The sequence below is a fragment of the Chionomys nivalis genome, chromosome 6, assembly GCF_950005125.1.
Source record: "Chionomys nivalis chromosome 6, mChiNiv1.1, whole genome shotgun sequence".
Classification (NCBI taxonomy): Eukaryota; Metazoa; Chordata; class Mammalia; order Rodentia; family Cricetidae; genus Chionomys; species Chionomys nivalis.
The window spans coordinates 32,929,809-33,218,166 of record NC_080091.1 but is presented as its reverse complement, the minus strand read 5'-3'; the positions used below and the strand labels follow the sequence as shown (position 1 = coordinate 33,218,166).

At 47.7% G+C, this 288,358-nt stretch overlaps 1 protein-coding gene across 4 annotated transcripts; it reads right to left on the bottom strand.

Moving 5' to 3' along the window:
• Positions 1–49,347: 49,347 nt before the first annotated feature.
• On the bottom strand, positions 49,348–282,494 carry Tns3 (tensin 3). Of its 4 annotated transcripts, none has more exons than XM_057771347.1 (31): positions 282,441–282,494; positions 238,007–238,118; positions 223,421–223,458; positions 202,240–202,278; positions 171,287–171,339; positions 169,118–169,289; positions 167,414–167,464; positions 165,137–165,259; positions 162,200–162,264; positions 159,340–159,423; positions 154,403–154,515; positions 153,635–153,695; positions 152,861–152,936; positions 142,220–142,349; positions 141,937–142,002; positions 140,765–140,869; positions 113,788–115,041; positions 100,705–100,865; positions 99,617–99,731; positions 99,087–99,170; positions 73,137–73,308; positions 70,956–71,593; positions 70,308–70,394; positions 68,980–69,111; positions 65,106–65,201; positions 64,378–64,455; positions 63,336–63,413; positions 55,079–55,247; positions 53,844–53,912; positions 53,724–53,750; positions 49,348–52,298 (listed from the first exon to the last, which is right to left on the bottom strand). In XM_057771347.1, exons 6-31 carry the CDS (start codon positions 169,265–169,267, stop codon positions 52,154–52,156), a joined length of 4,329 nt encoding a protein of 1,442 aa, XP_057627330.1. In that variant the 5' UTR covers positions 169,268–169,289; positions 171,287–171,339; positions 202,240–202,278; positions 223,421–223,458; positions 238,007–238,118; positions 282,441–282,494; the 3' UTR covers positions 49,348–52,153. The 4 variants fall into 4 exon arrangements, with proteins under 4 accessions (XP_057627330.1, XP_057627326.1, XP_057627327.1 ...); XM_057771343.1 differs by lacking the exon at positions 282,441–282,494 and adding an exon at positions 246,539–246,741; XM_057771344.1 differs by lacking the exons at positions 202,240–202,278; positions 282,441–282,494 and adding an exon at positions 246,539–246,741.
• Positions 282,495–288,358: the final 5,864 nt, after the last annotated feature.

The window sequence follows — 288,358 nt, the reverse complement described above, 5'->3', positions numbered from 1 at the left end:
AGGATGAGAGTGACTCATCTCTCCCTCGCTTCACAGTGGGGATATGAAACGGGACCCCAGAGGACAGCTGTCACCAGCTGGAATGAAGACACCCGAGAGCGAGAGGATGAAAGCCACACTGCCTGCTGGTTTGGCTGGGAAGAACAGGCTGATCTGAAACTCAGAGATCTTCCTGCCTCTGCTTCCTGAGCTGGGAATAAAGGTGTGTGCCACCATTCCTGGTTGAAGTATCAGTACTTTTAGAGAGTATGTTGTGTGTTATGGGGGGTATTGATGATGCTTTGTGTATTTATATCTTAATTATTAAATGTATGAGCCTGGGAAAAAGGAGAAAAAACAGTGGGATTAGCAATTAGTATTCGGTTGACAGGAGGAACAAAAGGAAATTTTTCATGGCTGTAGAAAGGTAGGGGACAGACATAAAGGCCTATCCTGTGGACCAGATCTTCCCCCCAGTGGTGTTCATGGTTCTGCCAAAGCCTAGCACTGCCTTTTGCATTGGTTTTCCCAGATAAGGGAGGTGAGTTAAACTGTGTGTCCTATGTAAACTAAGTTCCATGGCTCCAAACTGCCTTGGAGATCAACCTTGCTTGTGTCTGCACTCTACTTTCTGGGACCTTGGAAAGTCATCCCCGTGTTAGTCCCTGCCTCTGACGCCATGTTGAGTGACTCTTCCTTCCCGGACAGCCTACCATGGGTCACTAGCAGCCCATCCCCCACCTCTGCTGCCAGTGGAGTGTCTGTATGTCTGAGCATCCTCCCTGCCTCTGCTGTCACAGGGAGTGGTTCTCCATGGCTGGGTACCCAGCGGTCCCCTTCTCCACCCTGCCCCTTGTTCTCTGATACTCTGAACTTGAACGTGCCATTTCGGCTAGACAGGCCGGCCAGTGAGCAGAATCTGCTGGTCTTCAGCTCCCAGTGTTGGGGGCTACAAGGACACACTGCTTCTATGTGAGTTCTGAGGCTCTGAATTCTCATCTTTGAGTCTTTGCATCAAGGACTTAACCCACAGAGCCGCCTCCATGTTCCTACTCTAAGCAATTTCCTAAGAATTGTTAAACTGGGTACCTTGACACACACCTTTAATCCCAGCATTTGGGAAGCAGAGGTGAGCAGATTTCTGTGCATTTGGGGATAGCCTGGTCTACACAGTGGGTTCAAAGACATCAAAAGTTATGTAGTAAGACCCTGCCTCAAAAAAGAAAATGTTGAGATGGGCTGGATGTATCTTGGCTACAGAGATTGTCCTGGCATATACAATGCCCTGTATTCAATCCCCAAAACTGCCAGAAAGAAAAGAATAAATGACAAGCATATTCCGCATATATTATCCCATTGTGTGCATTCACCAAATTATTAACTTTAATTTCTGGTTTATAGGACATCTTTGTATTTCTGTATTTTCTTCAAGCATTTTTTTCTATTTGCTACCTTGATAATTGCAGCAAGAACTGTTTCAAAGGAACACCTCACAAAGCAATCACTGGGCATCCAGCCACTCCTTCAGGTCGTTCTCAATGAATGATAAAGAGACAGGAATACCAGAGACAGAGAGGAGCTCACAGGGGTTGCCTGATGGTGTGTGTGCTAAGAGACCACCTCAGAACACTGGGCTCTGACTGAGGCAGGTCTGCAAATTCCATGCTCTGAAAGGTTGTCGCCAAGGCTCTGCCTGCATCCCCTCAAACCCTGCCTTGATGGAGGTGGATCATCTTTCTATCTGTTGTTTTATTGGTTAAGTAATAAAGAAACTGCCTTTGCCCCTTTAATAGGACAGAAAATTAGGAAAGCGGAGTAGACAGAACAGAATGCTAGGAGAAAGAAGCAGAGTCAGTGAGTCGCCATGATTCTCTCACTCCAGACAGATGCAAGTTAAGATCTTTCCTGGTAAGCCAGCTCGTGGTGCTACACAGAATATTAGAAATGGGTTAGAGCAATATGTAAGAACTAGCCAATAAGAGGCTGAAACTAATGGGCCAGACAGTGTTTAAAAGAATACAGTTTCCGTGTAATTATTCCGGGTAAAGCTAACCGGGTGGTGGGACGCAGCCCCGCCGCTCCCACTTCAACACTGCCTCACTCTGCCTCAATTCCTCCCTTCTTACTCAAGTCCTTCCACATTCCTCCCCTAACCGTCCTTCATCTCTCCCCTTCCAATCCCTTCTCTTCTGGAAAACACTCCAGCAGTCCCATGCCTGAAGCATCCAGGTGTCTAATTTTCTCCCTGACAAAACTGAACCTGAAGCAGGAGAGCTGCTCCTTCACAGGTGGCACTTCCCCTTATGCTGTCTCCCCCCTTTCTTGCACAGGAGGCAGTCAGTGTCCTCATACCTTTTTCTATAGATGGTGGTCAAGTTCCTTCTCAACCCATGCTAATGAATGTTTTCCAATGACAGCTACAGCCAACTCTAGATACACACAAAGGTAAAAAAAACTTCCTGGGCAATCAAACAGATTATAAAGAATATATGTATATCACTCCTTCAGAAATTTTTATTTAATTTCCCTATCTGTGAGTGTGATCTGAACTTAGAGCAATTACGACACAATAGCAGACAAACTCCTCAGACACAGTACACATAACAGCCTTACTAGTTCTCTGGGAACTGTCAAGATCACAAAAGACAGGGAAGACTCCATGAGTTGTGACACAATGTAAAAGACACAGTGGTTAAACAGAAATCATATTCTGAGAACAGAAAGCGACATTCTAGTATGTATATCACATTTGGAGAATTTCTTTTATTTTTTAATGTGTATGCCTACATGTATGTATGTGTATCCCATGTGTCTCTGGTGCCTGCTGTGTCTAGAAGAGGACATAAGATCCCCTGGAGCTGGAATTACATATGGATGTGAGCTGGCATATGGATGCTTGGAATTAAATCTGGTTCCTCTGCAAGAGCAGCAAGTGCTCTTAACCACTGAACCATCTCCCTAGCCCCTTCAACAGGATTTCTTAAGCATGCAAATTGGAAAGATGTGGAGGCCCAAAAATGTGAGCCTATTTCCACATTGACCAAAGGTCAGAGAGTTGGAGTGAGAGACCCTCAGAGAGAGGTGTCTATCAAGGAGTCCTCCACCCAAGAACCAGAACCAATCCACTGGATGCAAAAGCAGGAGGCAGTTTATTAGATACACAGGCGCCTGTGGATGCTGCATCAACTAAGTTACAATTAAGTTACTGAGCATGCCAGGCTGGTGGCACATCATGTATTTATAAGGATTTAGGAGTTACATAAGAGGCTTGTCTAGCAACAGCATTTCATTGGTTCTCAAATTGGCGGGCTTAGCTCACCCTGAGCACGGCCCGTGTCTATTCCCGAATTTCCCCGAAAAACCATAAAGCCAGATAAAACACCCTGTAGCAGGCTGACAGTTTAGATAGGATGTCTTGTGGGGGAGAGTGACAAAAAACCACAAAGCTAGATAGAGCACTCTGCAGCAAGTTTGACAGTTTAGATAAACTGCCTTGGGGGGTGGAGGATTCCCTCTTCTTAGCCTAGTCAGTGAGTCTGCAACCCATAGATGTCCAGTTTTAGCATTGGCTGAGCTGAGGGGCCCAGCTAAATTTCAGCAAAGTTTACCATAGTACATGGGCATGGGGGTCTTTCAAGTATGGGGGTCTTTCAGGAGCTTACCTCTATTCTTTCTGAAGGGTCCAAGAATAAAAATGCAGATTCCAGAAATAAGACTATAGAAATAAAAAAAAAAAAGTTGTAAGCCTAGGAAAACGAGTACAGACTGTCAGCAGCTTTCTCACCAACTTAAGGATTAACTATTAACAGTGGATTATTCCACTTTACAACCCATAGCTCTATTTACAAGACCGATGCATCTCTCTGCAAACTGAGAGCCTAACACCCCTGGCCAACCTTGATTACATGGATATGAGCTGAGTTGAGTTTTAGGAAATAGATATATGATCTCTGGGTTACGCATTATCCCTGCTCTCTGAAACTGGCAGTATCAAAGGGAAGGCACAGGGCTTCAGTAAACACCATCTGGAAGTACCAAGGAAGACAATAGATTAAGTACAAACACTAGTTTAGCTGAAAAACTCTGTTAATAAAGATTGTAAAGTAAGGCAATCTATATCTGAGTTTTAGCTTGAGATTGTAAAAATTCTTTTGTTCAGACCTAATGCTTGGTGCTCCTACTATAAAAAGGTGAGTTCAGAAATTGGCTTTTGCCACAGCCTTACAAAATCCATCTCTGGCTATGGTCTCAGCAAGCTAATAAGCTTTTTGTGCCCCCATGGAGATTTTTTTATTATATTTTTTTATTTTTTCCTGGAATCTGGGTTTTGGAATAAAGTTTGCTTCTGGTTTATTAGACTTTGGTGGTCTGTCCTCATCTTTGCACGGCCCCCCTCTAACCTCCCCCCACCCCTGTGGACCCAACACCTTTAAAGTTATTGTGTTTCTACCTCAAACAAAGGTCCCACCTAGATTTCCGTCAGAGAGTTCTGCTCTCTCGAGGTTATTGTCAACAGGTGTGGCTAATAGCCAGACCTTGTATTTCAGGTATAGAAGAGTAGATATGTTTCTACTCCAAACTGAAGTCTAAGGATCCAACTAAGTTCTAGTTCCCTTAAGGAAATAACATTGGATTCCCCCCAGGGAACAGTTTGCCCACAGAATGTTTGGGCCTAGGGTGTGAGCATGACTTGTTTTGGTCTAGCAACAGAAGGTTTAACTATGGCTGTAGCTCACGACCTTCAACTAGTCTGTTCATTTCTTTGTATCATATTAATGTAATTTTTTGTATTATTCCTACCTTTTGGGGCCAGGGGTATTTTAAGCAATTGGAAATTAAATGCGGGCAATTTCAGTATTCCCTGGAACTCCCTCCTGGTACTATTCTATGTTTTTCTGTCTTATTATTTTTCTGTCTTCATATTCTTTACTATATTTCTAAATCCCAATGCCCCTACCCTGGCAAGAGATATTTTTTGACGAGGCTGGTCTTCAACAGAAAGAAAGAAGTTTAAGTGTCACAAGATCTCCTGAGTAAATTGGGAGTATAGGGACCATGGGATAGGGTTGAAGGGGAGGGGAGAGGATGGGAGGGGAACAGAGAAAAATGCTCAATAAAATCAATTTAAAAAAAAAAGAAGTTTAAGGCTCACAATTTGTATGTGACGCATACGTGTAGAAGGAACTCAAGGATTTACAAAACAAACAAGAGTCCTTCCTACTGTGAATTTTCCAAGGACATATATACATGGTAAATTTATAAAGTCTGTGCTTGTAGTGGATGTTATGTGATAATGACTCTGGACTTCACTCACCCTTTGGCCCTCATCTATTATTATGTGAGGACAAGGATGGTTTGAGGCCAGTTATTGGGTTAGTATAACCAATTAATCACCAATTTTCTCATAGATGGCAAGGTCTGCACCCATAACATATCCTTTTTCTCCCTTTCACCTATGGTAGACATTACTAATTTAGCACAAACTTTCCCATGGAATAAAGATGTAGCCTTAGGTATTTATCAATACAGACTTGAGATCATCTCTTCATAAGAAGACAGTAACATGATTTTGTGTGTATTTTATAGTTCTGGTATACTACCAGGAGGAACAAATTCTATTTGAGTCTATGACTTACATATCATATGTCCTACTGAGACATATGTCCTAAGATCTTTGAGAATGATAGGCCCTCTCCTGAATCAGATGGGCTTGACTTGAGGACTAAGATACCAGACAATCAATAGTCACCAAAAGTTAATTTGAATAAGGAAAATAAAGGACAAGTGAGATGATTTTCAAGGAGGGGGGGTTCTGAGAGGGATACCACTGAGTTGCTTGCCTAAGGCCTTTTGTAGGATCTGAGGCAGGAACTGGACAAACACTTGGGTAATTTTTATTGAGATTTGTTCATCTTGGAACATGTTATGTATGAAGTTGTGCATGTTCCCTGGTCCAAATAGGAAAATGATTGCATGCTGCTCATTCTATCAGGGAGGTGGTCACAGATTGGAGTCCCTCTGTCTACCTTTGCCTTGTTTTGTTAGTTGTTGACCTTGGCTTATTCCTTGGGCAGCCATTGCTTGGGCAGACCTTGTGTTGTTGGTCTCTGATTTTCCCTTGTTTTGCTGGCTGTTGATTAAATTACACTCTCTTTGTTACCTGGTTACATGGCTAACTTGCAATTTATTTTTTTTATTGAAAATAGATTTTTTCTTATGACATATTACAATATATTCTGATTATAGTTCTTCCTCTGCCAGCTCTTCCAAGATTCTTCCCACCTCCCCTTCTGAATCTCCTCTTTTCCTCTTTCTCAAAACAAACAGGCATCTATATTTAGTTGGGGGCTTCACCCCAATCCCCTGGCATCCATATTGAATTGTTGGGTGGAAAACTCCATTCCAAGCCCTCTCCTCTGGAAGTGGCCACAGTCCAGACTCCACCTCCAAGAAAGCCCACCAGTGACCCCTCTCCAGGGAAGGTCAAGACCATTCCCACAGACTATTTAAACTGCACCCCAGAGAATGAACAAATGGTCTCCCAGTTTTCCATGGTCTGTTGGTTCTCTGTTCCCCTCTCTGTGTTTTTCGGGGTGGGGGGGCCTCCTGGGAGTGTTACCATCCATTAAACCTGGGCGTCTTCTAATTCAGTCTATCTGGTTTGATTTGGATTAATGTATTGTTGGAGTGGTTTGTCAGCCAAGAAAAAATACTTAACAAGCTAAAAAATAGTAATAAAATATAATAAGACAAAACAAAAACAAAGATAGAACAAAACAAAAAAGGAAAAAAAGCCAAAGAAACAACAAAACACAAATAGAGACAAATGTTCACATACACAGACATCCCATAAAATCCCAAAACTGGAATAGCACAATATATGTGAAAGGATTCTATGAGGAGGAAGAAGAGAAGGAAAGAAAGGAAGGAAAGAAAGGAGGGAGGCAGGGAGGAAGAAATGTGCTCTCTCTCTCTTTCTCTCTCTCTCCCTCTCTCTTTCTCTCAAACAAAGCACCTCCAAAACTGCCATTGAGTTTGTATTGGCCATCTACTGCTGGGCATTGGGCCTGCCTTTAAGAGTGATTTATATACCCAGTGACATTCTGTTGGAAAAAAAAAAAAAAAACAATGTTTCATTTCTGAGTGGTTATCAATTGGAAATAGCTTCTGGCTTGGGGTGGGGGACATGTGTCCAATTTGCAATTTTAAAGTAAGCATTTTTCTTTACTCCCTACAGAGAGCTAATTCCCATTTCATTATGAGTCCAATAACTTTAACCAGCTACAAACTATAGAGCAAGAGAGGTGAGATGTAGAGGAAGAAACGAAGAGGGACACCTGGATCTCCCTGGACAGGAACAGTAGAACAGATTTTATCGGTGAACTGGGGAAAAAGGCAACAAAAATGGGAGGATCAAGTGAGAAAAGGAAGAGGAAATAGAATTGAAGGAGGGAATAAGGGGAGAGACAACTAGAACTGAAGGTCATTTGAGGGGTGGTATGGAAACCTAGTGCAATGGAAACCTCCTAAAAATATATGAAGGTGATCCTAATGAAGTCTCTGAGAATGGCCATCTCTTACCACAAATAAAGTTTTCAGTACCACGACTATGCTTTTATACAATTGAGTTGTTTCCAAAAGGACCCCATAGAAATCCCCAAACAACCCAGGCATTGCCAAGACAGTAGGCTACTCTCCACAAACTGATAGCAAGGCCCTGTGGTGAAAGCAACACCCCATGACTCACTGAACCTGGAGAGGTAGAGCTGGTACTTACATAGAAACTTCACCCCTAAGTTCTAGTGTCTTTGGTATGGGAAGATACTCTGTAGGCTGCCAAAAGAGAAACACAAACACCAACCCAGCCACAAAACCTTTGATCTACAGTACTATTTTATCTACAAACTATGCTAGGTCAGTGGTGGCATGATGCTTGCAGTGGTAACCAACCAATATCTGATTTGGCTTAAGGCCCACTCCATGAGACAGAACCCATACTCGACACTGCTTAGATGACCAAGAACCAGAAACTAGATATCCCAGAGACCTAGGGTAAAAACAAATACTACTGATTTTTTTAAGCAGTGATAAAATGACTAAGGTATTCTGCTATACACAACGATCTATGTCTTATTCAACCAACATCAGAGAAGTGCCCTTCTTTAGCAGATGCAAACAAATACAAAGACTCACAGTCAGAGAGAGAGAGAGAGATTGTAATACACAGCTATAAATGTGTAAATGTGTTGTCTCCATCTGAGGGTTGTCCTCCCCTCAGACCTCAGAACCCCGAGGAAGAGGAAGCAGAAGGAATGTAAGAGCCATAAGGGATGAAGAGCACGGGGAGAACAAGGCCCTCTAAACCAACTGAACAAAGCTCATATGAATTCACAAAGACTGAAGCAGCTGGGCTAAAGAGATGGCTCAGAGGTTAAGAGCATTGACTTCCAGAGGTCCTATGTTCAATTCCCAGCAACCACATGGTGGCTCACAGTCATCTATAATGAGATCTGGTGCCCTCTACTGGCATGCAAGCATACATGGAAGGAATGTTGTATACATAATAAATAAATAAATCCTTTTTTTGTTTGTTTGGTTGTTTTTTTTTTTTTTTTTCGAAATAAATCCTTTTTAAAAAAAGACTGAAGCAGCAAGCACAGGGCCTACATGGGTCTGCACCAGGTCCTCTGTCCATACGCTAGAGCTTTCAGTTTAGTACTTTTATGCCCCAAGTGTGTTAATGAGTGGGTGTCTGATTCTTGTGCCTTCTCTTGAGCTCCTTTCTTTCTGTTAGTTTGCCTTGGCCAACTTCTATATGATGGGTTTTGGTTTATCTTATTGTATTTTCTTTTGTTGTTATCTCTTAGAAGTCTGCTCTTTCTAATGAGAGACAGAAGGGGTGTAGATCTGGATGGGAGAGGAAGTGAGGAGGAGCTGGGAGGAGTAGAGGGAAAGGACTGTAATCAGAATATAGTGTATGAGAAAATAATCTATTTTAAATAAAAGGGGGAGAAAACTAAGAATCATAATAACTCAGGGAATAAAAGATTCATTCACCTGAATCAGAGCAAAGAACATCATTCTCTAGTCATTCCTAGTATTTTCCAAAATGGAACTCTTTAAGCAGAAATTTCTGTCCTGCAAGCTCCTTACAAGTAACCACACAGAGCCTTGATATTAATTATAAATGCTCAGTCAGTAGCTCAGGCTTATTACTAGCTAACTCTTACATTTAAATTAGCCCATATTTCTTATGTATGCTTTGCCATGAGGCTTGGTACCTTTCTCAGCATGGCATGCCCATCTTGCTTCTCTCTGCATCGACTTGATACTCCTCTGACTCCACCCTTTTCTTCCCAGCATTCTGTTTGGCTTTCCTGCCTAGCCTTATTCTGTCAGCTGTTGGCCAGTCAGTTTCTTTATTAGACCAATCACAGTGACATATATTTACACAGAGTAAAGGAATATTCCACAGAACGTTTTTCTGAAGCACCTGCATGCATTTGTTATGACCTTACAAAGTTATTTCAAAAACAGAGAGGCATATTAGCTTTGCTTTGTGAAATCAGGACTTCACTATAGACCAAGTGAGGTGAGATGTAGAGAAAGAGATGAAGAGGGGCACCTGGCTACACCTGTGTTCCCTCTCAAGAGAGGGGCAAATGGCAAGCACACCGGGGTATTCCTCCAGGTGTTTAAAGTCAGATAAGGACACTGACCCATCAGGAAGGGGAGGGAATATGAAATATATACCATCAGATGTCTCCAACTTATCAGCACATCTTCTCCCAGCATCAGCAGCTCAAACTCACAAGTGTCCCTATCTGAGCTATTTGGTACTTCCTCAAACATGCGCATTTCTTCATAAAAAATAAGACTGACTATTTCAAAAAGACAATTTGGGGAAAGCAAAGTAGAATATATTTTTAAAAATGTTTAAAATTAGGACAAAATAACAAGTGAAGTCATAAACAGAATCAAAATAATCATAAATACAGAAGCAATTCTCTCAGGCGTTACCTACTTACTGAATAGACTAGATACCCCAAAAGACCAAGGCACCATTTGTGAGACCTTCATCAAGAATCTTTCTTTGCAAACAATCACAAATGGCAACTCTCTGCTCTTGCTCTTTGCTGCACAGAAGACACTTGCACAGTTCTGTGTATTTGGAAGCCCATGGTCTCATTTCTCTAAATACACCATACTTTCTTACTTCCCCGAGGATTTGTCACCAAAGACCTATGAATAGGAATAAAGCCCAGGAGATCATTACTCCGGGACCCTCTCAGATAGTGTCACCTCTGTCTCCTGTTTATCCCATGCCTGGAACTCTCTACTTGACCCACCAATGCCACAGTTTTTCACAGATTTGTCAGTAAACATACTCAGATTCTAAATGCTCAGCAACTGAAGAAATGAGCTATGGTTTTTAAACACAAGAAGGATGTTTTTATTTGTTTTGTTTTGTTTTCCCAGTACTGGGAATTGAATACTAGGCCTCTAGCCTGCTAGCCTGTTAGTTCCACTGGTTGAGAATAAGACTACTACCATGATTTTGAGCCACGTTTGAAGCAAGCTTTAATTAAATACTGCCCAGGAGGATGAGCTCTGGTTAGAGCCATTCCCATTCGGGGCTTCCCAGGAAATGGCCATGAGTCACCTTTTGTAGAGTTTTAAAAAGGCAAATCTACCAGCCCATCATATTTTCCATCAGGTTCAATCAGGGGCTAGCAATATATCCGGGTGTACTTCCTGCATGTGTACCTCCTGCCCACATGTGTTCAAGCACAGTCAGAGCAGATGGGTCAAACACAGGGCAAACAGGAACTTATCCTTATCTGTCTTAACTGCAAACAGAACTCTTAACCTGAAAGGTGTGTTCTTTCTCTTTTGGTCTCCCATTAACGTGTAAGGTGTATTGTTCTTATTCCTGTTTTGGTCTCATAAGCCAAGCCTCTACCACTGAGCTAAATCCCCAGCAACCTTTTTCCTTTGGAGGCAAGGTCTTCTAAAGCTGCAGAGGGATCAATGTCACATGTTCTACAGATTTGATGGGAAATGGTTTTCACTTCATTATTGTGTAATAAAATAAAAATACAGAAAGAGCAAAGGGGGAGGGGCAAAGAGAACGAGAAAGAAGACAAAGATGAAGAGTGGAAGGAAAAGAAGGAAGAAGCTAAGAAGACCATTCAGTAGGTAGGGAGCCCCCTGTATGGGTGTGAGTACCCGATCCTAGATCGCTAGGACCAACCAAAGCAGCCAGGTGTGGCTACCACACCTGGAACCCTGGACTGGGGTGGAGGTCAAAACCAGCATGACCTAGGTGCTCACCAGTTAGAGTCAGTTTCAACCCCAGGTCAGAGAGACCCTGTCTCAAAAAATAAAAAATTAAAGATGGAGAATAATTGAAGAAACTATCTGGTTGCCAACCTTGGGCCCCCACATGAATTCACACAGAAGAATACACCTGCACACATGCATACCCATACACACACAGAAGAAGAAGAAAATGAGGAGAGGGGCACAAAAAAGAGGAGGAAAATTGATAATGAGAAAGAAAAGGCAGGAGAAACAACACCAATCCCGTCTCAGCAGGACTCCACCCTATGACTCATTGCTTCCCTAGAGGCTTCACTACCACAGACACCCATGCTAGAGTTCAGAGTGTCAACAAATGACTTTCACACAGAGGGACATCGGTCCACAGCAGTCCATGAGAGCATAAAGCGTGTCTTGCCTTATTTATAATTTTCCCCAGCATCAAGCAGAGACCCTGGCACTAGTTCATGAGTAAGCATACTGCAGACATAAGCGAATGAAACAGTTATCATTTTAGAGGGCATGTAGATTAGGTGATTGTGACATTTATTTAGCCTGTCTGTGATATGTGGGGGGTAACACAAGTGCTATGTTTGATGTAAAGACAATGATCTGAATGCAGAGCAAAGACTCACCACTGCCTGGAATACTACCATATTCTGCCAGAAGTTAATATGCTGGGGTGGTTTCAGTGGGAGAAGAGACATTTATAAGCAATTTCTTCAAATATACCTTTTGTAGATAACCTGCCACCAAGTTGCCAGTACTCATTGAGATAGGAATGCAATTTCCTAAGTTGCATCAAGACAACTCTCTCTCTTGCCTGTATCACTATAAGGTCTACTACCACAACATGGATTTCAAGAGGGAAACACAGGAAGTGACAAGATGATCCAATAGCAATTAGTTTACGGTTAGAATAGCTCAAAATTTGAACCAATCAATAGATAGAAAACTAGTTGGTTTTGACTCATCTGTGAACCAGTGTTGTACCTTTATACCAAACATTTCATCTTTTCGTCTAAGTCTAGTTTCATGAACTGGTTATTATGTTCCTTTGTCTTATTTATGTAAATTGGTAATACATGACATTCATTTTCTGGAGACAGCTCCAAACAGAAACAACCACCAAGTGATCAACAATAACACAGCAAAGACGATGAGATTTTCGGGAGTGTCCCATTCTGAGATGATAGAATTGCCACGATTCACTCCCTCCACGCAAGACAAAAGCCGCCAAGGTCATCTCTGCCAGTGGGATGCTGGGAAGTCAAAAACAGATCATCATGGTCATTTGAACTTTGTCCTGTGTGTGATGGATAAGCTCATCTACAAGTTGAAAGAACAAAGCAAGAGCTGTTGGGGGAACTGCCAAAGTTTGTTTTTCCACAAATCAAGAGATGGTTGTAACCTGAGGTGTTGAAATTTCCCAAGGAGCTGTGCTGAGAGCGTGTCCCTCTAGAATAGCCAGCGCCAAAAGTCTTGAGAAAGAGAAAAATCTGAACAGATGCCCAGCCTACTCCAGCATGTTCATACTTAGGGTTATCCCGAGTGAAGGAGATCACTGCTAGGTGCAACATTCTTTCTCAAACAGTCAGATGGTCGTGCCATTTCTGTCATCATACGGTAGACAGAAGTTCCCCATGAGGCTGTCTCTCATACCTTCAGATGTGTTCATATCAAGGAGACAAGAACTGAAAACAAGAACAGGATGTACTGATGGCAGGGCCAGCTCTCCCATGGGAAATAAACAAGGCTATCAGATGCCTTGAAGAAAGCAAACTCAGTACATCTTCTGAACCAAGCAATTGGTACTAGCTGCTCCCGCCTATGGTCTAGCTGGCTGCTCGCTGCACCTGTGCTAGCTACTTTCTTGTCACCATGACCAAATAGGGGACAGAGACAGTTTAAGGGAGAGAAAAGTCACTTTGGGGTCATGGCTTACATCACACTGTCTAGTGCAAAGTCAAAGCATCGCCATGGGGACATATCAGGGTGGAACCTCACACCTTGGCAGATGAGGAAGCGAAGTGCTCATCCCTGAACAGTATCAGGCTACTGCCTTCAAAGTAGCACTCTTTATGATCCCCCTCCACAAGCTGTACCTCCTACCCCAAAGGTTTTATAATCCCAAACCGCACCACCAGCTGGGGACCAAATGCTCAAAAGATGAACCCTATGAAGGACATTGCACATTCAAACCATAACAGGTACCAGTGAGGACAGAATATCATTTCATTCGATAGGACAAAAAGCAGAAGACAGACACCTTGTTAGTTCAGATGTTGAAAACAATAATTGCCCAACAAGACCATGCACCCTTGGCTTCCAGGAGTCCTGGGTTAGCGTAGGTGACATCAGCTCTACTGTAATATCTGCATTTTCCACAAGGACATTCCCAACAACAGTCCATGAAGTGATGAAAGATAAGTTAGGCACAATACAGTCACTAAGAGTTCAGCTGAGCAGAGGTTCATGTCTAGGATTACACATTCAAACGCAGTTTAGGGTTTACATACTATTAGGTCCCCTGAAACTGGAGTTAAAGGCAGTTACATGTGTAAGCTAGGAACCAGTTCCTGGCCCTCTGCAAAAGCAATGTCTTAGTTAATGTTCTAATGTTGTGAAGAGACACCATGGCCACAGCAACTCTTATAAGGGAAAAAGCATTTTAATGGGGCTGGCTTACTGTTTTAGGGATACACTCCATTGACAGCATCACATCAAACATGGCAGCATACAGGCAGACATGGTGCTGGAGAAGAAGCTGAGAGTTCTACATCCCGATTTGAAGACAGTAGGAAGAGGAGAGAAAGCCTCTGGGCCTGGTTTGGGCTTCTGAACTCTCAAAGCCCATCCCAGTGACAAACAAGCCTGCTGCCATCATGGACTCTTATCCCTTTAGAACCAGAAGCCAAAATAAACTCTCTCTTCGTTCAGTTGCTTTAGTTATGATTTATCATGCAACAGAAAAGAATCTAATACACTATCTTTTGGTTCACTGTACTGCACTGCCACCTACAAACTTTACAGATGTCCCTTGATGTCTTAGTGTTGGAGACAAGACTACTAATGTACTTTGGATTCCTTCTCCAGGCAACTGCCATTATATCTATGAAAGTCTCTGAAGGCAAAGGGAAACCATTGGTACAACATTGTGGTCTGTTCCTCTTTTAAGCCATTCATCCTAAACTTTATACTCTGAATCAGTGATTATTTTAGAATTTTTACTTAGCAGATGTCAATGTTGACCCTACAGATAACTGTGGTGGCATCTAGCTTTTCTATTCTCTTAGGTAATACAACTGATCTTTGGATTTTAAAAGCTTTATTAAAATATAAGTTATATATGAGAATTATATATGTTTAAGATATACATTTTGATGAATCTGAACATCTTGCAGGTACCATAATACTGTCACCATAGTCAAGGTACCACACACATCTATCACCTTTAAAAATGCTTTTGTGTCATTTTGTAGGTGTTGGTTGTCTTTTGGCAGCAACACTTAATATAAGTTCATTCTCTTATAGTTTACAGTTCAAAGGAGTGAGTTGTTAATCATAGGCAAAGCCACAATGAGATATCACCTCACACCTGTTAAAAGAGCTATTGTTTAATTTTTATTTGATCTTATACAGGCACATGAACATGTCTGTGTGCCTATGTGTGCAGGTGCCCTTGAAGTCCATCATGGCAGCAGGTAGGCATGGAAGCAGGAGCAAGAAGCTGAGATGGGAACATCTTGACCAACAAAAAGAAAGAGAAGATAGAAATGACCGGTAGCTTTTCCTATCAAAGCCCTGTCCCAGTGACATGCTTCCTCTAGCAATGATGAACCACCTAAATCTCTCTAAACAATGCTACCAACTGATCAAGCATCCAAATGCCTGAGGCTGTGAGGGACATTTTTCATTCAAACCACCCCAAACAAGAAATGCTCATCAAAATGAATCGAAGCTCAAACTTTTTGATCAATTAATGCTAACACCACTTCTAGACAAAGGGACTGCATCACCAGTATGTACTTTCAGGAAACCATTTCCGTATCATTTTTATATACCTGAGGGCACAGACATCCTACAGAGGGGATTTTAGCTCTACTGGGAAGCAGGAGCTTAGAGGCTCTGGCGACTAGCTACAGGAAGACGCGAGAACACCTTGGTTGTCTCTTTACTAAGTGTGGAGAATACACTGGGCAATGTATGGACACCAATGACCTGAGAACTCTGTAAATAGCAGCAGATAGGTTGCAAAGAATGACCAGTATAGCGACTGTATTTTCCTTAGACATGTGTCTCTCACACGTGACCAAAAGGTGGACATGCCTGGAATCTCGGTAATGGAAAAACTGACAAAAACTCCATGACAATCTTATGGCAGAGGCTTGAAAAGGAAGTTCCCCCAATCTGGAGAGTATAGAGAGACGCTTCATGCTAGTTGTCTCTGTCTTGGTCTTGGTCCCACTTTCAGTGTCCCAAGACTATCTTGTATCTTGGCAACAATATCAGAGTCACCTGACACCATTATAAAACTCATGTCTCTAGAGCAGTGGTTCTCAGCCTTCCTAACGCTGAAACCCTTTAATGCAGGTCCTCATGTTGTGGTGACCAGCCGTAAAATTACTTTCGCTGCTACTTCATAGCTATAATTTTGCTACTGTTATGAATCATAATGGAAATATCTGATATGCAGCATATCTGATAAGCGACCCTGTGAAAGGGTCATTTGACCCCCAAAGGGGTCATAGGTTGAGAACTGCTGATCTAGAGAGGAGAGGTTTCTTGACATGTCGCTATGTGGTATCCTTGCTTCTCCTCTGTGTCTTTACACTTGTGTGGGAACCTAACTGGACAGACCTGGAAAACAAAGATGGAAGTAAAGTTTTGAAAGGACCCAGGACTGCTCATGGAGTCAACTCTACCACAAGCAGCTGGGCGCTCATGCAAAGGTATTCTTTATCAGATCATTTGAAGCAGGAGGACTCACCCTAAATGTGGGCAGCACCTTCTGGTGGCAGCCCAGTCAAAAGGACATGAAAGAAGGAAACTTTGGGTTTGCCCGCTTGTTCTCACTCTTTATGACAAGTTTGTCTATTGAGATGCTCTGCCATTCCTTTGCCAATATTAAACCAACTTCTTTGGGATTCCACCATAGACTGAAGACCAGTGGCTCTCCAGGAATCCACCAAACTTTCTGCTCCAGATTGAGATTGCTAAGACATACAATGTCACAGACTGATAACTTACTGAATTCTTGGCCTTTCCAGCATGAAACAGTCATTGTTGGACTACCCAGATCACAATGTAAGGCAATCTAGTAAAGCTTCTTCTCTCTCTCTCTCTCTCTCTCTCTCTCTCTCTCTCTCTCGCACACACACACACACACACACACACACACACACACACCACAGTGTATTCTTTTAGTTCTGTTATATATCCTGATTAGTACAAATCCAACCGTCTTCCAAAAGAACCACAGCAAAAGATCTGCAGGAACAGAAAACCTCTGGAGAAGGGAAATCCCTGAGAGGAGAAAACAGAACTGAAAATAAGAGTCCCAGTCCTTTGCCTGATCCAACACAAAAACAAGGTTCACTCATAGCCTGTGAGGTTGGGGGACAAATAAGGTTTACAAAGTAAACTACAGCACCCATACCTCCTAACCTCAGACCAAACACAGAATGGTGCATGGAAATAACAGAAAAATCTGACCTGACATTGAACCTGCCACTTACAGAAGGCTGAAACAGCCCTGACGTGGGAACTGGAATGAGCCAGTTTCAAAAGCATCAACATTCTCCAGTGACATCTAAGAAGATTCATACTCAAATGTCATAAACACAATCCAAAATCACTTGATGTATGTGAACCAGGAAAATATGACCAATTCTTGAAGGAAAGGATAACCTAGATTCAATTTCAAAATAATCCAGATGTTGAAACTATCAGCCACTCTCCTCAAAACTGGAGATTAAAAATGAACAGTCTTGACACAATAGATACAAATTCTCAACAGCAAATAAAAACTACATAAAAAAGAAACTAAGAGGAAAATATTAGAAGTTGCAAAGCACAGGATCTAAGATCTGCCCTGGATTCGGCCACAGAATCGTAATAACAGAAGAAAAGCCAATGGCTGACAAAGGATAGAGCAGAGGAAACCAAACAGCATCAAGAACACGGAAAAATAAAGTGAAAATTCAGAAGGTCTTGGGACACTTGAGAAAAACACTTCCTATGCTCGTCACAGCCTTTGACCTAACATGAACACAGAGACTGGGGCCAGAGATGACTGAACATAATATGAGATTAAGCTAACAGCCTCAGTGAAAGATGCACACATACAAATCCAGACATGCCCAAGAAACACCAAGGAAGATATACTCCAAGTAAAGTAGGCCTCACATATCATGATCCAACTTCCAGAAGAACAACAGACAGGGTAATGACAATATGGATGAATACAGATTTCTCATCAGAACCCAAGAGACCAGAAGAATAAGATCTGTTAGGCACTGGGAGAAAAGAAATGCTTATGCTAAAGTCTACATAGAGTGATAGTATCCTTGAGAAATAAGGAAATTAAAGACTGGGCATCCTCCAATGTCTCAGCACTCAGAGAGTTTGTGAAGAGAAATGGGTTTCAGAACACTGAAGAAAGGGAAGCTGGAAAGATGGCTCAGTAGTTGAAAGCAATGGTGGCTTTTCCAAAAGGACACAGGTTCAGTTCCTAGCACCCACATGGTGACTCACAACCTTCTGTAACTCCAAGACCAGAAGATCCAAAGACTCTCTTCTGGCCTCAAGGAACACACATGGTGAACATATACACAGACAAAACACCTGTGCATAGCAAATAAAATCCAATTAAAAATGTTTTTTTTACAAACTCTGAAGGCAGTTCTAAATGCTGTGTGGAGATGATACAAGAGAGAAAGTTGGGGTTTAAGGAAGAAAAGCAGAAATTATAAATATCCTAGAAAATTGCATAGACCTTGTTCCTCTTTCACAATGTTTAACTTACATATGATTGCTGTGGGACAATGGTCTTGTATCCTGTAAAGATTTGTGACTCGTATTGGTTTAATACAAGGCTGATTGGCTAGTAGCCAGGCAGGAAGTATAGGCAGGGTGACCATACTAGGAGAGGAAAGACTAAGTCTCTAGTTGTCACCTAGACCAAGAGGAAGCAAGATGAGAATGCCTCACTGATAAAAGGTACCAAGACACGTGGCTAACACAGACAAGAATTATGGGATAATTCAAGATGTAAGAATTAGTTGATAAGAAGCCTGAGCTACTAGACCAATCAGTTTAAAATTTATGTAGACTTCTGTGTGTTTCTTTGGAATTGAACAGCTGCAGGACCAGGTGGGACAGAAACCTCTGTCAACATATGATCACTAGGAGCAAAAAGAGACCACTGCTCCATGACAGTGGTCATGTTAGTGAGGAGGGCAGAGGTCCTGCATTATCCCACAGTCTCTGTGTTTCACTCCATGTTAGTAAAAAGTTACTTCTTTGCAATGGCACAGCACACAGAGGAAAACATACTTTGGAAAGATTCCCTACCATACAGCACCTCCAGCCCCATAAAGCAAGCATTTGCAAATGTCATCAAGTTGATATGTACAAGTTGTGTTCCCTAACAAACATGGACTTAACCTATAAAACAAAAACAAAGAAAATCTGGAAAAATCCCTAAGTATTTAAAAAATTAAATGACACGCTTCTGAACAATACCATGGTCAAAGCAGAAGTCTCCAGGGAAATTAGAAAGTTTCTGAATTGACTGAAAATGAAGTATTTGCTAACGTCTACCAAAGCACTGATTGGAGGAAAACTTGTGATAGCAAGGACTTTAGTTAGAAAATCAGAGTCGGGTCTACTGGTGCAGGTCTATAATCCCTGCTGCTCTGAAGCTGAGGCAGGAAGCTGGGAGTTCAAAGACAGCCTGGAGACAGAGAAGAAGAAGGAGGAGGAGGAGGAGGAGGAGGAGGAGGAGGAGGAAGAAGAAGAAGAAGAAGAAGAAGAAGAAGAAGAAGAAGAAGAAGAAGAAGAAGAAGAAGAAGAAGAAGAAGAAGAAGAAGAAGAAGAAGAAGACGACGACAACTGGGGATATAGTTCAGCAACAGAGTGCTTGCCTAGCATATGTGGGGCTTCAGGTTCAATCTCTGCCCCCCCCCCCCAGCAGAAAGAACAATATGAAAAGATAGAGGGGAGGAAAATAAGAAAGGTCTGAAAGGTTACAATAATGTAACCATTTAGGCTTCTACATAAAGAATCTAGAAAATACATAACTGCAAATGATAGTACAGGAAATTGAAAATGAAAACAATGAGGAAAAACCCAGCTCTTGAAAACAATCAATAATATATATCAAGTCTAAGAGAGAGATTACTGAAAATCTAGGCGTCAGACATGAGAGGCCATAGGGCTGAGACCCACAGGCAAAATCAAGGGAGAAACAGGAAGACCCACATTCCCCATGTACTGTACCAGATGAAAGACTCTAATTAATTGAGAAACTCAAAGTATGAAGAAATAACCCAAGTTGTTTTGTATTTATTGAAGATATATTTTAGTAAAAACCTTGCATGCTTTTTTATTTTTTTATTTTTTTGTTTTGTTTTGAGACAGGGTTTCTTTGTAGCTTTGAAGCCTATCCTGGAACTAGCTCTTGTAGACCAGGCTGGCCTCAAACTCACAAAGACCCACCTGCCTCTGCCTCCCCAGTGCTGGGATTAAGGCATGGTGCATTTTTTTTTCTAAAAAATTAAGAACTCCATGAACTTGTCAAACTAAACTAGTTTTAAAAGTATGTATATGCTAACAATGATCTAACCATAAAAATTTTAAAATAATTTGATATCCAATATTGATTGTTTCTAATATTGGGTCTAAAGATGACCATCTTCCCTAAATCGGTATACGGATCTAATGATTATAAACCTCTTAGAGAGTCTTTCTGTAACAGCTGACAGGCTGATTCAAATGTCTGTGAAGACATACAGACCCTAGACAAATGGGACATTCTGAAATACAAAAATGCAAGTTAGCTTCACAGCAGGGTTAAAGGCCTGTACAGGTGCCAGGCCTGGGCTATAAATATAACACAATCACTGCCCTGGACTGAGCTTTGGACCTGAGCAGCATCTCACCAAAGTCTCCCTTCCTCGTACTACCTAGAAGCCTGAAGCCACCTCTCAAGTATAGAAAGAGAAAGTGGGGGAGAGACAGAGAGAGAGACAGAGAGACATAGATGGAGAAAGACAGAGATCAGCCTAAGCTGATGTGATGTGGAAGGTCAGCCCTGCACCCTGGTGGGCATTCCTAAGACACAGACCCTTTCTAGGAGCTGCAGAGCTCACTGAGAAGGCTGTGGGCATAGAAGATGATGACACTCCTCTCACGGAAATCCTATGCGAGAGTCTGTGGTTTGACACAAGCGAGCATAGGGAGCTCTGTGGATTCATTTTTATCTTTATTCATCAGTCACATTCTAAAAATGCAGACCGCCATAACCTTTCATCCGTCATCACCAGATGTTCTTTTTCCCATTTGTTTTCGATGGCCATTCTGAAACTGTTACTACATTTGACTCCTCTTGTTGATTTTGCACAAGAACCTTATTTTCTTAAAAATAAATAGATAAATAATGACAGATTGGGAAAGCTACGTGGGTCCTAAACTAAAATGCTCTGCTCTTTCCAAATTTGTTATTTGCAAACATGTTTTTTTTCCTCTCTAAGCTTTTCTCAAGGGTTTTTTATTGTCCATGATCTTTTCCAGCATTTAGAATAAAATCAAGTTGCACACTTAACATTCTTCTTTAATTATGAAGTTGAAATAAACATTAGTAGGTGCCAGACCCGATTGCCGATAGGGACAAAAGCGCACGAGCCAACAGCGAGAGGAGTGTCCATCTCTCTATGACCACTCACCACGCGACATAAAAATGATGGATCATCCACATTATCACCCTCTGAAAGGACAAGAGAGGGAGAGAGTTTCCATTTTGGCAATTTCTTTGTTTACAATAAAAAGCAAGGTGGGAGAGGCACAGCTTCCCACTAGTGTGCTCTGTTTTGCAACCTCAACCTCGTTGCAAAGCTGCCAAGGAGCCAAGGCTTTACTCTCAATGGATGGGTCCTGATGAGTGGGGTCCTGGTGCCACTGAAAGAGCCAGCACTGCATCCTGTTGCCAAGCTCTGGACAGCCTTTGCATCCTGCCAGACATAAGCAGGTACCTGCATGCTGAACCTCCAGAGAAAGCGTAGGAGTTTCCATGTGGTCATAGTCCACAGAAGTCTCTTGACTCTCTTCTCTAGTTGAAACACTATAGAGGCGCCCCATGCTCTCCCTCCCTAGCTTCCTCCTATCATACAGCCCAGCTCCTCCTGCCTTTGTGCTCAGCCCCCAGGGTTCCTCTGATTGCATGGTCTCTGCCTCCTTCTCAGTGGAGAACAGGGTTTCCCTTGGGTCACCTGCCTCCAGGATCAGGGGGAGCCCTGATTTGGATTACTGAGTTGTTTGATAACTGTTATGCATAGAATTCTGCTCCCAACCAAAGGGAAGCTCTAAGCCCCATGTAACTGGGAGAAGCTTGAAGGGTCCTCTGCTTCAACTATGAGTTTTTATGCATCATTGATGGCAAAAACTATGGACTGCAGTTTCCTTTCTCCAAATGCTTACAGCCCGAGACTGCTTCCTGCAGAAACCTCCTCCTAAGACTAACAAACTCCGCCTACGTGGTTCATAATAAACACCGAGGTTCCCATTTCAAAGGTGGTGTAGTTGGTGTGGCCCAATCAGAGCCTGCACAATTCACCCAATCCCAGCTTTCCTGTACTTGTGTTGGTGTGCCTGTACTTTCTTCACCCTGTTGTCACCAGAATCATGTCAATTCCTGAGCCATGCAAGATGTAGTGATTAAGTTTGGGGCCAGTGTTGATAGGGCTGGATGAGGCGGAAGCAATGCCAACCCTCCCTTTATTCACCATCAAAAAGCTTGCTTCTAAAGGCCCCTTGCAGGATCCCCCATCATCTGGAAGTCTTAGCAACATGATACCAACAAAACATCTGGCTCAGTACAAACAAGTTGCCTGGAGTTGAGTGATAAAGATTCTAAGACCACCCTGCCTGCTGTCTGCTAGCTTCTCCATGCCAACACTGTGAGGTGAGCTCTAGGGGTTGTTAAGATTTAGGCTGTAATTGTATAGGGTGTCACAAGTTTCTGGGTCAGGCTCTCAGCAAACAGGGGTTGGTAGAGTGGGGAATTTGTCTTTGTATTTTCAGTCTTTTGGTTCCAACAATAAGAAAGAAAGGGTTATCTTGGCTTATGGTTTGTTAGGTAGATAGTCAAACCATTAGCCAGCTTGGAAGTCATAGAAGATAAACCCTCCAACATTTCTAGATTCCTATTTTCTCTGGTAGCACACTAAGTTTAAAAAAGAAAAGATATCACAGTTACTTTCTTTAGCATTGAAATACCAAAAGAAATGAGAGATGTCTGTGGAGTTCATGTGCAGGTGTCTCTTTGACCTCTGAAGTCAGCAGAGTAACTTCCTGCAGAAAGCAAGAGGGTGGTTGGGCTCAATACAAGTAAATAGTCACTGTTGGTTCAAACTTCTGCAGTCTGATCCCAAGTGGCTTATTTTGGGCATATTTAACCATAGCACAATTCAGTGAAAACATTCCTGGTGATAATTAAGTCAACCCCACGTGCATAAATCTCCTTGAGGATCAAATGAATTAAAGATCAGCTGTGCCTACATCTACACTCCTTGTAAAGTACGTGTGACACCTTCCAAAAAGATAGGTTCCATGGATTGACGACATTTGACACCTTCTAGAAAGATAAGTTCTATAGACTGACTGAGAAAAAATAACTTAGGATAAGGTCCAGGGGAGGTTCTTCTGTGGTCTTCCAACCATACAGATAGCATAGATGTCACCAGGCTAGAATACATGCCCACTTTCAGTCTTCTGGGCACATAACAGGTATTCCTTTTCTTAGAGGAGTAACCCTGCGTACTAGCATTCCAGATTTCCTTAGCACTTACAGGAGATACAAGGACCTCTGCGACCCCCACATTCATGTACTATGCCATGGTAAAGGCTAACACATAGTATGGGCTGACCTCAAAATCTGTTCAGGGGATGGGTGTCCCTCTTAAGGAAGAAGTATCAAGAAACAGATTTAGGGGCTTGGGTTTGCATGGGAGAAATTTTAAATGTGGCAAGCAGTTACAACAAAGGGGCAATGATATAGACTTCACCTGCTTCCATGCTAGTGAACCCCCCAGTGGGCTGTACTTGGGACCAACCCTCACTGCCCCAACACGAACACAGTCTTGTCCACAAGTGGGTGATTAGTTTCAGGGGAAAACAAACCTTACAAGGAAATAGCAGTCATCATGTTGGAGATGCCCTGAGGTATCTGGTCCACTTTGATCATCGTTTGACTTCTGAACAAAGTCAACCTCCTCCTTACTTCCATTTGTCTGTCAAAGGCTAGGATGAGGAATCTATGAGGAATTACCCACACCCTGCAAGCTGGAGCTTTGCATAAAGACATGTGAGGTGCCCCCAGACCTCCAAGCACATAAGAGATGCTGCCCAGAAGGCCCTTGGGATGGGGAAGTCTCTAACCAGGTGACCCACCAGCCTCCTTGGAGTTCTGTGGGCTATTCAGTCCCATTTTAAGATGATTTATTTCCCTGCTTTTTTCATGGGGTGCTTTTGTGCCAATAAACTAAATTCCCTTCCATGTGACTGCCTAGCTCTGGAGAACGTGACAGCTCTTCAAAGATGTGGTATTATCCCGAGCCATAAGAAGCAAAGGATTTCAGTCACCCTTCTTACCTAAAAGCTGAAGCACCAGGCTTGTCTCACTTCAGAGCTTCTCTTTTCTTCCTCACAAAGTAGGCAGTTCCCAAAAGACACCAGTTTGCAGCATCCTTTGAGGTTAAGTGCACATTCGAGAACAGCAGAGCTTTCTATCATGCGATTAAAAACGTTGAGCTGGAAAGAATTGGAGAAAATGTTTGACAAGTTTCAACTTTTACGACCTTGTTTCTGGAAAGGGGTCGCCTGTGCAAGAGGCCAGTGAAGCTAGCTCTGAGAGTCACTTCTGCCAAGAAGAGGCGTCAACAGGGAGCCCGGGGCTCTTTGCTCTCTCTTTATACTTTCATTATATTAAAAAACGATTTAAAGAACTTTGTTTTCAAACTATATGCATGTATATATCTTCATGCAAGCATGTGTATGAGTAGAGTGTCTATGGGGGTGAGAAGAGGGCATCAGATCCCTGGAGCTAGGCTATAGTGATTGTGAGTTGCCTTACACAGGTCTGGGGACCAAAGACAGATCTTCCAAAGAACATTCTGCTTTCTGAACTGCTGAGTCATCTCACTATCCCTGTTATTACATATTATTTACTCTATGTGCGTGAGTGTGTATGTGGGATGGGGCATAGCACACACATGAAGGTCAGAGGACAACCTGTGGGAATCGGTTTTCTCTTTCCATTATATGGGCTCCAGGGATTGATTCAAGTCATAAGGCTGGTGAGAGCATCTTTACACATGGATCCATCTTTCTGGCCTCCGTGTGTGCTTTCTAAGCAGCCACAGAATCTGAAGGAGGCCATCTGTGAGGAACAAGACTGATCATACTGCCAGTGGGACTCTCCATCATCAGCTATCGTTCGTGATTTGAAAGAAGCCAGCTAGCATCACCACTCAATGAACTAGAACATCAACCTAGGGTGGTCTGACCCCGGCATGTGACTCTGACGTCAGCTCCATCCTCCTTGTGGGCCCATCTCATGTCTCTTGATTCTGAAGCAAGACAAAGGTTGATTTTTGTGTGGGAGACACTCTGTTTTCATAGCAAAGAGGGAAGAAAGCAGCGTCACATTTTGGTAAATGCCTCTGACGTCATGACTACTGCCACATATTCTATTATCCCATTGGCCAGAGCAAGTCACATGTTATCACTGCCAGCCTCCGGAAGTCAGCACCAGGGTACACAAAGCAAATCCACGAACATGGCAAGGGCTAGACTTTCCTATCTGCGGGGTAAATATGGAAAGCACACACTTCCCATTGGTCTTTCTCTTTACTTTGTCTTGCAAAAAGTTTCTCTTACAGAAAACTCTAGTCAATATAAGAGCTACATATTCAAGGTGATAATACAGTTCTTATGTAATGATAGGGACAGAGCCATTCTTGTGACATCACAAGGTTTGTCCTCTCTGTCTTGAAAAAGGTCACATCGACTGTAACCATGGCAACGCTTGGTTGTTAGCCAGCTTCCCCGCAAAATGGGCAAAAAGGCACAAGGCGAGAAACAGTGACCTCGAGAGCATCCCAAAACTTAAGATATATCCCACTGTGCACAGTCAGTCAGTTTTTTATAACATAAATATGAGGTCAGAAATATATGCAGAGAACCAATCATTGGGACATGGAGTTATATCTTTAATGTTATCTGCCGGGTTCTTTTTGGTAAGTGAAAAACTGGCACTGAAATTATTTCGTGTCTGACCTTGGTAGACTCCTGGGAACTTGCTCTTGAGCGCACCGTCTCTAGGGTAACTAGTCTATTTTGAATTTGTTGAGACCTTAGCTAAAGACCGGGCTGTGAAAGTAGATTTTATTTCACCGAAATTACAGTCTAAGAAGAAGTCATCCTTCTGACAAATCATAACCATAATTATGCCCAGAAAGTGTAAAGTGCACCATCCAAGGGTTGTGGAAAGGACCCCACAGCTGTTCTCATGAGGGAGGTAAGTAAAGGCACTCAGGAACATTGCAGACAGGAACAACAGGTCAGTCATTGTCAATAGCCCTACCAACTTTGCCAAGTAGGGCTCCCCCAAAAACATCTGGTGAGTTGGCTTTGCCAAATGGCTCTCCCACACTGTATAGTGGGTAGACTTATTAAGCGCTAGTTGTCACTGCTGCATATTCTTTTAATGGCCTCCAGCAACATGATATCAGTTTCCTCTCAGGACTAGGAAGCTTAGTAGTGAGGCAGTGGCAGTTTACACAGGGTGGGTGGTGATTTAATGTAGACATTGATATGGTCTTCCATGGGCTACAGAAGAAAATCCAACCTGAATGGAATGGATAAAGAGAAAAAAGATACACAAAAGAAAAAAAAAAGGATAGGGAGAAAGCAATGACCCTTGTCCAACCCCCAGTCTGTTTTGGGCACAATTTGGCCAGGAATTGGCCTCAGCCACTCCAGCCTTGCCATTCACAGTGCACAGTTTGCCTGGAAACTCCAAGCCTTTGTCTGTTCCCAGCAACCTTACCCTGAGGCACCATGCCAGCAAGATGCAGGTCCAGCATTCTCTTGGCTTCCAACTTCTCCAGAATGGAACACACTTTCCCGAGAACCTGGAGTCTTGTTCTTCCTCCTGATTCTTATTGGATGAGGTAATGCTGGGTCCATCTCTGATCAAAGGAATGACTCGATTGGCTAGGTACAAGACACCTTCAAAGAAAAAAAGAATTCAAGATGGGCACAGTGACCTCCAAGAGACACATGGGGAGGGTGGATGCACACATGTGACAAGAAGCAACCCGTCTTCTGAGCTCCTGAAGTGAGTTGAGCCATATGAGACCAGTCAGGTCACTTCCAGTGAATTGTTGAAGTGGCATTTGCCTCTTCTAACAGTATAGAGAAGGAGACACACTGAAAACATCTTCTGCAGCTGGGAAGTTCCTGAGAAGAAGATACACTCACCAACCTTTGAGGCTGTAGGGGACAGAGCTGCATTGGGAATCCTCCACCGGCAAAGTTCCCTTTTCTTCTCTATAAAACCCCCAAGTCACTGGGCGGAGGTGGTGCACGCTTTAATCCCATCACTCAGGGGGAAGAGGCAGGTGAATCTCTGTGAGTTTGAGGTCAGCCTGGTCTATAGCTAACTCCAGGACAGCCAGGGCTACACAGAGAAACCCTACCTCAGAGAGAGAGAGAGAGAGAGAGAGAGACTGAGACCGAGACCGAGACCGAGACCGAGACCCTACACTTGGGCACCATCTCCACTCCTTGGCTGAGGCTGCTGCCCTCATGGTTCTGAGTAGGGGCAATCCGCTTCTGCAGAGATCAGGCTCCTCTGTTTCTTCCATGTTGCCTCCATTAGTCCCTATCTATCATGTAGTTCCAGGACTTGTGGAGATGAGGTGAGAAGACTGCCCGAATTTCAGGGCCACAGCATGACATCTGGTCTCAAGAAGAAAGGGAGGGAGAAAGGAGGGATGGAGGGATGGAGGGAGGGAGGGAGGGAGGGAGGGAAGGAGGGAGGGAGAGGAGAGGAGAGGGAGGGAGGGAAGAAGAGAAGAGGGAGGGAGGCAGTTAGGAAGGTAGCTAGAGAGAGAGGGAGGAAGGGAGGGAGAGAGGAAGGGAGGGAGGGAGGGAGGGAGGGAGGGAGGGAGGGAGGGAGGGAGGGAGGGAGGGAGGGAGAAAGAGGAGAGGGAGGGAGGCAGTGAGGAAGGTAGCCAGAGAAGGAGGGAGGGAGGGACAGAGGGAGGGAAGGCACTCTGCTTCTTCTGTTGTGCTCTATAATACATACATACTCACTCACACCAGAAATGAAAACAGCCAAGGAAAACTTCCGTTCCGTGGCAGCATTATTCACAATCTCTTAAAAAACAAAAGCATCCACTAAGTAATGAATACATAAACCGAACAATTTGTTGCCCTACAGAGAGGGCCACAACTGAACTCTAAGGAGACAGATCACTAACACCCAGAGTCAGCCGTGCAAATGGATTCGAATTCATATTAGGTAAAGAAGGCCGACTCATAAGCCGTGACCATGTGATTTAGTGGTGCAAAAGTTTGGGCCAGCTTTTCTCTGCGGAGATAAAAACAACAGCAAGTGTCAGTGTTTGCCTGCATCCCGAAAGGTGGCAGGGATGGGTTGCAAATGGACAGCTGGCAATGTGTGAGCTAAGAAAGGTCAGGGGATTGTGGTCCTGGCTGGATTGTGGCCATGACTAGGTTGTGGCCATGGCTGCCTGCCTGCACAAATTTTCTAAAGCTGCTGATCGTACCTATATAATCAGAGGCATTTCTTCGTATTTGCCAGTGACGGCATGGACAGAGGCACAGTCCCACACTCCCTCATCCCCCAGCAGCAGCCTGGGAAACTGCTGCCATCTTTAGGGGCCTTGGCTCAGTTATGGATCATTGGCTTCACTGCAGGGAAGAAGTTCAGGGTGAGCCACTATGAAGTGGGCCTGCAGTTCATTAAAAGATATTTTAATGGAGATTTTAAGCACGAGACTTAAGAGAAAAAGAGGCATTTGGGAAGACAGACCTGCAGCATGGGTGTGGGCTTCTCACAGAGGTCAGACCTCATTGTCTTTGCAATCAGTAGTCGAGCACAGCATTTTCGTGGGTCTTTAGATTGCGGGATGGTTCCCGAAGAGCACCTGTGAGGATGGTTCCCGAGGAGCACCTGGGAGGATGCCCGATAGTAAAGTGAACTATCCCAGAGGGCCAGGGGGTCATTCTCAGAGAATGACCAGGGAAGAAACCTGGCCATAGAGGCATGGCCTCTGTTTTGTTGCTGTCATAACATAGAATACGAGTATTTTAATGCAAAAGAAACTTTGTATCTGTCATCAAGTTTCACAGCAAATGTTCTTGATTTTGCTGAAATTCATGCATTCTAGCTTGAAAGACGCCTCAGCAGATTCCAGGATGAGGGATTCTTTCTTTCCTATGTCCCCAATCTCTCTTTTCAGCCTCGGTTTGATGAAAAAAAAAACTCCAGTTTCAAGAAGTATTCGTTTGACTGCTATGCATTCTTCCCTTCAATAGACACACCAAATTTCTCTAGGCACCTGCAGAAAGTATTCCCAGAGCTTCATAATCTTAATTGCATCAATCCATAGACCACTACATAAATCTGCACATATTTGTGTATTAATGAGTCCCTTGGGGCCAATATCCCAAAATAAAACAGACAGAATGAGATGTCTTCTGCTTTTTGATACTAAAGGTATGGACAGTTAAAAACGGAACATGACTCAATGGATAATACCTCTGCCGGAAATTGAGGGCCTAGAAATACACTAAGATGGGCAGACCAACGACCAGTCACACTTGGTCACCTTGTGTGAAAAAAAAAAAAAAGTATAAGTTAGTTTTAGATAATGTAGCAGTAAAGAGTGAAACTCGAGAGCGCCTGGGTTTTCCCGTGTAAACTGTACGTCAGAGTAGTAAAGAGCTGACAAGTCGAGCATGCAAATGTCTACCGGGTAACCGTAGCTCACATGGCTGCTTGGGATATTCTCTCGACCACTTTCATGGTGGTCAAGGAGATGAAGCTCCAGAATCCTGGGAAGCAGGTACACAGCGCAGGTCTCAGACGCCGCGTGGGGAAAGCTCACACAGCTGTCTGCTGGGCAGCTAGGGCTGGCCTTGCTGGTTGAGCCATTCTGAGCTGAGCCTACTTCCAGAAGGGGTGAAGTCCTGGGCAGAGGGGTCTAAGCCTAGAAGAGAAGGTGGTGGGCAGCCAGGCCTTCTCCCTGCCCTGCTAGGATGTGCAGCCATCTGAGGCCAGCAGGGGCGCGCTAGAACACACCCGAGAAGCCCCTGGACCAGGGCCCGCCTCCTCAAGGCAAAGACTAGACTTGCCTGGTTTCTAGAAAGTCAGCACTAAGTTTTAGCAGCAATGCTTTCTTTGCTTACAAGTGCTCCTCTTCTGTGCTTCTACTTTGAATCAACACATCTCAGGAATCAGTTCCCACAACCCTCTGCGGAGCAGGAGAGTGGATCCCTCCAGAAGCCAGCTGGTGGGGGCAGAGCCCGCGAGCTCTTTTGCTGGCTTCCAGCCCAGGAAGCTCCATCTGTTGTTTGCAAGCTGTGAAAATAAATGAGCCCACTAGAAGCCCTTCAGAAGGCACCCTCGCCACCGACAGAACACTGTGGAGAGAGGCTGCAGGCCCCACCAGTGTTTGTAACTACAGGGCTGGTTAAATTGTTTCCAAGGCCCTCCGCGTGGGCTTTGAAGGCTTCCTATCTGGTTTTGTGTAGGGTCTGACTCCCTGTCACCTCACCCGGGGCACCTTGAAGAGACCCTCTAGTCAACTCAGTGCTGGGCCAGGCGACTTTCCCCAATGTCCACTCCAGGGATAGCACATGCCTTTTGGAACTGCTAAACCCAGCAAGAGCCTAAGGAACTGTGAGCTCTCGGCTCCTACGTTAGTCCCTTTGGTACCGCTAGAGTCCGTGACCAGAAGAGCGCGAGCGCCACCTTCTGACTTAGCTTGCCCTGACACACTAACCAAACTGATTTTTGCAGGAACATGGAGGGGTGGGATCACGTATAGGTAGTTTGTTGGGTCCACGTAAAAACACAATTCTTTCCTCCGAGAGACTAAGAGAAAGTTTATTCTGGAATCAAATCTGATTTCGGAACAGATTCAGGTTACCCCAAATGTTACATTCCAAAGTGGTGACAGTTTGCAAAGTTTTTGTTAGTAACAGAACAAAAGAAAGTCATAAACCAAGGCATTTTTTTCAAATACATAGGTGGGACATCAGGTAGGCGGGGTTAGGCAAGCAGAATGTGCACTCTAGGCTCTAGGAGACAGATGCTGTCTGACGGTGTTCTTAGCATCAGAATTGGTGGACACCAGTGGTCTGCTACCGCCTTCCCAAATGATTTCCTTCATATTCACGATATTCACGGGACACAGCAGTGTGCACTGAGTGGCCATGAAGGGGCTGGCATAGCCCTAGGCTGTTCATCTCTGGTATGCTGCATCCATGTTTTCAGTGATCATCTCCCCGTGAGGCAGCCTAACAGCTTGAGACAGGACAGAGGGACAGGGAAACCAGGGTCCCACTGAAGGCTCTCCAAGCTGAGAGGCCAGAATTCCAGGCAATCATATAGACTTAATATTCTTCTCATGGAGAGGCTTAAAATAAGAATGTTACAATAGTACTGAACCTAAGTTTGTATGGCCTTCCTCCTTTCCCATTTATGCTGAAAGACATGTCTTCATTCTTGGTTTTTCTTTGTCAATTATAGACTATCCAGAGCTCCTTAGGGTTTATCATCCTACGATCTGGCTTATACACAGAGGGACACACACACGCATGCATAATTACTTCCCCTCCCTCTTTACATATGCATGTTCTCTCTCTTCCTCATTCATTATACACACACAAAACCTTAACAATTCTATGAGATGACCTTCAGAAACCACCAAAATTATATATGTAGTACTGCTAACCATGTGTGTGTGTATGTGTGTGTTCAGACATGTAAGTTCTCTATTGAAAAGCCCCACCCACATTTGAGCAACTGCTAGCCTTTTCCTAAGCCTCCCTTTTTCTCTTACACACACACACACACACACACACACACACTCAAAATACACATACACACACTGCGTAAATCATGATCATATAATTGCAACACTTTGGAAGTTGGAGGCAGGAAGAATCAGAAGTTCAAGGCCAGGCTCAGCTACATAGTGAGTTCAAAGACAACTGGATGACATAATATCTCACTTCAAAAAAAAAGTTTTTAATAAAAATAAAATAAAAAAAAACATTGGTATAGCAATTTCTTCTGAAATAAATATTCGCCTTGGAGGGAAGTTCATTAAGACACAGGAGGTTAACAGGGATGTACAACAATAAAACTTCTAAGGGGAGAGGAGAAACATTCCTGCAGGGAAACTCCTTAAGCTCAGAAGTTAACAACTTAAAAGCTTCAGGAAGTCCCTGAAACTGACCAGATTCCCTAGGCTCCTCCCTTCTCAAGCATATTAAGCAACAAGGACTACTGAGACACACTCAGAAAAGATGAGCTACCTGGAAGAAGCTGATGCCAGCTAAGTCACCTGGAAGAAGAAAGCAACTGAGCTATGTAGACTGGATTCTCCAAACCACTGAGTCGCCTGCAAGTCATTCAGCAAGTGCAAGGGTCTGCAGCCTGCACATCCACAGAATGATGACAATCAATGACATCATCTGCAAGCAAGTAGTTCAGTTCAACACAGTTCAGTAGCACGTGTTGGCTCAAACTTCAGGAGTCTGACCCTGAGTAAGTTATTTTAGACATTTGTAAGCACAGCACAAAATCTAGTGAAAACGTTCCTGGTGATAATTAACTTAATCTCATGTGCACAAATAAACTATACATAAATCTCCTTGAAGAGCTAAGCTTTATTTATAAAGGTCAGACACAACTACATTGTAACTCTTTGTAAAGGACATGTGACATCTTCCATAAAAATAGGTTCTATAGATTGATTGAGGAAAACCAAGCTCTTGATATGGGTCTGGAGGAGAGAGTCCACTGTGGTTTCTGCCACACAGCATAAAGGTCACTGGACTATTCATCACACTCACTAGGTTATATATCCCTCCCTTTGAAGGAACAACCCTGTGTGTTTAACATTCCAGGTTCCCCTAGTGCCAAGTTGTGAGCTCTACAAGTGAGTGCCAGTGAGCTGTCACACCTGCTGAGGCGAGGTTTTGTTGACACCACTGTCATTAAGTCATTTCTATTCCTGTAAGTAACATGTGCTGAATAGATTTATGTCAACTGGACACAAACTATATTCGTCTGGGAAGAGGAAATCTTTAAGAAAATGCCTCCATAAGATCTGCCTGTAGAGCATATTCTTAATTAGTGATTGATGGGGGAGGGCCCAGCCCATTGTGAATGGTGCCATCCCTGGGCTGGTCGTCCTGGGTTCTAGAAGAAAGCCAGCTGAGTAGGCCATGCAGAGCAAGCCAATAAGCATCATCCCTCTGCATCATTAGCTTCTGCCTCTAGGTTCCTGCCCTGATGGGGAACCTCCTTCAGCCAATGGCCTTTAAAAGGGGCTGGACCAGATAGAGATGTGGCATGAGGTACCAAAAGGCCATGGTCCCTCCCACTCACCCCTCTATTCCCACATTCCACACCTTGATATTGGACCCCCATTCCTGATCCATGAGTTTTGTCTTTTAATAAAGAAAACTTTGGATGGGATAATAGGTATATTAGTGCAAGCTATTATTTATGGACAACTTGTATTGGTATAGATTCTTATATAATGATACAATTCTAATTATATTTGTTATACTAAATATGCTCCTATTTCTATTTACAACAGTTGTACACCTAGACAAAGTTATTTTGTCAGATTGTATGCATGCATGTTTCTGCCTCTATTTAAGACATTTTGTATATTGATACAATTTTAAGATATATTTATCATATTGCATTATACATTTCTAGCTCTGATCAAGATACTTGTACATTGTTTACATTTTGAGGTCATTGTCCTCAATTGCTGCACAGTTGTTTAAAGATTGTTTAATATTTTAATATAAAGTCTTAGTCTTTATATTACGTAGTATTAAGTATTATAGGTCAATAGTCATCCATGTTTGTCATACTTATAGTTAGACTAATCAGGTTCTTTAGATACACAGAGATTGTATTCTGCATAGATAGATAATCTTCAACCACATCAAATAATTGTAAAATATGACATTTAAATAACTTAGGGTTCTGTTGATCTAAGACACAATTGCTTCTGACAGCACACATCTATTTCTGAGTGAGAGAATGTTGAGCACCAAAGACACTCCACTTGGAGCTTGTTTTCTTCTTGGCAAAATTGGCCTTTGGGCAAGAAACTGCCCATGCCTCAACCACTGACAAAATGCACATTGTCCAGACTATGCAAACAGGATACAAAAAAAAAAAAAAAAAAAAAAAAAGACTGCCAAACCTTGCCAAGACAGGGCAAAACAGTTTTTAAAAATTTTTCTGGGCTAGAGAGATGGCTCAGAGGTTAATAGCATTGCCTGCTCTTCCAAAGGTCCAGAGTTCAATTCCCAGCAACCACATGGTGGCTCACAACCATCTGTAATGGGGTCTGGTGCCCTCTTCTGGCCTGCAGGCATACACACAAACAGAATATTATATACATAATAAATAAATAAATATTAAAAATAAACTTCCTGCCTCTGAAAATGGTCTGTCAGTTGCTCTAGGCCTTAGCCAAAGCTGGTTGCTTCAACATTGCAAATGAGACTTTGGGTGATTGCTCAGGCAGCCGGTTGTCTCCGTCATCTACTGCACATTTTAAAAGCTTTTTGATTGCACTTCCTGCCTACTCAAATAATATATCTCCCTTCTCAGGCCTTCAGTGGGGTTAAAAATTAGATAGTCATAGTTACTTTCCTCTTATGATTTAGCCAAGCCATTTCTAATACAAGACTTAGACTCCTTAAAATAGAATGATTATTAAAAATTTAATACATGTTTCTTGCTTAATATTGTTTATGCTGGTTATAATTTTTATACTTGATATCTGTTCTTATTATATATAGATTTTTATTGGGTTTGGAACTCTCTTATTTAAACAAAAGGGAGAGGTAATGGGGAACCTCCTTCAGCCAATGGCCTTTGAGAGGCTGGATCAGATTGAGGCATTGCTTTGGGTACCAAAAGGCCCACTAGCCCCTCTCTTCCCATACTCTGTACCTTGATGTTGAACCCCTGTTCCTGTTCCGTGAGTTTTTCCTTTTAACAAAGAAAAGCTTAGGATACTCTGTTCAGAGTTTGCTGATATCTCGGTGGAGACCTCCAATTCCCCCCGTGTCTGTGCTCTGTGCGCTGGCACCCAGTTCGCGAGCTTCGGGCAAGGGGACTGGAGGTTAAAATACACAAACACACACAGACAGACAGCGACATGGGTCATCCTTTGATTCCCCAAGAATGCCCCCTTTATTATGTTCAGGGGCAGATAATAAAAAGATAGCCACACCCAGCCAAACCCACCAGAAACCACTCTCCTGCCATCAGGAACTCCTGAAGGTCTCGTGCTCAGAGCAGCTGTAGGCACTCAGATCAGGGGATTACAAGAAATTCAGGATCTGGGGTCTTACTGCTCCCAACAAGAGTTAGCTTGGGATCATTTGGCTTGCGTTCCCCCCATTCAACCCCTTCAGCATCACTGCCCTGCTTGAGTTCCTGTGCTCACTGCTTTAGGTGGTAAACTGTTTTATGGAACTGTGAGTGAAATAAACCCTTTCCTCCCCAAGTTGCTTTGATCGTGGTGTTTCATCATAGCAATGGTAGCCCTAACTAGGACATTACCCCTAACCCATATTCCTGTAAATAACAACAATAAAGCTCATTGGCGCATCAAGTCAGACTTGGTGCTGTCCCTAATTTGGTCTGCCATCAATTTCCTATCTGGAATGAGAAGATGTCTGATCATATCTCTCCAAGAATAGTGTCCTTCAAGAGACACCAGAACAACTGAAATGGTGAGGGCAAAGCAAAGACTTGGAACTGAGATGCCCAGGCAGGGGTGTGGGGAAGGTAGGGAGTGCAGATAAAGGGGATTAGAGACAACAAGTGGAGACGAAAGGGAGGGAAGAGGGTCATTCTACTGTGGGGAAAGCAGGTAGGCTAGAACCGCAACCACACACATGGGTGCGTGCACGTGGGGGGGGGGGGGACAAGGAGCTTTAGCATTGAAGGAAGCTTGTGACAGGTTGTCTGCACAGCTCTGAGGACCCACATGGTTAGGACAGCCACTTAGAAAAAACATTTCAGACAAGCACTGATTTTTTTTTAGAAAGTAGATATTGGTAGAGATGGTCACAGATTCATTTAACATGGTTTCCACAAACCCTCCTGTGAGCATCTGTTATCAGCAATAACTTTCCTACAGTGTTTATCTACGATTAGTTAAAACAATATACTTTTACCACAACTTCTCAGAGTTTTTTATTCACAGAAAATCCAATATAGACATCCCATGTCCTTCCTTCTTCATATGATGCTAACTAGGTGAACGCGTGGCTTTCAGGGTCACTGTGGCGAGGAACAGAGGCATGCAGAGCTCAATGGTCATTAGCCTGTCTAGTCATGGAATTCCACGTGTACACTAATGGTCCACCAGACAGCTCTGGCTACATGGATCTGACCCTGCTGCAAAGCAGGATTAGGAGAAAGGGGGTGCATTTATTGTGAGAACTATTTCTGCCTCATCCCAAGTGTGTGCTTTTAATGATTTGACACAGTTCTAAACGAGTGAAGAAAAAAATGTCAGAAAGCGATATTAACTTAACTTTTGAATACTTGAGTATTGCTTCACTTTAACATTCTCTTCCACTCTTTTATAATCAAAGTCTTCTCAAGTAATAATTATATTTATTCATCATATGATATAACTGAAATATAATAATGGCTGAGTCTTTAAGTAACTTTAAAAATAAACCTAAGATAATGTTGCCACTTCATTTTTATCCCTGCAATAGTTAAGAAAACTAAACTATTACTATGTTGGTTTATGATATATGGCACCAACACTTCACTTATATCATAAGATGATCATACGAAATATGCTCCCCATTTTGGTTCTATTCATTTCCCATGAATGTATAGGCTGTTATATTGTTTTTATATGTAATGAATTCTGTTCATAATTGTTTCAACCTTTTATCTTTCAAAATGCTGCCTATCAACTTATTTTACTTTTATAAATAGAAAAACATACCTCTTAGGGCCTAATGTTACAGTGAATTTTGTTTTGTCCTGGTAAGTGTAAACTATTGTAAATTTAGTAGTTGATGAAGAATTGGAAAAGGTCCTCACATATCTAAATATTAGCTATGACAGGGTCCCAATACTTGGAATATACAAATCTCATAGCTGGCAAGGTGACCCGCATATCTGAGAAATGGATCCAGACATGGAGCATGTGAACAGCCAGCCAGAGTCTCCTACCAAGAAATCAAGCATCACCAAAAGTAGTTCAGTGTGAAAATCATTACAAGAAACATTAATGCAACTATTTATTATAAAATATCTTATGAATTAAGCAAATTTGCTTTGGAGCATGATACTTTTTTGTTTTTTTTAGTTTCCAGATAACCAACATTTTTTTATTTTTTTTTATTTTTAATTAAAATTAATTTTTATTATTCTTTTGACAACCTCATACATGTATAGAATGAAATTTGGTCATCTCCCCCCTCGCATTCTTACTGAAAGCCTTCTTCTCAACAAATCCCCATCTTATTCTCATGTCTTTCTGTTGTTTCAGTTTTTTGTGACTATTGTCTTTTTCTTTTTGAGATAGCACTGTGTAGCCTAATGTAGTCTTTTTTTATTTATTTTTTTTATTTTTATTTTTATTTATTTATTTGTTTATTTATTTATTTATTAAAGATTTCTGGCTTCTCCCTGCCACCACCTCCTAAGAAAAACATTTAGGCGATGAAAGGAGACAGAGACAGAGACCCACACTGGAGCACCGGACTGAAATCTCAAGGTCCAAATCAAGAGCAGGAGACAGAGCACGAGCAAGGAACTCAGGACCACGAGGGGTGCACCCACACACTGAGACAATGGGGATGTTCTATCGGGAACTCACCAAGGCCAGCTGGCCTGGGTCTGAAAAAGCATGGGATAAAACCGGACTTGCTGAACATAGCGGACAATGAGGACTACTGAGAACTCAAGAGCAATGGCAATGGGTTTTTGATCCTACTGCACGTACTGGCTTTGTGGGAGCCTAGGCAGTTTGGATGCTCACCTTACTAGACCTGGATGGAGGTGGGTGGTCCTTGGACTTCCCACAGGGCAGGGAACCCGGATTACTCTTAGGGATGGTGAGGGAGGGGAACTTGATGGGGGAGGGGGAGGGAAATGGGAGGTGGTGGCAGGGAGAAGCCAACATTTTTTTAAAAGAAAAAAAAACACATTGTCTAAGATTCTTTTTATTTATTTATTTATTCTGGTGTCTTTCACATCATGCATCTCCATCTCGTTCATCTCCAGTCCCTTCATATCCACCCTCAGCCTCTGCAACCTCCCCCCATCCTGAAATAAAGTACAATTTAAGAAAAAAGAGAGAAAAAGAAAATAAATTCATCTCGTCATGGAAGCTGTGGTGTGACACAGTGAGTCACACAGTAAACCCTTTTATTCGTACATATTTACTTGCAAGTGCTCATTGCAGAGTCATTGGTCTGGTTCGAGGCCTCCAGTTTCTGCTATGTTATCGGTGCTGGGCCCTCACGGGGACTCCTCTTGGATATCCCATTGTTGCCCTGTGTTGTGGAGATCCTGCAGCTTTGGGTCTGCAGAACTGGGTTCCTTCATGTGCTCCAGCAGATCACAGATGGTATGGATGTTGGGGTGAGCCAACACATGACCCTGGTTCTGGGCCCAGGTAGTTTGCAGGGTTGGTCAGCCTGCCAGCTCTCCGTTGTCCTCACCCAGGGTGAGCTCTCCTGCATTGTCCTTGAAGCAATGAGCAAGAGATGGGGCAAGTTCTGCTTCCACGTCCTCAGGGCTAGACCACGCACACCTACACCTTCAGGGTCAGCTCTCCTGCGGTGCCCAGGCATGGCATAGGGTGTCACTCTCCTGAATGCTGCAGCTGATGTGGTGCAGAGCCAGCTCTCCTACCTACCTCAGGGGTTGATGGGCAGGAGAGGGGACACCTCTCTCCCCTGCCCATGCTGTCACTTCACAGATGAGTGTTGATGACAGCTCTCCCATGCTCACAACTTAGAGGCTGAATCACCCACACCTCTGCCAATGGGGTTGGCTCTATTGCAAGCTCTGATTCTTTTTTTTTTTTTTTTTTTTTTTTGATTTTCGAGACAGGGTTTCTCTGTAGTTTTTGGTGCCTGTCCTGGAACTAGCTCCTGTAGACCAGGCTGGCCTCGAACTCACAGAGATCCGCCTGCCTCTGCCTCCCGAGGGCTGGGATTAAAGGCATGGACCACCACCGCCCTGAGCAAGCTCTGATTCTTTAGTCACACAAGATAACCGAAAGCCATATAAAAGTCTGCCACCTTGGCCTTCATTTTGTGTTTTTCACTCTGGGTCAGTGCTAATCATTCACAAAGTATCCTTTCGTCTAACCTAAACCACCCCAGTTCCAGGCTGAAGGCACAAGGATGCCATTAACCTAAACCTACCATCACTTTAGATTCCAAAGCAGGACTGACCCCCAATCCCCACCTCGGGAAGACAACTCCCCACGAGGATGAGGCTGCACTCTGAAACAGCAGGGATCACCTTGCAGAAACCAGATCTATCCCTGCCTGCATCATGATAAGAGATGCTTCTCCAGACAGCCGTACGGAACCCTAGCTGACCTCAGTCGGACCGCAGCTGACCAGCCTGCTTAGTTAGGTGGCCCTCTTGTTCTTGGCCCAGTTCTGCCTTTACTAAAACCTAGGGCTCATGTCTGGAAGAAGAAGTGGGGTGACTGGATCCCTTTGTCTATTCTTCCCAATGTGGTCACAGTGCTCAAGTCTTCTCTCTGTGATTTTCAGTGTTGCCCACTTCTTTCTTCCATTAGCATATGGAATCACGGCTGAGCCTAGCCTGTGGGGGCTGCAGGGACCCAGGCTTTTCCAAAAACTGCGGGTTGCATGATTCCTCATTGATTCAGGTTTAGGAACCGTACCATTTTCATGCCTTGGACCAAATCACTTCCAGTGAGGCAATAAAGAAGAAACAGTGCAGACAGGAGGGTCATAGGATGTATATGGGGAGAGGATAGTAGCACTCCCTCTCCTTCCCTTAGCAATCTCCATGGTATCTGCTTCAGTTCCTGGGAGACATCATGTATCACCTTCCCTTAGCAACCTCCATACTATCTGCTTCAGTTCCTGGGAGACATCAGGTAGACCATGAGGACCCGAGAACAGTGTTTTAGATATAAGCAACCTCCATGGTATCTGCTTCAGTGCCTTGGGGTCATCGGGGAGACCATGAGGACCTGAGAACAGTGTTTTAGATATAAGCAACCTCCATAGTATCTGCTTCAGTTCCTGAGGACATCAGGGAGACCATGAAGACATGAGAACAGTGTTTTAGGTATAAGCAACCCTCCATAGTATCTGCTTCAGTTCCTGGGGGACACTGGGGAGACCATGAGGACCCGAGAACAGTGTTTTAGGTATTGAGGGGTGTAGGGCCACTTCAGCTCCAGGTGAGGGATCCATTGTGACCATCCTTCTCCAAGTCAGCTGGGTCTCCATCCCCACTAGCTCACGTTTGCCACCTCTGTGCTGGGGGAGTTTCCCTTGCAGAGGATAAATGACTATTTGTGACACTATTTAGGAGCCCAACCTCTGTTTTCAGAGTCTGAATGCTGGATTTCTGCAACTGCTGCCTTCTCACTTGAGTGTGGGGGTGATAACGCCACCCGGCTGGTACTTTTTAAAGACGTGTATGGCTAAGGAAGGACTCCTCGTTGGGCTCACTCACATGGTTGTCTCAGTGACTTTGGCTTCTCCTACAAGCCCACAGTCAGGTTTCCTCTATGACAAAGAGGAAGGCTGAGTCCTGGAGCTGTTAAATAACTGGCAGACCCTGAGCAGTTCAGCATCTGTCATGGGATCCAGGTCCAACCCTCGCCATAAGCAACGGAGCTTCAGCGATCACATTGTCCCCTCTGAGGCAGTATTTCTCAACCTTCCTAATGCTGCGATCCTTTAATACAGTTCCTCGTGTTGTGATGACCCTAGAGCCATAAAATTATTTTTGTTGCCACTTCCTAACTATAATTTTGCTACCGTTAGGAATCGCAATGTAATTATCTGATATACACAATATCTGATATGAAACCCCTATGAAAGAGTCATTTGACACAAAGGGGTCGTGATCCACAAGTTGAGAGCTGCCGCTATAATATGACTAATATTTGCCATTTCATATGTCCTCCCTTCTAAGCTGGCAGCACTGGCCAACTGAAGTCAGCAGATGACGATGCCCTGCTGTAGGAAGCTACACTGTCCACCAGGGGGAGAGCCGTCTCACAGAATTCTCAATGATCGGTTGGCCCCGTGCGAGGGAGGACGGCACACTGATGATGGAGGTGTTGTTTGAATACTGGCATCAGAATGGAAGGCAGCCTGAACTTTGGGGGAAGCCCAGGAAGTGTGTGGACACAAAGACACTGCATTACTCTGGGAAAGACAGTGGTTGAGTTCTCAGCCGCTTTGCTGGGATTCCTGGGCCAGGCAGTGGGGAGGGAAGGCCTGGTGTAGAAAACACAGTGTAAAACAACACGTTCTTTGTGTGTTTCCTTTTCCTGGTGGTCGAGGCACAACCCTAAGCTTCATGATCTGTGAATGGAGATTGGACCACTGCCAAGCTAGTCCGAGAAGCAAGCTTCAGGGAACTTGACCACCGGCCACTATTCATGCCCTAGAAGCTGAGGTCACCTCCCTTTCCCCAAACCGTTAAACAATGGCATAGGCACTCCACCTGTTACAAGTTAATCATCAGCCAGTTTTTACTGCAGGAGGTAAGAGATTTTCAACCCAAAGCACATGAGGTAATTCTTGTTGACTTACAATTGGAAGCTGTATCCTCATGCAGAGGGAGGGGAACCGTGTTTGTGCCCAGGCTGGAGTTTCCTATGACTCTCCTCAGCAGCTGGCAGCTGCTTGGATACAGAAATTAACCCACACCATAGCACGTGCCCTGCACTCAGCAAATGGCAGGCACTTACCTGGTGTCTGCTCTAAAAACCTAACCCACTTGGTGGTCAATCAGAAGCCAGGAGACCTGGCATGGTCCACGAAACTAAAGCTTCTGGTTCTCTAGTATCTGCCAGATACAGACACATCCACGTAACAAGGATCTAGATGCTCTTTGCCCAACAAAGTGGCAAAGCTTTGGGTGACACTCCCCGTGAGCGACACGCCCCCTCCCCATCTTTGCCCTCCGTGACAGGCTGGGAAAATAGCTTCCTTACACTGATGAGCCAGTCGCTGAATGAAGAGAAGCAAATGCTCCCAATCGGTATGGCTGGTGGACAACAGGTGCGTGTCACTGGTCACTTGCCCATGTGCCCCTGGAATTTGGCTCTCATCTCCTTGCCCATCAGTCTAGAGGACTTGCTCAGCAAGAAACGAATAGTGAAAAGCTTACTTACCTTTAAGGATGAAAAACGCCCATGTTAAAAGAAAATTTGAGCTTGGAAATTAGAGAGACACAGAGAAAAGTCACCAATTAGAAGAAAACAGATCAGTTTGTGGGCACAGCGCGAAGGTTCTCTGCCCCATGGGTCACGGCCCCTTTGAGGGCCGAACGACCCTTTGACGGGAGTCACATATCAGACAGCCTACATTTTAGATATTTACATTTTGATTCACAACAGTAACAAAATGACAGTTATGAAATAACAACAAAAATAATTTTATGGTTGGGGTCCCCACAACATGAAGAACTGTATTCAAGGGTCGCAGGGTTAGGCAGGTTGAGAACCATAGTGTGAATATTCTCAAGCCAGTGAGCACCGCCGACACTCCCACTTCCGTCTGAGTCCTCCCCTGAAAGGTGCCCTCTGCCCTCGAGGGTTATTTTTATATTATATAAAGTAAATCACCTAGTAGGAGGCTTTAGCCCCTGTCATTTTCAGCCCACGCTGCTCAAATGTCTTCTCAGTTGTATGTGACTCATCCGACTGCCAAGCCTAGCAAGTCTGTGTGAAGCGGCCCTGGATGTTGCTAAGCCTCTTGAAATGGGTGTCTGAAGTGTTTACAAGCGGGAGGTCCATCTGAGGCCCCACACAGCACTGAGGGAGCAGAGGAGTTCCGGTAGCAGGGGTGGGCTGTGCATGAATAGGGGGCAGTAAGCCTCAGTGCTGCGCTGCCCAGCCCAGGTCACGTCCTGTCACAGCTGGAAGACCTTTCGTTTCTAGTGCAAGCCTTTGGAGTTGGAAATTTCACTCTCACTACGGCGTTAGCCACATCCTGTGGGTGCTGGGTTTAGTTTCTATAGACTCCATTTAGTTCTATGGAAAACAGTTCCTTCTAGGCTTCTTTCCTGCCCTTGCCCCTGCCCACCCCCAGGCCTACTTTGAAGAATGCTCTCTCTAGGTCTGCAGATTTTCTCCCCAGGGCATTTTATTGATTTGAAGTATAATCTGTTATGATGCAGGAACAGAGTCTGTGGTGTGCACGCTTAGATTTGTGGAATTTTGTCTGTGTGATTGCAGATCTGCTTTGATGAACACCCTATGAGGACCTGGGAGCATGCCCAACTTTAAACTGTCTGTGGGGCATTCTCTATGTTACATAGAAACTTCTGGCAGCTTGCATTGCTCTTTTTTCTACATCCTTTCTGATTGTCCTTCCAACTCTTTCTCTCACGGTCTTTGGGCAAACACGTTATTGACTGGATGGCTAAAGAAAATAAACCTCCTCCAGCCAGTGACTCCTGATGGTTTTGGTTTTTATTAATGTTCATAGAATCTACCCTTTTTATACCTTTCTATTTTCAGCCATCCCTTGAGACTGAACTTGAAGTTTCTTGCGAACAGCTGATAACTGGGCCATTGCTTGCGCCACTCAATCTCCTCAAGTCTTTTCACTTGTTTGGTCATTCACTTGTAAGGAAATTACGCTATGTTAGGGCAAATGTGTTGGTCTATTTATTTCACCTTGTTATGTCTAATTTGGGATTTTTTTACTCTTATCGCCCTGTCTTCCTATTGTTAAGACATTCTATCTTGGTATGTTTCATATAATTGGGTTTATCTCTTTTCCCCCTATTTTTGCAATTGTTACTCTGATTATTCCAGCAAAACGAGTGACTTTCACATTGTCTTAGGGTATTCAATTTTGCTACATAATGGGGCTGGAGAGATGGCTCAGTACTTAAGAGCACTGGCTGCTCTTCTAGGGGACCTGGGTTTGTTTCCTATCACCCACGCAGTGGCTCACAACCATCCATAACTCCAGTTTCAGGGCATCTGACTCTCTTTTCTGGCCTCCACAGACATCATGCATCCACACAGTATGCAAACATACATGCATACACGCAAACGAAACACCCACAAGCATTTTAAAAATTAATACATGGTTTGACTTGTGCACTCCCAATCTCATTCACATGTTTTACCAGCCCCACTTCAAAATGTTTCCGCCTGAGCATCAGACGATATTGAAAGTTTCCTTTCAGTTATCAAATATTTATTATAGGAGCTGTGAGGAAATGGTGGCCACACTGTATTTGCACACACGATAGCTTAGCCTCCTTTCCTGCGGCACCCACTCTCTTTCTTCTCCTTTCTGCTTGAAGACCACTGGTTGCCAGTCTACGACTGCTGGTGCACTGGTTAGCTTCTGTCTACTTGATACAAACCTGGGAACAGGGAACCTCAACTGGAAAGCTGCTTCCCTCAGACACGCCTGTGGGCATGTTTGTGGGGGATTAATTCTCTTAATGATTGATGTGGGAAAGAGGACCCAGCCCACGGTGGGCAGTACCACACCTTAAGAGGTGGTCCTAGTTTGAATTGGAAGATCAGGCTGAGCAAGCCATGGGGAGCAAGGCAGTAAGCATGGTCTCTGCTTCAGTTCCTGCTAGAGCCCCTGCCTGGCTTCCCTGCATGAGGCACTGTAACCCAAGGCTGAAACAAACCCTTTGCTCTGCAGGCTCCTTTTCCTACGGTGCTTACCACAGCAACAGAGAGCAAACCAGAACCGCAGGCTTGCTAGTAAGTCAGAATTTTTCTGTTTTCCCTGAGAGCACCTCTATCTTCCTTTACCCTCAGAAAACACTTTCATTCCAACCTAGAATGAAACTGAAAAGTCACAACTGAGTCGGACAGCAGTGGCAGGTCTCTGTGAGTTTGAGGCTAGCCTGGGCTACAGAGTGAGTTCCAGAATTTTGTCTTAAATAACTAAACAGAAACAAACAAACAACAGCAACAACAAAAAAGAAATCACAACCGAAGCCTAGGATGGCAGTTCACACCTGTTCATCCAAATATAGTGAGTTTGAGGCCAGCCTGGGCTAAATGAGACCCTCTCCCCGCCCCCCCCAAAAAAACCCTCCAGTTCATTTTTTATTCCTTGAACCTTCCAAAAGTTTGTTCTTTCATGGCTCAATACAGCCTCACTGCTGTTCGAGTTTGTGCCCCCATACAAGACCAGCATGTCCCAACGGCCACCCACAGGGTTGCTTTCTTATCTTTAGTTTTCAGAAGTTTGTATTTCTTGTGAAGAATTTTCAAAGTAAAATGTATTGTGCACATTCAAGGTGCATACAGATGAGCTACAGTGACAAGTAGGAAGAAGCTCAGAATATACTCACCATCTCAGGGTGTGAGGATCAGCCACAATCCACTCATTCGGTGAAACTCTGATCACAGAGCACGGTGATGACCCGACAGCCACATGCTGCGCTCCAGAGCTCAGCCATCTGCTACGTGGAGCTTTCAGAACCTTAACTACCGTTTCCTCCTCCCCACAACAACTAATGTCCATCTCGATATATTTGGTCCATTCCCTACTCCTCTGTGTCTCTGCATCTTTTAGATTTTGCAAAGAAATGAAATCAAGAGATAGTGTTGTGTGTGTCTGACATATTTCCCTCAGCCTGCAGTGTGGAATTTGGCTTCATGTATCTATAAATCTATATTTTGTCTCCAGTCTGGGAAGTGTGGGGCTACCATTTCCTTAAACGCTGTTTAGTACCTCTCTGTGTCTCCTCTCCCTCAAGTGCTCCAGTGACGACCTGTATGCTGGAGCTTTGGCTAGTGTCTGCAGGTCCCCATGCCTGAAGCTTGCTTCTATCTATCTATCTATCTATCTATCTATCTATCTATCATCTATCTATCTATCATCTATCTATCATCTATCTATCTATCATCTATCTATCATCTATCTATCATCTATCTATCATCTATCTATCATCTATCTATCTATCTATCTATCTATCTATCATTTATCTATCTATCTATCTAGGTCGGTCTGCAGGAATTCTACTGGTGTCAGTAAGTTCACAAATTCTGCCTTGTCACATTCACTTTGCTGGCAAACATACCTAGAAAGTGTGTGTGTGTGGGTTGGAGAACCACCTCCCATGACATCTTCAGGATCACCATCCACTTCCTCTGCAACAGGGTCTCCTAAGAATAAGAATTGGCCTGGAGCTCACCAGGCAGTCCAGACTGGCCAGCTAGCATGTTGCTGGTAATCTCCTGTTGAGACAGGAGCATTTGTAATGTTAGCCCAATGCTAGAAACGCAAGCCCAATGCCAGCATTACAAATGGGGGCCACCGTATCCACCATGTTTACATGAATTTCTGTGGCTCAAATGCAGGTTCTTGCGCCTGCAGGGTAAGTGCTTCACTGGCTGAACCATTGTCCCAGCCTCCTAGGAGGATTTGGTTTTCAATTTCCACCAGCATTTCTCTACCTTTGTAGCCCTTGTTTCCTGTAGGCGGTGGTATCTACGGTTTTCCTTCAAGGCAACGTGTTTGTTGAAGCATTTTTATGACCGCTTTGAAATCTAGCCTCTGGTGCATCTTGACGTTAGCATAATCTTCCTCAGCCATGCCGAGCATTTCCTGGTAAGGCAGGTAATTTTCCATCGTATTTCAGACATATTGCCTATTACCCATGAGCCCAGCAGACTTGAGTCTTGAATCTTTTATTTCAGCAGACAGCGCCGCGGCTGTTGTTGGGCTGAGTGAGCAGGTAGGCAAGGGCCTGCTCTGTGGGCTGTGGTTCCACTCACAGTTCCACCAGCCCGACTTTCCTGTTTGATAAACGCGGCCTATTTGCTGTTTATCTAGAATCCTTGCCCCATTCCCACTACCCAGACTGGCAGAGGGACAGAGGGGAATCTGTAGGTAGGAGAGGGACACCTCAGACCCATGCAGGGAGTGGCTGAATTAGGGTGGCATTTGCTGTGGATTTCCCTTGCCTACGGGAAAGAGTGCCTCCCTGGTAAGGCTGGGTGCTCTCAGCGTGGGGCCCTCACTGAATCTCCCAGCCATATGGTAGTCTCTGGGATGGAGTCACACACATCTTGGTCACATTTTTGAGCTCACACTCTGACCAGGTTTCAGATAAGCCTTTGATTTTTGATAACTTCATTGTCATTTGTGGGCCATTCACTAGCTCAACATACCTCTCAGCCAATGTGTCCGGATATGATCAATTTCTGCGGTACCAAAACATCCTATCTGGCAATGTCCCAGGATCCACATTCTCTCAGGCAACTCCAGTTCATTCTCTGAGTCTTGCCCAGCAAGTCTCCATTTTTTCTCAAGAGATTTTCCCAAGGCCATTGCAACTCTCCTATGTCCAGCCACTCAAACCCTCTAGGATGACACAGCAGCAGTGGCCTCGCGTCCTCATCACGGTGGTTCTGAGTGTCTGCAGCACAATAGACTAGCCTGAGGTATAGGTAGTGAGAGCCCAGGCAGTGCTGAGGTACGAACTGCAACTCCTACCAGTCTACCACGCTGGATCCTCTGCGACCAGAGGCTTTGAAACATGAGCAAGTTTATTCTACAAGCCCCACCGTCGTGATGAACATCCAGGGTGCCTAGACATCACGTTCAGTAAGTGATCTTTACATCTGCACGACTCATGTTCATACCCTGTTGGGACCTTGGTTAAGAGCCAGTCAGTGACTGGCTGCAAGGGATCCCCTGGCTGTTTCCTGTTGAGACTAAACCCGCCACTGTCTGTACTCGGTTCGGAAACCAACATCTGCATCCTGTCAAGCCCACCTTCCTGCAGTATGTGTAGGAAGATAGTATGGGACGAATGTCATTAGAAGCCCAGGAGGCCAACAGCATGGAAACGTGGGCCACACAGCGGCTGCTAGTTGCATTTATGAGTCTATTCATAATCAGCCAGGGCCTGAAGCAGCCCTTCTTTTCAGGTTTAGATCTAGTAGGTTAGCAACGGACCTTGCTCCTGACCCCTGACTCAGAAGGATGGGGTCAGCCCAAGGGAGCAGAAAGCCAGCAGATCCAGTCCGTGGAAGGTACAGGAATGCTGAGGGCTATGCAGGGCCGGGTGCCCTGGCTACTCCAGACTCAGAATGTTCAGACTGTAGGCAGCCACACCTTAAGAGTCTTTCCATGAAGCCAGCATGTGGCTGGGCTGTAACTGCGGGGCACTGAAACACCCCGGCACCACCATGCCTGCGCTCAGCTACTAGTTCTGTAAAGATGCTGGTTATTGCTGTACTGTGTGAACACGGGCGTGGGGGTCAGAGGACAGCTTCAGGAGCTAGCTGGCTCTCCTTTGCACCGTAGTTCCCAGGAACTGAACGCGGGCCATTACACCCGCACAGCCAGGCTTTTACCTGAGCGACTCCACCAGCCACTGCTATCCTTCTTCAAAGATATCTGGGTTTGGAGAGGACACCCATTTTGTAGCTCAGGCTAGTCTGGAGCACATCATGCAGCCCACAGCTACCTCAAACTCACAGTAAACTCCTTTATTAACCTCCCGAGTCCCAAGATTCCAGGCGTGTTTCACAACTTACTGTTCATGTTTGTGACAAGGTCTCACTGTGTACCACTGGCTGTCCTTTCTCTGTCTCCCAAGTGCTAGCACTGCAAGTGTGGGCCACCGTACCTTGCCTGACAACTTAAAAATAATTCGAATATAATTTTCCCAAGGCCTTTGGAGAGCCATCCTAAAACACGTTCTCAGAAGCAAAACATGTAAGTAGGTAGATGAGCACAGTGACTCACAAAACAGACACCAGAAAACAAAAACCCACATACAAACCCCGGCAGGCAGTAGCATGTGCAAACGGACTCAGTGCATCCATGTACGCGCAAACATACTCACACACAAGCGCAGACACACACACAACGCACGCACAGACTCAACATACAACCTGGGACATAAAAGTGATCATTTAGGAAGGCAGATGGCTCAGTGGGAGGAAATACTTGTCACACAAGCTTGAGAACTTGACTTCAAATCCCTAGAAGCCACGTGAAGCTGGCATGGTGTCCATGACCCCAGTGCTCCCACGGCCAAATGAAGTCTGTGGAACAATTAGCCTGGCCTATGTGGCAGACAAAGAGAGACTGCTTTAAACAAGCTTGGAGTTGAGAACTCACAACCAATTTGTCTTCTGATTCTTTACACACAACACATGGAAGGCACCCATTCACCCACATTTACAAACACACATACGCACAGAAAACATATAAACCAAACAAGACATCTGTTTCATTAGTCTTACCAAGGTCATAATTTTTATTATACTCTGAATAAGGTTGATATTTAAAGAGCAGAGAAAACGCCTATACAAAAGGTTTATAGAACACTCATTTACATACTGGATATATATTCTTTACAATATAGAATGGTGAAGACTGCGCTAACAGATAAGGCAACATTACAATGTCTTTGACACTGAGGATAAATGCAGTGTGGCTTCTAACATGGGTACAGCCCAACACTGGAGACTATAAGACCATTAATGAGAAGGTTAACAGGACCCTGGCTATCTATTGGAAGTGGTGGGGCATCACTGAATTTACTCCCAGAATAGTATACTAATTCATGCCCAACTGGCGCCTGAACAATACCCTTTCCCAGTGTTTCTGAGCACACAGTACGGTGTTGCGTCTCATCTTATTCTGTTCAATATACATGCTACACGCAGAAGACAGAACCAAGGCCTACCAGCTTGTGGAGCTGTCTTCCTGCTGTTTCTCAGAGCAAATTCCATGATACCCCTGACCACTTTTAACGTGAGTAAAGGTCACACCTGGCCAGTCAGTTTCCAAAGCACATTTATAAGGCTTCTTGAATGCATTCCATGCTGACCACTGTGGGAAGCCCTGACATCTCCCATTATAATTAGAAGGCTTGCTTCAGCTCTGGCCTGCTGATTTCTAATTAAGCCCTCTTCCTCCATCAGAAGGAACTTGGCCTATGGTCTTTGGGTCACATTTGCATATAAATCACCCAGAGCATGGCACTTCTTGGCCAGAGCACAAACTTCAGCCCCCCACCCCCATCCCAATCTGGATTTTAGCTGCATATGAGTAACTGAAACACTAGAAGCCTCTGTGGAAGACATGGGGCCTCTAGGGAATGAAGGTGCATTCCCCCATCAGGCACTGAATCCGAGTGTGTCCACGAAGGAGGTCCGCAAAGACCAAGGCAAATATTTGGCACAGAAACGAGGCACTTGCTTTTGGCCCATCAATAGGAGCTAAAAGTGGAACGGTCCACCTGTATACATGCACAGACACACACAGGAGCTAAAAGTGGAACGGTCCACCTGTATACACGCACAGACACACACAGGAGTTAAAAGTGGAACAGTCCACCTGTATACACACACACAAGCTAAAAGTGGAATGGTCCATCTGTGCACACACACATACCATACATACACACACACACACAAAACACACTGACAGAGTTGATTTCAATTCTACATGTAGCTACATCTCTGCTCCTTTTAAAACAGAGAATCCACTACGTAGATTTCCAAACCCAAGCCCGACAACAGTGGCCCATCCCAGCCACCAGATGCGCAAGCAGGCAGTGGATTTTAGAAATCACAGAGTGAGACTTTCAGGTTGGAATGGGGACGATCAGAGCCTTCCTGGGGTGTAGAGTTCGGCAAGAAGGAGATCCTGGCTTTGCCTCCACGTAGCTCTGCTGCCCTCCACTCTGGGAAGTGTCAAGCTCACAGGCTTCTTCAAAAATCTCTGACCACTGGGAGGAGCAGGCAGGAAGCCTGCAACCCTAGACCGCCAATCTTAGCACGAGCCATCACCTCCGACTCAGTGGCTAAGAGGTCCCAGCGAATCAAAGCTAGCCTGGGAGAGTTAGAATTTCTCTTCATCCCCCTTCTCTCCCTTCTGACATCCACATAGGTCCCCACAGAAGCTGCAGGAGCAACGAGGAGAATCACGGTAACAGCTTAGAAATGCCACATACACGCTTTAGATCGCGCAGGCCTGGAGACGGCCCGGCCAGTCTTGCGGAAGAGACGGAGAATGACCCTGGTGTCTTAGTGTCCCATTCCTCCTGGACATTCCCATCAGAAAAGAAATCATCCACATCTGGGCAAGACATATCGCTGTGCAAACAGAGGGTGGGCTGCTTAAGGCAAAACTGTTGGGCAGTTCTGCGGAAGAAGAACCGGGCAGTGTCGCCCTGGGACCACTGCTCACCTGTTCCTTGAAGGGACAGTCATCTCTGGTGTGTCTACAAGGGGACAAGCCTTCTAGCAATCACGGCTTAGTTGGCTGCAGCATTTGACACGGGTACCGTACGGCAATGACAAGCGGTTATAAATAATTTGGCATGAGTAAAATATAAATTACACACAATGGCGTTTTTGATTCCGGCTTCTCGCTTTCCTCTCAAGGTCCTCTAGGCTCTCAATAGCCCGGCTGGCCACCCGCCAGCAGGATCACAGAGTCTCTGGCATTGCATGCTCCTCCCCGACACCAGAGGCTGCCGCTGCTCTCAATTCACAGCCTTTCCACTGTTCCTAACTTAGATTCCCACCACGGTCCAACCTGCACGCACCTTCCCCAACCATGCATGCCCTCCTCAGCTTCATCACCATCTGCTGCAGAAAGACAAGATGAGGGAGTCTCTGGACAGAGCACATCTGCCGACAAGTGGGCACCATGGTTACTCAGCCCCTGCCACACAGGCTGGGTGCTCCTCATCCACACAGATGCCAGTGAGCCAGGGACTCAAGGCCGCCTTGTCTTCTATATTCTCTCCTTGTATAGCCCTTGCCCTTGGGACACTGGGGAACCATTTCCTGGCCCAAGATCCTTCCACTCAAAATGCGCCTGACTATATAGGTGTGTCAAGATGAGAAGATACTCTCAGGAAAGGCCAATCTGTAGTGATGTTGTTTGTTCCTGGTTTGAAGAGCTGCCATATTCTCCCCTCTTGGGTCTGGAATGTGAGGATTTTCAGTCTGGTACAAATGGGGGCCCCGCCTCACCCCGCTGCCATTTCAAGGGCTTCATGAGGCATCTGGCAGGCTTGGCTATGAGGGACTTAGATCTTCTTAGGGGAGCCAATCATGACCTTTGACACAAAGTTGACAATGGCACTGGCAGGCTGCTCGGGGTCATGCTCTGCGAACAGGTGGCATACGTTGTCTGTAGCACTGCCCTGCTTCCTGGCCACAAATCCAAAGACTCTGAAAGAGACAAGAATAGGTCAGAGTAGCCAGGAGTGTGCAGTAGCACACATGCATGCACCACACACACAGCACTCACAAACATGAACCACACATGCATGCACCACATGTGCATGCACTGCACACACATGAACCACACAGGCAGTGCCCACAAAGGCATGAACCACGCATGCATGCAGGATCTCACTTTCACAAAACAGTAATCTGGGAGCAATAGCAAGTGCACCTATAGAAGCCTATGATGTCCCAAGCAGTAGCTTAGAGACCTATCCACCACCCTGACCTCTGATCCTTGGAAACTGCAGGGAGAATGAGTACTGAGCCTAGAGGAATGCTACCCCACCCTAAATAAATGTGGAGGCCCTGCTTGCTCCTTAGTATCTCTTCTAGAGGGCTGGGGGTCTTCCAGACACCTTCTACAGGGTCCTGAGCTCCAGCTGGCCATGCAAAATCAGGGTCTCCCCTGGAACTTCAAGGCCTTAGGAATTCTAGGAAGAATGCCAGAAGCTCCCAGACCTGCCTAGACCAGACACCCAACCCAGAAAGGCTAATATGCCAAGAACTCCTCTCAGGCCTGCGAGACTACGATCACTTCAGGAAGCTGCGGCTGTCTGCTACTCCTGATCAGTTCTCCAGAGCACAAAACACTCTGAAATGGGCCTGCGAGGAAGGAGGCATGTGATGGCCACTGGAGATCAGCAGGGCAGACTATGCAGAGGAAGCCAATCTGGGGGGCACAAGGAAGCCTCTGTAGTGGGGTGAGGACTAGACTCCCCTGATCACCTGAACAGCAATGCTGAGCAGGGAATCAGAACTTGCTGGTCAGAGGTACAAAACATAATCCTTCGAGTTTGGGAAATATCAGGCACAGATTTCAGTCCTGCTCACACACACAGTCTGGGTGCCTCAGCAGTAGGGACACCCTCTTAAATGGCTGCATTAAGAGATCTTAGGGGCTGGAGAGAAGGCTCAGAGATTAAGAGCATGGCCTGATCTTCCAAACATCCTGAGTTCAATTCCCAGCAGCCAAATGGTGGCTCACAATCATCTATAATGAGATCTGGTACCCTCTTCCAGCCTGCAGTCATACATGCAGACAGAACACTGTATACATAATAAATAAATATATTTTTTAAAAAGAAATCTGTCTTAGTGTGTATGCAAAAGGACACTACAGATATAATATAGACAGTCATATCCATCCCACCACAGAGGATAAGCCAACATGGTCCAGGCCTGTACTTCAAAATCTGAACACTTATCCTTATTTTCTGCTTTCAGTTTAACCCAAACAAACATCCCCATTGACAATGACTGCTTTGTTTTGTTTGGTCTTTTAAATGAGCCCTTCTTTGCAAATCTAGACCTGAGCTCAGCTGCGCACTGTGATTATCCTCAGAAAGAGAAGAGACGCTGGCGACTTACTTAGAGGACGGGCCATCTTTGATCCACCTTGGGAATTGAAGAGAAAAAGAATTCATGTTAACGTTTTAAAATTAAAGGATGAAAGCGTACTTTTCGGTGATAAAAATAGAAAATTCTTACTTCCTGTCCTGTGGGTCCAAGGCACAGAAAATGACACTGCTCACGGGGTAATGCCTCCTGAAGAAGAGCCTGTTGGGGGGTAGAGAGAGAGGGGAGCTCCAGTCATAGGGCTCTGGGATGATGGAAGGTGGACTGAGGAGTCCCCCACTCCCCAGTGGGATGACTGTGGAGCAGGAACTATCTGATGCCTTCACTAGTCATTAGCCTGACACTGGGTGGAACAGTTCTCGCGAGGGGCCAACAGAAGCACCACCAAGAGTGATGGTGTCAATCACTGGGAAGGTCGGGAGGGGCCAAGGAGCTCTGAGGAACTGGAAGGGCCAGGGATGCAACACAGAAGGCAGCTCAGGACCTCTGGACCTCCTGGCTCTCCCAAGGCTGAGCTCACATCAACAGCACCATGCATGGCACGTGCCCTCTGCATTCTCTGAGTCACTAGATCCTGAGGTAGGTGTTTTGACATAGGTATGAAAGAAGAAAAAAAAAATCAAACATCAGAGAGGTAAGGAGTTTGCTCAAGGTCTCCTATTGCCAATGCGGGGAGAAGCCCTGACGAGCAAAGCCAGACTTTGCTCTGTGGTCCTGCTCTTAGCCCAACTGCAGCATCCTGAAATGTGAGAGTCTATCTTCAAACTATTCAGCAATGTAGAAAGATGAAGACAAGATCTCACTGAAAGGACTGACTCTGGGGAAGGGACTGCAGGTGTGGGGGCCTGCAGGGAGGCTACCACTGAGGGCTCAGGATGGCCTGGGCTCTGTCCCTTGCATTTGCCACAGAAACTCCTGTACCACACTGTGTTCCTTTGACCAACACGAGCTGCCCACCAGCTATGGAAGTAGTTATGCCAAAACAGAAGCCAGTAGATTCTGGTCCATCTCAACGGCTTTAAAGTTAATGACTTAAAAGATCTTTTTAAAACACAAACAACAACAACAAAATTTAAAATAGCCTTGGAGCTAGAGAGCTGGCTCACGGGTAGCATTTGCAGAGCAGTCATGAGAACCTGAGTTTGGATCCTCAGTACCCACATAAGAGCTGGGTGTGCTGGTGTGAGTTCTAACTCTAGCACTGGACGGACTGGGGGAACCACATGGCCTTGAGCAGATCCCTAGAGTTCACAGTGAGTCCCAGGTTTACTAAGTGACTCTGTCTCAAAGAAAAGAATGGAAAATGACTGAGAAGGACACTGGGAAGGAGACCTCAGGCCTCCACACCCCTCACACCCCACACTTACTTTCTCTGGTTGTCAGTCAGGGTGATGCCCTGGGCCGACACCTTGAAGTGTACCACCGTGGACACTGGTGGAGGCTCTTGAACCAGGGTCATACTCAGGGCTTTCTGGACCGCCTGGTGACCAGTGAGGGACTCCATTTCCACGGAGTTCAAGTACCAAACATTGCAGGCTGCAAGACAATGCGGAGCTGGTGAGAAGTGCATCCGTCAGGACTGCTGGGGACATACATGCTCCGGTGCACGGGGAGAGACCAGCCAGAGGAGGAAAGGGCTAGGAGCTATTTCAATGTGCGACCCAGGCCAGGAGCACTGGCAAACACATGCTCCCTGCTTTCCAGTATCAAGCAAACGCTTGCTCCGGTGGCAAGCAGAGGACATAATAAGCTACTGTGGGTGGGCCTGTTGGTGAGAGAAGTATTGTACGCATACAGGATCTTCCCTGGCCTCAGCAAGAAGAAAGACAATGGTCACGTTAACACAAACGCCCAAAATGTGGTAAGTACAAACTCTCTGAAATTCCTGAGAAACATCCATGGGGTGACTCCATTTTACGAACTACTTTGTCTAAAGTGTTGGAAGGACATGCAGAGGAGCCACGGAGAGATGGCTCGCAGCATCATCTCTCCACGGCTTAGTGCACAGACTAAGCACCACCTGCCATGTGTCCCAGCTTCCTACACTTCCTGGTTAGGGTGTTCCCTGTAATCATCTCCTCCCAGTGGGTGGGGGAATATGACTGAGCGTCAATACGGCCCTGAAGACCCCACTGTCCCGTTTAGCCCCGACTCCTGCGTTACAAGCTACAGTTAACACAGATTTGAGAGTGTAGAAGCTGGTTTGTTAGCACAGGGCTTTAGGTTCTGTGCGAAGCTCAAGAAGAAAGCCAGGGTCGCCAGTGAGGAGATGGAGAGGGCCCTTCCTTAGAAACAATTCTGTTTGTCCCCTTCGGGACTCCTGCTGAAATCTGACAGTCACTGTGGAGTGCTTCCAGGGTGATGAGGGCATTAAGAGAGCTTCATGGCTTTCACCAGACCGGAGTGGGTGGCTACAAAAGTGAGGTCTCCGTTTCGGCTTGCTTTCTGGCTCTCCCTTAACACGACTCTCATCTGTATTTTGCCAGAGTTGAAGCAGCACAACGCCACCCTCAGGTGCCAAGCAGATGACAATACTATCCCTAAACTTCAGAAACATGAGCCAAAATACAGCTCTCTCCTTTACAAATGACCCTCATCTTGTATAACGTTAGAACCACTGAGAAGAGATTAATAATGGAATTGCCCTTGCCTGTTTCCGTCTGCAGAAGGCGGCAAAGGGCTACGCTAATTCTGCCTTAAAGGCCTCTAGAGCGGTGGTTCTCAATCTGTGGGTTATGACTCCTTGGGGGTTGGACGAGCCTTTCACGGGGGTTTCCTAAGACCACTGGCAAACATAGAGATTTACGTTACGACTCACAGCAGTAGCAAAATGACAGTTATAAAGTATCAATGAAAATAATTTTATGGTTGGGGTCACCACAACATGAAGAACCGTATCAAAGGGTTGCAGTGGTAGGAAGGTTGAGAATCACTGCACGAAAGTTTCACAAAGCAGGAAAAAAAAAGTGTCCCTCTGGTGCAAACCCACAGAGAAACTCAGATGAAGTGCATTCGGATGCCGACTGTCCTGCATGCTCTCGCTCTTGGTGAGGTCCCTGAAGCGGCTGTATTCTCTCTGCTTAGAAGCAGCAGGTACCACCCCTTTAGACAGGAGCACCTGCCAAGAGTCCAGTCAAGGGGACCAGGGAGGACTGCCACAGGAGGATGCTCCAAGGAGATGTAACACAGGGACCACGGGGGCTGCAGCGCTCTCTCTCTACAACACAAGCTGGGAGTCACAGCCTGAGGCTTTGAGATCCTGAACTTCAGGGAGTGCAAAGAGCAAGCTGATTGGAAAAGGGAAGTCCCTCCCTCCATTTGGAAGTTAAAAGTTAGTCGGGATTAAGCTTCGCTGGACTCAGAAGAGAAAGAAAGGGAGGGGAGGAAGGTCTGTCCTGTCCCAAAAGGGAGCAGACACTGAGAGGCAAAAGACCCTCAGAGACTTGAGACAAGTCACCCTGGCTGCTTTTAGGCAGGACTAGGCCTATGAGCTCAGCTCCATGGCTGAACACTTGCCCAGCCCCAGCACTGCAACCCAATTTAACGGGAATTTCTCAACTCACAAATAAAACAGAAGTTTCATCTGAGATATTTCTGGTCTGCAAACTTTATTTACCCTTACACTCATGAAAAGGAGCTTGACCATCCATCCCAGTGTCTAAACGCCACTGTTTCTGAAGCAAAAGTCAACAAGAAATTTCTAGCCCAAATAAAATGTTTTCACTACTCTGAGCTTAACCTAGTACCTCTTAGTAGTAATGGTCCCAAAGAACAGCCTATATTTATCACCCCCAGTTTGCAGATTAGGCTCAGAGACGGTAAGGATTATGCGGGCAGTCAGTCACTCATCCCCGAGCTCAGGCCAAGGTGACTTTGCAAGAACACACTTCATAGAGAACTTCGGTGTTCAGACCTGCCTCACAATTGCAGGTAAGATCACTAAAGAGGAACTTAAGTCTGGCTGGTTTACTTGTATGTTAATTCCCATCTAAACTACGGGTTTCCCTGTGTTCTCTTGCAAAAGAGAGAAAGGTGTCAAAAATTCTTAAAATTGTCAAAGGCTTTACACCCACAAAGCTCTGATTAAATGGGTACCTTTTATGCTGGGGTAACCCGAGCCCATTCTGGATAATTTAGCCACATTTTTCAGGAAGATCTGAAAAGCCAGGAAATAACTTTAGGGTCCCACTTCTTCGAAGATTCAAAAAGAAAATCTCCTATAAGCATGCAAGACAGCTAATCCACAGAGGAAAATGTTCTTGCGCATACGCATTACGGCAGGAAAAAAAATGAAGATAGATTATGTCCAAGAATAAAGAAAGGGTTAAATTCATTCTCTCAACGAAATAGGAAGCAACCAGCAAATGGTAATCACGAAAATTATATAGCAACATGGAAAAAAGGTTAGCAGGTAATTGCCAAAGCAGAATAAACAGTCTCTGCTATGATTAGAACTATAAAATCAAAAGCATGTGTGCTATGAACAGGCACTGGAGAGAAGCCTGGAAAATGGAAGACATACTTCAGGAGGGTGAACATGCCCCCTCTGATCCTGTCATGTTGGGCATGCAGTTTCAGATGGCAGCGTGTGTGCATGTGTGTGCCTGTGTATTTTAATCTAACTACTATGAAAATCCCATAGACTTGGCACACCTAGATGTGATTCACAGGAAACCACAGACTAGACTGCTATCTTGGAGGCACCACTGGGAGCTTCCTGATAAGGACTGCTCCAACTGTGGTACCAGGCAAGAGCCTGGTGTTGAGAGATGCTGGGAGAAATAACACCTCTGGGGCACGACAGTGGGCCAAGCACCAACTCCCACAGAGTCAGGCTGTCTCTAGCAGGTACTGTGTGGCAGCAGAGCCAAGTGTTCCTGGAGCAGGGAAACCTGATGCCACAGTGCTGCATGAGACATCAAGCAGGACAGCAGTCTTCAGACCCACGGAGAGGAGCTCCATGAGCAGCAGGGAGCTCCCATGCTGGGAAAAGTTTACATCAGAAGGCGGTTTCAGGTCCACATATTTGAAGTCATTTGTGTCACTTCTGGGACTTTAGTGTAAGGCGTTATGCAGAATTCAGGAAAACTCCGATAGAAAGACGGTCCTTCAAGCATAGCTTCTAGCACTGAAAAACTAGACAGGCAAACTGCGTGACCATGAAGAGTTGAACTACACAACGGAGCACTATATAACCACAAAAAAAACCCTGAGACTTGCATTATATTTGTAAAAACCATGAGCAAACTCATTACACAACCCTGAGACTTGCATTATATTTGTAAAAACCATGAGCATACTCATTACACAACCCTGAGACTTGCATTATATTTGTAAAAACCATGAACAAACTCATTACACAACTACAAAAAAGAATGCCAAGGAATGAACACGAAGGACAACCCCAGGACAGGCAAGTGGCAGGGGCAGAACTGGTTTAAAGCGCTTCCAGCCCCCTCCCCCTCTTCCTGGTGTGAAGTGGCTGCACAAGTAACAGGTTTGGGAGTCATTTATCCTGATTCTAAAAAAAAAAAGCAAACCTTAAAAGAACACACGATCTTTATTAAATTATACTCACAGGGCACTAGTTGCTCAGTCACCATATCTATAGACTCATCAGAAGCCTGGTGAAAAAGCCCCCTTTTAAGGGTTAGCTTACACTCCTCAGTTTCAAGAAGAAACAATTATTAAGAACTGAAGGCTTAAAATAGAGAACCAAATTGTTTCAGCTATTGGAAGAAAGTCATAATGACATTAGTATCAAATGTCCCACTGGCACTGACTGCTGTGGTGCTGAGTCTTGGCTTCTACTATGAAGATATGGGACATTTCCAAGAGCTTCAGCAGGAGTCTGGGAGCAGGATGACAGGGGAAGCTTAGTTGGGAGAGGGGGGAACTTCAGTGACCAGAGATCAGAAGAGCCCACCTTGTTGCTACAATGTCTGTGTTGCAGGTATTCTAAATGACCATCGTTAATCCTCAGGCGAGGATGGTGCAAGCTCCACACCCAGACCTGCTGAACTAAATCCCTGCCTAGGTACTGCTGGGTGGAATGGAGATTCACAATCCTGATGTGTTACAGATTAAAGGAAAGAATCTCAAAGTAGCCTTAAGTTAAGCCTCGTGTCTTAATGCCCAACCCAGATTATTAAAAAGACTACAAGGTTTGACAGGAAATCTTATCACTAAAAAAAATCCATCCGTTAGAAAAAAAATTAATGTTCTTTTAAAAGATGGGAAAATGTATTTTAAAATAGTGAGCTGCAGCCACTCCACACAAGACTTGGGGAATATTAGGGAAGAGCCAGAGGTCAGGGATGACTGGGGCGAAACAGTGTCTTCTGAATACACCATGACTATCACACTCACAGGAACAGAAGATCAAGGCAGTCAACAGTCCAACACAGTGGGAAGAGACACGCAAACCCCAGTCCCTAGCTGAGGAACCAGTGACAGCTGATGTCTGGTAAAGGAAGGGAGAGTCAGTTTTCTTTAGCGGGTGTGGTTCCTGGTAGGTGACCACGCTTTAGGAGATGGTCCCCATCCCTATGAGTACATTGGCAGAACTCAACTCAGTGAGTTATTACATAAAAAAAGACATGAGGTTTGGGTGAGGAGATGGGAAAGGAGAATCTGGGAGCAGCTGAGGAGATCATGATCAAAATACATTATATGAAAGTCTCGAAGATTCAATAAAATATTATATTAAGATAATGTGCTGGAATGGAAGGGAAGATGTAACTTCTAAACAAGGACAACAGCGGACATCATTAACATGACCGAATGTAACACTGACTGGATGAATGTCGTTAACAAGGAGAACTATAAGAAACTGCTTACGATGAGCAATATTACACCAGAGATGCCCGCAGAGGCACGGTGGTTCTGGCACTCCTCATGCGGGACAGAGAAGCAGAGCTCTGCTGCTAACACAAATGCAGATGGTGGTTCAGGCAAAAAGCCAGCGTGCTCTGACCAACGCTCGTTACCTCAGGAGCTCCATCCACAGAGTGGGATGAGACCACGCCACCCACTCAGCTCCATGAGGCCAGCTCTCCCAGATGGCCATGACACCATGATCCTTTTCCTTCAGGGTTTTTTTTTTTTTAAATAAAATTGATACATATTTGTGGTTTAAAACCAATCATCACAGGCTTTTTTAATTTTAATTTTTGGATACATTTTTAAGAGGTAGAATCAAATAACCAAATTAGCCAAAGGCCATACTGGTGTCTTAACCTCAGAATATTACAACATCAGTGTGTTAGACATCAGTATGCATCAGTATGACACGGGGTGTTACTCGTGGAGGGCTCTAGGGAGCACCTAAAACAAAATTAGGGGCTTTGAGTTGATCTCTTACGTGGGACTACTCAGTGTCTCCTGAAGCCACCACGGGTGGTGGCCCAGGGACAGCCTGCTCAGGCTCAAAAGAAATAGGAGAGAAAAGGCTGGCTCCCAGAGAAAGGCGTTTCTCTTGGGACAAGTACCTGCCACCTTTGCTGTGGCTGTGGCTAGCCCAGCTCTTTGGAAATCTAAAACACATTCCACATTACAAATGAGAAAGTCTTCTTTGCTTGTACAGTGGTCACATAATGGGTTTAACTTTATGGAGGAGACAACATTAGAAGATTACAAATTCTACAGAGAAGATAAAGATATTTCTTCAGACTCTACAATGGCATTCTAGCTGGACAGCGAGTCTTTAGGGAGATACAAAACAGTGAGACACCACTGTTCATCTGTCAGAATGAGCGCATCCTTCAGAGTGACGCCATCACGTGTAGTGAGAATGTGGAGCAAAAGGAAGCTTCCCAACTGCTGGTGGGAATGAAAAATGGTACAACCACTATGTAAAAAAAAAGTCTATACTTTTGCCACATGATCTAGCAATCAGGCTCCTTCATATTTAATCAAAAACGTTGGAAACATATTGACCCGAAACCTTTTTAAAGAAAGTTTATTCATACTTGCCAAAATTTAGAAGCAACCAGATATTCTTCAGTAGCTGTGTGGATAAATAATCTGCGGCTCATTTAGAGATGGGAAGATACCTTCGTTGGTAAAAATGCTTGTCATGGAAGCTACAAGCATGAGGATTTGAGTTCAGGTTCCCAGAAAGCACACAAAAGCTGGGTGCAGTGATTGGGACTATGAATCTTAGCACTAGGGAGATAGAAACCGATGGATCCTTGATGCTTGTTGGCCAGCTGGTCTACCCATTGACCAATGAGCTATAGGTTCAGCGAGAGACTCTGTTTCAAAAATATAGAGTAACTGAGAAAGCTATACAACACAGAACACATGTTCCGTGCCTTGAAACAGATGTGCACACATATGTTCAGGCATTCACATGTATCCGTACAAACACATATATGCTCCTGCACTACACACAATGAAAGAAGCCACCAGTCCATGAAAATCATGGAAGAAGCTCAATGCATATTACCCAGTGAAGGAAACCAATCTGAAAATACAACACAGCTTGTGTTTACAGCATAAGTCATTCTAGAACAGTCCAAACTAGAGAGAGCATAAAAAGATCAGTGGCAGTGAGGGTCTCAACCATGTGGAAGGAATAAGTAGGGAGAGCAGAGGGGAATTTTAGGACAAAGGAAATACTTTGTGTGACATTATACTGATGAGTGAATACCAAAGATATTTCTTAACCCCATTAACTCCAAGAGTGAACTCTCTGGGTGGGACACTGGGAAATTTAAACTAGAAGCAATCAATAGGAGCCCACAGAGGAGAGTCAGTTTTCTTCATGCATGGGTGCCCTGATAAGTTATTAAACCCTACATGGCCAGGTCTAAATACATCTGTATATGAGCAACACTGAATGGACTCGTGTGCATGTTGCATGTGCGTGTGTGTGTGTGTGTGCGTGCGCGTGCACATGTATGATAATAATAACTAAAGAAGTAGGGGTCAAGAATATGATGGGGAGTGGGGGCATGGAAGGAGTAGGAACGGGAAGGGAGGAAGAGAAGTGATGTAAGTTTTTAAGAAATTACAAATTTTAAAAGCCTGAGCTCTGAATAAGCTATGGACTTTACTTGATGTTGTAAGGACACCGGCTCATCAGCTGCAGCACCATGGTGTGGGATCTGGGAGTGAAGAAACAGCCATTTATATGGGATCTCTATGCCTTTATAGCTTCCTGCCACGGATCGAGGAAAGCCTATCAATGAAGATATTTCCACAGAGCAGCCTGGTCTCACCACAGGGATAGCAGAGCGGGTCCAGCAGCTGACTCACGTTGCCTGACTGTTGAGTCACAGTTTCAGGACATTTTTGCATTTTCAGCTAGCAAGGCGGTCACCCACATCCTGCCATGCTGTGCCCCCACCTCCGCCCCCACACTAAGCACAGGACTTGACATTTATCCCACTGAATCTGGCCTTGTTCGAGTCAGACCAACAGCTCCTGCCTCTTACGCCCTGACCCCGTCTCCTCACAGCTGTGCCCCACTCAGCCATGCCAAGTGGCTATAAAAGGAAACTTCCTTCACAGTCCACAGAAAAGCAGGAAATGACTGTCCAAAGGAAAGTCCTAGCATGGAGTTCGGTTCTGCCCAGAGACTCAGAGGCACAGAGACCGAACAGGGCTGTGTCCACTGACCTGCCCCCTGCTTCAGCAACTCGGCTGCTGAGTTGGCCGATGTCTGGGGAGAGTTTTCTGCTATTTCCTCCAGGGGATCTGCAGGAAGAAAAGGGAAATAAGTGCTCCTGACACAGTAGTCCACAAGACAGGAACAATTTTATGTCAGACTTCGCGGATGGTGACAGCACCGTTAACTTTCAATAGTCTAGTCCACAGAAACTGCCACCCCACCCGGAACAGAGATGGGGTGCAGGCCCTCCCCGGAAACATTTTTTCTGGTCTCTGAATTCACTTACATGAATGATAAAAATTTGAAAGAAAAACCCCATGTACTTCCAGGAAAGCTGGAATACACAGTCAACTCACATATCCCCTGGATATTAATTTCTAAAAATTATCCTGGGTGTTTTCTGACAAATATAGAAGTAAAAAACTTGTTTATTTATGACCTAAATTTAACCATTGCAGCATATGTCCCATTTTGTAGGCCTGTAAATCTATAATGCAAGTGATCTTGAAAATCAATCTGAAAATACACACACACATACACACACACATACACATATATACACACACGTGTATATAAATTAATTACTTACTTATGTATATATATATTTTACGTTCATGTATGTCTATGGACCTCATGAATGCCTGGTACCCAAGGAGGCCAGAAAAGGCCAGATCCCCTGGGATGGGATTCTCTACCTGATATGAGTGCTGGGAATTGAACCTGGATTCTCTGGAAGAGCAGTCAGTGTTTTAACCAGTGAGCCATCTCTCCATGTCCCCAAGTGTCTTACATCTTTAAGCTGAAGAGTCTTGGTTTTCTAGAAACCTTCCAATGTATAATGTCTTGGAGCTGTTGTTTTCAGCAGGGCCTTCTCCTTTCTTAATTCAGGTGGCCACCTGCCTTCTTTGAGGTTTATGTAGAGCACTCGTCATTAAAGAATCCTCGTCTAACAATTTTTTAAGGCTCTCCACAGGTCCTGGGAGCAGCATGCTGGGGCAATGCTGCAGAGCCTACACACGGCCCATCCACACTCAGCCCTCCACCGCATACCTCTCTCTGGAATGAGCAGCTTGCAGGGCAAAGCCAAGGGCGTAATGGAATGCTGGCACACCAAAGCTGTCAGGCTCCCTGTAGGGAAAAGAGCAAATGAACATCCCAAGTTCTTCACCTGCTGTGTGCTGAGCCAGAGAATCTGTTGAGACCAAACTCCCCAAAGCCGAGCCTTTAGACCACTGTGGGATGTGACCCAAAACTCGCAGAAATGATAAGGTCCCAGGACAGTAAAGAGGTTGATCAAGGGACTGACGGTATATTCCCGGCACATCCGTTGCCTTTGTAAGTATGAACTGCCCATGCTTCTTAAGGAGGAGGATACGAGGTTGCCTAGTCAGTCTATCCAGAAGATTATGAAAGGCTCTTGTTTACAAAGGCGGGGGAAGGCTCTGGTGGTGGCTCTGTGTTCTTCCTTGTGCCTGAGGGATGGGGACACATTGGGCTCCAACCCTGATGGAACCCATCAGCTGACTTTCACGGTAGTTGTTCGCCTGTCTTATTCTAGCTCTGGGAGGTCCTTTCCATTGATTTGGGTTTGACAAGGGTTTTGAAGACAATTACACTTTGAGCTTATCATAAATACAAGACTTCAAATGGCAGCAGCCGTAGATCTCGGAGCTGAAATGAGTAACCCACCATGGCAGAGAGGCCCTGGGATCTCAAGCCACCTGAAGCAGGGGATCCATGCCCTGGTAAGCATCAAGACAGCGCCTCAAGTAACTCACCAAAATAAGGTTCGTTGGAGCACCCTTTCAACCGCACGCCCTTTGGAGTACACTCAATCAAGAAATGCCGGACAAGTTCATTGGACAAATCTCCGGCTGTGAAAAGAACAACAACAACAAAAAATACTTTTTAAAATTTAAAACATCAGAATAGGGGGAAAGGTTAGGAAGAGGGAAAGCAGGACAGCGATGGATAGATGGTGAATGGTTGGACAGACAAACTGACAGATAAAAAGATGCCTCCTGCAGGTACAAAAGCTAAGAGCTACACCTAAGAAGGCGCCCTCTGAAGAGGACTAAACTGCTGCACTATGGGGTTACCTAGAAGCACCTTTGGGATGGTCGGTGGGCAGTGCCATAAGCCAGGTGGATAGTAAAACCTCTTGGAGTAGCAACGCAGAAACTACAAGAATCCCCCAGAGACACCCTCAGACATTACAAGAACTCCCAGAGAAGTTCAGCTCAGAATGACACTGGCTTTGAAGCACTGGCTACATTCCTCGGAGAGAGAAAAGGGCACTGAGGTTCGGGAAGAAAAGACTTGAGCAGAGCTGGAAGGATGCCAGCTCTCTGGGTGAGGTGGAGCTGACAGCTGGATACAGAAACGCCTTCAGCACCAAGTATTCTGCTCTGTGGGAGCAGCATTCCACTCTACTGATAGCAAACAGAACACTTGTTTTCACGCCAGCTGCTGAACCCAAAGAGAAGAGGCACCAGGAGAAGCCACTGAATGGACAATGTTCTGAAGATGGAAAAGTACAAACGGAACCAGGAGAAACAGAAGCTTTCGAAGCTGCTCAAGTCTATAGACACCCCATGTGCTGTGTCTCTCTCTTCTACTGCTGCCTTTACCACCCTCCATAAGAGGCGACCTCTCAATATTGCTGCTACTGAAACCTCCAGGGAGCAAGATCTGCTGGATTTGTGCTTGGAGGGGTTGCCTGACTACGCGGAACATCCCTAGTCCCAAATCTAAAACCTGGAAGATTTGGAGCACCAGTATGAAGCCATAAATGGTAGATTCTATACCATGAAACTTCAATTAATGTAAAACTAATAGAAAATACTGTATGACGGTACCTTCATTATGTATGAAGTATGCATGAATTCTATACAAAAGGTAAACGAATTTAATGTTAAGGTTTAGGTCTCCCAGGTCCCATTCTCAGCACTCACATGGCAGCACACAACTGTCTGTAACTCTAGTTTCAGGATATCAGACACCCTCTTCTGCTCCCCATGGGCACCAGAAATGTACACACTATACAGACACATGTACAGAAAAAAAACCATATAAATAAAATAATAAAGTAATAAAAAAAAGTAAGGACTTGAGCCTCATTCCCAAGGTATCTCACTCATTATGCATGTATAAATACTTTGAAATCTGAAACTGATCAGAAACCGCAGACACATCTACTTGATGTGGGTCACTATAATGAGGGATATCGAGCTGGAATTAGGCTCCAAATGCTGTTTATAAACAATAATACCCATTAGTGATGGCGCATGTTAGCATTTTCTAGGGGCAGTCAAGCTTGCAGAGAAGGGAATCATGTGATCCCATTAAAGTCCACGTCCAATAAAAAGTCCACGTCCAATAAAAAGGAGGAAATAGACACATGGTCCATCCTCTGTGGGAGGAGAAGACGCAGGACTTCCAGTCTAATGGAAACACCCACTGAAGGTCTGGATTTTACTTGTGGGAAATGGCCCCATGCAGATCCTGCGGCCAAGGGCTTTTTGGAATGCAGAGTCTAGAATGACCACAACTGTCTCATCTCAGGATGACAGGAGGTGGCACAGTGACTCACTGGCTTGTCATTCATTTGGTGAACTCTTCTCTCAAATCTATCCTTGCACTGCAAAATGCAAATGTCAAATAGAGACCTGGGTACACACCCAGAGACGAGACTGCATCTGTCTCCACCATGGAGACCACCATGCTGACACTGCTACTCACATAGCCTTGATTTTCTTCCTTTATCCTCGGACTTAGGATAAAGTTGGCCCAAGGCAGGACACGTTCCCAGACTTTGACTTTCCCTGGTATGTCCCTAAGCAGTGCTCCCAAGTAAAACCTGGCAGTCCTCAGCAGCCACATCGGAGTGAGCGCTCGGTGAAGAAGCCTGTATTTTCACCCAGTAATAGCATTCTTGTTGAGCATCTTATGATAGACATCCTAGATGTTTTATGAGGCCACATTTGTGTGATCTCACTTATCCTGTTCCCTCACCAGAAGGCCTGCCAACACCCACAGGTTTGGGGGGGAGGCTCTCTGACTGAGCCCCAAGTGCCTCCCAACCTCATCCAGAAAGCAGGTCAGCTACCCATGCCGGAGGCTGGCCCATCTGCAACCACATCTTATATTCTTGGGACAGCTCGAAGCTGTTTGCTCCAGGAAGCTTTCAGCACAGATTTCATGCAAGGATTTGGACGAATTTTCTCAGATCCCAGGCATGGAGTGGGAAAGCAGGCACCCGCTTGTCTTTATGTGCAGAAAGCACCTCAACTGTGCTGTTTCTGATTCCTCTGGCCTGCTAACGCGATCAGTGTCCCTTCCCATAGATCCATGTGGCAAAGGCTCAGCTCTCAGAGAGGCATTTTGGTGGTCAGCAGAGACCATGAGAAGGTGTGGGGAGGTCTTAGGGTCACTGAGGGCATGCCCTCAAGGGAAGTGGTGAAATCTAGTTTCCTCCTCAGCCTCTCCCTTTCACCCTGCAGGCGGAGGCTGAGCGCGTACTCCCTTAGGCACAAGCATGCTATCATGATGATTCACCACTGGCCTGGTACCAGAGCCAACCAAATGGGCTGAACCATCTAAAACCGTGGGCCACAGCAAACCTTATCTCATGATAAGATAATTACCTCTGGCATCTTGTCACAGGGCTTCTATCACACACACTCCTCATGACCTGAGGCTGCTCTTTCCCCTAGTCCAAAATGACCATTTGGGTGGTAAAGAAAAGGCAAAGAAGACTTTTTCCTTGCCAGGGTTGGTGATATGTGGTAAAGATGGTTATATATAGGGGCAAAGGGGGTAGACAAGCAAAACAACGAAAGAGTTGACCAACAATGGAAAGTATATTACGATATATTTATAAAACAAAACAGAGTGACTGGAAAGAGGACTCCGAGGTTAAGCTGCCTGCCCTTCCAGAGGACCTGAGTTCAATTCCCAGGACCCACATGGAGGCTCACACCATCTATAATGAGATCTGATGCCCTCTTCTAGCCAGCAGGCACACATGCCAGCAGAACACTGTATACTAAAGAAGAATAAATAAATAAAATTAAGAGTTTAAAAAAAATCATAATTAAAAAAAGACATCTCTGAAAGAGAATAAAAGCTATAATCTAAGACGTCAGTGGCTCAGGGTTCTGACTCAAAACGAGATACATAAGAACAAGTACATTCGTTTTCACAATGCAAGTTAAAAATAGAAAAAATAATCATTTCAGAGGTGAGTCTGCCCGTGAGTGATAAGTCAAGCAGTAATGTCTTCCATGTGGTCGCCCAAAGAAGGAAGGGCTGACACGGAAGGAAACAGGGTGCCTTCCTAGGTTATTGGCTCTGCTGTATTATAGAAAACACTACTTGCTTAAAACAAAAGAAGATAAATTTCACAACCTTCACATTTTTCTGAGAAAAATTCAGTACCAGTTAGGATTTGGGTGAGAAGTGGGTTCAGCCATAGACAAAAGAAGATAAAATGTATAAAATGTGCATGCACTTAAATAAGATAACTACGTAAGGAAACAACCTTCTAAAGCAAATACTAAAGGGACCAGGGCAAGCAGCTGCCACTCTCTGTCACTGTTTTCACCTCAAAACAAAGCACGTACAAACCCCAGCTATTCCACGGAACCTTACCTTTCTTGTTCAGGTGCAAGACAGAAGGAGGGGGTGTGGCCACCTTCATGGCCAGGCCGTAGGCCCCTCGGAAAGAGTGACTGTCCCTCACGATGAATGACCCGGGAGCTTTGTCCTTCAACATGGCGATGGCTAGAGGAGGGAAAGGCACGGATGACTGCAGGGGACAAAGGCCACTGCCCACTCAGACCCTAAGATGGCTCCCCCTCTGAAACATCACACTGACGTCTGAGCCCCGATGATCAATACGACTATCCTCTTGGGGTCCCAAGGGATGGCTTAGCTGCTTGAAGGTGGACTGTGACAAAGCAAGGTGGCCACTGACATCCCCTCTCTTCTGCATATATGTATGTGCTCCTCTCTTCATCAGTGTGAAACCGGTACTGATATGCTTGAAGTGCCCTACCTCCAGGACTCCTTATAAGTCAACCAAACCTCAGGGGCTCTTGACAGCCACAGAAAATGGACTAAGACTGTCCCTTCTTCCAGCTGTTTCTGCAACTGGGGCCAGTGGGGGCCCTGCCTGGCAGATAAACACCGAGTAAGGAAAATGCTGTCTTCTCTCCATCTGTGCTGCTGCGCAGGGAAACAGGAGTCAGGAGGGCACGGGGACACTGGCAGCAGGGGCTGCTCTGCAGAGCCCTTGGACTTGTTAAGCAGCTTTGACAAGGTGGCCTCGGAGAAATGGAAGTCTTCCCAGGCCCTGGTTGTTTTCCCCACTTCTTTTCCATTTAAAATGACAACAGCTTCCTTGAGACCACAGGAAGGCCTAGAGTCTCTGTCTCTATCATCTCTAAGATCTAATGGCAGAACCTCGTGGAGAAGACTGGGATTTCCGAGAGATGGAGGGCCCCCGTGAGCTCCTTGTGTACCGGGACAACCAGGCAGGCCACAGGAGGCTTGTGACAGAGCTCCAAACACTCCACTCCCCTTCACGGCCTGTAGCCACCAAGCTGACTGTCCCACAGTGCATCTCTCTCCTCCATAGCCCTCTTTCTGCAATGCTCTGAGGGGTACTTAGTAGAGACCTGAACAGAATGTCTCTTCCTCAAAGAAATGTTGGGCTGGCATGGCTGGTGAGCTTAGGGAAACAGCCAGTATTCACACTCCATACACTGGGATGTCTATGGCTGAACCCACTTCTCACCCAAATCCCAACTGATACTGAATTTTTCTCACAAAAATATGAAGGTTGTGAAATTTTCCCCAGAGGCCTATAAGAAAGGTGTGTTTTGCTCTGATTGGATCCGCCCTGCAGGAGTTCCTGATAGAAGGACCTAGAGACCAAAGACGGCTGACGCCGCAAGAGGTCCCTGGTCCCCACCTACCTTGTTCTCTGGAGATATCTGCCTTGTACCAGAACTTGGACGTGTCCTGGACAAACTTCACAATCACGAGTTTATCATTTGGGCTATCTGTGAAGCAAAATTATCATACAGAATATTTTTATTGCTGTCTCATTTATGACAAGGATGCAAATCTAAGTCTACACCTAGGTGGGAGGGATAGGCACGTGGGTCCTAAGCGGGGAAGGAAACGCAGATCCAAGGACTGAATAGTGCGGTACACCAGTGCCTCGTGGCCCCGTGGCGCAGTGCAAGACACAGATGTTTCCAATCCCAGAAAGGAGGCCCCAGAAGCAAGGCTGGTGTCAAACATTTGAAACAGTTCAGAACTCAATTCGATTAATTATTTAACTGGTAAAAAGAAAGTAACTTTCAAAGATCTAAGCCAGAACTATTGCAGCATCTGCACAGTCTACTGCTGGAATGTGTCTGCAGTGGGCCAAGGAGGAAGCGGAGAACATCTACCAGCACTGTGGCTGAAGCTTTAGACTAGCAGTATGAGAAAGAGCCATATCGGGAGTCGAACCTGTTCCTGCAGAATATGTGAGTTAACCCTGGAGATCCGCTCAAATGGGAAACCCCAGACAGAACCCTCCTTCCCTAAGGGAACAGGCAGAGCCGAAGACATACCTGGCAAAGGTGAGGCCACTTCTGAAGGCTTGCAGAAGTCTGGAAGGACATTCGGGAAGGGGATGCTCATAGTGCTCCCGCTGTGGGGGCTGGAGAAGCCACTGGAGGAAGGGGAGACTGAGCCCAAAGAACGGTCGCCCTCTGAGGCTCTCTTCTTCTCAGGGAGGGGTGGCTGCCCAGGCAGGCTTACCCCCTGGTTCTGCAGGCCTGGACTGTGATGGCTGCTGAGTCCAGGTGATACCGTGAGAAAGTTGTGGGACAGGAAGCCATTGTCAGGAGCCCCTGCCGTTGGCAGAGAAGTTCCAGGAACTGAAGATGTGCTGTGGGAATTGACCAGCAGGGCACCTGGATCCTCGCTGGGTGGAAGGCCACTTGCTACCTGGGCAGTGCTGAAGCCTAAGAAGGCCTGGCTGCCTGCAGGGGGCAGAGCACCCTGAGGCTCTGCCATGGACAGCTCATGGCTGTGGAAAGAGGCCTGGAGCTCTGAGGACTGGAAGCAGGGCAGCCCTGGCGAGTCCTTGCCAGCGCTGCAGAATTCATGGGTGCTGAGAGAACTTTCAGAAGGGTGACTGTTCCCCAATAGGGTTAGGGTGGACTTGGGGCTGCTCTCCACCCACTGGCGTTCTGCAGAAGACGGGCTGTTCAAAAGGCAAAGATAACCATGAGGGAACGTAAGGAACTTACGGTTACCTCGAAATCAGCAACCATTGCAAGACATAGAGAAGATGGGGCTGGGGAATTGGACACTGAGGCTTATTGGGCAGCAGAAAAGAGGCAGTATCCCCATCCCTTAGATGTGTTTCAGAGACACTGGTCAACCTTGGTCTTAAACTAAAAATTCCAGAAATAAACAACTGCTAGGTCTTAAACGTCATTCTTAGTGGAACAGTGAGTTATAAGCTACCCTACTCCATTATGTCCAGGTTGTATACCTTCCCTGATTCAGCATATCCATGTGGTATATGCTACCCACTTTTAGTCAGTAGTCAGATGACTGGCTGGTGTGGTGTTTGCATTCACATAACTCTCAGGTTACTTAAAAATGGCCCCAAAGGGGCTGGAGAGATGGCTTAGTGGTTAGGCACTGGCGGCTCTTACAGAGGATAAGGTTTGATTCCCAGCACCCACACAGTGGTTCACAACTACTTGTAACTCCTATTCCAGAGGATTTGATGCCCTCTTCTGAACCCCACAGGGACCAGGCATACGTGTGGTAAACAGATATAAATGCAGATAAAACAGTCATTTAATAAAAATAAATAAATACATAAACATTAAAAAATAAAGATAGTCCCAAAGAGCAAGAGAAGATGCTGGCTGACTGGTTGTGCCCATGGGAATCTGTAATTTATTTCCTTTGAGAAAAGGCATGAATAGGTATGAATGCTTTAAAAAAACGTATTGTGTTTTTCTAGGATCTCAGGCATCAACCAGTCCCCAGACCATATCTCCTGCAGACAGGGGGACAACTTGACTGGGAACCATTCAGGAATTTAGGAAAGTCATTAAAAATATAGCTCTTGTAACATAAACACAGTTAAATTGATAGACACTAGGTACAGACTCTATGTGTGATAGTCATTTTAATTTTTAACTTTTCAAAATCTATCCTATCTATCAATCATATTTCTTTCCGTTGATTTTTCGGGACAGGGTTTCTCTGTGTAGTCCTGGCTGTCTTAGAACTCACTTTGTAGACCAGGCTGGCCTCGAACTCACAGCCTGCCTCTGCCTGCCAAGTGCTGGGATTAAAGGCGTGCACCTCCACTGCCCAGCTGACTCTTTTTATTTCAATGGGAAAGGAAACTGGAAACCTATACAAGAGACATGGGGGAGTTTAGTTTTACTTTGGGCCAAAGTAGTGGTTGGCCTTACTGGTTTTCTTTTTAAAACAAAAGAGGACAGTTTGGCTACCACAGCCCTTTTCTTCCTTTCCATATTTTGCAAAGCTTTTTGTGATGTTTTCCTATGTGCTCATGTATTTTCCAGGGCCAGTGCACAAGAGCAAGTTCCATGAGTAGCGGTGTCCGGCACACAGTCTGGGGCACGGGCACATCTCCCCCATGACACAGTGGGGTCTCATGTTGGGCCCTGCTCTTCCCAGTCTTTCCTTTCTACTCTCAGCGTGGTGCTCTGGCCTCCGAGGAGAACTTCTAACAGGGTGAAATCCCTTCTTTTTACCTTTCTCTCCTCTGGCCAGGTCCATTGCTGGAAACTGTACAGGAGGATGCGAACATCTGCTGGAAGTTGGGTGTGGCGGGCATATCCGCCCGGATCATGGTGGGTTTGGGTCCGATGGGGCTCTCTGACATCCCCACAGTGTGGCTGATAATCTCTGGGCAGCCTCGTGGTTCTGAAGAAAGGAAACAGAAAGCAGAGAGACCCTGATTATGTGAGTCACAATGTCACAATCTCAGCCCTTTCCTGTGTCCACAATGAGCTGACTTTTGAAGCTTTCTGTTGTCCATGGCCACAGTGAACCATGACAGCAGTAGCACAGGAGGCTGGAGGGGGTGGCTTTGTGTTACTCTGTGTATGTTATAACCCATCGCTGTTACCAAAAGAGAAAACAGCTGATTCTGTTCTCCTGAGCTGGTTGTTCTGCCCACCCTGTAAACCAGAAGGGGTCTTCTTCCACGAGATGCTCTCTTCCCTCTCTTCCCTTGAGCACAGGTCTGCAGAGCTGTCATCTGGCAAGCTTACCTTTCTTTCTGCTTCCTACCCTCCCTCCCATATTAGTGACTCTGGGGCTACATGTCCACAGATCATAGGCTATGGATCTGATCTGCTACATGCTATTCTTGGGAGATGAAGATGCAGGTTCAGAATTGACCAAGAAGGCCAAAGTCATAGAGAAAGGAGACTTGGAACAAGTCAGGCATACCTCAGTCCTAAGCCTCAGGGGTTGGTACCAAGTAGCCAGGAACAAGTGGCTCTGGAGCTAAAAGGGCCTTGGGCAGTTTCTTCTGAGTGGTAACAAAAACCTAAGTGTGGGAAATACTCAGGAAGCATGACCCTGGCCAGTGACAAAAGCCTTCAATGCCCTATGCCCCAGGGCACAGAATACAAAAGCTTTCATGCAGCCTACTTAAAACTGTATCTTCTCTGAGGAATATCCCAACATTCAAACCTGCCTCCAACTCCATCTCACTTTAATTTTGATACAATCTTAAAATCCTAATTAAAATATTGTCAGGAAATATGATAAGTTTGATAAGTGAAAGAAAAAAAAAAACAAATCACCACCCTCCCAAACAAAACGGAACAAAACCTCACCAAACAAAAGACATAGCTGGTTCTAAATTTGAAGTTTAAAACACAGAGACTACAAAGAAACATAAAATAGTGAAATTCACATTTCACCAAAGAACCTGGGTCCCTAAGAATAGTCAAATAGAAGCTCTAGAAATTAAAAGCAGAGCAACTAAAATACGCAGGGGGCTAAGGACTTCAGCTGTGAACTGGATTCAGCAGAGGTGAGAACTGGAGTGAGGAGGAAGCGTTCGGGGGAAACAATGAAGCAAAGACGAAAAAGACAAACTCAGCCAGAGAGACCCGGGCCAGGAAGAAAACTTGTACTGTGTGAAACCTACAGGGAGTGGGCAGAAGCAGAAGCCACGCTGGAAAAGACATTTACTGAGAATTTACCAAAATACCAAAGAAGTCAAACCTCAAGTTAGAAGAAAATTACCATGGATACCAGAATAGGATAAATGAAAAGAGCTGACGGCTAGTTAGTACGGCAAAACCTTGGGAAAACCAGGACAAAATCTTAAATGCTGGGCCTTGCTCATTGGGCCACGATGGGACACTAACTGGTGGGCTGTATTTTTCAGCTCTTATTAAAATTCTCAGTATAAGAAAACCCAGAACTGATGTGATATTTGAATAAATCACAGGGTGAATGCCCCTGTCTTCTGGGATGTATCTGTACATCCTTGGGACAGGTATAGTCTCCTTATCCCCACTTCCCCAGTACAATCCATAACAAACATTTACAAAATAGATGCTTGGTGCGCTAGTGACAGCTGCGTGGATAAACAAATGTACACAATGGTTAGACCATCCCTCCCCTCCCTGTCTTCCAGGTGGTGACTTAGCTTCATTCACACCCATGGAAAGAAGGAAACCAGAACATGGTAGTAATAACACCAGCATGGTCCTGCCCTCCAGAGGTGAGCATCTGTCAGAAAACAAGGCCTGGAGGGAGGTGGAGTCTGTGGCTTCCAGGGGGACAGTGGACGGCTCCGTTCTGTCTAGAGGGAGCCTGGATGCCTTCTAGAGTTTATCAGTTACTCCACTTGCGGCTGTTAATGCAAGAACGGTTCATTTTTGCTGACAGCTTCAGGGAATACGGCCCACCATGGTGGAGCAGACAAGGAAGCAGAATGAGACAGCTGATGTGTCTACACTAAGGAAGCAACGCGTAGGCAGAAAACACAGCTGAGCTATAAAACCTCAAGACCCACTCCTCCTGATCCATTTCCTCCAGAGAGACTCTACGACCGAGAGCTTCCATCACCTTCCAGAACAATGAAAACAGCTGGGGATCAAGTGTGCACGAATACAGGAGCCTGGCGTGTGAGTGGGGGATCAGGATGGGGGGAACCACAGAATTCACATTTAAATCACAACATAGCAGAGGCGGCATTTGATTACGTCCAAGAAGGATAGTGAGCTACAAGTGGGTACCATAGGCTTGGAGAACAGCAACCACTGGCCTGCTGCCCATGGGGAGGAGCTGTCCCCACGCTCCATTGGTGGTACACAGATGAGGTTCTGGACACGCATATTATGAATGCATGGATGGATGAACATCCGGATAGATGAGAAGGAGTGGCTAGAGTCCTGAGCATGTTGTGGAAGTTCTGTTAAGAGTCTGGCTGGAGGCTGGAAGGAGGTGTGGGTCATCCCTAAGATCCAGTTCCCAGGAGCGGCACAGATCTCTGGAATCTTTAGAGCTTGTTCATCAATAAAATCAAACACACTGGCCAGCAGGGGATGGAGTGCAGTATTCAGCATTGGTCCCTGTGACCCAGCTGCTCCCGGAGGCCCCACACAGCACAGGACAATCCTCTCTGTTCCTGCCTCTGCTTGCTGAGTCCCTTAGCCTTGAGGATACAGGGAATCCATGCCAAGATTCGAAAGCCCTGAATATGCTTACATGGCGCCAACGACTCCCTTCAAGTGAAAGCAGGCGGAGGGAAATCAAACCCTACTTTGTTCCTGTTATCATCGTGTTTTCCCAGAAAACAGCAAGCCCAGCACTTCCCATGAAAGTGGCTTTGTTTATCATTCAACAGCACCAACTCTGGGGGCACTGTGGCAGTGTGGTTGGTTCCCTCTTGTCCCAGGCCTTGTGTATTTAACCCTTTCTTTCCAGAAACAGCTGCCTAAGCACTATGTTCATGCTAAGCTCTTGGTCAGGGACCCCCAGGCACTTGGTACAATTTCTGCTGCAGATCCCCTTCCCTTGCCTGCACTCAGGAATGCATGCCAGCCAACAAGCAACCTCTATAAAGCATAGCATCACACCGGGGACTTCACTGTCTGTCTGGACCTCAGCATTCACAGAGTCAGGGCTGCTAGTTGCTTGTTTAAGTCAGCAGGATGTTGATCAAATGCGGATACCAAGAAGACATTGATGGAGGTACCAGTTTGCAGGGCACCTACACAGCGCAGGAACAGAGCAGCCGTCTTCAGAGGCTTCCTTTGGGACACCTTCATAAGTTCTCCTGTGTTCTGTCCTTGCTGACAGTGCAGTGCATGGGATAGAAATACCACGGACCTCGGGAGCATGCTGAAATCTTACTCAAGGAACTGATCCAGGCTCCATTCAAGCAGAGGTCTTCAGACCCTTCTGCATAGGTTTCTACAAATCCGCTCCTGAGACAAGCAGACGGAATAGTGGCCACTGTTCTTTAACTTCAACATGAGGGTCACAGTAACACTGCTGGTGAAATGTCACCAGCCAGGATGGTGAGCAGCCTTGTCATTCAGAGAAAGGGACCTACAGATATCACAGAAGGGGCAATGGGTTTTTGAAGCAACTACTCAGAGGGTCTATGGGGCAGCCCCTGTCCTTCCAGACCCTGCTTTCCCGAGGCATGAAGCCCTCCTCTGTTAAAGTGAGTGTCTATGGCAGGGAGAGGCCTGATGGGGTCCTGCCCAGGCACCATTGGCTGCTGGCAATCCTCTTGACAGTGTCTTTTTTTTTTTTTTTTTTTTTTTTTTTTTTGCTGCTTTTTATCCACACACTCACATTTCCCCCTGCTGCTCAAGAAATGCAGAGGAAGGGCAGGAGGGGATAATACCATGTTTGGAATTCCAAGATAACCCTACTTTCTGGCTTTTCCTCCAAGCCCGTGAGTGTCCTTGGTGCCCTGTGGTTTAGGAGTGCAGAGAACTCTGCCTAGCCTCCCTTCCAGGCCAGGCGGGAACTGGGGGGCATATGCCCAGCCTCTTGGGATCTCAGGAATGTCCGCACTCTTCTCTCTGCTTCCACTTCCTCCACTTCCTGTACCAGAATGAGGGTGAGAAGGGGTCACTGGCATTCTTCCAAATGATCTATTTTTATGCTTTCTTTCAAAAGCTGCTGCAGGAGTATTCTGTGGGAAGCTGGACACCAGTCATTCCACACTGGTCACTGGTGTCTTCTAAGTTAACAAAAGAACTCTGTGCTCACAGCCAGGACCACTGATAGCCTAGACATTAGGAATTTTATCTTCATCCATACACCCACCCTTCCATCCACCCACCCACCCATCCATCCATCCATCCACCCACCCATTCATGCACCCACCCATCCATTCACCCATCCACCCATTCATCCACCCATTCGCCCATCCACCTATCCACCCACTTACCCATCCATCCACCCACCCACCCACCCACCCACCCACCCACCCATCCATCCATCCATCCCCACATCCATCCATCCATCCATCCATCCATCCATCCATCCATCCCCACATCCACCCACTTACCCATCCATCCATCTATCCATCCACCCACCCACCCATCCACACATCCACCCACTCACCTATCTATCCATTCACCAATCCATCCATCCATCCATCCATCCATCCCCATTCACCCACCTATCCACTTTCATCCGCCTTCTTCCCCCCTCCTTATTGGTCAGACCCAAGTTAAATAAGTAGTCTCCTTTGCTATTACTTGAGAGTCCTGGCCATCACATCATCGACACATCTCTTAGCCTGACTCTTGCTGGCACAACACAAGGGATTACTGGATACACTCTCAAGTTCTGGGGCCTCAGAGCACTTCCTTCTTATAAACTTATCAATTGAGGTCATAATAGATGATTTTTGGAGTTTGTTCTATTTCCAGAAGGCAAAACGTTTTATGGGAGGTTCGATGGTAGTGAAATTTTAAAAAGACGTCCTTATCTTATAATTCTGCTCGCTAAAAACAAAAGGTTATTAAAACCAGCTTTCCAATACTTCTGTGGTGCTCTGTTTCTGAGAATTATATGAAGTGTTTACTGTGTTTTGAAAACATTAAACTTAAAAAAAATAAAACCAGCTTTTTGAAAGCAAGGGAAAAATGGGCAGTTAACCAGTGGAAGCCCCAGACACTGGAAGAGCAGCATGTTTCTTGCTGAGAATCTCCAGCCCTGTAGACGGTATACAAACACACATGAAAACATATGAACAGGAAGGTCTGTGTTTTCCTGTTGCCAAACTGCTTCTTGGTCATTTGTGAGGTCAATGTTCCTGGTGTATCAACTCTGCTCTTGACACAGCAAGGTTTTTATTTCCCCTGGAGGGCAGAGGTAGCCTAGCTATCGTTGGAGGTATTATTATTATCATCATTATTATTTACTAATCTATTCATTTATTTTAAGCAGGGTCTCATGGAACCCAGGCTGGCTTCAGACTTACTGTGTCGTCAAGGCTGGCCCTGGATTCTGGATCCTCTGGTTTTTACCTCCCAAATTCTGAGTTTATACATATTACACCACACCTAACTTAGGGGTTAGAATTCCCACCAGCCAACAATCAGCTCACCCTTCTGTGCCACTTTCATCCCAACAGGAGTGACTCCTTTAAAAGAACCATGCCAGTCTTCCCTTTAACCAGCAACAGGAAAGAAAGCAGAGGCACCCATAAAACGGATCATTACAAGCAAGGACCCGTGTTTTCCTGTTCCTTAGAGATTTAAATTCAAAGATTCTAACTGAAACCGGGAAGCAAACACCCTGTCCTGTTCACTCGGGGTAAAATTCTGTGTACAGAATTCCAGTGTCGAAGCACTGAAAACAACAGCTTTTTTCTTCAGAGTACTTCCAAGCCGCCTGGATCCTGGGATGCAGTACACATGGCCAGCAGCCCTGGAGGGCCCCAGCAGCTCACAAGAGATGAGCATCCTTAGCACCCGCTGTGGTCTGAGTTCTCAGGAGAAACACTTCCCGCCTGCTAGACTTTTAGGAAAAACTGATGAAAGGATGCCTTAGGGTGGGGAGACTGAGCTACCTGGAGGCCACACACAGCTGGAAGACAAGCTGTCACAGAACTCAGACTGGGAATGTGGGCAGCACACCAAGGACAGAGAGAGGCCCCTCTTGCCTGGTGACCAAATCCTTGCAAAGCGAGATCTGTGGACAGGCCCCCATGATGCTCAGTCACACCCCACTGTTACTAATTTATCGTGGTAAAACAGGCATGGGTTACTTTCCTGGACACCTCTAAGTGACAATTCCAGTGGCCTTAAGTCCAACTTTCATTGCTGTTGATCCATCACTACCGTCTATCTCTAAAACGTGATCTTATAAACTCAAATCTTGTCCTCTATTAAACCAATTCTTTTGCTTCCCTGCTCCTGGCTACTCCACTCTCCTTTCTGTCTTTAGAAATTCTACTCTTTCGCAGACCATGTGAGTAACTTATGTAGCATCCGTCCTTCCGTGACTTAGCATAAAGTCCCTGTCTTTCACAAACACACATGGTGGCACGAGCCAGAAAGTCCCCTCCTGCTCAGGCTGAGCATCCACCCACTGAATGGAATTCCTATTGAGCCTGTCTGTCACTGCTGCAAGGACACGTGTGTTAGAACCATTAGTTACAGTCTTAGACCTCTAGCCAGTTTGAGTGGGCACTGGTCATTCTAGCGGAAACTGGCCTCGGAGAAAGATGCTTTCGGTTCCAGAGCTGGGACCATCCAGTGGAGATGGAGGCAAATAACCATCAGCGAGGATACGGTGGTCAAGCTGTAGCGAGGGGGAATGGAGTGCTACCAGAAAGAAAAAGGAAGACATCAGTTCTTTCCATCCCCAGGGAAAACCTCCTTATGCAGAGTTTAAAAAACAGAACCAACAAACCAACACACCAAACTTCCAAACGCAGAGGGAGCATTTTTTTCACCACACTGGAGACAGCATCTCTGTTCCTTCAAGATCCCCGGGCAGATTGGGGCTGTGGATTAATGCAGACCCAGTGTCTCCAGGGGAATGAACCAGACCAGGGCCAGCCATAACTTATGGGTGATGAAAATACTAGCAAGCTCTGGCTGTTCCAAATTTCCAGTCCCCTGAAGATTCTAGTTCCATAACTGGGTCTGCACACAGCAGAAGTATTAGTACTTTTGTGTTTGTGGGCAGAATCCCCACAGAGTCCAGTTGTCCTTTAGAGATGGGGCATGTGAAGGACGCTGAGCCCTATTCCTTAACTCGGGCAAGAACTATCAGCTAGTACTAGAGGGCTTCACAAACAAAGGCCCCGGAGTCAGACCCAGAACAAATACTTTCTCTTCTAACGAGTATATCACAGAGCCTGCTCTGAGTTCTACATTATGCCCAGGCTCAGGATGCAGAGACACCATTCCTGTTATCTATGTATGAAGTCTCTGTCTGGGACTTAGAAACTATAAACCCAATTAAGTCATCTTTATAGGATCTTTTTCTCTATTGCATCCACAGCACCCCCAGTCCACAAAATACCCAGGACCACAGGCAGTTTGCAGAAGGTTTCTTGTATCCTTCCTTAACTGGAACATCACTGGTCAGATTCCCAAGCAAGCTCCTAACGAGGCAATGGTATCTATGACCAGAACGTCTGATACTGTGAGTTACAGTAAACACAATACCAAGAAGCACATAATACTTCACGAGCTCAGCTTTGGTCAAACCTACTTAACAAAAAGGTATGTTCTCACCATGGGACAGAAAACAGTAGGTGAAACTTGGTAGGAGTCTCACCTGACCTTCAACACATTTTACCCATCTTTCAGAAAAAAAAAAATCATATAATATCAACATATTACTAAAAAAATCATTGTGGGGCACTTATTAGACCACCTTGACTTTAGAACAAGGGGCACCCAGTATAATCACTTTCTTATCTAATGTAAACGGAGACTGCTTTCGTTCGTTTCCCTGGCCGCCCAGACCTGAATAATCACATAGATACTACATTAATTCCAACACGGTTTGGCTAATGGTTCATGCATATTTCTAGCTAGCTCTTATATCTTAAATTAACACATTTCTATTAATCAATATGCCACCATGGGGCTATGGCCTACTGCTAAGTTTCCATCGGTGTCTTTCTCTTTCAGCAGCTACATGGTGTCTCTTTGACTCCACCTACTCTCTCTGTGTATCTCTTCCAGCCTGACTATATTCTGCCCTGCCACAGGCCTAGTCTCCGCTTACAATCTAATGACTGCACCATGGACTTCTGCACCATGTTCAAAACCGGGCTGCTGGGTCAGTGGCTGTTGACTGAGGCTTGGGGCATTAGCTTGTGCCCCTGGAGGGAACTAGCATGCTTCCTGCACCAGGATCCCAGCCTGATTCTCAGTTTGTCCTTCTTGTTGTGCAAAGCCCCATGGGTTAGATCCTGGTGTCTCATCACTCAGGGTCTTAGCTCAGTCTACCACAGCTGACAAGCACCAACTGACTTCTCATTGCTCTGGATCCTGGAGGTCCATGTTCTAGATGTCAGCAATTTCTCTCTTGTCTATCTACTGTTACCATGGGTGTTATCTTCTTCCCTTTACCTCCCTTCTTGTACCTATAGCCTAATCTCTTCTTATGAGTAAGGACCACAGTCATACTGGATCAGACTGCACCTCAGGGGACTCCAATTTAACCACCTGTGTGAAGATCTCATTTCTTAACACAGTCACATCTGAGGTCAGGCCAGGTTTTTCACTCAGATCTAACATGGGCATAAGATCTCAGGAATGTAGCCTTGCTTGAAGGCAGCAGGGTGGATGGGGGTCTCCATCAAGGTTCTTGAGGACCAAGGAAGGGAGGATAAGCAGTGTGTATCCAGCATGATCAGACTGGAACCATCCACTAAGGCAGTTGTTCTCCACCTTCCTAGTGCTGTGACCCCTTAACAGAGTTCCTCATACTGTGGTGACCCCTAACCATAATTATTTTCATTGCTACTTCATAGCCATAATTTTGCTACTACTATGAACCACAATGTAAATATCCGTGTTTCCTGATGGTCCTGGGTGATCACTGTGAGGGATCGTTTGACCCCCGCCCCCCCCCCAGAGTGGTTGTCATCTACAGGATGAGAAGGGTTGGTCATAATGTTAGTCTAAGGAAGAAGTAGGAGTTAGCACGTGAATTGTCTAAACTGTCTCTTCCACGGCTTACAAGATGGGGATTCTGACTAGGCTGAGTCACAGCTCCATAAGAGACTACTTTGTCCTAAACCCCATGTCCCATGAGGCTCTGCACCAGCCAGAGGAGCTCCCTTCTCATCTGATTCTCCTCCCTTCTTGGCCTGCGGCTTCCAGGGCAAGCTAGGGAAGCCTTGAATAGGATAGGGTCCCGAATGGGCAATGGTACCTCTGCCCAGAACTTCTGACACTGTGCGCTGTAGAACACACAACGGGAGCTTTCACATCACAGTTGCTTTGCTTTCTGTGTTTCTCTCACAGGTTTCTAATTTCACTTATTTCTAGCATGCAAGTGGTCCAGCCAACTCACTCGAGAGTGTCAACTCATCTCTTAGCTTCAGGGTTGCCATTTTGCTTCTGGCTGGCTTTCCTTTCCTGGGACCAGTGTAGGGTAGTGTCACATGCAGAGTGCCACCGCCCATCCAGCTCTTTAGGCAACTCCAAAACCTCAAAAAACAGCCAGACCACCAGCACTGCTCAGATACTGCCAGGCTGCGCTGGCACTTGGCTGGACTGCCAATAAAGTTTTCAGGGCATTAAACTTGCTCCCACAGTAACAACTAATCAATAGGCTGATTCACAGCAAGCTGCAGTTTTTGCCATGGAGGATTCCTTTCCAGAGAAGGGCATCCTGTGACCGAACCTTCTGGGCCTAAGGCTCTCAGCTGGCTTTGTAGAAGGATTCTTGTCTCAAGGTAGTGAGTTCAGGATTCCAAATGCTGTTCACTGTGTTTGGTGTGTGCGTGTTGGGGGGAAGAGGTTGACACAGCAGAAAGTCCCCTGAAACTGACAATGACCTGATTTACTATGCACTGTCCTCTTCCAGAAGCTCACATGGTTGAAGTTCACAGTGTATGGTAAAGTGTCTACTCATTGTCCAGTCAGCAAGGGAGGATAGATGACCCACTGGAGAAAATCCCTGGTCACCCACCCATGTCTGGTGACAACATCCACTGGGCATTTCCTGGATTCTCAGCAGTCCTCTGTCATGACAGAGGCAGGAGGTTTCCAGCATAGAGGACTGTACTGGAACCTCTCACACTGCACAGAAGGGGTGCCCAGATGCAGGCCCTGGATGTTGGTATTTTCTACAGCCTTGAAACACAGAATGGAGCTGTAAGCAACAGCGACATCCAGCACAGTGGAGAAGTGTGTGAGGTTGGGAAAGACAGTGAGGCCAAAAGTAACTACAAAATGGAAATTACATCCCCCATCCCAGCAGAATATTATGAGGAAGAGGAGGGAAAGCAGAAATGGTCATCAATTTAGCTGTGACACAGGACTGACAGCTGGGGATGAATATTCTAAGTTGGTAAGACATCTAACATACGGGCATCCAAGCCAGGACTGAAGAACCCAAAGAGGAATGAGTCCCACACCCTGCTCTATGCCCTGTGGGCCTTGTGCACCTCCACCGTGTGCTGAAGACCCTGATCCTCCCAGACAGCTCAACACACAGCCACAGCCTGCACTGTGGCCTCCTGGCCAGGGCCCAGGAAGAGAATAATCTACCGAGCAGGAGAATACTCCTACTCAGGACCCCCAATGCACTGTCTGTTCCCAGCCCACCCACCCACAGCTCAGCTCCCTGTGCCTCAGTCTCCTCTCTGCAACTGTGGGTTGCCCAGTCACATGGCACCACATTTTGAAATTGGAGTGCCTGCTCATCCCTAGTATGGCTGCCTTTACCTGCCACAATTTTCACACTCTCCACATGACATCCAAGGTGAAGGTTTGTTTAACCATCCACATGTCTTGGCTGGTTTCAAAGAGACCCCAAAACCAAGGAGACAAGAAAGAAAAGGCTCTTCCAACACGATGTGACACCCTTCGGGAAGGAGACCCATCAAAACATTTACATTTAAACGTGAGGGACTGAGAGAACTCTCAGTTCGCTCTGAGCGGTGAAGTACTGATACCATGCGATACCTCATAAGCAGCACTAAGACATTTCTATGGTGGCATCTACTCAAAACATCTGAAACCTAAGAAGAAATAGCTCACTCTGTAATGTTTCAGAAGCTATGTCATGGCAAGGAAAAAAGAGACGAGGAGAGAAAGGGAAACAAACAGGAAAACACGTGTGTCTGTATTTCCCACAAAGGACTGAAAAATTAATAAAGTCCTTGGCTCCTTCGGAGTTGATGCTCCTGCGTGATACCAGGAGCATGGCTTCCTGTGTTCTGGACAGGGAACTCTCCAGCAGTTCTGTTTGCATAGTATCTTTAAGCCCTCACTGACCAGCACCAACCATCCCATCTTACAAAGACATGTACTGTTTGCTGGAGTTTGGACGTGAAGGATGCTCCAAAGGTTCATGTTTTCAAGTGTTACAAGTTCAGTACCCAGTGTGAAGCTACTGGCATGTGCTGGGAACTTTAAGGGGTGGAACCTAGTGGGAATTCTGCGGGTCACCAAGGGATGGACTTCAAGGGATTGGAGAAATATTCCCTTCCTTTTCCTCTCCTTATTTCATCTTCTGGCTATGAAGACTTTGCTGTCACATGACAAGCTACCCCACCACAGGACCAAAAGCAAAGGAGGCAACATTACCCATGGACCAGAACCTGCACACTGTGAACCAAACTAAGCCAACACTGGCTGAGGTCTCTCTCCACTGTCATGACGGTCTGACCTCCTGACAGCTATACACGGATAACTCAGGGCCTTTACTCTTTAAAGTCAGAAAGAACTTACAAAGTTTCACTCACAGAAATAACAAGTGTAGATGAAACTGAGGAAACTCATTATCATTGACATATCTATGCCCAAACATGACCCCTCTTTCCATGTATTTATAACTTTTAAATATTTCTTAGCAAGCTTTGAAAATGTTCTCTTTTATGAACGGTGTCGTTTTAAATAGCCTCTGAGTGACTTATTACTCCATATGGCCAGTAAGATAGCTTGATTTTCCCCAGCCCAGGTACAGCATGGGTTACAAAGGTGACAGAGACCTGGTAATGACTGAGATCATAACAGATATGAGGGTGGGTAGGGCCACTGGGAAAACCGCATGCCTTCCTACCAAGATCTATTCTGAAGTAAGATGAGCTGCTGGCCAGGCAGCTTATGTCTTCTTCCAGAATGTATACAAGAGACATCCCAAAACCCACATCTTCTATTCTACTCTTTTTTAGACTCTTCTCATTCTCTCTTACTTTCTTCCTTACTACTTTGAGGAAGCTTTTCTAGTCATATCCAGTCCCTCAAGGAAGTTAGCCATCTTACTGTTTGCCGTGGTCTTTAGATATGTTTAACCAAGTATTCATCTTTTCCTGAGGCTAGTCTAAATCAAATACCATACAGAGGCCACCACCCAAAGTGTGTCACACTGGCCGCTAGCGGCGAGGCTAGGGGCGAATCTGTTCCCTGATTTCTCAGGTTACATAAGTCTTTAATGGGCTCTCCTGGGCCTTCACGTCTTACTGTGGCCTGTGATCTACTACCTTTAGATGAAAGTTAGTCCCAGAAAGGACAGAGATGAAACACCCAGACATGGTGCTCTCTATAACCCCAGAATGGAGAGTTGGTCCCAGACCTGCTGAGACAGCTGTCTGACCAGCTTCCGAAACCCATCCTGGCACCTACCAGTCTGACCTGCTTCCTATCAGTGGGCGGCTATATACCTTTGTCTGTCCGTTCTGTATTAAATTCAGGGAGGGGAAATCAGAGAGGTAGAGAAAGGAAGGCGCTGGGAGGGGGGAGAACAGTGGACAAACTCTCCTCAGTATGTCGCTCTCGCCCAGAACTAGAAGTGACCATGGTCCCCACCCCACCTCAACTCACTATCTCAATGTTTCAGGGCAGAGCTGAATAAGCTATGAACACAGATATGTACACCACTCACCCTCCGTGATACTGAGAAATCTTGGTGCCACTTCACACATGATTTCCCCACAGAATAAGAGGCAAGAGCAGCAGTTGACTTGGGCTGAGTGCCTTCACTGCTAAGCCGCAATTGGGCACTACCACACGTTCCAGATACATGACCATTCCTCTAGCAGGCACCAGGAGACAGATTCTTGACTGGAGAATGAAAGGGAGCTGGTTCAAAGGCAGTCAACAGGCCCCTTGCCTCCCCCATCAGCACCACGGAGGTCTGATTCTACAGCCTGCCTCCGGAGCGGCCTCCCTCACACGTACGCATCCTAAGACTTGTCCTGGAAAGGGCAGGGAACCTGCTGCACACAGGTGCTCTGAGCATAGGGAAGACACGGGGTTCTAGTGCATCATTTATAGCCCTGGTGCTGTGCTCAGAAAGGCACCTCCACACACAGCATGGAAGGGGTCCCCAGGACCCCAGGCTCCACCATTTGCTCCAGGCTGTTAGTAAACATGAGCTCTATAAAATGCAAATAGATGGCCATACTTTCCATCTCACCTCAGACTAGGAAAACATTTCCATCCAAGACGGCCAATTTAGAATACACTGACGTACATATGGAATTCATGGAAAAATGATGATTTTACGTGGATCCCATTAAAAAGGCAGGAGGCTTTTGAAAAGGCATTTTCTTCCATTTGAGTTAAAGTGTCTCTGGCTCTTAGAAAGGACAATATATAAATCTTTGCCAGGAAACTTGAGGCAGACCCTAACCTGCCTGGGCTTGTCTCGGGGCTTGCTCATGGAGGGCTTTCTCTCAAGTGTGTGGCTCCTTCCCCTCTCTGCCTTAATCTTGCCCATGATGTGAGCTGAAACACACACACACTCAGCCTTGTGTCTGTAACATGTCCATGGAAGGATCTACAGATACTGCAAGAGACCACATAATCCTCCCACTCCACTTAGAGCCCCGAGATTCCCTCACTCCACACGTGGGGGAGGCAACCCCAGCCCTGCCCCAGAAGGGGAGGATAGAGAAGGTACCAGTTGCCCCTGACTGCAGATGCTCCGCTAGCTATCTGAGTAGATTGCTTCAGAAAATGCCTGTTTTGTTTCAAAGTTCATGGATTTGTTTAGAAAGACGCCCTTTGACGGCTCCAAGCATAGAAGACTCAAAGAGAGAGGGCCTCATTAAAAACCCAGAATCTGTTCTTCAGGCTGCCTGTCTCCTTGGTGGGAACACTACTGCCCTGGGAAGCTAATGCAGGGAGTGATCTCTTGAGGGCTATCGGGTGGGCTGTGACCGAGAGAATGCCACGGGCCCGTGATCCTCAGTTTGGGCAGAAGGACGCACAAAAAGCCGCACATCTGTAAGCCAGGCTTTTGTTCACCCCAAAGAGTCTCAGCAAAGACAGAAAGCTTGCCTTTTCCTGAAGAAACAGCCTGGCTCAGCTCAAGGGTGGGGTATCTTGTCCCAAAGTCTGGGAACTTGAGAAATGTCACTAAGTGATAGGGAGACACAGAGCAGAAAACTGTCCTGCTACGTTTTCAAGTACCATTTCATCTAGGTATCCCGGCCACTGGAACTAGGTCTGCCTCCTCCTCCTCCTCCTCCTCCTCCTCCTCCTCCTCCTCCTCCTCCTCCTCCTCCTCCTCCTCCTCCTCCTCCTCCTCCTCCTCCTCTTCCCTAATCCCACCACTACTCTCCCCCACATCCCAGATCAGGTTTCAACAAATGGATTTGCCCAAAGGCACCAGAGCAGAGGCACTGGGAACTCAGAAACAGCTCCACAAGAAACCACAAGCCCAGCTGTTGGCTTACCTGGGCACCTGGGATCTGGTCAGTTCATGGAAGAAGGGCCTAGAATCTGTGAGCCTTATGGAAGGCACTCTGCAGGGTCTGTCTCCAGCAGCCCCGGGTGGTGAGTCCCGTCCCAGAGGCGTCCTCCACCCACCCTGGGTGGACTCTGTGTTCTGCCAGTCCCGGGGGAGTCAGGGCGGGAGGCGGGGCGGCCACCTCCAAAGAGGCCCATTCAGAGGGCAGCGGGAGAGCGGGTCGCAGGAAAGAATCCCCGGATTGTTGGGCGGCCGCGGGCTGCTGCGGGCCGCCTGCCCAGTCAGTGCCTCCAGACTTGGCCCCGCCCGCTCCCCGCTGCAGTTCGCTTCCTTTTCATTCTGCTTCCCTTCTTCCTCCTCCCCTCCAAGCTCTGGAAACCTCCCTCCAGAAACCCACCACAGCTTAAAGCAGCGCCAAGGCCAGTGTCAAAGCCCAGCAGAGACAAGGGGCAGGACCGGCAACCCCGCCCCATACCTGCCCTTCGCAGCAAAGGCGGTTCAGGAGCCTCGCCTACCCTCGCCAGGGAGGGTCCTTTCCCTCTTCATTCCTTCTCTGGTAGACGGGGATCATCTGCCCCCCACAAAACCTTCACTACAGCCCTATATAAGGCTATGAGAAGGCTTCAGTTACAAAACCCATCCCTTGGTATCTTCTCAAACTGTGCAGGTTTTCCTCCTGGTTTCAGAAACTGACCTGGAATCAGCCTCTTCTGGCTGGTAACCTTTCTACCAACAGGTCCTGGGCAGCATCTGCACCCGCGTCCCCCTCTTCCTCCTACTCTCTGCATGTGCTTCCCTCTATTTGAAAGAACCCCCAAACCAACTATCGAACTTCTATCACTCCTTCAAATTTGCTTACAAATAACACATTAAATTTTAATTATTATTATTATTATTTTGGGACACTTTCTTGCTCTTTAAGTGATGGAGGAGGGAAATGATGTCTATGTGTTACTTTCATTGGTTAATAAAGAAACTGCCTTGGCCCTGATAGGACAGAAAATTAGGTAGGCGGAGTAGACAGAACAGAATTCTGGGAGAAAGAAAGCCGAGTCAGGCAGTCACCATGATTCTCCGCTACGAGATGGATGCCCGTTAGACTCGTCCTGGTAAGCCACACTCAAGTGGCAATACGGATATTAGAAATGGTTTAGATCAATATGTAAGAGCAAGCCAATAAGAGGTTATAATTAATGGGCCAGGCAGTGTTTAAAAGAATACAGTTTCCGTGTAATTATTTCAGGTAAAGATAGCCGGTGGCCAGGAGCTGAGCGGTGGGACGCAGCCCCGCCGTTCCTTCAACATTTAAGCAGAATATTCGGTTCTATTACTTGAGCCCTGAAACCAGCTGTGGCCCAGATTACACAGCAGTGCATAGGGGCCCGTGTGCCTGGTCTTGGACACGGACACACCACTCCAGGTGTTACCATGAAGCAGCTGCAGCACAGAGGGAACAGTTGGTCCTGCTTTGTCCTTTCTGATTGGTAAGGCAAAATCTCATTCACTCTGCAAATGTGAGCTTCTAGAACATTCCCCTGAACTTCTTCTGAAGTAGAAGGTTCTGTGTTCCCCTGGGGATGTTTCCTTGCCAGCACGTACCAGTGCTGCTTTTACTGGGCTCCACAAAGACAAAAGCTTCCAGCACAACCAGCTGCCATCTTGCTGAATCTAAGCCTGCCCAATCCCACAGGTCCCAATACCAACTTGGCAACCTTATCAGGAGAGGCCCCTTATTCCAGCTCCTCCAGGCCACGTGTCTAGGGCAGAGCCAGGAAGACCCCTGTGAAGACACTTCCTCCTGTTTATGTGCCTGCAAAACAGCTGCTCCTGCTGTCGGAAATGCCTGGCCCCAGCCCAACAGGCTCAGCAGCAGGCTCGGGGCTTGGTGAGGTAGATGTGCCAGCCTTTCCAGTCCATTGCCAGAGGAAGGACACTCTCAACGGCAGGTCCATCCCCCTGTGGGTCCCACGTAGTCACCGGCCAGAGGACTGGGGGCAATGAAGGAAGCTGGACATACTGCATTTGTGACCGACTGTGTCAAAGCCATGACAGCTCTGAGTGGGTCCCCTCGGGCTTTGAAGAGCCTCTAGGAAAGAGACTGGCTTATCTCCCCACCCCTTCCTCAGCTGCAGTGTGAGCAACTGGAGTGATCTGGAAGCATTACTTCCTTTATAAAGAAAGTTGTTCTCATAAACCCTGCTGTTTCTTCTAGAGAGCAGAGTCAGTACCTGGACAGGAGGTGACACTCTGAACGAGCCGGGATGCCCATGGGAGGGGAGTGCCAAGATATAGTAGCACAAATGGAGAGTTCCTGGAGGAGCCACAGCCCCACAGTGGGTTTCGATAGCCCTTACTTTCACCAGCAAGGATGCTGGTCCTGTGACACCTGGAAAGCCTTGTCTTTAATTCTATTCAATATATATATAAACTTTTGATTTTCAGTGCTAGAGATGAACCCATGATCTGAAGTATATCCTTCTGGTGACTTAAAGGACCAGCCCGATGCAGCACAGGCTGGCCTCCAACGCGAGATTCTCCTGCCTCAGCCCCAGGAATGCTGGTTACAGCACTCCTCATGCAGCTAGCAGGAGCAGGCCCTGGATAGGACTTTGTAGAAGGGAAAGTAAGGAAAGGTGGAAGGAACTGAGGGAAAAAGCTCACTTTGGAGGATGGCATGGGGGGGAGGGGAAGAAGAGGCTGTCAGAGGACTGGAGTACAGCAACAATGGAGAGAGGAAGCCATGGCGTTCAGCTGCGGCCAAGGTGCCCATGGCAGGCAGGGGAGGGATGAACATGTCTGGGGTCTACCCTCCTAAGACACCGTCTCATCAGTCTGGCAGAGCTCTGGCTGCTCAGCCCCGGGTGTGCATCAGTTCATAGGCTCTGGAGTCATATCTGCCACATTGTACTTCAGGGGTGCCAGGTGGCCAATCAGAAGCACGGACCATTCTCCTCACAGCCAGCTGGTCATGTGCTGGGTCCGCCTTAGGATTTGACACCCTCCTCCCGAAAAAGAAACCAGATGTTCTGTGTGTAAGTTGTGTGTGTGTGTGTGTGTGTGTGTGTGTGTGTGTGTGTCAGGGGTGTTGCTACCCACCTGACAGCCTCAGGGAATGTAAGAGCGTGCTGTGGGTGTAGCCTGCAGGTCTTATCTGCAGCAAGGGACAGGCGGACCCCCAAACTACCAGAGTAGCCACCACCATAGCTGACATCTTTAAGCCACTCTAATGTCCTTTTCCTGCCTGTCTGGGAATCGACCTTCCACCTGCCTGATAAAGAGAATGCTCCCTGACAGTTCTGCAGAAAAAGGGATTTAAAACAAAACATGATCCCCTTAAATCTGTGCGCCTGCCACCTCACAATCACCCACTACCATACCCTGCCAAGAAAACCTAACTCCAACTGCTGGCGACACCGACTTTCTACCAGTGTGCCATGATGAAACCCAAAGAGCACCAAATTTACCCATCATGCCCTTTGGAGCACTCGGGTGCTGCCTTACCTTCCCCACAAAGACCACAAGTGCCTGCGTTTATTGTTCTGTAAATGTGCTCGCTAGTCCTTCCTCACAGGTCAGGGCACGTCAGTGCACAGTTCCTGTGCAGCACTCAGACAGTCATACACTCCAAGTCCAGGTATAACCAGGAGAATCTGCAGACATGATCCTGAGCTGTGTGCACAACCACTCTTGGGCTGTGTCTGTATAAAGTGGTCCTCTTGAAATCCTCAGTTCTACGTCACAGATTAAACTATGGATGAAGAACTTGATTTTAAAAAGGCACCTGTACTACACATGAATGGACTTTCTGCGATCATTCATCCCTAAATGATACAGTAGAGTAATTACTAGTCACATTTGCAAAGGCATAGAGTATATGGGAGAATAGGTGAACTGAGCGGACAAAGTCCACACTACTGTGCTCAGCACACCCAGAGAATGGTACCCACTGGGTTCCCAGAGCCAGCAACCCACAAATCCCAAAGGAAGAGCACTCATACTAGCATGGGATCTAAACACAGGCTGACGTATTTAACTCTATTGAAACTGTCAGGCGCATCTCTCTCTCCTGAGGAAGCTCTCCAATCCAGGCCCCAGGAGATGGCAGGGAGTAAACGGAAGGTTCGCATCTTCCTAGATTTTAGCAAACTCAGTTCACGAGCCCCTCCCCTATCTCTTACAATTTAAGCATGATCCGGCTCCCTGGCCGGGAATGCTAGCCTGAGGGGCAGTGGCTTCAGAGTTACAGAGAAGACTCCAGAGTACTGCACTGTCCCCAGCGCCTAAGGCTGTGTGACACCTGGAGACAAGCCTGGGCGGGTGGACTGGAGGACAGGGCTTTGGGAGAAGAGAGTCAAACACATGACTGTCAGGCTCAATGGGGGAAATGTCACCACAAATATCCTCGCTTGTCCTGCATGCTGACTCCCCAGCGGTCTACACTTAGGCGCCTACCTGGTTCAGCGTCCTCCACCCCTAGCTGTGGCCAGGTCTGCAATGGATTTTTAGGTTCCACACCTGCCACAGGCTGGGCTCCAAGTCACCGCTCCGGTTTGGGGCCCAGAGTTTGCTCTACATAGCCAGTGGGAAGCAGCAGCTTCAAGACATTCTCGCAGAGGGAAGATGAAATGGACTCTCATTTCTAAGACATCATCCCTGAAACCACACATAGTGCTCCAGTCTTATTCCTTTGTTTAAAAGATGTTTTAAGAGGTTTTACAACTTGTGCTAGATCAGAGAGCCCTGGGCCTTGTCACCATGCGCCAGAGCCATCCTGTGGGCTAAGAATCATGACCAGAGCAAAACTCCTGTTGGCAACATGCCTGGATAGATAGCCTTTCCATTCTGTCTCCGAGAAGAGCCCACAGGCCTGGATAATGGATGGGTTGGTGAGTACAATCAGAAAGCGAAGCTCTCCCTACCCCACTACCAATCAAATCAAAGGACGCCCTCTGCCCAGTTTACAAAGCTCCCCACTCACGGGATCCTTCACATTGGCCTGCCTGGTGGATGAAGTGTCAGCAAGAGATGCCAGCAGCTTGTGTGTTCTGAGTCACATTCCATACAAGCAAATTTATGTTCTCATCGAAACAGACTCCCAACAGCCCATTCACAGGGTAGTGTTGGACTCTGACCTCCAGGAACCGATTCCTGATGTTTACTTTCAGATATATTCACAAGCAGCCTGATTTTTTTTCTTTCACATTCTTCATCTGGGGTGGGGAGCAGGAAGGCTGCTGTGAATTTACTGATCCACAACCATTGCCGGGACTCACCCTTCCCAGGACACATTCTTTGGCATCAACTGAAGTGCAGAGTGTATCTCAGGCATGTGTGCAGACGGTATATGCCTCCCACACACAGGCACTCTTATGTTATGGGCACCGAGGTCTAAATACACAGACTGGCACATTTGCTTTGGAAGTTCAATAGACTCAAAGCCACCAAGGTCTACCATAAACATCACCCATGTTTACCTCTAGTATGTGCTTCTATCTGCTCTGTAAAAATTCTCATTACGAATTCATAAAAATTCAAACAGAAAAGGAGCTGGGTGTAAGAAGGAACGGAAAAACTGGCTGGAGCATTTTATAACATGTCAAGCTTTCTATGCTGGCAACTTTAAAATGAATTAATTTAGCTTTTATTATTTATCTTTGAGATTATAGTATAATTCCCTTCTTCCTTTTCCTCTCCAAACCCTCCCCATTTTTATTTTTATGTGTCTGTGTGTTTTGCCTGCATGTATGTCTGTGCACCATTGTGTGTAGTGGCAGAGGAGGCCAGAAAAGTGTGTGATGCCCTTGAACTGGAGTTACTGACAGTTGTGAGCCACAATGTGGGTGCAGGGAATGGAACCTGGGTCATCTGGAAGAACAGTTAGTGCTCCTAATTCTTGAGCCATCTCTCCAGTCCCCCAATACTTTTCTAAGCAAAACTAAAACACTGCTTCTAATTAAGAACAATTAAGAGCCCCCTAACTTCTCCTCCATTTCTGTTTCATTCCAAATACTCCTGGGCTCTGCTTTTCTTCCTCTCCTGACAAACACCATCCATTTCTGCCCTCTGAACTCTACCAAGTCCAGCTCCCCTATTTTGAACCAGTTATTCAGGTTCTTGTTCCCCATAAACCCAGTAAACAGATGGACCCAGCCCTCAACCCCTTCACAAAGCCTTGTATTCACAGTGGAGACAACAGCCCCAAACAACCCCATATCAATCTGTCAGATACAAAATAGGAATTGCAAAATCACAAGAGCATTCCCTTGAAGTAAACAAACATTAGCCATTCATCATTTGTACGGATGCCCAAAGTTCTCAAAAGTCTCTAAATAACAATTGTAAGAAACTGTTATGTGACAGGAACATTCTGCAACTACAGAGGGCAATGGTTGTAAGACATAGCAAATGTAGCAAATGAACTATTTTGGAACAATTTGGAAAGTAAGTTATGTCAGAAACATGGCTTTTTTTCATGAAACATTTTACCATGGTCTTTTATTTCAGTTATTTTAGAAATACCAAGGCTAAGTACCATCTAGGAAATTGCAAAATGTTTTATATCTTATACTTCATAATTTTTTTCTTTCACCCATATAAAGACTGAGATTAAACAATGCCGCTTAGATTCTTTTTAAAAAAGGCAATTCCTTAGAAAAGGCTAACTTCTGGAATGCTAAGACATGTATGGGGGCCCTGACCACTTACATGTCTGGGGTACACTTTGGCTGAAGCGATGATGCGGGAACAGACAGCTGTGCTCCAGGCCTGTGTTGGCTGCCTGGTCACCATCCTCACAAAGCTCAAGGTCTCGCATCAGAAAGGCAAGGATGCTCACAGGCCCCTGGACACTGCTCAGGTGCTGTTATGGTCCCCTTCCCAGGGTCTATGGCTGCTCTACCATCTCCTGTGCCTGTCCCCCGCCCTTTATGTTCTTATAAGCTGCTGGGAGAGGCCCTGAAGCTTCTGTGTCCCTACAATTCATGTTCTGATATAGTCCGAGCACAGCCACTCCCTATGGTTCATGTGTTAGGAAATCAATACTGGGGTAGCAAGGGACTCTCAGAAGTAAAGGCTACGGCAGATGGAATCTGTCCTCATGAACTAGGTAGCACCATACATCTCAGACATGGGTTCCTGATAACCTTCCCAGTTATCTCCCCACTCCTCATGGGACGCCTCTGCTATGCTAGGACCCATGAAGACATTCTCTGGTCCCTGATCTTAGGCGTTCCAGACTCCTGAACTATGAGGTAAGTTTCTGTTGATTATAAATTTCCTTGGTCATAGTGGTCTGTTAAAGCAGAGGGTAGACTAAGACTCTCCATGCTATTGACAAGTTATGACTACCATGGTCCTCCGCTACTCATGACACACCGTCCCCTTCTTTGCTGTCTGTGCTATCGTTTTCACGCACAACCTCGCGGATTCTGCTTCAGGTCTACGTCAGGCACCATGCTCACAAGCGCTCACAGAACGACGTGTGGCAGGAATCACTTGGTGTGCTGCACTGGAACAGATAAACAATGGAGTAGCAGAAACCTCCCTGGACGACCCAGTTAGAAAGTGTCAGAGCTCGGGTGTGTGTGCATCTTGCTTCTGGAGGGAGATGACTGATGGGACAGGTGCCATCCGACAATACCTGCCTCGGTTACCTAATCCTCTGCGTTCACCGAGAGACACTCCAGAAGCCAAATGGGCATTCCCAACAGAGGAACAGCTTGGTGGCAGAGCCTGCTAGAACCTAACAATGCTAAAAAGTTTCGCAGATCTCTAGATGGAAAGTGTAAAAACATGTTCTTAATAACTCTGGACACTTCTTTGCAACAGAATGAGAATGGAGGAAGTTGTAATGTCTACTATATGGTATAAGAGAGGAATCTCTGGTAAGTGAAGGGTTGACTTATGAGAGCTTCCAAATCCTGCAGGAAAGTTCTCCTCCCTCTGACACTTTCTAACTGCGTGGTCCAGGGAGGTTTCTGCTACTCCAGTGGCTCTTAGGTACCACCAAGCGTGGGCAGGCTCTGCTGGCCACAGACCCCTCTTTCTCTTTACTTTTTCAGCCTTTTAGAAATGAGGCTTCTTCTTTTCTTTTTTTTTTTTTTATTATGTGTATGTGGGTATGCCTGAGTACATGTATGTACATCCCATGTGTGCAGGAGTACAAGAAGATCAGAAGAGGCCATCACATACCCTAGAACTGTAGTCACAGTGGTTGTGAGCCGCTTTGCGGGTGCCGGGGACAGGGCACAGTCCTCAAGAGCAAGCAGTGCTCTCAAGCCAAGAACCACCTTTAACTCCTCAAAATAGGTTTCTACAGTTTATCTAACCACTAGCAGATCCCAGGTACACTCTGGTGTGCAGCTTGCTTCCAGCAGGGAGCTAGCTGACTCTAGGAACATCTGACTCAGGAACCGTAAGCCAACCATGAGAGGACCAGGAGAGACACAGGGGAAGTGTGAGCCCTGAGCTTAGGAAACAGCTGCCTTCAGAAGACTAGTACAAAGACTGTCCCTGTGCCGCCCCTAAGTCTTCTCTTCCACAAAGCCTGACGCTCATCCTTGGCCTTCCACATTCCTTCTTGTTTTTAGTGATAGTTCTGCTCAGTGATCCCGCCTCTAACAGTGAACCACATGGGGCATCCGATCATCAAACTTCTCATCTCCCAGCTTTCATGTCCAAGCTCCAGATCTTGTCTTCCTCTGGCAGGAATCCAGTTAGACTACTTCAGCAAGAAGCCCCATACCTAAGTCTCCTTCAGCAAGTTTCCATCCTCCTTGACCCTCCCATTCCACTCTCTTCTATGGCGATAATCCCCGGCTGATACTATCACACCGGGGCTGAGCTCGGCAATTTCCCCGGTTGCGACAGTGCCTCATGTAATCTATTCTTGTCATTGCCCCAGACTCATATGACATCTGTCAAGGAACAGGATTGATTTAAATACGAGTTAATGAAAACTTTTCATTTTCAAGAAATGCCAATTAATACTCATGCACGGGGTTGCTCACTTGCCCTCCTCAGAGTAGAAAAGATGCTGGGTCAAGAATCAAATTCACAGAGAAAAGTGACTTTAAAGTGTACATGAGGTCTCTTGCAGGTGGCAAGGGGCTGGCCCAACAGGGTATGGACAGTTAGCTGAGTTATCGTAGTCTGGCTAGGGAAGCCACGGCCTCAAGTGGCTGGTCCCCAGGCCACTGACTGGGCATACTGTGTCCACAGTGGCCACTGCTAATCTCTAAGCCTCTCACTGCACTGAAGGAAGACATCATCCATGGTGCTACCACAGCAGATCATGACAGAGAAAACCTGCATTCACACTATGAGCTTGGTGTTCCATATAGAGTCCACATCTGTGATGATGAACGGGGACAACAGACATGCTGCTTGTTCAAGGCTGAGAAGCTATCCAGGAGCAGACTCTTCAAACCTGCAGCTTATGCTACGTAAATCGATTTGTACCGAGTCCTGTTGGACAGAGAAACTTGAAGACTAAGATGCTTGGGTGCATCCTCAAGGAACAGCAGTCTGAGGAGGTCCTTTGAGGGACAGATAAGTGAACACTCAGAAAACAAAACAGAAGGCAAGGTCCTAAGAGAGGTGCTTTATGGCCACCCCAACTTAAAATTCTCCAAGGCAACGCAGACAGAGTGACCTTGGGGCCAAAGTACTCTTCTTCAACTCCCTGCTGCTAACCAAGACATTGCCAGCCTGGGGGGACGGGCTGTCATGAATCAGGCACCAAGGAAGGGCTGGCTCAGGTTAGGATGTTTCTTTGGATCTCTGATAGACTGAGATGTTTTTGGAAGATGCCCAGACAAGCCAGGGGTTAGGACTCGAGCACACTGAGATTGCCCACATTCTCCGGGAATAGCAAACAACAAACTACACTATAAAAATTAAATGAACAAAAGAGCATATGTGGGACCATCTCTTCGCCTGATCAAGCTGGGCCCATCCTGGGATCCCAAGAAGTGTGGAGGGCAATGTCTACCTGAAGAGGCACTGAGACACACACTGGCCTGTTAGCACTCCCTCCCTACAGTGCAAACTACTGAAGGTCTCTGGGTTCCACTGTAGAGAACAAGAGAAAGTATCAAGTCTTTAGGGACATGAAGACTAGGATCGTAACTGGGTCACACAAAAAACATCATGAAGAGATGACCATGTTGTAGGGTATGTGCAGATAACCCTGAAGAGATGACCATGTTGTGGGGTACGTGCAGATAACCCTGAAGAGATGACCATGTTGTGGGGTATGTGCAGATAACCCTGAAGAGATGACCATGTTGTGGGGTACATGCAGATAACCCTGAAGAGATGACCATGTTGTGGGGTACATGCAGATAACCCTGAAGAGATGACCATGTTGTGGGGTACATGCAGATAACCCTGAAGAGATGACCATGTTGTGGGGTACATGCAGATAACCCTGCTCTTTGCTGGAACCTATTTTCTTAGTGAAGTAGATCACATTCCTCCAGCAAAGCCCTTGCTCAATGGAGAATTTTCAGGATGCTAAGCACCTATGCTGAGCTGACCACAGACCCTAATGAACTGATCATAAATTGCCACCCAAGCTACTATCACACCTGAACATTCCTGCCAATGCTGATAAGCCTATCGATGCTCAATCGTTACTCCCAATTAGTGAATTTACAACCACATTCCACACCCTCACACAGCATGTTCTTGCTCAAGGTTTTCAAGACGTGGCCCAAATGGAAATAATTCTGCATCAGAGAATGCGCCTTGGTAGAAACAGCAACCATGCCAATGGCATCATAACTGCCAGAGCCAAGGGTTCTTACCGCGTCCTCCTTTGCGCAAACTGGCCGGGCTGCTCAGCTGGGGCTCAGGCGGGCTAAAGGGAGGATAGCGTGTGGATGTTTTCACTGGAAAAGAAACAAGAGCCAAGGCGACTGTTACTCCCCACTGTTGCAGAAGTATTCTTCACACTGTAAAGATCTGTCTCTGCCCAAGGCACCTTCTGAATGGCTTGATAAAGAGCTCAATGGCCAGGAGCTAGGCGGGAGAGGGAGAAGCTATGAAAAGGAAACTAGGTGCATGGTTTCACCAGCAAACTCGCAGCAAGTTGGATGTGCCATACTAAGAAGAGGTAACCGAACCACGTGGCAGAATGTAGACTAATAAATACGAGTAGATCAAGCTATAAGAGCTAGTTTGGGAAAAGCCTGAGGAAAGGCCAAGCTTTCGTAATTAATAATAAGTCTCTGGGTCACTATTTGCAGTCTGGTGGTACAAAGATTGTCTGACAAGACAGCCTACATCCCACTTTGAGGTACCTAGTGGCACCCAGCTGGTTTTTCTTCTTTCTTACCATACGGTGTTTCTGGAGACACAGGGAACGCTGGGGTCAGACACACAGAATCCTTGCTGTTGGAAATCCTGCCGTCGATCATATCGAGGCCAGGGGGATAGGCAGTGACCATCGTCTGAAACCAGCACAGAGGGAGAAGAGGAAAATGAGACCCCACTCAAAGGCCCTTTTCACAGAGATACAGGTCCTCAAGATGATCTGCTGACAGAGCCCACATCTGAGAGGGGGACAAGGGGGAAGAAACTGGCCTCCTGCTACTACTCGCTATCACCCAAGCTGGAGCACAGAGAGGAGGGGCTTATGGGCCATCTTAAGACAGAGCTGGAGAGCTGGGGGCGAAGACGATGGAGGCTTGGTGCAAGGTTAGAAGGCACCGCACCACTGAGCACCAAAGAGCACCAAGGAATCCTTAGCTGCATCACTGTCACGGAGAAGTGAAAACGCACAGGAATGCACTCTAGGAAAAACATTCAGACACCAACAGTGCGTGTTTGCAAGAGTTACAGTGAAGGCCCCAATTTTTCAACTTGAGAATCAGATGTATAATTAGGGTTAACTACTTGGGGATGGTGGCCCATCTTACTCCAGTTCTGACAAGAAGCCTTAGCTACATGTCCCAGGCAGGAGACGCTTGTCTATAGAACTCCTCGGGGTCATTATTTGCCATGAAGAACTTGAAGCTCTGTGTGCAGGCTAGAAGTCTGCATTTGTCACGGGCTATGGTATATTTACAGGGTCCTACTAGCGCCAGGGTCATGCTCCCTAACCCTCACAACCCACCTGCATGCTTTGCATCTCATACCCATTCTACAGATCGGAGCATTGAGGTTTCAATGGCCCATGCAAGGTACCCACTGTATAGCCATCTCTAGGGAGTGTGCAGACCCCATACAGGCCTTCTGACCTGCGCTTCCAATCAGAACCCCTGCCTGTTACGGAAGAATCATGTCTATGGGACAAGGAGGACTTTCAAGGACAGAGAGGTTACAGTGCCTGGTGGTTTTATACAAGGACCTGGCATAGCCACTGCCCTAAGCCCAAGGACAGGAAAGGGGTTGAGTGGAGATGGGGACAGGGCCAAAACATACCTCTTTGATGTCTGCAGGAGAGGAAAATGGTCCCAGACTTGGGGCTGGGTCCACACCAGCCTTTCCCCATCCACACTTAGAGAAGGACACCTGGGTCACAGCATCATTGTCATATTGCCCGAGACTCAGCTTCCGGAGCCGTCCCCCGATGGACTCATCACCTGTGGAGCCAGTAAGAAGGAAAACAATTAGCCTTCTGATTACGATCCCCACGGCACAGTGCAGAGACCATTGATAAAACCCATCTTAAACCATTCGCGGATAATCACTAGTCAGCCATTCCAGACAGACACAAGGACTGCTATGGGCAGACCACAAACACGGGGGCACTCTAGGATGCCCAGAGACGAACCAGAGGACTCCATCTAGAAAAGGTCCTGGAGTATACAGGCAAGGCCAGGCCCTAGGACTCAGCCCACAGCGCTGGGACAGGAGACTAACTAAACCTGACTTCAGCCCCCAGGCTTGGAGTGAGCACCAAGTAGACCAGGCGTGTGGTTTACCAGGACAAACTGAAGCTTCACATGGAGGGGAAAACCCCAAACCAAATACTAAAAATGTTTAATAGCCAATGCCACTCACGGCCAGAAATTCCACAGGCCTTTACTCCTGACCCAGACGCCAAGGGTCCCTGCATTTAGCCAAAGTTGATACTCATCTCGTTAGAGAGAAAAGTATATCTGGGCTAGAGTATGTCCTAAAATTTCTTTCAGGGAATTCTTAAAATTGGGCAATGGGGATACCTGCAGCAGTGTACAGAAGTGATAATGTCTCAAGTCACAATGTAGTCTTTTCACCACAAATCAGGCTTTGCTGGCAGACTAGTCATCAGCTAAAAACACAGAACCCCTAAGTATGATGGTGCATGCTTGTGATTCAATGAGTTAGGACTGCTGTTCAAGGTCAGCCTGGACTAGGTGCCAAGACCCTGTCTCAAAACGGTAAATAAATAGGGGCCGGGGAGGTGGCTCCGATGACAAAGAGCTTGCTGCACAGGGAAGGGGCTTCACACAAGGCTGCCAAGATTCAGCCTCAGGGACATAGGTGGCCCTCCTATCTCTTAAAATGTATGTGGTCCTGGGACTGGGAAGTCTGAAACAGCGGGCCGAACAAGCCCAGTAAGAGAGCCCCAGTAAGAGCCAAGGTGCCCTGCACCTGCCCCAGCCATGGTGACCAAGCTGGGCAAGGGCTCTCACATAGAAAAGTCCATAATCCTGTCATCACAGCGGTGAGCAGCAGCAGCAGCAGGCTTTCACGGCTGGGAGTTTGCTCTGCACCATAACAGCAAATCAGTAAGCAGTCATGTATCAATGTCATAGGGACAGCGGCAAATGCTTTAGGGTCCAAAGAAAGAAGAAATGGTACGAAAATATTCAAAAGCCAATCACTGGGATGTGGAATTCCATGCAACTGCCTCCACCTATTTTACAATTTCAAACTATAACCATTTTCTGTAATTTTATTGTTTTAAATTATTGAACAATTACATCATTTTCCCTCTTTTCTCTCTTCCCTCCAACCCCTCCCCATGGACTGTATGCCTTTCTCTCTTTCAAATTCCTGGCCTTTGTCTTTAATTGCTGCTACACACATACACACACACATGAGAGAGAGGGAGAGAGAGGTATGTGAACATACATATATTCTTAAATAAAAACAACCCTGCTAAATCTGTGTAATGTTACTTGAACTTATATATTCTCAGAGCTAACCACTGTTGTTAGATGACATTTAGTGTGCTCTTCCCGGAGACTATTTCTCCTGCTCTCGGCAATCCTCGGCCACCGCAGGAGGCCTCCTAAGCTTTCCCCCGTCCACATTAAGAAGTCTATTGGTGTCATCTTGGCTGGGTCATGTTTAGGCAGCCATGCTGGTAAGATTTCACGGGAGTAGCTTCTCTGACATTTCTAGGAGATCCCAACCATCTCACAGCATCTCCTGCTCCTTTGATTCTCTCTTCTAAAATTTTCACTAATAACATTTTTGTTTTCTAAAATTAAGAAAGACAAGACTTGGATTCCCTTTGGGAGAAACAAACCCGCTTCCTTTTTCTCTCGTCTGCAGTTCTCTGCACGGATGGCCTCTGCAGGTTCTCCTCCACTCTGCACAGAGCACAGACTGCCTCTGTGGGTTCTCTACCCTTCACGCTCTACATGGATGTCTGCTGCCTCTCTAGTCTGAAGTACTTGCTGGCCTAAGCTGGTTCTCTCTGAGCTTCTGGTCTTACATTGCACCCACTTCTGTTTAGCTTCAGAAACTCTGGGGTTGGGTCAATAAACGTTTCCAGTTGGGCAGTGGTGATGCAAGCCTTTAATCCCAGCACTCGGGAGGCCAGCCTGGTCTACTAGAGCTAGTTCCTGGACAGGCTTCAAAGCTACAGAAAAACCCTGTCTCGAAAAATCAAATCAAATCAATCAATCAATCAATAAACATCAAGCATTTCCTCCTCCCTGAGGAACCCACTGCAGGAACCCAAGTGGACGTGACCTTTCCCACCATTCTAAGGCAATGCACCCCACAGGTGCCACAAGGGTACCACACTGCAGTGGTCTTGGTGCTTCTTTAATTATCCAGAGACAGTAGGTGGACCTAACAGCTCCAAGGCAGGACCTGTTCTTCCTATTTTTCAGGCAAGACAATGCCAAATTTAGGTTCCACAACAGACCCAAGACAGCTCAGCAAGAACAGTGAGAGAGCAGAGCTTAAGTCTAGGCCTGAAGCCGCATCTAGAGACGGAACACTCCATCAACTGTCTCTACTACACACAGACAGCATCTACCACAGAGAAGCCGCATCTAGAGACGGAATGCTCCATCAACTGTCTCCACTACACACAAACAGCATCTACCACAGAGAAGCCGCATCTAGAGACAGAACGCTCCATCAACTGTCTCCTCTATGCATCAACAGCATCTACCACAGAGACCCTATTGGCAGCTGCTCCTCCGCAGCACTGGGAGGTGAAAGAGAGAGAGGGAATCCCCAAGGATGGCGGCACTAAAGCTTGAGAACTGAACTAGGCCTAAGAACTGAGTTGTCCACGAAACATCCATAGGGATGGGTGTGGTCTCTTACATACTCGTTATCTTTCAGTTCCTCACACTCAGCTGTCACACACAGGCTCAAGTGACACGTTCACATTCACTGCCACAGACCCAGCACTCGTTCTCACATGTTTGGGTTCTTACTTTACAGTGTACACATGCCAGTGTCTCATCCACACTGACACTGAGTCACACATTCTCGCCCCTATTCTCACACATGGCCATTCAGACACACACCACATGTGCACTCTCTTACACCTCACACTCATGCAGCTCACACTCCTGTATCTGGTCCCTCCCACAGCCCTCCACACTCATACATTCACACACTGACCTCCACGCTGACACAGTCTCTGCCTGCACATCTGTGACAGACGAAGCTCAAGTTCTGTGCTCTCAATACTGGTGTGTAGGGGGGAGTTGGGCACTTCAGCACACGCACCCCACTTCTGTGGGTCCACACTCTTGGGTACTACAAGACTCCCCATTTGAAGGCTGCTATCAGCAAGGAGGGCATTCCTAGAAATGGGCAGCTTCTAGGATGAGGAAGCTCCAACATCTGCACTTCAGGGGTGTAGAAACACATACGGTCCAAGGCTCCCCTTCTTGCAGGAAGCAGTCCGTGCCTATCAAACCTCTTGTGCTGATACCCCCTACTGAAGGTCTGCAGTGACCCCATGACAATTATGACAATGAACATGCCAAGGTCCTAAGCCTCACATACAGACAGCAGAGCCTCAGAAGAAAGGTGGGACCAGGGACTGCCCAGAGAAAAACGCAGGCACAGAAGCTTCACCTTGACTCCTCACTACTTCAGGGCCTCTCAGAGCCAATGTTCCCAGGTAGAAAAGACGCAGAAGTAACCAGACATTTTTTCCCCTCACACTCTGGTGATCTAGAGGCCCAGGAGGAGGTTGGTGGCTGAAGGGACATCTTTCTAGGTATTTCACCTAGTATCTTTGGTGGCTGCCAAGCAGGTCACCTCTCTTCAGAAGGACTGAAACAGCAGGCACCGTATCTCTGCACCATCACCTCCCTTGGGCTTGGCTTCATTACTGAAGACAGATGTAGAGACAGCCACTACCCAGTCACGTCAGACCTCAGCTCTGATGTCCATCCCCACTGATGCTCCTGAGGACCAGCTGTCTCTGAGTGGGGAAGCAATGGGGGGGGGGGGGGCAGGAGATGGAGGATGGAGCACAGACGAAGGAGAGATGACCTGGTCAGTAGTCTATGCTGAAAGCTGGCCTCCCTTAAGGAGCCCATGGTGGTTTGTCAAGCATATGCTCGCAGCCCTCCAGCCTCCCTCCCTCCCTTCCCCGGGAACAGTGCCATACAGTAAGGAAGCCACGTGGCTTGCTTGTTTCTCTTTCCACTCTAGGCTCAACTTGTGAGCATTTGCTGAGGGAGTAAATCGTTTCTGTTCATTAAGTTATACTCTCTGCACTACCACAAAAGCACTTGCATGCATGGCCACTTCTATGCACCACCCTTTGTCATCCCCCACTCAGGGTCCGCCAGCTCCTAGCAAAGCAACTGTGGGTCCTGATTCTTTTAGAAGTGGTCAAACAACCCTTTCACGGGGGTCACCTAAGGCTATAGGAAAGCACAGATATTTATGGTATGATTCATAACAGTAGCAAAGTTACAGTTATGAAGTAGCAACGAAATTATTTTATGGCTGGGGGGTCGTCACCACAACATGAGAAACTGTATTAAAGGGTCTCAGCGTTAGGAAGGTTGAGAACCACTGTCCTAGAAGGACCCTAGGAACTGGGGGGAGGGACTGCATCAGAGCCTCCTGTTTCCCTGTACAGTTGGGGTTCCACATCATCAGAAGCAGAAAGAGCAGATTTCCATGGCTTATATTATATGGAGTGCAAACTGACTTCGGAGTTCCAGCACGAAAATGACTGGATGGCCTTGGGCAATTGAATAGTAAAATACTTAACGAGTCAATGAGGAAAGAGTAAATCTACTCTTTGAATAGAGCTGTAAAATTCATGGCTTGCAAGTGGCCACAACAATATTTACTCTTCATTTTCCTGTAAGAAGTCAAATGGGGGGGGGGGAGGAAAGGATAGGAGCAGGGACTGCTGGTGGATGATAAGATGTGGCTGTCACTCCTGGTGCTGGTCTGATGTGGGAGCGAAGAGAAACTGTGTTGGCTTGTGGGAGTCTCCTCAGGATTTGAGCAGTCCAATTCTCACACCAACCCTTCCAGTTTCTAAGAGCCAAGGTAACACAGGGACAAAATCAGGCATCAGGGAATATTTGCAAAGGGCCCCTACCATAGCTGTGCAGACCCAACGGCACCTACTGAGACCCACTTGGCTCCCTTCCCACCTGCACCTGCTGGGACCCACTCAGCTCTCTTCCCACCTGTGACTGCTGGGGTTCAGCTGTTGTGGGGAGTCACACTTGCTTCCAGCATGTTCCCTGGCAGTAAAAAGGAAACCTGAACTGGACCCTGGTGCTTACAAAAAGCTCAGAGAGCTTGGAACACGGAGGCCACTCCAGGCCTAAGTAAGCATAGATCATACTGGCAGGCAGCTCTGCCTATGAGCCCTGTTCCATGAACCCTCTGTGCAGCTGGGCTCCCCATGGAGGGAGGGACAGACGGCAGCCATGTGGTGACATGTTTTGCTGTGGCAGCATGACTGGACACCTGACCCCACCATCAACAGGCCAGATCCTCAAGCATTCAGCTGTCCTCACATGGGCCATCCTTCCACTGGCCCTATGAACCCACGTGACCTCAGGCTATAGCTTAAGACCTGAGTCCCTGTGTGTTTTCTTCATTGCTCCTGCCAAAGCCAACGTCCTGCTATATGAGGACGCCATCTGAGTACTGCCCAGGACCACCACAGACCATGTCGAGCATGACAGAAGCTGAGACAACCATAGGTCTCTGGAGGGCACTGAACCTCAGAGAGCGTGAGAAGCTGATGCTAAATCACTGAGAACATGCGTGAAATCAGAGCCCTGTAGCGTTCCAAGTCCAGGCAGTTGTGTGGGCGGTGTGGAAACGGGGCAAAGACAGCCAAGCTAGGGGGCACACCACCAAAGTCACCATGATAGTGGGGAGATCAGGAGAGGAAACTCTCTCAAGCACTTCATCTGTAGACACTGAAGGCCTCATGGGTAGGAGAGCATCACCCACAGAGACCACAAGAATTGTGTCCGGTCTAAGATTGTCAGGTACTGTGTTTAACATGCAGGACTGTCCAGGATAGAAAATATCACAACTGGGAATCCCAGGTCCATGACAGTCCAGAATAGATAATATCACGACTGGGAATTCCTGAGTATGTGTTTGGCGGTGGAAGACAAGGTTTAGACCACTCTACTGGAAACTTAATTTTTAGAAGAAATCCCCCATAATGCTCCTTGGCAGTTATGCACTTGTTCAAATGCACCAAACTCCCAATTGTAAGAAAACAAAGCCCTTCCTCACTGTCTCATCCAGCTGTGTCCTCCAATGCTATTATGGGCCATGTGGACACTTCTTGGTGTCATCTGGTCTATCTGAAAAGAGGGAGAGGGCTGCCAAGCAGGAGAAAACGTGACACCAACACTGACTTTTCAGGGTAGAGTCTTCTCCTCGGTGAGGCACATGGCCCACTCTGTTTCTGAAATGAAGTCCTAGTGGGAGGAGCTTATGGGGCAACGCAGGACCACTAGCTGTTCTCTACATGCTGCACAGCAAGCTCCCAAACTCTGGCCCCACTGGAATCAACCTGGGAGAACATCCCAGCCTCAAGGAGCCATGGGACGAGTGACTAGACACACACCTCAGTTCAAAGCCATACCTGAAAGCATGTGGTTCTCCGGTAGTGTGTCCCTAAGATCCTTCCGTGTATGCTTCATGCTTCCTCTCTGACATCTATCCCTTCCCTTGGAGTCAGGACATGACTGTCAAGCTTTCAACTTGTAGGCACAGCAGGCCTGAACCCTGCGAGTCAGTAACTGAGCATAAAGTATTTCAGACACTCGGGCCCCTACCAGGCTACTCAGCCTCCCTTGGCAGACAGAAGCACACTTGAGCATTATTGGTACCCATGTTCAGAAAGCCCACAGGTGGTCACAGAGTGCAGTGCAAAGAATGGGTGGAATCTAAGTCTTAGCAGGAAATCAGAAACTGTGCGACACCAGGTGATGGTGGGCTCAGGCTCTTACCAGCACTCTCCATAGACAGGCAGTGAAATGGATCTAAACGGCGTAAGTCAGAATGCACCGAGCATCTTACAAACACACAGGAACAAACATAACTAATACAAAGGAAAGGGAACAGGTCCCAGAGCATGATCCCTTTTAAAAATGTGATCTTTATTTTCTACCTGGGACCCTGGAAAGAGAAGTGTCCATCAGTGATTAACTCGTCTTTACAGGATCATGTAAGAACAGAGCAAGCCTGGCACCACCATGGCATGCGGGTGGTTTTGGAAACTCCCTCGCATTTCTGGGAATGAAAACAAATTGAGCAAAGGCTGTTCTGTGCTGAGACAGGGGCCTCCTGATGTCAGCTTACTCGGGTAAACAGGCATAACCTTGATGGAGAGGGAATGGACAAAGGCGGGAATTTCCCACAAAGAAAATGAGTAGGACACTGGTAGCCCCAGTGCTGAGTGACAATCAGGAGGAGGTCAGGAAAAGCCCTCAGGATATGTGCAGGGTCTTCTCCTCTTCCCCTCTGTTCCCAGCCTGGCCCTAACGGGAGAAACCACTTCTGTGTGCAAAGTTATGAGGAAGGGAATGGGATTGAAGACGTGTCCCCCGGGAATCCTGCAAGTGCTTGAGTAGTTGAAGGCATGTTTGAAAGGGAGAGAACAAGTCCCCAAACCTGGGAAGAACGCCTTTTCTGTGAAACAAACACCGAGCAGAATGCTGAATGAACTCTGAATACTGTTGCAAAGAGCTCCAAGCTCCAAAGAGGATTCTGGTCACGTCACCCTCCACTCAGACTGGGAGAGTCCATTCCCCAAGAGGGTTTTGGGACCTAGTTTTGATTCCTTCGTTTTATGCTTAAGTAACTTTCTCTATGACACCTGCAAAGGGTAAGACACTTCCCTCAAGCACGGCCCATGTCATGACACAAGGCGGAAGCAGAAATGACAGCACAGCACTGACATCACCAAGCTTGGGAACTGTCGGAGCCTGTTCCTTCTGATGGAGAGAAAGGATTTGACCTCCACCACGTGGAAGACAAGACCACAAAGGGCAGTTCTCCCTGAGGGTGGACTTCCCAAAACCTGGGTCACCTACGAGATGACAGCAGACCAAATGTCTCTACTATACCGAGCGCTTGAAGCTTCAGAAGATGACCCTGTCCACGGACAGGCTGCCCAGTCTCCAAAGAGACTTTCAGACATCTGAGTGGCACTTTCCCAGCAGAACTGCCCTGGGACTCACCCAGCAAATCCACATCTAGGGATAAGCAATCAGGTATTCAAAGAGATCTGTATGCACATAACAGCAATATTCCCAACAGCCAGAATGCTGATGGAATCCTTGTGTCCACTGACAGAGGAACAGATCAACTATGGAGTAGCATCTAGCCATAAACAGTCTCCATTAGTCACAGACCTTTGAAAATAATGTGCTCTGTAAAAAAGAAAACAGTAAGTGACACAGTATGCAACTGCATTCCTATAAAAAGAACAGCTGATCCAGGGAGACCGGAAGTAGGTTAGTGTGCTGTGGGCTGAGGTGGGAAGTGAGTGCTAAGGGGCAAAAGTCTTCTCTGGAGAAATTGGGGAGAGTTCAGAAACCACACAATGGTGGTGACTGTACATCAGTGTAGTGTTGCTAGAAGCCCTGAGACCCGGTAGCTCCCCACTCCCTGCAGGGACAAATCCCAATCCCCTCTGTCAAGTCAAGCAATGCTATACCACTGAGTTACATCCCCAGTGCGGAAACTCTCTCCTATGTGATGTGAAACTCTTCTGCAGAGCTGGAAGCAAACACAACCCATGGATAGCATTTTCATACACCTAGTCCCACCCTTCCAGGATCTCTGGGCCATGACTCCTGACCCACAGTGTCCCCTGTCAGATCCACCTTCGCCACTGATGGGACAGTTGATCATATAGACAAGCCCCAAGCTGTCCAAGAGGCCATGGCTCGCCCTCTGGGCTCCTTGAACACAAGACTGAACCTGTGGTGGGGCCCACCCTGCCCATCCAGCATTACTCCCTGACACCTCTGATTGGTTAGCACTGAGCTTCCCCCAACATTTCACACCCTTTGGGGACATCTACACCAGCCAAGGCCTGGCTATAAGGGTCTCATGGAACACTCCCTAGATTCCTTGACTTGCTAGTAGTGACTGAAATGTGTTAGGAATGGTAAACTGTACATGGGTCTCCCCTCCCACAAGTCTCTAGTCCCTGCCATCGAAGCACCCAAGGGCTGCATTCTGAAGCTTCACGTATGCCTCCCACAGCACAGAAATTCTAAAAACACAGGCAGAAAGGTCAGGATGTTATCGGCAAGAAGTGCCTGCCAGCTTCCTGCTATGGGGCACCGAGCCTAATGTAACAAGAATCAAAGATTTTAACAGCATGAAGCAAGAAGTCCCCAAGGTATGGAATAAGCATCCAGCTTTTTGTCATGCATAGAAGGACAGGCTTCATAGTGGCTCCCTTCTCTGGTTACTCAGGTAGCAGGGCCATTCCATTGTGATCCCAGAAGGCAGCCCACTTGCAGGCTGAATGGGAGTGGGGAAGAGGAGCAGAGGCTGGGGGGGGGGGGGTCTGTCAATGAAACAACTTGGGCTCTCAAACAAGGTCCAATCAAAGTCTATCACACCGGAGTGAGGGAGCAGTCTTACTGGCCGGTGGGCACTCTGAGTCAGCAAAATCTCCCAATTGAACTGCCTGCCCTCACCTGGTTTCTTGCATTCAAGACATGATCCGGAAAGTGAAGGATTTTACTGACTTGAGGATGCTGTGGTCCAGGCATCCTACAGTGGACCTGCATGTATAACCACAATAGAGAACAGATGAGGAGCTAGCCTCAGGATCAGGAGGGAAGGTGGGTCAGGGAGGAACAGGGCATGAAGAAGATAGACCATTCTGGGAATTTTGCAGCCCAAAATCTACAAGACTCAAAAAGACAGCAGTCAGGCAATCCCATGTCCACTATGGGGCCAGGTTTCATGAACAGCAATATCCTGGGGACGACACAAAGTCTTTCTGCCTCACTGGGCTCCTCTTACTCAGCACAGTCCAGCTTCAGCCACACACAGAGGACCCTAGCTCAGCAGCTCTTATCCCTCCCCACCTAACTGACCGAGAAAACAGGCCTGAACAAACAGACCTGGGAATCTTTCAAAGTGCAGGGTTTTATATCACTGCAGAACTTCTAGGGCTTCGAAACCAGCTGCTTAGCCATTTGTACTTTTCTGAATCTCTCTGCTAATTTTTGGGGATTTCTGTTTTACATCATGCATGACTGAACTTTTCCATTCAGAGACAGGGACGGAGACACTGAAATTTAAATCTTAGGATCAGGAGCTAGAGAGGGTTCAGTGGCTAAAAGCACCAGCTGCTCTTCCAGAGGACCAGTGTTGGATTCCCAGCACCCACATGGTAACAATCTCCTATAGCTCCAGTTTCGGAGGATCTGACAGCATCTTCTACAGGCACCAGATACACAAGCAGTGCACAGACATGCTGGCAGGCAAAATACCTATACACATAAAAAATAATAAAAAATTTAAATTCAATTATTAAATTTGAGATCAACAGAGTTTGAGCATTTTTTTTTTCTACTTAACAGGGAGGAAAGACTGCCCCTTCCTCACTCAGGGGGAGTAAGTACATAAGCATTCTCTTGATGGGATTTCGTCAAAACAAGATGTCCTGAATTGAGATCCAGGAGACAGTTGCACCACACCCAGGCTTCTTAAATGAAATACAGTACAAGACTCAGCCTTACTACATTTGGAGCTGGGTGCTGACCTAACACAGGAAGCCTGGCTTGGAAGAAGAGGGGGCTAAAGGAAGGGTGTCACCGGCTCAGCTCTGTCCTCATGCTGAGCTTCCCAGCTGCTGCTTGGGGACAGCATCTCATGTGAAGCAGGATTCTGGACTTCAAAAACACCTTCAGAGTCTAGTCCCAGTTTTGTGTGATATATATATTCCTGTGATATCACACTATGGTTCCAAAGGATTGACAATGGCCCCGGATGCCTGCTAAACACAGATGGATTTAAAAACTGCTAATCTATTGTTTAAGTAGGAAAGTTATTTCATTTGAAAATTATATTTATCTTTATAAGAAAAGGAATTAAAGGGGATCTAAGATTAAAATAAAACTCCAGTTAGTAACGCGACCTATTTCTCCAGTAATTTAATAACAACCAAGGCAAGGGCGGGAGCCACAGTGATGCTCTTCAGTTCCTGGTCCTATACCAGCTTTGCTACAGGAAGGGGAAATCCCTTCAGGACTGCAGCCAGTCAACTAGAAAACAGTCACCTGTGCCTGTGTCCTGTGCCCCCCCCATATACACCATAAGACATACACAAACTGTCTCCAAACCTCAGGAGAGATTTTGTTCCTGGAGAAAAGCCTTTTGATTTAACCTTCCCAAGTACCATCTTCAAAGAACATTAGTTAAACAAATGTAGAGTTTTACTTCCAGTCAAAACTTAGAACTCTGAATTTCCTGAAAGTATCTGAGTCAACGAGCTCATACAGCTTTGGGGCTGACCTGGCCTGAGTCCTCCGTCATGGCTACTCTTTCTGTCCTGGTGTCCAGGGTTGTGGATGGCTATCCCACTGTACCAGGGAAGAAGCCTTCACTCCTTCCAGACTCAGGTGTGACACATACCTACCAAACACATTAACAGCTGCAATATCCTGCTGTGTGTCCAGTGACAGACCCCAGCACGGGGTCTCCCAGGACCCTTCTCAGGATGCGCTGCCTGAGATCCGAAAGCGCTGACATCTCAGGATGTCATGCGCTGTGGCTTGTTTTTCCATCCAAAGACGAAGTGACCCCAGCAGCTATCAGACCTTGACCCATGCCGACACTGGGAACATCTGATAGCAACCTGATCCTAAAGCAGGCCTCATCGCATTGACACAGCCTGCAAGAAACCCTCCCACAAACTTGGCAGAGGCCACTGTCCGCTGCCATCAACCGTGGCCTTCCCAAGCAGGCCCTGTCCTGGTGTCTAACTCCCTGGGTCTAAGGCAGAAAGACCCACACAGATCTGGCAGCTGGCCAACTCTCATCTGCTTCAGAGAAGGCAGCACATAGATGGTCCTCACACCCACGTTTTCTCCCTTACTAGGCCTAGGCCCATGGTCTTGGCTCTAGATCATGGCTCTCAGGACCCAGGAACCTGGATCAACTCTGCCTGGGCTTCTCTGAGGCCACTCCACACACTCTACTTCACGCTCCTATGGGCATGTCTCCCTTAGCCCTCTAGAGGCAAACTTCTCTCTAACACACGGTGGCTACTGCCACCCAGGAACAGCCTACATGATGTCTCAGGAATTCAGATAATATCTATAAAGAGGACAGCTTGCATACCCTGACTGCTTACTCAGACCTCAAGGACGACTGAGAGCCCAACAATTCTTCTGACTCACGGAGAGGCCTGGTCCTCTTCCTAAAGGAACATTCTTGAAATGAGAAAGGTTTCATTGTTGAGCTTTTTCTTCACACGAGGAAACTGAGGCTCAGATAATTTATGCGTAGGTTCTGAATCACACAGCTAGCAGGTGGCTACCCGGTGTTCTCAAATAGCCCACTGCACTCCCCAAGAGATGTGACCAAATGTGTGGAATAAGACACCAATATTCCTCTTCAAGGGGCTCAATTCCTGCCCCGAACATCCTTAGAGGCAAGTTTTGCATCTCTTCCTTCCCACCATTCAAATCTGCTACCAAGCTCCCATAGTGCCAAGGTGCCACTTGTATCCTAGGTCACGGCTCAGGGTAAAAACTGTCAAGGAAATGAGTTTCAGCAAATCCAAATTCCCAGCTGGACAACTTCCTACCTGACCTTGGTCTCTCATCAGCTCACCTTGCTGGCCAGGGCTCCGGCCAGGGCCTTCCACCGGGTCCAGCCTGCCACCACACCGGAGCCCACTTCCCACACCATCAGCACAGACAGAGCCATTGGCCGAGATGCCGAGGGCATTCAAGTGTGTGGGGATGGGCTCAAAGGTGGGGTCCAGCTCCAAGATCAGCCTGTTAAGTTGCTCGATGGACTGGTCAATATCCAGAGTAGGAGAGCCTGGGGAATGACCAGCGTTCAGCTCCTGATGGACTCCGTTCATGCCTCTGTCCTCTGGAAATCTTGGCTGGAGCGCTTTACCAGGACAGAGTGGCTGTGTGTCGGGGGTATTTGGTCCGTTGCTGATGCCTCTCTGAACAGCCACTCTGCTGCTGGCTCCACGAGTCGGAGTGACTGGGAGCTGGGGCTGGGACTGGGCCAGGCTAGCACCGTCCACTGTACTGTGGTTGCCCAGCCTGGCCTCCCCGTCTGGGGCATAACTGTACTGATGAGCAGCCACCATCTGCTGCTGGCGCACCCAGGTCTGGGTGGAATAGCTGCTTTGCCCATAGGCCTGCGGGGGAGTGGGTGCAGAAGGCTTTCTCAGCAGGGGCTGCAGCTGCTTTGACTCTCGGCCCCCACACATCCGCTCCCGCTCATAGAGTGAGTCCACACCAAGGCCTAGGTCTGGAGAAAGGGCACCATGGTGATCCTCACCAACACCGTTGCCAAAGCCGTCAGACAGGAGGGAGTTCTGGCTGCTCTTGAGGCAGGTGAAGGGGCCCAGGTGGGCTGACTGGGGCCCTTCGGAGGATGAGAGTGTGCCCAGGCTGTCCACACTGTGCAGATCGTGGTGGGGCATCTCGTCATCCAGAATGTCCGTCTCCCGGTCCTTTAGGGCCGTGCCTCCGTTCACGTGGACCTGGGCTGGCACCACGTGGCGCCTCCCGCTATACTTGCTGTGCACGTCAGTCATGTCTTTGTGGGAGCTCGAAGACTCTTCCAGGCCAAACCCGCTGAGTAGCTGGTCCAACTCTGCCTTCTCCTGAGGGCTCAGGCCCCTCTGTGCACCCGGGGTCGGGCGTTCTTCTGTCTTATCGGTCCTGGCCGAGGCAGTAGAGTGGCCGGAGTCACTGCTGACTGACAGGGTGTGATCACCGTGGTCTGGACTGCTGGTGGCTGGCATGCCCTGAGGGCTTCCAGGAATGCCAGAATCTGAGGCACTCTTCTTCCTCACCTTGGCATACAGGCTTCCGTCAACTGGGCCCTGTGTGTGCAGCACTGTAGAGAGAGCAAGAGACAGGCCATAAGCCAGGAAGCACAGGAAATACCACCTACCACAGCGGGCACACAGAGGAGTGACTTCATAATGGAACTCAGCAGTAAACAGGTGCACACTCAACTGGGGCCCCAAAACTCCACAGATCCTCTATCAAGTGAGAATCAATAAAAAAAAATTTGTATATCAAACATATTCAGCAAAAATCATTTCTGCCTTTTCAACTTAGTATGTCACAATGAGGATGGAACCCAGGGTCTCGTGAGCTATACTCCAGCTTCATGTTTACATACCCATGTAGGATTATACACACACACACACACACACACACACACCTCTATAGAGATGTTTTATTCTTTGAATCATTAATGTCATTATTTTGAACGTGGAGCCCAGCTCAGCTCATGAATCCCTAAGACCCAACTGTTCATCTGTACTTCCATAAATACATCTAACACTTGTTGAGCATGAAGGCTCCAACTGTCATGAAACCCCCCATGTCACTGATAAACCTGCCATCCTATCAGCACTCTGGGATGGGCTAAAATCTAAAAATGCAGCCCAATGGAAAGGCAAAGTGTGGGGATCAAAGGGCCTGTTGATACAACACCACATCCTTGGACAACAGAGACATCTGATAACCGTCAGAACCTCGGATCCTTTGGGCCTCACTCACATGCACCACACACGGAAAGTCATGCAAACGTGTGGGCAGGAAGAGCTGAATCCCTGCTGCTGTTATTAATTAGGGCCCTGGCGGCTGTACGTGGAGACTTGCGAGCCACAATCTGCTGACTGGCAGCTGTAATTGCCTTGGCCACACAGGGCGTGTCATAGCAAGAGCTTCTTAAAATAAGCTGGAGCTCGCAGTCAGCACATCTCCCCAGTAAGCCTCCCCAGCGTTGCTGGACTCTTGGCACTGTGGAATCATGGGCATTCCACAGCAGGGGAGCTGAGGGTGGCTGGAATCCTAAGCTGTTTAGTTACCTAGAATTCAAGGCTTGAGCCAGCATCCGCCTTTCTGGGGGCTACTGAGCCTATTCATGCAGCAGGTCAGGAGAGATTAGCCCTGGGCATGCGTCTCATGGCCCCTGGGTACAGCTGGACACATAGTCACACTCAGCAGCTGCTGCCGTTTTGGGGGATGGGCTGACTCACTGGGAATGGGGCTGAAGGGTATGGGGGTGCTGTACCAAATGCTCACACAGCCCTGAGGACGCAGCTCCAAGACCATGCTTAGCTTGGGCTCCCTTCTCAACTTAACTGCACTGTAGGGCAAGCATGCAGAGACGAGAGGACAGGGCTAGAGAACATGGATGTGCAGTCTGGCCTGGAAAAGCCCAACCACATCTTAACGTAGAACTCGGGGGAGGGGAGCACTGGGGGTAGAAATCATACAGACAAGCTGTAAAAAGACCAAGTTCAGAGAGAAGGCAGGTGCAGACACGCACATACGCTGGACGGGGGTGTGGAGTTATGGACCTTCATATTGTTATTGCTTGTTTAGGAAGATGAGAGGCTCTGGGAGAGTAAATAAGATTAAGCAGCTGTCGGGAGTGGGAGGCACCCAGAACCGAGGCCCCAGAGCCTGGGTGCACCTGCAGTTCCACACCACCTACCTGCACAGCCAAGGTCAGGAGTGTACCTACTTGAGGTTCCATTGGTGGCCCTACCTGAGCAAGCAGCACTGAGCCAGGTTTCAGACACAAAGGACCTGAAACTACATGCTATACACAGCTCTGTGAACACCAGACAAAAATGCCTGGAAAGGTGATCCTAAATTTCACTGTTACAGAGATCACCAAACAACCATGAGCAAAATCACTAAGGCTGTATAAAAGAACGGCCCCTGAAAACATCAAGCCCACGGCTCATTCCCAGACTCAACCAATCAGGGAGTTTACCATGATCATCAATTCCCACCACAAAAGGTAAACGGGATTCTGTGTGAAGGCTGACCTGAGCGCTAACAGCGGCACAGCAGAGCATCTCTTTGGGCCCCAAGGAAGCATCAGCTCCATCTGTCATCAGAGTGTTCCGCTGCGGGAAACTCAACTGCAGAAGACCCAGTGCACTTCCTTCTGCTCGGCTCAGTGTGAGAAAGGCACTGATGAGAAGCTTCTACTCCACGAGGATTACAGAGACACTGCCTCATCGTCCCTCCCCTGCCCCCTCCCACCACACATGGACGCACGCACGCACGCACTAGGCAGAATGCCAGAAGACTGCTACTCCAGTTCCCTGCACTAGGCAGGCAGCTGGAGCACAGATCACTGGGACACAGAGCTAAGGGTAGGAGTCTGCTCATCTCGAGGGCAGAATGCAGGCTGCTCAGACAGTTCATTTGCATCTTCCATAAGGTCTCAAGCATGAGTTCTTCATAAATCTTAATTGAATGGTACCAAGGCTTAAAAAAAGGGGGAATGCAAGAATGAACTGTAAAAATACTCTTCTCATTTTCTAGTTTAAACCAGAAAACCGCCCAATACAGTCAATACTCTAGCTGCTCCTATGAAAACACACAAACAGCACACAAAAGACCTAGAAAATGGTAAAGAGTAGGCTATTTCTCTGGCTGGCAGCCATGAATCATCCTGTTGTTATTTTTGTTAGTAACAGAATTTTTTAAATTTGAGTTTTTAGAAATTTTAATCACGTGTGTATGGGAGTGTGGGGGTTTGCGTGAGTACAGGGGTCGCAGAGGCCAGCACAGGACATCAGATCCTTTGGAGCTGGAGTTCCAGGAGGTAGAGAGCCACGGCCGATGTGCTAGGAACCAAACTCAAAATGCTGCAAGAGCGGTATGTGTTTTTAACCACTGAGCCACATCCCCAGTTCCAAATCAGAGAGATCTTCGAACGACAGTGATGTAGGAAAACAGCATGATATCTACCCCGCCTACGAGCCTAATCTCAGTCTGGCTCAGTTCTAAGCCCCTAAGAGGGTTTTATACGTATATGGTTATGATACCACAGGCAACCCCAGTGGTATCATAGAAACAGAAAGGGACCGTCCAACCCCAACAAGAGTGAGAGATGTGCTGGACTCTCTTGAGCTTCCTGTTGCACGCATAGCTACTAGCTCTCAACGTCACAACATGGTCAAGAATTCTACATGGAAAGCACACTAAGCTTCCAAGCTGGCTTCTCCTGCTAGAGGATGGAGAGGCCAGGGGCCCAGGAAGGTGGAGGAAGCAAGGCTACAGCTCCTCATCTGCACCAGCAGGGCCCACAGGCAGGAGAGCAAACAGCTCTGGTCCTCACTGAGCGCACCCCACTTTTGGGCAAAGTGCCACTGGTCGCCCTCTTGACAAGAGGGTTGAGAACCTCCATCTGGACACCCAGTGGCCATTAAGCAATGGAGACACTAATTGTCCCCAGCTTCTCACCATATGACAAAACGTGGGTCACACAAATTGCCAACTACGGCCTAAAGGCAGATGTGCCTAGCAGTCCTGGGCTACCTGTAGCCAGCGACTCCATTCTCTTCCAGACCACATACCAGGTCTGGCTGTCCCTGCAAGGCAGGGGCAGGGCTGGCAGCCACACCTTGCTGTCTTGGCCAGCCTTCACTGGACAAAGAACAGAAGGGGAAAAGTCGCTGGAATGTACCATCCTCGGGACTCCAAAAAGTTGAAAGAAACCAAAATCCCTACATGGCAGTTCAACATGCCCACGGAGTAAGAGGCAGTCACCGAAGGTGTGAGGGATGTGTGGCCATTCTCTGGCCAGTGTGTTCTGAATCAGAGCAATAGAGAGGAAGACAGCATGGCAGCCATCAGGAGAAGAATAAATGGTGCCATGATTTCCGGTCTCATGTGGTCTTGTCACCTCTGAGGTGACTATTTCAGCTCTGAGCAGCAGGGTCGGGAACCCATCCATCTTCCATGTACATCTGTGTCTAACGTTGTTAAGCTATATGGGCAACAAAGGCCATCTCATCTAAACGCTGGTGTGTCTAAGAATGACACAGAGAGCATCCTATTAGAAATGAAACATCAGTATGAGCACTGACCAGTTGCAATCTTGGTTGGCAACCAACCCAAAGGGGAACCTAGACCTCACCACTGTAGGCCTCTCTGGGCCTGGACTAAACACTAAAAGATGGCCATTATTCCCTCAGGCAAACAGCACCTTATGACGTAACTCTAGTTTGGAAAAGTAGTGCTGGAACTCATTTTCTTCATCTAGACAAAAGAAACGATGCTGCCAAACAAGCCTGGCTTACCCTAACCCTGCAAAGCTTCAGGGTTCTGAGCACCCTTCTCCTATAGACACAGTGTGCTGCCTAAGCTGCTAGTGTCTGAGGATGGGAGTGTAAGGTGCAAGATTCTGGGAGCTGCGCTAAAGCCACACCCAGGCCCCCTGCCTCCTTTTGTATCCGTTATCTCTTGGTTCCCATAGGTTCTCAAAGCCCTCATTTAAAATGTCTTAGCATTTGAGTATAATCTAGACACATCTTCCGCCCATAGTCTTAAAAGCCCCTCAAAGCAGAAGCTGTGAGATAGTGATTACTGTCTATGGAATAAGGACAAAGGAGAAGGGGCTCTAGGAATTCAGACCACTGTTTCTTCATTTCAACTTTTGATTGGTTGACTCTGTGGATGTGGAATCCGAAGCTACAAGAGCAACCGCTTAAACAGCAAGTTTTGAGCATTTCCCACGTACAAAGGACAGACATGTGGGAGCAGTCTGAAACCAGCCTCATTCTGAGGATGGAAATGAAGCAAGCAGAGCCGAAGAAAACTTTGCCCAGGAACTCGGGTTTCCAGAGACAAGGGAAGAAGCTCTATACATCTCCATCCAAGGTAAGCCTTCCATTCGGTGGCCCCTTTGTCTGACCACTGTCACCAGGCCCAGCCAGGCTGACAGGACCTCCCCTTCAGAAGCAGCCTGTGTGCCGACTGGTCACCATGTCTCTGTCGCCAAGGTTGTTTATCAAACACACATACAGCGCAGAATAACTTGTGTTGCATGATACAGGGGAGGTTCTGGGCGGGGAACCACAGGGAACGAAATACAGACAGGACATTCCCATTTCTTTGAGGACCACGACCACAGATGTCCTATCATCGCCACGTGAGATTCCTCCCCATCTCCTTACCTCACACACTGCCTCTCTCCCTCCCTCCCATCTCTGCAGTAATAGAGTTTGAATCCAGGGCCTTAGACCCACTGCAATTATTTTACCAAAGACCTCTATCCCAGCCAATTTTCCCTTTTTGTTTTGAGATAGCGTCTGACTAGACTGCCCAGATCGGCCTTAAACCTATCCTGCAGCTTAGGCAGCCGTTGAATTTACAGTTATTGCCTCAACACCCCACAGAGCTGGGACGACAGATCTGAGCCACCACGCCTACCTGTAAAATGTGGCTTTCCCACAAACAGGGAGAGGCATCCACAAAGTATTTCAAACAAGAAAGACGACCAACAAAAACAACAACAAGATGAAGCGGGTGGAGAGATAAAACAGCAGCTAATAAGCAGAACTGAGTACAGTACACCAGCCTGGAACTCCAACTCCAGGAGAATCGGACCTATGGTACACGCATGCAGACATGAACACCGACATATGATTAAAGAATAAAAACCACCTTTTAAAAAGATGAAAACATCTCTTCCCTTCCTGGCTGAAGACACTGGAAAGCACACACCTGTGCTCACACATATGTGAGGAATCAGGTGTGAAGAGAGATGCTGGCTCCAGACTTCAGAAGGCTCAGTGTCAAGAACCTAGGTACTCACCTTGCCCACTGGTCCCACCTCCAGTGGAAAGCTGACTGACACCAAGGAAACATAAGCCTCACATGTCTAAGAAGCTGTCTGGACTCTATTTCCTCTGTGCCCTGACTTCACTGGTCCCATGTTGTGGTTTTGTGACAGATTTGCTCAAAAAATAACTTTTCAAAGAAGCCTAATATATCTTCAATAGAGAACCTGTGCCCTGCCCCCAGCCACTGTGTGCACACGTGAGTGTGTGTGTGTGTGTGTGTATACTAAGCGTGCACTGACTTCCCGTTATAAACTAAATGTAGAGATCATTGCAATGCCCAGAGCTCAGAACGACTCAGCCCTTGGGTTCAGGGAGAATGAGAGATAGACGGGAGGTGGGCACATGGAAGGATCTATGAAGAGAAAGAAAGAGTAGGACTGTTCTAGCTGAACCAGGGGCTACAGGAATTCCCACCATCCCTCTCCTGCAACTGCTGTCCCTGTGACTCCAGGACAATGACGAAATCACCAAGCATTCACTAACCTGAAATGTGAAGCCCACATTACAGATGGAAACAGAAGCACAGGGCAGCTGAACTAATGTTAAACCATTATAAAAGGCCAGGTTGGGGGCTGAAGAGATGGCCTGGTGTTCCTGAGCAGAATGGTCCACAAGGTAGCTCACAACCGCTGGAACTCCAGGGGCTCCAACACCTTCTTAGGGCCTGCTTAGACACCAGGCACACTTGCATATGGTGCACACATATACATGAAGATTAAATACATACACACACACACACACACACAAGAAAGAAAAGGAAAAAATAAAGGCTAACTCAATACAGCATCAGAGTTAAGACCCACCATGTACTAGGAAAGCTGGGCCTCCTGTTTCCTTCAGATTGCATTCCAACCCCAACCAAACACAAAATCAGCAATTTAATTTTGGAAAGGAATGTTTTCTTTAGCTTCCACAGATAAAGTACCAAACTATGCTACATTCACACTCCTACACCCTCGGTCCCTGGAGACCAATCAGCATGCTGGGGTTTCCTCCCTAACTCTCAAGACAGCTCATCAAGCCAGGCCAGAACTCAGTATGCCAACGCATCTGTGCTGATGGTCAGTTTAGTGTCCCGCTGCCTGAGCTGAAGCTGTAGGTGTCTTTGTGCTCTCTCAGTGAATCAGCCTGAGTTCTGTTCCTGGCTTAGGCTCCTCGGTTCCCCACTATCATTGGGAGGCCTCCCTGGATCGTAAAGGCACAGGCAGCTTCTGCACATGGCTATCGCCCAACCATGTCTCCAGGCTGTCCTAAGTGGCTCACTTGAGGCTACTGAACTGAATCAATTCAACATCCAAATAGTGAGAGAAGTGGAGGCAGCCATGGGTCCTCATCAAGAAACCCTGGGAGCAACAGCCCTCCTAGGAAGGGGGAGAGCAGGAAGAAGGAAGAGGAAGAAAGACTGCTCACTGGCAGCCTGCTGGCTGGGCCTCTGAAAATTCTACTGGAGTGAGCACAGTCAGGCTCAAAGGCTTTAACTGTGGGACTCAAGCAAGGTAACACTGTGGGGATGCAATACTAGGATACAGGTCAGTGTGTTCAGGGAAGAGGAGGGCAGGCTGCAAATGGGCGTAAAGATGCTCTGGACCATGAGGAATTCCACCCTGACGGGTATTAGCTGGAGAATGTTCCTCACACATTAAGACTGCCATGGGCAGAGGCAGACGGAAGTGAGACTCGGGGCAATGGGCCCCACCTTGCTCTCTGGCTCCTCTTCCTCTTCTAACCTTCCTGATCCACTCCATCATCCCTCTTCTCCTTTGTTCCCCGGGTGAAAGGGTAAAATACTACTGGAGTGTCCATCATGATCCCCTCCTTCCCGTATCTCTGAAAGGGTAGAATGCCATTGCTGGGGTACCAAGCATGACCCTTTCTTTCTGTCTGCCCATATCCCTGAAAAGGGTAGGATCTCCTTCCTGGGGTAGCCAGCATGGGCCCTGCACCTCCCTTATGGCACAGAGCTTCTTTGTGGGGTTTCACTGAAGAAATATGTGTATACTTTAACTCCCTTCTTCATTTCCTGCAGTAATCATTCTGATTGGTCATGGCTTTGTGACTTCAGGTGAATCGCTCGTTCTCTCTGTGTCCCGTTTTCCATCTATGTAAGGCAGTGACCTAGAAAGAGGCACTGAGTAGCAGCCTCAGAGTCAACACCATGAGGGTGTGCTGCACATCAGCCCCGGAGGACAACCCAAACTCATGGAAGATGTCACTTCTGTGTCCCCCCGCATCCAGGGCCCTGAGCGAGGTGAGCAGAGTACTCCAGAGCATCTAAAGAAAAAGCCCACACTGGGAACTACACTGATGAATTGTTTCTTAAGATGTATCTATGAAGCCACAGATTAAGCGGCTGAAGAGATGGCTCAGGGATTCACGCAGCTGCTAATGTTGCAGAAGATCAGGATTCAGTTCCCAGCACCTATGTGACAGCACACAACTGTCCGTAACTCCAGTGTCAGGGGCTCCAACACCCCTTCTGGCTTCCGGGGGCACTACACGCACATTGTATACATACACACATGCAATACACATGTACATACACATTAACACCATAACACTTTAAAAGGAGCAAGAATTTACTTTATAATTTATCAAACAGTTCTATAAGTCAGTGACCCGATTCTAATCATCCCACCCCCAACCCCAGAGACTTTATAGCCAAGGTGACCTGTGACCTTTACAGATACGCACTTTGGTCAAACAGTTTTCTTCTGGGTGGCAAAAATCACAGGAGCAAAATGACTGGACAGTCACTGTGCCCCGACCACTTCACAGTACTGTGTCCTGTGAGGCTAGCAACCGCCCCCAAGGAATCCCAGATTCTCTCTGCTCACTCTCTGAGGTCATGAGAAATACAAACCACATCTGGCTTCCCAGGGGCAGGGCCAGAATGACCCAGTGACTCTTATGATGAATGTTTAGGAGCCCTGACTGTATCACCTGACTCTTCCTCCTTAGAGTTCCAGACATTTCTTCTTGACTTGCCAAGTCAGCTGACAGCCGAGCTACAGCATGTGCAATAAATGGACCCAGGAGTTTCCCAACGCACAGCACGGCTGATAGATGGGAGCAGCTGTGCAGAAGCATGTGTACTGCTGGCAGGACTGGCACTGATGGGGTATCAGGGTTCAATGTCTGGGCATGAGAGAGCCTATCACCAAGTCAGGTGGCCTGAAACCAAGGCTGTGCCAGAGTACAAGGTAGGGGTGAGTGCTGGCAGCTCTGGTGATGACCCAAAGGTACCTTCTTTCTTGGGGTCTGGTGGGGGCTCAGGTAAAAGAAGATCAATCTTCCACCATTAAAAGATGCTAAACCTGGAAACTTCCTGGTGTCGCCTTGCTAGTCACACATGCACAAGCCAGCCTTTGTTTTTTCCATGTATACATCTGTAAAGAGAGCGCCACTGACCTCTTGTTAGAACCAGCTTGGCTTTGACTTCTGCACTAGGGTCCTGCCTCTGTACTAATTAAATATTTCTTGGTTTGTACTGAATTATTTTCTATCACGGAGCAAGCAAGGAGTAAATAATTACTCTGTGCGTGCGTCTTATAAAATATCACCTCTACTCGACAGCATGCATTTTTTGTTGGGAGGATGAAATAAGTCCCTTTTCTCTTTTTAAAAAAACGCCGGGCTGTGGTGGCACACGCCCTTAATCCCAGCACCCAGGAGGCAGAGGCAAGGGGATCTCTGTGAGCTTGAGGCTAGTCTGGTCTACAAGAGCTAGTTCCAGGACAGGCTCCAGGCCACAGAGACCAAACCCTGTCTCAAAAAAAAAAAAAACCAAAACAAAAAAAAAAAAAAAAAAAAAACAAGAAGAAAGCAAAGTTTTGTATTGTAGAAGGCAGTGTCTAATTTCTCACCATAGGCAGAATCCCAGAAATAATTCGCTACACCATGATTCTCATTTTCTGAAGCCCCAAACACAAACCAACCTTCTAAATGGAAAGGTGTGAAAGCCAGGGGCAGAGGACACCAACAGGTGTCAGCAACGGGACACCAGAAGCCAACGGCCTTGGTGCTTGAACACAAGTACCTTGCAGGACACTGGAGACAACCAGGCAGGCCGGACAATCTTGGACAAATATAAATCAGCAAAGAAAGGAATGGAGGTGAATGCAGGAAGAGTTGCACACCAGCACACCTAGCCAGCAGTAAGCCACCACCCGGAAAGGGACTGTTGTGCCCTCACACTCTACTTCAGCCAGGAGCAGCTGGGGTGCCTGGAATCTAAGGCGCCTGACTTTTCCTGGGCAAGGCACCATAATGTGGCAGTAAAGGAGGGTTGTGAATCCCAGGGATCCGTGACGGCAGGTCCAAAATAGGACTAGGTGCCCCTCACCCCAGCTGCATATCCAAAACACATCCCCTCAACCCACAAAGGCTGGCCGCAGGGTTGCAGCACCCATCCTGATACCTTGTGACCCAGCTTTCTGAAGACATTTTAAACAGGAAATAGATTCAGGCCAAAAAAAAAAAGCCTCAGAGCCTCAGGAGAGGTACCTGGGCAGACCAGCCACAGAGCTGGTCAAAAGAGGTAAACATACACTTCAAAACAAACTTTCCACCTCAGACCACTCTGAATGTTTCCCTCAAAGACACAGGTATGACAGATTCCTCTGGAGAGCAAGCAGATAAAGGCATTCCTAGAACAGTCCTGCTGGATATGTCAAGAAGAAACTTAGGATCCTCTCCCTCATTCCACTACACAATTCCCGCAGCTCTGACCAGCATCATCTCCCCCTACAGAAGCGAGCTGGCAAGTCTCAGAGAACACAAGGCTGGATCTGAGGCACCTGGAGCCTCGCAAAAGCCACAAGCAGACGGACGCAGGCACACACTCAGTGCTTACCTTCCCTCTACACGCTCAACAGCTTGTCCAGGACAGAGAGCCGGGCCACTTCTGGGGGAAAATGCCTTCAGCAGCATCCCAGGGACCGCCTCCTTCCCCGGGCACCTAGCCTCCCGCTCCAGAGAGAGCAGAAAGTAAAAATCTCCTTGGCTGCGGGGACTTTGATTTTGTCCAAGAGGGCCCAAGCAATGTAAACACGAGGGCGGAGTTTACTGCAATCAGGTTTAGTGAAATTTGAACTCTACAGGCTGAAGGGCGGGGCCAGAAGCCCTCACTCTGCTCAGCGGCCAGCTGGGCCAGCTCCGGTACATTTTACAAACAAGTTATTCTTCTATTTGCTCTCTTTAAAGGATCCAGATAGAAAACCTCTGCAGGACATCCCCCTTGCTGGCACTGCTTGCCCTCCGTGCTCGTGTGGCAGAGAATAATGTCAGCATTAACTGTGGCACAGCGTACCTTTGTTGTTTCTATAGGAGATCCTTTTCCATCCCAGGCCACATTATATTCAACTTAGGTGGGCTTCAGCCAATGCCCTCCCACTCTGGCTGAAGTTGGTTGCAGCACAACCACGTGCCTCTATTCTAAACAGAGAATAGAGACACCACAACTAACAAGGAGAGCCCCTCCAAATCTACAAGGTTCCCCTTCTCAATGAGAGCCCTTACAAATGTCTTCAACCATTCAGCAAGGAAGGGAGACATGCCTGGGCTCTGAGTACAGGCAGAGGGCAAGATTTATCGACAATAAATCACCGGAGACCTCAACAGAAGCACACACAGCTTACAAGATCTCAAGATAAACTCGACTCACCCTCAGGGAGAAGGATCTCCTCCACGATAGGACATAATGCAGTTCTTGTGCAAGAAGCTCTGTTAAATGTGGAATTCAGGCGAGGGTATTGAGTAACACATCTTCCCAGCAAGGGAAGCAACACCATTGTTCCCATTCTACAAGAAAGGGCACTGCAATAAAGGCCAAGACTTACTAACCCCAGCCTGCTTTCCCTTCAAAGAATCCACATCAAAAGGAAAAAAGATTAGGAGATGTTTGAATAACCTAGCTCGGGGACTAAAATGAATGCCCATGTCCATTTAGAGCATTTGTGGCCTCCCTGAGTCAGAGCTAACTATGTTCAGCTACTGCTGGGCCAAGTCTTCTAGGGCACAAGAACCCTGAACATAAATCTTCAGGTCCGAAACCCGTTCAGGAAAAACAAGAGTTAGGATACCAATAACGAAGAGAACAACAACAACAAAAAAAATCGTTTATAGCAGCAGGGGTCTTTTTTTCTCATGGTGAGACTGAGATGATTTAGGGCTCAGGTTCGCCCTCTTTCTGTAGCGTCAGAGGGTGCTGATGACAACATTAGAAATGAGCTGCCCCAAGTCTTCACCCACCAGCGTCCACTTGGCCTCCAGTCCTGCTTGTCCGCTGCTTTGCCCACCAGACAGGTGTGCCCCAGTCCTCTCGGTTTCCGTACACTCCCCACTGGTGGGTTTTGATTACATGGGCCTGCTCAGGCTGTTAGCATTAGCTTCTCATGAAACAACATGGCCCATTGATGTTTTGCTGAAGTCTGGCCAGAAGGCAGCTCTGCAGTCCAGAGGGCTTTGAAATGCACCAAACCTTTGACCTTGGGAAGCTGCAATGCTATGCATGAAATCATATATCTAACGAAGAAAAGGCTGGAAAGAGCTTCTCAAATATCTCTGAAAGTGGTTGAGCAAGTGGACAGGAGACCTGCAGGAGGTTTAGTGTGATTTCTGTCTGGGACTCCAGAAAGGGAGACGGCACTTCAAAAAGATAATAAAAGATGTGAAAATTGGAAGGGAAAAAAAAGTAACTTATTATATTAGAGGGGTAATAATATCCTAACGACAACACATACAAAAGAATGCTCATAGCAACATTATCCATAACTGTATAGGAGTGGTGACAACCCAAATGTACAGGAACTGATGACTTCAATATGACCTACAATGGAACATCAGTCATGAGAAGGAATGAAGCACACAGAGATGAACCATGAAAACTTGGGACAGGCAGAGTGAGTCAGAGGAATGAATGGTTCCATTGATGTGAAATGCCAAGAACAGGATACTCCGGAGAAAGAACTAATGGTTTTCAGGAACCAGAGAGAGCAGAATCAGAAATGACGGTTAATGTGTAAGGCTCCATTTGGGGATGATAGGACTGTTCTAGACCTAGATAATAAGGAAGCATCTTCTGGAGAAAGTTCTCACCCTTCCAAGTAGAACTATCAAGTTCCCCAGCATTCTGATCCCTTTGGCCCCTTATTTTTCTGCTGCCCTCTTCAACTGGTCTTCTCGAGACTGTCTCTCCTGAGTTAGCCTCCCTGCATCCTACATCCCTGAGCCAAAAGATCCCACTGCAATGCCCTTCCACTCACTGGTCAAACCCAAGTCTCCCTGGAGCTCTCCTAGGCAGCTCTACACCCAAGTCCGTGCCTCTCCACAACTGCCCCAATTCAGGACTCACCCATCCAACTTCAGGGTACCCTGCTCTCCAGCCAAGGTCACCTGGCCTTTCCTGGTCCTGACCAGTCCTATGCCCATATCCATGATCAGCTTTGGCCTAAGCTCACCTATCACAGGTAACTGTGATAAAATCATGGCTTCTCCTCCTGGGGTGTTCATTTGATTGGGTCCCTGGCTCTGTCTCTCTAGACTTCAGCTTGATCATAACGTTACTGATGACATAATCTTGACTTATTACCAAAGTGAAGTTCCTCCAACATGGTGGCCAATGCCTCCTTCCCACATTCCTGGGAGGGTCCAGATAGCTCTTCTCTATATTCACCACCATGGACAGTTTCATGTACATCAGGTTCTTCCCTCAGCATGGTGCAGATAGAGCCAATGCAGATTTAATTCCAGCCCCACATTCAGACCAAGGGTAACATAAACCCCTGGGACTTCTTTCCCTCACTCATTCAGACCCGGGGGCACTGCTGTTTCAATGGTATACACACTGGTGTATACACCCCTAAGATCACAGGGGGTCCTACCTTGAGGGTTTACAGCATTGGTACATGATGCTGACTCTCAGCATCCTCCACTGTCACTGGCAACACCTCTAAGCCTTCCTGGCTTTGAGGCTCCCACCCACTTGTCAGCCGCTTCCAACAGAAAACATTTCCTTCCTCCATGGGTCAAGAAAGGCAACAGTGTAGGCGCTCATTCCCGGTGCTCTATTCCATGCCAACTACCAGACCTCAAGTCCCCTGTATTGAACATACGAGTGCATGCTCAAGTGCACTCACACACACCACACACACACACACACACACACACACACAGTCTCTTCTATTTCCCGCCTCTACCCATGTGCTCTCTGTCCAGCGCACATCAAAGGCTGGAGCGTCACACAGCCTTCTGACTAGGCCTGATCTAGGACGCACCAATGAGCTGTCTGACCCGTTGGGGTGTGGTCAGAATGAAACGTGCTATTCACTCCAAACAGTGAGTTCTGAGAGCAACACTCAGTAGCCATTACACGTGGCCTTCTGCGTGGGCCATGAGTATGTGCTCCAGCTTTGTCTCTAACACCGAGCACTGAAATACTAAAAGGGAGAGAGACACACTGTGTCCAAAGCCCAGACAAACCTGCCTCATGAGCACATAGACTTGTGGGCTTTCCTTAATCAGCTCCCCAGAAACTGACCACTCCACCTTTGCTCTGCGGATGGCCCAGTCTTGTGATGTGTAGGCAGAGTGACAGAAGCTTTTATGTACAACAGCGAATGAACCCAGTGCTGAGAGGATGGTTTCCTCACGGCCCCTGCTCTCACTCAGAGCAGCCATCGCTGGGTAGCTCCTCTTCCTCATTCTCCCTTCCCAACACAAGAGCCCAGCGGTATCATAAAAGTGGTGGGACCTGCTCCTAGTCCACAGGCAGTGTGGGTATGACACCACCAAGGGCAACTAAAAGTTTAGCCACTGGGCCTAACGTCACAGAGAGTAGCAGGTTCCAGGTAAAACGTCAGCTCAGTGGCAAAAGTGAACATGACCAAGTTTTCATACTCTGGTTTTCTAAGAATGTTACCACCATCAATTCCTCATTTTTTCAGTTTTCCATAAGGAAGTTTCAAAGAACATAATGTCACCTGTCCTTGCTAGCAACACCTTACTATGTGTAAAGAAAACCCAGGCTCATTTTCACTCCTGTGGAATTCACTTCTTGTAGATCAGTGTCTAGCCCATCTGGGACATGCCAAACGATGGGAGGGACAAGCAAAAGAGAATTTCCAAGGCTCCCTCCTATGTCTAAAGGACCTGCTTTCCGCTCCTGGGGCCTGTAACTTCCTCTGGCTTTTGGTTTACCCCTCAGGGGCCTTCATTACTGAAGCCGTAGCTTCTAATCTCAGCCTCCGTACCTGCCTGGCTCTATCACCACTCTCTTCTGACTTAGACATCAGTCAGATCTTTCTAACTTGTTCCGCTCATCCTTGGTTCACACAGCAAAGGGACCCCCACCTGTCTTCCTGCCCTGATTAAGGCTTCCATGCTAGCTCTTCTTAGAGGTGCAGGAGATTCTACAAGGACATCAGTGTACAGAAGCCATATCCCAGGGGGTCTCAGAACTCTGCTTGAGCACTAAGGAGCATTCTCCACATAGTGCAGCCCCCAAGGGAGAGAGGAAAACTATATGTAGGAATAGACCTTTCATCTACAAAGGTAGCCAAAGCTCGTCCAAGTCACAGTGTAAACCAAGGAGGTCTGAGGGTTCCTGGATGCCCTCTCCTTTTACATAACACCACATGCTGTCATTATACCAGCTGATACCCTGATTCTCCAAGAAGATTTCTGGTATATAAAAAGAAGAAAAAAAAAACAAAACACAACACAACCTAGTTCAAGTGCAGAGCACATTCCCTGCCTTGACCTCTCCTTCTGTTCTCATGCCCCGCCCTTCACAGGATTCACAAGAATGAAATTACTTTTATTCTGCCCTGGGACCTACAGGGTAAAGGCAAGACTGTTTAAATGTTGCAGTGTGTATCTGATTTCAAAGGTCTTGTATATGAAAATTTAAAAACAATTTCAATTAGGAGTGATCTAATGTTGGAGGTCCTTCTGTATATGTGTTGCTTTTATTGGTTAATGAATAAAGCTGTTTTGGCCATTGGCTGAGCAGAGTAAAGTCAGGCAGGAAATCCGATCAGAAACAGAGTGAGAGTAAATGGAGTCAGAGATGCCATGTGGCTGCCAAAGGAGGCAGATGCCGCCTAGCTGCCCAAGAAGAAAGAGGTAATAAACCACGAGTCTCGCGGTAAAATATAAATAATAGAAATGGTTTAAGATGTAAGAGCTGGCTAGAAATACGCCTAAGATATCAGCCAGACAGTGTTGTGATTAATACACTTTCTGTGAGATTATTTGGATCCGGGCAGTCAGGTACGAGCAAACAGTCTCCGCTTACAGCGATCAGAAAAAGGCACACCGGATGGTAGCTTCCAACTGCTGAAGGCTGAGCTAGAAATAGGACTTCAAATAAAATTTTCCACAAAAACCTAATATGAAGACTATAAGGAAATAAAGGTAGGAGCAGAGACTAGGGAGGGTTTTGGTAGGAGGGGGCATGAAGAGAGGACCCAGAAGTACCAACACGGAGTCCGGAAGCTGCATAAAGTCAGAAGGTACTGACCCTGAAAATGTCACTGTTCCAAAACAGCGCTCCACCACAATCATCAGGTGACAAGCTTAGAAAGTGAACACACATGTAGGCAGATTCTCCCAGTCCAGAGCTGCAGGATACAGGTGGATGGAGGTCCCACTCTGACTAGGCAAGACCAGGTGAGGGATGCGTGACTACACAGAGGACCTAATGAGGACTGCTCCAGCTGAACTTTTTCTTCTTTTACAAGCCCTTCCCTTAAAATGCTCCCACAGACAAACTCCTCAATTTGTGGCATTTCTGAAAGAGAAAGTGCAGGACACAGCACCATGGGTTTGACTGCAGTCCTGTCTTGGTACTTTTTAAGCCTCCAAGAGAAGAGAGGGTTGCGCGAGTCTTCCTTCACCTTTCAGTCAAACGTGAGAGAGGGAAGTAGCGTGTGCGTGGGTGGGGGAGGGCAGCGATCAGACACACAGGAGGAAGGAGAAGCTGCTTTCCACTGGACACAGCTTGCTCTCTCTACTGTTTTACATCCCAGTAAGCTAGTATCGTAGTCGAATTTTTTTCCTGGACTTGGCAGAAATGAGAAACGCAACCTCAGACTTTGTAGAAATAAAGTTTAAATCCCACCTCTTCCTGGCATTGAGAGGTAAGGTGTTCCCAGGGAGGCCACAGTAGAGAGCCAGGCAGGTGGGACTGGAACATCCCTGTGAAGCCATCTGTAGCTCCTGGCAGGAAACAGCGGGAGAAACGTTTACAGCACCAGGGTTTCCTGCACACACTTCACACAGAATGTGAAGCTGCAAGCCTCCTGGGGTGATAGAGGAGCTGTGTAGAGGGAGCCACACCCGGGCTCACATCTCAGCAAAAACAGCAACAAAGCAAGAACTAAGCTCGGAGGCCGCGGGTGAGACTGGAGTGCAAAGTTCCCCAGTTCAGGGCACGGAATACAGGGCGAAGGCCGATAACTGTGTGTGCACTAAGAGGGTGAGGTCACAGGAGAAAGTCGGAGGCCCTGAGCATCGATGAGGTGAGGGCAGGAAAGTGGCATGAGAGGGACCACACGTGGCTGCTGAGACTCTACAAAGACGGTGACTGCGCCGGCACAGACAAACCAGCCAGCTTCATCACCTGCCAAACATGCACGGCACCCCAAGTCTACGTCCTCCTGGGAGGGAGACACGCAGGCTGGAGACTGAGAACTGAGAACAAAGGTCAAGTCCACTCAAATCTCAGTGCCACCATTCACAATCCCGGGGTGACACTTAGCTCCTGGCGCCGTCACTGGAACACTCACAAGGTCGGTTCATACAACACTACAGGATGATGTACATTTTGAGACAGTTTCTCTAGTACCACTCAGGAATATAATATATTATGTGTGTATATACATTATATAGTAATATAGTATGTATATATATATATTATACAGTAGTATAATATATTATGCATATATTATATAGTAATAGCATGTATATATTATATAGTAACATGATATGTTATGTATATATTATATAATAATATATTATGTATATGTATTATATAACATAATGATAATAATATTCTTGATGGGATGGCAGGCAAGGGCCTGGCCCTTGTCCTTTGGCAGTCTCAACAGCACACTTCCTTCTAATAGGTCACATCTATTTTCATAAGTCAATAGTCCATGATTGGATTGTGGCTCTGAACACAGAGCAGAGGCTTCTCAGGGCTCCAAGAGCAGTTGAGAGCCACTGCCCTCTGACCTGTCACACTGCACTGTGTGTCTAAAATCCCACTCAGGTGTTAGACCACGGGGTCAATGAAAGGAGGCCTCGCGGGCTTGGGGGACAGCGGTGTGGAGTCTTGATTCACAGACAATAGGAGAAAGAGAATCTCTTCATCCATACGCATCTTTATCCCTTAAGAGTGTATAAGGTTACCATGAGGTGCTTGTCAGAAAGGGCTGAGTTTATATTAAGAAAGCTCTCAACATTAAAAAAAAAGAGTCACTTGTGTTAAGCATAAACAGAAAGAGAATATTTTGAAGGCAGACTTTTCACACATGATTCTGATTCAAACACAGAAAAGTGTGAAGCACTAATAGGCATGAGGTTCCTGCCATGATCTGGGCTAGGATATGAACTGTCCCCACTGGCTTAAGTTTGACTCAATTCACATTCATCTCCCTGTCTTGGAGGCTGGTGAGCCTATGGGTGGTGAGACTAGATGGACAGGAGTAGCTCACCAGAGGCAAGTCTTTAAAGGCTCTACCTGCCCTGGTTCCCATCTGTAATTTTTGCTTCTTGTCGGATGCCATGGAATAGCCTCATGCATACCGTGATCACCAACCTTCCTGCCATAAGGGGCTGAAATGAAATCTCTCTGCAAGTGTGAGATAAAGTAAGCCTCAAGGGCTTTAAGCTGCCTCTGCTAGGTATTTTATCACAGGAATAAGAAAAGCTAACGGACCATTAGCCTGATAGGAAAGTTCTTCTGTGGGGTCATCGGCCCTATTTCACTTCAGGCTGGTGCCGTCCTTGTTACGAACCATGGCGGCAGAAGATGGCTGCTCCGTAATGCACACATAGTCCTCATTTGCTTCTCAACACCTCTGCTTGCCTCAATGTCTTTGTAGAGTTACATTGGCTATGGTTAGCTACAGCACACACCCCATCACAGTGATATTTCCAGCAGGTGTTATGACCTGGCAAATCTCGCCATTGATGGCAAATCTATGCAACAGAAAGAAGATCAAGAGAAAGTCTCCTATCAGTCAACCATTCACGGAATAGCTTCTGTAGCCAACACCAGGAGAAGAAGAAACGTGTCTAGAGATGCTAGCCAAGAGCATCCCACCCTACTAAAATTAGGAACTGCTCAGGAGGGACCCCATGACTCAAAGTAGTTAACAGAAGCATAGCCATGGTGTGGCAGACAGGCAAGCTCCAGTGGGTCCCTCCTTCCAGCAGCTGTCAAAACTTGCTTTGCTTTTCCCAATCTTAATACCCTAAATCCCCCATCCAAATGGCTGCAACTTGACACAGCATGTTCACGGCCCTGCGTACGGCATGGCCAGCGCTTCTTGACCCAACTTGTTCTGATCACTGGCCCATATTAAGAGACTGATGAAATATTCTGAGACGTGGATATGGCCATTTTAGGACTGAAGGTTACTGTGATGAGAGTGGAGAATCTAAATCCCCTTTGGCCTTCCTGTCTGCTCCACAGCCGCAGAGGGAGCTCTTGCACAATGATAGTTGTTTGGGAAGCCAAGCCTGAGCACCCAGAACAGAAGGCACCCCCTTAAAGTGTCAGAGTCCAGACCTGGATATGTCCTCACACTTCTCACCCCTAGACTGGTAAATGGTGTGATCAGAAAGCTAGGTCCGTGTAGGGAACCAAGGGCTTGGAATTCTTAAGTGCAACCCAGCCACTCCTGAGTCTTCCTTTCCCCTCATCCTTGTTTGACCTGTGGTGACCTTATCCATGCACTTCTGAGGGCCTGAAGCTCCCATGCTCCAGGCCGAGAGCTGCACCAATCCAGGCCTCACTCTCTATTCTTGATCAGGAAGTTCTATAAGCCCCTCCTCTAGCTGCCCTGCCCTCTGGACTGTAATGCCTGTGGGGCATCCTCTGGATCACCCTAGGTTTCCAAGCCCATGGTTCTTCCAGTCTCACTGCCAAGTAAAAGGGAGACATGCCACAGTGTTATGACACTTCAGATCAGGCCCACGCCTTGTCCTAAAGTTGCCACCAGCACCTACTGGCGGGACTTCACACCCTGTCCCCACCTGATGGAGTAACCACTCTCTTTGTTTTTTACTAATCTTTGGCACTCCAAATTCCAACCCACGGCACACCCTCCAGGACTACTGATGGATATGATATTCAATCAGCCCATAGTGTCTGCAGGTTCTGAAACCAGGGACTCCACAAATCAGAGATCAAAACAAATACTTTTAAAAAATGAATCTGCTTTGAACATAAAGTTTTTTTGTGTGTGCCCCTTGCTCCAAAGAATGCGGGATAACAATGGCTCGCACAGGGTTCATATTATGGTAGGCACTGTAAGAAACCCTGATATGGTTAAACATATGGAAGGATGTGTAGATTACATGCAAATATTATCTCACTTCAAAGAAGGAGACTTGTGAATCCATGTATTCAAACATCTCAGGTAGCCCTGGAGTCACTTCCTGCCAATACTGAAGGAGGATTGTCCATATGATGTATGCTGATGTGAAGGTACAGACCAAAATAGTTCCTCACAGAGCTAGGGGAAGCTATGTCTAGTACCACCTAGGTATTTCACAGATGTAAAGCTAGAACACAATCACAGCTCGTCTGAGCAAACACACACATCCCCCAGAAGGGATTGTGGTCAGTGGTGCTGACCCTGTGGGAACTTAAGTGGGAGGTGTCATGACTTTACTGAGAGCCACACACACAGCGATGGAGGGTTTGAAGTCCAATGATGGAAGAGGAAAAGCAAGTCAGACTACTCACGTAAGAAAAGAGTGGATGAGAGGAGCAAGGACAGAACTCTAGGAACAGCGGCCCTCACAGTACACCATCCATGCTGGGACAAGGTGGGACTGTAAACCTTCCCATATGAGGCCATCAATGGAGAAAGATTTGTGTGTGTGTGTGTGTGTGTGTGTGTGTGTGTGTGTGTGTGTGTGTGTGTGTGTCACATGATCCAGCCTGTCTACTGTTTGCAAGCTGGGTACATACAAATGCAGAGGTCATGAGCTGCTCCAAGACCTTTTCTTAGCCCATCACTGCCAAGCTGATTTTGCTTCTTCCAGCCAGGTAAGAAATCCCCATTTGCTTCTGGATGATGAGAATACAATCCATCCAGTGATGTCCAACGCCACACAAGTGTCACACAGAAAGGCAGACAGTGCTCGGTCCCACATAACCATGAACATAACACAACTCACTTAGTGTACCAATCATCACCAGCAGTAAAATCCAGGAGGTTCCCAGGGCCCTTGAAGCTCCTATCTTCTCACTTTTCCTGGGAACTATTGCTCCCTTTATATCTCTAAGAGGGGCTCGCAGCTTCTTAGGAAGATGAAATAACACAGCCAAGCTTACTAAAGGCTTCCATACCCATACCAAGAGTTTCTTGGCACCATGCCACACCAGAACATTTTTCCCTGTCCTAAGTGATAATGAGGACCCTTGAGAGGCCAATGGCCCTACAGCTCACTAGCATAGCAGACCACTGTCCACCCATGAGGCATGAGGACAAAAATAACTAACAGCGCTATACTGGAGGTGGGGCACCCTGGAACAGATTCAGGGTCTGGCTCTTTTCTTAGTATGAAAAGTGGGGCATCAGGCTCAGACATAAAAGAAAGAGCTTTCCTAACATGAGCCCTGATGAAGGCAGCTGTAGAGGGCTCATTTCAGGGCAGCGGGAGCTTCTAGAGATAAATGCAGCTTAAGCCAATATTTCAGTTCTTTCTTTTTTTAGGACCAGTAGAAACTAGAGGCAGGGGTAGTGGTAAAAGGGAGCATTGTAATACCCCATTTTTCAGCTAAAAGAAAATGTTTCAAAGGTTGCCAAGTTTCCCTTTGCTCCTCAAAGCTCCGACAGCTGTCAGGACTAATGCCGCTTGAGGCTTGGTCCCTGGCAAGAGCAGCTGAGATTTCGCTTTCTGCCCGCCAAGGTGGTGGCTTTGTCCAGGAACCCAAGCCAGGGATTGCAGAACCCTGACAAGAGCCAGGGACTGCCTGGAGTTAGACAGAGACCAGCCTCACTGCCTGAGAGGTGCTGAGGAGGATTGGAGCACTGAGGGAGAGGACTCACTTTACAGCTACAGGAATAAATCTTTCTATTCTGTGCTAGCCTGGGTCTTGGGTACAACAATGAAGACACAGAGGACACACTGGGTGACAGTGATAGGATCAGGTGCACTATGGTGACCTGTCTAATGCAACTGAACATGGGAAAGCAAGGAGAGAAACTGCTCACAGACGCATGCTCATGCAGGTGAGCTAAGCAGAAAGCCAAGGCTATAAAAGTGCCGGGGCTAGCCCCAGTATGAACCTCTTACGTGCTATTTTTAAATGAAGCCTAAAGCATAGCAATGTCAAGAGCTTTATCTACAGGCGGTAACACCAGTAAAACTTTCTTCAATGATAATCAGCATTTTTGCAAAAGCACAAATGAATAAATACAAATTGATTCCAAGAGAAAAATGGAACTCCTTCTGATCCTTTCTCCTGTTCCTGTCCCTTAACTCAATTTCTTAAACTTAACTTGAGCATTGGTATAGCCCACTGATAACAGAGGTGCATGACCTTAAAGCATTGCTCCCGGTGGACCCCAAACCAAGAGAATCTGTGATATGTGAGGCAGGATAATTTTCATTAGAGCATGTGCCATTCTTCAAGGGCCTGAGCTAACTGTAGCCAGGTGCTACTCAAAAACAATGAGGTCAACTACTAACTGTGTGTGCATACTTACTCACATACAACTACTGTGTGTGCATACTTACTTACATACAACTACTGTGTGTGCATGCTTACTTACATACAACTACTGTGTGTGCATACTTACTTATATACAACTACTGTGTGTGCATACTTACTTATATGCAACTACTGTGTGTGCATGCTTACTTATACGCAACTACTGTGTGTGCATGCTTACTTATATACAACTACTGTGTGTGCATACTTACTTATATACAACTATTGTGTGTGCATATTTAATCCAGCTCCTTGCCTACTCAGGCCCAGAACCAACCAACTCAGAGGATTTCAATCATGTCCTTCCAGGTAGACCACCCACCTGTGAAGCCCCAGAACTTCTAACCACACAACCTACTACAAGCAGTCCCCTGCCCCGATCATGCTGCCTTACTTGGGAGACACTGAGAGAAAGATTACCCTAAGGGGAGCTGTCAGAATAGACAGCTAAAGATTAAATCGTTTCTCTGATAATTCATTCAACAAACACATCAAATATCTATTAGAGTTTGAATGCCTGTGGGCCTCCAAAATCCCGTATGTTGAATCCCATCATCCAGACAATGGCATTAACAGGTGATTAAGCCTCGAAGGGACCCTTGTGATGGGACTAGTGCCCTTATCAAAGAGACTGTAGGAAGCTCTCCTACCATCTTCCTGCCATGAAGACACAGCAAGAGGGCAACGTTATACAACCAGACCTAAGCTAAATGCCACCTTTGTGGGCTCGCTGATCCCCATTTCCAGCCCCCAGGGCTGTGTATGACACAAAGCTCTGATATTCTGTTACCACATCTGACAGACTGAAAGAGTAGCAAGGTGCTCCCAGCAGGCACCTATCAGCTTTCTGTGGGTCTCTGACTGTTGCCTCTGGCTCTACCAGCCAAGAAGGAGGGGTCTGGTAGAGGAAGCCGTCTCTGTCTGTCTTTAAAGGCTGTATCCTCTCCTCAGCTTTTTCCTCTTTTTCTACCTCTACCTCCCTGATGTCAGGCCAAGAGCTCTGCCACACCCTTCTTCTAATGATGCATTTGTCACAGCCAAAAGTGATGCAGACAAGGTGATCTTGGACTGAAATCTCTGATATCACAAGCCCTTCATCCTTTAAACTGAGCCTTTGGACACTGACTCTCGGGGCACCCTGACCGTCAGAGTGCTCCATCTACATGTAAGTAACTTGACTTCCATCATATAATGAACGACATCTCCACGACTCCAGAAAGACTTCTTGACCACATCCCCCTGGTCTTTGGCAGCCGGTATGTATAGCAACCTACATCACTGCTTGGCTCCCTGGTCTAATCTAGCCAGTGGTTTGCCTGGCCACCACCCCCACTCCCTCCCAGTACTGATGGTATTCCATTCCATTCTCCAAAGCGTCCCTTACTCTTACTGCAGGGGGCTACCCCGTCACTCTTCTCCAGTGGAAGGCAGAAGAAGCTTGGCTGATGGGGAAAAGCTGTGCCACACACTATCAGACATCAACAGGACAGACCCTCAGGGGCAAGGCTGACAATCCTGTAGGAACACTCTTAACAGGGAACTCTCAACAATTCCTATGTACAGCACGGGTCTTTGAGACACAGTGCAAAGTTTTCTGAACGTGGTCAGCTGTAATTGCTTTCTGTGCCGGCACCTGAAGGATTAGGCTTCTGGATGGTTCACGCTGTGAGGACACGTAGAGAAAGGTTCGCCGTGTCCACACCTGCCTGCTCATATCCAGATTTCACCTGTTTCAATGCCCAGAGCGCCCACCCTTCACCTCAGGCACAACTTACGATCCAGATGGCTTTGACACCCCAGCAATTCCTTCTGATGAAATTTCACCCTCTGCCGCACAGAAAGCCATGTGAGTTCCCCAGCACAAGCAGAGGGACACAGAATTGGTGTCTCTAGCACTGGCCATCTGCCCAGGTCTGGAAGCCCAGTGACTGACAAGCCTGTGATGCTGGGGTGGGTCATTCCAGACACTGCTGTTTGGTCCCTGACATCAGGATATATCTAACTTGACAAAAATTACTCCAATTTTCTTTCTCCCAGCAGGTCTGATTCTCGGTCAAGTAGTTTAAACATATAAAAGACTAAGCCAGAGAGATGTCCAATTGGTCGTTGGTGGCCCCTCCACATAGCCACTTACTGGCTACTTCAATATATGGCTCTATGGTTCTAATCTAACCAATGGTTTGCCTGGTTAACATCTCCTGTGCCCTTCCAGGCCCAGGACTAGGGCTTTGATTAGTGCCACCAAGACTGACAACCAGAGTTTGATCCCGAGAGTGCATGTAATAGAAAGAAAAAACAAATGCATGCATGGGACCTATGCGCAAGCGCGCACGCAGACACACACACACACACACGCTATGGCATGTTCATGACTTCCCTGCAAGATACAATAAGTAAATAAAATGCCCTATTTTTAAAGTTAACAACAAAATGTGAAAAACCAAAGAAACTTGGAATGCCCATTTCTCAGCAATCAACCCCAGTGGCTTCTCTTAGTAGCCCTAGGAGAAGATGACTGTCCTTCATTCTTTATCTGCTTTAGGGGTCACCAGGAGTCACAGTGTACATTCTGTGGGCAGGCAGGAGACTGTGCTGAGTAGTTTGGCATCCACCTACAGCCTGAATAACAAGCAAACCTGAACAGTGCTAGAAAATTTGAGTCTGGGGCTATACAGCAAGCAGAGGTCACCCCGGACTGCTACGTGGCATTCCCCAGCACACGTGGGAAAAACGGATAGAAGGCACCAGGCCCCAGCGTTACACATGCCCAGCTCCAGTCAGGAGGCTTCCAACCAACCCTCGACATGCTACAGCTTCATAAAGGCCCTGATCTAAATTCACCAGTCTGACCCTTGTGAGTGCCTTCAAATCCTACAGTGTCAGACACGTGTAGCCTCTGCACTGTGGGGTGCAGGGTGACAGTCACACCGTAAGTAACAGTAGCAGGGCTTTGCTGAGGTAGCCGTGAACATGCTCTCTCTCACTCTGGCCGCACTCACCTTCGCCATCGGCACTCATGTTCTCGTAGGAATCCCACCGAATCAGCGGGTCTGCTGTGTTATAGTCCACGATCACCCCCTGGTCACTGTAGAGATGCTCGGATCCTGTGGGGCCACAACAGGCGTGTTAGCCTTAGCAGAGCCCGGGCTTCAAAACGTCATAGGAAATTATAACACGTGAGTCTTCGGTTTAATGGTTCTTTCCTACCTAAATCCATACAATGAGTCTAGTAAAGAGTGATAACTTCCTAAGCAATTAAAAATGGAGTTGGGGCTGGAGAGATGGCTCTGAGGTTAAGAGCACTGACTGCTCTTCCAGAGGTCCTGAGTTCAATTCCCAGCAACCATGTGGTGGCTCACAACCATCTGTAATGAGATCTGGTGCCCTCTTCTGGCCAGCAAGCATACATACATAGAGAACACTGCATATATAATAAATAAATAAATAAATAAATAAATAAATAAATAAATAAATCTTTTTTAAAAATGGAGTTAAAAGTTATCATGTAGCCAGGCATGGTAACATCTTCTGATAATCAATCTCAGTGTTGGGAAGGCTGAGGTCAGATGATCAGGATGTCAGCCTAGACTAAAAAGTGATTTGTGTTCCAAAATAATAAAAAGGAAAAAAAGTTATAATTGAAATAGTCATAGGCGGGAGACCTGGTGACAAATAGGAACATTTCAGTACAGTAGTCAGGATAATTCTCTCTTATTAAATGTATTTTCTGAAACACACAGACATTCAGTGTACTGTACTGGCAATCCCTTTTTCGAACACCTCTTCTGAGGGGAGAAGCAATCGGTTGGTACAACTTCATAGATGAGCGGTGAACCGTCAGGGACACCAGCAAGTACCCTAGCCTGCAAGGGCTCCCTAATGAAGTCACCATGGGCAAGACAAACTACCTTTAGGTCTTTTCCAAGTGAGAGCTAATGTCTCAGAGTCGACTCCCACTTATTATCCAATATGTTATTTTAAGAAAATCATTTAAGACCAAGCTTCGCAGTAGGGCACGTGCCTAGACTACATAAGGCTCTAAGCAACACCACCATATATAATAAAAATTCCCAAGTATGTGCCAAGATGGGAGGTGTTACTAGAAGCTCAGGGTGCTCAGAACTGTCTCCAGCCTGAGTTAGAGTCTGGCCATGTGCTGTCAGCAACCCACCTTGAATCTTCTCAGGTGTGGCTGAAAAGACCAATTCAATCTTGCCGTAGTCGGGAAAGCGGTCATCTGAAAAATAAACACATCACACTGTAGACACCCGAGTCTTCCAGCCAGCCCAGCCAGGGCCGCACACACACAGCGTCAACCTCTCCCTGGCTTTTCTGAGTTGTTTGCCCACAGATCAACTCCGTTTTGCTTAGCCGACAGTCTCTCTGCCAGCAAGTGGGAAAGAAGACAGGGAAGGACACCACGTCTGATACCCACCAGGGCTTCATCCACACACCTTTACAGGCACTGTCCAGCTCCTCCTTCCCAAAGAGCAATCCATAGCCCTGCACAGCTCCAGTGTGAAACTGCAGGCGGAAAATGACATCGCGGGTGGCCGAGCGGAACTTCTTATGATAGCACTTCACCTGGTCAAAGAGAGGACGAGAAAACAAGGCACGGCTGAGGGGCAGCGCTCGCTGCTTAGCACAGGACTGTGGATGGTGTGGTCCCGGGATAGGAGTTCACACTGGAAAGTTACACCTTAAGATACCATGGGGGCAGACAGTTATCAGCACATCACTGACTGTCCCCCTACGCCCTCCATGTTATCTCAGCAGAAGGAAAATCTCAAAAGACCATAGTCCTTTGTCCTGCCATGGGCCATACCCTTCAGACAGGGAGCTGTGTTAGAAGACATCTGTGGTCTCTAGTCTCGATTTAAACAGCTGACGGCGTGGACACTTCCCTTTCATCTAAAATCTCCATTTCCACTGAATGCCTCTTGGTTCTCACGCCATGGAAACACTGGTTAGCACTTTAGTCTTGTTTGTTGAGTATAGGCTAGAACATGGGGGTGAGGTGGGGGCAGGGGGAGTCACAGACAGAGACCCAGACAGACAGACAAGCACTGGTTTTGTTTTCTCTGCCAGGTGTCCAGGGGTCTTAGAGGTGGTGTTTTATTTTTTTTTATTTTTATTTTTTTTTTGGGGGGGGGGGTTTCGAGACAGGGTTTCTCTGTGGTTTTGGAGCCTGTCCTGGAACTAGCTCTTGCAGACCAGGCTGGTCTCGAACTCACAGAGATCCGCCTGCCTCTGCCTCCCGAGTGCTGGGATTAAAGGCGTGCGCCACCACCGCCCGGCAGAGGTGGTGTTTTAAAGGAAGCGCTAGAATGACATCTGTGATTCTAACAAAGGCTGAGGCTTCTCCACCTCAGGCACAGCTCAAGCCACCCTGGATGACTATGTTGACAAGCAGGGTGAAGACACGAAAGACAGACTGTGGCAAGAGTGTGTGCCTGGTGTGCTCCGTCCCATCTTGCTACCAAAGGCCTCCCAGCATCGGTCCATAGTGAGGAAGAGGTGTGATATGAAAAGAACCTCACGCAGATAGCAAAGGAAGAGCCGCAAGCCAACGGTGCCTTGCCAGGGTCTCAATGGGTCCCAGGCAGACTGAGCTGCTCTCAGCTCTAAGACCACAGTGCCCAGGGTGGCACACCACGCCATGGGAGAATGTGGTAGGTAGGCCTGGCTACGCCGTGTAGCTACTTTCCGTCAGAGACTCTTTGTGGGGAAGGACTGCTGGAAAACAGCACACTTCACAAAGCTGAATGGAAAGAGGCACAAATAGTCAACACCCATCACTCCGGCAAGAAAATGTGCAGGTGACAGCTGGGGCATCCTCTTACCACGTAAGCCATACCCCTCACCCCCAGAAACTCTAGAGAACAGAAAGCCAAGAAGCCTAGGCAGGAAGGCTGGGAACCACAGCCCTTGGGCAGACCCACAACTTGTTTACATTGTGCTATCTACCAGGAAACAGTCTGAAGAAGCAACAAAAACGCATAAACAAGCCTGCAAGGGATGCTCCTTGTGGCCAGACCAGCACAGGTTCTCCCTAGCCCACCTCTGGGCTTCAGGCAAGGACCCCACCTCTGCTGGGCTTCAGGCAAGGACTCCACCATCTACAGTTGTCGTGGTACAGTCCACCTGCAGCTATCTACTGAGAATCAGCAATGACGACCAAGAGCCCTGCTTGCTTTCCAACAACCAATGGCATTCTGGCCCCAAGTCTTCTACTCCCTGTGGCAAAGTCTTTGACTCTTCAGCAGAACTCAAACCCAAGATGATCCTTGGAATCAAAGACATCCTTCCAGAATGTTCTTCTGAGCCCTCAGGTCTCAACTGACTTACCCTTCAGTCCTTCTAGCCAGGGCTGACTCCACATCGCCCTCCAACCCGGTACTATTCTCCACTGACTGCCTTTGAGGATGAGAAGCAGCCAGGGTCAGGGTGGGGATGGGAGAGGAAAAGTGAAGCCCCTTACGAGGCAGTCTTGCTCTCAAATAGTATACACATTTAGGGGAACAGAGATTTGCAGAGCAAGGTCTCAGAAGTCAGGGCAGGCAGGGGACATAGACCTAGCTGAGCCCACTCAGGCTCATGCATTAGAGTGAGAAAGGACCTGCTGGGAGGAAGCGGCCTGTGGACCTAACTGGGTAAATACAGGGGCATCCGGAGATCCCAGTCCCAGGAACAGGGAGACCTAATGCAGCCACAGTTTTTGTTCACAGTGGGTTCTGCTCCCCTTCTCTCACTCAAGTCACACTATTCTCCTGTGGTCCCCTCCCCAGTCCTTCCTCTTCCCCAGAGCCTTCCTGGGACTAAGAGTCCTGAGTACACCTTCTACTCTGGCCATCACTCAGCTACACACAAACATTTGACTCACAACCCAGGCATCCCAACTCTGCCGGAGCCAGGCGTGGGAGGAGGATGGGTATCCACAGGTCGGGCCACTCTCAAGCACCTTGGGCCTAGTGTGATCTCCTGCTTGCAAATTCTTATTTATGATATCCCAAGGTCGCAAATCCTCCTGGGGCTGTCGGCTGAGCAAGCTGTTACCGAACAGTGTCACGCTGCATTCCTGGGATCCCTCCTGTAGGGATTCTGACATACTTCCATGAAGCAGCGGGAGCGACAGCACTGCCCCCGCCCCATCCTCATCCAGGCATGAACACCTGGAGAAATCTCAGGACTTCCCACAGACCCCAGCAGCACAACAGGTCAGACTTTGAGGAAAGGCCACCTGTTAATCAAGACCCTGATCTGGTGACACTGACCACCACAAGACGGTCCACTCAGTGTCAATATCACTCTTTGTAGCATCAGTGGTCAAAGGTCAGAACTGTGTGCGGCTGTGGAGTACAAAGTTGACATGGGTCCCAGTGGCTGCTCTTTAAGATAGAAAACATTTCATAAAGATTACTGGGAGGTCTGAAAGCTCCCTTTGGTCCTCGGGTTTAACACATGCTTCAGTCTCCACAGAATGTTTCTAGACTGCCCTGGTCCTCTGCTTCAGATTTTACAACATTTCCCTTTGAAACAATTCAATGTGGGGGGCACAGTTTGTGGCAAACACTGTGCTGAATGAATGATGAGGACAGTCCATCATCAGCTGCCACAGACCCCACCTTGGGTGCCCTAAGAACATCTGCACTGAACCCTTCAGGGACGTTCATCCTCTTGGGACCTTTCACTTTCTAGCTGTAAGACGGATAGCAGAGGCTATAGCTAGGAAGTATTAAGAAAGCTTGCAAATCTAGCTTTCTGTGACAGCTTCATTGTCATATGTACGCTATCCCATCCATACTGCAGACTACTACATACCTACAGATTCAATGCACCTCAAAACACACACAGGCTTTTTCCTCATAGCCATTCCCTAATCAACAGAGAGAACTATTTACACAGTATTTATGTTTATTAGCAGGTGTGATGAGCAATCTAGAGATTGTTTTAAATATGGGGAAATATACATGAGTTGCGTCCAAACACTTAGCTATTTTATATGGAACTTGAACATCTTCAGGTGTTCACCATCTAGGCAAGTCCTAGAGCTAATCCCACATGCACGCCGATAAACAACAGGGTACGTGATATTATTTAATAATCAATGTAAAAGTAGAGCTTCTGCAGAGGGGTTCTTGGTGCTCAAACCTGCTGTTAGTGGGGACAGCCATGGAAAGGCCTGCATGGTTTTCTTCTTGTGTTGTCTAAGTAAACAGTCTGAAAACCTTGACCTAATCTTGTTTCCTTACAGTTGCATGAAGATGCATCTGCACCCTCAACTAGATGCTAAGATGATGGGGTTCAGGACTAAGAGTCCCCTAAGCTGAAGGCAGGTATCTAAGCCGAGTGTGTTTGGAGCACACGCCTGTAACCGCAGCACTTAGAAGGCTGAGGAAGAACAATGCCTGAAGGGGACAAATCAACTCTTAAAGACAGTCAGTTCCCACCCCCCTCCCCACGTGCGAGGCACTGCCAAGCGAGACCCCAAATCCCTCCTAAATCCTCTAAGCAAAATAGCCAGAGTACTAGGGCATCACCAGGAGAGACAGAAGAGCCACTTTGGCCCAACTCGGCTTGGTGGGACTATCTAGGCTAAAGGTCAAAGAGAGCCTCCATGATCTCCCTGGGAGCCGAGTGTGATTCCAGATGCTCACAACACTGTCAAAGTCGTGAGCAAAAAGCAATGAAAAATGAGCAGACATTGCTACAATGAAAACACACCCGAGATTGTGGTGCTGAATGGGAGCACGGATGAAGACCTGGCCCGGTTCTAGACCCACAGCACAGCAAGGGGAAAAACAGAACATTGCAAACAAATGCAGTCGTTGATACGAGAGCAAGAGAGAGATCCCTCCTCAGGGCCTCCGCAGGGGGTGGGGGCAGCTGTAGAGGGACAATTCCACTTTCCCTCACCACACACAAGTGCCCACTGTAAGAAACAACAAGCAATGTTGGGGCTATTTATGCAGCCTCTTGAGGAGGCTTCACCTGTGCTCACAAGCCCAGTTACTGGTCACGGAGCCAGCAACCATAAAGGCAAGGTACAAGTGGCTGTGGTTTGCCCAGGCAGGGCAGCAAGACGGAGCATGCCAGATGGAGAGATGTTTACAAGCCCTGGACCAAGTGCTGAGCCGGGGAGGGGGCAAGCTGGCTCAGGCCCCAGGCTCCCTGCCAGGTTCCTGGCAGGTCTGAAACAGTGTGAATTCCTGAGCAGGTTACATAAGCTACAGGCAGCCTCCCTAAGGGAGGGCCTGGCACCTGACCACAGCGTACTTTGTGGCAGGATCACAAAATCTGACCTTTTGTGAAAAGTGCTTTTGTAAAGACCGGTGGGTTGGCCATGCCACTGAGAAAGGTCAGAGGGATGGCCCAGAGCAGATACATCTATGTCAGCTTTGCTGTCGCCAGTAACAGCGCCATCTGCTGGCTGTAATGGAGAATTGTTTCCCAAGAAGTGTTTCCCAATCACTTAAAGCTGATTCTGGCCATTCCATCTTTTGGATGTGATCTTTGTTATCTTTCCCAACTTGTTTCAATGCAGGGGAAAAAAAACAGGCAAATGTAACTGCACACACGGTAGCATTCACTGAAATGCCGAGGACAACATGCTTCTTAAATTGAATACGATGAAAGATCATCAGTTGTCCACCAATAAAACACAAGGGCGACTTGCTCACACAAAGGGCCAGTGAAACCGTACACACTGGGAGGTGAATCGAGACATGCATTTTTGTGCCCCTTGCAGTGCTTTGCAAGTTGTGGTGGCTGCCAGGTCCCTTATGAGCAATGAAGCCACCTGCACACCTGTACAGGTGTACACTCCATTCACACAACAGGACACATAGGGCAGTAATGGGCAGAAGTCAAGACCAGCACGCCAGGGAGAGCCACGGGGATGCCTCATGCTTTGGATGTCTAGTTGTCTCGTTTAGAGATGGGCAAGGCAACAGAGGAGGAATGTGGTAAGTCCTGAATTGCCAAACCCCAGGACGCAGGACAGATGATGGCAGTGGCATGGCTCGATACCATGGGAGCAGGGCCAGCACAGAACATGTTGCAGCATCTTTTCTTTTGCTGAACTCCTGAGGTGGGAGCAGCAGCATGGGACATGTGAGCTATGGCGCAAGGCATACGGTCTGAGAGTTGACCGAGGCACCTGATCTTACACCCTCTGGGCCAAGCACAGCCCACCAGGTATGCCGTGGTCGTTGATACCTGACCAGGAAAAAGGGTCTTTTCCACTCTGACTGGACTTCAGCTCACCTCTGTGCACACAGCAGCCTGAGTTAGTTATCTACCCACTCAGCCAATCCCGCACTTGCCTTCTAAGCTCTGGGAGTAAGCCCTAAGCATGTATCGAATTTCCTATACCACCCAGCTTGGACCAAAAGCTACAGGCACTGGCTCACCAGGGAAGGCTAGTGATCAACCCCAGCAAAGGTGATGATCACCAATAGCACTGGAACATACTGTCAATCACACTACACACGGAAGCACTGGAGCCTACTGTCAATCACACCATACACGGAAGCACAGGAACCTACTGTTAATCACACCACACACTGAAGCCTGTCAATCATACCACACACAGAAGCACGGGAATCTACTGCCAATCACACCACACATGGAAGCACTGGAGCCTACTGTCAATCACACCATACACGGAAGCACAGGAACCTACTATCAATCACACACACGGAAGCACTGGAGCCTACTGTCAATCACACCGCACACGGAAGCACAGGAACCTACTGTCAATCACACCACACACTGTGGTACATGCTCACTTGGGAGTTAAGCGATGCCCTTTCATATTTATAAATCAAAAGCCTCAAGGACCTCAGAATGACAGTTTTATGAAGTTTTAACCAAAACTGTCAAGATTGGCTTGGATAAACTATCACTGGTGTCCTTGTTAGGACTCAGGGAAGGACAGTCACAGGGAAATGATACTGATAAGACCACCTGTGACACGTTCAGGAAAGAACAACCCTGCTAACACCCTGACCTTGGGCTTCCAGCCTTCAAAACCAAGAGAAAAGAAATCCTTGTGTAAGCCGCCCAGTCCGTGCTGCCGTCCCTGCAGAGTGGCCTTTTTGGCAGAACAGTGCTTTCCGATTTCTGACAGCGAGCTGACCTCTTAGCAGTCGCTTCTATGAACTGTACAAGGAAAAATGATACTCTGCGATGGAAAAATCCCCTCGCCAGCTGCCACGTCTCTTTCCCCCCATCTGATAACACTGCAGAGAATAAACGCAGAGTACACAGAAAAGAACTGTAAACACAGGAAGCGTAAATCAAGTCATAACGCAATCCTAAAAATATTCCATGTGGGGCATGAAAAGGGGTGCAGGAAGGAAATCGCCTTATCAAAAGCAAGTATCTCTTGTGGAAAGATCTAGAACTTCCTGTGTGCCAGCACTTTGATGGAAGTGAGTCATCCGCGGGGAGCTGTAGCGTGAAGTTCGCATCCAGAGCCATTCAAGCCTGACTCTCAGACATTATGCTCTCCGATTTCCAGCAAGGCTGGCTTCTTCACCACTGGGGCTCCCCTGTCCCGTCACGTCCCCACCCCCATGGAGCAGCTACCCCCACTTCTTACAGACATTACCTGCAGCTTGTCTGGAGCAGCACAGATAATGGGGCAGGAGGGAGAAAGCTGGAAGGGGGCTGCCACACATCTGGAGAAGGCGCTGCTGCAAAGGACCTTAACGGGCCCACGAGGCAAGCACACAGACCTGGCACCATGGCTACCATGGGTGGAAAGGATGCCATCAGTGAACGGGTCTGTGCCCAAGTCACCCTTCTCTAAGCCTGGATTAGACAGAAAGAGGACCAGGAGGTTGGGGCCTTGTCAGAAACGAGTAGAGGATCTTAGTGAGGAAGGACAGAGACGCTCCTGAGAGGCCAGGTGCCTGGCAGGCAGCAGCCAGGAAAAGCGGGGAGATGGCAACCTGTGCTGTGGGTTAACTTTGTATACCCTAAACCCTACGGGGGCAGTATGAAAATGTGGGAGTTGATCTGGAACACGGTGAGATCAGGAGGCCAAGGCCCTGTGAATGTCACTAGCATCCTCCGAGACTCCAGATTCCCTTCCTGTATGTGAGTACACAGGGATATGGTGCCCTTGCAAACAAAAAACCAGATCCTTGCTAGATAAGGAACCTGCCGGCCCTGGACATCAGACCGCACCAGTGTAAGTATCCGTGAGCACCCACGTAAGCACCGTGTAAGCATCGTGAGAATCCATGCAAACACGAACACCCACCCATGTAGGCACCCCAGTGCAAAAGGATTCTATGACAGTAGCCTGAAGAAAGAGGCGGGGCCTGCACTCAAACACTGCCAACCAGAACAGCCCTTCTTCTGGATACAAACTCAACACAAGCCTCATACTGAAACTCAGCTGCAACATGCTTCAACATCCGTACCTGCTGGTCTCTCGATCCCAGCAGTTCTCACTACAGCTCTCCTAAGGGTCAGCAGAGGCTGGTTCCTGGCTTCCATCCCTGACTGTGCTTCATAGCTAGGGGAACACCCAGGATAGGCCCCATGGCTCCCAAGTTCACCCAAACACCCACAGCTACCCACTTTCTGCTTCAAGAAACACCTCATGTTAGGTTGCTTCTAGTTCTGAGACCAGCACTGCTCTCCAAGGCACCTTGTGCTCACTGGGGCTGCAGCTGTCCTTGCCCTGGTCCCTCCATTTCAGTGACTAGAAAAACTTGCACATAGAACCTCACAAGCCCTATCTGTTATAAAGAGAGGGGGGTCACTCAGTGTGGAGATATCCTATATGGTATCACAGCATTGAATCCCACCCTGACTCAATGCCTCCCTTACCACAGGCCTGACCACCACCCCCAAATGATCGGACTTTCAAGTTCAGTTTGGAAATTAAATTTTTATGAAGACTTCATACCATCAATTCAGACGTCCTGCGAAGGACCAGAACAGTACGGTCCCTTAGGTGAACAGCTTCGAACAGTCCGCTTATAAAAATAACTGTGTGGCCATGGGTCACCCATGAGGTAAGAACTGCCTCCAGGTGGCCTCTAGATGTCCATCCACATTGTCATTTGCCCAACCAGTTGCCAAATGGCAGCAACCCACAGGAGCACCTTCCTGAGCTGGAGCAGCACCCAGCTCCGCAGGACACACAGGGCCAGAACAGGCCAGGTCCAGCGCATGCTCCAGCGCAACAGGCCAGGTCCAGCGCATGCTCACTAGTAAACAACCCACTCACCCACGCCAAGCTCCATTCCTTCCTTGTGTCACCCGATTTGTCTCTAAACCACCTCAGTGACAAGTGTTTAGCTCCCACCCACTGACACTCTACACCGCCCCGCATCTCCTGCGCGGAGCCACGTTCCAGGGGTCACGGTGCACATAGTGTTTACTGGGGCCTGTGTTCTGCCTATGTCGCCCACTACGGGGCACACAGTGCAGGGTAGGGTGCCTAAGCAGAACTCCTCTAGAGGGGAGAGGGGATGGTCGATTAAGGTTGAGTGACCACCTCTCTGATAGTGACAAAGGCTTGAAATGCATCAGGATGACATGATGTTGTCTGTCTCCCATGCTGTGCCCTCCTGACCCCCGCCAGGCACTGTCCTGGAAGACCGATGGAGAGAGTTTGCTCCTTCCGTTTTCACAAAACTTAAACATGGTCCTCAAGAGGTAGTGGCCACAGCTCCCAAAAGAAAAGGGACAGGCATAACTCTTTCCAACACGATGAGCTTCCTCACAAAGAGAGACATATTAAAGGAAGGCCCACCCTGGAGCATGAGGTCAAGCCGCCATGACCTTCTAGAACCATGCTCTTCCAGCCAAGCGCCTCAAGGACCGTCACGGGTATCTCAGAATCTCCTTAGCCTATGCAGCATCTTCAGGTCCCCATCTGCAACAGAGCTTATGTTCCCCAGGATGCACCTCCAGGACAAAGAAATCACTCTGTATTCCTGCCCTTCCTGTGTCCAGTGCTAAGACTGGAAACAAACAAAACCCCAAATGCAAAAAAGAAAAAAATAAGAAAAGTGAGTAAAAATATAAGATGTGATGGGGGAGAGGTGAAAATTTAGGGAAGAGGGAGATAAAGAGGAGAAGAGAAAAGGGGGAGGGAGAAATGTAAGGAAAGACAGAAGGGCTGGGGAAAAAGACAAAAGGAGATTGGAAGGAAGAGAAAGGGGGGAAGGCGGCTGGAGAAGTGAAGAAGAGCACCCCAGAAAATCCAGCCTCTGCACAGACACGTTCTGGTCGTAGAAGAATCTGACGCTCATGAACAGAAAGCTCAGATGGAGGTTTAACTTTGCTTTTCCTGGGAGAAGAGAGGTGAGGAGCTTCACCCCAGGCCCCCGTCATCCTCCACGTCTCAGATTCCCACCATTACCAGGGCTCATCAAGAGGCGTGAGTGTCAATGCCTCTGTCCAAGAAAACAGGGAGGTGCCCACTCCGGGAGTGTCATTCATAACAAAATGCAAGGTGAACTCCGCAATCACCCACCATCTCAACAGAGTCGGTCTGCCAAGACCACGAAAAGATCGTATCTAAATTATTCTACACATGTTAGAAGCTGTGCACATGCCTCGCAGGCATTCAGACAAAACCTTTTCTAAAATTCCTGTACGCGTATAGGTTCTTCTGCATTCAAGACAGGCAGGAGGTGGAAAAGTAATGTTTGGTCTCCTCCAAGAAACAAAATTATCTTGAGAAATCACTGTTTCGGTCATTAATCACGCTGTAACAACACGAGTTATACGCTGCACTCTGGCTCTTGATATTACAGTCTGGGAGGCCTGGGCTCACACAGGTCAGGCAGTGGGATGCTCAGCAGGGCTGAGGCTGAGTGGGAACCCTTCATAGAGCCAGCAGCTCTAATAGAAAAGATGGACAAGGACAAAGAAGTGTCACTGTTACTAAAAATATTATCACTCACAAATTAAAGCCCTTAGAGGGGCGGCTGTTTACCTTTTCCCGTTGGTTGAGAAGGGAGTCATAAACTGGGTAATTTTTTTCCCTAAGGCAAAAATCAATTTTCCTTCTGGGTCACTATCCTGGGTGGGTGTGGGAAAGTGCTACCCATGGGGGTACTCACCATGATGTCACCCTTTAGCAGCTGGGCCGGCTCTATGGCAATGCGGATCCTGCTGGGGTTTTCGGGGCCAACGTTGCTTCGGAGGAACAAGAAAAGAGATTATTACAGAGTTTCACGATGTCATGACCATGGAGGCACAAGCTGAGAAAACGGCTAGAACCGGCACAAACAGCCCAGACTCCAAGCTCAGCGGCTTTACCTTACAGAAATGAGTCAGGAAGTTCGAGAGAGCTGAGTTGGGGAGAGTTAGTCTAGCCCCATCACAGCCTCAGGCTGGAAAAGTCACACTCAGGGATGCCTCAGCTAGGGACAGACCCAGCTTCTGTGGCCATCTGTGGATGCAATTTCCACAGTGTCATGGCGGGGGGTGGGGTATTTTGAGCCCAGAAAGTGGCTAATGAGTCTTTCTAAATGCCAGGACATTTTCTGCCATTCTCATAGCAAAGTGCTAGCTATATGCATTGCTAACCAAACTCAGAAAGCCATACAGGTTCTGAAGATATATATCCAAAACACAAGAGAGAAAGGAAAAACCCAGTGTATCCACTTCCAGACAGTAACGATTCCTCCCCCTCCCCACTTCCCCTGGAGCTCATACTATTTAATGAAACCAACTAGAGATTGGGGACCAGGCCCCTCTCAGCAGCAGCCTGAACACCTCCTTTGGGCTCTCAGCATTACCAGCCCCGGAGTCCACTTCTTGTGGGAGAGACAATTCATTTCACAACCAACCCGCAAGCCACCCTAAACACCCAGCACAAGCCAGACACTTACTAGATCCCAGATGTGTACACAGGCTGCATGGCCTGGTAAAGCTTCAGAAAGGGCCGGCATGCTGAAAGAGAGGCACGTGCCGGAAAAGGCAGGATTATTATTAACCCACGCACAGACATCCCACCACCAACATAACGTGCCTGGACCTCCAACCAGGGGACTACTTCAACCAGAGGGCCGTGGGGGCTCAAAACCAACATACAGCTCTGTAAGTTCACCTTACTCCTAATGGCAGGGAGACTACAAGCTATGGATGTGACCAACTGATGAGTGCGCACCTACGTAGAGGCAACCAGGGAGCAGAAGATGGGTCCTGCCCTGAGACACGTGTTGGGAATACCTGCCTAGGACAGGGGTCAGGGTCTATGCTATATGCTATAAGCACCCACATGGAATAGAGAGACAGAGTCCATGGGAATGTGCTATGGAAGAAAAAGAAAGGACCCCGAGTTAGGGGATGGTTGACCATGCTGGCTTCTCTTCATTTTGCCAACCTTGAGGAGAACTCAACTGAACTACAGAGCTGCTGAGAAAAAAAAGGCCCTGGCCTAACAAGATTTCCCGTACCTGGGTCACGGGGCTGATTGCCATCCCTTAGCGACTGCCTGTCCCAGTGACTGACAACTTGGTCCCACCTTACCAAGCTGGAGCTCTGCCCGCACACTGGGGCTGCATACACACCCAGGAAGCATGGGTAGAGACTCTAGATGCTACCTGAGGAAAAGGCTTCTAATTTAGGACTCTAGCCTGGGATGAGAAGTCCCTTACCTCCTCCGGTGTCAAAGCTGGGAGCGCCATGCAGGATGACGAAGTGCAGGAACAAGGGGGAGGCGTTCATCTTCATCGCCCCGGACAGTAGCCCGCTGAGAAACTGCACATACCTGCAGGGGACAGCGGCTAAGACTCCACAGCTGACTCCCAGATGATAGGAGACTCGGGAGCAGGCAGAGGGGAATGGGAACTGTGTCTGGAGGCCCTGGGGACACCTTGTCCCACTGCACACAAAAAATAGTAGTTATCCCATGGTTGAGAGTAGGGGAGTCGCTGCCCGGCGGGAGCTCGACCCACAGCTCTAGGAACTGTTGGCGATGGGTCATTTATGTATAAGCCTCTCTTTCACATGGACACCCACACCTGGGAGGTCTCCTCACCTGCTCCCAAGCCCCTCGGGCCAGCACCCAAGAAGAAGTCACATTGCACAGCCCCGGCAGCTCATTCCACCCATGGCTCCCACATAAGCCATGAGGAGCAGCTACTTCCAAAGGCCCCTAAACTCTGCTCTCTCCACACGCATTTCCTGAGCCCCCTTGTCTCAGCTGAGCACAGGTCCGCCCACGGCCACCCACACACTTTAAAGATGTGATTCTGCCATAGGAATTCCAAGCACTGACCTCAGGCACCCAAGCTGACCTTATAGAAATGTCCACACTCTTTTGCACACATGGCAGCCAAGAGAGAAGTTTCTACACTAAGCGTGTGTGATCAAAGGTACTCGTAAGGCATGACATGACAGCATGCCCGGAGTGTGAGCTGCTCCCGAGTCACACTCTGATGCTCCCCTGGCCTCCACTTTCCTTCCCTCTGCCCTGCATACCTGTACCCGGCTCCCTTGGGAGCCCAGAAGCAGTCAACTCTCTAAGGCCCCTGACATCACTTCCACTATAGCCAAACGACCTTCACCAGAACCTGCAACACCTCTCTGGGAATCTGCCTGCCTTCTTGCCCTTCTCCACCATGGCACTGTATATATTGAAAGGGGAAGAAACCGAACAAGGAGAGATCCCAAAACATGCCATCGAATTAATAGTCCATGCACCAAGCAGGAAGCGGCTGTCACCAATACAGGGACAAGGGGTCCTCGTACCTCCAAGCCCCTGGATCAACACAGTAATGGGCTTCATCTTACAATAAGAAAACACTTTGAAAGCCTACTGGAGTGTAGACTAAATCCCTCGTTAACCATGTGAGTTTGGAGGTAAAATAAACCAAACAGAAAACTTATAGTGTTTTCCCAACTTAGGGTCTATCTTTTCAGAAAGCTTTAGTATAATTCACAAGTATTCTTTTCACTGTATGGAAATTAACAGTGACAGACGGGGGTAACAGTGTCCCACCGTTCTAGTGGCAGACTGTTGTTCTTGTTAGGATGAGGGCAAACCCTCACAAGTCACAGAAGCCTGAGGTCCCCACAAATTCTCATGGGGGTCTGGCCACCACACTACTCTGTGAGCTTACTCTGACAGCAGTGTTTCCTGATCTGCTGTGTGCAGGTATAGAAGGGAGGCCCGTCTTGTGACCCATTACCCGCACCCTAAAGGGGCAGAGCTCATCAGTTGCCTTGGCTCCGTGGCCTTGAACAAAGGTCATGGACTTTCACCCAGGCTCAGGATGGAATACCTGAGACCTTGTTTAGGACAGCATTTCCCTGTTCCCAGCATTGGGTAATCCTGGACACCAGGAAATGTGTGTTCCTGGCTTGTCTTCCCTGCAAGGGGACTCAGTGACACTCCAGACCTGGCCTGGCGTGGATGGCTCTTCAATGACCAACCAGGTGAGACAGATAGTGGACACACAAGGACTTGGGAGGTGTGAGGGTCACCTCCTGCTCTGATGCACACCCCTACCCGGCACTAGGGTGGACAGGGTGTCTGCTCACATTTCCTCCTGTATGACAAATGTTGTGTATGCGGCGCTTTACAACCTGAAGATATGTGACCCCCACTCTCTATGTGGGACAAATCATTCAGAGAGGCGACCCTTCTCCCAGCTCAGGGTTCACCAGCCCCTATCAGTACTGCAGAGGGGGAGATCCCGCAATGTTGGTTGTCTGTCTGAGACTAACATCCAGGTGCCAGACAATTTACAAAGCGGATTTTGGTTTGGAGTTTTTTGGTCTTTTGTTTTTCTACGCATGGTGACATGCCTGTGATCCCAGCACTGGGGAGATAGAAGCAAAATGATCCTAAGTGTAAGGCTATCCTGAGTCCCTACCTAAAAAGAAAAAAAAAATAACTAAATAAACCAAAAAAAGAGAGAAAGTGTTGCTTTTTCCACTGTGCAGAAAGAGGTGAGAGTAGCAAAAATCTGCATCTGAAAGGTTTGCTCCTGGAGAAGCTGAGACAGAGAGCCACGACCCCCACCTACACCCAGCTCTGTCTTTCCTCATGGAAACTTGCTCTTAATGGACGTCTTCCTGATTGCCCACTAGGGGGCGCTCAGCTCACAGTGGACCCATCCAAAAAGACTCCTCAGTAAGTCTCTACAAGTTCTACATCCACAGATTCAACCAAATATCTTTTTAGGAAAAGAACCCGCATCTCTACTGGAGACACGCAAGCTATCTTCCTCTAATGACTCCCCATAGGGTGCAGTCAGTACAGTGTAACAGCCTGACACCCCGTGCTGGTCTGTCTTCAGTGCTGTATGGAACCTAGGGGGTTTACAGTGGATGGATAGTCAGCCTGAAAGAGGAAAGCAAAGTGAACGAACTGAAGGCCATCGTGATAACATGTCAGAAAGACAAATACTGTGTTTTCTCTTATACGTGAAACCAGATTTCATGTATGTGTTTTACACACACACACACACACACACACACACGCACACACACACTTGGGGGAAAGAAGGAGACCAGTGAGAGGAGGAGGAATAGAATAAAAGAACAGGGGTTTGGATATGAGCACAATGTACAATATACGTTTATCAAATGTTGTAATGGAGTCCATTATTCTGGACACTAATAAAACTGAAAAACCACAGGAACTCACACTGGCTCTACACAAATACCAGGCCATTTTATGTAAAGACCATGGGTATCTGCAGATTACAGACAGTATCTAGATCCAGTCCCCCTGCCAGGAAGTTCTGGGCAATTCCTTCTTTGTCCATGGTTACTTAGAATGTTGAGTTTCTCAGCCACAAATCCTAAGTTTCTCCCTCAACTTACAGAGAACTAATTATGAACTTAACTTTGAAATAATTTCTTGCCTTTGGTCCTAACATAAACTGCAGAACAGTACTCCCTGTCTACAGGCATTCAGACGACAGTGAGGGGCTGCCCCAATGAGAGTGAGCGATCAATACACATTCTTCAGGTCTCCGTGGTTTCCTGGGGTTTATCCGGGACATGCACTCAGTTGTTGAACCACTCAGGAATTATTAGTGTCTTCTGTTATAGGCACCAAGCAAGGTGGCAAGAAAATAGACAGGAAAAAGCAGCAGGGCAGTAATTTAGAATGCAACATTGAACCCTGACCTGGTGTCACTCTAAACCAAGGATGGGTGAAAACTGTGAGCATTGGAAAATGAGCTGTTTTCCCTGTCTCTACTCCACGCGCCAACATCACTGGAGGCTACGGAGTCTGTAAGTGGAAAAGACTGGTGGCCACGCTTGCCTGCTGGGTCCAGGCATTTGTGGGAGCCGCTTCTTGTTTGCTCCTCGCCTTCTGTGCAAGTCTTAGGAATTTTGCCATTTTGGAAACTGCTCAGTGGAAAAAAAATCATACTTCAAGGGTTCAAAACAGAAACAGGGCTGTTTAAGAGGAATCCTCATAACATGCTGAAGTTTGCAAAAAGGGCCTTCCTTGTGGGGCCTGTTGCCCCAAATAGGACATGGCCTGGCTCCAAGCCAGGGTCCCACAATGTATCCCACATTCTTCTAAGCTTAGACCTGACTGAGAGGATGCAGACCACTAGAATCACTGTAGACCTGACTGAGAGGATGAAGACCACTAGAATCACTGTCTGATGGCCTAGCCTGCAGCTGGACTAGAGAAAGCAGATGTGAAACCTCTAGACTGCCATACAAAGGTTCGGGGCTACAACTAAACTCGGTCTCCAAAATGGGAGCCATATTGCAATTCTTTTTCTTCTTTTGTTGTTTTGTTTTGGTTTTTTTCGAGACAGGATTTATCTGTAGTTTTGGAGCCTGTCCTGGAACTAGCTCTTGTAGACCAGGCTGGCCTCGAACTCACAGAGATCCACCTGCTTCCTGAGTGTTGGGATTAAAGGAGTAAGTCACCACTGCCCAGTTGCTTTTGTAATTCTTAGATAAATTCTGGTGTTTGGCTTAAGACAGAACTGCAACGGAGTTATGTGAGCACCTCAAAAAGAGAAAGTCCTGCTCCCTGACAGCGGTGTGTCAACACTTCCCTGGGCTACTACATACTGCAGCTAGGACAGGCTGGCATGACACATCCAAAAGAAATTCTCCCTGACATCAGGGAGCTGATACTGTAGAGTGGAAGTTAGCCTATGATGATCTGAAGCCCCCGCTTGTGACAATAAAGTTTAATTAGAATGTGATCATAGTCACTTGTTTCCATACTAGACATGGTTGCTTTGTGTTCGAGCCCTTGTGAGTTCAAACCTATGCAACCTAGAACATCTACCTACTAGCTTCTCCATCAAGTTCACTGATCCCTGCTTTAGCAGGCAGAAGTGGGTTCCACACGATCACAGAAAGCATTGCTCATGCTCTGAAGGAGAAGACGATCCTCACACCAGAAATGAGAGGGGGCCTTGACCCTTCCTCTCTAGGAGGGCACCACAGCGGCACACAGGCCTCAAGAGACACACGGCTTTCACTCGACATAGGATGCCGCACATCCTTCCTTGGGAAGCAGCAAACCCCTCCCTCATATTCTTAGGCAATGCAGAGAAAAGGCCAGAAGACCTCTGCCCGCCCCAGCTAGATACATACATACCTCTTCTGGGAGGGCTCCATTAAAGCTGAAACTTTGTCATCGTAAAACTTCTTCATGGCAAACCTGTCCAGGGCCTGGTCAGCACTGGGGAGGCAGAAGTGGTGGGGGAGAATGAAGAAGTATGTTAGGTCAAGGGCGAATGACCAGGATGCACAATCCCATGTCTATAAGTGACCTTCACACACAGCCCAACATTTCCGACCAGGAGCAGTTAAAGCAGCAGCCACACCGAACTCCCCTCTGAACACCCTCATCTCAGGCTGTGAGACTTAGTTGTGCCCCTGGCTCAGAAGGAGAGGAACTGGCTGAAGGCCACAGTCTCGGAACTCTGAAGATGCAAGGAACGAGCTTAGTGCGTGCACACAGCGTACACCCCGTGAACTCTTTCAAGTGTAATAAGTGACAGACTTGGTGAGCAGCTTCATGGAAAGGCTTGGAGGTTGAGGACAGGGCAAGGCTGATGGTTGGGAAGGTGTGTGGGGACTCGGGCTTCACTGAGTATTTCTAAAGAAACTCCACAGAAAGTAAATCTACTTTGCAACAGCCGAACTGACCTTCAACCCCACCCCTAATGTTCACGTCGGTATTCACAGAATCTTCTGGAAACCTCACTGTAGGGCACTCTAGGGTTACTGACATGATTAAGCCATGAAATAAGATTTATTTAAACAAAAAGTATCCTTAAAAATCAGATAAGCAGACAAGCATTGTGGCACATGCCCTTAATCCTAGCACTCAGAAGGCAGAGGCAGGCAGAGGTCTATGATTTCAAGGCCAGCCTGGTCCACAAAGTTCCAGGCCAGTCAGGATTACAAGGTAAGACCTGTCTCAAAGGAAAAATAATAACCACAACAGAAAGTCAGATAGGCATGTGAGTTCTCCATGAAAAATGTGTATATACCCTCCATAAAAATGACACATCAAGAATATTGAACATGACCAACAAGGCCAACACTATTAATCAAGTTCAGAGTGAGTAAATGCTTAACTCACTGCATGCATTTGTCTCTACACAAAATGGGGCTTGGCCAGTGAGGCTGTCACAGATGGAGGGGTCCATCCAAGCCCAGAACATGTCAGACAGCAAGTGGATAGGTCTTTCCGATTGAAAGGCATGGTTTCATATCCAGTCTTTGACATTCTCTTTTTCTGAAATCCATTCATTCAGGAAAACACCCTAGCCAGCGCTGGTGTTTAGAAGTCCCAAAATGCATAGCTTTTAATGGCATTCATCTTCTAAACTCTTCTGAACTCTGAGGAGAGTGCTGGGAACAAGAATGCTCTCTCTGTGTGACTTGCCGTCTCTGTTTTACGTTATTTGAAGCGTGTAATAAACTTCAATCAGGTGAGTCCCCTGTGGCATCTAATATATAACATAAGGGGTGAGGGGGATCGGGCACAAGCGTAAGAATAGCAGCTCTGGGAACAACCTGGGTTCTAAGGAAAAGGAAACACAACCCGGGTAGGCAAACGTAATAAATGCTTAAATATGTAACAACCATATCGAAGAATTGTAGAGTCTCATAGCCGCTTGGGCTGTACTGGAGCAGATGCTCAGAAGGTAGGATTAATTTCGGAGAGCAAGAGACAGAGAAAGTGTAGTGATGGGTCACCCACTTAACTGAAGTCACTTACTACTGTGACCCCTGCTGAACAGCAGCATCAGTGGCCGCTCTGACCCCAGTGTGATGCTATGCAAAGCACTCTACAGTAGTCATGCAGCACGGCCACAACACGAGGAGGTTCGGCTACAGTTCCCACAGTTCAGATAAGGACAGAATGCCGAGGCCCAGAGAGACTTGTGCATGCTTCCTACCATTCGCGTGTAATGTACCAACGATACCAGGAGTGCAGGGTTTTACATCTCTGGGGATATGCTTTGGGGGAGCAAGGGTGGTTTCCCAGATGCAGCAGTAAATAAGGTTGCTCTAAACTGTGCTCACTCGGGTGGTCTGTACTGAGAAAGAGCCAGGCAAAGTGTGGTATCCAACCAAATTCCTTTCACATAACTGAGGGGCCAATGTGACTGGGAATCGGGATGTGTCTGGCACACACATGACGCTTATTCAAACCCACAGGGCTCTGCTTTTCACCCTGGGGTAGGGTTTCCTCCTTGGCAGCACCAGCCTCTCAATTTGTTTCCAGAGAAAACATTCCAAAAGTCCAATTTCACTCCTTCGCACTGCAGAGGAGAAGGTTCCCAAGTGAGATGAGAGGGCTTCGGTTTCCTCGGGGTGGAATGGCCTGGGTACACAACGCAGCTATTGAGAGGGTCGGGAGTGTGCAAACGCACAAGCCACCAGGAATGATATTTTCTTTTCTGGTGCAGGGCTGGGGAGGAATCTGAGGTCCTGCATCCACTAAGCGAGTGTATTAAATTAAGCCACACTCCTACTCACCAGTGACATCTTCTAAACTGAGAAAAAACTCAGAAGACAAGAGACACCCTGACTGTCCAGTGCCTGGATGGCTGTGCTAAAGCCAAGGTACTATTTATTATCTTAGAAGAAAACAGTGGACTTCACAGAACATTAAAAAAAAAAAAAAAAAAGATGATGGTCCTCAGGGCCACAATTTACAGGGTGTGAAGTGACCCAGTGAGGATTTTCAACACGGTGACATCAGCCTGTCATTTTTCATTAGAAAACGACTGGGCTCACTTATTTTTATCACCTTCATGGAGCTCCCTGGCATCAATCACACAGAACATGTCAAATAGGAAGCCTTGCTGGAAGCTGAGTTCAGGCGCAGAAGACTCTGGTACTAAGATGAGGGTGGCTCCCCGGAAGATCACTGCCCACATACATATGCGAACCAACATCCAACACCCCGCGGAAAGGAGCCCCCATCTCCATCCTACCTGGCTGAGACATTGGTGAAGTGCATGTAGGATGATATGACCACTCCGATGCGTCCTTTACCGCCCTGCAGGAGACCACAGAGAAATCAACGTTCTCTCTATAGAAACCCACACAGAGACAGGATGAGACAGGAGCAGGCTCAATTACGACAGAATGGCAGAACAAGCATTAACCCCTCTGCTTCCCTAGGACGGGAGAGTCTGGCACCGAGCACAGCAGTAGCTCCCCGTAGCAGAGACTCTTCATACAGAGGCCCATAACAAGAGCAGGTGCTAGCTGGGTGTCTGGAGGAGTCCCCAGAGGGCATATCCACAAGGCGGCAGCCAGTCATTCACCACCTCCCAATTAGGTTAGGTGAAACCGTGCCAGGAACTGCAGCAATTAGCATGACTTAATTACCCAGGTGAAACAGGAATGAATGCCTACCCAGAGGCTGGCAGTGTCAGAGCTGTGCGCGGTGTGCGCGCCCGTGTGTAGCAAGACCTCTGAATATGGTGAGCTGGATCCCCCATCAGTGCCCAATATCAACTTTACACAACAATGGGGACCCCTTCTACAGAGGGAATCCACGTCCCAGGCAGGTGCTATGGAAATCCTTGTAGACACAATCACATTTAGAGCCGATGTCATCAACAGTAGAAGAAGAAGCACTATGGCAAAGCACCCCCACTCAGAACCACAGACTGGACTGAAACTTTGGGACACACTACTATACTAACAGGGGTCTGCAAACGGCAACCCATAAGCCCGTTCGTTCTATTCTGCCTATCAACTCTTTTCCTACCATCTATGAACTAATTTTTAGTATCACATATTTTTAAGCATTGTAAAAGGAAAAAAAATGTGAAAATCACACAAAACTTAAACGCCCTCATCTTCTTCCTAGAACCTGGCTGTTCGGTTTCAGCAGGCCCCACCCACCCTGCAGGAGCAGGCGTGAAGAACTCGGCAGGACCACAGGGTATGCAGAGTCTAAAATGCTGCCTAGATCTTTGGAGAGATGTTTGCCAAGCCCTGATCCCAAATCATACAAAGCCAAACTGGCAGGCCACTAACCTGGAGCAACCCAACTCTATTCATTTCTTTCTCTCTCCTTTTTAAAAGGTCAGTTCTAGAAATCAGACTTGGTGCACACAAGGAGGCATTTACAACTGAGCTACAGCCCCAGCCCCCAGCTCTATTCCTAAAAGCGAGTAAATGAACAAACTCAAATTTTCATAAATCAACCATCGTGTGAAGCTGGGCATGCTGGGAGATACCAATGCAGATGCTTGGCAAATTCTTGGCAGTGTGATCCTGGTTCTTGGCATTATTAACTATAAGGCTGCTAATGTATTTCTTGCAATAAATGGTCTTTGTCTTAACAACAGAAGTCAATTAGAAGGAAACACCAACTCAGCCCAAACCAGATCCACACATGCTGATACCATTTATCATTTTTGTGGCACTGGTTATGGGTCCAAAGGAGAGGTGAGGTTGGGGGAGAAGAGCATTACAGCAATAGTGGGGGCCTTGACAGTTCATTTCAATAGCAGACAGATCATCTATCTGGACAAGAAATAACTAAGGAAGTCAGACCCAAACTGCCTTTCAGACTAAATGACCCTATCAAAAATAGACAGAACATCCCACCAGCAGCAGAATGTGCTTCAAGGTCATAAGGATGGTTCATGCACGAAGCCACAAAGCAATTGCCAAGAGAGTTAAGCCTGAAATCCTACCAAGTACCCATTCTGACTACAGTGGTATGAAAATACAAACCAGAATGAGGAAGGGGGAGAGGTGGACTTGCAAAATTCTCAAATATGTAGAAGTTAAACAACATGTTAATGAATGGCAATCCAGGCAAACAAGGGGTTAAAAAAAATGTTTACAAACATATTGAGACATGCGCTGGAGAGATGGCTCAGTGGTTACGCACTGTAATGATTTTCACCTTCAGATCAGCTCTTAGCTCACAGGTTGTAGGAAAACATGGTAGGTGGGACATACTGGTGGCCAGAGTATAGGCTACAGCCTTTTGGATGTCCAGTTCTGTTTCAATCGTAGCAAAATCCTAGACTCACCCAACCACCATCGACTGGAAATCTCCCTCACTGTGGACTTTCAAGCAAGGGCTAACACACGGACGGACGCTCCCACCAAAAGCACTGCTCCATTCTGGTTGGCGATGGCTTGGGCACAGGTTGAACACAAAACGCAACTTGTAGGCGACAGCAGAATGGCTATCTTAGTTCAGCTCTACATGGCCCCTGCCCTAGCTGAGACAGGTCTCTCCATTAGTCATTCTGGGCATGTGTGAAAAGAAACACTCATTGTGCCAAGCAAGCTGATTCCAGCCCTGCGGCCGTGATGATGGCATCAGTAACCACGGCGTCACATTAAAAGCTTATCTCTCGTGGCACACCCTCTGAGTATTTCAAAAGTAGTTTAAAGCGAGGAGCCTCCGACAGTGTGTAACAAAAGGGAGTATCCCAAGCCCAGCCACTTGACACCCACCCGAGGAGAGCCTAGAATCGCTTACGGGAAGTGGGGAGAGAAAAGTATCTACATGGTATTTTCATCTTCGGTGATCCATATGTTTTCAATCATATTACAATCATAATTTGTTTCAATTTCATTAATATTCAGAATGAATAAATAGAATGGAATGGACAGAAGGGGGCTTTAAAAAGTCTAGCAATACCAGGAACCTCAGACCTATGAATTCTAAAGTCAAGCTGCAGGCTTGGGGGTTTATTTTTATTTTATTTTATGATGACTAGGAAATCTAAAATGTATACCTACATGGAGCATGTTGCATCAGCTGACAAGCACCCTGGAACCACAGAAAAATCAGCTGGTGACTGTGACCAGCACCCATTTCAACTTCCTGGCCCCTTAACTGCTAGAAGCAAAGCTAGACCTCAGAGCATGTGGGAACCAAGGACACTCACCCTGCAGTGGATGACGACCACATGTTGGGGGTCGCTGTTCAGCCAGGACTCCTGAGCTTTACATATGGTGCACATCTTGTCAAGAGGTGGTGCGTGCAATTCAGGCCAGCCCACATCCATGATCTGCAAGAGAGAGAAGAGAGCTGGCTCAGTTTCCACTGCCTGCACCGTTCTGAGGTAATCCGACAGTGACATAATCCCCTTGGGAGTCATGGGGGCTGTTATGTCGGCCTCTTCTGAAAGTTACTGAGCACCTGGCCAGGTTCCTTTACAGGAAAGAAAATAATGGCCACCACATTGCCCACAGGCCACACGCCATCCAGGCACTGGTCTGCTCCTTTGTAGCTGGGTGACAATTCGACAGAGGCCTTTTGGGGCACTAACGGTTCAGAGTTGACTGTAGGGTAATCCAAGGACCTCCAAGATCTGAAACAGCGATTTGTGTCCCACATTGCTGTCAAATACTGCCCTCTCGAACTAAAAAGGAGTCTGGCAAATACAGTGAAACCCATGTTTCCCATGCCGTACAGACCACACTTCAGGGACACAGAGTCCTCTAGAAGAGCGGAAGGACCTTCTATTTTGGCACATGAACATAGGAAATCACTGAGAAGGGTCAAGGCTCCAAGCAAGCAGTCCTGCCTCTGGCCACATAACGTGGGAGGGGCACATGGGGGTGTTGTTTCTCCTCCTATTTTCTATCTTTGGTGGATGGGGCAGAGCCCTTTCATAGAGGAAAGTAGTAGAAAGGAGTTCAATAGGGTGGACCACAGCTAAAGCAGCCAGCATGGCAGTTTCATGAAGCTCTGGGTCCCTTTCCTGCGCCCAGAATAACTGAGACACATATAAATTCTAGACTGTTTTCTTTCCTAGTATGTCTGGGGCCAGAATCAGCTTAGAGTTTTTACAGGTTCCGAGTATTTGATAGGCATTACCAGCTGAATCCATACTCTGAAAAACTGTAAATACAACAAAATCTAAACTTCTTTTTTCTTTTTTTAAAAATATTTATTTATTATGTATACAATATTCTGTCTGTGTGTATGCCTGCAGGCCAAAAGAGGGCACCAGACCCTATTACAGATGGTTGTGAGCCACCATGTGGTTGTTGGGAATTAAACTCAGGACCTTTAAAAGAGCAGGCAATGCTCTTAATCTCTGAGCCATCTCTCCAGCCCAAATCTAAACTTCTTGAACATGACAGCACTCCAACAGTTTTGAATTTTATAGCCTTTTTATCCCAGGTTATGGGATGTTCTGCTGTACTGTTCTATTCTAGTGGTTCCAAAGCATTTCAACATATAGACTATATATGCAAACACGGTCCCACAGTTCTAATTCCATCCCCAAATTTTGCTACTGAGAATAATCATGAGTGAAGGGGATACTTGGGACTATTAAGAGGTCTCAGAAGAAACATCTTCACGTCAATGGGAAGGCTCCTGCACCGTGATTGTGTTGGCTAACAAATCTAGACACATGCTACGTGTGTGAAGTACACACAGACACACGTGAATGTAGACTAGTGAGTTGTGATTGAAGCTTGTGAGCTCCAGGGACACAAGACTTCTGACTCAGGTGTTTTACAAATGAGTATCCCTTCTCCAAATCACATCAGGCCTGACAGGTTTGGGTGTTTGTCTGTTTCAGATCCTGGAATATCTGCATATGTGTATCTTGGAGACAGGACACATGCCTGGACACAAAATAAATCCATTCATCTGCACCATATGTACATCACCTTGAGGCAATTTTACATAATATTTTCAATGTTGTATGCAGTTTCTAGGGTGTGGAATTTTCCTTCCATGCATGTATGTGTACATACCGCCCCACACACATACAAAATCAAATAACTCTTTTTTATTTAAGGCAAAACTTGGTTGCATGTCAACATAACACCACGTATCAAATTTAAGTTCCCTGAAAAAGCCCTAAGTGCTCTTAGCTACTGAGTCATTGCTCCAGGCCAAGTAGCTAGAGTAGCTAGAACTTCAGATTTTCAGATGAGGGATGCTGGACCTGTATTTAAGTAATATAAGTTACTACCATCGAATGAGACAAAGTGTTCAGTACCTCACGTCCCATGAATATATTATTTTTTATATATTATATATTTTATATATTTTGAAAGTAAACAAAGGATATAAATAGTCATTAATATTCCTTGATACCAAGCTGTGTTCCACAAAGCCTCTGAGAAATTACTTTTGCACAAACAAAACATGCATCACTTACATTTTACAAATGTAAGATACGAAGAAATAAATCCCATACCTTTGGATTGAGCTTTGTAAGATCATATCTCTTCTCTGAAAGATTTAATACCTACAAAGGGGAAAAAAACAATTTTAGACAATGCATGGCTCCCAGAGAAGAAGGAAAATAGACAACTGCATTCAAACAGTTGTCCCTGAGGATCAAGGCCCAAAAGAGACTGAAATGCACAGATGTGCATGTAATCATGGTACACGAAGTAAAATGCGGATGGCATCCAGACCTCTGTAAATCCTGCGCTTGCCTTTTGTAGCCAACATGAGCACTTTTCTTAGTTAAAATGGACAAGGTGAACTTCTCCTTTTCGTTGTTTTGTTGTTTGTTTATCTGCAAACATTCTAAAACCTAAGGCTGTACACAGGACTCTGTCGTAGCTCTCCCTGCCCTGCTCCGCACAAGGGGGCAGGGAGTAGTCATTCCTCAGTAGAGGAGCCAGGTATAAAAAAGCCTCATCAGGAGACTCGTCACTAACAAACCACAGCTACCTGTGGAATCGAGTCCAACAAAAGACCACCTGTGCCCTCATAGGATGCATGCATGGTTCCTCCCTAATTCAGCCCCCGTTACCTCCCGGGCCTACTCGGTGCCAGCCCCACTCATGCCCTGCTTGAATCATCAGTGCTCAGCTGCCCTTCCCTGGAGGGCACAGAACACCACAACCCAACCAGCTACTTTACTGTGAGTGCCTTCCATAAAAAGTTGGTGGGTTGGGAAGGCCCTCCGCAGTCTCTTTGGGAAAGGTGGGGGAAAAAGGGACTGGTCTGGGAACAGTTTTCCACTGGAAGAGCCCTGGTCCTGAAGAGGCAGCAGTGTGAAGGCAGAGGCAGCTCTGGAGGAGTCTCATGAATGGCGTGGCCATCTTGGGGGGTAGGATGCTACTCCCCTGTGCACAACTAGGTTGGGCCTCAGGGAGTCCAAGGGCCAGAAGAGGTCATAGGCAGTTCATGCAGAGACTATCCTGGAAACTACAGCTGGTCCCCACTGAGCCTAACCCTGAGTCAAGCCGTGGGAGAGGGCTGCTAAGGGTGACAATAACCTCCTTGTTGGCTTTGTAAGATTAGCTCTCCAGAGATAAGGCGGCAGCATGAGAGAAGGTGCTAGAAGCTGTCGTGTAATCTAAGCAGTGATTACAGCAGCAGAAAGAGGCTCTGTGGGGCAGGCAGCCCTGGAAGAGAACAGGGCCAATCAGAGAGAGGAGTGTGAGAAGCCATTCTTTTACTTCTCCTCCAATATGGTCCCCCTCAGAGTACACATATTGTGAAATCAGGCTACCTTTGCTTGCCCCCAGGACCACCCTTGTTTCTTGGACACCCAACCTCTTGCCTTTCCAATGTACTGGACAGCAGGAGGGGACAGAGCTGCTTCCTGACACCAGGGCCACCACCTGACATTAGCCAGGGGTAACTCACTGGGAATGCCTACAGTCTCAGAAGCCAGTCTTCCTGATGAGAAGTCATTATCAGTGCAGGACAGAGGCAGCAGCCACCCCCTATAGTCAGCGGTCACAACCCACGACACAACCAATAAGAGCAAAGCTTACAGTGGAAGGGCAGAGCGCATGGCCCACCCCGACTTCCTAGACTTGCCAGTCAGGGTCCAGAACCTGTAAGCAAGGCATATGACATACCTGGCCCTCGCATGTGCCCTCTCAAGGATGCCCGCCTAGAGGCCCTCTGTCACGTTGTGGCTGTCCGGCCCACTCACCAGGTAGTTGTCTCCATGCTTAGACTTGAGCATGCGCGTGACTTCCTGTAGGCTGTGCAAGTAGGACTCCTCTGAGCAACTGGCAGGGAAGGACACCGCGATGATACGCTCTGTGACATAGGTAAGGTCCAGTTCATGGCTGTCCTCCATGGCTGGACTCAGGACCAGGGGCCTGCAAGAGATGACGAGGCAGGGAGTCAAAGGATAACAAGAAAAAGGATGAAGACTCAGCCTCTGGGATTCTCAGGAGCTGGAAACAGCAGCTTCCTGGGAGTCCATATATACGGTTCCCCATGCACTGGGGTACGTAATATCTATTGTAGGCCAACACTGAGTGGGTACAAGGACCTAACTACTGGGAACATGCAGAGAAGAAGCTCGGAGAAGAGTACAGGTGCATGCGCAGAAAGCATGTGGGCACACAGGGAGGCATATCAGGCTCCACCGTGTGCCCAGACTGGCTCTTGGAAAAGGAGCACAGCCCTGATTCCAAGGTTTCAGGGTTAGCAAGAAGCAGCTAAAGGAAGCAAACCTCAGACAACGTGGACGGTGTCAGCAGAGCCCAGAGATGTTAGAGAAACCAGTAGCCGCCCTGACTACATGCTACTACTCCTGGGGACAGAGCCTAGTGAAGTAGACAGGACAAACTGTGGGGAGAAGGGGGATTCGTGCAAGAAGCCTAGAGATGAGGCTAGAACCAGCACTGGAAGGAGGGTGAGAGCGATGGCCTGCCTTGGAGGAGTGCCTTCTCCCCACAGGGTGCAGCAGGGGCCTGCACTCAGGATGCGAAGGGGATCCAAGGGACATGGCAGAGTACTAAACCCAAGAGAAACACTAAGTGAAATCAAAGCAGGGTCATCTGTGACCTTGCTGCCACCACTCCCAGCCTGCTTGCCTGGGTTCATTTTTCCTACTTTCCTTGGCTTTGAGAAAGAAGAAAAAAAAAAAAAAGATGAAAACATGAAAAAATGGTTCAGCACACCTTCATGCATCCATCCGTCCTTCATATCACCAGACTTTGGCCAGTTTTGTCCCTATTCACCCTTCAAAATCACCAGCACCCTGTAATCTTCACCCAACGCTCACCAGTTTCTTTCTGTCCAGAAAGTTCACTCTACTCTTGCAACTACTTTTAAACAACCCTAGCTATTTTTCACTGTAAAAAACTCCAATAGTGCCAGGCATAGCAGCACATGTCTTTAATCCCAGCACTTGGCAAACAAGGGCAGGTAGATCTCTGTGAGTTCTTAGCCAGCCCGGTTTACATAGGACTTCCAGGCCAGCCAGGGCCGCCCAATGAGAGCTTGTCTCAGATAGACAGACAGACAGACAGACAGACAGACAGACAGACAGACAGACACCAGGAAAACCGTTATAACATAGATTTCTAGAAGACTTATTATTATCAAATAATCTATACCATTATCATTTTTAAGAGTAGAAACACGTATTCAATACCATAAACACCAAGTATTCAATACTATAAAGATCAAGCATTCAATACCATTGAATTTTTTTTACAGTTGGCTTATCTAAGCATTTCCAGAATTTTTTTTTCCTTTTCCATCTTATATTCTTAAACACAGACATAAAAGAGTTTTGATTATTTTTAAATGAACCAAATTAAACACTAATAATAACACCAGCAATAATAGTGATGATGATGATGATGATGATGATGATGATGATGATGATGATGTGACCTCTTGGCTATCTCAGACGACAAAGAGGTGCCTCCCAAAGTTTCTGCATGCTGATTGGGCTGAAGGCCACTTCTTCTGGGCCCTGCTAGAAAGTGGCTGTTCCCTGGGGCATACCAACCCATTCCTCACTACAGACGTCATACACTCAGATGCCCACAATGCCACTGTCTACCAAAAAACAATCACAGATGCTTTTACAATATAAAATCAGAGATGGTTGTAAAGAAGATGTTTTGCTTTTGCTGATTAAATCTTAAAAGCATTAGTTGGGGGCGGGCTGGGATGCTCGGTGAAAGAGCACTTGCCTACCAGGAACCAGGCTACAAGTCTAACACCTAACATACCTCCAAAAAACATCACGATTACTACAAAATACATAATGGAATATTCTAGTCTCCTCTCTGGAGATCACCCCAAACCAGGGCCAGGGACATAGGAATGAGCTTCTTTCCCAGGGAACACTCACCTTGAAGGCTTGTCACAGCAGAGTGCAGCAGGTGGGGTGGAACTCTGGGGAGCCTGCAAATATCAAAACACGAATCCTTCTGAGATTTCCTTACACACCAACCCATATGGCACTTAAGACCAACCACCCAGCCTTGCCGCCGCCGTCGCCACCACCACCAGAAGGAAAAATGACAGCTGCCCCACGGCTTAATCATCAATGGTAAGCAAACACTGTCACCTCCACCCCCCTTATCACCCAGGAAGGTGTGCAGCATATCAGAACATTTCAGCTTGCCCCATGGCACGATTCCGCAGACGGGCAGCAGGAAGGGGATGGTGAGACCGCGCCCCCTCCAGGGCTGGGCGGCCACACACTCAACACATACAGAAGACTTTGATGTGGTGCAGAAGCACCATTCACATCAATGTCAGCCGCGGTGGCTAATCATAAATGTGTGGAGGCAACTCCCAGGGGTGCTAAATCTAGACATATTCCGACAACGAGAAAAACCCTCAGGTTCTAATTCCTGTTCACAGTGGGTATATAAGGGCCGTGTTACGCGCCGAAGTCACACAGACACCTAGGCAGCTCCCTCCGTGGCACTCCAAAGTACTCTTCCTGCCCCATTCCTGGTGACACTGTACTAAGAGGCCGAGAGGCTGTTTGGGGGCAGAGCCCTGTGAATACTCAGAAGCATCAGACAACCCAATTCTAATTTATACCTACCTGGGCTCCCTCCACTCAGAGTGACTGTGGGGACAGAAAACAGGCAGTACAAATACGTCAAGAAAACTGTTTCCCCTGATCCAATTTATGTCTATCTGACTGCTTTAAAATTACCTATTTTCTCAAATATTTGTTATCATTTGACATAACTATATATAAATTTGTCAAAAGAACATTACTATTTGAATAAAACAGAATATGGTTTGTATTGTCAGATTAAGAAGACTTATCACTTTTCTATCTGCATGAAAATTATTTATGTACCCTGAGATGTGCTTTGGCGAAGATAGTTGTTAAAGCCTTAACAGCCTTAAATATCAGAACTTATTCTTGAAAATGAAATACAAACTTCATCTTGTTATCTAACATGCATGTCCTTCAATTTACCTACAAACTTTTTAATGAAACCAAAGATTATATGTCATCAGTTAACTAATTTCAAAAATAATATATCACATATGAGTGCTTGCTTAAATGTGGTTGTTGTAAGTTTTTAAGAATTAGTCATATTGTCCACTCCATTTGAACTTTTTTCTTTTAATAATTCCAGTAAACATACTGACTAGCTCTTGCAAAAAAAAATAAATAAATAAAAAGAAGAAAGAAAAAGAAAAAAAGAAAACTGTTTTCCCAAAATCATCCCGACTCAAAGCCTCCCAGTAAACCCCAAACAGGAAAGCCCTGCCTCTGAAGCAGAGACCGGAATCCACCCCGTGTTGGACATCAAGGTTCCCAGAGCATTTAAGTCTCTGTGCTCCACACAGAAAAAGACACATACACACAAACATGTGCATGTGCACACATGTGTACACACACACACATTAAAATTTAACTAATAACTTTTTAAATGAGCTTAACATATCTAATCTGGAGAATAACCTGGCAGCAACGCCTAAGAGGTCACCATGTCCCCTTGTGATCACATGGCTGACCAGAGCAGAGCTGACTACCACTGCCTATCTTAGAGATACACACTATACAACACAAGTCCAGGAAAAGATCTAAGCTCAAATTAATACGGTTTCCATTTAATGCTCATCAGTTTCCAACCATTCCAGCAGGGAGGGGCTCATCACTTTCCCGCCATTGGGGGTGGGGCTCAAGTTCAAACATCCTAAATCAGGATCATTTGCTGTGGGATAACGCTCTTATGCACTGTAAAGATTTGTTACTTATATTAGTTTAATAAAATGCTGATTGGTCAGTAGCCAGACAGGAAGTATAGGCAGGGCAATCGAACTAGAATGGCAAGAGATGCATTGCCACCCAGACACAGAGTAAGCAAGATGAGAATGCCTTACTGAGAAAAGGTACCAAGCCACATGACTAGACATAGATAAGAACTATGGGTTGATTTAAGAGGTAGTTAGTAATAAGCTTGAACTAGTAGGCCAAACAGTTTAGAATTAATATAAGCCTCTGTGTGCTTCTTTGGGACTGAATGGTTATGGGACCCGATGGGACAGAAACTTTATCTACAGTCATTGGTACCTGAATCTCTCACACAACAGACACCCACATCCATGCAGATGCAGGCTGGATGCTGATGCAGGCTTAATGCTGATACAGGCTGGAATAGAAGCAGTTTCTTTCTGGAACACAGTTACGCACTATTTCCCTCTTATATTTCCATAGGTTCATCTTTTGTTTATTTGTCTTGCTCCACTTTTTACTAAGAACACAGAGGACATCCAAATAGGGAGAAAGCCACCATGCCTACATTCAGCTTGGGACACTGCCAGCCTCAGGTGTGACATCTAGGCCTCTCCCTACCACTCAAAGGGCTGCTCCTTGTCTTTTATTCCCAATGAGACAGTGTCAGGCAAAGCAGACAATGGAAGGAGCCACAAAAGGTGGACCCGAGGCTCTTGGACTTGGAGTGAGAACCCCACCAATATGCAGTTGCTCACAGACAAACCTGGCCGAGAGACTATGGAGCCCTCAGAGGAGCCCTGCACCTCCCTTGCAACTGTGGTCCAGTCACATGGCCTGGGTCTCCTGCCCAGGACCATCCCACCACCCTTACAAGCCTAGTTCCACCACCACGGAAGTTTCCAGAGATGGATGCACCTCCCTTTGGACTCCATACCAGTCCCAGTGGGTAATCAAAATCACTGACAGTGGGACAGGGTCTTGTCATGTTTCCAGGAAACTTGGTGATTGTGGCCACCACCCTACTAGAAGGCAGCACTGCCCTGCTGGAGGATGTCACCATTCTGCTGAAGGCCGTGTGACCCCAGGTGTGGTGACATCACTTCATAACTGCAGAATAAATGCATGAATGAAGGTTCGGTACTAGGACTCTGGCTCTGGAGCTGCCGTAGGCCCGGGCTCAGTCACTTTCCTCAGTACCAATTTCTTCAGTACCAAGGGCAGGTTTGAGGGCTCTGTTCCATTCATACACATAAAAGGAGCCTCAGTGAAAACACAAGCTGGATTCCTCACTGCTTCTCCTGTGATACAGCAAACAGAATGCAGAAGCAAGCTCTCTAGGAAAGCAGAGAAAAAAACAATACAGAAAACCTAAGAGAGGAAGACTAAAAAGTTAGTTACAGCACCTCTGACAGAGTTCTGCTTACTGGAACCTGGAAGGGCTCACTGCAACAAAATGTTCAATTTATAACAAAAAGAAAAAATGTTCCATGTATCAAACTTTCAAGAGGCCTCTGAGTGGAAAATGTCATGGGTTGACCTATGTTGTCCAATGATGACAGACGAAGCTGCCCTGGCCTCTACACCCGACCATATCAATACCCCAGGCTGCTCACTTAGGGGCACCATGCTGGAACCCAGGCTGTGGTCTGAGTATGCCTTGTCCTCACCAAGACTCAGGCTGAGATGAATCCTTGCTTAAGTTTTCTTCAGGAGGGATCTTTACCCTGTCTTCATTTGTGACTAAGACATTCACAGGTTCATGAGCTAACAGGCCAGCTTCAGTGGGTCCGCCACAAGAACCCCTTTACTGCTGCCTCTTCATGTGCTCCTCTTGCCGTGACACCCTCTGCCACTGCGAGACTCCACAGAGACCCTACCAGCAAACAGGCCTGTCAGGCCCACGGAGTAGCAGTTGGTCCTTGACACTGTGAACTCTGCAATCCAAGTTCGAGGTGGAATCTCAGAGAGACCTTTCAAAAGTAGTCCCTTACTAGACAGCCCTTTCACCTGGGCCTCTCCATCCCTAGTACCACGGACTAAATACCCATTCCATGAATGAAGAGATGGCTCAGCGGTTGAGAACACTTGCTGCTCTTGCAGAGGACCTGGCTCTAATTCCCAGCACCCACATGGCAACCACAATCACGTACAACTCCTGTGCCAGGAGAGTTGACGGCCTCTGCGGGCACCAAACATACATGTCGTGTACATTCATGCATGCAGGCAAAATGTGCACACATAAAATAAAGTAATTTTTGAATAAAATTCAAAAAGTAAACAATTGTTTGTTCTCTGTAAATTACCTCCGTTGTGGTATTTGGTCACACATAGCAACAAAATAAGACTAAAACAACCCCCCCTGCACCCAATTTCTTCAAGTACACCCATCGGTTTCAGAATTTAAATCATACCATTGACCATGAGTCATACCCGACAGCCTTGTAGTTTATCAAAAAACACAATGAGGTTCTCTGGCCAAACCACTTCGCTCTCCCACTAAACTTGATTTAAAGTTTACACCCACATGGAGAATGTGTGGCGGTTGGAACCTGGCATTGGAGTCAGGCATGGTGGGCAGGCCTGGAATCCCGGCTCTGGTGAGGTTGGGCAGGATCTGCTGAGGTCAGCCTGGGATAAAGAATGAGTTACAGGCCAACAAGAACTGTGACTGAGACCACCCCTCACCACCACCACCGCCGCCGCCCCACCCCCAAAAGAACTGGTATTCACATGTCATGTGTGGTAGGTGTCACCCTCCCTGGTATGAGAAGGCTAGAAGAAAGGATGCTGAATCTCTAGATATGAGGGTGTCCTGAGGACCCAGGGCCCACACACACTGGAGGAAGATGTATGAGGCAGACCGTTCTATTCCAGCATCTATGGACCCAGTTTGATGCCACACACACTGACCACATGACACGGCCACTGCTCACGATTGGAAATCTGACACATCACAGCTACTGACAATTTTGCTAACTGATGACTATATGATTTCAGAGAATGATGCCAAGAGAAAGAGGCTATTTATTATATCATCCCCAACCCACAAGTTCAACCTGAGTTGAGCTACATAGATGCTAACTTCATAAAATGTCCAATGACTTGAGGTGCCTCCCATGGGAACTCACCGCAATGCATGAAGGAGCATCTTCCATCACGTCTATCTGAGGGAATGTGTTAGGGAAGAGGGGCTCAGCCTGGCCCCATCCAATTCTAATCTAGTTCTAAAATACTTCTGGGCCATCATCTGTGGTCACAGGGAGCTCAATGCCCTCGAGACCCCAAGTTCCAGTCCTGTGTGTGCTGGCTGCTTGCCTCTCACTGAAAATCCAACCCAGGCCTGGATGCCTGGAAGCTGTGTTCAGTACTCAGCAGTTCCTGGATCCCAGACCAAAACCTTTTCAAAGGCACCGCCAGCCCCGTGTTCCACATGTGTGAAGGATCTATGCCTGGAGTCGCACAGGGAAGCTGCAGTCATACCCCTGGGTATCGCTGTCCTGAAGACATGCGTGGTGAGGTCACTTGTTCTGGCTGCCGCTCTGTGCCCAGAAACTTCCTGACCATGAGCCCAGTGCTGGCAATAAGCAGATGTCCCACAAGAGGAGTGCACAGGACATCCTGCCGCAGGTGGGAGCTCCCAGAGTCTGTGGCCCATATCTCTCTCACCCTCTTGGCAGGTACTTAGCACAGCCATCACTGTCCACAAGTACAGGGGCCAGGGGCAGTGGCAGTGGCATTACTGCTAAGAAGGAGAAGGCCATGAGAAAGGTGCCAGGGAACTGTCACCAAAATGTTTCCAGAATCATCTTCACCAGAACTGCTTGTTGAACATGGTGCCAGACACCAGTTAGACACAAGGACATACATGTTTGCTGAACACAGTGCCAGACACAAGCTAGACACAAGGACATGCATGCTTGCTGAACACCATGTCAGACACCAGCCAGACACAAGGACATACATAAGGCACACATATATTCACCCAACATCCCATAGCCACAAGTGAACTAAGACTAAGGGCAAACAGAGCCCCACTCACTCTGAAAGGAAACTTGAAGCTTCCCTGTACATCCCATCCTCCAAGAAGGGCAAGGCACACCAAGTCTGCAACCAGTGATGCCCTTTAGAGATGAGGTCCAGGGATTTCACATACCCCAGCCCAATATGAGAACCTTTGGATGCACAAGGATTTGGCTTGCTTTTTGTCTGTGGCAGCCCTATGTCAAAGCAGAATCATGGGACAGTGGCAGAATTTGGCACCAGGAATCCCTAAGTGTGATAATACACCATCTCCCCGTCAACCTGGTAGTTGTCGGACCATGGACAGAAACATGCATGAGCCCACATGGACTCATATGTGGAATGGGACAAGGCCTCTCTTGACTACTGGCCCTTTCAAGGAAGAAAGACAAAGATGCATGTCCAGCACTTGCCTGATGCTACCATGGCAATGCAACCGTTGTTCGTCCCTGGCTTCATGCTATACTGGGATGTGCCCAATGTCTCTCCCCAGAAATGCCACTGCTCAGGGTAGGGCAAACCCAGGTTCAAAGTCAAGGTCCATGCTTGTGTTCAGCCCATACCCTTGCACCAGGAAGAGTACAGCAGCCATCAGCTCTCTGCCTCCATTGAAAGCACAAAACACCCATCAAAGCATAGTGGTCAGGCAGTCTCAGACAGGTAGTCGGGGTCCTCACCATCAAAGAAAGGTGAGCACCAACACTAGAGCATTTGGAGAGAGACCCCACAGCCATATAATGTGTACACAGTCTTGATGCTGTGACTGCTCTGTTTGATTACTGATTGCTGTTACTTGGTCAAAAGCACAAGCTTTCTATAACAAAAAACACACTGGGATTTTCTGCAATCTCAGGTACCATGGGTCTTGAGACACACCCCATGGGAGGGCACCTCTATGTCTTTGTGGCCAGATTATCATCATATCTAAGGACACCAGAATTCATGCAGAGCCATGGCTGTCAGGCAAGCTGTGTCTTGGTGGATGCTTAATATCCTTCTTTGAACAGAACATTCGGGTGTCCTGAGGGCTTCTGCGAACACTCATCAGTGCCAATAACACAGCAGCCAGGCCAACTAGGTAGCCACAAGGACAGTAGCAGAGCCTAGACAACCGTGCATCTCACCATGCTGGTCACCTATACCAAGCCCTGGCAGACTGAGTCCCATGCAACCCTGAGAATCCTTCGATGCACAGCCATCCAGGACAATACCCTCCGCTCCCCACGAGTCTGGCTGTAGCAGCTACCCTCAAGATAGGGAGCTGTACTCCATCAATTCCTGGCTGAAGGAGCAAGGGACGCAGGTACGGAGGCTGGGAAACAACAGAACGAGTGGTGAGAACTATTCCTGCAGAGTTACTGTGGGGTCAGGGTCTGCATCTGGAGCTGTGCGACCCAAGACAAGGGCTTCACCATCTTCATGCCTCAGGCTCCTCGTCCATACAATGGGTTATTAAATAATGACAATGATCTTCTCAAGTGATGTCCTGCCTGGCAAGTATCGAAACAGTGTGGCCTGCTGCATCCTCCTAATGGTGCCTGGCACAGAGTAAACAAACCCATGACTGCCATCTCCAGTAAGGCTTTCTCTAGGAATGTATCAGTGCCCCCAGGAAAAGAGAAGGACTCTAGAAAAAAGTTCAGTAGGCAGGCACCCTCCTGTGAGGGGAAGACTAGGGAGTGACAGCAAGGGCTGTGAAGGAGTCTTGGGAGGGTACGATCGACTGCTGGGAGATCCACTGGGTAGAAGGTCACCTACAGCACACGACCAGCACTGGGCAGTTAAAGATGGTTGTTCTAGCTCAAGACTGTGCACACTTCGAGCAAAGCATCTTTCACAGGTGAATGCCCTGTTGCCACAAGGCAAAGAGGAGCTACTCAGCATGGCCACTGGGGTACCAGTGAGCTGTCCCACCTGATGGTAGTCCCCAGTCATCCTGTGTGCCTACTTCAATACTCTGCTTCTCCTACCCCAGGGCCTTAGCACACATTGTGCATGGCCTCGGATGCTCTAAACCCACAAATTCAAGTTTTATTGCTGACTTCAATGGCTCTTTGGTATCTCATCCCATTGGCCACACAAATCTTTCACAACAAAAGGATGCCTGGTCTCCCTGTTCTAATAGTCAGGGCTCTGTTTATAACTTCTCATTTAACACTGAAATTTATTACACTGACTGTAGTAGCTACATGGAAATAACCAACTGTGTGGATCTCTCTCTCTCTCTCTCTGTGTGTGTGTGTGTGTGTCCGTCCCTCCGTCCGTCCATCTGTCCGTCTATAGAATCCAGAACCTCGCATATATTAAACACTTCCCACTACTGGCCACACATGCCCTCACCCCAAATGTGTCAGTTCCTTTCTGCATACTGCACTTGCAGGCTGACATTAGCAGAAGCGTTGAATGTGGTCCCGTGGGGCCTCTCAGCCTTTGGCCAGTGCCCCTCATAGACCCACCATTCACACAGGATCTGCAAAAGAAAGAGGAAGAAGACACAGACCCCAATGTGTCCATCCACCCAACCACTGTAAGTTTCCATTGAAGACTGACTGCTTTCACATTTCGGTCCCGGACATCAGGCAGCCCAAGAGAGCTGCATGACTCAGGTCAGTGTGCTGTGTCTACTGGGGGCTGGCTGCAGGTTCCCCACCCTCCATCAGGCTGCCTCAAGACGATTCACTAGCCTCCTTTTGACCATCTCCCCATGCAGTGCACTACTCCGGAACATAGGTCGTGGCCCCTCTCTGCTGTGCTAGCCAAAGAGGCACCAACCAGGGCAGATATGGCAGATACCCTCACAGCACCAATGAGGGCAATGAGGGCTCAGGACAGCCCGGCTCTGCTGCATCTTTCCCACAGAGTTAAGAAGACAGAAAATTCTCTGCTTGATGCCATGGGAGGAAAACTGAGCTAGGCTTGAGTGGGCATCAAACAGCACATCTTAATAACACCAGGCCACTGCGCTGTTCCCAACAGCCCAGCCGGCACAGACAACCGGCAGTGTGCAAGGCTCCGTGAAAAGGAACAATAGCAGCAATGGCCAGAAGTACCAGGAAGCTGGCTCCGCAGCTGGTGACGAGGCACAGACACAGTGCTGGGCTGGAGGTGGGGGGACTTTCTCAGTGTCTGGACTGAGACATCTCACCACACCACAGCTGCTCTCCCTTCCTACCGAGGGCAGGAACCATGGCCAGCATGTCCCAAAGGCCCCAGCGGCACTCAGAATTAAGCCACTTGCCTTCTGCCTCATTATATGTAAGACACAGGATATGGGGGCAAGCTCTGGAAACCAAAGGGCTGTGTGAAGCCGGCTCTCCTACTTAACAAGCTGCCCAACCTTGCAGAAGTACCCCCTCTGTGGTTTCTTCATTTGTTAAGGAAAGGCAAAAAAAAAACGCCTTGGCAAGATGAAGGGAAATCACGAGAGGCTGAAAACGGCACTTGCGGGGTGTTAAGTGCACGGTGCCACTTTAATTAGCAGAAATAATAATTACACACGAGCTACAGACCCGGTCATTTCACTTGCATGCCCTTAGGTATTGGGCTCATGAAATGCCCTTACCTGTAGCTAGTAGAAGTTCACTGCAGAGCAGCCCTGACCCCAGTCTCCCCTTCGGAGGGAGAAGGAAAGCTCGGGGTGCAGGATGACTTAATGTCCCACTGCCGGAAAGACACTCATATCCACGTCCAGGAGCACACAAAAAGGAAGTTAGCAGAATTGGCCAACTTCATTTTCTCCCCTCAGTATTCTTAACATGAGCAGCAATGGCAGAAAGTACCAGATAAAATACACTCGTTCAGATGCTCTGCTATGCCTCTGAGTTCAACTCCAAACATGCTGGGATTCATGTATGATCATAAGTAGCCCATTATTCCCAGTGATCTGGCCACAGCCAGAAGGCCTGTCTGGTCTAAAGCCATATGGAACAGGAGTGCAGAGGAAGGCAGGCAAGTGTGGAGGAGGCCGGTGCTGGCCAGGGAGACAGAGATGGATGTGTACACAAGACAACGTGATAGTCCACGTTCTCTCTGCACTGAATAACCTGGGACTGGGGCACAATTGGGAGAAGAGGGTCAGCCAAGGACGGAAACTTACTGTGCTCAGTTGTGGGCTACTTCTCCTTCCTGGAGCAGCTGTTCTGACTGGCATCACTTCTGGCTCCCCCTGTCACTCTGTCAATGCCCCTCTTCCCACGAAAGCCTCTGTCCCGAGCTTAGGGGAGGACACCAGAGTGGCCAGCAGGCAGGAGGGCCCTGCAAGCGTGGGAGGCTCCAGAACCTCAGCCAGGAGCTGTGGGCAAGTGCGTGAGGCGAGCACGCACGCTTGCACACTGGCAAGGACGCTGTGAGCCTGAGGCTGTGGGCCAGCCTGCCAAGGGCCTACAGAACAAGATCAGTGCTGACTGGGGAGAGCCGGCAAACCAGGAAGGGCTGCCTGTTGGTCTGGGAGTCGCTATGTGACAGCTCTGGGAGGTGGCGTGACTGTGTCCTTCTACAGAGCCCTTCAGAACAGGCTACAGAACCTCTCCTAAGGTACAGAAGCAGTGCTCCCCTGGTGAAAACCTTGCCAGAAGTCTCTTAGAGGACCCAGAAGTGCCTGGCTAGCACCTGCCTACCTCCCAACTGGCTTCCCTCATTCTCTTCCCCTTCCTTAGCTTCTGCTTCACCATACTCCAAATAGGACTGGAGGGGGCTCATCCACAAACTTAATACAACCAATCAAAAAATCTACAAGAAAAGCAAATCAAGAAACAAACACAGAAAACCAGGGTCAGAGACCAGGTGGTCAGAACAGAAAGGAGAGGCCTCCTGAAGCTTAGCTTAGGGCAGGTACACACGCTGCTGGTTCGCAGTTGCCTGCAGGCCAGACTACAAAGGGAGATCTTGGCTAGGCACACAGAGCTTGGTGACAGCTGCGACTTTAAAGGCCACGCCACTGTCGGAGGTTAGGCTTGATCTATCACCTGGCTAAGAGCAAGACAGCAATCAGCCTGCTTGTCCTTGTCCTTGGCCGTCAGAAGTGCCGCGGCAGCTGTTCAAACGGCTTTTTATGACAGGGTCGTCATATCCCATAAGCTGACAGTGAGGCGGGTTGTGCGTTTATTTCATAACTAATCTCCAGGCACTGTTGCTCTGCTTAAGCACTTCATGGGAAAATGAAATACTTGACACAAAAGGGATAGGGAAGAGACAGGGGGAGATCCACTAGGCATCCTCACTGAGCTCTGGGAGCGGGGGGGGGGGGGGCGGGGGGGACCCGCTCCCCAAGAAGGTACTGGATCTGCTTCCAGGGCAGAGCGGAGATAGGGATGCTGTGCAAAGGTGAGCTGGGGGACTCCACCACCCACTCCAGGCAGGAGGCAGAAAGAACAGCAGGGCTTGGAGCTAAGTAGGTCCATCTGTCCCTCTTAACAGCCACAGTGTCAGACGAGGCACTAAGAGGACATTGGCTCCTCACGGTATCTGCGTTCACCTCTGTGAACTGGGTTCAATTACAGCAGCTTTGATGGCAGCAAAGTCCAGGACGTGGGAATGACTGCCAATGGTGCCTGACAGCCTAAGCATGGGCTGTCAAGCGTCCTGTGTAGGACTAGAGCCCAGCAATGTCACCAGCCTTGCCATAGAAAAAAACATTCCCATCTTTGGTCCTTGCCTTGGTTTCTCCAATGAGGAAACACTAAGAGCATTTCATGGGACTGCAGACAGGGTGGTATACAGTCCTAAGAACTCAGAGGCTGCATCCTTCAAACACCACCAAAACCTGATAAAACAGGGCTGGGAGAAGGCTCCATCAGTCAAGTACTTGCTTTATAAGCAAGAAGACCTGAGGTTGGGGGGATCTGGGGCTCGCTGGCCACCCTCTGTAGCCCAAACTGGTGCTCTCTGGGCTCAGAGAGAGAGAGATATAAAGAGTAAGACAGAGCAACAGAGGAAGACACCCAACAACAACCTCTGGCCTGCCATACACTCTTACATAATGTGTGTGTGTGTGTGTGTAGGAGGGTGACAAGCCTGGCACAAAATGACAGCTGGCAAAGAATTCCATTGGGGAGACAAATAGCTAATAACAGTTCACATCTACTATGCATCAGAAACCAATGAACCTCAAAGAAGTGTCCCCCTATAGCGATGGGCATCCCCACTACAGCGATGGGTCTTCCCCTACAGTGATGGGCATTCCCCTTACAGTGATGGGTCTCCCCTCTACAGTGATGGGTCTCCCCACTACAGTGATGGGTCTCCCCACTACAGTGACAGGAAGGCAGAAGCAGTCATGAGATGCATCAACCACAGCAGGGCAATGCGCAGAACAACCATTTGCTTGAGAAGGCAGGGAACATCTATCTATCTAGGCACCAGTGTGTGGATGCTGCTGTAGTAGTAGGCACGAGTAGACAGCCTGTGCTGGGTCCTCTCTCCAGTGAGTTGTTCATCTGAGAGGCATCCTGTCCTATTGCCTAGGTGACCCATCACCACAACATATGTAGCCCAGCTCCATAAGCAAAAGAGCAGGCATCCTACTGTGGACAGGCTCCCAGTCACCAGCCAGCAGACATGGGTCCTACTAGCAGGACATAGTGCTAAGGGCTGGGGTGGGATACGGACAAGCACACAGGTAAGAGGCCTGCAGTGACTGGCAAACAGTCCGTATATACGGGCCAGACCTATGGCTGGTTCCTGGACACAGGATTCACAGAAGGGATGGCGGGTACAAATGCAGTCCTCCAGACAACATAAGCGGTAGTCACATGACAGAAGTCCCGCTCTTTTGGAAGAAGGGGCTGCCCAGGTAGCAGTGACAGACTGCATAGGCAGTCATACCCCTTGGCTATCACCACACTGCCCCCTCTCCGAAGAACAGGGTGGCAGAGACGGCACAGAAGGAATGAACTCTACCCATAGAGACGGCACAGCCTTGCTTTAGGCTGGGCTAGAATAACCACACTTAGCGGGATGAGCCAGCAAGAGCAAGCACTGGGCACACTGTGTGTCTGGATACTGACCAGGCATGAGGCTTTTGCTCTATGTCAGACACAAAACAAAACCAAGCTGGGTGGGCTTTTAGCTACACTAGGGGGAGGGGTCCACTGAGGTTGGGACCACTGGGAACATCCTTCCTGCTCTTCCTACCTGGTCAGACATCTTCCTGCTTCCTGTTTACCTTCACACCACCTGCCCACTGCCCCTTTCCTTATAGCTCTGCACCCCGTGATGTTTGCTTCACTACAGACCCAGGAACACAAGGCCATGTGACCACGAACACTCTGAAATTGAGCCAAAGTAAGCTCTTATTGTCTCAAGCTGACATTCTCAGGATCGGTCAGAGTAATAAAAACTGACTAAAAAGACACTTTTTCCTAAAAGCCATCTTTCCCTTCCCCTAGCAACCCCTCCTTTCTTTCATCTCATCTTTCTTCCATTTCCATCGCATGACAAAAGCTGGGGAAAGCAACATGAGGAAGGAAGATATGTGTGGGCTCCTTGCTTCCGGTGGGGGCTCAGCTGGCTCCACTGTTGATGGCGGGGGCACAGCATCATGGAAAATGGCCATGTCAGCAGAGAGGGAGAAGAGCGGGGTGGAGGGGGCAAGGATAAGACAGTCTTCCAGGACACACCCCTCACCCAATGACCTACCTCCTCCGACTAGATCTCAGCTAGTTTCTGTCGCCTCCCAATAATGCTGCCAAGTTGTGACTGTACCATCAGAGGGTTAAGGCACTGATTACTTCAAAGTCCTTGTGACCAGTCACTTCCCCCAAAGCCTTGCTTCTGATCCCTGCACTGAAAACGATGCCTTCTACACAGAACCCCTTCAGGGAACACTATGTGCAAGTCATGGCAATGAGTATCTCTTCTGACTTACACAAGCTGGGCTCACTACTTTCCCCCTGCGCTCTCCCTGGAGATGCGGTGACGAAGGCTAACAGCAGAGTCTGAGAAAGAAGGGGGAGGCTGAAGTAACTGTGATGCCACATTGTGGCGCTGGGATGGAGAAAGGGCAAGGTGAGTGCATGCTTTGCTTTGGACTGGTCAGCCACTTAGTCTCAGGACAATCCCTCCTGCCCCAATGTTGCTTTGATGACCTGAGAGCTGCCTCTCCCTGCATTCCCTCTTCCTTCCCCTCTTCCCACTTTCCCCACTAACTTACCACTTCCCCCAAAAGACACTTCTAAAAACCCATTAGCATCACGGCCTTCTACCACTCAGGAAACTAAAATAGTTCCTTTATGTATGAACTTCAGTCTAGATCCACTTCTCGGACGTGTCAGCTCACCCTGCACACCCCATCCAAGTGGCACCCTCCAAACTAATCATCATCGTGACAGCATGCCTGCACATTGGCACAACAGCGGAAAGACCACAAGCAGGGAAAGGCAAGGAAGCAAGAAGCAAGGCCCTTAGCCTAGCTCTGTCTCTAAGGGCATGCACTCTGGCTCATTCAGGCCACTCCCTTGTCTACTACCCGGTGTTATTTTACAAAGAACAACACCGAGTCTAAGCTGTTCCAGGAGAACCCTATGCCTGCCCCATCCAGCACACAGCAGAAAACTCACATGCCCTAGGGGCGCTACCTCTGGCCCACATGATGCTCTGGCAATAAGCATCAAGCCAAGTCTCCTCCAAAGAATCATAGTAGACACTGCAGGTCAACTCCTGCAGAATCCTGACAGACGCCATAAACATGTCTTCCCTGATCATCCTGGAAACCCATCGGCATGAATGAATCTCACAACAAAATAATACCAACAGGTTGCAGTTATAGACCATAATCACAGGCAATTCTACCCAACTCCTTACTGAAGTTCTGCCTTTTGATTGGTCGAGGTTAACAGAGCCAACTGCTCCCTAATCCATCACCACCATTGTCTCCCACACACAAGCAGCAGGAAAGGTAGCTCTAAGCATGATGATAGTTATGCCCTCTGTATTTGGGGGCTTAAATCTGGAACTCTCTCAAGAGAGTAAGGCCCGCAAGAAGTATTATAGCAAAGACTCTTGGGGGCATCAATACTCCCCACCCTTCTAGAAAGGACCACTTCCCAGTACAAATTTGCTCTGAAAATAATGACAAAACGGTAAGCTAGGCTGATACTGGCAGCTTCACTGAGATTAGCAGAAGTCAGCCACAGACACAGTCTTCTGTGGGGAAACATGCGGTCGCCCTCCTCCCCAACACCAGCCTGCATCAGGAGCTCTCTCGACAAGCTTATCTTCACAGTCACATCCGGGCTCCCAGTGGTCAGTACAAATCTCATCAGAGCCTGTGTTTGTAAAAGCCCCACCCACACCCACAGCCCCTTCCACACTCCACGGTGACTTAGACACATGGGATGGATCCTAACTTTACACACACTCATCTAGGAGCCAAAGAGCGCAAGTCAATGAATTATCTTCTTCAGTGAAAGCTTTATTGATGTAGACGTACACTGTCCGTGTAGTGTATATGATGCATATGAGACTCTCCACAGAGACCAGGAGGAGGCATCAGACCCCCTGGAAATGTAGTTACAGGTGGTTGTGAGCCATCCCATGTAGGTGTTAGAAACTGGATTCAGGTCCTTTGAGAGAACAGCATACACTCTTAACCGCTGAGCCATCTCTCCAACCACTGTAACTTACTTTATATTGTTTACAACAGGAGCTCATTGTGTAGCCAAGGCTAGCCTGGAAGTTTCTTTGCAGCTCAGGCTTACAAGGCAATTGCTTTTAAAAACTGTACAGTAAGCCGGGCGGTGGTGGCGCACGCCTTTAATCCCAGCACTTGGGAGGCAGAGGCAGGCGGATCTCTGTGAGTTCGAGACCAGCCTGGTCTACAAGAGCTAGTTCCAGGGCAGGCTCCAAAACCACAGAGAAACCCTGTCTCGAAAAACCAAAAAAAAAAAAAAAAAAAAAAAAAAAAAACCTGTACGGTATCCAGTGGTCCAGCTTGAGCAATCCCGTGTCTGATTTCTGTCTCGTCTCTAATTTCCCACTCTCTTTCTTGTGAATGATGCCGAGGGGAATATTCTGTAGTGTGAAATATGTGGCATCCTTGTGGCAGGAGAAGAGGAGCCACCGGTTCAGACTCATTACAAAGACTTCCCTCCTATTGGAGGTCCTTTGATAGCCAGAACCAGGTACACTGTCCCCATGAAGGAGGGGAAAAAAACACTTCCAAATTCTGTAGGTACATCTACTCCCCTTTCCCATGGGAAAATACAAAGACAAAATTAAAAGGACCCAAAGGCCCTGGGTATCAATCAGATGATGTCCCATAGACAAGAGTGGGGAGGCAAAACCTCCAACTCCCCACGCATGCAACATCTACACTCAGTCCTGTGGTAGTGCTCAGACCCAAGATGGGCTATGTCAAAAAAATATATTAGAATTTAAGTCCCATCACCAGAATGCCACAGTAGACCTCCACTTCCCTGCACAAATCTCAGAGCCAGGCACCGCAGGCACCCACAAAGCATTTTTAAACTTAGGGAGAAAGTACTTGCTTATCCCACTAGCACCTTCTACGATCAAGATGATAATTCTAAGACAGGGGCTTACTACACACACCTTAGAGGAGGCTGACGAAGTCTGATCCCGATGGCCAAGGCTCAAAGAGTCTCTGAAACATTCAGACCTTGAAGTCCTAACCCTGGCAACTAGGAATCTGACTTCAATAAGAATTTAAATGGGGGCCGGGCGGTGGTGGCGCACGCCTTTAATCCCAGCACTTGGGAGGCAGAGGCAAGCGGATCTCTGTGAGTTCGAGACCAGCCTGGTCTACAAGAGCTAGCTCCAGGACAGGCTCCAAAACCACAGAGAAACCCTGTCTCGAAAAACCAAAAAAAAAAAAAAAAAAAGAATTTAAATGGGGTCATCAGGGTGGTGTCTCAATCAAGCTCACTGGTGCTCACTAAAAATGAGATAGGACAGAGAGATATGCACAGGGATGATTGTTTGAGAGCATGCTGTGTGACAGCCAAGAAAAGAAGTTGCAAAAGGAAGAAACCTGTTCGTGTACTGAGCTCTGATACCCAAACACCAGAACCTGTTCTTGCCCTGAGCCCCAATATCCAATTACCAGACAGTGGGGGGGGGGGGGATAAAATGCTTATTGTTCAGGTGACATGCCTTTAGTACTTGGTTACCGAAGCCCAATTTGATGCAGACATCATCTTTAAAGTATACGAAATCCAGCAGCCATTTGGAAAGTGATCTGACAAGCAGAATGCTCTCTGGCCTCCCAGCATGATAGAGGAGGCTTGAACACACCAGTATTCCTCAATCCTGTCCACCGTTCTGTCCTCTTCTGAAGAGAAGTACTGGGCAGTGGATCAGACCACTGGCTTAGTGTACGTAAAAAAAAAAGTCCCATTTATCCCCATGAACAGCTCCCCTTTCCACCGTGAACACTGCTTGAGGAAGCAGCTCACAGGAGCATCTGACTGGTGCAGGAAAATCTGACAGACTTCAGGATTTGTTGAGAACTGGACAGACTTGGGGGACATTGGATCTCTCACTACTCTGAGCTCTTCCCCTAGCCCATCACCTCCAAGCCAATGATTGGGGTCTCTCTGGGTCATGTATCAGACAGCAAAGCAACTTCAGTCGCTTTCACAGAAGTACTCTCTTCAGAGGAGGTGCCTGCTGCTCTCCAGCACTTCCGCGCACAGCAGACTGTAAGGAGGAGGAAAAGTCACTGCACAGTGTATGTCCCACATCTGGGATGAGGCCCACAGGGTGGAGAGAGAGGTCGTATACATAAGACTTCAAGTAGCATCTTCCAGAAGGGCAGACAGATGTCAAAATGAAGACTCGGAGACTGCCTTGGCTGCAGGACTCACAAAACCACTCTTGTGTTATTAGTGAGAATCAAATTCTACCCCAGGCTCTCAGAACCAAATAAATGAAGTCACACCCAAATGGCCTCTCTAGGACTCCAGCTGGTCAGGAACCTGTGGGTCACTCCCAGACAAGTACTACAGTCTAGCTCCACACCAGAGCCAGACGGGTGGACCCCACAGCCCTCTAATTAATTTCCTGCTATCTTAAAATCTTAAAAATCACCAGGACTTGGGGTGGGCAACACGGAACATCTGTAAACTCCCGGTTTCCCACTGAGACCATAAGCTACACTAAGAACCACTAATGCCTTTGCCTCTGCTGGGCCTGTCCTCCCTGGGATATCCACTGAGTCACAGCCCTCAGTGTCGCCACCTATTCAGGATGGCTACTGAGGTGCATGGTCAGGTCCCCCTTGAATAACACCAAGGAGAGGGTGCTCACTGCCTGGCGTGTCTTAAACTCTCTTCATTCCCAATGTCCCTCATTCTACAGAGTGAAGATCTGGCCTCACCGGACCTGCTCAACTCCTCTCCATGTTGATTCCTTCCTGAGGAAGGGACAGAATTTTCCCACGAAGGAAACTTTACAGAAACACCCCTCCACTGGCCTGGAGCCTCCCTTTCCTCCCCAGGATGTAGTGAATGCATTAGAAAGCAGTGCCGCCCATTTGGAGGAGCTGCATGCGAGGACCCGGGCAGGTTCGCAGGGAGCCACTTCAGGGTGTGCACATGCATAGGAACACACGATGACTTCGTGTAGGTGCACACACGTGCAGTGTGCAGGGAGGCCAGAGGCCAACCTCAAAATCTCCCTCTGTGGTTTCCTCAGCCATTGTTAACTTTCATATTTAGAGTTCAGCGCCTGGGCATTTGACTTTCGAAGTCTGGAAGGAGGAGGGTTTACGAGATGGCTCAGCTGATAAAACCTGCTTCCATGTGTGCATGAGGACTTGAGTATGATACCCAGAATCCATGTTAAGAAGCTAGGCATGGTGGCGCCTGTTTTTAGTCCCTGCACTGGGAAGCAGAGACCTAGGTTGCTAGGGCTCACTGGCCAGCCAGTCAAGACTATGTGGTAAGCTCCAGGTGTGTGACAGACCCTGTCTCAGAAAACAGGGCAGAACCAGAGGTTCCCTAACTTAACAGACCCCCTTCTCTTCTTTTTCTAATACATGTTTAAAAGGCCAGGGTTGGGGCTGGAGAGACGGTTGTGCAGTTTTAAAGCACTGGCTTCTCTTCTAGAGAATCTGCGTTTGGGTCCTGGCACCTAGGGGATGCCTCACAACCACCTGTAACTCCAGCTACAGAAGACACAGTGCCCTCTTCTGGCCTCTGCAGGTACCAGGGATGCTTGTGGTGCACTTACACACATGCAGGCAAAACACACATAGAGACAAAACCAAATAAATCTTGAAGAACTAGGGCTATTTTTGCCCAGTAGACGACTGCCCTGCCTCCGGAGGCAGCTGGTTCTCTGGCACTATCTCAAGGATCACTCACCCCCTGTTTCCTGTCAGTTGCTCATGGACCTGAGCTGGATCTGATTCTGGTTCCATTTCTGGTAAGAACACAGCAGGGGCGGTGCGTTCTTCTTCTAAGGCAACACATGACCCGTAGCCCACTTCCTCTTTGTGATGATGCAGGCCACCCAGCATCAAGGCTAAGACCCAGCATCCCTCTAGCAACAGAACTTTGCCTTCTTCCTTTCTTTGGAAACCCCAAGACACAATCCTACGAGAAAGGAAGAGTAGTAGAGGTGCAGCTCTCAAGGGCCAGAGCCCTAGGCTTGGTCCCCAGCACAGAAGGAAGAAATGTTAAATGATTACTTTTCTTTATCAATTGTTTTTTGTTGTTTGTTTGTTTGTTTTTCTGAGACAGGATTTCTCTGGAGAATGTGAGTTTCCCTGTAATTCGCTCTGTAAATCAGGCTGGCCTAAAACTCAAAGAACTCGGCTTCCCAAGTGCTGGGATTACCACAGCCCAGTTCTTTATCAACTGTTAAACAGAGTTTCCTAGCATCATCCAAAATCAACTAAAGAGTATTACTGTTATTTAAGTAATAATATTTTTAAAGTCAGCTGTATAGACTAAAGTATCAAAGCTGATAGCTGTTTCTACCCCCAGAACCAACTGGTCCCTCTGAAGTCCCTGATCCTGCCACCCTACGCCTGCTCTCTAGGACTAGGTCTCTCTAGAAAGACAGTCCACAAACAGCCCCACATTTCTGAGTCCCGCAGAAGGAGGCAGGTGGGGAGAGCCATCATCACCATGCTGGGGAACAAAGTCCTAGATGTGTGCACGTTTTGTTCAAATGTAAAACATCCATGGAATTAAACATTCAATTACACATAAATTTCCTTACTTTTCCTTTATAATCAAGTCTATGAAAATGACAGCTTCCAGTAAAACAAAAGGCAACTTTTTCTTTCTACAGAAGCTACTCATGTAGGGGAAATTCCCAGTGTACTAGGGGAACACAGTTATGACAGCATATGCCGATATCTGCAAGCTCCAGACTTCCAAAATATAGCAGCCTGCTGCAACAGAAAGCACTCGAAAGTGTTCTCAGGGATCCAGAAAACTTCAGGCACCTGCTTCTCCAAGTAGACTCTGTAATCACAGGAGATCACAGACACAGTAGTCTCCTTCCCAACACATGAAGGAAGCAGGGTGGAAAAAGGCCAACGGAGCCACATGTAAGTGAGGAAGGAGCCTGAAGTCAGCTCGGGGCTCTCAGACAGGCCACTGATACAAATTCAGGGAGTAAGGCATGGTATCTTGCTGGACACCCCTCTTGAAGGTAGAATGCTCTCAGACTATTGAAATACTATGCCAATCGATGTCCCGTCTGTTTACAATTTCACCAGGACACACACTAATAGCTTTCCAATTCAGGGAATAAAAATTAAGTAAGGTGTCTTATTGTAAGGTTCTCTTCTGTATGCTGTGAATATGTTTTATTACCATTTGTTAATAAAGAAGCTACCTCAGCCTAAGGCAGGACAGAATATAGTAAGGCAGGAATCCAAACAAAGATACAGAAAGAAAGAAGGCAGAGTCAAGGAGATGTCACGTAGCTGCTGAAGGAGACAGATCCCGGAACCTTATCTGGTAAGTCACACCTCGTGACAAAACACTAAATAATAGAAATGGGTTAAGATGTAAGAGCTAGCTATGAATATGGCTAAGTGGTGTTGTAACTAATATAGTTTCTGTATGATTATTTGGGTCTTGGCGGCCGGGAAACAAACGAGAAGTCTCTGTTTACAGTGTCTAACAGAACTTGATGGTAAGCCCTATGACTGAAGACACCACACACTTTAGTCATAGGATGTGGAGAAATGAAGTAGGTGCTGGCCGAGAAGCTTCCTTGCTGCTGGCTAGCTTTCACGGTACTGGAGGATATGTGGGGACATAGTCATTAACAGTCTTACCCAGCTATGAACCCCGGGAACTACAATAATGACCCTGGTGATGCCAGATCTGCCCATGGGTGCAACATGAACAAGACTGTTACTTTTGATTTCTAATCACAGTTAAGGCCTACACCACAGGCAGAAAAACACACTTGGTACTGTAAATCTGGCCAAGAGACCATGGCTGGGAGCTCACTGGCCCTGGTGGAGAATTTGGTATTATTCTGCTAAAACAAGCATAATGAACCAAACTGCCTATGAACTCAGATCTCTCTACCCATAGAACACTGCAGCTCTCAGACCTCATCCAAGGAGTCTTAGGACAGTGGACAGTGGTTAACACAGAAACTGACAACGGATCAAAATGCAGAGGATGAGGGTCAGTGGAGTTTTCAGCCACAGCTGTGACATCTTTATCTTTTTCCACCAAGGCTCGGAACCATTACAGAGGGATGGGGGTGGAATGATTACAAAAGCCAAAACGCTGGGGAGGTCTGGAGCAAGAAACACTGCCTGCTGGACATAACAGGATCCCTCCATTCGTGAATTTACAGCTATTACCGTTGCCTGCACAAGATCTGAGCAAGACCAGGCCAGTCAACATTCCAGCATGGGACACAGAAAGCGGTTCATAAGCCCATCTCTAACTGGGGAGTTACAGACAGTTGATGCCTTCTGGGTGAGGGAGAGCCATGTTTTTAACATGGTAGGCTGACCATGCTCCAGTGCACGGCCCCACACATAGGAGTATATATGTATGGGTAGCACATATTGAACTTTATGGACTTATTATTATTTTAAAAATAATAATGATAATAATAATAACTGACTTTGAAGAGGATACCGAGGTGAGGGTAGATCTGGGGGGAGTTGTGGGACGAGAAAGGTGAAAATGATCAAAATAGAGTATATGAAATCCTCAAATAATTAGTAAAGATGTTTTCTAAATGCTTAATGGGAGGAAAACAAATAAGCATTTGATTCCACTCAGTAGTCATAGTTCCTTCCTTCAAAGATCAAACACGGTCACTGTCTTCAATGTTTTTATATTAATATGCATGGCTATGAGAAAAAGAAAGGAATCCCATTTAGCTAACTTGTCTGGCTCACTGCAGGGCAAAGTAGCCACCAGACTTGGCAACATTCCCATCCCTCAACTCCCTACTTCCTGTGAGTCCTTCAGAAAGAGGCTAGCTATAGTATCCTGGGGATTCTGGTCAATATTTAAGAGGAAGTGGCTCTGGAGCTTGCCCTCAGCGAATCAGAGGAGAGGATGGGTAGGGGGCCATAGGGACAAGGGCTGTCACCCTGCCAGTCTCTCTTCTCACTTTACTAGAGAAGTCCAGGGCGGTGAGAACCCAACAGTCACTTAACCAGGCCCTGCAGCCCAGCCCTGGGCATTTAATCATTAGCTAAGGCTTTGTGTTCCCCTGGTGCGGAAGCTGACACCACCAAAGGTCAACAAGTCCTGGCCTTGCCTCACAATCCTTCCACCTGCAGAGGTGGGACAATAGCTCAAAGCGAGAGCCAACCTGGCTTGCAAATGCGGGTGACAAAAGGCAGCCAGGCGCATTTGGGAGGCTGGCTTTGTTGGGTGTGTTTGTTGGGGGGATTTTCCATTTCCCAGTAGGGTGGTGCTGAGACTTGCAGCTCGCAGCTACAGAAGACAGCAACCAGGCTGCCAGGAACCTCCGCTCTGGGGCTGCCCTTCCCAGAAATCCAGAACACTAAAAGCCTCACTGTTGGACACAGTCAAAAAATGGATGTTATTTTAGGTGTGGGAGGGAATGGTGAAATCAAAGAAAAGGCAGGATCAAAGTCTGGCTTGTGACTTCCCGAAGACCTGGGCCTCCAGGGTAACAACATTTTGGATCATTTAGAGCAGAGCAGAAACAAGTCCCTGGTGGGCAAAGGTCTGAACTCAAGTCAGGCATCGCAGGGAACCATCCATGAACACTGGCCTGGTCCTAGTTGGCCTACGGAGATGTTGCACACTCCATCCCTGCTGGCAAGATAGGAAGCCCTGTGAGCTCTGCAGTCCTTCCCTGAAGATTCCTGGAGAAACAGGTGTCCTGCCCAATGCTCCTGACAGATGAAAGCCAAAGGCTGTGTCTGTTTCCCTGAACAATCTCTCTGTACTCTGCCTCACCAGAGCCTCTCTGACTCCATGCCCACTACGTGGCTATTCCTGGGAAGGCTACATCACTGCTCTGCAACCAGAGCGGCTTCCTCTCCACTCAGTCCATAGTTGTCTAGGGAACAATTAAGCAATATGACAATGTCTCCTAGAGTATTGGCTTCCTGAGCCTCCTAGAACAAGGGCCCCATACTGCACACCCTAAAACCATGGGCATTGATTCTTCCCCCACATTTGGGACCAAAAATGAGAGACTGGGGAGTCTGCAGAGCCACACCCCTCTCAGACCTCAATGCTGGCCCTGCCTCTTGCACCTTAACACAGCCATTGCGGTCCTGGGATCTTATAGACACATTGCTTCCATCTCTGCCTCCACCATCACGTGGTCTTTTCCCTGCTGCGGTGCTTTACAGAGGCATGGCCAAAACAGACCCATGTGTTTAATGCTTGACCCACAGGGAGTGGCACTATGAGGAGGTGTGGCCTTATTGGAGGACGTGTGTTACTATGGGAACGGGTTTTGAGGTCTCATTTTTTCAAGCTATACCCAGAGTGTGATACACAGTCTCCTTCTGCTGTCTGCAGATCAAGATGTAGATAGAACTCTCAGCTCCTTCTCCAGCACCATGTCTACCTGCATGCTGCCATGATGATTGTGGACTCTATCTCTGAAACTGTAAGCCAACCCCAGTTAAATGATTTCCTTTCTAAGAGTTGCCATGGTCATGGTGTCTCTCCACTGTAGCAGAAACACCTGCATTAAGACACCTGCATATTTCCCCGTGTGGATGTCCTGCATGTCCACATTCCCTGCGTTACAGGTCTGAAGTGGGTGTGACTATAATCATTTTGAGTTGTCTCTATACCCTCTAACTTCCCGGCAAGAGCCAAGGTATTTATTGAGAGATATATGCTTCCCCATGGCTATCAAACTATTAGGACAATGGAATTAGATGTCTCAATTGGAGCTTCTCTAGGAACCTCATGCTAGAAGCAATGTCTGTAGCCAGGTGTCAGCCAAAGGAGAAGATGGTCTCACGGAGATTTCACACAATTTTGACTACTTGTCAAAGAAACTGGAGTCAAAGACGGGTCAGTGATGTACAGAACCACACCTTGACAAAGACTACTTAGTTACGCAAACCTCTTGTTCTCTGTTTAAACCTCAGCCTCATGTCGGGTCCAAGAAGATGCTCGGCAGTCACTGGACCTATTGATCTGTTCCTCTCCCCAGTGTGACCGCATTGGGAAATAAATCTTTCTCTGCTTTTCACTATTACTTGTTTAATTGGCTTATCAAGGACCAGTGGCTAAATACACATTGTTAGGGATGCCAGGGACCAGACCTGGACTTCAACAACACCAGTGTAGAGGTGTCCTTTGGAGCCCAGAAAAATGAGGATACGTTTCCTCACATAAAAGGCTGGGCATGAGTTCAAGTGTAAGGGGCAAGTGTGAGGTCGCCCCTATCACCAATACACACCTCGCTCTCTTCAAGTCGGTCCTTCAAGGTGACGAAAGCAAAGGTAAGAAGAGCATGTGAGAGGTGTTCAGGACAGTGGCCTTAAACCCTGTCCACCCGCAGCTACTCATCCATTAACAATGATGAGGACATCCCGCTCGCCTGAAACCCACAGGATGGAGAGGAAGCTAGGAGGAGCCAGTAAATAAGGGATGCATGTGTCTCCATCAGCCAGCCCAGAGAGACAGGCTGTCTCAACTGCCCTCCAGGAGCCGCCTGACACCACAGGGTGTGGACAATCCTGGGGACAGGGAGCTCTGTCTATCTCTGGCTTCTGTGCCTCCTTGAACTTGCACTAAACCCAGCCACCTGCAATGCACACTAGAGCTTTCTGGGAGAAGGCAGAACAAGAGGTTCGATGCCCACACCTTAGCAAAGAGGAGAGGGCTGGAAGACCAGACAGGACCAGCTGGTAAGAAACAGGCCTGAGGCTCTTAGCCAAACAAGGACGAGAGCTCCCCAGGTGCTGCTGACCACTTGACAGTCATGTGACCTGGGGTAAATCACAGCAACATGGATATAAGTCTGCTTCCCTGACTTTGCTTATCCCACCTCAACCTGTTCAGTCTCCCCAGATCTTCTGTCCCCCAAGGATCTCCTGCTTGCCAACATGAAAAGCCACTCCTTTATCTGCGATCAAGATTCCCTGGTGACTGATAGAAATCTACTCCCTAGGACAGTACATGAAGTAAAAACATGACCAAAAATTTATATTTATATTTATATATATACACACACACACATACACACACACACACATACATACACACACACACACACACAATGTGCCTCTGCACTTAAGCAGAAAGCTGCCAGGCTACTGTTTAGAGCGTGGTTAGGTCCCAGTACGAGGCTCTGACCCTGCAAACCGGCAGCTACCAAGAAGAGATGCACACACCCATCTGACAGCGCTACCCCACACCCAGGCTTCGCGAGCCCAGTCTCCACAGAGGATCCACTGGACACCAACGTTGCATGACCTCCGTACCCTTGCCCTCAGGAAATAGAGGATTTATTTCTCCAGAGCTCACCGGACTGGTTCTCCCTGTCAGACGCCAAAACAACAAGATAACAACACAAAGCAAACAGCAAAACCACAAAACTCAAAGACTTCATTGTCCTCTGCAATTCAAGGAAAAGCAAAGCAGGCTTTGCACATTTAGCCTGTGTGTTCCGTGTAGCGTGAGGACACTGGGAACCTTTTGTGTGTTTATATGTTTGCTTGGTTTTTCTGTTTCATTTGGTTTTGATGTTTCTTTGAGACAGGGTCTCACTGGGTATAACTCACTAGCTGGCCGGGAACTTGCTGTGTAGACCAGACTTCAAACTCACAGAAATCTTCCTGCCTCTGCCTCCCGAGTGCTGGAAAACATGTATCACCATGCCCAGCTAGTGCTATTTTAACACATCTCTCGGTCTTTACAGGGCCCCCACGGGAAAGTGGTGACATGTCATTTAACAGAAAAGTAGGGCTTGTATGCAAAGGAACCCAGATCAACATATAGGATTCTCTGTGTTATGGACTGGATAGGACCAGAGTTACGTTTAATCTGACACTTGTAAGTACTACTACATTCTATACATGTGACCTTACACATACATGTGACCTTACACATACATGTGACCACATACATGTAGGCATATGTAGGTGTACAGAACAGCTAAGCTGCAGGCCCTGCCTCTCTCATCAGATATAAGCAGATATAAACAGACCGTAAACCCACAATACCCCTGGATATTTCTGAAAACCCTATCGCATTATTCACATATGGGTTTGGGTCTGAATAAAGTTACAATGAAGCAAACCTTGACAACCACAAGACAGCTCTGGGTCAGGACATGTTCTATCACCTGGATCAACATCCTCTGTATTTTCTATGTCATATACGTTCCCCTTTTTCCATCCTTTCAGACAAAGTGCCTGGCTCCATCCAGGCTGTGTGACACAGGCCTGTGGTCCTCACTGCCCTGGAGGCTAAGAGAGGAAGCACAAGTTTGAGGCTTGCCTCAGCAACTTGGTGGAACCCTGTCTCAAAGGAAAAATGAAGAAGGACTGTAACAGTCCTCTTGTAGCTCCCTGGTAGAGGACTTGCCTAAGATGTACAAAACCCTGTGCTCATTGTCTCACACACACACACACACACACACACACACACACACACACACACGGCCAATCATCATGGTTTTCTTTCCACACAAACTCCCAGGAATTCTCAGCCTGCACGCTTGCCTCATCAACAACGTCATGGTTTACAGAGAGAGGTCTGCCTTCCAGCTCCTATTCTCAACCACACCAACTAACTCTCGGTTCGTGTAGTATTCTAACCTCACATCCCAGTGCTGGAAGCCAGGAGGACAAACAGGTTCTGCCATCAGCAAAAAAAACCCAGAAGGCCAAAGCATCACAGGTAAATGCCTGGCAGCCGTTCCAAAGGTCCCTCACCCCATCATGAAAGCACCTTTGTTCCCACAAATAAGTGGCGTCCCTAGAATCAATCACTGATCAAAGGCTGTCACTCAGTCCATCTGGCAAGGCGCATGGTGCCCTTCTTACTGTCCAGGACAATGAAGTATGCCAGAGTTTCGAACTGTCACTCCCCAAACCTGTATCACTCCAGGAGTTCAGACAGACCTGGCGGCTCACTGAGCTGAAATGTGCTGGATGACGTGACCTCTGCAGGTTCACAACTACCAAATAGAGGCAGGCAGCACACGCTACAGGTGAAGAAAAGGCCACCAGCCCAGGTCACAGCAGCAGGGCAGGCGGTGCAGGCAGCAGAACTGAGGCATGGGCAATGCAAAAGGGGTGGCCTCAGAAGCAACTGCCCCCTACAGCTGCATACAGCACACCCAGAGGGCACGCAGGACCCCTAATGTCACAGGCAGAAAGAGCCAGGAGTATCCCAGAGGACATGTGTGTCATGTCAGCTCAGACGACACTGAGACCAGGAATGGCATATGGGACTCAGAAGACACAAAACCTCTGCTTGTCAAGTTCATCCACAAACAGCGAGCCCTGGAAGTGTCTGCAGATACTGGTCCCAGAATGGGCATCCCACAGACAAGCCTGTGAATTCATGAGATGGTCACCAGTCCTGGACAGGAAATACAACAGCCCTAAATAAGCACTAATTTCCTCCCCACTTTTACTAAGTGAGCAGTTTTGCACAAGACAGCTCCTTGTTTTACAAATGCGTTACACTAAACACTAGAAGCATCATTGTAACCATCCTGGCAGGAGGGAAGATATTCTAAAGAGCCTGGAGTGGCCTCCCAAAGAATTGGAACTTCCCCCAGGAAACTCACGCTGGGAGAAGGGGAAAGCTAAAGCCTAGTGCCAGTCCAAGGACTCTCCCAGGAAGGGTTCACAGGGTTCTGGCAACTAGTCAGACCACCTTGTGGGAGAAAAAAAGCCCGAGATGACACGTAACCTTGACCAGGATTGCTCAACTATGTAAACCTCTGCTTAGACCTAACTGCGTGTCAGTGCCCATGAAGACAGACTGGGGGTGGGAATGGGGGTGTACTGGGCTTCAATGAGCACACTGAGTTTCCTTTCCCTGGTTCTTCCGGTTATTTGTCTCTTTAATTGACATGTTGAGGATGGGTGGCCAAGCCTAGCTTGTTAGGGCTGTTAGGACCCAGGCTGTGACTAACTCAGCCTCAGTGAAGATGTCGCTCTAGCCTCAGCAAGTGCACAGCTGTAGGCAAAGACACCACATCTGGACGACCTTCAGGACCTTGACTAAGCCTCAGAGGTGACCTCAGGAGGCAAAGTGTCAGACACAGAGAAATTACTCAGCGAATGACAACCAGGAAAACAAAACTGTTCTCAGGTAACCTGACCAGTCACGTGTTTAGTGTTCTCCCCGTGACATCTGAGTGTTCAAGCCAATTCAACTTCCAAGGCCAACACTAGAGGGTTCTCAGCCCATTAAGGCCAGGAGTACAGGAATATTGGATGCTCTCTGTACTAAGAAATGATGTTGAGACTGCAGGAACAAAACCTTCCCGTGCTGCAGGTGTCACACAGGGGAGACTGCACCACACAGCCCCATGCAGGCAGCAGTGACAATGGTAGTCTCAGCTAGTGTGTGTGTGTGTGTGTGTGTGTGTGTGTGCATCCATGCATGCATGTGTACATTTGGGTGTTAGATGTTAACAAAAGAAGATTAAAACATTTTTAAAAACTAAGCATCACAGGGGCTGGAGAGATAGCTCAGTGGTTAAGAGCATTGCCTGCTTCTTCCAAAGGTTCTGAGTTCAATTCCCAGCAACCACATGGTGGCTCACAACCATCTGTAAAGAGGTCTGGTGCCCTCTTCTGGCCTGCAGACATGCACACAGACAGAATATTGTATACATAATAAATAAATATTAAAAAAATTAAGCATCAGCTATGCTATTACATTTGGTTATACTACCTCAATTTGTGTAAATACCACCTAGCAATGTATTTCTCAGAACTTAAGCAATGTATGTTTTATATTTATGTATATGTATAAATATACACAATCAAGTACACATAAAAATCATATATAACAGAATGCATGCAAATTCATAGGCATAGCAATCAGTAATTATATACAATATACACACATATGAAAATTATAAACAACAAATACAATATTTATAAATATAATACATATTTATATAAATACAACGAATACATGTGTAATACATATATTCATACAAACATAATAATTGTAGGTAGGCATAATCCTTACACTTATAACAAGGACATGCATAAAACAGGCAGGCGTGTCTCAGGACCCTGATTATGCAGTTTACAGAGAACTGAAGGCGAGGGAGTGGCAGTGGCCTTAGGCAGCCCTGAAACCAGCACAGCAGCCTGGATTTAAGCATACAGTACTCTGCAGTCAGTACTCTGACATGGTCTTTATGGTTGGGTAGAAATCCCTCCAATGACGTCACATGCATAGCTTACATTCCCAGAGGAAGGAGACCTTTGAGCGCACTCAAAGGGGCAAGTCACAACAGCCATCTTGTGAATGAGGCATCTGTGATGTGCCAATCCAGCACCCCTTGGCTTTCGCTTGGCTGCCAGCTAGGTCACAGACCGCCACCACCCTCACTGGAAACAGAAGGAAGCTGAGGCTCAGCAGTGAGGCGGGACCTCAGTGTGGCCTCTGTAGGAGAACAAGGCTGCGGTGACACCTCTCAGCTGAGCCCTCAGAGAACGTTCTACCACCCTATGAGATACACAGCACCAGCCTCGTGTCTAGAGAGCTCTGGGCTCTATCCACAACATGAAGGCAGGAAAACAAGCAAAGACACCAACTGAGCCACCGGTTGCTACATGCAGGAGAAGTAGTGTGGCAGCATGACCCCATCCAGTAGGGAAAAGTCAAGCAATACACGAAAGGCACCTTGGGAGAGAGGGCAGGCCACTTCTTTCCCTCACAAGTAAGGCTGGGGCAGTGTGCGCTCCACAAACAGCCAGAGGCAGCCAAACAGCGGCCTCCTCAGGTCCACTCCTGACTGACAGTAAGAAGGCTACCTTGCTCTCCCAGCCCACAGGCCTCCTCCGAAGTCACTAGAAAGAATGGGTGGGGACCAAGAAAACACAGAGGGCAGATGGCCACGGCATTCAAAACAGACTCATTTAAGAAGCAGAGGGAAATTTTACATTCACCTAATGACGCATCAAAGAGAAAGTGTTGCTATGTTTACTGTCAGTGAGACAAAAAGCAGGGCACAGCACGTGTCAGAGGTGGCCTTGCTGGCGTTGTTGGGACGCTCACAAAGCCACCCTGGGACTCTGGTACTGACACTAACGACAGCTTAGGTCCCTTTCGCCAGGGGGCCAAGCCCCAAAGGTTGCCACTACAAAAGGGCACACGGATTTTCCACCTTTTTTTTGTTTGTTTTTCGAGACAGGGTTTCTTTGTATAGTCCTCTCTGTACCACCTTACTCTATAGACCAGGCTGGCCTTGAACTCAGAGAGATGCGCCTGCCTCTGCCTCCAGAGTGCTGGGACTAAGGGTGTGAGCCACCTAGTCCAACAGGATTTTCGATCTTAATGAAAACAAACAAGAGTGTACTTCCACCCTCTAGGTGAGCAAAGTCCCCAGGGAGAGCAGAGCTTGAACAAACAGGAAGACCACCCTACCTGCTCACACCAAGTCCCAAAGGGATGTGACGGTCTTACCTGGCCCGGGTGGACTTGCACAGAGCAGGGAACCGCCACCTTGAAAGGGAAAAGAAACATGAGCAAGGGGTTCTCAGTCAATGGGCACAGTAGCCGAAGAGGGTTCCCTGAGGCCGCGGCTGTGTCAGGATGGGGATGCCAGGACTCAACAGAACCTCACTCTGCTAACCCTGCGGAAGTTTGGAACCTTCTTGAGAATTCCAGAAACAGCCTTTCCTCGTTGGGGAGCATGAGAAGTGGCACCCAGAGAAGATGGAGGCTCTGAAGGGTGGTTTCAAGTTGCCCACAGTGTTTACAGTCACATTCAGGGATGGATTTTGTCTGCAAAATGGGCTGCTTTCTCTAGAAAGATCTATGATCTGTGCATACGAAACTAAAAAGAGAGTCTGTGTGTATTTATTCCTGTTGACTGTGTCGCCACGTGAGACGAGAAAGAACTTCCCTTGGACTCTCCCAGTCAGCTCACCAAAGCATCCCAGGCAAAGCTTCGAGACCTCAATTAATCCCCCAGCTCAGAGCAGCACCTTATTGGCCAGACAGCTGTGAAGGCTCAAAGAGTAGTGGGAACATAGAGCAGAGAATGCTGTGGCCCTCAGTTAAAAGTCACTGTGGGAGTCAAGGCATTGGTCTGGCTTCTCGTTCCTTTGGGAGGCCGCCGAGGACCTTGCCCCCGTGACCTGCCACGCTCCCCAGCTCTCTCCTCGCTCTCCCACTTCAGACCCCTGGCTCATTCCAGTTCTCCAAGAGTTTTCTGGAACTGGCAAAGAAGGACACACAAGGGACCTGACTGGTCACTGCAGTTCACAATCTGGAGCAGTAGGCAGCAGTATGACCTTGGTCCCTGATGGGGACATTATTTATAGGCCTCCTGCTTATCTTGCCCAGTAAGTTTCTCCAGAAACATGTGACACATGGCCCTCATCTATCGGGGACACGCCATTATCCCACGGAGATCATGACTCATATTCTTGGCAGAGAGAGACAGGGGTCCTCTGTTTTTGCACTCACCTTTCCCCCAACTACATCCTCAGCTCTCTGTACTCAGACAGCAACTGGGAGAAAGAAACACCTAGTTCGAATCTGTGTGTCCTCAGCTCCACATGTGCATATTAAATTTTGATGGGTGGGTGGGGGAAGGAGTCCATAAATAAATGTAAAGTGAACACTGGTTTGGAAATGCCAGCTGGGAGCTGGTGACAGGACCTTAATAGGACGGTGACTATGCTGGACCAGGGGGAACCTATGGTTAATGGAACGCTATGATTCACTCCATTCCAGCAAGCCTTCAGTCGGGGCACATAGGCATCCTGGTACCTTGTGACACAGTCACACTGGTAAGGAACGCATGAGGAACCAGGCTCTCCCTTAGGATGTCACCTGAATTCCACAATGAGGAATAATACTCATCGCCATGCAGAAATGGCCTGAGAGGGCACGAGAGGACACAGAGGTGCATTAAATGTCTGTCACTAAGATGAAGCAGCCAACCTGAAGATGCCACCTGCTAAATGAGTTTAACTATGACCTTCTGGAAAACACATAACTACAGAAACAGTGAAATATGAGTGGTTATCAGGGGCTAAGGAGAGAAATGAGTAAGAGGAAAACCAGACAAATGCTGAGAGCAGCTGAACTATTGGACTGACATTGTCATGGTGGGTACATGTCACTGACAACAGTCCAAACTCACAGAATGAGCAACACCCAATAAACTACCTACACTATAGGTTGTGGACCTTGGCTAGCAATGGATCAATATTGAGTCATTAAGCATTCTGAATTAAACAGACTTTTAAATTCACCAAACAAATGCTTAATTTTCTATATATTTAAAGCTACCCTAAATATAAACTTTTATCAATATTTTCAAGTAATTGACCAAAAGGATGTATAGAAGGAGTTCCTATGCCACACCAGAAACTTGAGTTTAACAACAGCTAGGGGCTGGCCATGAGCATCGTCCTTAAATCCAGAACTTGGGAAATAGAAGCAGGTGAGTCTGTCAGTTTGAAGCCAGCCTGATCTGTGTAGAGTTTGGACCGGGCAAGGACACACAATGAGACATTGTCTAAAACAGACAAATGAGGGGGGGAGGGGTGTCAGATGTTTTTGGTATCCCACATCCCTATATAAACAAGTGGTGTTCAGGGTACAGCCCTACGACTGCAAATGAGTAACTCAATCCAGTTCTGAACAGACCATCTACAGTTAAGGGAATGCATCAAGATGTGTCCTGCCAATGTAGCTATCAGCAGCTATCAGGACAGGAGATACCAGGATGCAACCAGTATTTCCAGTTTCTTCCTCCTTGTTTAGAATAAGGAGGGCAATTACCCACAATCTGAACCATGAACAGAAGTTGCCTCTCTCAGGATGCCAGTGTTCCTGGGCCATGCCAGTCTCCTTGGCACTAAGAAACACGTGGACGCTCAACAGCTCTGTGATTGGACTCCCTGGCTGCTTTCGTAGGCTCGTAGGTTCCACCTTCCATCCAAACTGTCTAGAAAAGCAGGACACAGCTTCTCCACACTTCCTTCTCCTCACGGGAGCCCAGAAAGCTCTAGGGTTCATCACTGCTTCTCTTGTCCCTGTCACCTGCAGAACCACCAGCTCACTTCCCCAACTCCATCTCCTGAGGATGAAGAGCCAGGTGACATAGCAAGAGCGGGCAGCTGATAAGCTGACAGAAAGAGGATCGCTACCCGGAGTCCAGATGAGAATGGCACCTCATGGTATCTGTTTCTGACTCATCCCTAGTTGCAGTTCTGATCAAACACTCTGGTCCTGAAGCCCTTTCCACATGATGGAGGGAAACACGGTGGGCCCGGGCTATCTCCAGGCTGTGCTCAGGCTATCCACCCAAGGCCATGAACTGCTCTGAACACTGAGCAACAGACACAAATGCAGTGGACTTGGACAAGGACCCAGTGCCATCCCACCCTCAGGTACAATCCTACAGGTGTTTCTACCCAGGAATCTCTGAGCTGGGCTGGCTCCTTCAGTGTATGACTCCATGATATGCACCGCCCACCCAGGGCATAATTTTTAAATATGCACAAGTCGTGAACAAGTTGCAGAAGGGCGGAGGCAAGAGAACTGCAGGTTGTGCTCCATGCATCAGGACACACCCTCAGGGGGCCTCGCATGCGCAGGCTCAAGTCAGCGCCATAATTATGTCCTATAAGACACGCCTGTCTGCAGCTCTTGGTTCTGAACCCTACTAACACAGAAAGCGAGCATATTCTGTCCTGAGCGTGGAACGCTGAATCAAGAAGAACTAGTTCTCAGACAGAAGAAAGACACCAGTTGGGTCCCAGTTGCCTTCCCCTCCCCCTGATGAGAGCACCCACTGGACTCAGAGGGACAAAGGGTGGCCGCAAAGGGGCAGGTCTGGCAGCTACAGAAAATCCCAGGAGAGAGCTGTAGACTGAGCTATGAGCAGAAGATCTTGGGACCCATGTCCTTCTCTTGCCCTGACCCAGGGCCTCTTATGAGAGACCTGCATAAGAGCCATTTTATGGCCTTTACTTGGCTTGGTCTGTGGCCTAATCTGTGGTTACCAAGGACAACCACAAACAAACAAGGCTGAGTCCAACCCACACCTGGCTGTGTGGGTGCCTGGAACCTGCTGATGTTGATAACCTTGTCTCCAAGCCAGCCAGGTCATCAAGGCAGAAGCAGGAGGAGCCTACTGTCTTCCACTCAGGACTGTCCCAGGGGTGAGTGTGTGAATGGCAGTGTGCATATTTAAAATTCAGGGACAGGGCAGAAGGTGAGGGGGTGGGTTCTATGATACGAGGCTTGCCTAAAATGTGTGATGGTCCAGCCAAATTGAGCATTTTTGAGAAATGTGTGTGTTGGTCTGATAGTCTGTCTGACTAGAAGTCTTGAGAGTCCTGTGAGTGAGCTCTAATGTGTGAGAGAGAGTAGCTAAGTGTGTATATGTGGATGTGTATATGTGTACACATGTATGTACAGGCATGCCTTGTGGGAATTTGTTTGTGTGTCTTCCCTGTCAGAATGTCTGTCAGTGAGCATGTTCATGTGTATTAGCATGCCCAAAGAGTCCTGTGGTCCTGAAGGTAGGACAAAAGGCAGAGCTTTGACCAACAAGTGAGTCTAACCTTAAAAAATAAAGACTCAGCCACAGCCAGCTACCTCTGCCCCCTCACCATGGTCGGCAGGAGCCTCTGGGGCGAGGAGAGGTCTACTGTGACTACGGTTCCCAGAGAGCCAAAGGACAGCCCAGTTCAAACAAACACACAGTCTGCAGACCCTATCTTCCTTCTGATTCAAACAATTAAAGCATGAATTCAGCGCTGATTGTCATGTTCGACTCAATTACATTTCGGCCAAGCCATGTCAAGAGTGATTATTTTCCTGCCAGTGTCTCTAAGAGATGCATGCTTGTAACCACCACATGCTACTACATAAACAGAATAAAGGTAAATTTGCATTCAACCTTCTGTCAATCATCAAAAATCCCAATCCTGTTGTGTCCCATGAGTGAGTTTCCTAGAACGTCACGGAACTCTGGAGGAAGAATGGAGAGACAGGCCCCTCCTGCTTCCACGACCGGTTCACTACTACAGTGAAAGCCTGGGTGCTGGCTGGCCCCTTTTCTCATTCGCTCTCCATGTAATTCTGCCCATGGGAGGGCTCTCTGAAGTTGGCATCAAGCATGCACACACAGGCATGTGGAAAAGAGAGTCAACCCAGCCATATCAGACATCAGTCATCAAAGGCATTCAGCAAAGGCACACAGGGGCTGGGGTTGCAGTGTGGCAGAGCCCAGCATGCTCCGCACCCTGAACGAAACAAATGCATCCATAAATAAAAGCACATAACTTCTAATAAATCCACCAACAGCCTTTCAGGAGCAAGATAAAGGAACAGAGGAGAAAGGTGAGTCACCAGCTACCTCAGCGCTGAAAGAGCCATCTTGGTGCTCACATTAACATGAAATCGCTTTGATCAGAACAATGACTCACGGCTACATAAAACTGGAGGCAAAATTTACTTCAGAAAAAAGGGCAGGGCTGGAGAGATAGCTCAGAGGTTAAGAGCATTGCCTGCTCTTCCAAAGGTCCTGAGTTCAATTCCCAGCAAACCACATGGTGGCTCACAACCATCCGTAATGGGGTCTGGTGTCCTCTTCTGGCCTTCAGGCATATACACAGACAGAATATTGTATTCATAATAAATAAATAAATATTTAAAAAAAAAAAGAAAAAAGGGCAACAATTTCCTTCATAATAAAGAGAGTGGGGGCCGGAGAGATGGCTCCATAGTTAAAAGCACTGACTTGCTCTTCCAGGGGACCCAGGCTCAATTCCCAGCATCCACATGGCAGCTCACAACTGTCTGTAACCCCATTTCCAGAGGACCCAAAACCCATGGCAACAACACCGAATCAGGAGGGTGGAAGAGATATTGTGGCTGCCTGGGCTTGGGACAGACACACAGAGATACTGGTGTCTGGTCACTGAGACCCACAATGCAATGGGGGTCAGGTCACTGCTCATCTCTGCTGAGTGTAGCATCTGGGGCAGAGGAGTTTTCCAAGAAGCGCTTTTATCACTTTATAGCCCTTACAGCATATGTCAAATATCACTGACCAATCAACTGGCCCATTGTATTAGGCTTGAGAAAAAGTAAGTTGTAAATTTTTTTATAGCCAGGATTATCACTCACTATATATGGAGGAGGTGAATCAAGAGGGAAGTTCCTCATCCCCGATGCTGTCACTTAGCAAAGGGACACACTACTTTAACACAGTCCGTGCTGGACTGCTGGGGCCACCGTGAAGCCCCAGAGACAGAAGGCTTAAACAATAGAGGTTTTTATGTCTTCAGCCTTGGAGGCCAACTGACAGACTGGCTGAGGTGACTCAGGGCTGTCTCCTGCTGCTCCCTGGCTTGTGAAGTTGCCCTCTCCCCGTACCCATATGTGGTCTTCCGCCTCCCTACCTGTATCTTAAACTCTTCTTGGAAGGACGAAGGTTACATGGGATTAGAACCCACTGTGGTGACTTAATTTATAAATTTCACCTCGTAAATGACCATTCCTACAAATACAGTTCAGAGAGTCTGGCTTTGGCCGATACCTTAAGGGAGCATCGTGGAGCTGAATAGTTATCAAAGGTCTGGGAGAACCAGAGCATTCTCAGAACATCAGTAGGGGCGAGACCCCCAAGCAGCAACAAGTCTCCTCATTCATAGTGATTTCTGGAGCAGTTCCAGGGCCTGAGGCCAGGGCCAATGAATGCCAAGGTCAAGCTCCCTGCTAAGCCTACAAGAACTCGGGATCCACAGGGACAAGGGCATGAAATGCAGGCTGCTGCAGGAGAGTTTATTAACTTTCCCAAGGATGAGAGAGAGAGAGAGAGAGAGAGAGAGAGAGAGAGAGAGAGAGAGCCCTCTCTACCTTTGCTCCTGGGATCTCTTTGCTAGGCATGACCCTGGGATCCCTAATTAGGCTCACATTCCTTAGGAAGCCCTGTTATCCACTAAATGGCAAAGCCCAATTTAGTCTGCTCTAATCCCCATGAGAAACAAGCCGGGGGGGGGACAGACGTAATTAAACCCCAGACTGCCGGCCCCAATCAAGGCATCAGGATGCGAGAAAAGGAGGAGAAATTACTGGAACTGGGACTTTCTGTTTCCCTTAAAGGTAACAGGTCTAGAGAAGATTATGCCTCTGGTACAGTTATCAACAAGTCCATCCCAGCATTCTCAGCTTTGGCTGGGCTGGCCTGAGCCGGCGGCAGCTTTTAAGGCTTCAGTGTTCTCTCTTCCACCTCCACGCTTCTGAGTTTTAGGAGAAGGGGCCGTGGTAGGGGAGCACAGGTCTCCATTGGCTTCAGGCAAACCACGCAGGGCTTGTCGGGGAAGGCAACAGAATTAAAACAGCCCAGTCTTGCTCTACATCCTCTATGCTCCCAACATGGGCTCCAGATCAGAAATCAAATGTGAGTCTATTGCTGTAATGAGAGTCTGAAATTCTGAAAGGACACAAAAGGGTTCCCTCCTGGGACGTCCAGCACCCACCAGTCTCAAGATCTGATAAGGACTTCAGGACAGAACCACACGTCCAGGGACAGGCACAACGGTCTGTCAGAAAGTCCAAGGTCAGGGAGGAAGGACAGGACAAGGTCTGTGCACAGGGCTCTTAGGCACACAGGAGAAGGGGCCCATCCTAGACCTCCATCATCAAAAGACACCAGGGTCCAGCCTGGTGTTTTAACCTTTGTCTTAACCCCCACACAGAAAAACAAAGATTACATGATCGTGGATAAAATACTTTCTAAAGAACCAGAAGAAAAGCTAAGCTAATAAACAAAACTGCTTCAGAGAAACATTAATTCCTATTCTAAAGCCATTCTCCTCGCTTAAAATGCCAAGGATCAAGTTGTAATTGCTTCAAAATAAGCAGACCCATTTCCACAGGAAAATTCACGCCTCAGACCATAGTCACAGTTTCCCAGTGACTTCGTCAACAGCCCTGCAATGTATCACCAGCAATCACAGCCAACAATAAGGAACACTGGCATTGGTAACTCACATTTTTGTTAAATAGGAAAAGACTGCCAAGGTGCTGCAGGCCTTTTAATCCTAGCCACTGGGAGGCAGAGGCAAGAAGAACTCTGTCAATTCAAGGCTAGCCTGAGCTACTTAGCAATTGCTAGCTTGACCAGGGTTATGTAGTGAGAGCCTGTCTAACAAAAAAAAAAAGAAAGAAAGAAAGAAAGAAAGAAAGAAAGAAAGAAAGAAAGAAAAAAGAAGGACAGAAAAGTGATTGCTAATTAGCTATGTGACAAAGAACCCTGTACTATTTCCATCATGTCCACACTTGAGTCAATTTGTGTTTCAGAGATAATGGCACTACACAGGGTCTTTGCAGGTCAGTCATTCCCCCATCAAGAGGTATAGTGAACGTAGATGGAGAATTGGCTCAGCTGGATCAATAGTTAGGATCACTGGCTGCTCCTAGAGAGGACCAGGATTCTGTTCCATAGCACCTACCTATAACTCCAATTCCAGGGATATCTTCTTCTGGCTTCCTCAGGCACTGCACAAACCCGACATGCACATGCAAGCAAACACACACACACATAAACTAAAAACAAATAAATCTGGGCTCTTTTGTTTTTTAAGTGGCCCCATCTAGCCCTTTCTTTTGAATCTGATGTCTTCCTGGTTTGTCCTGTGACCTGTCATGACCAATGAAATAAGGCAATTTAAAAACACTTCTCTTCCTCCTTCTCTTCTTCCTCCTCCTGGTCTTCCTTCTTCTCTTGGGGAAGTGGAAGGGTTAAACTCACTCTGAAGCCCAAGCTAGGCTCAAATTCACAGCAATTGTCCTGCCTCGACCTCCGACCTCCGAAGTGCTGGTGTGTGCCAATAAACCAAGCTGAAATATGGCAGAGCTCGGTCTTAAGGACTGCAACTGTGGCTTCTACCCCAAGCCCATCCATGGATGCAACCAGCTGCCATTCTGAAAGGTAGTCAAAGCTACCAGGTGAAGAGACAGGCCACACAAGGGCACACTGGGCCATCCAGTCTCTAGTAAAACACTGAGAAAGGCCATGGGGATGTCCCCTTGCAACCAGCATCTTAGAGACAGAGAGATCCATCAACCTATCACATCTCCAACTCTTCTTGAGTCTGTGGTCTCCGCCTTCTGTCATTCATTAATCCATTCATTCACACACTCATCAGCCACAATGATTAACCAAATACCATATTTCAGGACAGCGTACCCAACAGTTGAAAGAAATTGTAGTGCCTTCAGGGATTCAACTTAAAGCAGGATGCTAAAGGAAACTTTAAGGCATTTTTGTAGAAAATGTCGAAGAATAATGTAATGCAAAATCAATACGTAAACAACAATAAATAGCTAATAACAGCTCAATAGTCAAGAGTACATAGTGCTCTTAAAAAGGATCCGTTTCAGAACCCGTGTTCCAGTTACTACCTCTCCAGTTCCATGGGATCCTACACCCTCTCCTGGTGTCCTGATTTCTGTTGGCACCTGCACTTATATGTACATACCCTTACACAGACATACACAAATACATATAACAAAAAAATACATCTTTGTAAAAATTATAGTAAAATTAACTACAACTTTTATATCCAACTAGCTAACTTTTCATTTCACATCTACACATTCTGCAAACACTAACAGTTTCATACCCATGCAACATTACCCTACCATCTAACAACACACCCACAACCTTGCTGGTGCTGGTTACTCTGTTCCCGGGCATATTACACCATAAAGAATGACCCACGAGACCCACCTTAGCGCCACCTGATCAGTACTCCAGTTCCAAGATGTCCCCCTTTAAAGGTGTCCACAAAGGAACTAGAAATGGAGCACAGTGCTGGCCTAGCAGTGGGGGCTCTGCCTTCGAGCTCAGCACCGCAAAATCAACAGTAAACAAGGTGCCCTTCACCTCCGTTATCCTGACCCCATTCACTGAAACACCTTCAAGGTCAGGCCATCCGCAGGGCGCACTACCTCCAGCGCTTTTTAAAATGCAAATGAAGGAAATTTACAATAAGACTGGAATTTCAGATTTTACCCAACAGTCTACATTCCACTCATTGGGCTCTCCCAGCCTTCCAGACAGCCCGGCAAGTATTTATCATTCCTAAGATCCTGCAAGCAGGGGGATGTTTACAGTAACGGGAGAGCTAAGGGGGGGGGGTGTCGGCCTCCTATCCTCCTCCCCATATCCCGGCATGCTTGACCCATGCACTGCTTCATTCAGAAAGTCTTGGGGGAATTTTCAGGTGAGTCAAAAGCCTGGAAATATACCAAAAAATGTCATCAGTCCCTGCGAGGGAGGCCGAAGGAAGCTCTGGGGCTATTTCTGTGTTCAAGGGAACGTGGGGGGTGGCCACTTCCTGAATCCTGGCCTAAAATTAATAGCTTTACAGAAGTGGCAAAGAAACTTGATTTTGCAAGTTAAAATTCTGAGGACTAAAATGTGTACTCATTTGGACACTGCTGCTTAAAAAAGGAGGTGGTGGGTGGGGAGGGGGGGTTCTTCTAGTAAACCTCACCCTAAAAAGTGGCCGGAACAGAATATAGCAGCAGCTGGACCATAAACAGAATCAGCCAATCTCAGGGAAGGTCACCCTAGAGACATCACAGTCATGACCCAATAAGCTGGCTGTCCACAGGCACACAGGGTCCACAGCACTGGGAGAGGGGGCTACCCGGAGGCAAAGTGAAATATTTGGAAGTCTTACGGGAATGGATCCTCCCCCCCACCCAAGGATAAGCCTATAGAGACACCACCAAGGTGTCCTGCCCACACAGGACACAAAAGTCCTGCTAGGGGAGGAAAGGTCAGAACATCTTTCCCAGGCTAAACTTAAGCTCTGGAGGACAATGCTGGGAAGAACCTCTACTCAGAGATGGAGCAAAGCCCTCTCCCCGGCAACTGGACCAGGGGGGTGTTCCCAAGAACTTCTCTGAGATGTGTTTCCTTGGGGAACACACTGATGGACCCCACAGTATCTTTAATGTGTAAGAAGAGCATCCTGATGGCTTCCTAGCTGGATGCTGCTCGCCATCCTGTGCCTGAAGGGAAAATCTCCCCAACGAGAAGAGAAGGAAAAGTGAGGGGAGAAGCCTCCACCAGTAGGGCTTCTCGCCTGTAAAGAGGACGAGTGGAGTCCGGGGAGAAAAGGAACAAGATGTGTCAGTGGACTAGGAGATGCCATGGGCTTAGAAGGGAGACAGCCATAATAAGCAAGGAAAAAGCTAACAGGAACCAAGGAGACATAGGACTCCCACAGAGAATAGCCGGTGTCAGCAAGAAGACACTCTTCCTGAGACCAGAAAAGCAGGAGGGATGGGAGGCAGCGAGCTAAGCATAACAGCAAGAATTTCCCAAGCTGATAATTGTTAGGTCTCAAAGCCTGGGACAAATGCCTGTTTAGCATACCAAAGCAGATCCCTTAGTTCCTACCTGTTACAGGGTATGGCTGGCAATACTCTGCCGCCCACCCTAAACTTCTCCTGCCCAGGGGCTGGGCTGCCCTTCCCCCAGAGGCTCTGACCTATAGAATCCAGACATTTTGGTTATCCACCCCTTTGGTACCTTTGCCCTGTTGGTACCATTCCACTCTCTCCCTTGCCCTTTCCCCACATGGCCTTACTCAGTCTAGACATGTCCACTCCGGACTCTCCCAGACGTATCTGCCTCTGGCTACACCCTCCCATATATCTACAGTAAACTTTCTCCTCCACTGTACCTAGGAGCAGACCTCTCCTTTCTTTTCCTTTCTCCTTCTTTCTTTTTTTCATTCAGTAATGAGTACAGGAATATGAAGGAGGCACGGAAGCCAGCCAGTATCATCCTTCAGCCTCTGCACCCAGAAGATGTAAACCTTCACCACGCAAGCCCAGTCAGGTCTCCAGAAAAAAGTGAGAGATACAGCAGTATAACCCATAAGACGACTGGCCTGGAAAACTAGGCTGCAGGCTAGTCCTTGGGAAGAGTAGAGACATTCATATGCATAGCAGGAAAGGACGCGCGCGCGCGCGCACACACACACACTCCTGCACTGCACTGAATAAAGGAAAGGACGTGACTGCTCCTAGGTGTGGTGGAGGAGGAGAAAGTTTATTTGTAAATAAAAGGGAAAGCATAGCCAGAAGCAGACACATCTGGGAAAGTCCAGAGCAGACAAATGACCCTGAGGCTTGTGAGAGGGGAGAGAGGGAACCAGGTGAAGCAGTCAGGAGGCCAAAGGTACAAAAAAGGGCAGGTAACCAAAATGTGGGGAAGGACAGCCCAGTCCCTGGGCTGGAAAGTTCAGGATAGAGGGTGGGGTGTTCAAGCCGTACCCTGTAACAGGTAGGGACTGAGGGATGTTGGGAAAACCTGGTGGCCAGGTCTGCTTTGATGTGTCAAATGGGCACCTCAGCCATTGTCCCCAGTTTGAAACTTAATGCCCATGGACAAGGATGTGAATATACACATATACATACTTCTTAAACAAGGGGACAGAGGCCTGCTCTTCAAGAACTTGCAGCAAGCCCTAGCATGCACCCAGGTGAGGACTCTAATCCAGGCAGTCACTGTGGCTGCATAACAAATGGACCAGGAGCACAAAAGCCTCCCTGTAAACAAACCAGAGCTGACCATACAGACAACAATGCAGGATCCTGAGGCTGAGGGAAAATGGCAGTAAGCCATTAGCCAGACTGACAGAGGCCCTGAGATGCCACAAACCAGATCATGGTCTTTGACAGTCTTTAGAAACAATCTCTGATGAGACAAGCAAGCAGCATTCTCAAGAACTGAGAAAGCACACAGACCATTCCTACCTAAATGCACGCTTTTAGGATGTTACTCATCTCCCACACATCGCTGGAAGTGTTGGCTAACCATGCCTCAGGAAAGTCCTTCAGCTGCTGACGCTGCACGGGTCCATGGTACCTCCAGAGCAGGGTTCTCAACCTTCCTAATGTTGCAGCCCTTTGATACAGTTCCTATAAAACTACTTTTGTTGTTACTTTATAATTGCAATCTTGCTACTGAGCCATGTATCAGTTCCTAAGACCACGGGAAATAGGTGTTTTCTGATGGTTGTAACCCACAGGTTGAAAAACGTTGTTTCAGAGGAATAAGAGAGAGCTCCCAAAGAAGCCACAGGCCTGGGCTAGCAAGGGGGCTGAAGTCCTCTTCGCAAGGCTCTTGGGAAGATGTTCTTGCCTAATTTCACGGAAGAAGACCACACTAACACCAGCAGAATTAGAATTCAGACCCAGGGTTTTTATAAAGGTCCTCAAAGGGGGATAGAGAGATGACTCAGAGGTTAAGAGCACTGCCTGCTCTTCCAAAGGTCCTGAGTTCAATTCCCAGCAACCACATGGTGGCTCACAACCATCTGTAATGGAATCTGGTGCCCTCTTCTGGCTGCAGGCAGACTCACAGACAGAATATTGTATACATAATAAATAAATATTAAAAAAAAAAAAAAGGTCCTCAGAGTTCTCGAGATTGCTTCATATAGCAATACATGGGAATTTCCATTTTACAGTTCTGTTCTCAACAACAAAAACAAAAAAAGGCCAGGCCAGAACTAATGAATGGAACAACCTATCACAAAATTCAGGTAGCGAAAGATATAACCAGAGGGCAAAACATATTCACCAAGTATCTACATTTGAGGGTCAGCTGCTCACAGCTGTCTTGAGTTCTGTCCCCCTACTCTAGAACCAAGACCCAATGTCCTACCATGTTCTGTGGGGTCCCAGGGCAAGTGGTCATGTGCTTGTTATTCTCATCACACACACATGCATGTGCATACACATGCACATGTGCACATACACACACGCACACACACACACAAGATGGCATCTGTTTTGACAATTGCTAGTGTCCTTCCTTACCGGTAACAACCTGTCTACAGGAGGTCAGGTGACATCTACTGCCTTATCTTCTACAGTCACTGACACACAAACACCCCATCAATGGCCTACGACCAGAATGGATCTCAACCAACAATTATACTTGCTTGAAATGGTCAAGCTGTAAGGGTCAGCAGGGAGCCTTCTTCCTCAGATGCCATTGAGAGAAACAAGGATGGAGCATAGTTTCCCAGGGAACTTCACCAGTTCTAACTCAAAACAAACCTACCTGCAGCTATGGTGTGCCCTCGCCGACATCAACCCATCCTCTCCAGATCCCATCAGAGGCTGTAGGAAGGTATTTCCTCACTGTGAAGACTCTAAGAGTCCTCAAGATACACAGCCTGACCCAAACCCAGTGAAGGACACAAAAGGCTGACGCCATCTCTATACCAGACGCCCAGCTTCCTGCATACGGGCAACCACAGCCAATAACAGATTACAGCCAAATAGCCCGATTAAAGAGCAAATTGGTACAGATTCACTCCAGAGATCTATCTAGATCTATTTTATCTGTTACAATGCAATGCAGACTGACAACTTCTGAAGAATCAAAACGGTAGTTTTTAAAATCCCGGTGTTAGTTTAAGGCAAATGTAGTATCGCAAAAGAGTACATAGCCCTGCGTCACTTCGCAACGGGGATGTGCTCTGAGAAATACGGAGACGCAAGACTGCTGCTGTGCAAACACCACACCGTGTGTTTGCAGGACCAGGATCGCTACAGCATCACCAGATGACGCAAGCTCACGGACCACCATCAGACACACAGCCCACTGTTGACCAAAGCATCATTATGTGGTACACGCCTGCCATAATTCCTTTTCGGTCCATTGTTGGAGCAAGGAAAGTAATCCTCTACAAACACTGTTTAAATACAGAACCTTGTTGAAGAGCAAACATGTCACCACAAAGTGACATTTACACTGCTAACTACACAAGACAATATAGTCCTTCTTGCCAGTCTGGCCACCCATTATAGCCAGCTTCAAAGCCCTTTGGGGACTCACACCTATAATCCTAGCACTTAGGAAATGGAGATAGGGGAACTGGCATGAATTTGAGGCCAGTCTGGGCTACACGGTCAGTTTCATTCCAGCCTTAGTTAAAAAGTAAGACCAGACCCTGTCACAAAAGAAACCCTAAGACAAAACAAACAACAGCAAAACAAAAACAACAGCAAAATGACCATGGTTTCTTCTCTCTGTCCCCGTCCAGTGAAGTTCCAGAAGTTCACAATCAATGGCCTTGCCTCGGGTTCAGATTATACCGAGTTTAAAACCTGAATCTTTATACACAGGGCAAGTGCTGACTCGGAGGTGAGCTCAGAGCACATGTAAGGCTTCCCTAGGGGAAGGCCATCCCTCCCTATCCCATATCCCCGGTCTCAGAAGAGCCCTCCCTCTCAGGAACAAAGGCCCCAGCTCTCAACACTTCAATGAGTTTCCTCAACAAAATGGGTGAAAGAAACCCAGTGAGGATAGCCTCCCTGAAAAAGGCCCACCTGGGGGAGACGAAAGTGTCCTTCAAAGGGCAAAGTTTAAAGATCCTTATGGCTCTTCTCACAGCAGTGATAACTTGGAGCAAGCAAGATATAAATGGACAAATGAACCATTGTCATCCAGACTAGAGGAGCCAATGACTCTAAAAGAAACTAGACTGTAAAACTGTGAAAACACCAAGAGAAGGTATAAGATGTGTACCATGAAGGAGCGAAACCCATCTTAACGGCTTGCCTGCTCTAGGACTCTACAGATGTAATACCCTGGAAAAGGCAGACAACAACAACAACAACAAAAAAAAAAAACTGGGGGTCACCATCCAGGAAAGAAAGGGAGCCCGTGAGATTTTTAAGGCAGGGTAAATACTCTATATTATACACATTCTGTACTTTACATTTGTCCAAATTCATAGAATATGAGTCACGGTTTAAATACGAAATATCTCCAACACGCCCACATGCTGTGTTCGGCTCCTGAGCTGATGGTTAAGTTGGGAGAGGTAGAGGAAGCTTCAGAGGATGAAGCCAAGCTGAAGGAAGCAGGGCACTGGGGACCTCTGAAACATATGCCAGTCCCCTGTACTCCACTTCCTAGCCACCAGAAGGTAGACTGTGTCTCTCTCCTTCACATTCCCCCACCATCACGACCTGCCTCACTGCGGCCCACAATCAACGGAGGGAGCCAAGAACAGTGGGCTGAACCTCTAAAATCAGGAACCAAAATAAATCCTTTCTCCTTTAAATTGTCTAATGTCCGGTATCTTTGTCGCCGTGATGAGAAAAGCAACAGAAGACAGAATACCAAGAGAGAGTCCTACTTAAGAATAGACTCTGGATGGTATTGACACCTCAGGTAGACACCATCGGCTGCAAAAGAGATGATTACGGTGGGAGAGGTTGTGCAGAACCACAGAGAATTCTGTCTACTTTCCCTTCAATTTCACTATGAATGCATAAACACCTGTAGAATAACTTCAATGGCTTCTAAGAACAACTGCAGAAGCAGGCCATCAAACTGGCATCTCGGTGGCAGACCATCTGCCCAGCAAGCACAAAACCTTGCATCCCCTGCTCAGGACATCCTCCACCCCCCACTCCCCCCACCCCATCCCACACACACCAGCTTCCCTCTCTCTAAAACACCAAGCACACAGATTGCAGCAACGCACAGAAGCGTCTCTTGGCAGACTGAGGCTCCCAAGTGGTCCTCTGGAATTGTCCTGAAGTCAATGCTGTACCTGGGTCCTGCTCAGCATCTGGCTAGAGCAAAACTCAGAAGTGTTTGTTTATTGAATTGCCCAGCTTAAAATTCAACTACTTCCATGGCTGAGACAAATGGTGGGGAGTCAAGTGGAAGAATGCTGGGTAAACGCTGAGCTGGCAGCATGGGCCAACCATCTCTCAGGGAAGTGCCATCACTTGGTTCTGAAGCTGCCACCTTCAAGAACAGAACCACCAGCCAGGAACAGAAGCCCTCAGTGTCATGTGGCAAGGAAATGGCCATGCCTGACGGTTCAGCTCTTCCCTGCAACCTCTAGGGAGCACCGATTGACTTACATTCTTCCTGAGCATACACCACAAGCCAGTTTCATGAAAGACATTACCTGTCTCATGTCACTCCTACAACACTCTGCTATAACTGCCCAAACCAGCTTCACATAGACACAACCTCAGAATGTGTATCAGGAAATAGGCAAACACACACACAACACAAGAGCTCAGCTCCTAACAGTGTGGGGCTTTGACTTTTGTTGTTTTAATGAAAAAATGTTTTTGCTTGATTTTTTTCTTTGCTTGTTTTTGTTTTGTTTTGTTTTTTACTAAGTGAAATTGACTCGTTTTCCCAGGAAAATATCTGGGTCCACCCCTTCTACTCCTTAGGGATTAGGTGGACACCCTTATCTTCAATGCTAATGCCCAAACAAACACTGCCAGTTCATTCTTTCCTGAATGTTCACGGTGTAGCCACCCTGCCCCAGTGGGGAATAACCTGGACCCTGTTTCTATCACAGTAGCGCTGTCTGGTGCTCTGGGGCCTGAGTGGGTAAGTCTGGACATAAGACAATGAGACAGAGCAGGGACAGCCACAGCTGAGGGCTTAACACGCCACAAAGAGAGAACTTCCTTGTATACCTCAGAACGTCACCTGCTTCTCATAGACATACTTCTCTGTGGCAGCCCAGTCCTGTGTATGACACTGAGGGGCAACAGGACAGAAAGACACACGCTAGCCCTGCCATGGCCCCTGTAGAGTACTGGGCATCTTGGATGTGTCAGAGACAGAATGAAGCCAGGCAGGCAAGACTGAGGATGGCCTGGAGGCTGAGGGTTTGATGGAGCCTTGGCGCTAGAGACTGGTCCTTCGTGAACTAAAGCAGGGGCTGATTGCCAGGACCCGATGGCTGCTCAGTGCTGTCCCAGGTGTGCTCCAGCTCAGCTAACTTGTGTTCAGTCTCCATGGGGAGATCTCTGCTGATCCAGGATCCTAAAGTGTGACTCAAGGCATCGGCAGACACCAGAATAGCCAATGTCCGTGGCTGCTACAGGCTGCAAAGACAAGATCTGTTCTTGTTCACTTCTCAAGGACCATCCCCAGGCCCTCTTCTTCTTTTCTCTTCACAACATCTGCTTTCCTAAAACTTCTGTACTTCTCCTTCCCTTTCCCCTCATGTCAATGAGTCAACTGAGGGCAGGGAAAAACCAAGTCACGAGGCCCAAACAGCTCAGGGGCTGAAATCAATCAGCTGAGCACCCGGGAGCAGGACCGTGAGATCCCAAACTCTCAAAGAGATTTCTCATCGTCTTCTTTACTTCCACAGGGGTCACACACAGTGTTATTGTACTCAGTGTCTAAGAGAAGGCCATTGTTGTGTGTAATTTAGGCAGTATTGTCCATCTGTTCCACACAGGGCGAAACTGAGGCTCAGGCAGACCTACCTCAGTGATCCAAGCCATCTTAGAAACAAACAAACAAAAATCCACTTCAAACTTAGTGGCTTCAATGACAGGAATTTATGGCTCACGGCTCAAAAGGCTGGACACTCACTCTAACAACGAAGTACAAACAGGCTTAGTGCTAGGTAGGAATCTGCTTTCTGGATCCCCATCATGCCTTCCTGAAGTCTCTATTTGATGGAAAAGGAAAAAAACTCTCCAGTGTCTCTTTGAAAAGGGCACTAAGTCCATCAATTATAAGGCCCCACCCAACAATACCTAATAACCTCCCAGAGGCTCCACCCCCCCAATGTCATCATGCATATTTCAACACATGACCCTAGAGACACAGACACTAGGACCACAGCAGGTAGACTGGCCTACTTTCAGGCCAAAAGCTCCAAGGAGATCAAGGGTCAGGTCTCTTCCTCCATTCGCCCACACAACCTGGAATGAGGAACATGCTCAGGAAGACAGAAACCTCATCTACCATACTGGGGCTTCTACGTCTCCTCACCCTGTCTTGTCTCCCTACTGTGACTCGGTCTTCTTTATATAACATTCCCTCCACATCCTCAGTACTAATGGAGCAACCACAGGCACAACAGACACCTAAGACTGGTGTTAACCGAACAGAGCAGCGGTCATGGCGTTTAACTCCATCACACACTGAACACACGCTGCAGGGACCCTTCCTAGCTCTCACCCTTAGGAACCACTGAGGAGGGTACATGGGGCACACGTCACCCTGTCAGTACAAGACAGACGAGGTCTAACATAAGAGCCAAGACTAAACCTTCACCAAGCTTTCCGATTTTCCAAAGCCGCATTCAGAGAGGCTGCGCAGCAATTCATATACACAGCAGTAAAGGCCCAAAGCCAAGGAGTGAGATCTAAGACACACAAGCAAGGACCCCAAACTCACAGAAGTAACGTGAGACAAACCGCACTCCAGTTCCTGAAAGAAATGCTTCCCAGCCACTAAGTTCTGCTGGGCTGCTGAGAATTTATGGTTCTCAGTTCCCTGACACCACAACTCTGTGTGTGGAATGAGAAGGTGCTTTGTTATTACTGGTGGCATTCTCCCATGTTATTCAAAGCCATATTAAAAAATTTTTTTAAGAATGTGGATACATTTCCCCCTGGCAGGCTCTGATAGGAGGAAAACCTATTCATCTCTCAGCAGACCGCCAACTGCTGGGCTTAGCAATGCCATATCAGTTATACTTAAGACTTCTGGATGATGCTTTGAAGTAGTCAGAAATGGAGAGAGAGATGCAGGCTCACTGCTGCAGCTCAGGTCAGAGATGACTAGCCTAGGATTAGAGCCAGGGGATGGAGTGGGTGGCAAGACAAGCACTCAGCCCTTGGATCACACCCCCACCAGTGACAAGACACGCGCCCTGAGGACAAGGGCCACCAAAAGAGACACACCACCGGAAAGGCACACTGAAGTCCCTGCATGGAAAGCGAGCCTCTCAAAGTCAGATCCACTACCGAAATAGACCTGCCCCACTCAGCACTGCATCCCCCATTCCAGGTGCCACTGCAGCATGGTTTCTTTGACCAAAGGTGGATAGCACACAGAAGTGAGGCTAAGATAAACCAGGGTCAGAAATCAGTCCCACTCCAGGGCATGTGACCAGGTGGAAGAGGACCTTCAACACACAGCTGAGGGAGAAGGGCAGGCAGAGTTGCTCCATGCTACCCCACTGGGCTTGGGAAAAGCTTCTGAGTGGCCTCAAGAAAGAGAGGCAGAAGATGAAGAGGGTAGAGGGTGCTGGTCCTAAGTTAGCTTGGCATCTAGCAGCAGCACTGAGCAACCCTCTCTGCTCTCCACACGTTCTAAATATGCCCATAGAAGACTTAAAAGACAAGTCATTCATCTCTGGAAAGAGCCCTGGGCTAAGACCATTTTCCGTCTCTGTGTGTATGTGAATATGTGTGCCTATGTGTGCACAGGGCACATGGGTGACTGTGAGTACACATGCATGTACATATGAACAAAATGAGTGTACTCATGTGGGGTATGGTGGTTTGAATAGGTATGAACCCCAGAGAGTCATGTGTTTGAATGCTTAACCCATAAGGCGTGGCACTAATAGGAGGTGTGGTCTTGTTTGAGTGGGTGTGGCTTACTGGAAGAGGTGTGTCACTAGGGTTGGGCTTTGAGGTCTCCTAAACTCAAAGACAGCGCACTTCCTGTTGCCTTTGGATCCCTGCTCTCAGCTACCCCTCTACCACCAAGTGTGCCTTCATGCTGCCACGCACTGCCATGATGATAATGAACTAGACCTCTGAACTGCAAACTAGCCCCCAATTAAATGTTTTCTTTATAAGAGTTGCCATGGTCATGGTGTCTCTTCACAGCAATAAAAACCCTAAGATATGGGATGTGTACACATAAATATTTATACGTGTGTGTGTGTGTTTGTGTAAGAGAAACTCTACCCTTCCTGGTCCTCACATTGAAAACATGTATGTGAAGTCATGTGGTTCATGGTATCCTTAAATCTTCCACCACAGCCTCTAGTTCAGAGACTGGAGACAGGATGGAGATCTGCAAACAGCATGAACAACATCAGCAGAGCCCATCTCTCTCGTCCTACAGCCAGAGGGACGGACAGCTTGCCAGAACCCCTGACAGTTTGACGGTCAGCGAGGTTTTCAAAGGCTGGAGTCACACTGAAGAGCAGCCTCAAAGCGAGGAAATCCAGAGCTGTAGGCACAGAGAAGGGAAAGAACTATAGCCGCATCCTCGGCACCTTCCTTCTCTGCTCATCACAGGCAAGGCAGCTAGGCCACAGCAACCAGGGGACCACCTGGCTCTCAAGCATGCTGGGCACACCAGGCCTAAAGATCCCTACTCCAGGTTGCCCAGGTTTTCAGCAAGCACAGTGAACAGCTAACTACCCTCAAAGTTAGCCAGCATGCTCCTCTAGGCTAAACACACACCCCGACTCTGTCTCTGCACCTCTACCCCATGAATAGATGGCAACACACAGAGAAAGTCTGGATCACTCATCGCCAGGAAGGAGCTGGTGGTATGGCCATTTTGAAAAGGATGATTGAGGTCTTATCTGAAATCAAATTCTTCGGAATTATTTTCTATAATTAAAAACATGGATTTCAAAGCTCTTTCGGTTTGCTCTTGAGATGAAAGTTATATGCCGCACTCGGCCGGCCTCTTTCCAGCCGGTCCCAGTTCCTTTCCCCGCTGCAGTCCAAGGGCCGCCCTCCCCCTCTACCCATCAGTCAGTGCAGGCCAGCTCCACCATGAAGTCCCACGGGAAAGCCATGGAACGCTTACCTGGGCTTCACATTTCTTGTGGCAGGAATACTTGCAGGCTGGAAGAAAGAGAAAGAATGTCTGTTAGTCAGGCAATCTTAGGTGGCGCTTGCCAGGTCTCCCTCCTTGAGAAAGTTTAGCAGGCAGGCTGGGGAGGGAGATCTCTCCCTGACAAGAGGAGGCTGTACACCGAGAAGGCGAACTGAGACGAAGGTGACACCTAAGAACCGCGTTATAACTATGTGGTTGAGCACGGGCTTGGCACATTCCAGGACTTGGATTCAGTTCCCAGAGCAGGAAAAAGAAGTAAAGGAGCGAAAGTTCAGTCAGTCGAGGTAGAAATTTATCAGGAGTGGGGTCCTAAGTAGACAGGTTTTTGAAAAGGTTTTATCCAGTCAAGCTGAAGAAGGCAAGTAGAACCCAGGGAGCAAAAGTCCTCTGCACACACGCACACATAAAAGTTATAATTTATCCCCGGGGAAAGAAGAGGAGAAAGAAGAAGGGAAGGAACAAAGCCCCAGGCACTTATTTGATTGGAGCCCTCCCAGGAGGGAAAAAGTCACGAGGTCATTTGATCTTGAGGTCATTTGGACTCGTAGGTTTTCACTTCCGGGAGACCTTAGCAGGCACTGTCAAAATAAATTCATGTCTAAATTCCTACAGAAGAGTCCTTCAACAGGGGCCATTATGTGAGCGGAGCGGGTCCTGTGTCATGGGAGGCTCCAACAATGCAGATGGGGTGCTGGAACCAATGTGGATTTCACAGGCCCTCCCCTCTGGCCCAGAGGCAGGCCGCAGCGGGGCCTCAAGGAATAAAAGGCCAGCAGCAGCACATGGTGCAGTGACAAGGCCAGACATGGCAGAGAGGGCAGGATGAGGATGGTGGGAAATGAAGCGACTGAGTGTCAGCCCCCCACAACCACTCCTGGGGGCACCACAGGGGCCTAGATGCCCTCCCCACGGCACTTGCCTGAGACTTCCTGTCTGGGCTCTTCCTCTCCAGCAGGGTTGCCCAAGGCGAATCCTAGGACCACTCAGGACCCCTGTCCCCCCTCACAGAACTATCAATGTCAAATGGAATCCTTCATGGGCCCTGCTTTCAAACTACAGAGTAATGCCCCAAGCAGAAATGGGCAGAGCTCAGACAACAAGGCTTCAGAGGTCAGAGAGACAGAGGACCAAATCTCAGCTTGGGGCTGTGAGTCCAGGAGCTCGGGAAACCTTCCACCCTGCCTTCTAGACAATACTTAAAGGTTCACAGAGGGTTAACTAAGGCTGAAACAGAAAAAACTTGCCCAGGGCCTAGGAGTTTGTGTACCCCAGGAGTTAACAACTTATTTAGGTCTTTATCCGTGTGTAATCTAGATTTTTCAATCGTCTGCCCAAGCTTTTGAGATCTGTTAGAATACATACCACAAATATTGATTCTTCATCTTCTAATCAGCACAACACAGGATTGTGATCAGGGATTTCACAATCAAGAAAGATTTCCACTGGATAACAGGACAACCACAAGAGTTTCAAAACCCAGACAGAAGCCCGCCCAGGGACAGCAGGCAGAAAGTACTAAGGTAGGAGGGGCAGCACAGCCCGGGAGCAGCTGATGACTGGGCCAATCACATGACAGGCAGCCTCTGAGATGACCTTAATAATTTCAGCCCCATGCACAACAAATCACCACTGTCTGCATGTTAGAGCAAGACGGCAGAGGGGATGCTGTGTGATTCCTGCCACTTTATGGGGCCATTTTAGTAACCCTGCAGAGCTGCCAGTTTGGAAAGAAACTGAAGTCACCAGCCAGCATGCAGCACTTGGCCAGTCCAGCTACCAACTCTGTGAGCATGATGGCTCAGTAACAGCGGGTGCCAACCTCGGCCAGGCCTTCAGTGACGGACAGTCTCTGAGAAGAAGCCTCGTGTGGACGGCTTGGTCCCCTAAGTCTTACATTCCCAAACCAAGACACAGTGGAAAAGAGCAGATGCTTACAGTTGTAGCAAGGCATTGATTGAGAGCATGTTCACAGCCCAGTGAAATCCAGTCACCACTATCCCTCGTTCAGGTTCTGGCTGTCACATGCTTGCTGCCTTACAACCATCCCAGAAAAAGAGCCAATGTCAGATCGCCCACAGGGAAAGTTCAGCACCAGCTCAAGATCTTCAGTGGGCCCTCACTGACAGCTCCCCACTTTCCCCTGCCCACCTCAGTCTGGTTCCAATGTCCATTTTGACTATCCTATGCTTGCCTCTAGGACCCACCCAGCTACCTTGGTGCCTCTGACCCTAAGGCTTGTGGTGTCAGATAATCTTAACAGTCCATCGCTCAAGGCAGGTTGCGAGGGGGAGGACAGGCAGTCTTTGCTGTGTAGCATCCGATTCTGCCCAGGGCAACACGAGTGGACCACACAAAGGCAACTCACTCTTCAGTGTCTACAGCATGGAATGCACAGGCATTCCTAAAAACTCATCAGATCCCAGCAAGAAACCACTCGTCTTTGCTTCTTTTACTGAGGGGAGGTCAGAGTCTGGGTGAAACCTGAGGATTCATTCATATATCAACTATTAACCAATCACGACCTGCTGCAGGCACGCTGGTAGAAGCCCACCGCCAGCAGGCTGACACACAGCAAGGACCTTGTACCTGGTAGCCTTTGGTCCCCCAAGTGGGGAAGGTGCCAGCAAATGGGACCCCCCAAATCACTAGAGCTCCCCACCAACAGGTACACAGGCTCCCAAAGGCAAGGGTACCCTCAGTCAATCCCACCCATCTGTCCAGAAGTCATCATGTTTTGATTTAAATACTGTTTTTTTAATTACTACTATATTTGTTCTCTGACAATTTCAAGAATGCATTTAATACACTCCAATTACTCTCTGAACTTTAGCAGAGAGTACGGTTAGCAGCTGCCTACTAAACAAATAGTCCTAAACTACTAAGAATAAATGGATGGAGCTGCAGAGATGGCTCAATGGTTAAGAATACTGGTGTTCCTCCAAAGGACCCAGGTTCAATTCCCGGCACCCACATGGGAGCGAACAGTTGTTTCTAACTCTGGTTCCAGGATTTCTGGCATCCTCTTCTGACCTCATTGGGCACGAGACACACATATGGTGCACAGATAAACATGTAGGCAAAACACTAATACATATGAAATAAAAGTAACTAAATCTTTAATTTATCACCTAATTAAAATTTTTAAAAAGAAGGAAGGAAAGAAAGGGGAAAACTCTATGGTTGTGGTTGTTCTTGGGACAGAGCCTCACTTTGTAGCAAAGGTTAGTCTCGAATTTATGGCAAAACTCCCGCCTCAGCCTCTCAAGTGCTGGGATTACTGGTGTTTAAGCTACCAGATCTTGCCATTTGAAAATCCACTCACAAATCCTTGACTTCTAGTCTTTCTAGGGGTATTCCCTCAGGCTGCGATTCTGCCTCCCAAGCCATTATTGGTGGATTAAAATCCAGGAGGTATAAAATTATGTTGTATAAATATGTACACTACAATTTCTCCAGGACTTCATCACAACCATCCATGGGCAAGAATCCTGTCCATCCTAAAGACAATTGTAGGCTGAGTGCCCATATCCAAAATCCTTCGGATTAAGAAGTTTCAGATTTGGGGACACTTTCTTAGATATTGTTGGCTTACAATTTTATTCCAAAAGTCCAAAGTTTGAAATTGCTCCAAAATCTGAGATACTTTGTACATCTAAATTTTAGATTTTGGAACATTATGGTTTGTAGAGTCTTAGATAAACCTATATATTTTTCATCCAGAGATAAAAAGTAAAGATAAATTTAAAAATTAAAAAAAAAAACAAAAAAAAACAGTGCCATTACTCATTCACTTCCGCCACCTCAGCATCTGAACCAACTTCTTCCCGAAACTGAAGAACAGGACAGAGTCCCCTCAGCTTCCTCATGTGAAAGACGGCCAGCTAGAGGGCAGGACATGTATCAATGCCACCGTCAGCTGCTCAGAATCTCACAGATGCCACTTAACAGACTGGCTTCCTCCTCCCGGCCCATGACCTTTCCCCTCAACACCAGGCTCATGGGGCTCAGGGGTGTTCTTTCACTCTCCACAAAGTCCCCACAGCACCTTGAACTCAGGGTCCCCTGAGCGCTCCATGTGTAATGGCCATGTGCCTTCTCATCCGCCCACTGATTCCACATAGAACCCTATTTCTCGGCTGGCTCGGACCCCTCTGCCACTCCCACACCCATTCAGTGTTTCTCAGAAAGACAGCATGCTCTGAGAACTTTCACACGCTTGTTCTGAGATTCTCTGGAAGCCTCGAGCCCCTGTGCTGGCCAGTGTCTGCTGCCCTCTCAATGTCTCCCACTTCTTCCTCGCCTATGGAAGCCATATTTAGTCTAGCATCCCCTCACTTCATCCTTGTGTGAGTCAGAGAAAGGTCACCCTTAGACAGACAGACAGACAGACAGACAGACAGACAGACAGACAGACAGATCCTTCCTGGTCGAAGCCAGCGATTGTCAGAGGAGGTCTATAGACCTCTGGGTCCCTGACTTCCCAATGGGCTGATGAGACTAAAATATGTTCAGACCATCTCTTCCTCCTTTCTCTTGTGTAACACAGTGGGGAAAGTGCTGAGGCCTCCGCAAGAATCTGGGAAACAAGACCAACTTGCACTAGTTACCACTCCATTCAGTACCAGCGGCCTCTCGTGTTAAAAAGCTGCCTTCAGGAATATTCTGATGAAGGCTGGAGAGATGGCTCACCAGCTAAGAGCACCGGCTGCTCTTCCAGGGGACTTGAGTTCAATTCCCAACACACAGCTCACAGCCTCTGTAACTGCAGTCCCATGGGATCCAATCTTCTCTTCTGGTGTGCAGACAGACATGCAGACAAAACAACTGTGTATGTAAATAAATAAATATTTCTTGCAAAAGGATATCCTGATGTAAAATCTCAGTAGACACCTCTTCACTATTCTGTGAGAGCAGGGGAGTGTGGTCGGCGGGGGAGGGAGGGGGAGGGAGCCTGCCATGAGCGTCTCAGCATCCTGGAATGGGACAACCTGGAGCAGGACCATGTGCAAACAGGACCATCCAGCAACAGCACTGTTGCAGCTGCTAGCTGTCGGCTAACTAGTGACTTAACTCAGGAACACCATTTTTATTTGAAGGGATCTTGGCACGCAGAATATGAAGGGGCTGCTTGCCAGATTCTTGAAGTTAATCCAAGTGAGCCTGTCACACCAATGGCAAAACTTCAGATTTCAAGTGGAAATTCTCCTTGCGAAAGGCGAACATCCAAAACCAGGAGCTTGACAATGCAAGACCCTTCCGATAAAAGCACCAGCAACACTACCAACAAATAGAGGCTGGTTTGTTTGGTGTGTGTGTGTGTGTGCATGTGTGCATGCATGATTTTTAAAAAGATGCCTCAAGACTACGAAATCTAAGTCAATTGATCGGAACTACCACATGACCAGGGCACTGATGCTTGCTATGTCAAAGATCCCCTCAAACACAAGACCATACACAAACAGCTGAAAAAAGGATTGATTACATTTCAGACTCCACACTGAGAGACCAATTGCTACAAAACAATCCTCTGAGCACCAGAGCACCCAGAGAGGCTGACAGCGGGCGGCGTCTGGGTATCGACACAGGGCCATGTGCGCTGGCAGCTCCTCCACAGTATGCACAGACCAAATACAGAAGGAAGCAGGAGAGTCCCACCTTCCCACTAAAGAAAAAAACAGAACAATGTCTCACTTCTCCTTCTTGCGAATGACAGTTTTGAGGAAGTCATTTTTCAGTAACAATATTTATATTACCATACAATAGGTATGTTACTGTTTCTTTTAAACAGTTTATTTTACGTACCATCTGTTTCCATTTCTATCATGTTAAATGGAAGTAGATATGGATCATATCTACGTGGTCTTCTGAGTGACCCGAAGCAGGGTGACAGTGAAGGCATTTCGACTTACACGAGCAGTGACAACCCTAGGGCAGACGATAATTCCATTCATCCTTCTTGACTGTGTCTTTTAGAACAGGGGAGAGATCCAGTTCTGACCGAGGGAAAAGCAAATGAACCCAACCCACCCACTTCTATAAAGTCCCTTACTATCTTACAAGACACACAAGAATGGAAAAGTTCTTGTGTGGCTATCCACTCCGAGAATGGAGCTAGATTTTACACAGAGAGAGCTACTGAAGTCAGTTTGCACAGCAGGAACCCAGGCACACTGAGTGCTGTGCTCCAGGTCACCAGCCCCTGCACCTCCTGGCCCAGAAGAAACCCCACACCACACTGGCTGACTGGGTCCTGCAGGTCTAGCAGCCATAACACCACTTGCTTGACAAACCTTGTCCCGAAAGCTCCCAGAGCAACCACACAAAAAGGCAGTCACATTCTCCGTCTGCTTTACAAACAATAAATAGAAAAGCAGGCCAGACATGGTGGCTCATGCTCATAATCCTAGCACTCGGGAGATGAGGTAGGTAGGAGAATTACACGTTTGGGGCCACCTGGTTCCTACAAAGTGGGTTCCAGGTCAGCACATCTCTCAGGTGAGCCTGATTTAAATATATGGTAAGACCAGAAGCAAAGGCTCTTCTATGTCTGGTGCAGTAATTGGGTTCCACCGTCACTAAGCCAATAATGCAAACATCTGTCAGAAACTGTACCAAAGTCAAGAGCAACTGTCCCAGCTCCCCTCGACGAGGACCCAATCATCACCTGCTTCCACCACCTCTTTCGGTAATGGGAAAGAGACCTGTGATAGCAGTGACCTCTCCGTTTTGAAAAGAAAAATTACCTAGAAAAAAGCGTGTGTGTGTGTGTGTGTGTGTGTGTGTGTGTAGAGAAAGAGAGAGAGGGAGGGGGGGAGAGAGGGACGGACACAGAGGGTAGGAGGGAGGAAAGGAGGAAGAGAAGATGATAAATAGATCTACAAGTGCAATATGAGTAGTTATTTAGAAAACACGCTGGTAAAGATTTGATATGTGAGAGTACTTTCCACTGGGCGGTGGTGGCACACACCTTCAATCTCAGTGCTTGGGAGACAGAGGCAGGCAGATCTCTGTTGAGTTCAAGGCCAGCCTGGTCTACAGAATGAGTTCAAGGATAGCCAGGGCTACACAGAGAAGCCCTGTCTCAAAATTCTCCCCCCCCCATAAAAGAAAAAAAGTACTTTCCAGAAGCCAAAGCTAGACGATATAAAGAAAGCTCTTTGTATAATACAAAGCAAACACGAGGAGCTCGTCCATCCCTAAGAAGCTGACACAGGAGAAACATCACAGGTTGCATCATGGGAGACAGGGCAATAAAACAGGCAAACTGCTTAGTCCACAAAAAATCCAACAGCACTAACTGCATGAATTCCAGATGTGGCAACCGGGAAACAGGAGAGATGGAAATAAGCATTAGCCATTGTAGAATATCTTTGTGACAGGGAGCAGGGGAAGACACTCTAAGAGGCAAGAACATGAATAAAAAAGTGGGTAAGCCTGAAACCTTTACAACATTTGCATGCTATAAATACCACCAACAGATGTGGGGGAGCAGGGGCATGAGAATTTGCAATATGTACGGTGGAAAAAGTAAGAAATATCGATTTGTTTAGAGGTCAAAGCCATTAGAAAGTGGCAAATGTTTTTGTCTGGTATACTATTTTAAAGAGGCAGCATTCCTAACATAATGAAGTCTGAGAAATCAAGAAGGAAAAAAGCCATCTAATTTTTACACAAAGGATTTGAAAGGCTAGCCTGTTCAATACACAGAAACACGGCAGACACTTCAGTTAACAGCCACTTAAATTGCATTTCATTGATTGCAAGGTGGAATGCTCAGAAGCTTCCAGAGCCAGGCTTGGTGCCTTCAACATTCCAGGTGACACTCGAGGGCTTCCCTTCCCTTCCTGTCCTGGCTCCTGGATTCAGTGCCTGCCTGCACACTGTGCTCGATGGAAAAGTCCACAGCACACCTCAACTCCCTAGTCACAGAAGGGTTTGCAAAGTCAGGCGTCAGAATCCAGGCTACCACCACCATGGCTCGAATCATAGCCATGTGGCTCCAAAAGACCTGACATTGCTTTATGTCGTCTTGGAGGTGCTATTCTTCAAAGTGCCTCCAGGAGCCTTGGGAATCCAGGCTGCAGGCTGACAAGGTTGTCAAGAGTCTTTTATATAACACTCTACAGATATTTACCAAGTTACAAATGAGCCTGTAAGTGAATCGCTGTCTGCTTTTCATGTTCTCCAACACCCCCTGTGGGAACTCAGACACCACTTCTTTAGCTGTCCCCCTGGGGTGGCCCGAACAGCCGTGAGCACCCAAAGAGCAGCACTGGCTGAGCAATATCGTGGAAATCAGCAACCCTGCAGCTCTAAACATGTCCAGATCACAGCTGCTGGGGAGCAGAAGCTTCAAATTTATCAGCCAGGCTATGCAAAAAAATTTCAAGCAAAATCTGCCTGCAAAATTAACCAGCAGGACTCAGAAGTCCCTGGCCTACAGACCTCAAAGCCTAACCACCCAAACTTTTGAAGAACAGTGAGAAGAAACCCAGGATTTCTTTACAGAAAGCAGGGAGCATTTCAGTCAAAATCCGGAACTTAGAAGAAATAAGAAAGAGAGAGAGACATGTGCTTTGTACCAGATAAGTAACATGAGAGAGACAGAAGTTTCTCGGGTGCCCTTTCTCCCTCCTTGTTCTTCTGGAAGATTCTATCATACCACCACATCTTGTGTGGGAGCAAGTCTGATGGGGGAGGGGGTTGCTGAGCCAGGCCAGGTCATCACAGGGGCACTTTAAGGAAGAACATAGAAGAAACTATGGAAGAGGTCAGACTACGGTTGTCAGGGGAGTCACCTCTAACTGCTTTGGGAAAGTGTTTAGAGTTACCTACTTCCCGTGGATTTGCAAGAAAAGAACAGCTGGAGGAGCCAGGCATTCATCTGCCAACCTGATCTAGACTTTCCAGCAGCCTGTTGCCCCTGCGTGCCTCCTGAGTGACATGAGGCATGAGTGAGACTCAAGAGCATTGCAGGTGCTCTTGGCCTGGGCAGTGGAGAGGGTGAAGAAGAGCCGATCAGAATGGCATCTTCACAAACCTACTCCCAGAGCCTGCCCACTCCCCAGAGTTAACATCCTTTTTCCTCATATCACGGCTACCTTAATATATTCCTGCACTTGATGCCTGCCCACTGGACAATGGGCCCTTGGGGGTCTTTCTGATTAACTTACCCTATTCTGTGTGACTTGTCATGAAACCAACAGACTGAATGAAACTGATTTTGACCTAGTTCTTCTCCAAGGTAGAAGGGCCACATCTGGCAATGGTATCGTAATGGCAACATCCCAAGACAGGGAAGGACATGTGAGACACAGGACGCATACATATGTGTGTATGTATGAGGCATGCAAGTGTAATCATACACAAGCATCGACTTGCTCACCCAATGTAGTACAAGTGAGTGCCACACCAAGAACAGCACATCTGCCTCGTGACAGGGACACGCTCAGTACCAAGGTCCCCAGTGCAAAGACCGCCTTTCAGTATCCTGGACTTCCTGCTAGGTCAGAAACCAAATAATGTTCTACAGCTACTCATTGACCATTCAGGCATCAGGAAAGAATCAGGGCAGCAAGGTACCTTCCGAGGAACTGAGGCCTGTGCAGAAGCCCAAAGGACAATGGGAGCTGACAAGGAAGCAGTACAGCAACAGCCATGACTGAGCACTGTGAGAGTGCTCAGGTGTCTGAGCGAGAGGTGGATGCACACGGGAGGCCCAGCCTCAAAGACCACTCAGGGAAGGATGCAGTCCTCCTAATGGAAGCTTTATGGTTTCCCAGGACCACTCCCCCAAAACAGGCCAGAGAGGAGAGGTATCAAAGGGCAGGGAGGCAGGTCTCAAAGGCAACCCAGCCCAGACAGTCAGAGGACAATGCAGGGACACTGACCTAAGAGGGAGGACGCCAGCTCTGCAGTCTGGAGGGGTGAGCACTGACCTCTAAGAAGGCTACAACAAGCCACAGAGCAGGGAACCAGAGCTTGGAGGGAGGCTGTTCTGATCACAGTATCCGGTCACAATATCACAGATCCATGCTCCAGGCAGGAGATACAGACCTGGCAATACAGGGATGCCGGATTCCTCTCCTAAGACAAGCTGGACCTCCCACAGGTAGGCTTGCTGCTTTTATTGAGCCAACAGACTAAGGCCTTGGCCCCTGGCACCCTTTGAAAGTCCACTGCCTCTGGTATTGTGATGTCTCCCCTCCCATGGCCATACCATGCAGGACCTACTGCATCTCCCTAATGCACCTCAGGTCTGCCTGTCTCTGAGCCACCATGCTGTGTGCGGCAGTCATCTCTATGCCTCCCAGGACTACCCAGCTGACACCCCTGCCTGTGGAACTCTCAGGGTGCTTCATCTTGAAGGCATTGTTGAAGGGTTCCAAGCTCACACACGCAACCCACAGCATCATAGCACGTCCTCCTGGCACACTACATTGTCCTCAGAGGGCAGCACTTGAGAGACAGGATGAAACAGCCTCATGCTAAGTAGTACTTGCAGTAACAAATTTAATAATAATCTTTAAAAAAAAATTTAAAGGTCATGAGAAAGACCAGATCTAAGATTCCTGAAATGTAATTCTAGGGTATTAAAGTAATAACTGCATAGCAACAGAATTGCTGTACTTGGGTGTATAAATATGATGTCTCAGTCTATTGGGATGGCTATTTTTTGTTTTTGTTTTGTTTTCTGAAACAGGGTTTGTTGGTGTAACAGTCCTGACTGTCCTAGAACTCAGGCTGGCCTCGAGCTCACAGAGATCCATCTGCCTCTGCCTCCCAAAAGTGCTGGGATCAAAGGTGTGCGCCACCATCGCCTGGCCTGGATTGCTATTTTTATAAGCAACTACCACGATCCGAGTGGCTGAGCAATGCCAGCACATCTATTCCTTATAGTTCTGGTCCTAGGACAAAGCGGTGTGTGAGGAGGGACCCACGGTGCTGATTGATGAGGGAGAAAGTACCTGAGGCAGCACAGCTGAGGGTCCCAGTGTTGGGGGGAGGGGGGAATGTGCTCATGGAGTCTCACAGCTTTTCAGAACTTGGAAGAAAGCTGCATAATGCTAGTGCCCTCTGGGCCACAAGGCCTTCACGCTTATGAATGAATGCCTGATTGCATCCCCGGGACCTGAAAAGCTGAAATGGTTATCTGGGAATGACACGCCTTACCAAATCTTTCTTAACAAGTGAATGACGGAGGAACCTGCCAAATACCTCCTCCGTTCCAAGTACCACTAGCCCCACTTTTCTCTTTCAAGCACCTCCCAGGCAGGCTCTGCCCAAGATTACAGGCACGGTAGAACAGAGAAGCGCAATCCTACCAAACGCCCTGAGTGAGAGTGATGCTCTCAGGTGAACCTTCTTCGTGTATAGACACATGCACACATGTGTGCACACAAATACATGCAGTCACAGGAATGGGCACATCCACACCCATGAAAAAAAATCATATACATGTGCATTTCATATCTGCAACCATTTATATGTACAAAGACCACTACATAGGTGGTTCCCATTCACATGTTAGCACCAAGCACATGCAGTCAGATACATACAAGCACATACCATTCTGACATGCCCACTGAAATCCCTGACATTTCATGGACTACCGATCGAGTCTGCAGAAGTTGCAGGTCCAGCCTGGAGTCCTCACTTTACAGAAGAAACCCCAACCAGGCCATGATGACAGGGCTAACACAACAAGCAATGTCCAGAAAAAGAAAGACGATAGCTCCCATCCAACCAGCACACATCGACAGCAAGTCAGAGCCTCAACACTGCTTTGGGCTTCTCCTTGCTGCTATTACTCACTGATTCTCTTTATGTAAAAGTAAAAGAAACTACTTGATGTGCTAAGGGTAGCAGCATATTAATATAGGAAAAAGGCTGTGTGGGCTAGTTCCTCAATAAACCCAGCACTCACTATATAAGGGAATAATGACTCTTCCTGGGGGCAATGATCATGGCGCATGCCAGTCACTGCTGGAGGTGTTGGAAAGCAAAGTCCTTCATCTAAGGAGCCCTCCCTCCAGATCTTGGTGCATGAGCTGTTCTTACATACTGGAACAAAACATGTGCGGGTATTAGACAGGTGGGACCACCATAAGAGTACTTTCCACAAAGGGATCTTGGGAGACACAACTCTGACAGGCGTGCCGCAAAGCTGGAGGAAGGCTTTGCACCCATCTGTCCATCCCTCTGGTTCAATCACTCTGTGGGTTCTAGTCCTAGACGGAGAAGCAAACCTTGTCTTTGCTGAGACTGCCGCTCAGAAAAAAGCCCAGGTCTGTATGGACTCAGCGGATCCACTATTACCCTTCCCCAGACTGCACATAACTAGCTAATGTTGACTCAAGGGACCACCTCAACACCACTTCACCTCTTATTTTCAGATTTGAGGGTGATGTTTAGAGATCCAATTACTTTTATTTATTTTTATTTATTAGCATTATCATAGGGGATTTCATGTGGGACACGGGCAGAGGGCAGAGTACAACTCTGATGAGCCAGTTCAATTTTTCAAGCTTTATGTGGGTTTCAGGAACTAACCTCAGATCCTCAGGCTTACACAGCAAGTGTTTACTCCCTGAGCACTTTGCCTGCAAGGTCACCTCTGCTAACAAACCAAAGAGCTCTGTTCACCTCATGGGCACCAGTGATCTGCCCTCTGCTCCCTTCCCTTTTTCTTTCAGCCATCAGTGAAGGGATGGAGAGACCCTGCCTGTCCCTGTGGCTGTGCCACTGCCACTGTCTTACAGATCAGTCTGTCACACGGAGGCCCCTCCCCAATCAATGAGGCTCCACCCACCCACCACTGCCTAGCTGACCTCAGCAACCATGACATCTTCCCAGGCCCCTGTACTCTAGGGTAAGTCATGACTTAGAGCCATGCTGGACTGTAGGAAACTGCCTCAAAATGAAAGGCAAAAGAGGCCCTGCACTACAGGGGTTGAGAGGAGAGGCCCCCCACTACAGGGGGTGAGAGGCCTGGGAATGGGTTGAGAAGAGGAAGCTGGGGTAGGAATGCAGTGGGAAGAGATACCTGGGATGGGGGTAAACAGAGACACAGACGACCCCCAGCAGGCCTGGAATGGAAAGAAACACTTGGGACTGAAGTAAACAGGGGGACCCCCAGCAGGCATAGGTTAGGAGGAGACAACTGGGACTCAGGTAAACAGGGAGACACCCCCTCCCCAACAGACCTAGGATGGGAGCCACAGGACAGCAGTTAGCATGTTCTTTAGCCCTGTGTGGCAGAGGGCATCCAACCGTAATACTGCCGACCAGGCAGATGCCATTAACTACACAGATCCTAAGGCCCCACTCTCAGCCCACTCCTGGCTCACCCTACATCTTCTCTCTACTCAAAAACTTCAGGAGGTCAAAAAAAGAGAAGAGAGCCAAGGCAGTCCTAAAGCTACAGAGGCCTACCAGGGACACCCTGGAAATCGTCCACAAAGGAACTGCTGGGGGTGGCAGTGAACACTACAATCCCAGCACTCGGATTCCAAGCTAGGCAGACAAGAGGTCAGGCTAGCCTGCTGAAGGAAGAAGCAAAGCTAGGCAGAACTAACACTGACCATGAAGGAAACCCTAAACCTCCACAATGGACTGGACGCGGAAGAACAGTCCCCGTCATTCCCCAAAGGCCCAATCCTTAAGGGCTGTGTGATGGAAGTCAGTTACACACTCATTTTAGAGACTTATCAGTGTACAGTCAGAAAAGAATTCAAAGTTGCACTAATTGTAAGGTTTAAGCATCAAGAAGGTGCCAACATACAATGGACCCTAACTAGGGCTGGAGAGACAGCTCCATGGTTAAAAGCAGTGGCTATTCTTCCAGAGGACATGTGTTCAATTCCTAGCATCTACATGGCAGCTCACAACTGTCTGTAACTCCAGTTCTAAAAGATACAACACCCTCATCCAGACATATACTCAGGAAAAAAATGAAGGAAGGACAGAAAGAAGGAAGGAAGGAAAACACATAAAATAAATAAGTCATTAAAACAACAACAACAAATGGACCCCAACACAAGAATAGGCACTTCACTTACAGACTGTAAGATTTGAAGTGCAAGTTATAAAAGACTTGACATGGCCAGGCGGTGGTGGCGCACGCCTTTTATCCCAGCACTCGGGAGGCAGAGACAGGCAGATCTCTGGGAGTTTGAGACCAGCCTGGTCTACAAGAGCTAGTTCCAGGACAGGCTCCAAAACCACAGAGAAACCCTATCTCGAAAAACCAAAAAAAAAACACAAAAAACAAAAAACAAAAAAACAAAAACAAGACTTGACATGAAGTCACAAATTGCCCATGGCAGCCTACCTTCCCATGGTAATAGCTCAGCTCATTCTAGAAATTCTCCTTAGGAGTATTTATCTGTGTAAACATGGGAAGGCCTGCCAGGTGGGGGGTGAAGAGAGGCACAACAGGGAAATTCCATGACTTAACTCTTGGAAACTCCCAGGAGAAAAGCAGTCTTCATTTTACTCCCCCTCCTCCCCCTCCCCAGGGTCTAATGGGTGAGCGGTTCACGGGCATGGACTTACCTCGGCAAGTGATCCCTTGACCGGCAATGGTCTGTCTGCACACTCCACAGACTCTGGGCTTTTTAAAGTCCTTTTTCTTAAAACTGTGAGGACATGTAGTAAATTCTTCTGGCTGAAAGAGTAAAGGAAGAAACTGTCAGCACTTCAGCTCGTGGCGTCTTCTTTTTTTTTTTTTTTATTATTATTATTTCTTTCCTGGGAGATAATAAATCTAGCGAGCCCTTCAGGGGCTGAAAGAGGAGCTTTACCAAGCAAACTACAGTTCCGGAAAAGAGTCAGTGAATGACATTCTGGAATCCAGAGGGCAGCTCACCCTCTCTCTGTCAGTAGGTGCATCTCCCCTGGGATGCTTCAGGACTGAGACCTTAGGCAGCTACCTGGGTGATACTATGTTCCTTCCAGCCTCCAGTCTGACATCATCTACTGCAATAACAAAGTAACCGCACACCCCTCCCAGACCCTCAGGCGTTTTCTTCTAGGACAAATGATTAGCAAAGAGCGAAATGAAGTTAAGAGGCACTGAAGAGTTTTCCTTTCAAAGGTGTCCCAAAATAACCACTAAGGTTCAGAGATTCGCAGACTAGCGGTGCTGGGATGTGCTCTTCTGTAGAAAAGACAGGCCTAGGATGAGCCGGGACCCACAACGCATGCTCCGTCCTTAACCACGATGACAAGTATTTGTATGAGGAGATTAACTTTTATCCGTCAAGTTCATGTTTACAGAGTCTGAGGCTCTTAGAAAAGTTCGTTGTGTTTAAGAAACATCCCTATGCCTATTTACTGATGACAGGGCATGATCAGTAACTATTAACCATGCAGATACTGTCAGCACACACACACATGGAGGTCACTGCACACCCACGGAGACAACTTACATTTACTGAGAAACTAAAACGTATCATGTCTCATGCTCTTAGTAACAACTGCTTTGGGGGTAAAAGCTTGATAATTTCTTACAAACTTTAAAAGATGTGACAGCCTAATTGACAAAGTATCCGGGGCTGCAGGAAGTGCTTTACTCTCTGCACAGTCCCCAGCACGCAGGCAGTGTCGTCAATGTACTATCTTCCCTGACAATTAAAAGAACCGGCCCAAACAAGAAACAACCTAACTAGCTCTCGTAAGAATGAATTTATCAAAAATGTTGGTAATACGACAGAATAGTGTTGGAAACACAGAGGCGCCTATTTTCTGTGCAGGCACACGGATGGAAACCATCACGCTATCTACAAGATGCAAGGATATCAGAGTTCTAGGATGCCCGCCGCCACTCAAGCACATCTGAGTCAACAGAAGTAAGAGCCAGAGAACTCACTGCATGGCGGTGTGGGCACAAACCCTGAAAAAACACTGTGGAAGGGAGCTTGCTTCATGCCCTGGATGCAGCTACAGAGCGCACAGAGTTCAAGTCATTAAGCTTCAGAATTGTACATCGGACTAGCTAAAGATCTACAGGAAACGGGGAAAATGTAGATCTAAATAAAATAACAATTCCGGGAAGATGTGACAAGCTGCTTTTGAAGGACCTCGGGTGACGTGGACCACCACGACAGCATTTTTATTTACTTAGCTCTGAAATCACAGGATCTTTCATTGCTGGCGCAAAAGTATTACTAGAGACTAGATGTATTCGCACACCTAAAATCATGCACAAAATAAACAGAACCACTGTTCTGAAATCACTGCAGCAGGAAATGAAGAGCTGTGATGAGGATGCTTTGGTCAGTGACGACCCTCATGCATCAAGGTGTGCTGAGCTTGAAATGAGGCTGAAGTCCTTCCATTTAGGGATTTTAGGGCAATCATAATTTATCACTCTGTGATACCATCACAATGACAACTGCGCCTGATGACACACATACTAACTGCATCCTTTTTCGGGGACCCATGATTGCACTTCAAAGGGAAGAATAAGTTGGGGTGAACCTCCTGTCTCACTCACTCCTACCACCACTTCTATCTGAAGAGACTCTCTAGGCTGCAGAGAAGATCCAAGCTGAGTCCACTGAGATACCTCTATTAAGGAAGGCAAGAAGAATTTCCTGGACAGGTTACCACCGAACAAAGAGCTGCAGAATTCTTAAGGTCTGCAGAAAAGCTCTTAAAAATCACCAGTAATGAAGAGCATATCTATGACCATCAAGGATACAGAAAAGAACCCCTGAACCCTCTAACATGCACCCTATGCCTCTCCAGCAGAATTAGAGAAACAGGGCCCTGTGCTCCCCAGAGCTGAGAACAGTGCTTGCCTGCTGTAGGCCAGGAACTCCAGCTTTGCCCTGTTTTACAAGAGATGCAGAAAGACCATGCCTTGTAAAGATTAGCTCTACTTTGAACACCTTCTTTGGCCTGCATAAACAATTTGAAAAACACTGCCCCAAGGCTGTTACTGCTGTCCAGTAACATGATTGCATTTCAATCCATAAAATTTCCCAGAATGCAAACAAGGTAAAATTCATCAAGTCAAAAATTATCAGACACTCAAGGAGACAAGAAAGTAAATAGAATTCATAACTAGAAAAAAAATGATGGAAATTGACTAAGAAGTTAGAATTAGCCGGGCGGTGGTGGCGCACGCCTTTAATCCCAGCACTTGGGAGGCAGAGGCAGGTGAATCTCTGTGAGTTCGAGACCAGCCTGGTCTACAAGAGCTAGTTCCAGGACAGCTCCAAAGCCACAGAGAAACCCTGTCTCGAAAAACCAAAAAAAAAAAAAGAAGTTAGATTTAGCAGACAAGGACATTGAGGGTGTTATTACAATTGTTATTACATTTTCTCTAAATGGGGAGATCTAAAAACTGCATGAAGAGCCAAAGAAAACAATGACAAAAGAACATACAAACTTCAGAGGTAAAAATATATAGGATATAATTATTGGCCAATGACTCAAAAGATAGTGAACTTTAAAAAATCATCACAAAGAAACTAGGTGAGGGTGGCACACACCCTGAATCCCAGCACTGGGGAGGCAGAGGCAGGCAGATCTCTGTGAGTTAAAGGCTAGCCTGGTCTACAAGAGCTAGTTCCAGGACAGACTTCAAAGCTACACAGAGCAATCCTGTCTCAAACTCCCCCCCATACACACATAAAAAAAATTATCACAATGAAAACCTCCGAAATAAAGCAACAAAATGAGATAATGTACATATAAACAAACAAACAAGTGTCCAGAGCCACGCAAGACAAATAAATGTTTACTTGGCGCCCCTAATGGGGCAAAAGCACAAAAAGGATACTGGAAGAAATAATGACTAAAAAATGTGTGGAAATGCAAGGAAAACTATAAAGACATAGAGCCAAGAAACAAAAGTTGGCTTTAACTATGCCAAGGCACATGAAAACAAATTATTCAAACCCAGTAACAAGGAGAAAAATCTTAAAAACACTGGGGGGGGGGCACATCACATACAGAGGACAAACAATTAGGATTAACAAGATTTCTCACTTCCAGTTTGTTCAGCTATGTGGACAGAGAGATGGCTCAGCCCTTAGGGACACAGACTGCTCTTCCAGGACCTCAGCTGAGTTCTCAGCTTACACAACAGGCTGCTTACACCTACCTGTTACTCTAGTCCAAGATTTGATGCTCCTGGCCTCCAAGGGCACCCATACTTATGACATATAGATACACTCACATGCACACAATTTTTAAAATGAGCATAAATGTTTAGGAAAATAATAAATTTGAAAACATCTGGGTGAAGTTAGTGAAACAGTACAAAATACTGAAGAAAACCAGCCAATTTAAACTCTGCAGTCAAAGTATCTTCCAAAATTGAAAGGCTTTTACAAACTTATTAAGATATTTATTCAAAAGTTAAAAGAACTTGCCAACAACTGGCAAATACCACAGATATATTTAAAATGGTCCTCAGATAAGCCGGGCGATGGTGGCGCACGCCTTTAATCCCAGCACTCGGGAGGCAGAGGCAGGTGGATCTCTGTGAGTTCGAGACCAGCCTGGTCTACAGAGCTAGTTCCAGGACAGGCTCCAAAGCCACAGAGAAACCCTGTCTCGAAAAAACCAAAAAAAAAAAAAAAAAAGAAAGAAAAAAAAAATGGTCCTCAGATAAAAGGAAGACGGAAATAGAGACTTTATAGCAGAATAAAGAGCACCCTAACGGCAAATCATGGGTAAACATGCACTTTTTGTCCTATTAAAAACCACCAAAAGGTAACTAATCATCCAATACAAAGCAATGTGTTATAGTAGTTATGAAATGAAATCAGTCTAGTTTTCTCAACTGAAGAATGGATGATGAAGAAGAAATACACACAAAGGAATTTTATTCAGCTGCAAAAGAAAACAGATGAACCCGGAAAACATTATAATGAGTTACATATATGAGGTCCAGAAAGACAAAAGCTGCATTTTCTCTCTCATATATGGATGCTAGCTTCAAATTTTAAATCTATATGTTTAACTTGGGACTGCCAGTGAGGGAAAAAAGAAAAAGAGAAAGAAAGAAAGAAAGAAAGAAAGAAAGAAAGAAAGAAAGAAAGAAAGAAAGAAAGAAAGAAAACTAGAATTTTTCCCTGCATTGGCCTTTGACTGTCTAGACTGGGTTGCTTTTGGTACTTTCCCTCTCTAGCCTGTTTTGGGGGAACAGGCCTGGGAAACCATGTATCTTTCCGAAGCGGTCTTGGAGTCTGAGCCTCCCATGGCTCCACCTCTTGCCCAGACACTTGAGCTGCCCTCTCAGGACATTGAGGGAGCAGGGGGCTTAAATCGGGACTGTGGAAGAACATGTGTGATATGAAAATAAAAGTTCAGAACACCAAGGGTGGAAAAGTTTAAGTGGAGAAGAAGGGAGGTGGAGAAAAGGAGGTAGAAAGAAGCTAGCCAAACTATGGAATGAAGAAAGAAAACCCACATTGAAACCCACAATTTTGTGAAGTGAACTGATTTTAAACTATATTTCTTAAAGAAAGTTTAAGCATGGATAGACAATGCTGCTCCCAGAAGGCACTGGTTCTTTAATGAAAATTTCACTGTCAGGCTTTTAATACCTCCCTATGAGGTGTTGGTCAGGGATACCTTAAAGCTACCCAAAATAATACAAATAACTGTCATGGTTTAGAAGAAGACACATCAAAGAAGCTGTGTTCACAAAGGGATAGTCATGTAAAGACCTGGGAGAAGATGGCTGCCTACAAATGAAGAAGAGGCCTCAAAACAAACCAACCCATGCCCACACCATGAATGATGTCTGTGTCCTTCTCCTCAGTTGTTTCAGGAATGCATTTCTGTTAAGCCACCATGTCGGGGGCATTGTTATGCAATCCTCTTTCAGCAATCGACAGATCCAGTCAGAAAATAAACATGGATACAAATGATTTGGATGATAGTATCAAACAGTTTGACCTAACAGAAACAGAATACTTGACTTAAGAGCAACGGAGCACACATTCTTTCAAGTGCATTGGCATATTCAGCCCTATTGTGGACACAGAACAAGTCTGAACAAATCAAAATGCATTCAAGTCCCACTGAAAAAAAGAAATCTTCTTTGACCACAATGGAATCGAAGTTGGGAACACAAACAGCAAGCTCTGGAAAATTCCCAAACAGTTGTAAACAAAATAAATAACCCATGGATTAGCCTACATAATCTACAATATACTCTGTCGTGAAAAGTTGGCTTATCCCAGAAATACAAGAGTTCATACATTCAAAATATCAATCAAAAACCAGGAATCTGGAGGCTGAGGCAGCCAAATGATAGAGGCCAGACCCTGTCTCAAAAAGTAAAACTATCTAAAAAGCAATTAATAAGAAGGGAACCAGTTGGTCTTCCAAATCAATGAGAAGAACCCACTGGCAAAATCTAGCATCCTTTTCTGATAAAATCTCAAACAGGGAGAAAAAGGGGCTTCCTCGCTTGATCACATGTGGCTAGAGAAATACTACAGCAAACATCCTTAGAGGAGCCCAGGCTTCCTTTTAAGACCTGCAGCAGTGCTAATCAAGACTTCACATGGAGAGTCTAAAAGGTACAATGAGGCGAGAAAAGGAATTAAAAGGCACCCCATTTAGAAAGCTGTAAAATAGTCTTCTTCCCGGTAGCCTGAGAGCTAGAAAAATCTGATGAATCTACAAACAAAAACCTTTAGCAAAGCTGGTGGGGGGATGCAAGACCAACACATTGTTCAGTCCACGTCACCAATGAGCTCTCCCGACTAAAATTCAGAAACCTTGGCCACATCCAAGAGCATAAGAGGCCATTTCTAGATTTAGACTCTTTCAAAGGCTTCAAGTTCCTTGGCTGTGTGGACACTTCCCAGCCTACCTTTCTCCCTGTTTTTGCTAGGATGTAGACAACACGGTCACAGAAAGAGAAAGTGCCCTGAACCCAGCAGTAACTTCTGCAATTGCTCTGCCATCTACGTTAAGTTTAGCCACTCCTTCTTATGTCTGTGTCAAAATAGACATTGCCTACGTGATAGCAGACACCCTGTATCTAGAGCCCTGCAAGAGTCTGCAACATTCACACAGCAAGTCACTTACATGTAGATATCACAATCCCCACAGACCTACAGATGGAAACTGACATGCAAGACCTAGAGCCCATAGGCAACCAATGAGGGACAAGGCTCATTCCAATGCCACACTCAGACAGGTACGGGAATTCACCCTTCATCACACCCAGGCTGGCACATACCTTTTCTGCCCAATCTCGCAGCTCTTTGTTTATAATCTTCTCTCTTGTGCTAGACCCCTATACCCTAGGTGTGGGGTACCAAGCTCTTTTGCCTTTGTCCTCTGTGAACCCTGCCCAGCTGGCAGATAGCAGACCACAGTCCCTCAATTAAGACTTGTGCACTAAATGAACTGACTGTAGTCTTTGGGCCAGGGAGAGATACTGTAACATTTCATTGGTCACAAACACCTTTATTCCAAGCGAAGAGAAAGAGGTACTGTTTCCCTACCAGGCTCTTGCTCACTGGTCCACAGTTAGAAGCTGCAGAGTGGGAACAGCAGAGGCACTGTGGTGCCTGCTCAGCCATTTCAATTGCTGGCTCCCCAGGGAGTTTATTAAGATAGTGTAATAACATCTGCTCACGTGCACCCTACATAACATCTCTCTTGTGAAAGAAGACTGGATGGAGTTAGACTGCCTGCCCTTGTCTTCACCTGATCCCCTGCTTTCATTTCTCCCGGAAAAGGGGAGGAGGGTCAGCAAGGCTAGGCAGTTGGCAAAGCCAGTTCAGGAACCTAAATTGCATTTAATTGTTAGAAGCCAAACTGTGGAAGCCTAACCAATAAGGCTGCTGATTCCACAAGGACACCGGGAGAGAGCCAGGGCAATTAGCCTTGATAGTGAGGTCTCTGGAGGGTAGGGAAGCCCTGAGTTTAGCGGAAAAGCAAAACCGCGCAGGGAACCCACAGCCAGGTTCTCTCCACCAAAGGTCATCGTGGCTAAGTAGTTTCATAGTACAAGGATGTATCTGCACAATCCAAGCTATGTTTTCCCTTCAGGAAATATTCAGCCCACCACAGGAAGCAAATGTAGGTGAATTGGGGTAGCTAGCTAACATTCTAGGGCAAAAGCACTGATCAAAAACACATTCCCAGCTCAACCAAACCAAAACCCTTCTCTATCTGCAGAGCTGTCCCCAGATGTACCCACAGAAAGAAGACTCACAGGGCAAGAGAGATCCCCCACACACACATACACAAGCAACATTAGTCTCACTCTTCAGAGCAGTGGTTTTCAACTTGTGAGTCACAATAGCGTCTTTTGCATGAGGATTGTATATCAGATATCCTGCTTATCAGATATTTACGATCCATAACAGTAGCAAAATTACAGTTATGAAGGAGCAACGAAAATAATCTTATGGTTGGGAGTCACCACAACATGAGGAACTGTTATTGAAGGGTCGCAGGATTAGGAAAATTGAGAACCACTGCTTTAGAACAGGCATGCGGGCTGCTGAAGCAAAGCTGACATACGGACCTCTCACTATACAGAATCTCCCAAAAGTTTTCTGGGAAAACAATCGAAGTTGATGCTGGATTTATAAGACATACAAAAGGGGGTGGGGCCTCTACCGTGCGCCTGTTTAATTTGAAAGCCACAGAGGATGGTCCTATAATCTACAGGACGCTACAGTGTCCTCGAAGACCCGGAAACTTGCTCTAGACCTCTTCCAGGAGCGACCGGGTCATCTGCAAGAAACCTCGGCAAGAAACACGCGCGCGAAAAGAGCGAGTCTGCGCAATGGCCCGCCTCCGCTGCAGAGAAAGAGTCGCAAAGCCACCTTTTCCAGCGGTTTTGGACTCATATGGGCAAGGACTGTCCTGACTCCCACCTTGCCCCGGCCTTACCCGGACAGCAGGCTGCATCCGGTTCTCCGTCCCTAGAAACTGTCACACACTCGTGTTCACAGCCCAGCACAGTCAGACGAATGCGCAGCAGCAGGGGTACGCGCGCGCTCACAGCCCACGAGTGCATAGCCTAGGGAGCCCACCCGGGACGCCCGCGTGCGTGCCCGAGGAAGCCCTATCAGGCCGCTGCGCCACACTCACCTGGTGCGGACGCCCACGCGCCCCGGTCTCCCGCGCCAACCTCGCGGGCGGGCCCGGGGCCAACGCGCGCCACCTCATGGCTACCTCTGCGATTCGCCCCCCTTCCACGGGCAATCGCGGGGGGCACTGACGGCTCTGAGTCCTGAGTGGGCCAGGTCCGATTCGCGTGCGTCTCAGGCGGGCTCTGCAAAAGCTCCAGCCGTCAGAAGTCAGACGCCGGGAACAAAAGCCAGGCGCGAGTGGCGGGCCCCGCGCGGCCGCCCTCCATCTGACACGAATTAGCCCGCCCTCCCCCGCAGACCGCAGCCCAGAGCCGGGCACCGCTGCTCAGCCAGACGCGGGAGAAGTGGGCGAAGAAACGCCTTCCCCCGGGGGGTGGGGGGAGTGGGGGCGCCTCCCTGCCGCCATCTGACTGGAATTACCGACGCTTGGCTCGGGGTTCGGCATTACTAGGATTTCAAACCTCTAGGCGCACTGGCCCAGGGGCTTAAAGAGAATCAAAACGCAGCAGGTTCCCAGGGCTTTTGGCATTTTAAAATCTTGACTGTTCTCCAGTCCACCCTGCGTCTGCGCTGGGAAGTATCAACCCGTAATCTACACGGCCCAGCTAGAGTGCATTTGGAGTAGGAAGAGGGAAAACACTAAGGTAGAGAGAGCTTCTTACCAATTTGCTTCTGAAGCTTTAAAATAAACCGGGCGGGTGGGGGGGGGGGTGACCTTACTGGAAAAGGTTGGTGGCTGTGAGGGTTCGGGCAAAGCCCAAAGTAAGTAACTGTCCACTTTGCACACCTGGGGGTGGGTGTCCATTCCCCATTCTCAGTACCACCCGCTGCTGGACAATTCGGAGAAATCTCTTCTCAACCTTTCCACTCACGGTCTGGTGTGTCTTAGAAAAAAAATAAAAACCAAGAGTGGGGGCTGGATGAAGGCACTGGGATGGAAGAGGGCAAGCCAGGAGCCCAGAATGAGTGAGGGTCCCTTTTAAAAGCCAAGAGGGTACACTCCTAACAAGGAGCAGCCTCTCTCCTACCCCAGGCCTGCGGACCTGCGTGGGACTGTATCCTTAAAAGCAATCTCTACAGCAGCAGAGTGTAGCTTCAGACAACGCTAGTCTAACTTCTCAGACTACAGAACGACTGCTTTGAAGATGGATGGGTTCAAGTTGAAGCAATTGCTCGGGTCTCTTCGTTGCAGCAGAGGAGACCCCTGCAATGGAGTCCCGGGAAACTCAGCATGTAGCTCTAAACCTGAGGCCCTAGTGGCCCTGGCGCCAGGCCCAGTCCATGTGGCGTTCTAATAGCCTGCAGTGTCCCAGAGCCCAGGCTCTGTGGATCTCACACTCTGAGTCCATGTGCCCAAATGCCTTAGCTGGGAGGGCAGTCTGGGTGGGCTGCAAGGGCCTTTATGGTTACCACATGTGCAAATTCCAGCCATCAATTCAACCTCTCAGGTCCTGGCACTAAATATCCATCTTCCTGTTTCTGCAGTGGGGCAGCAATGGCTGCTCTTTAAGTCTCAACTACAAAAATAATAGAAAGAAAACCAGAATTTGCCTAAGCTAACCATGCCATCCAGAACGCCAATTCTTCATGCAGTTATCACCAGGTAGATGTGCACGTGTTCTCTTCCCCGCCCCCTCAACTGAGATCTTTACCCACTTCCTCTGTGCTCATCTTTCACTGTCTCGGTATCCCTTCGTCATTCCTGTTTCCCTGTAGCCACTAATTTAAGCCTTGGTTTTCGCAAGCCTCTCCGTCATAGTCCTGCATGCACTGTCTCTATCCTCCGCTGCCTGGGGATCCCTGACAGTAGCATTGCATTCCCTCTGGATTCCCCACATCAAACCCAAGATGGCAGGAAGCAATGATTCTCCTGTCTATCAGGAAATGTTGGCTGCATCAGCCCCAAGCCTTACTGAGGTGCTGACAGAGCCAGCAGAAGGAACCTGAAGACGCGGTGTCCTAATGTAACAAGCTCTGAGGGAGAGTGTGGGTTCTACACACTCTGGGGTCCACTCAGAGCTACCATTAAGAGGCAAGCACTGCCAAATGTGGACGCTCGTGTCTGTGATCCCAGCATTAGGAAGGCTGAGGCATCGCTCAGACCTGCCACACAGGGAGGCAAACATCAGAAGGTGCCCCTTTATTATAGGCATACCTGAATCTGCCGGAAGTTATTTAAAAGAACACGCCATTCAGAAAACGCCTACTCTTTATTACCAGTTATAAACTACGTGAATGTGATACACCTTCTAGCTCCTGACAGCAAACTGGTTTGTCTCCATCCTGGGGAGAATCAGCAATTACAGCCAAAGACTCTGGGCCAAGGTCCAGCCAGAGTCTTGAAACCAGGGGACTTGCCCACAGTCCCTCATCAGACTGCACCTCTCCCATACGTTCCCGGGCCTCCCTATTCCCCAGCCTCCCTATCGACCCTCAGCCAGGCTCCCAGCTGGGCTCCACACTCCAGGTTCCTTCCACTCGGAGCCATGGTGCTCTCTTCTGACTTCTGGGCCTTTTTTATTTTCTCTTTTCTGATAGCAACTGCTTTCTCTGGGCTCAGCTGAAGATCCACCTTCCACCTGGTCCCCATCCCCGGTGGTTAAACACCTCCGTTCTAGAGCAGAATTCACGGCAGAGGAAACCACTCCTCATTTGGCCATCCGGATCCTGCAGCAGCACCCTGCAGGCCCATGCCACACAGGCACGGTGTAGTGTAGACACAGATAAGAAAAGGTCCTTCTTTGTTCTGCTCCCTGGCCACTCACATAGGTGGCGTCACACCCTTAGCCACCCAGTTCCACCTCTTAAGCAAGCTGTGGACAGATAGAACCATGGGGCCTGGGACATCCAGAAGCCATGGTAGGCAGCCAGCTCTTGTGATGGCTGTTTCCATCCAACGCCTGAGTGGCAGGCTCTGGCATCCCCACTCTGCAGACAGTGGCAAGAGACAACTTTCTCCCCAGCCTCCTGCTTCCTTTCTGCTTTGCCCCACTCCTTAGTGCTTCCCACTGCCCAGACTGGTCTCCCCTTGGCTTCTGGCTGCACTTGGTCCCCAGGAAGAAAATGACATTCTTTTTGCATGGGGCAGGGGAGGCTAGTGGACTGAGATTTGGATGGGGGGGGGCATTTTCCAGGCAAAGGAGGAAGTGAGAATGTGTTTGAGTGAGTAGGCCAGACATGGTGGCTAATGCCCAGCTAATGTTCAAGGGAGACAGGATGCAGGAAAGAGGTTGAGGGACTGAGCAAGATAGCAAGAAGCAGTGACAGGAGAAAGATCCCAACTGGGCCAGACTGGACCCCTGGTCATGTGGAGGTAGGGGCTCTATGAAGATAACCTGGACAAACAGTCTGGAATGTATGCAGGGGTGATTGTATGTTGGGGAGAGTAGCGGCAGAGTTCCCTCTCCCAACCCCCTGCCTGGAAAAGCTTTGAAATGTGAACAGGATGACCAGGAAGAGATGTGACAGGAGACTGGATACCTGCAAGAGATTGAAGCCTGGAGCCTCCTGCCTCAGAGGAGTAGGGAGAACATTCTACAGGAGGCAGGCACACTGGGGCAGAAGTGAATCTCATCTCTTGACATAGGTACACTTAAAAGTGAGAATAAGACAGACAGCCACCCTCAGCTCTGTCCACAGAGGTCAAGGTTAGAGATACAGAGCCTGTGGCAAGATTGCACCCACAGGAATGACAGAAGAGCACACCACAAGGACAATGGAGACAGCCTGGAGCCTATAGCCTAACCCTCAGAGGATGGCAATGGCAAAATAGTGAAAATATTGCATCACAAACCTTAGGCAATAGAGTCCTTGAATCCCCATTTTTACAAACAAATAACATAGTTAGAATCTACATGGGGTCAGCACCTCCCACCTGGTAAGACAGGGAAGGTGTGGCATTCCCCTCTGTATGCTGTGAATACCATTGGTTAATAAAGAAACTACCTTGACCAGTTGATAGAGCAGAACGTAGGTAGGCAGGAAAAACTAGACTGAATGCTGGGAGAAAGGAGGCAGAGTCAGAGACAAGCCAGAGACGGACGTTGGAACTTTGGATGCTGGAACTTTAGCCTGTAAGCCACAGCCACAAGGCAATATACAGATTAATAGAAATGGCTTAAATTAAGATGTAAGAATTAGCCAATAAGAAGCTAGAGCTAATGGGCCAAGCAGTGTTTTAAATAGCATAGTCTCTGTGTGATTATTTCGAGGCTGAGCAGCAGGGAAAACCAATAAGCGGTCTTCTTCAACAGGAAGGATAGGCAGAAATATAGGAGATGCTCCTGGAGAAGATGGGGCAGGACTATACAGGGTTTGTAAGGCAGGGTTGAGACCAGCTTCCACTCATCTTGTAGGGGCTACTGTGGGGTCACAGGCAGAGGCACATCCTCTAGCACTGATCTCGTTGGAGCATAGAGAGCTCCACAGTACCTTCCTTATAAAAGGAAAAGGGTAAGTCTATGATTGTGAAGGTGGTAGACTCCCATGTTAATCAGGAGGTCAAGATAACAGTGACCTTGGACCGGGCAAGCCTTTGCCAGTGCTAACAGGAAGCCACTGGCAGCTCTTACCTGCAGAAATCTCTAAACCTGGCTTTCTCGTTCCCAGAAACATCTTGGGGACAAGGAGCGCACATCAGAGAGCAATAGAACAAACTAAAGATGTTGCATTTAAGGTGTTTGACCCAAAGTACATGGTAGAAAAACAGTTGTTACCGCTAAGATGGACATAGGACAGCAGCCTGCGTGTCTTCACCCCTAACAATGCTTTAACCTCTAAGGGACACTGTGTCTCATAAAATCTGCCTTGGCATGCACCGCATCTGCGAAGAATCCTGGAGCCTCTGACCTCAAGGGGCAGGCCTTAGTCTACCAGTTCACCAACACATCTTCACTGGCCACAGAGTTCAAGACATCGGTCAGGACAACAGCTTAGGGCCAACTGTCAGTCTATCAGCCACATCTGGAGAATTCTTTGTCAACAACAGATGGTGACTTCTGACTTGGTAGCAGGGTGTTCCACCAGCGCCGAGGAAACATGCTCCACTTCCCCTGTTCTCTCCCATCACATACTTCCTTCCCCTGGACTTCAGAAGTAAAGAAAGACTGCTTTTCCTGCAGATCTCATCCCTACTGTGAGCTCCAGCTCTTTGGTATGAAACGTTCTAAGCACAGGAGTTTTGTTCCCAAGCCACCCTCCTATGGCTTTCTGACCCCGAGGCCTAGACCAAGCAGGCTATCTACCCAAATGCTGTGTCACCCTCCCAGGGGAGGAATTAACTCTAACAAAGGAGTGGTGGGATTGAAAAGCAATTATTCAGTTATTAAATATAATAAATGCATGACAAATGTTCTGTGTGTTTATTGAGCCAACCAAGTAGAAGAGAACCTCTGTCCCTCAGTCACCTGCCTGGGGTGACAGACTTACAATCCCACAGAGCCAGGATACACACAGCCACTGCAGAGGGAGGAAGAAGATACATGGAAATACTCTAACACAATATAATATAAAAATGCTAGTTTGATAATGCTGGAGGATGATGGCCCAAACATATCAAAACTTTGTTTTCAACAATGAGGCCATTATGTTTCTACAAGAGCAGAAAACCATCACACTAAAAACACTGAAATGTAGCTAAGAGTCTGGAATTTGTGCTGTTCCAAGCAGCGTGTGTTAACTGGCAGTGTACTACAATGTGTGCATGCTGTGTTCAGACCCAAGGCTGCAGAGAAGCTGCAGGACCCAAGCAAGGGCTGCAGGACCCAAGCAAATGCTGCAGGACTCTAGCAAGTGCTGCAGGACTCTAGCAAGTGCTGCAGGACCCAAGCAAGGGCTGCAGGATCCAAGCAAGGGCTGCAGGAAACACTTCAAACTCCTTGCACATCAGCTTGGGTTCATTTGGACATCGTGCATTCAAAAGCATTTTACTGCTGCCAAATGCTCTCGTGTGCCCCACACTGAGTTAGAGAACTCCTTGTAGAATCATGACCCATCATTGTGTTCTAAACTGGACATGGCACACCTTTAATTTTAGCACTTAAGAGGCAGAAACAGGACTATTTCTTGTGAAGACCAACCAAGACTTCACAGGGAATTCCATTCGAGTCAGGGTCACTTAGTGAGACCTTGTTTCAAAAGATGAGGAAGGGGAAGCGGAGGGAGGAAGAGACTACTGCCACCCAGGTTCAATGTCCAGTACTTACATGGTGGCTCACAACCATCAGGAGCACCAACCTATAGACACCAGCACACATATGGTGCACATACATGCACACACACACACACATATAATAAAATACATTTAAAAAGAACTAATAAGAATTTTAAAGCAATAAAAATAGTGTCTCCAGGAAGATTAATAACTTGATCTGACGCAGATTCTGGCCAGCTACTGGAGTGATTAAATCACTTTAAGGGCACACTGACAAATGAATAGATAAGGGTGATGTGGTATAAATACCCAATGGGTTACTACTCAGTTGTAAAGAGGGTAAAATCCTGCCATTTTCAACAACCTAAGTTGAACATTGGTTATTGAAATAAGCCACGCACAGAAAGCCAAGCACCACAAGAGCTTACTTTTATGTCTACTATGAAAAAACAATCTGACAGAACTGAGAGGAGAGAGGTGGTTAGCACCATCTGGACAGGGGCAGGAGGGGGCCCGGGAGTTGGCGGACCAAGGGTACAAAGTTTGTGAGACGCAAGTAAGTTCTGAGTTTCTATTGCACTGAAGGCTATAGTGGCATTTCATTTGTATTTTAATAAATACAACTTGCCTGATGATCAGAAAAGTAAACCAGCCACACTGGCCTGCTTTACAGTCCAGGCAGCAATAATATACACCTTAAATCCCAGTAGCCACACTAGCTTGTTATAGAAACCAGGCAGTAGTGGTGCACGCCTTTAATCCCAACCCTAGAGAAGAATATAAATCAGGAGGAGACAGCTCATAGAGTCTTATTCTGAGATTCTTGGAGGCAAGATCACCATTCCGGACTGAAGTGGAGGTAAGAGCCAGTGGCTGGCTATTTTTTTTTTTTTTTTTGACCTTCAGGTTGAACCCCAATATCTGTCTCTGGGTTTTTGTTTGTTGTTTTGTTTTTTGTTTTATTTTTTTTAATTGTTCTTCAGAAGGCTGATATAGTTGAGAATACAGGGTTTCTCTGTATAGCCCTGGCTCTCCTGGAACTCACTATGTAGACCAGGCTAGCTTCAAACTCAGAGATTCACCTGCCTCTGCCTCCCCAGTGCTGGGATTAAAGGCATGTACCACCACCTCCTGGAAGCAAAATAGATTTCAATGCTCTCACCACAAAGAAAGAATGAGCATTTAAGATGATGATATGCTGATTACCCCACTTTTATCAGTATGTAATGCACGTCCATATCAAACACCGAGCTTGAGCTGACTCACACACTGCTGTGTTCTATGAATATCTACTGTATTTGAGTTTAAAAATTAAAGTTAGCAATCAACCGTAATTTCAGGAACACCTGTAGCTCACCCAGGCAGTCAAAGAACCTAAGCCTGGTTTCTACCCAGTCTCCCATCCGCCACAGAGCGCGGCCAGTACAGCTGGGACAGTTCCTCCAACATAGAGATCAGGCCCAGTTCCTTTCCAGAAACCACAGGGAAGCCCAGGGACTGGCCCTAATTCATTCACACCTCCTCAGCTCTACAGACTAGAACAAACCCATCTTCCCCTATTGAGGCCAGCACACAACAGCAAAGGCCCATCTGGATCCTGGACAGAAAACATCATCAGAGGGGCCACCCTGGGTCACGGCAGGCCACACTCACCCTTGGAACTTCCCTGACGGGATGGATGGAAACATCCCCAAACGAACCAGCTCTACCCCAATCATTCACACCACAAATCCTGGGACAAACTCCAGATGCCAGTATGTCTTCAAAATCTCCCAGTGGGGGCTCTCAGCTATAGCCGAGTTGACAGGCTAGAAGCAATGATCTTGGAAACAGAAGCCCAGAGTCTGGGTCGTTCCCACAGCAGACATGCCTAAAAAGAGGTGAGCAGCAAGCACATACTGCAATGGCCAGAATGCCCTGGAAGACTCCAACCAGGCTAGCTGTGCAAAGGTGGGTTTAATATTAACTTCTCTCTGAGTCACTGTTACTTCCCTTGTTACTGTAGCTGACAGACCTCAAAGACTTCTCGTGAATGTTAATGAAGTGGTCATGGAGGGGCTTTGTTCAGTATCTGGCAATCACCCCTCCCCAACCCTTTCCATTTTCATCAACACAACAAGTTTCGGCTACTTATTATCAAAGTCTTCAAAGGTAAGTTTGCTGTTTCTGTGGCTGTGAGTCAGCATTTTCCTTTCCATGCTGGTCACAGATAGCTCAGGGAATCGACCACACTCCCGGCAGTTCCTTCCCCTTCCGTGGCAAGGTTTGGATCTGAAGAATTCATCCTCAGGTCTGGTACAGCACTGCTGCAGGAGCCCAACACATATGACCACCCCAAAGCATGTACTACCACACAAGGGGCACCCCCCACTCTCCACCCCTCCACCCCAAACCCTGCACAACCACTCAGCAAAGGCTGGAAAGCCTTCCAAAGAGTAGACACCAAAGGTGTCAGCTCTCAACTTCCTAAAGACTTTGAGCAGTTGCTTTTCATTTTAAAAGGTCACTGAAGAATAATGACTTATAGCACAGGACCGGCAATTTTCCCAGCCCTCCTTTATTTAAAAGAAAAAAGTTTCTAGCCATCACTGTCTTCACATTGGGGGGTGAGGGGAGCTGCTGGCTAGGGCATGACACCTTTACTGTTGCCCAATATCTATGCCCAAGTTCATAAGCACACCAGCCTGCAGGGGTAGGGTGGGTGTTTGCTCTGTGTTCCTCAGCCCACACCCCATGGGGCTGTGCTTGGCAAATGCTTCCTTATACAAGGAGTAAGTGTGTAAATCAACAAAGACAGCCACTGGGTTTAAGGTGACTGTCACTTGGGGGCCACACCCCTCGGTTACACCCTGGGTTAGGCCTTTGGAATGCAAGGCCTCCTATCAGCTGCCCTTTGAATTTCTGATTAGCTGCGTGAGGACCATTTCTCCATTCATGCCTGCGGGAGTTTACTAAGGAGTGGGAGGGGCAGAGACACCTTAAGCCTAAAGGGATAAGGAGAATCCATCCTCTGGAAAATAAAAAGAGGAAAAGAAAAGAGCCCTGGTGAGAAGGGTGCCCAGAGGCTGAGAGAAAGGAGAAGGGAAGGAGTGCAGAAGGAAGAATTTAGGGGAACCACGGCACCCAGCACTCGGAAATGACTTTAGCTAGGAACTGAAAGGGAAGGCGCCTGGAGAGAGAAACCCAGGGCAACATCTCCGCTCATTAGAGCAGTAGACATCAGGGATGAAGAAGGGCAAGCGTGATACTGCTCAAAGTGCAGACAGCCCAGGAAGTCAGGACACCGGAAGACTCTCCTCCTAGGTTGTCCTTGTCATGACCCTGGATCACACTTGACTTCCACCAGCCATCTGCTGTTTGAGAATGAAAGGTGAAGGCCAGAGGGGCAGCAAGTCGAGGTTGCCACTTCCGGTTCTACCTTGCCCTTGCCGAGTCTTGCCCATTGTACAGCTGGGACACCAACACACACAACTCAAATTCTAGTCCAGAAGGGCAGCACGGGCCACTCAGGGCCTCCACCACACTGCAGAACCCAGACTCCAATCGTATGCTGCTGGCCCAGCGCGTTCTAATGCCATCTCTTTTCTCCCTCCCTGCCCTCTGCAATAAAACCTGCTAGAGAGCTTAACGCCCCTCTAAATCAACCGCACGCGGACCCTCCCAGATCAACTCTGCTTTACAACTCCGCTTTCCTCCCAAGACACCTGTAGAGGGTAACCCCGTTTTTCTCTCAAAGCAGGATGCTCCACCTCATCCCACTGAGCCATCCAAATGCTAGGCTTCATGCTGCAGAGACATTCAGATGCCACCTCTCCACAGGTTCTTAGTCTTAAGAAGGAATACCCAAGTCCTCCTTGCTCACCTCAATTGCCCCTCCCCACCTTACTCCAAGTTTCCAGCAACAAGGGCTTACGCGATATAAACTGGTCTCCAAGATGGTATGTCTTATCTCAATGCCTTGCCCTTGCAAAACAGAGGGGGGTTTTGTCCTATAGATGGTCCACTGTGGGCATCCTCCAAAACTACCACCCTGCAGCCACTGACTCGTCAGCCGACAGCCCTTCTCCCCACAGTACTGACGGGAAGACTCCAACATCAACTCTTTCCTCTGAGAGCTTCTCCCACTCCTCTGACTTCTTTACCATGCTACCATCAGCCTGAAGGCTTGCCCTTTCTCCAGTGCATACAACCTAACCCTGCAGAATAAATTCAAAGTGAAGCTAGACTCTTCACCTCCTCTCCTGCCACACAGTCCACCAATAAACTAACCTCTGCATCCAAAGTCAGCCAGCTGGAGCTTCTTCTGGGCCTGATTTCTGAAGGAGACCCAAATCAGCAAAACCCCTCCCACATCTCATCAGTTTGCTTAAAAAGCCATAGGCCCCTTGGGCTAACTTAATCTATTCCCTACCTCCCAGACTAGTAGTCCTCCAGACGTTTGTGAGCTCTGCTAGGTGCACTAGCTCTCCTACCAACCCAATTTTCTTCCCTCTTCTTTCAAATGTCTGCTAAAATGTGCCTCTTCCAGGATGCCCTACAGAAAACAGTCCCTACCAGTGGGTACTTTCTTTCCTGTCTTTGTTTTGTTTTGGTGTCCTTATCACTGCAGGGATGCAGGAAAGTCATCTTCAAGAGGCCAGAGACTCCATCCACTAGGACAGAATTAGGATGTGCCCAGTGAAGGAATGAATGAATGAATGAATGAATGAATGAATGAATGGTACTACTCATGGGTCCAACACAGAGAGCCCTTACTGCCCATTCACGTTTCTTCATGTGCTGGTCAGACCACCACCTGCGGTCTCAGCTCCACCAGGGCCCTCTTGTCCCTGTTCATCCCCACACCCCAGCCCAAGGCTGGACAATGAGAACGGCAGTCTGACCTGTTTGCTAAATGGACCAAAGAAGGGGGTAGGGAAATGTGAACAGAGACCTCACTATGTGTCTGTGCCAGAAATGACTACAGTACTCACAGCTGCAGACAGAGCGAGCTTACGGAACTGCAGTCAGTGCCTGCTGCACAAGTCAAATATGGAGACAAGAGGGTGGGCAGTCAGGCCATAGAGAGTCTCTGTCCCGTGATAAGGCAGTGTGGACCCTGAGGAGACAGAGGTTCAGTCACACATTCGCGGCAGAAGCTCTCAGCCTATGGGGTCACCACATCTACAACTAAGCAGTCAGTAAAAAGAATAGTGAGAGGCTGGAGACATAGCTCGGTGGTACAGCATTTGCTTGGCATGTGAAGGCCCCCTAGCTTCCATCCTCAGGATAATCAGAAACCAGTGATAACACCAATAACAGACCTATTTTCACTACCACGGAGTACTCTCAAAGGTATAACAATATGGTACACAAAACGCAAGAGCTGTGAGTCATTCCTCGTGTTAGCCCATCCTCAGGATCACACCGCTTGGGCAAAGACAGTCCTTTGCTGTGGGAAGGCTAAGCTTCCCTCCACCTCTAGGCCTGAGCCTGGCGAGCAGCACTGACTAACTCACAAGGGCCAAGCAGGAGCTCAATTTCACTGCGACCTGTGGGTGACAACCATGCTCAGACCAGCTGAGGGGTGAGAAAACCATCCCCCAAACAGGCGTCTCCAGGAAACCTCTTCAAAGTCCTTGCCCCTGCTTCTCAAGAGGTGCCGTCAAGGGTCTATCCCACAACAGGCAGACAAGCCCTGCAGGACGGTGGATCTGTGTCCCCACACCCTACTGCTAGGCTCCAGGAACAGCTCCTGTCCTCAAGGCCCTCCCATTTCCGATAAGGGACACAGGAGGTCCTCTGCTAACAAAGAGAAAGCAAGGAGCAGGGCAGCTAATGGGGCGGAGATGTGTGGTGGACAGCTTTGTCAAGGGTGCTTCCTCAGTTTATCTGGGAATGCTGATATGGTGACTTCAGACAGAAATACAAACACCACCAAGGTCATGGATGAGCTCACAGAGAAAGGCAGCCGCCGGGCTGTGTGGGGCAGGACCCCCCAAGCAGCTTTCCCAGGGTCCTGTAGTCAGCAGATGGACCCAGCCTGCGGTGTGGAAAGAAATGGAATAATCGGAAGGTATCACGGAAGGAAGGGCCAGCTGCTGCTGAAATATGACTTTAAAAAAAATCTAACAAGTTTCTCGCTACCCTATCTGTGAGCCACAGACTGGAGAGGAGGCACGGAATGACAACAAAAACCTGACCAATCCAAGGACCAGAGCCAAGGAACCAATCCTAGGGATTCCAGGAAATGGCCAGAGTCATTGCTGATCAGAGTTGGGGTAGTGGTGGGGGACAGGTGTCTTAGGAGGTGGCTGGCCCCTAGGTATACTTAGAGGTGGAAGACCAGCAAGCTTAGATCTGGGTTGTGACACCGTCCCTATCCTGCTGCAGCACCAGGTGTTTCCTAAGCAGAAGAAATGGCAAAAGAAACACTAGGCAATGTGTTGGGATGTTCACCTTGGGACGTGAAGGTCAGGGACAAGTGACAAAAGGCACAGAACACCAGCAAAACCACCAGAGAAGGGGTGGCCTTTGGCCAGGGCTGTGTCTAACAACTGACTGAGAGACAGAGCAGAAACAAGGGAACAATCTAGAGGGAGCTCTTTGGGGTGTTCCAGGCACTGGCCTTGCTCTGCACCAGGGCCTCCCAACCAAGGAAGAGTCCAGAGATGCGCAAACACACTGCACTGTGGAGACAAAAGGTCCAGCACCAAGCAACCCTGAAGCTAACAGACAACAGCTCATGCTGAGGTGAGGAGCAGGGAGGACTGAGCAAACCTAGGGCAGAAGGATCCCCAGACTGTGAAATAACAAGAAAGGATTCCTTCCTCCTAAGACTGTCAGTGGGAGAAAAAAACTCCAAATGGTATACCCACAAAGCAAACGACAAGGACAGTCAACACTACGTCTGTGAAGAAACAGTGGGTCCAGCTGGGTGTAGAAGCAGACTCCTGTCTTGGCCTCCTACAGATGCAGTCACAAAAGCGAAGTTTTCAAAAGCAAGCATCCACCCAGACTGGGGAGGCATGCCCTTGCTACCCACAAACGTTTACTTGTGTGGACCCCAACCCGTCACATTCTTCTGACACACTTAATTCATTTCATCGTTAGTCATTTTCCTCCTCAGGCTATTTTGGCTGCAAGATAGATTCTAACAAAACAACAGGGATTTGACAAATAAAAGAGATGCTTAAGGATGGGTTTGTCATAATCCTGCCAAGCTAGGAAGCTGTCTAGAGTTCAGCATGTGAGCGAGGTGAGAATGAAGGGGGAAAGAAAACCAAAAAGCCTGCCTCTGTCTCCCTTTCAGAAATCAAGATGCATGCTCACAAATCCACACACACACACACACACACACGTACACTGCATACATGGGCATGCGCATGCACTCATACATATCTGTATGCACGTGTGGATACATGCATGCGCACATTCATATGCACAGTCACGCATCCACCCACACAAAGGTAAAGGCAGCAGGCAGAACGCTGTGGGGGTGGTGAGTTCAGATTCTTCTCGAGCCTTGAGGTGTGTTTATCGAAAAACCACCCATGACTGCTAAGGAGAAGGAAGGTCTGGTCTAAAGTGATGCCTACAGGAAGTCCTACAGACTGTTTTAAATCAGAACGTGATTTTTTTTTTATCATTTTTCTTTATTTAACAAAATAAAAATTGGCTACTCCAAGCAAGTCCTCAGACTGATCTTTGGGTCCACACTGAGGACTGAGACCTGCCAGAGAAGGTATGTCCTCGGATATACTCTCTGCCCTAGCAGCCTCAAGTCCAGAAAGTATAAGGCAAGCGAGGGTGGTGGGACATGGGCCTGGGCAGCAGGGGTTCTGAGGCAGAACGTGAGGATGCAAGGGACCTCAAACTTTAGAAGTCTCAAGTTTGATGTCAGGATGGGTCAGCATCATGAGGGACAGACTGTCCACTCTGAAAAGGCACAGTCATTGCTTTGCTTGTTGAATTTTTTTTTCCGGTGCTGAAGATTAAATCCAACGTCTTACATCTCGCTACACAAATGCTCTACCACAGAGATACACCTCCTCCCTTTTTGATACAGAATCTTGCTACATAGCCTGTCCCTGATCTCATGACTATCCTGCCTCAGACTTCTGAGTACTGGGATTGAGGCTGGCCCAACATGAACTTCTCTCTTTCACCTTGGAGAGGACCTTGCTACAAGATTACAGCAGGATGGCATCTGGAAAGCCCCAGGGAGGGACTGCCTAGCTGAGACCTGCCACCTGCCTGATGTCCTCCAGTCCCATATCTGCCCTCAGAGAATAATCAGGAGCAGGAGAGTGGGTAAGTGGAGTGTGACAGAGTCCACGGTCCCTCTCATCAGCGACTTCAGACTCCGCAGCCTGCCTTTGCAACACCCCACTAGCATCAGTTAGAACCACCCTCCAGGCTGTCAGGGCACTTGGGAAAGTTCACAGCATCACATGTAAAAGATGGTTTGATAACTGGTATAAAGTGACAACAGACCCCTTCAGTCACACCCACGGCCTGAACTAGCCAGTAACACACAATTACTTCCAGTCTAGCATCCCTGGAGCTCACAGTTTTCATCCAGACAGTCTCACAACCCTCTCTACCCTGGATGCTTCTTTGTTTTGTTTGGTTAGACAGGGTCTCCCTTGTAGTTCTGGCTATCTTAGAACCCACTAACTAGACCACGCTGGCCTCAAAGCACAGAGACCTGGCTCTGACTCCCAAGTGCTAACACACCCACTCAGCCCAAAGCTACCTTGGCAATAAGTAAACATATTGTATGTACCAAGTTCATTTTTTTTTTAGATCAATGGCTGATTTCCCTGCCTAATAACTGGAGATGTTTGGAAATACAATGGGTCCTTTTAGGTAGGCACCAGCATTTAATAGAACGAGGTGGGAGTCAGGCCCCAACAAAGTATACCACGGAAAGCACCATGAAGCGACGCTGAGGAACCGCATGCAGGGTTCAATAGCGTGTCACGGAATTCTCTGCAAACTGGAAGGACATCCTATTGGGGGAGGTCTGGGTAGGAGGAGGCAGTGAGCACAGGTCTCCTCCATCTGACCAGAGCCTCCGACCACTCCCTCATGGCGTCAAGCAAAGCAGACCCTCTGATGCCCACTGGTAGATGTGGGGAAGCTGCTTCCAGCACCAGAGATGCGTGGGTTCCAGCATAAAAGGAGACAGGGAATTTGCTGTCCCTATCAGAGCAAGCCTTAGCAAGCCAGGTGCCGGGAGGATCAAAGCCCAGAGCCACCTCCCAGCTAATCCCCGCCAGGAATGCTTCCTCTCCGGCATTGTTTTCTTTTCTTCCCTTCAGGCAAGAAGTGCAGCTCCCACTCCAACCCTCTGCACAGGGTCCCGCACCCTCGTGCTGGCAGGTCTGGACACCCCAACTTCCCCCAGACTGCCCATCAACGCCACTTCAAAGGGGCCGACCAATCTCGCCCTGATGCAGGTGCTCCGAGGCTAAGAAAGACCTGGTTTCCACTCTCAGGGCTTGAGGTTGAGTCCCACATCTGCCTCTACCTTCTGAACATTCCAACTAGCTCCTGCTTTCTCAAGGAAACAACGACAAAAAAACCTCAAACAAAATACTGCCAGCCTCTGATGATGTCAAAGGACTTAGTGGAGCAGAGGGGTGGCCTTCATACTGTCCATACCCATCCAGAGTGGAATATATAGAAAAGTGGGGACACTGAGGCAGGAACAGGGAGACCACCCAGCCTCCCAGCCCTTCTGGCTCTATCTCCCGAGTCCTCTGTCCATACCAGTCCCCCTCCCCATACTCCTCTGCCTGTGTTGCCCAAGCCTAGCACATCTTTCATTATCTTTGATAGCCACAACAGAGCTGATGAGGAATAAAAGAACAACTGGGATAGGCCAAGCCCCTGGCAAGTAGGCACGAGTAAGGATCTGATTGTAACAGAACAGTTCTAGTCACCAATGTGGCAAACAGGCAGTGATGTCACTTTCTAGGTGCCTGGAAGGGACTGTGGTTATGGAAACAGGATATTTTCTAGAATGTGCATCCACCTAATCAAGCAACTGAAAGATGGGGCTACTGCAGATAGAATGAACAAGAGGGTGGGGGGTTGGGGAAGGAAGGATGAAGGAGGAAGTATGCAAAATCTTGCCCTTCCCTTCATTGCAGGAAGTTTTTCCTATGACAGCTCTTGTCTGCAGAACCAATGAGGATGGTAGCAGTATTATTGCCTTTCTCTGAGGAATTCCGACATCTCTGGACAAGACAGGTGAGTTACTGTTACCAGATAGACCTTTACCACAGAATGCGCCCATAGGAAGTGGGAATATGTTCTCTCTTCAGCACACTTGCCCTTCAGCTTTCTCCCGTGCTGTGAAGGAAGGACTTCCAGCCCCAAGAACTACCGGCCACAATAAAGCTTTCTTCCTTATCAACTACCCACTCTCAGGTATTCCAGTATGCTAATAGTAACACACTAGGGACTAAGACAGAAAACAGGGGAAGCCTTGGTGAGAGAAACACACTAGCAACAACTGGGAGCTCCAGCCTGTCAGCTCTCATCCCTTCATCCCTTCATCCCTCCATCCCACCATCCCTCCATCGCTGGAGTGTGTTCTCACTCCTGAGAATGTCTTCCTTAGGAAGCCATGGCAGCAGGGTAGCCACAGCTGTGGTGCTCTTGCTGAGACAGACACTACCAGAAGAGTGAGTGTCAGAAATTCCTCCACACAGAGTTGGCTCCTCTCCCCAGATCTCAAACTTGGGTATGACACCACAGAGTTTCTGTGGCTGTGCAGGTGTCTAAAAAGAATAAAGTTCATGCTTCCACATTCCAATAACCAACACCATCCACAGCCTCTGGTGCAGAAGAGCCCCTGCATGCATGCAGCTAACCATACCCCAGAGAGCAGGGGATGCTGCAGCCCACACATCCTATTCCAGCACTGCAGCGCCAACCCTGAGCCTGCACATTTGCCTAAGACCGGGGCTTTTATACACTGCTGTTGCGGTCAGAACATTCACATCTCCCCAAAGATCACAAACTGAAACTTAACCTCCAAGATGGCCGTATCTGAAGGCTGAAGATGCAGGTGTTTGGGTCAGGATGGTGGAGGGTCCAAAGTCAGAACTGGTGTCCTCAGCAAAGAGCTCACTGGTTCTTCTACTACATGGAGATGTATAGCAAGCACCTCTGTGAAGCAGAGAGTGGGCCCTACCAAACACCACGATTGCCAGAGGTATCCAAGTCATGGACCACTAGCCTGCAGAAACTATACCAAACACCATCCAATTCCTGGCCCACGTGTGGGGTGATTTCTAAGGCAAACCACAGCAGGACTGACAGATCAGATCTCATCCTATTCCAAACCACCATAAAATCCTGACAATACAAGGTCTTCTGTGTATTTGCCAAGAGAACTTCATGGCTTCATTTCACACTAGGTCCCCCACCCACCTCCCAACACCAAGTTCAAGGTTATCTAATAGATCATTATTAGCAAACTATGTTCCTGAGCACATTGCGGATCCTGCAACCTTTCTTATTAGTATCCCAGCAGAATGCTGCCCCTCTGAGGTACAAAGATCTCCATCTCTCGGTACCAGAGCCACCTCCTCCTGGGCTGTGTAGTTTCTCTTCTGAAACTTCTTCAGATCAGGCCATGAGCATCTTATTGTCTGACACAGTACCTAAGCCTCCCTGCCCTCAGTGAGGAGCCCAAAGACAGTCAAGATTCTCAGAGGGTCAGGTGTGGGGAACGGCAAAAATACGACTGTGCGATTCCATGAGACTGCGTGACCCATATGCCATCTAGTAGGACAACTAGGTATCCCTGCAGAATGATCTTGTGAGCCTGACCTCCAAGGTCAGCTCAGGGACAGCAAGGACCTTCCTGGTGTGACTGCACTTCAACTCACAGCTCTATGAGGAAGACGAGGCCCACCTGAGAGTCAGTGTGAGCCAACACTCAGGGGGCACACGACCTAGTCACTTAGCCAGCAAGACTTCACACCAAGTCCACAGAACTACCTTCCCTGGGCTCCGTCATCTCTCAAAGGTTTGCTTTCCTTTCCTTTGCAGGTGTGTGTTTTTTTAAGATGCTTTATTCTGCATGCTTTTAAAACCATCTTTGGAACTTGGCAGGGTTTTGAGGCAGGAACATAAGATTCTGAGGGCTTGGGACTGGAAAGACAGCGCAACAGACAAGAGTGAATCTCAACTTCTAGGCAGAGAGAGAGAGAGAGAGAGACAGAGAGAGAGAGAGAGAGAGAGAGAGAGAGAATTAAAATTAATCTTTAAGAAAAAGTCAGAGCTACAGTCGTGACTTGGAGACCAAAAGCACATTCCTAGAGCTAGAGCAATGGCCGGGGGCTAAGGGCCCTTGCTGCTCTTCCAGAGGACCTGTGTTCAGTTTCTGCCACCCACTCAGGTGATCTGCCACCATTTGTCATTCTACCTGCAAAGGATCTGATATACTCTCTGGCTTCCGCCAGCACACACACACACCACACTCTTAAAAACCTACTGTTTGTTTGTTTGCTTGTTTGTAGGAAGAGTCAGGGTCTCTCACAGAGACTCTCCGGCTTCTGTCATGTCTGGCCTACCTAAAACAAATCTGTTTTCCCTTATTTGTACTAACTGTTAAAAATGTTCAATGTCCCCAGCCCTAAGAGCTGCCCACCTGCCTTGTAGCAAATGTATGATGAATGCTGTTTCTTTACAAACACTGCAAGGATTCAGAAATCAGCCCAGATCAGATCCTCTCCAGCTGGGCCAAGGAGGAGTTCAGACTCCTTTTCTACTTCTAGATTACCACAAACCACTGGAACATTCTCAGACCTCACAGCCTCTATCCCAGCATCCAGACACATAAGCAGATTACCCAGAGAGACAAAGCCGCCATTTCAGTGCCACATGGCAGCTCATCCACAACCCTAGACCACACATACCTGCTGTTCAATGAAGGTGGCCAGTCATGGCCCAGATTCTGACACCATTTTCCAATAGCAGCCATTCAGGCAAGAATCAGCTAATAATACGTTATGTGTCTGGGGACCTAAGAGACAAGTTTATGCACTTGTCTCCGCTCATTGCATCTTCTTGGAACACAAATGGACTAAGACCTAGCCCCAGTCGAGAGCCCCAACATTCAGTGAAGGCCATCCCAAAGCAAGCTGTACTCCCCAGTGCATGGGTCTCCTGAGCAAGTAACTCCAAACTACAAAGACCAAGAGCAGCAGGGGACCCAGCTGGAGCATGGAGCCCCCTTTTACCTGGAATCCCCCTTTAAAGGCTCTCAATCCTAAACCCAGAATAGACATTCTTAGTGGAGCTGAACCGATTAACAAGAGCAAAGATGTAGGGTCAGCCCCAATGTCACCAAGATGCACCGAAGTCCCTTCATTGAGGGGCTCGCTCAGTGCCCCCTCTCCACAATACCTGACTTGGTTTGCTTCAGATGGCTGTGATAAAGCATCATGGCCAGATGTAACTTCAGGAGAAAAGAGTCTACTTCTGCTGACAGCTTACAGTCAGTCACGAAGGGAATTCAGGACAGGAATCTAGACACAGACACTGGAGAAGAGACCATGGAGGAATGCTGCCTACTGGCTTGCCCTCCATGGACTTCTCAGCCTGTCTTCTTTACAACCCAGACCCACGTGTCAGGAATGGTACCACCTGCAGTGGTTTGGGCCCTTCCACATCAATCATTAATCTAGAAAAATGTCGCACAGACTTGCCTAAAGGCCAATCCGACAGAGACATTTTCTCAACTGAGGTCCCCTCTTCTCAGGTGACCTGAGCCTATGTGGAATTAACAAAAAAAAAAAAAAAACTAACAAGGCACAACTGACCCCTTGCCACCTTGCCATACACATTTCCTTTTCTGTTTGTTCCCAAGCTCTCACAGTAATATTAAAATATAAAACATGACACAACTTAAAAGTTCCAGTCTTTAAAAAAAAATCCAAGTTTTTTAAAACTTAGTCGCTTTAACATATCCAGTGTCTCTTTAGAAATCTGGACTTTTTAAAAATCCAAAGTCTCTTAACTGTAGGCTCCTGTAAAATCAATAATAAGCTACATACTTATTTTTGGTTATTATTGAGCAAAGCAAAACTGGCATCCAACAGTATAAATTAAACCTTGGTGCTCGATGCCCCACATCTGGAATTCACCTAGGGTCTTCTGAGCGCCATAGGACTTCAGCCATTCAGCCTCTCCAACTCTGTCGTCCACAGAACTCATCCCATAGGCCCAGGCCAGCTCCACTGCACAGCTGCTGCCCTTGGCAGTCACCCCACAGTCCTGGAGCCTCCAGCATGCTAGAGTCTTCACAGGCTACACCTTCATTCTCTCTGGGGACTCTGATCCTGTCACAAGCCTCTCTCCATGACCCCACCCCAATCTGGAGATCCCACTGCAACTGAGGTTGCATTTTTTACCAATGGCCACTCCTGGCCTCTCACAGGGCCAAGTCTTAGCTGCTCTCCATGCCTTCAATCCGGCATCTTTCATGATGCCAATACCACCACCACTGGGAAGACTCGTAAGCATTAGCAAGTCAGCCGCTACCAGTGTGAGATACAGCCTCGGTCTTCTCTGGACCAAGCTTGTGTGTGCTCACCCCAAGGAAACACTTCTAGATTGCACCGCAGTGATGCTGGTCTCTTAAGCACAGCTGATGACTCAGCCTCAGCTGACCATCGTCAATTGTCCCGTAAAGCAAATGTTTTCACACGAACAGCCCCGCTAGTCTTGTTTCCTTCGGAAACTGCACAGGCCAAGCCTCCATCGCCTGCACTGCTCTCGGCCCTGTCTTCTATGCTCCCACAACACCTCATTTAGCTCTGCACACTCAATGGTTTTTCCAGCCCTAAGTTCCAATCTCTTTCCCAGTCCTCTCCAAAACACATAGTCAGGTCTGGCACAGCAATTCCCCGATCCTCATAGCAATTTCTATATTAGTTAGGGTTTCTATTACTGTGAGGAAATATCGTTACTAAAAGCAGCTTGGAGAGGAAGGGTTTACTTCAGCTTATAACTTAAAGTCCATCATTGAGGGAAGTCTGGGCAGGAACTCAGGGCAGGATCCTGGATGCAGGAACTAAAGCAGGACCATGGAGGAAAGCTGCTTACTGGTTTGTTCTCTGAGTTTATTCAGCTTGCTTTCCTACAGACTCCAGGGCCACCCTGCCAGAGTTGGTACCACCCACAGTGGGCTGACCCTCCCAAGTCAATCATCAGTTTAAAAAGGGTCCACAGACTTGCCTACAGGTCAATTTTATGGAGATATTTTCTCAACTGAGGTTGCTTCTTCTCAGAAGACTCTAACTTGTGTTAAACTGACAAAACAAACAAACAAACAAAAAACCCAGCATGTGCCCCAAAGACATTTTTACACATTGGTGGCACACACCTTTAAACCTAACAACTTGCGAGGTAGAGACAGGCAGACCTCTGAGTTCAAGGTCAACTCGGTCTACTAAGCGAGTTCCAGGACAGCCAGAATTGTTAAACAGAGAAAGCCTGTTTTGAAAAACAACCGAAAGCAAACCCCAGAAACTATTAAAATTACAAATATAAAAAGCCACTGTAAAGATATAGGGTAAGTCACAAGCTCCTGTGGCCCAGTGTAGGATGGAGCAGGGTTCAGCAGGAGGGAGCCCCTCTCTCAGGGGACATTGTGCCCTAGGCTCAGAGACCTGACCTTCCCACTACAGAAGCCCTACCCTGCCTCTCTAGAGTCTGCTCACCACTGTTTGGCATCAGCCATGTGCTGGCAATGCTCCATCTCCTGAGAGCTACTCACTAAATCCATCAAGTGGGGGGAATCCTGTTGGGAATTTTTCCCACATCCATGTGTCTTTCTTTTCTACCTCAGTCACTGACTTTGGGTGAAACACAGGCCTGGGTTAGGTAGTACAAAGCATCTGCAGATAGAAGGCTGTTTTAGGATTTTTGTAAAATGCCACAGGAAACACATATTCTCTCTCTGGAAGGAAGGAAGGAAGGAAGGAAGGAAGGAAGGAAGGAAGGAAGGAAGGAAGGAAGGAAGGAAGGGAGAGCAAGCAGCTTGACAACTGAAAAAGGAACAAAGTTGCTTACGGGCAGTCCTGGGTTGAGTTCCTTGAGCAAACCTAACTCTGACGTCCACATTGCTTCTGGCTGTTCCAGTTATGCAAATTCACAGACGCTCATTAGGCTAAAGAACACTTAGCATCATTGAGGGGAAGTCAGCTGTCCAGGGAACCCAAGATAATGAGAAGGAAGCCAAGATAAGCCCTGGTGAAGGTGCCTCAGCTACAGCAAGAGACACAAGTGCTCAGACTTTGGGCAGCCATTGCTGTAAAGGGATTGTTCCGATATGTTCACACTTAAGTTGGCAAACTAGATTAAAGCACGTGACCTTTTACAGTGTGAATGTGGGAGGGGGGGTCTCATGAGACCTTGATCTTCTGCCTCAGGATACTATCTTGACATGTTGGGTACTGGCAGGACCACTGATTCCTAGTCCTCAGGATACATATGATCCTTCTGTGACAGAGAGATTCCCCTGGCCCCTGGGGAAAGGCAGTGTCCCTAAAGATTCCCTGTCTTTACACCCTGGTTGTCTTGCTCAGGTCAGGCCCTCAGTATCTACTCCAGAAAGACGGGTGACCAGGTCAACTCTGCACTGTTGGTCAATTCTGCACTGACTTGGTCCCGTGGTCCAAGTGCCACACCACTCGCTGAAGACAAAGATCTGAGACAGAGCCGATAGGAGACAGGGCAGTAGAATGATCATTCCTACCATCATCTGTCCTAAGCCCCACATCAGCTTCTGGTCCCAAGGACAAACAAGGGAATCATGAAACCAGGCAGAGATCCTGATTATTGTCACATGAAGTCTTTTAGCAGCAGTGGGGCCACAGAAAATAGGAGCAGGGGCAGGAGGCACTACTGGCAAAACTTAGGGCCATGCTGCCCTGTTGAGGAACATCCAGGTGGGTGACTCTGCAGCCTCCAAGCCTCCTTGTGAGAATCTTCGCTGATGTTAATAGCCACAGCAAGTGGAACCTCAGCAAAGCCTGTCCCTGGAGCATCCTTAGCAGCCTCCTACTTGCTGCCCTGGCTTAGCCTTTGAGAATTTGGTGGGTCACTAAAGTAACCCAGGGAGAGGCTGGTTATCAAAAATCCTAAGCCTCTGGCCCCCTTGCGAGAGAAGGCATCCAGGCAGTGGGTGATTCAGCAGCAGGCATCAGCCCCAGAAGAAACAAGGCCCTGACCCTGTAAACCACAGCCAGGAAGCAAAGGATTTCAGGAGAACGCAACACAGCCATGGAGGCCTAGATCTGGGAAAGGCAGCATCTGGCAGTCCCTGCTGGCTCTGTTCAAGCATGGGCAGCTATGTGACTCCGGAGCAGTGGCCAGCTATGGACTTCTGGTTCGGGAGGGTTCAAGGTGTCTGGGGCACAAGCACATTGAAGAACAAAGAAGGAAACAAATTAATTTTAAGGCTCATGACCTCTCAATAATGTTTGATGCTGCCTCCACCCCAAGGTACAGGCCTGTCATTCACCCCCACCAATTTTAGTGGTCCGGCTGCCCCTGATCCATGGTTTCTCACACAACTCTCCACAGAACTGTGCGTGATGGAAACCCAGGCTGAAGCTGGGAGCTCTTACCACGTGACAACACAGCAGCCAAGTGCTTCTCCCAGGGTCAAGGCCTCACCCAGCTGATTGGCTCAGTGATCCTGAGGAGGTTGTAACCTCTGAGAAAGGTCAACTGGATCAAGCGACTAGGGGGAAGGACTGGCAGGTGCTATCTCCCACCACAGGGGGTAAAGGGAAGCCACAATGTGGATGGGGCCACCTGCTGTCACCTCACCCAGGCTAGCTGGTCCACTTCCAGAAACCAGTACCTTCATAAAAACACCTCTGCAAAACTCCACAGTATGTGTGGTCCTGAATGCAGGATCCAGGAACACAATTGGGGTAGCCTCAACAGAGCCCGAATAAGTGTGTGGGGAGACCCCAGCCGGCCGGCTTCACAAGCTGACTTGACTGGATACCTGGCATCTTTGGAGAACAGAGCCTTTACTTAACTGTTAAACAAGAGATTATACATTTACTGGTGGGTCTGTATTACGACTGGAACTCATTCTGAGATGAAGACTAAGGGAGCAGTTCTTGCCATTTTACCGTCTGCATCTCAGGGAGACTGCCGTCTCCCCACACACTACCCAGAAAGAACCGTCCTCCTGTGCTTCCAGCCTAGCTAAACACTGGTTTTATCCGTGCAGTTCACAGCAGGGGGCCTGACAGGCATTCCTCGCAGGCATTCGCCATCAACTTTCACTAAGACGGTAACTGGGCACGTGGCTTATTTCCAAGAAAGTCATGCCAGGCTAGATTCCCCAAATCTCAATAAAGTACAAATTACCCTTTTGAATGTTAAAGATACATATTGCAAGGCAAAACTCCAGCAGAGAAATCACGACCCTGGAAACATTAATGAAACCCTGGGAAAATGTGCAAGTTTGGGCTCGCCCCCGCCCCCACCCTGTCCCTTCTCGCGAAGATAAGCTAGAACGTTCCCGGCTGGGCACAGAACCACCAGCATCCCACACACACTCATGCCAAGCATGTGGGCACCAGACAAGAGTCAAACAAAGCCCCTGAGTCAGGTAATAAGTGCCTGGCCCAAGGACGCGAAGCTATCTTAACTCCTTCCAAAACTCTTATCGCGTTGGAAAAAAAGAGCCCACGGCCTTGGTTCTTGTCCTTGGAGTTCAAATGTCAGTGATGAGTGAGAGATCAAACACGTCACCACCCACTTCTCAGGGTGTATTAGAAGGAGGGGCACGGCTACTTCCGTGGTAAGACATAAGCATTCAGACTTCTGACAGCCAGCACGCCTGCTAGACCATCCCAGAAGGGAAAAGGCCTTGCAGTCAGCCCGGCCTGACCAGTCAGGGGGCAGGGGTGGACGTGAGGGCACTAGCCTTCTTATAAAAGGCCTCTTTGGACCCAGTGCTCTCCCCCAAAGGAAATCACATCAGAGGAATGAAAAGCCACAGGTGTGTCCTTAGCTTCTACTTAGGAAGGCCCTCGGGTGCACAGTCAGACAACCCCTACCCATTCAGCAAGGTCGTCAGTCCCAAGAACCACCTGGCAGCCCAGGGCAGAGGCAAGCGTGTGAGCCACCTTGTTCCTGCACAGTCTCTCCTGCTCCGTCTCACCCCCCATCCCCAGAACAAATAGGCGGGGCCAGTTTGTCCCCAGCAGCTCAAGGCTGAGGTGCTGCTCTTATTTGCACAAAACCATCTGGCACCACGGGAACCAGAGAACTGACGTTCCCAGGGCACGTGGGCCTGACGACAGGCAGAACGTGGCGGAAACAACAGAAGGACAGACAGTAATTCCAAAGGCTAAAGGCACACAGGACAATAGAAATCACAGTCAGCCAAAAGTCTCTGTCACCTCAGCTCACTTACCCTCCCAGCTCATCCTGGCAGGGAGAACTGAAGCCCAGTCTGCTAGAGCTGGGCTGGGCTGGCAGTGGGCTCGCGGCTGAATTTGGAGGCCCCAGCTGGACATCTACCAGCTACCAGCAACTCCAGTCACAAATACGCACAGGACCAAACTCAGCAAACTCCAGTGTATGTCCAGCTCCATCAGAGCACTGCGAGTCACCCAGGAAGCCCAAGAAGCCAGGACAACTACACTAGTCTGTGCTCGGGCCGGGACGGAGTGCAGAACCCGGAGAAAAGACCACAAGGCACGGGGTAAACGTCACAGACTTTGCTCAGGCTATGTGCAAAATCAGAGGGCACCTAGTATCCCTCCAGCGGTAGCCGAAGAGGATTTCAGGTTTCCGGCAAGAAGCATTGACAAGAATCACTTACAAATCAGCTTTGAAGTGAAGGGTCCAGGCTTGGTCATCACCTTGAGCACTGTGTGAAGCCATTTCAGCCACTCACATAAAGAGTGAGTGAGGGGGGAGCATGGGGCACCTTATGATGGGGAGGCAGCTTTGGGAAACCCATCAGCGTGAGGACAGTGCATACACCGTGCTTCTAACACAGAGCCTCTGAAAGAGGCTAGACAGGACAGCGATGACGTGCCATGGTGTGAGAGGGTTAGTATAGGAGGAGAGTTATGTTCTCTCTATCATTCTGTTAATTTTATCATCTCTTAGAAATTGCCTTGAAAGAGCATTGTGTGCTGATGACCCATATTTTTAGATTATTCCTACTAAAATAGGGCGGTGGGGGGGGGGAGTTCAAAGAATGAGACAAATAACTCCCGTGTTGCCGGGTACTCAGCAGCTCAATTTCATAATTGTTATGAGCTGGTTAAAATACCACTTTTGCTAGAGGAGAATGAAAAGGGTCTAAGGAACATCCAGGGTGCTTTGGAGAAATGAAAGTATGCCCTACAGCGCAGGGGTACACAGCAGACTCACAGGGACAAGGCCCACTATAGTCTGGGTACAGTTTGGTGTGTCCCCCAAAAGGATCACATGCTAGGACCTTGATTCTCTGTGTGGAGGTACTTAGAGATAGGATGCACCCGTAAGAGAAAGAGCCTGGCAGAAGGTGGCATATTATAAGCTGTCTGTGTATTCTAAGTTGTTAGAGTCGTGCTCAGTGGCAGGGTGGAAGGTGCCTAGGCCACTGGGGACACCACCATGGAAACTTTAAGGTAGGTCTCTTGGGATCCTGTGCTATCGGACAATAGCTCTGAATCACAGTCTAGCTTCCTGTTTCAAGATGTGAACCTCCTCCCAGATGTGTTCCCATCCCTGTGCTAACACCCTCTATTAGACCCTCACCAGAGTCTAAGGACTACTGGACACGTACTCTCCAAAACCGTATTTTTCAAAGCCAACCTGCCTCCGGTGTTTCATTACAGTAACTTTTAGTTTAATGACACACCCACCTGCCTGTCCTTCCTTAGGAAAGGGGTCAGGACCTAAATGCCAGAGTCCACCCTGCCCTGCCTGCCACCCCTCCAACGCCCCAGCTATCCCTTCTGCTTTCTTTACCGTGGTACCATGATGGGAACCAGGCTTTCCATAGCCAAAAAGATGACATCTGCAGTCTGCACTCTCAGATCTCCACCTGCTACACTTGAGACCCCCCATGACCACCTTCTCTAAAGTCGCCCCTCTCCCGAGATCACCACGCACTGGTGCAGATTTGCAGGCAAACAGTGTGCGGAGCTGCCCTATGCAACCTCATTCCCTGAGTTAGTGAGTGGAATCCTCATCCTGAGTCTCCCCATTCTCCTTGGCCTTCTGCAGTTTCCATTGGCTGCTCCTCCATGGTTGCCCCTGGCAGCTTCATCGTCACTGTCCCTGCACCCATGTGGCCCCATGTCCTTCAACACCTCCTTGGAGAGAAGCCAGAGCTGACCACCCACGTAGATCAGTTCTCTCCCTCTCTCCCTAGGGCCCATATTCCCACCTGCCCCGGGATCCTAGAAGAATCTGGGTGAACGTGAGAACGCATGTCCCTCCTCCTTCCAAACCCTGACCAATTGTGCAAATGCTCGTGCTGGGAAAGGTGCCTGCAATTCTGGTGCAGCGTGTTCCAAGGGGCACGGGAGTCCATTTATTGACACTCCTGACTTAGGATTGTGAATGCATTCTTAGAGGGTAAAAATTAACCAGCACCAGCCATAAGAGTGTTGTGGTGGTGCTCTTGTGGCTGGTCCCAGCGAGCTCCTCATACTGATGAGAAAAGTTGCCTCCTCCCAGCGACTCAGGCCTCCAGTGCCATTCAAGAAAGCCAGACCCGAGCAAGCGAGGCTCTGCATTACTCCTTCCAAATCCCGGCTGAGGTAACCCTGTGTAATTGCACTCATAGATCATAAGTGCTGGCATGTGGTTCCCAGACTGAACCATTTATCCAAATTAAAACAATTCTCCTGAAACAAAGTTAGACCCTTCTAATTGAAAATAAAACCGAGCAGCCCTAAAGGTGCTTGCTTAGGCTGGTGTTCTCTCTCTCTCTCTCTCTCTCTCTCTCTCTCTCTCTCTCTCTCTCTCTCTCTCTCTCCATTCTTCCCTCTTTCCCATTCTATTAATCACCAAGTTTATGCCGTCTGTCAAAACAGCTTGGTGAGAGGACTCCTTCATCCTTTTCCTGCAGGCCTGGGCTTTACCCAGTGGATGCCGACCTGAAAACAGCGGGTGGACAGTGATAAGTCGGTGATCACACAGTGTTTTAGCTGCAGTTCGACCAGGTCAAGGAACTCCAGAGAGCTGTGGTCGGCTGCTTCTGGGTGTCTAACAGAAGACCAGAAAGCAGGGACAATGCGGTCACGTCCACAGTAGCATTATCTATCACCACCCAAAGAGGGAAGCACTTTTAGTACCACTAGCTGACAACTGGACCAGTAAGCCATGCTGGATTCACAGTGGAGTGCTAGGAAGCTTGAAGAAGGAAGAAGCGAGGGGGTGGGGGGGGAGAGGAGGAAGAAAAGTTGGCATGCAGTATGACACAGATGACCATTCCGGACATTGTGCTACATGAAATAAGGCAGACATAGGAGAAATGCTAGGTGCTTGTGCTTCCAGGAGGATCACAGGACAGCCCAACTCATGGGGATAGAAAGAATAATGGCAGTTGCCAGGAACTGGGGGAGAGAAACAGGGGGTGAATGTAGGTTTGCAGGATACAGAGTTCTGGAGACCCCGGGTGCAGATGGCTGCACAGCAATGGGAAGGCACCGAGAAGCAATGAGCTATATTTGAATGGTTAAAATGCTAACATGGATTTTTCTCACGGTGAAAAAGAAAGTTTCAGTTCTCTTATCTCAACTCACCAGTAAAGCTTCCCAGGAACATGACTAGCTAAATCTGTCCAAAAAAAAAAAAAATTCTACGTGCAAAGATAGACACCAGTCATGACCAACAGACAAATAGGTAAGCCCCACTAACCACGGTGCACGTAGACTGTCAACAGAAGTCCTGTTGGGGCAGTTATCTTCAGAGGGGAAAATGTGTGAGCTGCCACCGTGTTTTTAAATGCAGGCTATAAAATAAAGCAAATAGAAGGAGCTGAGCTTGGTCAATTCAAAAAGCTCAGGAAACTCAAAGCTCCCACAAACAGACTCCAGAATTGCTGTGACTTGCATCTTAAACATCCCCAAAAGGGCCCAGGGCGTTAAAGGATTGGTCTCCAGATTGCAGTGGATACCTCTGTCAGGAGCTGGTAGAACCTTCAGGAGACTGAGGTAAGGACATTAGGTCAAGAGGGGTGTGTTCTCAAAGGGGATATTGGGACCCTTTCTCTTTGCCTGTTTTTTAGGTTGCCGGACCTGAACGTCCTACCATGATGCTTCTCCCTTGCCACGGGACTAACAGCAAAGAAGCCAAACTGACCATGGGCCAAACGCTCCGACAGCAGAAGTCAACATTTAAGTTCTCCCTAGCACAGATCTTCCTGGGTGTGTTGTCCCAATGACAGAAAGCTGACTGACAGAAGACATTGGCCCAGCTTCCTTAACATTCTTCTAACCTACCAAAGTCGACAATGAGGGCAGGTCCTATAAAAACTTAGTCAAAAAGCAGCAAGAGAACAAAAACACATCCATTACCTCAAGATCCATTACATCACATTCCCAACCAGCCCGAGTGACGGCCCATCCCCCACGCACACACAAAGCCGGCCTTTCCTCCACCCCCAGCACCTGACTCTACAGGTGTTTCCAGGAGAGTCAAACTGGACACTCCTGTCCCCATCCTCTGTCACTCTGACCTCCGTGTGTAAACCCATCTCCTCTTCTAGACAGGGATCTGGTAACACACCCCATTCAGGAGCAGGCAGGCCGCTTTTCGGACCCATTTGGCACAGGGAATTTAGCAGGACCCAAAGAGGATTGGACCTGAAGCCAGCAAGCAGCAAGAGTCACGGTCACCCAGCACCTTGCCCTCTCAGAGTGCCTGGACTTCAGAAGAGAACTGCTGAGGTCTGGCATTTTGCTTCAGGTCTGTGAGATGCCAGAGACTGATCTGTTTAGCTCCCTGTGCACATTTCTGATCTACTTTCAAAATGGCCAGTGCAGTGTGGGTGAGTAAAGACGCAGCTAAGAAAGGTGATGGATTACTAAAGTAGAGAGGAACGCCAGAACCAGGCCGAGGGAGGCCTTTGTTCTGGAAGGAATGTGCACAGGCTCAGACACCCTGGCTAATGGCCCAGTGTGGCCCCAGGGCTGCCTGCCCGCCCGCCGGCAGGCCAGATGTGGGCCTGCACAGTTTATTGTGGGCCCGCAGTGAGGCAGCAAGCTGCAGCTGTGCTCCAAAATAATGAGGAGAGCCGGGATTCCTGAACCCTCCGGCGGGAAATAACAGGCCCCTGTGAGCCTGGGGGAGGCCTGGGTCTCCTGTAAAAAGAGAAGCAACCTACAAGGCCCTGCCCACAATTCCAGAGTGATTTCTTTTCATCTCCCAACTACTGGTTTCTGGTACATTAAAAGCATCAGGACTTGGTCCCTATTTCTCCTAACAGTTCCAATAAAAAATAAGAATAAAAATAAAATAAAAACTCCACACAAGGGCTGGAGAGATGGCTCAGAGGCTGAAGCACTCACTTTTGCAAGGGACCTGAGTTCTGGTCCAGTCCCACACTGTGTGGCTCACAACCGCACGGTTGTGCATGCACATGGTGCACATAAATTCATGTTGGCAAACACTTATACATAGACAACGAAAATAGGTGTTTTAAATAAGTAAATAAATACAACCTGCATGAGATGTTCTATCAACTGTCTGCTAAAGAGGCAATAATTTCATCTACTTGGAAGTATCCCCTGGTCTATGGAGCATGGCTTGCCTCTCAGTCATCAGCAGGCACCTAGATTAAAACTTGCTGGGCCCTCCTTGGGAAGCTGGCAATCTGAATTGCCAAAGATATCTTCTAATATCTTTGAAACAGAAACAAGGCCAGGCTGTAAGGGTGTGTGATTATGATTATCTCTCTCCAAAGAGAAAAGGAAGAGGAAGACCCAGTAACTTAACATGCCATAATTAGAGCTGAAAGGAAGGAAGAGAGATGTGAAGAAAAGCTGGCCTCGGTGGCCGAGGAAGCAGCTGGGACCAGAGTTCTGGCAGCAGCAGCTGAGCCAAGCTGGTCCATTCAAGGCGGGTGAGGCAGCCTTCCCAGGGGCTGAGGAAGCCCCTCCTCAGAGCAAGCACACCAAGAACTGCAGACACTGGACTCATGGAGAAACTGCCATCCCTGGTGTGGGCAGATTGCTGACACTTGCTGTCTCTTCCAGAAAATGGAGAAAAATCAGCCTACAGGAGAGGGAGAAGCGAGCACAAGCCACAAGCACGGGGGAATGAGACGCTCCCACGCTCCCCAGCTTGGGGTAGACACAGAGATATGGTTTAAACCCGTTGGTTGATGCCTGCAAGGAGTGCCTGGACTGTCTCCTCCAGGTGCTCCACAGGGGAAACTTTCCCAGATCTTTCAGCATATCTTTCATTACGGTTACCCACTTGAGACATTAAAGCCAACCTTATTGCTCTCTTTTTAAAAGGAACCTACAGATCATTATGATGACCCTGTGGGTCAGCAAGATGGCTCAGCAGGTGAGAATGTCTGCCTGTTGAGCTGAGATCAATCCCTGGGATCTATGTGATGGAAGGCGAGAACTGACTTCATTCAGCAAGGTGTCCTCTCGCCTTCACACACAGGCCACGAAACACACGGGAATGTACATACACCTCATACAGAATAAGTAAGTAAGTAAATAAATTAAACAGTTAAAAAAGAAAAATGTCCCCCTTCATGACACACTGGAGCATTCCAGGGGCTCCTAACCTGTGCTGTCTTTCATCTCCTAAGCAAGATGGCCCCAATCATTGATTGCCCTTTCTTCACTGCCTTCCCATGTGGTAAAAGCAGTCCCCACTGGGCACCTTAAACCTTAAACATGGTTGCGCTGAGGACAGGTTCAAAATAGGAACCAGAACCAGGCATGGAGGGTCATGTCTGTAATTCCAGCTCTTTGGGAGGCTGAGGTAGCAGGATCACCTAGAGTCTGAGGCCATTTGAACCATGTAGTAAGACCCCATCTCAAAAAACAAATATAAACAAAATAGATAGAGGCCAAATGATGCTCTGAGAAAGCAGTGAGCCATACAAAAGTTTGTGCCACAGGAAGAGCTGACACAGACACTGAGGGCCACCCTAGGGACTCTGAGCTCAGCACTGTGTCCGTCGCAACAGCAGACACGCCCAAAGACTTCAAAAGAAAGTCCCAAGAAACTTGGAAATGTGCATCTGCTACTTTTACAAGAAACAGGCATCAAAAAAGTCAATGTCCCTGCTCCCAAGCGGCACGCTCAGCAAACTAGACATGCTCGGAACATAGGGGCGGACATGACAAAATAGGATCCCACGCTTGAGCTCAGTAAGAGAATGGATGCATGCACCTTGTCTTGGGGTTTACTTTGTTTAATTTCTTCTGTAGTCCTGATGATCGAACCCAAGCTCTCACAGGCTACAGAAATACTCCATCTAAAGATACACTCCATCCTTGGGGGGGGAGGGGTGAAATGAAGTCCGCACTTCCTCTCGCTCACCATAAGGAATTTTGACAGCGGTTCCACGTGGAGGAGAACCCAGTGAGTACACATCTGCTTCACTATGTACCTTAGACGTTAACTGTGCTCTGACAGATAACGCTCTCTACTCTGAGAGAAGCAAACGGTGGCTATCAGTTAACCAAACGCCTACTTAGGCAGCGAACCTAATCCCCTTATTCTAGACAAGCAGAAACGGCAGCAAAGGACTCTGAATAAATGAGGTTCACTATGGCATTAGGTCACTGATGGCAGGTTTCTTTCCAGGTGAGCCGAAGATCCACCTGTTCCCCCACTGCTTTTCACGGTCCTACAAGAAGGAGGGCCAGGGCCAGGGCCAGGGGTGAGTGCACATTTTAAAGAACTGTTGCCTAGACCTAACATGTCCATTTAGACCCACCAGACTCCATCCAGTCGCAAAAAAAAAAAAAAAAAAAAAAACGAGAGAACATACACACGCTAAGCAGTATAGGGAGTTGTTGGCAAGAGTGCCACTGAGGTACTCAGTCGTTGGCAAGGGTGCCACTGAGGCACTCAGTGGGCAACGCCCCTGACCACCTGGCAGGGGGCACTGTCCTATAAAGAACATTCTGTTTGCAAAAAGAAATGCCAAGAGCTTTTGCTAGTAGCACCCAGCCCTCCCCACGTCCAAGTTCAAACACAAGGTCAAAACAGGCTTCCCTTGAAAGTGCCCTTACAACAGGTTGATCCTAAGCAACAAAACAAAGAGCCAGGGGCAGGTCACAAGCACCAGGGACAAGTCACAAGCAGACAGACCACGAGTAGCTCCAGGGCTTTGGAAATTTGCTTGCAATTTTCCTCATCTGTAAAATGGATCCTTGTGCCCTGGGCAGATAGACGCTGAGACTGCCAGACGGAGGCTCAGATGTCTTCTCCCCCAATAGGTAGGTGTCTTTCAAGTCACCTTCTTGTATTATGGCCCCCTTCCCAGGTTACGGCTCTGCCACAGGCAACCACTCCCATAGCGCCTCCCGCAGCCTCCTGCAGCACAGTAACATATTCTGACCTTGTGAACTTTAGCTATGGAGTCAACATCTGCAAGTAACTCAATTTCAAAGCACAGCAGGCCAGAGAGACACTTTGGGAAAGCTAATCAATTTGCATTCAGAGCGTGGTGTTCCCCGAAGCAACTACTTTTCTATCTTCTTAGTGGCTATGATTTGTATAGAAATAACTCAGCTGGGGCCGGGCGGTGGTGGCACACGCCTTTAATCCCAGCACTTGGGAGGCAGAGGCAGGCGGATCTCTGTGAGTTCGAGACCAGCCTGGTCTACAAGAGCTAGTTCCAGGACAGGCTCCAAAACCACAGAGAAACCCTGTCTCGAAAAACCAAAATAAAAAAAGAAAGAAAGAAAAGAAATAACTCAGCTGCTGCCATCGAAAGCGTTAGCAGCCTCAGCAGAGGAGCTAGCCTCAGTGGAGGAGGCGTTGCCTGAACAAGCGTTCAAATCCAATTGACGGAGCAGCAGCGGCAGCCCACCTGCAGGAGCAGGGCACCAGAGAACCCAGATATTCTCTCCCAGCTACCCCGCCACACTTCAACATCATGAACGGGACACTTGGCATTTCTTTGCCCATCTGAGAAATGGAGTGATAATCCCACTTCCGTCTTCCTTCCAAGGGTCTTACGGGTGAAATACGATGAAAACACGCAGAGTTTAGGACACTCGGCCATCAGTCTTTATTGCCCTTCTATCACTCTGGGGGGTCACCATGACTCTCTCTGGGGTCTGGTTTCTTGCCAGTTGCCCCAGTTAGCTTCCTGGTATCCGGTAAATGCACCTCCCTGCATTTCCCCCCACCTCACCGGCACACACATATAGACATTCTCTAATACACACTCGGAGTTCTGACCTCCTCCATCTTCCAGCTGCAGTCAACCCCACCCCCTTCCTGAGCCTCAAGGTCTCACACAGAAAAACCTTTCTTAATACTTGTTGATTGATTTGCAAATATAACCTCATAGGCCTCAACGAGGGAGGCTCCGAAATCACAAGGACACTCAAAACTCATTTAAAAGGCAAAGAACTAAAAGCACTTTTAAAAAGAATGAATGTGAACAGAGCAAAGCCTCAAGGAAATGTACCAAATGTCAAGAGTTAGTTCTGATGGGCCAGCTATATAATATTAATAGAGTCACTTCTGTATTCCCAGCTTGGGGTGTGTTTTTAAAGCTCTATTCTGGGCAGGAGGCACACCTCAGAAAACAAAAGTTGGAGTGGGCTTAGACAGTGCCTGGGGCATCCCAATCAGTTGTGATCACCCTCGACGGTGCGGTCGGCTGGCCCCACGCCCTAGATGGAACTTTTTGTGTTCAGTCACGCTAGGGAGTCCGGATCACCTGCTGGCAGCAGCCAGAATGCCAGTGGGGGAAGGACGGCGGCGTTCAAGGTCTCTTCCCGCAGCGTGGAGTCTCAGATCAGTTCAAATGAATGTCTTCTGGGGCAGAACACAACACCGCAGCAAAGCGACCCAGGGGCCCAGGACCCTCCCTTTTACTTGTCAGCTACAACGCCCGCGTGCCAGGAGGCACATGTCACAGGTGGCCCCCAGGGCTGCGCCTGCACCCGTACTTCGACTGATGGGAACTCCGACTGATGGGAAAAGGCGCGGTGGGACCCCTGCCTCCCCAGCAACCGAAAGGAAAGGGAAAGAGACGCGCAGGGCACTTGCCTGGAAAAGGCGGGAGTAAAGTTCTGAGATATCCCATTGCAGCCCCAATCGGCTCTCCGTCGCCCCGTCCCTAACAGTCTCAGGGAGCAAAGTCCGCTGGGCCGAGGCGACGATAGAGCTGCTCCGCCCCTGACCGCCTAGTAAGGCGCCAGCGGCCCGGACCCTGCCGGCCCGCGCCCCAGCCGCGTCCCCAGCCCTGCTCAGCTCTGGCAAGCCGGCCCGCGCCACGTCCTTTCCCCGGGGACTTGGCTGAGCCCCAGTCCCCGGATCGCCGTAGACCCCGTGGCCATGCCCAGTTCTGGATCTCGAATGCCTTTCCCGGGTGCTCTCCGCGCCCTGTCTCCGCACCCTCAACTGTCTCCGTGCCCAGATCTTGTGCCTGCTCGTCTGCGTCCCAGCTGCAAGACCCCGCACTCCCAGGCTCTGGAACCCAACCGGGACTCCAAACAAAGAATGTGGCGGCGCGTGGCCGCCCCTGCCCTGCTCCCGGCCCGGGTACCTGGGCGAACCCGCAGCGCGATCCGGCGGGGCGATGGCCGAAGCGAGGCTGGGCTCCGAGCTGCTCGCGGGCGGGCCCGTCCTCCTGGCTGGCCGCCCGAGCCCGCCGCAGGGCCCCCTCGAGGCGGCTCGGGCAATCGCCACGGACGGCCCGCGCACCGGGGCCCTGCCGGTCACCTGGTCTCATCACCCTAACAATGTCCTGCGCTTCCAGGGGCTGGACCCCTTCCCCGCCCCCCAGGGTTCCAGACCAGAAGGATGAGCTCTTAAAACACCCTCCCACCTGGCTGGCCTCCCTAAGCACCTCGGGGCCCCAGTACTTTAGAGACTCATCAGTTCCAAGTGCACCTGGAGAGGGAGGTTCGAGTCCCATTCCTGCAAAACCAGTTTATTCTTTCATTCAATGTTCAGTGTGTTGTGCCTGCCGGGACCTACAGTACCTTCCGGTGACTTATATCTAGTGGGGGCCACACACATATAAAACAGCAGTCTTTACAGGACAGCTCAGGATACTTCAACAGCCCCTGCAGGGTCCCAAATTCACACAGGGGTGGGAGCTGGCTAGAAGTCCCTTGATTTCTTAAAATGAACCTAGCAGGAGAAGGCAAGCTTGAAGCAAGCCAGAAACCCAGAAGACTCCCTGAATAGCCTTTCTCTATTGAAGGCATACCAATAGACTGTCCATCCCTAAGATTCAAGTAGCTGGGCCTCTGTCCCAGATTTCTCATTGTGAACTATAAGGAAGGGACAGCATGCTACTTTATAGTCTTTCTAACACTTGTGCAGAAATGAGATGTACTGTACCTCCCTAGAGATCACAAAGGAGTTTCCATCAGTTTCAAGTGGATACCAGCAGCTCTTGATATCTCTGATACTGTTCCAAGAACACACTCAGGGTAGTAGCCTTACATCTTGCAAAAGAAGGCAAACGTTGCATCTGCGGGGCACAACAACTCTGAGGGTTCTACCTGGAGTCAGGTAAGGACACTGCCTGGTACCAAGGTACCAAGAACTGTCCTTCTTGCCCTACTGTGCCTTCAAGGAAAACTGGGCTCGTCAAGAATAATGGGAAAGCAGAACTCTGTTTTCAGAGCAGCCTTCATCTGAAACCCTGGATCCAAAGGTAACCTGCTGAAACCCATTTCATCAGTGAGAACGTGGAGCCTGGGCCACACTCTGTTTCCCCTCCACCAGGCAAACAGGTGTGAGACCTTCATGGTTTGAGAAAGCTCTGGGAAATAGCCATGTCTTCAGGAGAAGAATCTGGTCATTAGTTCCCCGAGGCAAAGGATTCCCGGCAGGAGCCACAGGCCCTGCGGAATGAAGCAACTCTTCCCCCTGCCTCTAGGTGTCCAAGAGGTCATGAGGGAGACACAGAAAGCTGGGAAATGATGCTTTAGAAGGGGATAGGAAAGTGGTCACATCCATCCTGCTACACATGGGGGTGAAGTAGGGACTGTTTGCCCTTTGAACTGGCAAGAAAACACCCCCTAATTCTACTTAACTTGACAAAGATAAACCAACAGATTGGGATCAGAAACTATTCCAGATTCTGGGCTATTCCTTCAGGCTTTTTCCAATGGTCTACTCACTCCGGCCCTCTTATGAGTCACTGGGTTGCCTTGCTTGATCCTTGTTGCCTGAAGGACCAATTGCATTAAGTCCACAAGGTGTTAAGACCACCCTTGATAAGAATAATGCTTGCTAGCTCAGAATGAGGAAGACTCCAGGCAAGGCTGGGGCTCTCCATCCCTCCAACAGAAGTCTTTCCTAAGATCTCCCTGTTTTGTTACCCTTACCCAGATTAAATCGTCCCTGCCCCCCAGTCCCTGTCCCTCACTGATGGGGTAGCTCCAGTGGGGTGAGGGTGGATATCCTAACTAGACCCTTGTTTCTGGACTAGTGACATGGGGACTAGTGCATGTAATGTTCATTCTTACATTCAATGCTAGTGCTCAAAACATACACGGTAAAGAAAAGCTGGACTGTGTACCCCTGTGTACTCTATGTCAGGCTGTCTGGCAGCTCTCTGGTTCCTGCATTTTGTCTATAGATTGACCAAAGGAGCTCTAGCCCATTTAGAGCTAAGCACCCATGGAGCCAACCCCCTTCACATCTCATGACTTTGAATTTCCAAAATCTTTAAGAAAAAAAAAGCATGAACAATTATCAGAAAAAGAGAACATGTTTTTTCTGTTTTTATTATTATTTCATTCTTAGCCCTCCAAAAAAAAATCTCAGATTTGAAAACAAAAGTGTCAAACCTACTTAGCTAAAGAAAACCCTGCCAAGATGGCCCCTCCTGGCCAGCTCCCCCAGCAGGGGAGGGGGCTGGTGAGGCTGGAACCACCCTGGTGGTATTCCTTCCTTTCTCAACCCTCCTCTGCCCCTCTGAAGCTTCCTTGACTCTTCCCAACCAGAGTCTGGAATATTCTTAGTAATTCTGTCTTTGCTGTAAGGATTGTCCTCACCAGGATAAAACCCTGATGATTTTTATTTGGAGATTGATGGCGTGTATTTTCCTTATTGCTTCCCTTTTCACTGAAGATGGATGTCTTCCAAAGACCTACTGAATGGCAAGAGGAAGCATACACACAGCGGCAGCATCACCAGTGGTGCGGTGAAGCCGTCAGGTTTGAGTGTGAACACGTGCCAAGGTTTGGCCTTCAGATGTCACATCCTCTGAGAACTTCACGGAACCCTGTGCCCTTTCTCTTCTTCCTCTCTCTCCCCAAACATGCAGCTCCTCACCCACACTGGCCAATCCCAAACAGGATCACCTCACTTTTGTTTATTTATTTATTCAGATTAAATTAAAAAAAAAAAAAACAGGACCTCACTATGTAGCCCTTCCTGTTCTCAAATTCATAATTTTCTTGCCTCTGCCTCCCAAGTGTTGTTTTTACAGATGGGAAACACTACAGCCTGGCCTGACCCTTGTCTACGTTATCTCTAGCACTTTCTACAGGCCTATGGCCAGTTGTATGTGTAAACTTGGGTTGTTTTTTGTTTGTTTGTTTGTTTTTTTGGTTTTTTTTGTTTTGTTTTGTTTTTTCGAGACAGAGTTTCTCTGTAGCTTTGAAGCCTGTCCTGGAACTCCCTTTGGAGACCAGGCTGGCCTCGAACTCACAGAGATCCGCCTGCCTCTGCCTCCCTAGTGCTGGGATTAAAGGCGTGCGCCACCACCGCCCGGCTATGTGTAAACTTGGAAAGGACAATGGATGCACAGACTGCTAGACCAACATTATTTGAAGGCTTTTTGAAGATGTCCCAAGTGCATCTTGGCATCTGGATGAGCACAGTGAGTAAGGACGGCCTTCTCGGATGCTGTTGTGCACCCTCCAGTTCCCTGAGGGCTGAGGAGGAAAAAAAAAGACACAAGAGCAAACGTTCTCTCTTGTTGGGCTTGTGAATTCATGTTGTCCTGACCTTGAGCAGATCGCTTCTGGCTTTTACTACAGCTTCCCTGGCTCTGCAGCAGCTTGCAGGCAGCCGATGGTGGGGTTTCTGGGCCTCTATAGTCTAACACTAGCCGATCTCTATAATAAATCCTGTCTTACAGATAAATTCTTTTGGTTCTATTTCCTGAAAAGCCTTGCTGATGTGGTACCATGCACGAATGGGCCAACATCTGCAGCATGGATGCTAGGGGACAGATGCAGCCTTGGGATGTTAGGAGACAGATGCAGGCTCGGTGTGCTAGGAGACAGATGCAGGCTCGGTGTGCTAGGAGACAGATGTAGGCTCAGGGTGCTAGGACACAGATGCAGGCTCGGTGTGCTAGGAGACAGATGCAGGCTCGGTGTGCTAGGAGACAGATGCAGGCTCGGTGTGCTAGGAGACAGATGTAGGCTCAGGGTGCTAGGACACAGATGCAGGCTTGGGTGTTCAGTTTTTCTGGGACCTGGGCTCTGTTCCTGTCTGTGAATGGTGAGTGGTGGTGAGTTTGTGGATAAACCTTCATGGAGTTCTTGCCCTGGCGCAGTTCTATCAGACCCTCTGTTCCTGAATTGGATAGCCACAGGCAGAAAACACAGCCTGAATGGAGTACAGTGAGTCACGCTGGGTGAATCTGAGATCTCAGACTCTTCCTGCTAATGGAGGAGCCTTCAGCCTTCACCATGACACTTCTGATAGACGCGTGTTACCTTGGCTTGACAGCTTCCAGTGATAGGATCTGTCCAGTTTTGTGAAAAACCAACCCATTCAATGAGTGTGGGTTGGCCTGCAGGGAAGACCTTTCTAAGAAAGGAAGCCACAGCCTGTCTCCCCAAGGCTGTGCATCAGCCAAGGAAGAATAGTGGGGAAAGATCTATCAAGCAGTAGGCGAAAAAGCAAGCTTGTGTTGGGTAGACATTTTGGACAGAACATGGTTGGAGGAGGGTGAATGTATATGGCATGAGAAGAGAGCCTCCTCCAGGCATGGTGTGGGCACTATGCCTGTGCCAGGGAGGGAGGATGGGTCCAGAAGGGTTTGGAACAGGAGTAAAGAACTAGCATAAAAGTGAGCCCCCATGGGGACCTACTGGGAACGTGGACTGTATATTACATGATTCAGTACAGAGAAAGACTCAGGTGAGGGCCAGGCAGCAGCATTACTAAGCTCATTGCTATTAATCCAGAAACACTTGAGTAAGAATCAGGAGCCATATCACAGGCACCTCTGATTTTTCTATTTCTCCTATGGTTCTGGGGATAGAACCCAGGGCCTTGGATTTCCTGGGTAGGAAGAGCAAGCATTACACTCCCGAGTTTGCCTTTTCTAATCTGCAAAATGAAGATGCTAAAACTCAAGCCTGGGCATGGGTTTGGTCCCAGCAGTCCTTAGCACTGGCCCCAACACAGAGAAAGCTCAGGCTGTGGAATGGTGTAGAAGGACACCTGTGTGTCTTTGGAGTCTGGCTGGAGGTAGAAAAGACTACCACTCATCCACAGTGAGTCTGATAACGAGGGCTGGCCCACAGCTTCTGGAACCTTGGCAGGCCATGTTTGACGCTATCTAGAAACACACAGCCAAGCAGCCAGATGGTCAGGTGGGGGCTCTGTGGTTTTAATTTCATTTTTAAACAGTTATGAATTAGACAAGGAGACATTATTTTATGTCCTTTTCATAGCTTCCCTCCAAGAACTTGAATGGACTTTGCAGTTAAATGAGTATGGGGGACCTAGCCTTCATGTAAGAAGAGAGCCGGCTCAGCAGTGTGGCCTGCTTTAGAAGTCACGCATTCTTTTCCCCTTTCTGTGACTCTCTTTGGACCTGCTTATTCCAGAAAACTCTCCAGGGACAGGCAGGACTTGTACAGCTTCCTCAGCTTCCTGGATCCTTATGGTGATGTCATCTGCCCTGGCTTAGACTCAGTCACTACCTCAGAGGACATTTAGGGTATGTTTTTAATTCTCACAATAACCCTTACCTCATTGCGTTGTTTGCATAGTGTGCCAGCATCCAATATCAGGACACAGTTGCACTGCTTACTCGGAAAGGCAATCAGGGTAACCTGAAGCCGTCCCTGACCCTGGGCATTGTGATGTCACCTGTTTGGAGTCCTAGGGTCCAAGGGCCTTCCTGTCTGGGTGCATGGGCCTCACCTTATTTTTGCTGTAGCATCTCTTGCTGAACTGGCATCACTTGCATCTTCCATCCAGCCACTGGGGACCACATCTGCTCACAGCTGTCTTCTCCACCTTACCCTGAGCTCTCTGGTTTTATAGCCTGCGGCGAAGCAAGCCGCCTGGGTTTCAGATGCTACAGTGACCACTTGTTTGCTCTGTGGCTTTGGCAAGGCAATTAGCCTCATTGCACCTCATTTCCCCCATACAACATGAAGAAAAGAGCGAAGCCAAGCCGGGCGATGGTGGCGCACGCCTTTAATCCCAGCACTCGGGAGGCAGAGGCAGGCGGATCTCTGTGAGTTCGAG

Bases quoted from the DNA above. Each gene is read 5' to 3' on its own strand.
- Tns3 (XM_057771343.1), bottom strand. From the start codon at position 246,616: ATGAGGTGGCGCGCGTTGGCCCCGGGCCCGCCCGCGAGGTTGGCGCGG. The intron at 64,456-65,105 runs GTGAGTTACTTG...TTTTCCCTACAG, and splicing joins CTCCAACGAACCTTATTTTG to GGAGCCTGACAGCTTTGGTG. The intron at 63,414-64,377 runs GTATGCGGTGGA...TTCTTCCTGCAG, and splicing joins GCTGCTCATTCCAGAGAGAG to ATCCCCTGGAGGAAATAGCA.